General features: G+C 35.1%; 11 protein-coding genes, 3 long non-coding RNA genes, 17 other non-coding genes and 1 pseudogene across 49 annotated transcripts; 17 read left to right on the forward strand and 15 right to left on the reverse strand.

Moving 5' to 3' along the window:
• The first annotated feature begins 16875 nt into the window (after positions 1–16875).
• On the forward strand, positions 16876–19031 carry LOC130729843 (NAC domain-containing protein 87-like). The gene is made up of 3 exons (XM_057581683.1): positions 16876–17225; positions 17341–17621; positions 17943–19031. Exons 1-3 carry the CDS (start codon positions 17039–17041, stop codon positions 18666–18668), a joined length of 1194 nt encoding a protein of 397 aa, XP_057437666.1. The 5' UTR covers positions 16876–17038; the 3' UTR covers positions 18669–19031.
• A 16185-nt stretch (positions 19032–35216) lies between these two features.
• LOC130732541 (probable trehalose-phosphate phosphatase D) lies at positions 35217–35877 on the reverse strand. The gene is made up of 3 exons (XM_057584566.1): positions 35820–35877; positions 35578–35718; positions 35217–35430 (listed from the first exon to the last, which is right to left on the reverse strand). The coding sequence occupies exons 2-3, from the start codon at positions 35713–35715 to the stop codon at positions 35275–35277; spliced, it is 294 nt and encodes a 97-aa protein (XP_057440549.1). The 5' UTR covers positions 35716–35718; positions 35820–35877; the 3' UTR covers positions 35217–35274.
• A 5796-nt stretch (positions 35878–41673) lies between these two features.
• Positions 41674–48260, forward strand: LOC130729846 (U11/U12 small nuclear ribonucleoprotein 65 kDa protein). The gene is made up of 11 exons (XM_057581687.1): positions 41674–41967; positions 43061–43132; positions 43370–43585; positions 44649–44730; positions 44852–45037; positions 45360–45509; positions 45597–45767; positions 46073–46160; positions 46382–46440; positions 47099–47164; positions 47579–48260. Exons 1-11 carry the CDS (start codon positions 41798–41800, stop codon positions 47654–47656), a joined length of 1338 nt encoding a protein of 445 aa, XP_057437670.1. The 5' UTR covers positions 41674–41797; the 3' UTR covers positions 47657–48260.
• A 497-nt stretch (positions 48261–48757) lies between these two features.
• Positions 48758–60898, reverse strand: LOC130729847 (uncharacterized). Of its 11 annotated transcripts, none has more exons than XR_009016139.1 (6): positions 60547–60898; positions 55380–59540; positions 53976–54291; positions 50671–53816; positions 50049–50272; positions 48758–49164 (listed from the first exon to the last, which is right to left on the reverse strand). It is a non-coding gene; the product is annotated as an uncharacterized LOC130729847 (long non-coding RNA). The 11 variants fall into 11 exon arrangements; XR_009016141.1 differs by having other exon boundaries at positions 55380–55517; positions 60547–60889; XR_009016142.1 differs by lacking the exon at positions 60547–60898 and having other exon boundaries at positions 55380–55517; positions 59184–60540.
• LOC130734963 (small nucleolar RNA U3) lies at positions 49676–49933 on the forward strand (annotated as a pseudogene).
• LOC130734696 (U6 spliceosomal RNA) lies at positions 50707–50809 on the reverse strand. Its single transcript, XR_009018056.1, has one exon. It is a non-coding gene; the product is annotated as a U6 spliceosomal RNA (small nuclear RNA).
• On the forward strand, positions 51300–51495 carry LOC130734818 (U2 spliceosomal RNA). Its single transcript, XR_009018159.1, has one exon. It is a non-coding gene; the product is annotated as a U2 spliceosomal RNA (small nuclear RNA).
• LOC130734704 (U6 spliceosomal RNA) lies at positions 54039–54141 on the reverse strand. Its single transcript, XR_009018063.1, has one exon. It is a non-coding gene; the product is annotated as a U6 spliceosomal RNA (small nuclear RNA).
• On the forward strand, positions 54912–55131 carry LOC130734957 (small nucleolar RNA U3). Its single transcript, XR_009018289.1, has one exon. It is a non-coding gene; the product is annotated as a small nucleolar RNA U3 (small nucleolar RNA).
• LOC130734959 (small nucleolar RNA U3) lies at positions 58272–58492 on the forward strand. The gene has a single exon (XR_009018291.1). It is a non-coding gene; the product is annotated as a small nucleolar RNA U3 (small nucleolar RNA).
• Positions 59288–59390, reverse strand: LOC130734705 (U6 spliceosomal RNA). Its single transcript, XR_009018064.1, has one exon. It is a non-coding gene; the product is annotated as a U6 spliceosomal RNA (small nuclear RNA).
• Positions 60067–60287, forward strand: LOC130734954 (small nucleolar RNA U3). Its single transcript, XR_009018286.1, has one exon. It is a non-coding gene; the product is annotated as a small nucleolar RNA U3 (small nucleolar RNA).
• A 6497-nt stretch (positions 60899–67395) lies between the features above and the next one.
• On the forward strand, positions 67396–67615 carry LOC130734962 (small nucleolar RNA U3). Its single transcript, XR_009018294.1, has one exon. It is a non-coding gene; the product is annotated as a small nucleolar RNA U3 (small nucleolar RNA).
• Positions 67616–68759: 1144 nt separating this feature from the next.
• LOC130729850 (uncharacterized) lies at positions 68760–78271 on the reverse strand. 2 transcript variants are annotated; one of them, XR_009016148.1, is made up of 4 exons: positions 77911–78271; positions 77600–77744; positions 74617–74688; positions 68760–70841 (listed from the first exon to the last, which is right to left on the reverse strand). It is a non-coding gene; the product is annotated as an uncharacterized LOC130729850 (long non-coding RNA). The 2 variants fall into 2 exon arrangements; XR_009016149.1 differs by having other exon boundaries at positions 68760–69119; positions 77911–78266.
• LOC130734782 (U2 spliceosomal RNA) lies at positions 71050–71245 on the forward strand. Its single transcript, XR_009018126.1, has one exon. It is a non-coding gene; the product is annotated as a U2 spliceosomal RNA (small nuclear RNA).
• Positions 73232–73334, reverse strand: LOC130734697 (U6 spliceosomal RNA). Its single transcript, XR_009018057.1, has one exon. It is a non-coding gene; the product is annotated as a U6 spliceosomal RNA (small nuclear RNA).
• On the forward strand, positions 74136–74356 carry LOC130734960 (small nucleolar RNA U3). The gene has a single exon (XR_009018292.1). It is a non-coding gene; the product is annotated as a small nucleolar RNA U3 (small nucleolar RNA).
• A 3630-nt stretch (positions 78272–81901) lies between the features above and the next one.
• On the forward strand, positions 81902–84200 carry LOC130729848 (thioredoxin-like 1-1, chloroplastic). Its single transcript, XM_057581688.1, has 4 exons — positions 81902–82359; positions 82554–82730; positions 82860–83024; positions 83510–84200. The coding sequence occupies exons 1-4, from the start codon at positions 82105–82107 to the stop codon at positions 83771–83773; spliced, it is 861 nt and encodes a 286-aa protein (XP_057437671.1). The 5' UTR covers positions 81902–82104; the 3' UTR covers positions 83774–84200.
• A 3568-nt stretch (positions 84201–87768) lies between these two features.
• LOC130729851 (polygalacturonase-like) lies at positions 87769–103959 on the reverse strand. 4 transcript variants are annotated; one of them, XM_057581689.1, is made up of 10 exons: positions 99208–103959; positions 98932–99123; positions 97047–97347; positions 96025–96123; positions 95830–95897; positions 95642–95750; positions 89365–89435; positions 88912–89223; positions 88305–88823; positions 87769–88160 (listed from the first exon to the last, which is right to left on the reverse strand). In XM_057581689.1, the coding sequence occupies exons 8-10, from the start codon at positions 89104–89106 to the stop codon at positions 87942–87944; spliced, it is 933 nt and encodes a 310-aa protein (XP_057437672.1). In that variant the 5' UTR covers positions 89107–89223; positions 89365–89435; positions 95642–95750; positions 95830–95897; positions 96025–96123; positions 97047–97347; positions 98932–99123; positions 99208–103959; the 3' UTR covers positions 87769–87941. The 4 variants fall into 4 exon arrangements, with proteins under 4 accessions (XP_057437672.1, XP_057437676.1, XP_057437674.1 ...); XM_057581693.1 differs by having other exon boundaries at positions 98993–103959; XM_057581691.1 differs by having other exon boundaries at positions 97239–97347; positions 98932–103959.
• Positions 99313–99508, forward strand: LOC130734910 (U2 spliceosomal RNA). The gene has a single exon (XR_009018245.1). It is a non-coding gene; the product is annotated as a U2 spliceosomal RNA (small nuclear RNA).
• LOC130734708 (U6 spliceosomal RNA) lies at positions 101227–101329 on the reverse strand. The gene has a single exon (XR_009018067.1). It is a non-coding gene; the product is annotated as a U6 spliceosomal RNA (small nuclear RNA).
• A 537-nt stretch (positions 103960–104496) lies between the features above and the next one.
• On the forward strand, positions 104497–115661 carry LOC130729852 (uncharacterized). 2 transcript variants are annotated; one of them, XM_057581694.1, is made up of 16 exons: positions 104497–104738; positions 104825–104956; positions 105392–105529; positions 105667–105717; positions 106066–106155; positions 106238–106384; positions 106946–107053; positions 108934–109014; positions 109712–110392; positions 111365–111535; positions 112773–112938; positions 113727–113872; positions 114450–114728; positions 114830–114964; positions 115043–115224; positions 115409–115661. In XM_057581694.1, the coding sequence occupies exons 1-16, from the start codon at positions 104646–104648 to the stop codon at positions 115473–115475; spliced, it is 2667 nt and encodes an 888-aa protein (XP_057437677.1). In that variant the 5' UTR covers positions 104497–104645; the 3' UTR covers positions 115476–115661. The 2 variants fall into 2 exon arrangements, with proteins under 2 accessions (XP_057437677.1, XP_057437678.1); XM_057581695.1 differs by having other exon boundaries at positions 114872–114964.
• A 6223-nt stretch (positions 115662–121884) lies between these two features.
• LOC130729853 (glucan endo-1,3-beta-glucosidase 8-like) lies at positions 121885–125222 on the forward strand. Its single transcript, XM_057581696.1, has 2 exons — positions 121885–122713; positions 123996–125222. Exons 1-2 carry the CDS (start codon positions 122382–122384, stop codon positions 125098–125100), a joined length of 1437 nt encoding a protein of 478 aa, XP_057437679.1. The 5' UTR covers positions 121885–122381; the 3' UTR covers positions 125101–125222.
• Positions 125223–131948: 6726 nt separating this feature from the next.
• On the reverse strand, positions 131949–132169 carry LOC130734956 (small nucleolar RNA U3). The gene has a single exon (XR_009018288.1). It is a non-coding gene; the product is annotated as a small nucleolar RNA U3 (small nucleolar RNA).
• A 683-nt stretch (positions 132170–132852) lies between these two features.
• Positions 132853–132955, forward strand: LOC130734701 (U6 spliceosomal RNA). The gene has a single exon (XR_009018060.1). It is a non-coding gene; the product is annotated as a U6 spliceosomal RNA (small nuclear RNA).
• A 1896-nt stretch (positions 132956–134851) lies between these two features.
• LOC130734967 (U2 spliceosomal RNA) lies at positions 134852–135035 on the reverse strand. Its single transcript, XR_009018297.1, has one exon. It is a non-coding gene; the product is annotated as a U2 spliceosomal RNA (small nuclear RNA).
• A 2400-nt stretch (positions 135036–137435) lies between these two features.
• On the forward strand, positions 137436–137538 carry LOC130734699 (U6 spliceosomal RNA). The gene has a single exon (XR_009018058.1). It is a non-coding gene; the product is annotated as a U6 spliceosomal RNA (small nuclear RNA).
• Positions 137539–137905: 367 nt separating this feature from the next.
• Positions 137906–139969, forward strand: LOC130729854 (uncharacterized). Of its 2 annotated transcripts, none has more exons than XR_009016150.1 (3): positions 137906–138209; positions 138396–138522; positions 139089–139969. It is a non-coding gene; the product is annotated as an uncharacterized LOC130729854 (long non-coding RNA). The 2 variants fall into 2 exon arrangements; XR_009016151.1 differs by having other exon boundaries at positions 139503–139969.
• A 414-nt stretch (positions 139970–140383) lies between these two features.
• LOC130729855 (protein THALLO) lies at positions 140384–147478 on the reverse strand. The gene is made up of 17 exons (XM_057581697.1): positions 147336–147478; positions 146913–147054; positions 146658–146749; positions 146366–146456; positions 145751–145896; positions 145442–145585; positions 145145–145257; positions 143799–143886; positions 142985–143164; positions 142286–142459; positions 142099–142176; positions 141813–141952; positions 141638–141728; positions 141200–141456; positions 141023–141095; positions 140864–140932; positions 140384–140755 (listed from the first exon to the last, which is right to left on the reverse strand). Exons 2-17 carry the CDS (start codon positions 147028–147030, stop codon positions 140624–140626), a joined length of 1986 nt encoding a protein of 661 aa, XP_057437680.1. The 5' UTR covers positions 147031–147054; positions 147336–147478; the 3' UTR covers positions 140384–140623.
• Positions 147479–154192: 6714 nt separating this feature from the next.
• LOC130729856 (GATA transcription factor 5-like) lies at positions 154193–155819 on the reverse strand. The gene is made up of 2 exons (XM_057581698.1): positions 155591–155819; positions 154193–155177 (listed from the first exon to the last, which is right to left on the reverse strand). Exons 1-2 carry the CDS (start codon positions 155705–155707, stop codon positions 154470–154472), a joined length of 825 nt encoding a protein of 274 aa, XP_057437681.1. The 5' UTR covers positions 155708–155819; the 3' UTR covers positions 154193–154469.
• Positions 155820–205949: 50130 nt separating this feature from the next.
• LOC130729858 (uncharacterized) lies at positions 205950–213474 on the reverse strand. Of its 3 annotated transcripts, none has more exons than XM_057581700.1 (7): positions 212914–213474; positions 211739–211793; positions 211222–211296; positions 211045–211136; positions 209496–209577; positions 206592–206691; positions 205950–206400 (listed from the first exon to the last, which is right to left on the reverse strand). In XM_057581700.1, exons 1-6 carry the CDS (start codon positions 213363–213365, stop codon positions 206638–206640), a joined length of 810 nt encoding a protein of 269 aa, XP_057437683.1. In that variant the 5' UTR covers positions 213366–213474; the 3' UTR covers positions 205950–206400; positions 206592–206637. The 3 variants fall into 3 exon arrangements, 2 of the variants coding, with proteins under 2 accessions (XP_057437683.1, XP_057437682.1); XM_057581699.1 differs by having other exon boundaries at positions 206592–206675; positions 212914–213473; XR_009016152.1 differs by lacking the exon at positions 205950–206400 and having other exon boundaries at positions 206592–206675; positions 207883–209577.
• Positions 213475–214152: 678 nt separating this feature from the next.
• Positions 214153–216554, reverse strand: LOC130729859 (TATA-box-binding protein 1-like). The gene is made up of 9 exons (XM_057581701.1): positions 216427–216554; positions 216104–216191; positions 215928–215999; positions 215563–215613; positions 215256–215303; positions 215051–215143; positions 214769–214870; positions 214611–214684; positions 214153–214499 (listed from the first exon to the last, which is right to left on the reverse strand). Coding segments are annotated over exons 1-9 (609 nt in total). The 5' UTR covers positions 216507–216554; the 3' UTR covers positions 214153–214498.
• Positions 216555–216641: the final 87 nt, after the last annotated feature.

Raw genomic sequence — 216641 nt, forward strand, 5'->3', positions numbered from 1 at the left:
CTTGCCTTGCATGTAATCATCATTTTTCCACGTGGATGATTCTTTATCGCGTCTCCTCCATTATGTGCCTCCTCCATTATGTGCCGCAACATTTTCAAGACTTGTTCCTTTTTATTGTCTATCCTCTGCTGGTACTAATTTCGTGACTCCTTTTCCTTGGAGGGACGGTTTAGGGCCGCATAGGGAGGTTTATTTAAAGGTTTGGGGAGTCTTAGATATGGGTGATTGTTGGTTCATATGGAGGCAATCACACAACTCCATCTTGATGAGTTATAGGTCGGCCCGTGGAGCTTGAGTTAACAGGGAGGGTACACAACCCTGTTGAGGGGGCTCAGTGAGCTTGTCTCGATCTTGAGCTGCCTTGGAAAAAATGAGCAGTGGATTCTGATGGGGCCCTTTTAACATGTGTTCAAGAATTAAGTTTCTGAAGAATGTTTTTGGAACACTTCCACCCTAGATCCCCAAGAAAAAAACGTAGGAGCTCATAGCTTATCGACGTAATGTTCTTCGTTCCTTCACCAAAGCAGCATGTCCAGCCATGGTATCCTGAAGTGAAATAAGCATGTTCAAGGGCATGTTATATGGAATTTTCCACTGATACACCGGTAATGCAGAGACTCAATTGAGAAATCACCTATGCTCCATGGTTTGCCGTTTGCCCAACTGCATTGTCTCTAGTTAATAATTCTTTGCCAGTTGTCACAATGCCAGGTCAATCATGTCATATTTTGATTCAAATTCTAACAATAGGTAATTCACTGGCCCCTGACTGGAATATATACTTTCACATAAAAGTTATCTTTCCATAATAGAAATGACAGAACTTCCCCAATGCACAACGTGAAGCCAGCTGAGACTTCTCCGAAGATGTGTGACAGACATTTATGTTTGTGTTGTTCCTGTTCTTGACTTCTAATTTCCTTGGTGCACAAGCCAGTCCAGATCTTCCTTCTAAAAAATCCATCATCTTCCCACATTGAACATAATTGTTCCTCTTAATATGATTAGTAATCAATATTGCTTCTATATTAATATACCATGTTCTTAATTTGGATTCATTCTCCTCAACTTAAACGGCCACTCGGCCAGTCATCAGATGCATATCCAGGATTTTCTTTTTTCGAGGGCCGGAACATAAAAAACATTATCAATGTATTTCAGATATACATTAAAAGGCTCATAACCCCTGTCAGGCCCCCGCTGGATACACCCATGTGAGGCATGACCCTTGTCAGGCCCCCGCTGAATACACCCCTAATCATTACCCTATGCGGTGCAAAAGGCTCATAACCAAGTAAATGTTAAGCCAATCAGATAAGACGGTCGAAGATGAAACTTCCACTACTCTGACTAACTGTTTGTCCATATCATTAAGCAAGACCAACACCTAAAAGCTACCTACATAACATGTTAACAATGGTAAACAACCTATACAATATTTCATTTCGACTTTAATAAATACAGTTTTGGTTACCATTAAGAAGCATGACTCATAATTTTTTTTTAGATTTAGAGAATTCTCTATCTCATCTGCTGGCACCTCTATGCTATAGACTCTCACCGCACCATCGCCATAAACTACACTTACCACATGCGATTGGACAATTTCTTTGTTTAAATTCTGGATGAACGGAAACCATCCAGAGATATAAATTTCAATTGTTATTGCAATGCGGTAGTATGGATTCAAAAAGGAGAAAACTTAGATTAAATTTTTTATATACATTTCATCAAATTCTCCATTTAAACAATGACAAGCGAAATTTATTTCTAAAAATAAATGACATTTTATTAGAATATATTGTTGAATTTTAAAAAATTATACAAATGCCATTATTTGATTGGAAAACTTTATGGGTGTAAAGTACTTGATTTAAGTTTTTGCTTCAAAAAAACTATAATATTTGCTATTGGGCCACAACTTAAAACCATGATGATGGTTAAATTTATACATAGGCCACTTTGCAATTTTTTTTTTTGGCCCATCCAATATGTTTATTCTACTTCCGTCATGGATGTGTGCTAATTGCTATTGCTAAATGAGTTTTACCGAGTTGTGGTTTAAATATTGACCACAAAACCATTTTTATCATCATCACCATTATATATGTTTATCTTCAAATGGACATTTTATATCAAAGTCAAAAAAAAAAAATTCCAGAAAATTCCTCTATACATACATAGATAATTTACATTAAATTTATCCTTTGTATTTGTCAAGATTTGGGTAAATATTAAATATTCCAGCACCTTTAAAGTTTAGAATGTACTTGTATAAAAAATGTTAGAATGTAGTACTATCTACTATCTAGGAAGGTACGTAGTTATAATCAGCCCAATATGACACATGGGATTTTGAATGAGTTACATAGTTTGAATTTTGATTATGGTTCTTTCCAAAACCGTGAATTCAGGTTATTTATTTTAATTTAATAGAGATCGTACCCTCTTGCATTCTAATAATAGTCATGGCAAAATATCTACCTTATCTCCTTCAATTTTTCACATATAGGAAATTAAGTCGTAAGGCCTTAAATGCTAACTCTAGTCAAAGGAGACCCAGTTGGTGATTACTAGTTTTAACTGAGTAATGACGTGGTCCATTGCTGGCAAACCTTAATTGGTAGCTAGTTCCTACTAGTTGTTAGTGCAAATGTCATCACTGATTACGTGATCTTATTGGTCAAATACTTAACTGGTATCCACATTGGTAGGAGTGGGAGCCAATAGACACGTACACACTATAGCGTTTGGCACCTGAGAACATGATTTTGGTGAGCTTCGCCACGTGTTTAATAGTTGGCGAATTAATATGAGTATAGTGTTAGGGAAAAAATAGTAATGTTGCATTGTTATTGTAAATGGCTTATATTTAACCAAAAAAATATTGGTAAATAACCAAAAAAAAAATGGCTTATATTTATGGATTTTTTTTCTTCATAAAAAGTCACATATATAGGAACAGAGAGAGTATATATTTATCTTCCGATGTATCAAAAAAAAAGTATATATTTAACAAAACACCAATCATCATGATTTTATAATTTTATTAATTGTAAGTGTTGGACTAACCTCCCGTGAGGTTTGTCATTAATATTGCAATAATCTCCTTGATCTACAATTTATCATCATAACAATCATTACTCATATATTATTTAAAATAATACATAAAAAGGGTGAGGTCAATGCATTTTTCAAAATAGAAGGAGGTCATCAGTAATGTAATAATTAATATAAATCTCAAGGGAGGCAATTGCAATTCCTCCTAATTGTTTTATTGAGGCTTGATAACACTAATGCCACCTAAAACTTACTTTATTTATCAATCAAAATTGTCATCATGTTATATCTCCATTCACCTATTAATGATTGTTGAACTGTTTTATTGCCACTCATATTCAAGAGGACTAGTTAACACCCAAATATGATTTCACACTGAAGTTCAAGGAGACATGAATGAACATGCCCTATAGGCTATAGATTTCACGTATTCATACTGTTTTATCTTGTACTAAAGAAGCCCCAATCACTTCTCTCCTTTACCTTATCTTATTTTTTCAGTAAGAAAAAATCTTTTTTTTCTCAGTAAGAAAAAATCTTTTTCAGTAAGAAAAAAAGGTGCTTTTTAATCATATACATCCAGAGATAGATATGAATGACACACTCGATGCATGGCATGTCACTTTTGGATACTATTAAGATATATATGAATGCTATAACATTATACTTGTGTATATCAACAATGAGTTCCTTAACTATATATGAGTGATTAAACTTAGAGCGATATTCTGTTGTGTACTTTAATTTCTAGTTGATTATATAATGAAAAGGAGGGATTTGCAGGTGTAACTACCAATTAGGCGCAGCGCAGCTTCAATATTTTTTAGTTGTCTTTGTTTAAAGTTTGAATTGTAGTTCGCAAAATTGAAGGTGATAATGTAGACCTTAGAAAAATAGGTTTATTAAAACTTGAGGGCTATCTTTCTCTTTAAATTGGTATTGACTTATTTAATTAGCTAAGACGGAGAAGACTATAGATACAAGTCTTTGTTAATTATATTAGCTAAGATTTGATTGTCTAATTTAAGCACAATAGTTCAAGGCTTTGTTTATTTACATTGTAAATATTAGAAAGCTTTATTCATGTTGAGTATTATTTCATTCACAAAACTTAATATTTAATTTAGGGGATTTGTTTCAAGTTAAATAGTTGAGTAAAAGAAAAAGCACTCATTAGCGTTTGCAAAAAACCGACGATAAAAAGCTAAAACCTGACAATATCGGGTCTGCCCTTAAACAACTTGAAGTTAACATGTAACGTCGGCCAAAAGAAGCAACAGTAACAATTTGCGTCGATTTAGCCTACACACTTGTTGCCATGGCTGAAACTATATCAACATTTTTAGCATCGCTTGACGCTTGTATAGGCCGACAATACTTTTACATTGTTAGTGTTGCCCATGGCCGATGCTAATCATTAAATTATTTTCACCACAATAGCACCAACCATATTCAAGTTGATAATTCTCAAATTTTAGCTCTTTGTTTTCCAGATTTGGTTTTGTTCTAACCAAGAACATAGAGATGAGGTACGGTACCCATGGTGAAAGGATAGTGAAGTAAGAATCTAGGGAGAGTGAAAGCGTAACCGCTTAGAGAGAGAATGTAACTGAATTTCAAGTTGTTATTTCTCAAATGAGCTAAGAGTCCTTTACAATTGGTAACCGCTCCCTATTTATAGATTTGAGGATTGGGCTTGGCGCCCTTAACTTCTTCTAATGGGCCAGTTGGGCCTTCAGGGAGAAGGCCCAACTCCCTGGCTCGCGCGTCGCCCCAGGCTGGCGCGCTTGGGCGAGGGACTCTAAGGTCTCGCCCAGTCCAGGTTTATAATTAAACAAAAAAAATTGCATGCACAATCAAATAACCACCAAAGTTTCTAAAGTTCTTTTGTCAGAGTTATTGAATTGGGAAGTAGTTTGCAAAAGGTAAGACAGAATGTAAACAAAAGGAAAGGGAAAATATAAACAAATTCAAGAAAATGAATATAAACTGCTCAACAAAATAACATGTAGCTTACAGGTTACTCACCTTTAGCTGCTTGGTAATCCTTTTCCCCTTTGGTTTCTTCAATATGTATACCACATTAATTCCTTTGAGCAGAAAACATACTTTTTGTAACTGATTATTTCGTGTGTGATGCCATTAAGACTTCACCACTGCAAGAAAAATATTTATTACCGACGCCTTTTGACCGTCGAAAAAACCGTCGGTAATGCTTAATTATCGACAGTCAAAAAGTTGTCATTAATAGAATCGTTAGTAATTTTTCCGATGACTTTTAAAAAACCGACAGTTTTTTCCATTGCTAACTTACAAACGGATTTTTCTGTCGCTAATTGCCAACAATTTAATCCGTCACTAATTTATCGAATGTTTTTTTCGTCGGTAATTACAGACAGTGTTTTTCCTCGCTAACTTATCGATGACTTTTTAATTGATACAGTTTGGACAGAAAAAAACTCCTATTGTTGCGAATAAAAATGTCGAAGTAATATTCTTATCTTCAACAAAAGAATCATTTTGCGTCCTTTAAAATTATCATTTTTTTATAATTATAATTTATACGAAAGTGAGAAAATGGAGGAGGAGGAGGAGGAAGTGTGAATAAAAATGTTGAAGTGACATTCTTATCTTCAACAAAAGAAGCATTTGTGATCTGTAAAATTATCATTATTTATAATTATACGAAAGTTCTTTGCTAAAAAAATATAATTATTCGAAAGTGAGAAAAATGGAGGAGGAGGAATTGTGAATAATATGATTTGCAAACTCTTATTTATATGTTATCGACGGTTTTATCCATTAGCATAACTTACCGACGAATTTTCCGGGATCTTTATAGGCTACCGACAATTTTGGCTGGTAGTAAATTTGTCGGAAACTAATTTTTGAATTTTTTTAAAAGTCTACGGTTTGTGAAAATTTCAAAATTTTAAATTACCAACAGCCTTCTCGTCCCAACTAATTTTTGAATTTATTTCAAGTCCGCCAAGTTATCAAAAGGGGCAATTTTAAGTGTTGAAATTCCGACAACTTTCTCTATCGGTAATTTTGACGGTAACTAATCATATCAAAACAAAATTACCAACGACTTAGGTCTTCGGTAACTTTTTTTTAAACATGTTAACGTTGGTAATAGTGAGATTTTGGGATTGTGAGTAAAAAGTCGTCGGTAATTTAGTGTTTTCTTATAGTGCACGACCATTGGTAGCTAACAGAGACAATAACCCCTAAATCATGTAAATTTAGCCGCCCTAACACCACTCCTCATATAGAAGATCGAACCATCACTAAGAAACAAGTGTCTAGAGTCTTGCTTTCCTCTTCGACTTCCAAGGTCACTCCTAGTTTCCCAAACCCCATCGGCACCATATTCTCTCTAATGAAACTGGTCAAGCTAGTTATCTTATGTGCCAAATTCACTGAGCTATATCTTGATCTTTCAAAATAGTTACATGACACCTAATCCGTAGGCTTCTCGAATAAACTATAATTTCTTCAAATTTCTTTCCACAATCATAGTCGGAATTATGAATTGGAAGTCATCATTTATTGCGCAACTAATGCCTTCTTTTTCTTAAAAATTGTCAGGAGTTCTGACTGGATAGTTATCAAATCTCCTTCCTAGCACGTAAGAATATTTTCAACTCCACGAAATCTCTCACCAGTGTATTTTCTGTGCGAAAATCTACATTTTTTTTTGTAGCTCGAACGTTTTAGCGCATCCTTGTATTCTCACTAAGGATGCAGAAATGATGACCAAGGATGTTCTCACTAAGGATGCAGAAATGATGTCCCGATCATGAAACATGACATTAGCCGCCAATTCTAGGATTTCCTTCAACACCAAATTTTGAATCACAACTACTTTCTGATTAAAATGAGGAAGGAAGTCACTAAGAAGTCCATCTCTTCTTTGTCTTAGACTCTTGACGATGTACTTTTTCCCAAATGATATTATTCTCACGCAAGAAATTTTTCATTTCATCGTTTAGTAAACTCGTGCTCGAATAGTTGAGAAAATCCTTCCCAGCTCCTAATTGAAGAAGTTGGAAGAGATTTGAGTCAGTACAAGAAAAATCAAAGCATCTGCTTGTTTACTTCAATTATTCTCATAGCCTCCATGAACTTGACAAAGGATTTCACATTTTCCTTTGGACCTGCTCATCTTGAAAATGAATCCACATCAATATGCTCAAGCAAGCTTGATGAAAAATTCAAAGCTCAGATTTTATCAGTGAAAGGTGCATAGATGGCTCCTTCAACGCGCAATAGGCGCAGAGAGTTAGCTAGTGACCTGAAGTCTTCCAATTCGAGTTGAGCACATTGAAAACTCTTCAACATGATGAAAATGGAGTTTATGTTTTCCAAATTCCCACTAACAATGCCAAATGTTCTTCCTGACGAAGCTTTTCTGGAGCTCATCTTTACTTTCAGTGGTAGTGCGCGACTTTGTCTGGCTTTGCTTGCATGAGAAGCTCTATTGGTGTACCTACATAAGTCATTTCAATGCTCAAGTCAGTGAGAGAGTAGCATAATGAGTCATGCGTACATAAATGAACAACTACATCTCTATTTTTATTGGCTCGGTATCCGTTGTAACTGTCTCTGCAGGTCATTAGGAAACCTCATAGAATGAGTTTGGAGATCATGATGGCCCATGGACAGCCTCGTATAAATTTTAGTAAGTGGGACGTCTTATGACTCGTCGGCCTTAGTTGGGATGGGATGTTCGATCCTTAATTAAATCATCTCATACAGCCGTACAATACTCATGCATAGTTGTAGGACATTTGAGCTGACTAAGATGCTATTGAACTTTTTGGTCTTTTAGACCGACGAGAACATATATATATATATATATTAAATGTTCACAAGTGTTTTAAATTTGTTTGGTAGAATTTAAGAAATGAAAAAAAAAATTTGTTACGTTTTTAATATATTATATATTATATATTTTTAGTTAGTATTATTGTTATTTCTTTCGGTAACTTTTATAAGTGATATTAAAAATTAAAATGGGAAAAAGATGAGGTTAAGTTGATTAAGCTTTCCCTCAACACAAAACAATGATTAAGCTTTAATGGAGATACCGACTCTTGATGATTAGGAGAAAATAAGCTTTCTTGTTCATCTTTCTCACTGTTTTCCCCAAAGGAGGAACATTTTAAAACTTATGTGTCCGAATGGCAGCCAACTGTCTCAACCTATGAAACAGTGTAAATAATATTTGAAGCAAATGGACCCTACATTAATCTCATATTTTGCTGCTGCGCTTTACGTTAGTATATCACCAATAATTGCTGTTTCCCTACCCCACTCTTGTTTGCCCCACCATCGATCACATTCATAATCATCACAATCAGATTAAGGATAAAAGAGGAGATGATCGACTGAATCGCTTACCATTGTATGGTCCTTAATCGAGAGATTGATGACATCACTATGCTGTGATCAAAGGGTGGAGATTTGATCAATGCGTGTTTGGATTCGTTGTCAAAATTGATGGTGGATGTAATTCATTTTGGTAAATTTGATTAGAGTGAATGTAAGCTTGCTTGAAAGTGGATAATCAATTATGGAATAAGCTTTAAGTATCTTTTGAATTTCAAAATTGATAATGAGGAAAGAGAGACCGATCTAAACATAAGTCTGTTGAAATAGGCTCTGACTCGTAAGTTAGTTCGGCTAAATTCACTCTTTTGATGGGTTGGGTTGGAAAAACAGGTGCTCATATTTTTTTTTTCTCAGCTTACCTAACTTGGTGGGCTAAATGGGTTGGAAAGGAAGGGACCCAAACTCGCTCATGACTCAGCTCATTTATATTTTTATTTAAATTTATTGTTAGTTTGATTAAAATGATTTTAGTAGTATAATAACAACCATATGAGTTAGTTTATTATTAATGAAACATTACTTTTTTTTAAACATCTTATTGTGATACATTGTAGATTTTTTTCTCACATATTTTGATCTCTAGTTTTTTTTTACCACATATCTCTAGTTATTTGTACAAGTTTTTTTAAAAAAAATATGTTAACTTTTTTTTAAAAATAAAAGTGAATCAGTTCACCTTATTCATGAACTTGTGGTCGATTGTGTCGGGTTATAATTATAGAGATTCATTAAAAATATGAGCTAACTCGACTTTATTCAACTCACTTTTCTTTCAATTTATGACGAGTCAGCTCGAATGAGTTAGACTAACTCATTTTGATGAGTCTATCCAAACGTATAATACGATTTGTAAGTGATTTAAGATTAATTTTAGAGATATAATCGATTATAAAAGAAGACATCCATACACTTGAAATTTAATACTAACACTTGCAAAAGTTACACCCTCCGTTCCTAAATAACTGACACTTTAAGGTTTCTACACACTTATTAAGAAATGCAATTATTCTATTAAAATTACTCATTGTGTTCCAATATTACCCTTTATCTCACCTGCTCATAAATTTTCTCATCATTTTACACCATTAAATGAGACTTACTTGATTACTCTACTCATTTAGTGTACTCCTTTTCATACTCCTATATCCAATGTGAATTATGAAGATAAACCTTCGTACTCCATATTCTCTTTTCACATCTGTGTTCATTAAAAAAATTATGCTAACCCATTTACTCATGTCTTTTGGTTGCTCCATATTTCATGTTTTCAATAAAAAAAACGGTTGAACTCTTTACCTCCATACATTTGTGTACCAAAATCATTCTTCACTGCACCCATTGTAATTTCTATTTCATATGAATTGGAATAGTGTTGAGATATTCTACTTTTATTGGTTTAAATATTGGAATGGATACACACGAGTCTTTTTGCCCTTTCGTTTGTCATCTGAAGTAGTAATTGTTGACATTGGAATTGGTTCAAGTAATTTACTCTACTATTATGGGAACCATCAACAATTCATTCTTGGATAATTGTGTGGGTAATTACGAAGAGTTTTAATTGAAGGGTAAAATAGGTAAAAATAAATAAATGCACTCTTGAACTTTGTAAAGTGTCAGTTATTTAGGAACAAAAATTTAGCCAAAATTATACCAGTTATTTAGGAACGGAGGGAGTAAATTTTAAAACAAACTTACTCTTATTAATTCAACGGCCATGATGTTGTGCTTGCGTGCAATGGGGCACATGTATGCTCCCACACTTTGCAATCAAGCGTACCACGATAACTCATACTGTGCCGTCATAAAACGTCATCAGTTCAGGGGGGTTTGTGAGGACTATAGACGATGCTTTCATTTTTGATTTTGCGGTTGAGTTTCGTTGTACAAAAGTCAAACAGTTTTAAGATCAAGTTAAGGAGTTTCTCAAGCCTTCCATTCCAATCCAAACTACCCCAAATCCCTCTTTACTTAGTTATTTTATCATCACATTACAATATAATAATAATCAACAAGACATGCTATTGCTAGGAGTCTGAGCATAGAAGGGGTCCACACGTTTTGCTTTTTATATTTCTAAAAAAAATATCTTTTTATGAACTTTCATTCCTTATTAAACACGTATCTGTCGCAGTGGTAAAAATTGTTGTTTGACTCTAGATTAAGAGTTCAATTTCTTAGAAGCCACACCTATAAGGGGTCATTTAATCTTCACTACACACGAGTCGAAATTATGATAGCAATTAAACACACTAGATAAATTCTAGATGTTAGCTCAATTATGTACCCTATTGGGCATTATCACCTCACTCTAATTTTTCATTCAAAAATAAAACTAAATTACAACTTTTGATTTACGTGGTACATGTTTTTTTTTACAATTTACGTGGTACATGTTTAGTTAATCTTAAGAAAAAAATCTAAAATTCAGACTTGCTGCAATAAAGTGATCTTTACTTATTAAAGTCAGAGGTTCAATTTGCAGTGAAAAATCATATTTTTGTTGAAGTCAGTCCGATAAAGACTCTATTTTAAGAGATTATTGCATACTTAAAACTAACCTATTTGAATTAGAGTCGTCTGATTAAGATCAAACGATCATTGACCTCGAACCGTCAAATTTACAATAAAAGATCTACACGTATTAAAGTCAGATGTTTGTGATCCTCCAATTTACATAAGGGTGTCCTACACCTATTGAACCATCCGATAATGACTCTAATTTTAAGAGGTTATTACATACTTAAAAAAATCTATTTAAACTAGAGTCATCTGATTAAATCAAACGGTCATGGATCTAATGCTATAATAAATATTTTAGGATTCTCATAGGGAATTCAAGTCCAAAATTATAGTCCTGTTAAATATAAATGTTCTAAACTCGATATAATTATCTCATGCGGACATTATAGGATAAAGAACCAAATTACTATTGCTACAGTATCGGTGTAGAAAAAAGGCAATTAAAGTGAACATTGAATAAAATAAAGAATGCTTAGCGGAATTTATTCCGTATCGAGTGGTGGGGTTTGAATATTGTCTCGCAAAATTCGGAGAGCACGTGGCAGAAGCCACTCGTTACAAGGCGCGTACACATTTTAATTCTTGCACTTCACTACTTTTTAATCCTATAATTGATTTCGACTTGTACGTTTAATCAATTACTCCATCCGTCCCTAATTATAAGCTAAAGTTGTAAAAATCACACTTATTAAGAAAGCCTTAATTGATGCATTGGTTTTCAAAAAAAATGTACAACTTTCTATGTTTACCCCTATTTATGATAACACTTTTTCATCATTGTACTACTAATGGTGGTGCTCCACTACCAATAAATGCAAGGGTGAATATGGAAAGAAATATTAACTTTTGCAAGGTTAGCTTATATTTAGTGACACAAAAAAGTCTCAATGTTAGCTTATAATTAGGGACGGAGGAAGTAATTAATTAAATCATTAAAATTCTTAATAACATCAAATCGTATCAAATGATTTCCAGCTCATCTTCATTCATCTAGGATAATGTCAACACGTGTCCCCTGCTTGTAAAGGTTAACGAACCTAGATTAAAAATTATGTTTATGTTTACGTCAGTTTGATCTTAAGATTATCAAAAATACACTATTTCTATCATCATGAAGAAAAATATTTATAAAAAAATGTAAATTGCGATAAATGTATACTCATTTTCATTGAAGATTACAAATGACATAAAAGGTGGCGGTGGTGTTCAATTGTGAACAGTACATTGTACTATGGGGTGTATTATGGGTTGAAGTATCCCTTGTACTCCTTTTTTAATACTCCCTCCGGTCCTATTTATAAGCATGAAAGAGAAGAAAAATCTTGGTCTTTTTTATAAGAACCAAATGAAAGTTTGAGCTATATTAATTATTTTTTTCCAATGATGCCCTTATTAATTCTAACTTGTAGAATGTGTCTCATTAATTATTTTCTCTCTTTCCCACTTTCCAACACGAATAACAAAGGGTAATTTTGGAAGTTTATTTTGATTCAAGACAAATTTAATGCATTTTATCTAGTTTTACTACATTTCTTAAACTATGTGAATTTTTTTTTTGTTGCTTATAAATAGGACCGGAGGGAGTACATATTTGGCTTATAAAAAAAAAAAAACTTAACCGAAAAAATGTACCTAGTTTTCAGTGTCGGCGCCGGAATGTTTCACTTTTTCTTTTTCACCTCGATCTTGTTAATTATTTTCTTGGTTTTCGTTTTCCAATTTAATAAATAATTAATTTAATTAAATTAACGACGGCAGCTATGGCTTACCAAGCCAATTAAAGTTACCACAAATCATGTTGACCTTTTGAAAGCCACTAATAGATGAATAATTAGCCATTATGACCTTAATTTCCTCTAAAGGTGAGGCTTTTATAAGTGTTGATTTTCTTCATCATTATTCATGGTGCAGTTTTTTGGCTTGATTTAGTATGGAAGACCTACTACAATGGCCACCTTGTTGGCATGTTTTTTGCCCCATATCACCCTAATTAATTGACCATTTGTTCATTTTATTTTCTTCTTGCAAACTTTGTATAGAACGTTCAAGGAAGTTGCAAAAATAGTGTCAAAAATTCAGCCCTGCAGTTGTTTAGTGGCTTGCCATCGTGTTCATAAATACATGACATGTGGTGAGATTAAATTTTAATCAATGATATTGAATTATATTGCTTTCTCACAAACCAACAAATTCAGCCATATATCGGCGCTTAACAATATAAAAATAATGTATTTAATTAGGTTCACTATGAGTAAGACAGATTCATACATTCTCCCCCTTAATATGAACTAGTAATGATATCAAATGGACAAATATGTCTTTTAAATAACTTTTAAAATAATCTAATTGGAAACTATTCGCGTTTTTACCTTCTTTTGACACATGTAACTACTATCTTCTTTGGTATGTTATTTTCATTTATACGATGTACGGTATATGTGCATGTAAGGATACAGTTGTTTTTTATTATTGTAAATTTTGACTAACGGAAGAATACAGTTGTAAAGTTTAGTTTCTTTAATTAATTAAGAAAGGAGGGGTCACGATTTATGAATCAACAAATAAAATTTTAGAGGGTAGACCTCATTTTGGATCCGCTTGTAATTTAATTTTTTGACAGACTTAATATTAAGTTTTTTTTTTTTTTTTGGTTACAATAGGAAAACACTTAATATTAAGGTTGGAACAATGTTTTACTAAAGTTTGTTAAAAAATTCATTTATATATGTTTGAAAATTTTATTTAAAAATAAATTTAAAATAATTAAATTCATTTGGATAAGAAAGTAACTAAATTTTTTTTTTAGTTATCAATATTATGGATTTATTTTTTAAAATTTCATAAACCATATATATATTTGAAAATTACACAAAAATAAACGACATAGTCAATATTAAATTCATTCAATTTTTTGTTAAGAAAAATTCATTCAATTTTACTTAGTCATCAAAAGTTCATCTTGAAAAATTAAAAGAAGGACTGAAACAACATTATTTACTGTACATTCAAATTACTTTGGCCTTTGATTCTTATACGAGACAAAGGAGCACTTACATTGCCGGCTCAAAATGAAACAATGGAAAGCTCTTGGAAGGTTCACATCCTCGGTGCTTCTTCTATTGACTTATGTGGTGTGAAAAGCCTCTGGATTCTCTCCAACAGGCACAGCTTATTTTATCTCCTCTCCATTTGTGCTGGGAAATTGTTATCACCATTCCATAAATTCTATTATAAAATATTATCTATGGAGGACCATTCCGTGAACCATGTTTTAATAACTAATATTTAGTACATGTTATTTATAATATGCTTTTTGTGTCTTCTTTCATGTATTTTTTTCTCTATTTTTTCTACTCTATCAAACGCCACTTATATGCTGAAACAAATTTGCAGAAAAGCCATTTTAATTTGTGAACTGTATTTTTTTTGGTCATGGTAGTCAAATCTTTATGTTACATCAAAATATACAAAGCCAAGTGTTTAAATGAGAGGTGGAGTTCCATATTGGTTAAAAATAAGTAAGGTGAAAATTTTATAAGAGATGTAACCAATAAACTTAATGCTTTAAGGTTTTGGGTTAAGATGTATTGTTCGCCTCTCTTCATGGTCTTCAATGTTGGCCCATTAGTGCATGGTCTTATGCTTTGGGATCCCCCTGTCTCCCTAACACTCATATCACATCATGGTGTTGTGTGGATTCTATGAAGGCTAGTTCTTTTGTGAGTGAGATTTTAGAGTTATCCTCGTCTTAGGTGGTGGTGGCCTCGCTTGGCCTCATCAATGTGGCAGAGCTGCGTGGTCACGACGAAGGTATACTTGTAGAAGACACTCCGACACTCAAGCCAGTAAGAGAGCTAGAAGAGAATTTCAAAATTTTAGAAGAACTTAGAGTTTAGTAGAAGAGGATTGCTACATGAGACGATGGAATTGACGCAAGAACTCAACAAATCGTTGCGCGACATTTTGCTATACATGAGTGAAACTTGTCATTCAATGCTTGCATTTAATGTAGAATTAACCAATTAAAATTGGAGATGAAAAGTTCATTTCGTGTCTTTAATCATTTTCCTTAGTAAAATGAGTCACGTGTCCAGTAAATAAACGATTAGACTTGTATTCATAAGTTTGAAATCCATCATCGATCATTGTCTTTGCAAGTTTATAGGAAGCCCCTGCGTGCTGGGTTTTCTAAGCGCAATGCTGACTTTAAGTTTCTTGGCTTGTTCGTCTTCAACGGGAATGACAGCCTTGAAAGTTCCTAACCTTTCCCGAGCCCCTTAGTAGCCTATCTTATATGTTTCTGCTCCTCACCCATGGGACTGAAATGACATATTAGTTCTCAAAGACCAGTATCAAGTTTAAGCGCACATTGCCAATCCAAATGGTACTTTCCTTTTATTGATTCTTAGCTCTTGTAGTCAATTACATATTCTTTAGCTTTGTAAAGTCATAAGGTAGTAGATCGACAAGGAAACGTCTGCCTTGGAGCGCCCTAGTTAGATTCACTTATAATGGGTCAATCAAGCCTTTGAAAATAGTTCAAATAGTCATCACACTCTTTGTGTAACTGTGAAGTTGTAAGGTGTCATACCCTGGAATTACAAAATAACAAAAAAAAGTAAAAGTGACCGATTACTTATCGAGTTACCATGAGATTGATCGACCAAGGCCGAAACAAGTCATTTGTTAAGTAAGTCATCAAGTCCGTCCTTTATAATACTCATTTAGTTGTGAGACCTTTTGGTGAACTAAGATGCTATTGGAGCTTTTATCATTTTGGGTCGGTCAAATCACATACCATGTTAAACGGTCCACCCAACTATATTTTTACTACTAAATTTAACACATATTATTTACAATATGCACATTATATTACATGAAAGTTATTTTAACTTGTAAGCCAGAATTTCCTCAATTTAAACAAAACCAAAATTTTAACATCATGATATCATGTAAATTTTTCAGAGTATTTGATCTAAGAACCGTGGCTATGTCGCTATAGTAATTGGCCTAATTTTCAATGAGGTTAGGAAGCAAATATAAACTTATATTATTATATGAAGCAGCTGATCCAAGCTAGCTACCAACTGAAACAACCACCACCCACCTAAAGCTGCTGCTGCTTGTAGACAAAAGCAAATTCAACTATAGCAGCAGCAATAGCAGAACTAGCAACATCTATAGCACACATTATATTGTGCAGGCTTTAGAAAAACCCAGAGAAGGAATAGGAGAGTTCATTATATTCTTTTCCTCTTCCACTGTTCCACAGGTTTGAACAGAGACCATATCAGGCAATGGAAATCTGAAAATGTTAGGTTGAAAGCTAGCTAGCAGATAAAGTTGTTATTGTGTGCATATTCATTTAATTTTACAGAAATGATATTGATACATTCAAATAGTGCAGATATCCAACAAACACCCAATTTTTTCTGTATCTCTCTGTTATATCATATATCACATATATTACTTACCTTTCTTATCTTTCACTCTCATGATAGATGTATGTTGAATGTCTCCACTGTGTCCTAATGTGTTCCAGTCGCTTTCCTTATATTTTAATAAGAAAAAGTGGTGGTGGGGTTAGGGGTAATGGATGTAGGACCCACAAGCATTGAAAGGTCCTTTTTTACCATTTCTTTTCTCAGGTTCGTTTTCAAAAGGGGTAGATATAGCGAAGAAACTACCCGGATAGGACATACGTCATAAACCAACAGAATACACGTATTTACAACACAACAAAAACAAATTGAAAAAATAAAATAAAAACAAAATAATAACAGAAATTGTAAGCTTCCTTAGCAAGTGCCTTGAACACCACGGATCTCACAGCGTGTGAGGTATGTCTAGACGCAGCACGCTCCTCTATTTAAACCCACAATCTTCTCATTGCTCCATTTTCTAAAAAACCCATCTTCTCATTCTTCTTCTTCTGTTTTTTTTCATCATCACTAGATCTCTTGAATTTTATTACACTTTTCTCTTCTCTCTCCTCTTATATTCCACCTTGGAAATTTTCTGGAATTTGAGATATATTGTTTGAATAGTTGTTTGCTTCATGGAAGAGCCGATTGTGTTGAACAAAGGTGATGAGCCTCTGGATTTGCCTCCAGGGTTCAGGTTCCACCCAACAGATGAGGAGATAATAGTTTATTATCTGACTGAGAAGGTGAAGAATAGTAGTTTCAGTGCAACTGCTATTGGAGAAGCTGATTTGAACAAGTGTGAGCCTTGGGATTTACCAAGTGAGTTATTAATTTAATTTCCTCTCTCTATCATGTTTGTTATGTTCTTTTGATCATTGTTTAGAAGATTGATGTTGTTGTTCTAAATTGTGGAATTGTGATGATGATTGTGCAGAGAAAGCTAAGATGGGGGAGAAAGAGTGGTACTTCTTCTGCCAGAAGGATAGGAAGTACCCAACGGGGATGAGGACGAACCGAGCAACTGAATCCGGGTACTGGAAGGCAACCGGGAAAGATAAGGAGATTTTCAAAGGAAAAGGGAACCTTGTTGGGATGAAGAAGACCCTCGTGTTCTATAGAGGTAGAGCTCCGAAGGGAGAGAAGACCAATTGGGTCATGCATGAATTCAGATTGGAAGGCAAATTTGCAAGTTACAGCCTCCCTAAGATAGCAAAGGTATGAAGTTAGCTAATCTTCTCTTAATCACAATGGATCGTGCCGGCAAGAGCCGTCTATCATTTACAATATCTTTTTGTGTATTTTTCTATATGCTTATATTTGACTTTTGAGGATTGAGAGATTGAGACTTAGTAATCATGGAATTTAATTTCTCATCATCAATCCTCCTCTCCCTTTATCACTTTTTAGAAAGTGGCTTTTTTTTTATGGTAGTTTCAAAGTTTCTTTCATGCAGTTCCTTTAATCATTTACATGCTTTTGCTATTATTATTTTATCAATTTTCATAGATTGTTGATCGTTTTTTTCTATTATTGCAGGATGAATGGGTTGTGAGCAGGGTTTTCCACAAGAGCACAGATGTGAAAAAGTCCCCAATCCCTGGCCTATTGAGGATGAACTCAATTGGGGATCAGCATGATCTTCTTGATTATTCTTCACTCCCACCTCTCATGGATCCTTCTTATAACAAGCCTTCAAGCTTTAATGAAGATGACTTCAAAGGAACCAACCCAATCTCATCATCAAGTACTAAATCACCATCGGACGGCTATTATCTCCCCAGCTTCTCCATCAACAATCACCACCACATGATCAAGCCAGAAGACCAAAGGAACTATGAGATGAACACTATTCCCACCATTAACTACACCTCCAATCTCAGCAACCCAATGGGGAACAACAACAACACATTCTCACACTCCCAATTTCAGAAGAACTTGTTGTTACCTGACTATTATGTGCACCAAAACAGGATCAGTGGTTTTGGAAACAACAACAACAACCATGACGATCAAGCTTTCCTAAGAGCATTTGCATCCAACAATCACAATGATTACATTTCTGTATTGGAAAAACAGTGCAAGGTGGAGCAATTCTCTTCAAACCACTCTCAAGACACTGGCCTCAGCAACGACAGAAACACCACAGAAACATCCTCAGTTGTTTCAGGGAGAAATAGGGCATCATTGTATGAGGATCTTGATCAAGGTCCCGCATCAGTCGCGCGAGCTTTCTCAGATTTGGAATGCTTGTGGGACTACTAGTACTACTGAGGAATTGAATTGAAGTCTGAAGAAGAAGAAGCAAATTTGCCAGATCCATGGTTTTTTAATTTGGGATCATAAGCAGCATCATCAAACATATAGTAATTCGTGTTTAATTTTTTGCTGGTTTTATTCAAACTGAACAGTCTTCTATATATACTGATTTATATTATAAACATAATACATTATTATAGGCATCACACCGGGAAGTTCATGGATAAGAATATATACTGTATAGATTTATAATATCCATGACTTTCTGGTGTTAGTTATTTTTTATTCATAGGTTATATCGAAGAGGAGGACTTGATGAATCATATGTACATCTATATTCTTTTGTTATATTAGTGGGTTTGTTTTTTATTTGGGATTTTTTAGTTCCTTTGTTCTATGTTGAACTCGTCACTTCTGTGTGCAAATCAAAATTTTCTTTGTACTATCAAATCTGTACTTATTATTCATTTGTTCTTGTAGATATTAATTATATTCTTGCTCACAATTTTAACCTATATTTGGCACTCATTTATATCCCTTCCAGCTGCATACTATATTTTTTTGGCTGTCGAATAAATCTTTGTGACAACCTGGCCAGCCAAGAGTGGGAAGCATTAATTCGCATGAAAATTAGTGCTCTTTTTTTTTTTCAATTGGGGAATTTAGTTTAAAGCTTATTGTATTTACCTAGCTAGTGCCTCCCAAGTACTACATCTCAGCACACCATGTTCTTGATCATGTCAGAAATGTTTTGGGAGCATTAATTTGCGGTGAATTGAAATCATTATGTGATGAGTAGTACAATTTTGTTTTTTTGGTTAGATTTTCCATCATCGTGAAGTTTAGAAGTTTGTCATTTGTGTAAATATAGCATCTTTGAAAATAAAAGGCAGATTTAAACACATGTTTGCTTTCTTGAAAATAAACGGAAAAGTGAGATTTAAACATGTTGAAAATTTTGAAACTTACATGTTGAAATTCACATCAACTTTAAAGCCCATTTATCTCAATCTATAAAGTCTCCTAAGATTTCAGTTACAACTATCTTCAATGCTTTGGAAGTTGAGAACAAGAGTTACGAGGCACGAAACGTGAAAGAAACTATCAAGTCTCGTTGTTGTTCATTGAACATGAACCTAATAGCAAATATATCTATTAACAAGTCTATTCATTTTTTTGTCTCAAAGTTATGGCTAATAAACATACCACTATTTAAATCGATTTATACTACATAACATACATATTATGACAGTTTAAACCGTTGTTTTATACAACACAAAAACTTACAAATGGTATATTATGACTGTTAACACCGTTGTTTTATACAATAGTGAGTTACAGTGAGTGTAACGACGCTTCACCATAATCGGTTGCTTTTATGAATGGTGAAAGTAATGACAAGGGAAATAAAAAATTGTCATTAGTGTATAAAATGGCTGGTAAAACTGTCGTAAATTGGGAAGAGGGAAGGAATTGGTGAGTTATCTCCTGAGAGAAGAAGACGATATCCTCTTATTGTGCTTAATCTGACATGACATTGATCGATGCGTCAAAACTCTCGATGTTCACCACAAAAATGTAGCTTTTCTTGTAGTGTCACATGATATTTTGGATCCACCTGACATGAGTTGGATCATTTTGCAACAAGATCTGCCCCATGTATGGATAGAAGGAATTTGCGACAATACCAGCACTAATGCGATGAGACACTTGGAAACATGACACCTTCGCGACCTACTTTTTACCGAGTTTGAATACCCTATTGACTTACCATCGGGGCGACATAGTCTACTTGGACACTTCCCACACTATTAGCCAAAAACATAGGATCACTTTATTCATGATCAACCTAATACTGAGTCAGACCACTGCATTTTCCCCTCCAAACATATGGTTGATGTCAAGTTTATTGAAAAGCCAAACACACTTAAAATAAAATAATAGCTAGGAAAGAAGCTACACTTAAAAAATTTCTGGATTGTGGAATTAATTTTGAGTAAAATAAACATGGACATATATAAAATAAAAAGCAATAGTACTCCCTACTCCCTATGAAGATACGTTTCCTCACATTACACTATTTAGTACATATTAAGTAAATTATTAATATCTTTATATTATGGAACCTAATTAATATGGATAATATATGTAAGTGGAGTACTTAATCTGTGGGCTGGAATCTAATACAAGATGCAAGTTGTGGAAGCATGTGAAAAATTCCCTGAATCTACGCAGAAGATGCCTGTAGAGCAGAGATCAAGTCTCATGAGTCATGACAATAATTACAATTACAAACTGTTCCATGACAACAATGCATGTAACAGGTTTTTCTTGATTGCCGCTTGAATCTTCTTCACAAAGGAACCTAGTCGTCATCACATGTATGTCCAACAAAATATATATATGTCACAGGTTGAGCTGTTAACGGCATGCTTTCTTTCTTTTTCTGAAACCTGTTTTCTGATATTTTGTGCAACACATGTTTCGTACACACACAAACCCAGGTATGCATGTCTTGTTGGCCTAGCTACGATTATACCCTCCTCAAGCTACCTATCTTTTCTAGTATTTTGTTTCAATACGTATGTGTACGTGTATGTATAATGTTTTTTTTCTTCTTCTTATTTTGCCCATTTGAGTGTGCGTGTGTGTTAGCTAGGCACATATATCATTGAGACTTAGGTGTATCATGATTGTAGTAGGGGGTATATATGGAAACCACAACATAAATGACTTGTGAACATAAATACTTGGCCAACACATTTTCGACACACGTATTAGCGACGGTGAAAAATATCCTGCTAATGTGTGTTTTGAAAAGATATCGACCCTAACTCATATATATGTGTGTATAAGAGTAATGATGATCATTGGACAAACCAGTGATAAAAATCAACATATATATGTAGATATATGGTGGCGGTTTTTTGCCGCCACATTCTGCAGAGCCACAATCAATATGCATAGCATTTTAAAAAAGTATTGAGGAGTTTCAAACCGCCACAAAATCATTGCTTAAAAATTGAAGCGTGTTTGCTAGCAGTTTCAGAAACACAATTTTTTTATACTTTGCAAGCTGTGGAGGTAAAAAAATTGTCACAATCTACATATGTTGATCGTATGTCACAGAGGATATAAGAACAGGTTATAAGAACTCAAGCTAGAAATAGATGTGAGCACGATATGGAATTTTTATCCTTGAACTTAGGTTCTAACACCCCTTGTGCTAGTTTTAATGTATTTGGCTTATAAAAAAATGAGAAGAATGTTTTTTTATCACCACCCAAAATCTACCTATATCCACATTGAGATATGAATACAAGATATTGTTGACCTCAAAAGATTCGTAACGACTACTTTGGCAGTCAAAAAGACAAATTAGTTGTATCATAAAGACTAGCTGTTAAAATGCTAGCTAATTGAAACCATTGGATCAGTCGTTGACACGACAAAATAGAGGACCTGATCAAGAATAATCATGCATTCGGACAGAATTTGTGGACAGAGACAAAAGCTTAAGCAAGAATAAGAAGATATATCGAAGCTTCTAGGATTTTGTCACGTGCATCTTAAGCATTGGTTTTGTTCCTTAATAATATGGACGATGGCCGAGTTTCCATTATGAATATGTCGATACAAGGAAGATCAGTCAATCCCTCAACGATCTATGAGTTGCTTGCGTGGATAATAGGATGTAGGTTAGTGGTAATAGGCAAAATTAACTGCTATAGTTAGTGATTTTTCCTACAATTAGATAGGAAGAGAGTTGTTTGTAACAGACGCATCGAACCATCAATATAATTTGTAAAGTTTTCGAGTTCCTTCGTTCATTTACTTTATTAATTTCCTTTTACTTTTCCAACCCTTTGCTTATTTTTCTGCTTTTACTTTCAGCTGTCCCTCCGGGGAAATCGGATAAAATTGGAACGATACAGAGCTTTTACGTACTTTCAGTCATTTAAGTTTTTATTTATCCATTTTTGTCGTTACCTTAATTTCTCACAAATAACTCGTCTTCAACCTCTGTAGAAGCTTTTTAGAGTGTCTTAAGAACCTAAATTGAGAAACAAAAGACATGTTTGATTGCAGTTTTTATTTTTCAGTTTTTAGAACAATTTTCAGAAGAAGAAAACAGTTTACATGTTTTCTAACATTTAGAAAACTGATATCTGAAAACATCTTTTAGCTATTTTGGTTTTTTAGTTTTAAAAAATGAAAATGAGAACTGTTTTCAAAAACAATTTTTGAAAACAGGTCGTATCAAACAGGTTTTCAGTTTTTAAAAACTGAAAACTGTTTTGAAAACTGCAAACAAACAAGCTCAAAGTCTCTTTCGAGTAATCGCTTAATTGGAGAATTGTTATGTTTGTCGATGGACTCACACCAGGGCCGGCCCTGGGCCTGTGCAAGCAGGCCCACAGCCCAGGGCCTCCAAAATGAGGGGGCCTCAAAAAAAAAATTGAATACTTTTTACAGCGTTTTTCTTTAAGAAAGCGCTGTAAATAGTTCATCTTTTACAGCGCTTCGAACCGCTGTATACTATTTTACAGCGGCTAGAGGTCCGAAGCGCTGTAAAAAGCGTTTTTTAAGTTTTGTGTACCTATTAAACTTTCTCCAAAAAATAATTTAGGGGTCCATTTTTATTATTAACACAGGGCCTCCAAAATGTCGGGACCGGCCCTGACTCACACCATAATATATATAAAACAAAAAGTTGAATATATAAAGAACAAAAAGTGATTGAAAACATGTAATATGGAAGATGATGCGGGTGCGAATATATTAAACTCCATTTGAGAATAACATAAGGATAAGAGAGACGGGTTTAGAAGCAAAGGCTAGAAAGTGATGAGAGATATAGGTGTATGTATAGATAGAAAAATGATGGGGTGTATTGTATACCAAGCACGTTAGAGCTGGCGGGGGAATGGGATCAGGGTAAGGGCAAGGGTATCGGTTATTGAAAGAGAAGAAAGGTTTCGCCATTCATGTGATGATGTAAGTTCAATTTGGATTTTGATGGAAAAACATGTGTGTAAATTGCGTATTCCTTTCTATTCAAAGCAAAGCTTTCATTGGGGTTTTATGCTTGCGGGGAACTCAACCACACTTTTATGGTTGTAACTTCTTTTTGGCCTCTTATAATGCATTGCTACTCGATCTTGGTGTTTTTGTTTCTTCTTTCATGGCGGGAAAAAGGTAGTAGTGCACAAATGTAAATGTTGAGAAAGTGAATTTCTATTTTTTTTTTAAGCAAAAAGAGTATATTGAAAGGGAGTACAAGAGTGCTTCAACCCTTAATACAAGAGTGAATTTCTTATTTAATTTCACAATAGTGTATTTATATCACCTCGACCGTCAAGAAACTAATTCTCTGAAGACTAATTCAGTCAATGCTTTCTTAATAAATCATTATATATACACGGTGCTTAGATCATATTCTTAGAAAACAAAGAAAATAAAGAACAATACTTAATCATCATTTAAAAGAGAAAAGCCATACTTTAATTAATTTATATAGTTATAATATACTACATAATACATAAACACTTAGACCTTACAAATATTCACATATCCACTCATTTTTCTCTTCTTATCATATAACACGTTTATTATTTCTCTATTTCTTCCTTCCTTTCTCACTCTAGGATCTACCTTAAGTGTCTATCCAACATTTTCTTTATTCATGTTTGATATAAACAAGGTTCTAAAAACTTATTTTTTTCTGTCTTTGATTTTATATTATATAGACATAGCAATAGCCAATAGGGTAAGATGGAGACGAATCTCCCTAATCCCTATGCAACTATATAGCCCTATACCTCCTTGAACCCGTCTGAACTGTGTGGGAATAGAAAATGGGTGCTTAACCTTTCCCTCCTTGGGCGTAGCTATAGCCCTATTATCACTCCCTATATATTATTTTTCTTTATTGCATAATTTACCATACGTTTTCAAAATAATTCAATTTTTTCGAAGACAAAGGTGAATTATATTGAGAGAAAGTACATCCCACTCAAATATAGGCAATGCAGAAAAACAGTGGTACATGCACATGCTCTATTACAGCTCATAAAACATTTATTCTCTCACACCCTTATTTTGCCAATGAATCAACAATTAATTTATTGGTGCTTGCTGTGGTACCTTAAGCCAGACTAAAGTGTGGTATCCAAAACGAGTCAGTTCAACAATAAAGACTCATGTACCGGTTTAAATTTTGATTGTGTTCTATCGTAGTAATGCAAGCATTCCATTCTTAGGGACGTAAGATTTGAAAGTTGTGTTTTTTGAGCTTTGTGCATCCATAAACTATGGTCATTTTACGCGCATTTCCATCACCATCATTCGTTTCCATCACTCGTACATTTTTCATCAAAAAATGAATTTCATGAGATAAAGTTAATCGACAACTAAAGTAAAATCTAAAAAAGTAGTATTTACCTTAAATAACATGATCATAATCTATATAATTACTTAATGGGGTATCATACCAAAAAAAAAATTGAAGGTAACACAGAATTTACCTAATTTATTTCCGTAAGAATATGTTTCACTTGAAAGCATTGAACCATTTCTCTAAGTTGATCTTCATATCAACAGATTGAGAAATTTCCAGGGTGACCTCGAAGAATCATCATTCACCGGTCCCGCACGTTTTTTTCAAAATAATTCTTATATTATGCATATTATTGTTCCAATAATTCTTAGAAACATTGACAACTTAAAGAAAAGAGTAAAATACACTTACTCCCATCAAGGTTTGTTAGAAAAACACTCCACCCCATTCTTATTCAAAATATACACTCCACCCCACTCATTTTATCAAATTAACCTCATTCAAAAAGATGCTAACGGAATAATCCATTCAAATCAAAATTATTTAATGTAAACTTATTTTTCCTTTTTTTTCTGGTTATTTTTTTTCAGAAAAAAACGTCACTTTCTAATATTTGACCAAACAAATATTCTCAATGCTTACATACTGTTGGAGCTGGTATATAAAGTAACCATTTTATAAAATAATTCAAGAATAAATATGTATGAAATAGTTTTAAATTAAAACTTATGATAAAAGTACGTTAAACTTCCACTCCATAAAAGAATATAAAGTTATATTATTATTTTAATTAATTAATTAATTTGGATAATATGATCGCGTTTGTTATAACATGTTAAATGTTAAAGTATATATTACTTGTAGTAATTGAAAATGAGGGATGTTATTGATATATGATAAGAGAATTTTATTAAATAATATCCATACATTACTCAATGAATTCATAAGCAAATTTTTTTTATAAATCTAGGAAAAATAAATTTAATTAGTATTTATTTGGTGAAATTTTAATTAGTATGAAATTAATTTCGAAATATTTTTATATAATTCACTATTTATAAAAATCCTTTATAAACTGGGTATTACTAGTAATTGTGATGTTATATTCTTTTTTGTTGAAACTAACGTTTTTTTTTTTAAATGGAACTGATGTTAAACGATTTTTATTTGAAAGTGAGGTTTTTTTTTAAAAAAAAATAAAATAAAAAATAACCAGAAAAAAAAAAGAAATGGAAAAATAAGTTTACATTAAATAATTTTGATTTGAATGGAATATTCCGTTAGCATCTTTTGGATGGAGTTAACATGATAAAATGAGTGGGGAGTGTATATTTTGAATAAGAATGGGGTGAAGTGTTTTTCTAGCAAACCTTAAGGGAGGTAAGTGTATTTTACTCTAAAGAAAATAATGAACATAAGAATTATGCCATATGTTCATCACAAGAAATGTTGGATTTAGGGTCAGAATTTAATGTCGATCCCAACGCTAACAGTAACGGCGGAACTACGTACCATGGGGCGGGGAGGGCCATGGCCCCCTAAGGCTCTAAACAATATACTATATATACATTTTAATTCATATTTCATTAAACAAACAACATTGGCCTAGTGTTTGAGTCTCTCCACATTTTATCCTTGGGTCAAGGTTCGATCCCTCCCAGCCAATTTCTTGAGTGATATTTCGAAAAAAGTTAACCCGTGTGTGCTGAAGTTCTATTATGCTTAAACTAGTACTTTTGACCCGTGCGATGCACGGGGATATTCATTTTTGTTTATTGTATGAAATTTTTTCAAATTTGTGTTATGTTTATTAAAATATAATTTATAAATTATTTTTCCATGAAGAATGTGTTCCTTTTATTTTGTAGAAGCACAACTATTTAATTTATTCTTGGGTTTTGTGTTTAATGTTGCACTATTTAATTTAGTTTTTTTATAGAGGAAACAAATTTCTTTGTACCCGTGTGTTGCACAGGGGTATTATTTTGTTTATCGAGTATAAAAAAAGTTATGTATTAAAAAAATTTAAAAATTTACATATAAGTAAACTTAAATTGTGAAGTGTTTTTTTGTGTGTGGTATATCTTTGTATTTATTTTGCAGTAGCGTAATAATTATATTAATTTGTGTTTTAACATTTATTTCAATGTTGAACTATTTAATTGGATAGGGGAAGATTCAGGGATCAATTACTGACGGGTACAATTTATCTTTCCGATGTACCAAAAAAAATAATTGTTTATTTTAGAGAGATGAAATATTATATATATACCTACGAAAAGACATGGAGTAAATAATAATTATACTAATATTTTTTTTTTTCAAATAGAATGATTACATTAAGAGTTAAATTTGATATTTTGATTGACCCGTTGGCTTTCCCGAAATATAAGAAAAAAATAGAAGAACACAATAATTAGTATAATGAGATAAATATATTTGGATTTTTACCCAATAATTCCTATCTTTTTACCCATTGGATTTCTGTAATTGATATTAAACTTTTTAATTAGTGTGTAAATTAAATAAACACCAAAAAAATATCTAAGTAAAAGTGACACGGTTAGTAAAAAGTTTATTGTAACATTCATATCAAATTTAATGTTAAAATTTTAAAATTTAATTTCTAAAGAATAATACTAATATTTATTTATATATTGTATAAATTTGATATTAATTTTCTATGTCCTGTGAAATTCCTTAACTGATATTTTATATCCCAAGAAAATTTATCTTGTCTTATGGTGTTTCGTAATTGATATTTTATTTTTATTTGATGTATAAATTATTAACTAAACAATTCTGGGGACCAGTTTTGGAAAAGATGAAATCGAGACTACGCGGATGGAGATCGAACCATTTGTCCTTGAGTGGTAGGATTGTTTTGTTGAAGGCAGTCATGAATTCAATTCCCGTATACTATATGTCTGTATTTAGAACTCCAGTGGGTGTAATTAGAGAGAAGGAAGCATTGATGAGGGGTTTCTTATGGGGTGGTGCGTCAGGGTCAAAGAAGATTGCTTGGGTGGCATGGGCGGACATTTGCAAGGGCGTGCGGTTTGGTGGTTTGGGGCTAGGTTGTCTGGAATGGAAGAATAAAGCGCTGCTGTTAAAATGGTTTTGGCGGTTTGGAAGAGAGAAAGATGCTATGTGGAGGAAGGTCGTTTGTGCAAAGTTTGGCCTACAAGACCGTTATATAATGCCGCAAATGGAGGGATTTAATAGGGGATCAGGTTCCTGTATAGCTCAAGGTCTACTCTGTCTTTGGAAGGAGCAGTCTGGAGCTGTAAATGAGTTTTTCTATGGGCTGGCTTGCAAGGTGGGGAGTGGGGAGGGTGTTAGATTTTGGAGTGATGTATGGATTGGTGAGGTCTCTCTACAAGTTCAGTTTCCACGGGTATTCGCTTTGGCCGTCAATAAGTCCATGGCAGTGTCGGAGGCGGGTAGAAAGGAGGGCAGAAACTGGATCTGGTCAGTGGATTTCCGGAGGGGTTTCTTCGATTGGGAGGTGGAACAATATCAAAGGTTTCTGCAGCTTCTACAATCTCTGGTGGTAAATAATTATCCGGATGCTCTATATTGGAAGGGAGACTCAGCGGGGATGTACACAGTTAAAGGGTTATGTTATGTGTTGGAGGAGCGCTTGTATATTCAGGCAAGGTGGTTTATTCCTAAGCAGATTAGAAAGGTCGTTCCAGCTAAGGTATCACTGTTTTTATGGCAACTCCAGAGAGATCGCATTGCTTCCAAGGTGGCTCTGAGTACTCGTGGAATAGTTTTTCCAGATGGTGACTTGTGTTGTTTATGTTTGTCATGTCCAGAAACTTCTGCTCACTTGTTTATGCATTGTCAACATGTATGGGTGATTTGGTGTATGATTTTGAGCAGAGAAGGTGTGGACTAGGTTATGCCAGAATCTATAAATTCCTTGCTGCTGGAATGGGGGTCTATAAGGAGAGGAACAGATCAATTAATTTGGGACATATTTCCTTATGCGTTGTGCTGGTCAGTGTGGTTAGAGAGGAACAAGTTGATCTTTAATAATAAACATTATTCTACTGAAACTGTTTGGGATTTGTTGTTAACGAGGGTGGCTTGGTGGGTAAAGTCAAGGTGGTCGAGTTGTCCTTATAGGATGGATCAGTTTGTGACTGGTTTTGAGTTTATAAAACTGCCAGCAGCAAGGAAATTGAGACAGCAGCGAGACTGGGTTCCACCAGTGGAGCTTTTGCTAAAGTTTAATGTGGATGGTTCGTCGTTGGGATGTCCGGGAAGGAGTGGTGTTGGTGGGGTGCTGAGAAATCATAAAAAAGAAGTCTTAGGTTACTTTGCTAAAGGTATAGGAGATGCTTGGGCGTATGAAGCTGAAGTTCAGGCAATTTTTCATGCACTCCTTTTTTGTCAGCAGAATAATTTCACTACGGTGATCATTGAGAGTGATTCGACTCTTGTTGTTGGATGGGTTAATAATAATGAAAGGAGGCCGTGGAAGTTATATCAAGTACTACATTCAATTGATCATATTATTCCTCTTGTGAATTGTGTGGGGGTGAGTCACATTTTGAGAGAAGGAAATGGTGTGACTGATTTTTTAGCTAAGCTTGGAAGGGATAGTGATGAGGTGGTGTGGGAGATAGCCACTGATGTTTAAAGGAGCTCTTTGGAGGAGAATTCTGTTTTTCAGTGTGTTACTGGTTTATGATTGGATTTGGTTGCTGGTTTTGTTGGATAGTTTCTGTTTGAAGTGTTTTGGGTGAGGATATGTTATATCTTTGTTTTAGAATATGCTGGGTTGTATTGACTATGTTGGCAGGTAAATTTATTAGAACTCAGTTTAAAGGTGCGTCTCTGTAGCTGATATGTGGGATGGTTTGTGTGTATGTTATGCAGGTTTGCTATGTGGCATCTACCGTGCTGGAATAGCAGTTTTGCTCCCTTTATTCTAGGTGAAATGAGTTAATCAAGGTGTAGGGAGGGGCATTTTGGTTTTTGGTGTTTTTTTTGTATTTGATTTGCTATACAGGGAAGTCATCTTGCTGGAATAAGTTTATGGTGCATTTTATTGGAGAACTTGTGGGCAAAGATTTCGAGGGATGAAGGTTTGGCGTGACATAATGAATTTTGGGACCTGTTCTTGATGCTATTTTGGAAGGTTATGTTATTAAAGGGTTACTTTATTTTATACTATCCTGGTGCAATATAAGCCAAGTTTGGTTTTGTATCTTAGTGATGTATGGGTTTGCTTTGGTTTGCTGAGCTATCTAAGTTTTCAGGCTATATATTTATAGGACAATTTGAGATTGATGTACTCTTTTTTCTTCACTAGGTTTTTATCCCATTGGGTTTTTCCTAGTAATGTTTTAATGAGGCACAATCTCTGTGGTTTCATGGGGTGGTTTTGGTTGTTTCTTCATGGTTGTGATGTACTCCTCCCCTATTTCAAGAGAGGGTTGTTCTCTTGAGTTTTCTCTCTTTCAATAAATCTGTTTTTGCTGTAAAAAAAAAACTAAACAATTAATATTAATATTAATAATTTGATATGTAACAAATATTAACTATTTTTTTGAAAAAAAAAACTATAAATTTGATGAAGCCGGAAGGATTAGTCCAACATTTATTTTGACATTCATATTAGATTTAATGTTTAAATCCCTACCTTTTTCACCCAGAAAAAACTACCTTTAATTTTTAAAAGATTAATATTAATATTAATAAAAATATTTTACAAATAAAAGAATTTACCATGTCTTATGGAGTTCAATAATAAATATTAATTTTTATTTAGTGTGTAATTAATTTAACTAAACACTAAATAAAAAAATCGTAGGTGATAGGGATTTGAATTTTTTAAGATTAATATTAATATTTATATCAATAATAATATTAATTAATATATAATATAAAACAATAGTTTATCAATTCCCATGAATTTTCGTCATAGATATTCACTTTCTTAAGACTAATATAAATATTAATTTATATATTCTATAAAAAATTAAACATCTATAATATTCTATGAAATATCATAACCGATAATAACAATTTATTTTGGTGAGATTGCATTCTTATAAATTTTAATGTTTTAACATCCACATTTATAATAGAGTTTAATGGATATGCACTGACAGTGTAAAATAGTTTTACACAGTCATCCAATCAAAGCATGCCACATAGGAGAGATAATTACATTTGACTTTAATTTTAATTAAAAGAATAAGATATTTTCTGATTTGGCGGAATTCAATTGGATGTCTGTGTAAAACTATTTTACACTGTCAGTGCATATCCATTAAACTCTTTATAATAACCCATATAACACTGTAACTGATATTAACCATTTATTTTGGTGAATAATTTTTGCATTCTTATAAAGTTTAATGTTAAAACATCCACCTCTAGAAATCTAAACTAATTGATCATGTGTTAAGGAATTTCTTCAAACATCAAATTAATTTAACTACTTTATCATTATAATTAACCACAAACTAATGCCATATAACGAACTAATTAACCACTTACAAAAATGATATAAATTATTGTTACCCTCTCGGAGCATGAAAAAATCTGCATTTCAATTTATCAAAAAAAAAATCTCCCTTCAATAATACAGTTTTATCTTTATCAATTCACCATGAATAACTCAATTAATATTGAATATAGCTGATATATTACAATGGTGGCTAGACAAATTAAGAAAGCTCAAACTTTCCGATGCAATAACATGATGTTCATAACATACCCTTAAATTAAGTATAGCAAGTAACACTTGGAAACATATCAAGAAAGTTGAAGAAACAAAGAAAAGTCATTTATGACACTATTGTTGTCCGGCTTCTCAGAATAATCCTTTTCTTCTTCTTCCTCTTCCTTCTCTTCCCCCCTCTTCGTTCTTTTCAATAGGAGTTGTCCCACCTGGCTTATGCCTTTCCCTTTCTCACTCCTGTCATTATATGCATTCAACAATAAATCAGCTTGTGTATTGAATGGCCACAAATAGAGAAGAAAAATAGTTGGACTTATAAGAGAGTCAGTGGAAAGTTAGTACTTATAATTGTTGTAATGGAAAAGGTTAGTGGAAAGTTTTTATTGTCATTGATATTTAATGTTTAAACTGTCAACTTTTATTTTTCAGGATTAATGTTTTGTATAAATACTAACTAACAAATCATGCCCTCTGGAATTCCCTAACTGATATTAATTACTAATATGTAACCACTAAATTCTTCAATAACCACACTAAGCACATATAAATGAAAAAGAAGATGTCACATTTGACCTTATAAGACCTTATAAGAGAGATCTTCCAAAATGAGGGCATTGAAACTTGTAAATGTATGAGTGACAATTCTTGGCCTTAAGAAACTAAAAACAATATCATTTTAATAGAAAGTAGAAGAGAGATTTTGTTAATAATTAGGAGAGAATAAATTGAGATAACAGTATGAGGAGAGAATAACATGAATTATAGTATTGGAAAACTTTTTTTGAGCCAGGGGATACTTCATAAGATGTCATTTTTGAAATCATGCACTCATTTGAGGAATAAAATAAAGAAGATAACAACATAATGTGAAAAACAAATTGAATTGAGGAATAAAGACTGTATCTTACTGGAGTGGATGGGGAGAAATAAGAATAAAGAAGACAACAACCTAATGTGAAAAAACAAATCGTAGGAAAATTAGAAGTCTGAACTCTGAAGTCAAAATGCAGAAAAAGAGAAAAAGGAAGGGTTCTTACCGCAGTTGGAGATAATGATCTTGATCTTTGTGGATTTCTTCCATCTCATGTCATTTTTTAAATCATGCACTCATTTGAGGAATAAAATAAAGAAGATAACAACATAATGTGAAAAACAAATTGAATTGAGGAATAAAGACTGTATCTTACTGGAGTGGATGAGGAGAAATAAGAATAAAGAAGACAACAACCTAATGTGAAAAAACAAATCGTAGGAAAATTAGAAGTCTGAACTCTGAAGTCAAAATGCAGAAAAAGAGAAAAAGGAAGGGTTCTTGCCGCAGTTGGAGATAATGATCTTGCTCTTTGTGGATTTCTTCCATCTCACGTCGTTTTCCACAAAACAAATGGTAGAAAAATTTAGAAGAAGGGTTCTTACCACAGTTGGAGAAAATGATCTTCCCCTTCACTGTTTGCTTCATTCTTGCTTCGTTTTCTCGAGACGGATCTTTTGGGAGACAAAACCCCTGCTTCCTCCCCAAAATCAACTAAAGAAAGTAAAGATCGATAGGAATTAGCCTGAGAGAAGGGAGGAGAAGAAGAAATGGTGGAAAAGAGAGGAGAAATAAATATAAATGGAAAAAAAATCAGAGCAACAAAGCAACCTATAAATGATATAGCTATAACTCTCACTGCCACAACTTTCGGCTTATATAAAGATAAGACAGGTGCTAACACTTAATAAAATTTCCTCTCCATATTATGATTTGATAAACAAAAATATATTCAACTTTTGTGAACCATGGGGTCATCAAATCTTGTACTCATACATGCAATTTGCAAACTCAGTTGAGCTGCACATACATACATAGCAACAAAATAGTCAGCCATTAACAACATAACAGTCCAAGCAGAATCACTGAAATGGTTAACATTGATTTGTCTATTTCCTTTCCCTAATTATCTAACTTGAAATATCAAAGATTATTCCCTTTAGTATTCACTGCTATCATCATCTAATGAACTTCTAAAAAAATTGAATTTTCTAACAGAATAATTAAAGGGTAAGTGGAATTGAAAAAATATTTTTTGAAAGCGAGAGCGAGGTAGTCAAAATTTTATAAGAGAGGGCTTTCTAACTTAATATTTAAAGATAACTGGCATCCACAACTATCAAATAATCAGAACTCTAAAGGGACTTTACCTAGAATTTAAATTGTATAAATCCTTTAGCATGTATCCTTCTCGCGAAACAGATTTTGTAGGTGGTCATAACCGAATCACAATGAAGCTTATTGACATTAGTTCTGCAGCTTTCTCTTTTAGCCCCAACTACCATCTTCCAGATTTAAGAGATAGTTGCATAAATCTATCAAATGGGAAACTATCTTAGCATTCTGCAGGTCTGCTCAACAGTGAGAGAAATGAGAAAGGAAAACTATAAGCACTAAATAATGAGAGAAATGAAATTAAAAACTTCTCATAGATATAACTCAGTACCCAACCTGCACATCTAAAAAATAAAAACATTATTACAGAGATAGAGACGGAAACACACAAATGTGGAAAAAAGCCAAGCTAGTGTAGAAAACGTGTTGGGTACTGATTCTGGGGTTATCTGATTCTGGTGCACAGAAGAGATCAGAATCAGTTTGACTTCTTCCCACAATTAGTATCTTAGTTAAGTGGTTTTTTGTGCACCAAATTTGTTGGGTGCACAAATCCAAACAGCTAGGATGTATAGATGCCAGAACATAGCAGAGGCAAAATTTGTTATGTAATCATTCATCCTTTTAGTTGCTTTTTTACCTCTCATCAACTTTTCACTACTTTTCACTTCGTCATCATCATGCATATATATCCCATTTTAAAATTAAAAGCTATAAAAGAGGAATAAGTAAAACCAAAAATTGGTTATGACAAAAGACAAAGGAAGGACATTGGTACTTAAATATAAGAAAATGGATAAGAAAATTATCAAATATCATCAAGGTGATACCTAACTTTGCAGTTCATCAAGTAAATCATGTATCCTTCATTTAGATTAGGGCCTGCAAGCATGATCAAATGCAAAGGGAAAAAAGGAGCAATTCAGCAGGCAAGAAAGTTAAAAAGGAAATGCATAAACCTAGAACAAAAGAATGCAGTTAATGGCAAAGATGCTAACTTGCACATGAGATGTAGGGATCCAGAGAAAGAAGCATAATACCTTGCAATTGGTATGCAGATCGGTGCCGTAGGGCTTGGAAGATGTGAATGTGATGTAGAAAAACCCAAATTCTCGAAACATGAAAGCAGTAGCATCAAGGAGAAAGAGCTGAAGGAGTACATTAGTACATTCACGTAATAAGTAATCAGTAAAACTCCACATGATTTTGCAAGGATTCAATCTTGGTCGTTTAAACATTTGTAGAAGTAAAAGTAACTTTGTAAAATTAGAACTATGATACTCCATAAAAATCTAAAGAGCTGAAGTACATCTACATAATCATTTCCTATTATTATCATCCTCAAGTCCTTGTCTCGACATACAAACTCAAGGATAATTTGTTAAATTTAAAAAGGAACAAATTAGCCTACAATCTCATAAGTCTATTTAGTTTTCTGTAACATGTTCTTCTTCCATTTTGCTAAACATGTCAAGAAAGTCATCACATCAGCAGGGTCACGCAGAGAATATGAAGCCTTGGTCTCCTTGACAATTGAAGAAACAATGATGGGAAATCCTCTTCCAATGTGTCTTATAACCTGTATGCATTGCATCCACATCAAGTCATAATTAACTTTACAATTGCTAGCACCTTATGTTTAAGTTATGTTGCCTAGAGTGGTTTAATTAACATTCATTCCCCAAAACAAATCACTAAATGAGGTTCCTATTTTAACTAACCATACCTTAAAAGCATCTTCATCTGTTTTGTCATCTCCAAGGTAAATTGGTAGAACATCATTAAAGCTCTCAAATCCAAGAGTGTCAAGCAAATACATCAATGCACGACCTTTATCCCAGTTTACATTTGGGCGTATCTCCATAACCTGATCATGGATGTTGAACTTATGTCAAGTTTACTAATCTCTTTGATTCATAAAACTAAGATAAGAATAAAGTCTCAGCCAGAAACTGAAGAATGAACAACATGTCAAATCCATATCCATAACCACATGACAATCAAACAGGAAGATGCTGTCAAAGGTTTCCACGTAAAGAAACAATGGAGAAAAAGCCAAAGCAATAGAAAAACAATGAATTTTTTTTTTAAAACTCACCGAAAACTGAAGTTCCTAATGGACGGAACAGTTTCCCCTGTTCGCCATCGACGACGGCACAAGTTGTGTCCTCTACATCTTCTGCACCAACCACCTATCTCCCCTACCTCGCACGCCGCCGGAGCCCTCAGGGTCTTCACCTCGTCGTCGATGCCGCTGCGGCAAAATCGACAGCCACAATTTTGGGGTTAAAGAGAGGGCCTTGCGATGTAATGGGGAGAGGAATCTCTGGCCTCAACATCGCAAACAAAGAAATATAAGAGGGAGATAGGTGAAGAGAGTGAAGATGGAGAGTGGAGACATTCCAACTTCCAAGTGAACGGAAAAGACGGACAGCTGAGAAACAAAATGGAAGCGAGTGGAAAACGAAACGGAAGGCTGTGGGAACGGAAGGAGAAAAAGAAACGTAAGAAAGGGAAAATGCTGAGGGAAAATGTGATTGAGGAATAAACGGCTAGGATTGAATCTTGAGGAAATAATGTATACTTTTACTAAAATGTCCATGCTAAAAATTAGATTGTTGTGCATTAAAGTGTTGAATGACTGATTTGCCCTCAAGGCTGCAGAAACTTTGCTTTTATATATAGTATAGATAGATAGATAGATAGATAGATAGATAGATAGCAAGAGTAAAAAGATAATTTCTTCTCTTCAACAGAATCACTTTTGATAAATATTAAAAAGCTAATAAATGTTAAAATACCCGACAGTAAAAAATTTGAAAAAATAAAAAGAAAATTTCGTACAATATTGATATATCTTATAATAAATTCTTAATGAGTATATAAATTAGTTTAATTGTTATTTTATGTTGTATCTATAGCTAATTAAAAAGTTTATTTATGTTTAAAATTTTTATTTTGTCCCCTTCATTATTTTTCCCTGTTCCGCCACTGCTAACTTGTGCTAGTTAGCATCAGTCAAACCAACATAATTTTAATATAAAACATTAAAATTTAAATGTGTTCCACTTATTGATAGCGCCCGACCGATGCCAACTTGCATCTACTACAAACCATTAGCGTTGACTTTGACTGACGATTAAGACACCGACCAAATTAGATTTGGTCTAAGTTTTAGCGTTAGCACTAGGTCGTGTGGTTCTTTATAACCTCTATGAAATCCTAATCTATATCAATTTCATGACTACTCCCTCTGTCCATCCTCCATGCCTCTGTGCAGCCTTAAGCATACCTTTGCGCCTTCGTGCATCCTTGAATCCAACGCCACGTCTCTGTCGAGCCACGCACCTCAGACCAACCCCGCCCATCTAATCAATACTTTCATGTTCATGCATTATGAATATTTATTATTGATGAACAAGCGTGTTGATTTGGAGTGTGAGGATTGGAATAGTGATTCATGTGACAATTATGCCCTTTCAAAGGTTTCACAGACACTAATCATTACTCAACCCTTCTAGATTTTTGAGTCATGGGGCAGAAAAGGTGAACAAACGCTCAAAATCCTTACTTCCTTGAAGCAGGAAGTCTAGATAAATGATGAAGTCTGAGGGATCTTTTGTTCATTTCCAACCAGATCTTAGGATGATGTGAGGAAGAGTGTGGAGAGAGCATCTTGAAGAGAATTATCTGAGAAATACTGGAAAGAAATTTTACATACGCCATTACTAATTTTAAATCCTTTCAAGACTAAACCGTTGTATAGTATCAGATTTATCAGATCCACAAGCAGTGGTGTATCCCGTAATTTCTTATTGGGGGAGGGGGAATAAAAATACTAAAAGTATTATTAATGAATATAATATTTTCTTTAAATAATAAATTTTATGATTTAAATACAAGTGTTCGTTCTCTCATACGTATTAAGTTTATCTATTATTGTATCAACAATGATTTTTTCAGCAATTTTTCGCTCAATATATACAACTAATGTACTTATGAGAAGGTTATCTTCGAATTTGTTGCGAAGCCAAGTCTTAACAACTTTCATTGCAGAAATCTACAAAAATCTACAAAAATCATTATGGTTAGACTAAGAATAAAAAAAGTTCTTAAAACATTATATAGTCGGCAAAAAGATAATAAAATTCTTGGGGGAGGAGGCATTGCCCCTGCCTGCCCCTCCCTAAATATGCTCATGTCCACAAGGATCCATTGTGAGTTAAATATGTATCTTACTAGTTTCATAATGAGAGATGTACCTATAGAAAACACTATGATGCTGTAGTTAGCTTCTAGATTAGGGAGAATCTCAAATTATTAGAAGAATATTCAAGTACGAAATTAGTGATATTATGTATTTGTAGGCATGGTAATACTTGTAATTGAGGCACTAGGCCATAAGAAGAATTCGTGAATAACTTTTGAGATAATATTTACACTTTAGCAACAATATTTTTTTTGAAAGTACTTTAGCAAAAATATTATAATTATATTGTTTGAAAAATGTGTCACATTTGTTCCACGGACTATTTTTCAGATGAGATGACTCTCATTTTGGTCATTCTAGCTGACCAGCATGGTGTTCATTCTTTTTTTTTTTGGTCAATGATATTTTGAATAAAAACCCGAAGGTTACCAAACGACACTTACATCATGTGAAACTAAATCTCAAAGAGCGATCCGCAATAAAAAAACATAAGCAAATGAAGCTCTTGTTCTGAAACATTCATGTCGTCTTAGATGATACATTGGGCTTGTACGGGCCTGCCATAGCACTTCAGTATCTAATATATATGTTAGTGTTGATAGTTTAAATTAAATTTATCTCCTTACCAACCTCGTCAAACACGTTCAATTGTGAGATTTATTTACTCTCTTTATTTAATTTCTACCTACCAGTTAGCTATACCCGTTCATGCTATCCAAAAAACTTTTTAAATAAAATATGGTAAGTGGAAAGTGAAAGGCCAATAATTGTTTTTGTCTATATAATATGTATAAATCAATTCCAGAGTTTTAATTGTCAGATTAAGGTAAGTTTATTATGTATCTGTGTTGATTACACATCATATCATTCTGGGTTGAGCACCTCTTGAGAAATCTGTATTATTTTCAGAGAAAATTTAATACAAAGAATTAAATCAAATCATATCAAATTAAATCAAATCTGTGTTGATTACACATCATATCATTTTTGTTGTTTTCGTTAGCCTTCTATAGTTGTTTAACCGAGAGGTACCTGATCAAGAATGATATCAAACCCATCAAACTTGAAAGAAGATCACTCCTTTGGATATAATTGATAATTATTATGTCCTTAAACCTCAAGTTTTGAGGTTGCAAGTAGTGAAATATTTCTATATATTGAGAATTGCTTATAAATGACAAACGCTAAATTGCATGATGAGGGCTGGAATGATACTTCTCGCGTTCAATTATAATGTTTCTACATCTTGAAATGCCGTCATCAAATGGAATAGCTAGCCAAAATAATTAATTATAATTCAAATGGGACATCTTAATTTCCCATTTCATATGTTTATGATGGCAAATACTTGTGTTATTGATGAAATTGGCTATAGACGATGTGTATATATATCATATATGCTGAGTCCAAACCCAGCTATCACTAGCATAAGTTGCATTATTGGGTTCATTATTGATTTATAAATCAAATCTCAAACCTAATCTTTGAGCAGTTGTTTGACAAAGTGTTGCATAGATCATCGACCCTTTCGCCATGCACTCAAACACATTCCACACACATCTTTTGTTTATGTATTACAAATTATGATATAGCTAGACTTGAATTTTAAAATTCGATTACAATCATAATCATATATCATCAGCAGATGAAAGCATGTTAATTCCAACCAACTCATCATGACTTTCTATGTAACCCGCATTCTATAAAATTGACTTAATAACATACGTAGAGTTTCCCTGTGAAACCATCATGTTTGTTAATTAAGACACTATCAAGCAAGTTGTACAAGGAGTTGAATGTCTTTTGGTACAAAATTCATTGTCGATTGAGGATGCAACTGGAAGAATTTAATTAATGTATCTTAATTAATTATAACATAAGAACTTAAGTAAAGTGTTTGGGTGGGTTTTAGTGAGCTCAGCACTTCATCTCTTAACCAAGTGGTTGATGGTTCGAATTACAATTCTTGTAAATGGAAAAACTTCTTGGTGCGTTGGTTGTGAGCCGATAGATTAGTCTTACGACTACCGGCTGTAATGATATCTTGGTCAAGAGAAAAAAAAGTCTTTGGTTAAACTTATGACCTACTATGGGCAATAATTCAATTGTGGACCATGTTAAAAATAGGCGTACCTATTAGTCATGTTATTACTGTTATAAAGTGTAACATTGAATATATATTATCTACAATATGGTTCTCAAGTGTTAAAATTATTTTGCAAATAAGCAATTATAATTTGTGAACCAAATTTTTTCTTAGTTCACGGTAAACAAAGTCATAAGCTTTTATTAATTGCCACTCTTGATTCCCAATAAGTAGTATCAAAGTTAAAATTCTGATCAAGGGAGGAAATGAAGTTGAGTTTCCGGTCAAGAGAAGAAAAGGAGTCGAGGTTGCGATCAAAGGAGGAAAATACGTTATGTAGTGTGTTGCGCCATTCGTTTGAAGAGATGTAAAATTCATGGAGAATTCGTGAAGCCTATAGGAGAAAATATGAAAGTTGAAGAGTGCTCGTTCTACATATGTGGTTGCTCATGAGAATAATGTTTCACATTGTGAGAATGATGTTGATGACGAAGGGAAGCAATGTGAGATTTTGGATTAAGGGAGGATATGTTGTGCCAAAGTGGGCATTCATCATAAGCATCAAAGACCTTGAGGTGGAGCTTGAATCGAGGGTAGCTTTTGAGCTAATAGTTATTAACTACCCCATCCAACATGTTTGTGCTGATCTGGTAGCTGGAATATTTCGTATGGCCTCCCTTAATTGGAGCATCTCCTTCCAGGGCATATTCCGCGAAGTCAATAATTGTGCTGACTCTTGCAAAATTTGGGCAAGACATCCAGAATGTAGTTTTTGACAGTGAGGATATTCCCCCTTTCCTTACTCCCCTTCTTAGTCACGATGTAATGGGAACTGATGTTTCTAGAGTTGTCTAGCTTGTTTGTTTGGGGCTTTAGCCCTCCACATTATCAAGAAAAAAGTGGATATTCGTCCAAGTATCACATCAAGTAGTCTGAAGAACTAAATAAAATTTGTACCCATTCAAGTACCCATTCGTCCAACCATGGTCACGACGTGACAATGCATAGAAGTGTAAATCATAGAAGCCGCTCTAATATTTATTTATATCAGAAACATTAAAAAACTCATAAGAAGTAATATTTGAAACCAAATTGATGTGAGAGCCTATAACACACATCGAAGATATTATCACCCTACAATGTTTATTTACAAAAACTTGTCACCTCTAATCTGTTATGCAAAATATCGTAGCTTTCAAAATATATCTTTTACCCTAAAAAAAGTTTTTATTATGGAGCGCCTAAGAAGGGGAGTAAGGAGACATCAATGCTATGTACAGAGCCCAAACAAATTTTCATATGCAATACAAGGGCCTGCTAGCTGTAGTACAGTAAACTTACAAAAAAGTTAATTACAATTAAGCGAGGATTTTTAGAATCAAGTATTTTTTAGTTTTTTTTTGTTCTTTAAATTTTTTTGGGATATTTTTGAATATTTGGACCAAACACAAATGCCAATTAAAAAAACAAACCTAATTAAATGGTGGGCCAAGGCCCAAGAGGCCCAGCCTCCCCTAACATTCAGATCAGAAACTGAAAGACGAACGTGAAACGGAAACCCCAATCGTGAGCGACCACCACCGTGACTGCGTCTCCGACGACACCACCGTCGCGCCGTCAAATTCCGGTGAAAATTCGATCTCAAAATCCATGGCTGAGAGCCAATTTGGATTTCAAAGCACAGGCACAACAATGGCAGAGTCAAATCCTTCCGCTACCCTTATAATCAAGCACCTTCCTGAAGCCATTCCACACGACACACTCTCTCGACTCTTGTCCCATTACAACGCTTCCTCCGTTCGCCCGTGCTCTGCTGCAAGGTATTGATATTTCTATTTTCTGTGTTTTGATCCCTTTGTTTCATAGTATATGTGTTTGTGTTCATATATGGAGTTTGTGACAGAATTGTGGTATGTTTTTGGGGTGGCAGAATGATCAATGAATGAATTAAATTAAGCTCTGATATCATATCGAGAATCGAAGAATTAGTGAAAGATTGAGAAGTAGAAGCTACGTTGGAGCTTAGAATTTCATTATTCTACTTAGGTCCCGTTTGGGAAAACAGCTTAATTAAGCGACATAAGCGCTTTAAGTTATTTAAAAAAATTATTAAAATAAATTGAAAATAAACTATATATAAGCATAAGCTCTTTTTCATAAGCTATCATGAGTAGCTTATGAAAATAAGCTCAAAACAGCTTATGATAGGCTATAAGCTGTTTGCATAAGCTCTCACAAACACTGGCATAAGCACTTATGCTATCAGATAAGCTCAAATAAGCTCTCCCAAACGGGGCCTTAGCTTGATTAATACAACAGTAGCTACTTATAACATAATATACTACACGGTTAGAACTCTAAGGATCTAAAGGAAATGATAGCTATAACTGTAGTTTATAACAGAAAACTGTTTAGATGAAAAACTACAAACAGAAATGTAACTAGCTTGTAACAGAAAGCAGTAAGAATTAACTGCTTAGTGCCTGTTTGGGTGGGTGCTTCCACTGCCAAACGCGCGGCTCCACCGCTTGGATCCGGACGCTCCCAGTTGTAGCTTCTTCCAGTACGCGCGTCCCCACCACTGCTAAAGCAAACAGACCCGTCTAAGTCTAATTACTAAACAGCTATCTTTACACATTTTAACACATAAACAAGCTTTTTGAGTTTTTTATTAACTCAATTACTAACAGGCTAATAGCCCACTGTTAAACTGTGCTGCTTGAACCTTGCTTTTATGTCTTTTGGTGGTGGGTGCCTCCAACTACAACTACAAGTTACTCTTAAATGTTCTTTATTTAATGTCATGGAAGATTTGATTGACACTTGACCATTTTATAATGTTTGATCCAATGTATTTGTGTTTGTGAATACTGTCAAATGATGTATGAATGATAGTTGATTGATTGAATGCAGGTTGAGGAATTGTGCTTTTGTGGATTTTAAAAATGATATGCTGGCGTCTCAAGCACAGCGTCAACTAAATGGGTATTATTTCTTGAATCATTTGCTTACTTTATAAAGTTTCAATTTATTGGAATAAATTGATTGTATATTTGAAGAGATGCCCTTGGTTTTTAGTGATCTATTTTGATTTAGTGATATCCTTTCTAAATGCTCCCTGATTTTGCAACAGTATTATAAAGAATACATACCAATAAATTCTTTTTGAGTTGAAGATGAATTCATTAGAAACTAAATGCTTTACTTGATTTGCTTCTCCAGGTTGAGATTTCTTGGCAAAGTCTTGTCAGCAGAGAGAGCTAACCCAATTGACAATGGTGAAAAAAGTAGTGGTGCTCAGCAAGGAAAGGACTCTAAAACATCAGTGGTAAATGTAACCAAATCTGTTGATGAAGATACAAAATCAGCAGGCCTCCCTACTCCTCAGCCAATTGCTGATAGACTTGGTGTTGATTATCCATTTCCTCCTCATCTTGAGTATGCTTCTATTTCTTACTTTGCAACTATTAGTGCTTGTTACTTTGTTGCAATAGGAATATAGGATCTAAAGGGCTGCTTGCTGGTGTGTGAATATGGTAGATGATTTAACAAAATGAAATGAAATGAATACAGAAGGAGTTACTGTAAATGATTCTATGGTCATATGTTGTTGAGGTTGATGGGATTGACTCTTGAATCAATTTAAAAGAGTTATTCCGAGAATTTCGTGCCACAGATCTATTGGTGTAAAATTTGGCTTGACAATATATATGTCTTGAACAGAGAATGACTTTCATGGATAAGCAGTTTATATTCTATATGTTCTCCCTAATCTCTCTTCATCTTCTTTTGAATTTTTGTACTCACTTAATCTTGTTCTGTACTTCTGTTTGAGTGTTTTTTATTACATGTGAGATGTGAGTCTAGAATAATCTTTAGGCAGTGCAGAATGTCATTGTAACATCACAACATGCAGTACTTTTCAATGGGTATATTTGTTTTCTTTCATTTATGATATCAATGATCTAGATTTTTGGTAATTATTTTTGCCCATTGAGTGCCGTAGCTATTAGAGCCTTTTCGGATTGAAAGTTAAGATGATAACTATGGATAGCTTAAGCGCATGTTACTTCATTAGGTAACTATTATTGAGTGAAGTTACTTTTTTTAGTGTCAAGCTGCTAAATACATCAAATAAATTTGAGATCGTTAAATATAGTAAGTAGAGTTATTCTAGCAACACACTCTTAGATGCACTCTTTTTAACACACTTATTTTATTCGGTGAATTTTGAACTCTCTTTCTACAAAAAAAAAACTCTACCCACTCTCATTTTTAGTTAAATCCACATAAAATTCATGCAATAAGAAAATGTGTGTGTATTTGTGTGTGCCAAGGAATGCGTAGTATTTCACAATTCACATGTTTTCTAATTCTATCGTGTATGCTGTTATTGATCATGGAAATTGCTATGCATGATGATTAAGTTTGTATAAGCCTCTTTTCAGCGTAGAATCATTTTGTTTGGTTTGCATATAGTCCAATTAAACTTGTTTTTCAGGTATGCATACCCTCCACCTGATGGAAATATACTGACCAACATTGTGAATGCTCTTATTGCCGTTCCCCGCTTTTACACTCAGGTTATTCCAGTATAAAATGAGGCTGCAAGAACTTACTAGTTTCTTTTTCACCACCTGTAGCATTTTGTGAGTGTTCATTTTATACAGAACCAATCATATTGATTGTAGCTCTCTAATATAGGTTCTGCACTTGATGAACAAAATGAACATTCCGGCTCCATTCCGTATGGCACTGCCCACACCACCATTACCGCCAGAGGTGCCAGCCCCACCACCACCTGTGCCTCCTCCTCATCCTTCTGTAACTGCAAAACCTCAGTCTGCAGAGCTGTCTAGTGATGAATCGGAGATGGAATCTTCAGATGAGGTAACATGCTCACTGCTTCCTTGGGATCAAACTTTTGGAGCCCATGTTTCTTGCTTAATTCTTTGTGTAATTGCATATAAGGCACAGATTTCTTGTCGTATGCTTTTCCTTAATGTAGTATTTCTTGTAAAATATCTTTCTGACCTCACAATGTGCTTAGACTGTACCTTCCTGTTGCCGCAGTTTGAGAAAATTCTTATTGAAGCATAATAATATTGTGTAAATGAATATAAAACTGTAAACTATGTTGTCAATAGGTGATACTTTTTCCTATCATTTGGTAAAATTTGATTGTTAAAGGAAATTAATGAAAGCCTTTTAGGAAGATGGAGCAAGACGAAAGCGTGCTCGGCGTGAGACTATCGTTGGCCCTGCCATTGATAAAGATGTGGCTCATGAGTCTGTTGGAGTAAAGCCTGCCACCTTGGTCCCAAAAGAAATTCCAATGATAAAAAAGAACCCCGTCTTAAAGGTATTTTCTTTCCTAGAGATTGGTTTCAGCCTTCTAGGAGCATGTTAAAATTGTTTTTAGCTTATTTTTTGTCTTCATGATTTACAGATAAAAATTGCTCCCAAAGCAACCCTGAATGAACATAAAGATGATGATACGAAGCAAGACTTACAAGAGCCAGAAAACGATATTCCAGATACTAACAAATTTTTGACTCCTGATGAATTAGAGAGAGGAAAGTTGCCTCCTGAGGAAATCTTATCTCTTCCAATGTTTAAGGTATGGATGTCCAATATCTACACTTTCGGAAGTATTGCATTCACATTTCTTTGTAATTGGGAGAGTTCGCTCTTGATCTTTCTAATAAAATTTACCATTATTTATTACTACTGCTATTTCCTTCTTTTTTTCTTCTGGACTACTGAGTTCTGTAAAGTGAATAATCTTTAAATGTATCTGATGCATTGTATTGTTGGGATTTTACATGTCTTAATAGTGTGCGAATAATTCGATTTATGAGAGCTTCTGCAGTGCACAATCATATGTTTATGTGACTTATGTTTTTGAACTGATGGATTGTGCAGAACTATACACCAGGAAATCCTGCTCCCGTGTTGTATATAAAAAATCTGGCAAAGGATGTGATTGCTGATGATTTCTATTTTATATTTGGTGAGCTCTCAAGACTTCCACTGGATTCTGGTTTTGTTTAACTCTTATCTTGCAATTTGAATGCTCTACTACCCAAAAATGGAATATAATGAATTCGCCCTCCCCCTGCGCCAAAAACAAATGAAATATTGAAATAGTTTGAGAATTTCATAATACAATTATTGGATGATGAATTGAATGGTAATTCCACTGCTTACCTGATTTTTCTTGAATTGACACAGGGTCCCTGTTTGGAAATATTGAGGATGCAAAGTCTGGTCTTCAAGTCAAACTGATGCAGGTGTAACATCTTGATAATTCTATTATCAAGTTTTACTCTTTCTGTTTGTAATGAACTGACCATTCCAAAAGTTTGAGTGGTTGAGAAGACACATGGTTACACTATATTTCTAACGCACTCCCTTACACAAGAGCCATCTAGGATTAAAATGTGGACATTGCACACAATCACCTACCTTCTTTTGAGATTCAACTTTTTAATTAGTAGAATGGCAATGTGATATGGTATCAAAACCTCTATAACCAAGTGGTCTAGAGTATGATCCTGTCATCCCCCCTTTTTTATGTTAAATTTCATATTAGGTAGGTGAGCATGTGCACTGTCCAAAGGTAGATGGGAATGTGGAATGTTCCATGTATCAGTGTGGCCTTTACCCAAAAGTTTAAGCTTTTGGGATAATTTGTTGTATGACAATAATATAAAAGCATTCATATGTCTTCAAGGCACATGAGTGGTTTTATATTATATCTCTAACACTGTTGTGCAAAAATAGATCCATAATAAATATTAACTTGGTATAAGATGATCCAGTTGAATAACACACTGGTGGGGTTTACTTGATCCAGAGTGCTTATTCAATTATATTACCCCCATGAAAGTCTTGTGCGTAGCAGCTTATCTGTGAACCCTGAAACTAAGAGCTAGTTTTTTATTTCAGGAAGGAAGGATGAGGGGTCAAGCATTTTTAACATTCCCCTCCACTGAGTTGGCTCATCATGCTCTGGTATGTTTCTCACATGAGATTGGTTTTCCTCTTTCAAGTGTCAAACAAATACTATGATTTATTCAAGATGATTATTCAGTTTTTTCTTGCCTTCGTATTGCAATCTCTTTTCTTCTCTTATAATTTTGCAAAATATGCAAAGTGCATGTTTGGATACACAGTAGAAAAGTAAGGAGAAACTAAAATCACGGTGGACAGCCACAAAATTCAAGGGAAGTTGTTTTTGTCACCGTGATTTTAGCTTAGCATGATTTTTCACCATGTATTGAAATGGAAAATCAATGTTGGGGAGTTTGTTACAACTGCATGTGTAGTGTGGAATGCTAATAATATTCTTCTTAATTTTAACGAAATGTGTTGATAAGAATAGGTTGATCAATTGTTTATTATATTGCATATTACCATTGGTTGCAGAATCTAGTGAATGGGCATGTATTTAAAGGAAAGCCAATGATCATTCAGTTTGGTCGGAATCCTGCTGCTGCCAAATAAACTTAAAATCGATCGACACGGAAGGGATGCATTCCAATGTTTTTGCTTTGAGAGGCACATGATTGTGAGTTTGCTCATCACATGATACATGTATAGCAACAGATGGCTAATGATGCTTTTTTCATTCGTTGACTGGGAGAGATAACACCAAAGCTTGGACAACACTCAAGAATGGTTGTGAAATGGATGCTTACACATGCATTCTCCTTGGCCCTGTTAGAGTGAGATGCTGAGATAAACTAGTCTGCATGCTAGATGAATCTAGTTCAGGTTGCTGACAAGAGGCGTTGGAACTTGGAAACCCAGACTCTAAAGGCACCCTGAGAGTATTGCTGTCATCATAGACACAAATTAAAGGACCCTCTTGGTTAAATTAAGCAATAAGCATAGAGAAATTTTGATGGTACTAGGTTCATTTTCTCTGTAAAAGCAAATTAGGGAACTTGACTTGGCTCCAGAAACAGCAATGTGAGCTTTGGAGCTGCACTTGGTCCATTTGGTGTTTCTCTCATTCCGCATCTTGTACATTACATTGAATTTAGATCTGTGTATCAATATGTCATTCGACCTATATATCCATTAATTTGGAAACGTTTTTTATTGATTTTTTTTTACAAGGCTATTTGTTTTAACAAATATTTGAAGCTCTTTCAAAATGACAAACACTAATCACTTGAATTAATCCAAACAAGGCCAAGTTATTTACAGCTCCCAAGTATTCCTGCACTGACTTGTTCCCATATGACCATAGCATATAGGAGAGGGTTTTTTTTGGGGTTAAGAAATGAAAATGACCATATCATATAGAAGAGGGTTTTTTTTTGGGGGTTAAGAAATGAAAATAAGTCTTCCGAGCCATTAGATAAAAATGACTTAAAATTAAAACATTCAATTAATGAGCAAGTATTAGGCTTATGATTTATGAACAATATTTGGATTTCCAGATAAATATTGTACATCATGGCCCAAGGCTACCAATTTTTGCAATTTTGGTTGTGTTAATGTATTATGTATGGGCATACAGTGATGGATATACTCACAAGATTCATTAATCGGGTATTTTAATTTTAATCCATGATTTTGATCTAAGGCTATAAGAGCTTTCCATAACCACACTAATTAAGTCCTCTCATATTTCTAACCCCTTGCAACAAAGTGCATCACGTGAGAGTTGAGACAGAGGAAGAATTAATTTTTGCCTAATTCAATTTCACATGATAATCTATTCATATAGGGGGGAGAATGTAGAAGAGAGATTGAATACACAGTCTAAGTGTGATTTTATGTTGTTCAATGATAAGTTTGCCACTCGCTTGCAAACCATCCAAGTGTCATCAAATATGTCTTTCAACTGGGTTTGAACATCAACTTCTTCAATGGGATGATCACAATACTTAGCATGTCAAAACTGTCAGAGAAAGGGCGGAAATGTCTCGCTTTGGTCCCTTTCTGAACTTGTCATTGGAAGAAATGGCTGGAAAGATCAAAGATGGATGGGATGGGATGACCTGCAAAAACATTGATTCACTACATGTAAATAATCCAAAAGCACTGGAAAGTCCATAACTTCAGGATATGGATTAGTAACAGATAAAATTTCAAAAGAAGATTGAAATTTTCACAATGCAGATGGATACTATCTGCTATCATACAATTTCCTATAATAGTTCAACCAGGAAAAACAGAGAAAAGGAGGTACAAAACAATTGAAATTTATGTCAACTTTTTCCCCCTATTTTTGTAGCTTATAAACAGCTGCTATGAGGCTAACACTTTTTGCATCATTTTACATAAAACTTTTGAGTCAGTTCTAGAAGATTTCAACAACTTCTGAATCAAATGTATTACAACAATGAATTTGGAAGATTTCTCCAACGTTTTGCAATGCCATGAAGGGCTTAGTGACATCATGTTACACAACAAAAGTCACAACAACCAGGATAACCACATGAAGTCCCACACCGCTAGCACCAAACTATATCCTAATGTTTATATACGGACACGGAGAGACATCTGGTCACGACCTTACTTGAACAGGATCTGTTCTATAGGCTCGTACAACTGTATCCTTGAGTTCTAAGGAGACAGGAACCAAAGTCTGGTTGATGAACCATGACCGTGTGATCAGAGCGTGATTAACAGTTCACTGGCTAACCTTCGGGTTCACCAAATGAATAGTATTCACTGGCTAACCTTCGGGTTCACCAAATGAACGGTAGAGCATCGTTCTCAGCTAGTTTCACTGGCTGGGGTGGTCACACGGTTCTCTGACAGGCCTAAAAGACAAACTAGAAGTAAATTTATTTCCTACTTAAAGAAAAAACTAACACAGCAAAGGATATTACAGAAGTAAAATTTAGATTTGAGTCAAAGTTGTGTGGTGATAAATTACCTTCATTCCGCACCATAAGCAACGATTTTGTTCACTTGCATGCCTCATTGGAGATTGTTGTGTTGTGTTCTTCATGATGAAAATGTGGCTCAAAATCACACTTCTTGACCTTGAGTTTCCCATAACCGCAAACTTAAAAAGGAGATCATGTCAATTAGTCTTTTCTTGCAACCAAGGTTAGCAAAGAAATCCTTGTAGTTCCCTTAAGCTGTCTCTTCAATTTTCTGGGATAAAGAAACTTCATATAGGCTCAACTCTAAAGAAACTTTAAAGTATAGGCAACATATGAAATATGTGGTATGTTAAAAACAAATACAACAAGTGGCTCAATTAGAGTACAGAATAGGCAAAATACAATACAAATGTTGAACAGAACAAACAGATATACATCTAAAGAACTTTAAGCCTTTCCCACGGGGAAAACCAAATACATCATGACTAGAAAACACAAGCCTACCCATTAACTTAGAATTCATAAATCAGTCTGCTTAAAGAAAATTCAGAAAACAAACTCAGCATAGGGACAATGTCAATATTTTCATCGCCAAAAAAGAACTGGAAATTGCTTAGAATTTTTCCAGAAGAAAGAAATTGCAAATTTCATAGAGAAAATAAAACTTACACTGTATGTTCCAGCGGAAGAAGAATGGATTGTCAAAAAAATTTGGACCATTTCTCGATTTGTGCGTGTCATCCTTGCGCAGGGGCCATGCTAATCTTCTCTGTATCGTTCCAATTTTATCGGATGTCCCCGAAGGGACAAACTCTACTGCTTGGTGCTTCTTTATAAACACTTGTATTGTTCCAGGTTTAGCCGATGTGGGACTGGAGAATGCTAAAAAAAGACCCAAATAACACAGCCTCAACGGGCAGCATGCATCTGCTATAGAGTGTTAGAAGGCCAGAACAAACCAGACCACATAGCATGCAATATCCTCAGTTTCATATTCTTTAATGCAGACACCCACAATTGACGAGTCTACAAGCACCGGTATCTATCCAAACCTTGGGATCTTGATCAAGTGCTACCAAAAGAAGACCCCTAACCTGAAAAGATTATAGCATCATAGAGAGTTGGAAAGAATAATTCAAACAGGCTCGCAGATGCCATATTATGCACTTGCTATAAGAGTATAGTATCATGTATTTCTGTTTCTCAGTGCATCACCTTTCAAGTCCCACATTGGCTGTGCAGCACTATCAAAGCACATACATTGGATATAAAAGCAAAGACATGGCTGTGGAAGAAGCATACCTTTCTCGGCCTTTTGGCTAAGATCAAGTGTAGTATCTGTTCTTATCAGTTTAATATCTGATATGTGAGCCAATGGCTCACACGATATTAAATTAATTTTTTAAGGGGGAGGGTCCACCGCAGTAGCTTGCTATTGGGATCTTCGAGCGTCGCCCATGCCTTACACTACTGCAAGGGCCTGGCGCACCCCACCAAACCTAGTTCAAGATTTTTAATTCTTATAAAACAACAATTATTAAAAGTTCCAATTATTAAACCAATCCTAGTTCAAGATTTTTAATTCTTATAAAACAACAATTATTAAAAGTTCCAATTATAAACCAATCCTCAGAAAATATGTGAAAATAACTTAGGAAAATGAATAAGTAAACCGCAATTATTAAAAGTTCCAATTATTAAACCAATCCTCATAAAATATGTGAAAATAACTTAGGAAAATGAATAAGTTAGTCTTTATAGTAAAGTACACTCAAATTTTCATGTATAGCCGCGTTGAATGCCTACTGCAGCATAATATACTTGTCTTCCCCCAACCTCACACAAGAATCATCTCCATCAATTCTATCTTATGTCCTCTTGTAGCCCCTTTCACTAAGCTACAGCCTGTCATCAGATACTGGAATGCCATATAGATAATGAGATTGGCCTCTTTTCTGTTAGATCAGCCTAAGATTTTACACTAAATCCTTGATTACAATGGATGTGAGGAAACCATCAAAGTATTTAGGTAGCATACAACCTCTCATATCACATCCCCTGCTGTCATTATAATGACTTGATCACTCCCCTAAATTGAACAGCTAACTAACAGAACAATTAACTCCAAAGATCCATTCTCTCTCTCTCTCTAAATACCTCTGCCCACTTGTGAGATCTTACCCAAATGCTAAGATAATAAACTGAGCACAAAAATTTATTGAACAACAAATGACACAGGAAGAACTGGAAATTTCTTAGAATTATTGGAGAAGAAGAAAAAAATGTCAACTTTGAATGAGAAAAAGAAAACTACTAAGCTTCTCTCTATCGTTCCAAGTTTATGGACTATGGAGCAAGCTTTAGTGTTTATAAGCACTAATAATGTGTTAAGCTCAACTAGAGTGGGACATGAGATGAAGTAAGACATCACATGCAAAACTAAAGCAACACAAAGAGACCAGCTTCCTCCCACAAGGCAAAGCAACAGAAGTTATGAAGATATTAATATTCTGATGATTCATTTTAAATCAATTTTAGATCTTAAAAAATGTGTGGTATAGGGAGTAAGTAATTTATGTTAAAAAAAATTACAACTTACTCATGAAAAACTCAGGCTATGCCTTGGACATGGAGAAGGAGTTAAGCTAATACTCATCTGGTTTGTATCCTAATTCAGAACATGACAGACAGTATTCAATGTTACATTGTCTCTGTAGCACATATCAACCCAGATGAATTGCTCCAAATACATCATGATTCATGACTAGAAAACACAAGCTACCCCTTAACTTAAGACTGATAAATCAATCTTGAATAAAACAATGTGCTTAAAGAAAATTCAGAAAACATATAAGACAGAAACTCAACATAGGGACAATGTCAATATTTTCATAGAAAAATAAATTTATTTAGAAAAAAGAAGAAAGCGCAGCTGTTGAAAAGATATGAAGCAACAGAAAAAGCTAAGCAAATCAGAGAGCAAAAACAAAAACAAAAAATTATTTGCCCACATTTGCGCCTTTAACTTGGGATTTGATAGAGTGCTCTTTGTTTCCAAGCAGTGAAAGGTGCCCAAATAAATTTATTTCCTAGTTCTTTTGCAGCATAAGTTGCATATATATAATTTCCTTGAATCATTGGGTTTAAATATTACTTCGGGATCTTTAATCGGTCCAAAAAATGGCAGTAACATACCATTTTTTCTTTATCTAAAAGAATCATAAAAATAAAAGGTGAATTTGATTACCACAGGATACACTTTTGGTCAAAAAAGTTTTATCAATTCCTACAAATTTTGACTCTTTTGAACCGTGCTCGATTGGATCCTTTCAATTTCTCTATCAAAAGTTTACATGGTATTTAACAAACGGAACAAACCCAAAAGTACCTCATGTTGATATTCTTCAGTAAAGCAATTCAAATACTTGAGACCAGGTAAATCATTTTTCCATGTCATCCAAAGTCAACATTTCAACCAGATCAAAATTTCCTGAATTCTATAGGTTGATATTTATGATGAAAAGTAGCATCCAAATGACAACTTGTAATTATGTGTTATGAGCTTATGATCATGTAATTTTGCAATAACAAATTGTATTCACCCCTCATGAACCTGAATGTCTGCCATTTCTCATCAAATCCAGTCACCATATTAGAAAGAAATTTCACTGTTCCTGCAAAAGACTTGGGACACACTTCCTTCAGCAGTCAATATCCCCATCCCTTGCAATCATAACTATAGCAACCCCTCAAATCAAGCAACTAATTAACAGCATAATTAACTCCAAATTCCTCTCTGTGGCCACTTGTGAGATCTAACCTAAATGATATTCCATGTAAGATACTACACTAAATTGAGACAACAAAACCCTAGGGTAAAAATTGTCTCAAAAAGAACTGGAAATTGCTTAAAATATTTTCCAGAAGGATAAAAAAATTAAAATGTCAAATTTCAAAGAGAAAAGAAAACTTACGCTCTTCTGCAGCTTCAGTTTAAATAAAATGGTGAAAATATCCCAGTTTCATGAGAGAATAAAAAACATTTGGACCATTTCTCGATTTGTGCGTGTCATCCTTGCGCAGGGGCCATGCTAATCTTCTCTGTATCGTTCCAATTTTATCGGATGTCCCCGGAGGGACGAACTCTACTGCTAGGTGCTTCTTTATAAACACTTGTATTATTGCAGGTTTAACCTATGTGGGACTTGAGACAGCCTGCGATGCTAAAACAGACCGAAATAACACAAGTCTTCTGCTCAGCCTCAGCAACAGACAGCATGCTTCCAAGCTCTTCCGTGTTTTGTTAGAATGCAAGAAAGAACAACGGTGAAGTGAGGAAGACATAGATATTCTCAAAATGTTTTGGGTAATATTGTTAGGAAGCTTAAAATTGTTCTTGATTTATATCAACTTTTCAAAATTACTTATATCCACTTTTATGCATCATTAATGGCTAAACTATAGGTGTTTAGTTTTGCTTTCACACCAAAGCAAACCACCATGGCTTATTCCACCTTGTTACTTTCACATGTATCGAATTCTTGATCTAAGAATAAGGTTTTATGCTTTCTTATGGCTAATGGATAATGCTAGGACTATCCTATTAAACAATTGAAATTTATGATATTTTTGTTCACCATTTTGAAGCTTATATAGCTGCTACGAGGCTGACACTTGATGCCTCATTTTACCTAAAATTTTCGAGTCAGTTCCATAAGAATTGAAGAATTTCGGAATCAAGTATATGACAACAATGAGTTTGGACAGATTTATCCAATGTTTTGCAATGCCATGGGGGGCACCGCAACATCATTTTACACAACAAAAGGCAATAACCACATAAAGCCCCATACTGCTAGAACCGAACTATATCCTAAGGTTTATATACTGACACACTGAGTGTTATGGTCACGACCTTACTTGAACAGGATCTGTTCTATAGGCTCGTACAACTGTATCCTTGAGTTCTAAGGAGACAGGAACCAAAGTCTGGTTGATGAACCATGACCGTGTGATCAGAGCGTGATTAACAGTTCACTGGCTAACCTTCGGGTTCACCAAATTAGCGGTAGAGGATCGTTCTCAGCTAGTTTCACTGGCTGGGGTGGTCACACGGTTGTCTGACAGACCCAAATCTTTTTTATTTTTTCCATTTTTGCTAAAATAAATGAGGTAGAATTTTTTATTTTTTTGAAAAAGTTGAGTGTTTGATTGAGATAAGACACAAGTTTTGTTCTTCTAAATAAATAAAAAACAATAGCAAAAGACAAACTAGAAGTAAATCTATTTCCTACTTAAAGAAGAAAAAACTAACACAGCAAAGGATATTACAGAAGTAAAATTTTGATTTGAGTCAAAGTTGTGTGGTGCTATATTACCTTCTTCCCTCTGGACCATAAGCAACGATTTTGTTCACTTGCATGCCTCATTGGAGATTGTTGTGTTCTTCTTAGTGAAAATGTGGCTCAAAATCACCCTCCTTGAGAATTGCTTTGAGTTAAACCCTTTGCCACAAACTTAAAAGGGAGACCATGTCACAAGAGAAAAACAAAAAACACAGGAAGATTGCACACATGGAGAAACAAGCGGTTCAAGATATCAGTTGTCCGTTGATACATTGAGTAAAGAAAAAGTTTGGTAGATAAGATAGCTATATGAGGTAGGAAAATCTCCATCAATTCTATGTCTTATGTACTCTTGTAGCCCCTTTCACTAAGCTACAGCCTTTCATCAGATAGTGGAATGCCATATAGATAATGAGATTGGCCTCTTTTCTGTTAGATCAGCCTAAGATTTTACACTAAATCCTTGATTACTATGGATGTGAGGAAACCATCAAAGTATTTAGGTAGCATACAACCTCTCATATCACATCCCCTGCTGTCATTATAATGACTTGATCACTCCCCTAAATTGAACAGCTAACTAACAGAACAATTAACTCCAAAGATCCATTCTCTCTCTCTCTCTCTCTCTCTCTCTCTCTCTCTCTCTCAATACGTCTGCCCACTTGTGAGATCTTACGCAAATGCTAAGATAATAAACTGAACACAAATTTATAGAAAAACAAATGACATAGGAAGAACTGGAAATTTCTTAGAATTATTACAGAAGAAAGAAAAAAATGTCAACTTTGAATGAGAAAAAGAAAACTACTAAGCTTCTCTCTATCGTTCCAAGTTTATGGACTATGGAGCAAGCTTTAGTGTTTATAAGCACTAATAATGTGTTAAGCTCAACTGGTGTGGGACATGAGATGAAGTAAGACATCACATGCAAAGCTAAAGCGACACAAAGAGACCAGCTTCCTCCCTCAAGGCAAAGCAACAGAAGTTATGAAGGTATTAATATTCTAATGATTCATTTTAAATTAGTTTTATATCTTAAACAATGTGTGGTATAGGGAGTAAGTAATTTATGTTAAAATAAATTACAACTTACTCATGAAAAACTCAGGCTATGCCTTGGACATGGAGATGGAGTTAAACTAATACTCATCTGGTTTGTATCCTAATTCAGAACATGACAGTATTCAATGTTACATTGTCTCTAGCACATATCAACCCAGATGAATTGCTCCAAATACATCATGATTCATGACTAGAAAACACAAGCTACCCCTTAACTTAAGACTGATAAATCAATCATGAATAAAACAATGTGCTTAAAGAAAATTCAGAAAACATATAAGACAGAAACTCAACATCGGGACAATGTCAATATTTTCTTAGAAAAATAAATTTATTTAGAAAAAAGGAAGAAAAGCGCAGCTGTTGAAAAGATATGATGCAACATAAAAAGCTAAGCAATTCAGAGACCAAAAACAAAAACAAAAAATTATTTGCCCACATTTGCGCCTTTAACTTGGGATTTGATAGAGTGCTCTTTGTTTCCAAGCAGTGAAAGGTACACCCAAATAAATTTCTTTCCTAGTTCTTTTGCAGCATGAGTTGCATATATGTAGCCATGGTATTTAACAAACGGAACAAACCCAAAAGTACCTCATGTTGATATTCTTCAGTAAAGCAATTCAAATACTTGAGACCAGGTAAATCATTTTTCCATGTCATCCAAAGTCAACATTTCAACCATATAAAAAAATCCTGAATCCTATAGGTTGATATTTATGATGAAAAAGAGCATCCAAATGACAACTTGTAATTATGTGTTCTGAACTTATGGTCATGTAATTTTGCAATAACAAATTGTATTCACCCCTCATGAACCTGAATGTCTGCCATTTCTCATCAAATCCAGTCACCAAATTAGAAAGAAATTAATTTTGATTTTGATTCTCTCATGAAACTTGGATATTCCATTCTTCTCTATGAAATTTGACATTTCTTTCTTCTGGAATAATTCTAAGCAATTTCCCGTTCTTTTTTGTGTCTTTTTTTTTTTGCTAGGGTTTTGTTGTGTCAATTCAGTTTAGTATCTTACATGGACCATTTCTCAATTCGGTTTAGTCTCATCAAATCCTGTTCCTCCAAAAGACTTGGGACACACTTCCTTCAGCAGTCAATATCCCCATCCCTTGCAATCATAACTATAGCAACCCCTCAAATCAAGCTACTAATTATCAGCATAATTAACTCCAAATTCAAATCTCTCTCTCTCTCTCTCTGGCGACTGGTGAGAATGATCTAACCCAAATGATATTCCATGTAAGATACTAAACTGAATTGACACAACAAATAATTACCTAACACCTTAAGAAATCTGGGTAATATTGTTGGTAAGATTAAAATTGTTCTTGATTTATTACTTTTCATAATTACTGATCCACTTTTCTAATTTTTATGGCTAAACCATCGGTGTTTAGTTTTGCTTTCACACCAAACCAAACCACCATGGCTTATTCCACCTTGTTACTTTCACGTGTATCGAATTCTTGTTCTAAGAATAAGGTTTTATGCTTTCTTATGGCTAATGGATAATGCTAGGACTATCCTATAAACAATTGAAATTTATGATATTTTTGTTCTCCATTTTGAAGCTTATATAGCTGCTACGAGGCTGACACTTGATGCCTCATTTTACCTAAAATTTTCGAGTCATTTATATAAGATTTCAAGAACTTCGGAATCAAATACATGGCAACAATGAATTTGGATGAATTTCTCCAACGTTTTGCAATGCCATGAAGGGCATAGTGACATCATGTTACACAACAAAAGTCACAACAACCAGATTATCACATGAAAGTCCCACACTGCTAGAACCGAACTATATCCTAAGGTTTATATATTGACACGGTGATATAACTGATCACGACCTTACTTGAACAGGATCTGTTCTATAGGCTCGTACAACTGTATCCTTGAGTTCTAAGGAGACAGGAACCAAAGTCTGGTTGATGAACCATGACCGTGTGATCAGAGCGTGATTAACAGTCCACTGGTTAGCCTTTGGGTTCACCAATTGGAGGGTAGAGGATCGTTCTCAGCTAGTATCCACTGGCTGGGGTGGTCACACGGTTGTCTGACAAACCCAAATCTTTTCCATTTATTTAGAAAAAAAACGGTTGTCTGACAGACCCAAATCTTTTCCATTTATTTAGAAAAAAAAGGAAGAAAAGCACATCTGTTGAAAAAATATGATGCAACAGAAAAAGGTAAGCAAATAAGATTATAAGAGAGCCAAAACAAAAACAAAAATTTATTTGCCCACATTTGCGCCTTCAACTTGGGATTTGATAGAGTGCTCTTTGTTTCCAAGCAACTCAGCAGTGAAAGGCACACCCAAATAAATTTCTTTCCTAGTTCTTTTGCAGCATGAGTTTGCATATATGTAGCCAATGGTATTTAACAAACCAAACCCAAAAGTACTATAATGACAAGTTGACAACTAGTTTACTCAGCAAAAGTACCTCATGTTGATATTCTTCAATAAAGCAATTTAAACACTTTATATATCATTTTTCCATGTCATCCAAAGTCAACATGCATTTCAACCATATCAAAGTTTCCTGAATCCTATAGGTTGATATTTATGATGAAAAATAGCATCCAAATGACAACTTGTAATTTTGTGTGCTGAGCTTATGATCATGTAATTTATCAATAAAAAACTGTATTCACCCCTCATGAACCCTAGGAAAAAACATGATACAAAAAGAACTGGAAAATGCTTAGAATTTATCCAGGAAAAATGACAAATTTCAAAGAGAAAATAAAACTTACACTCTTCTGCAGCTTCAGTTTAAATAAAAGGGAGTAGAAATATCCAAGTTTCATGAGAGAATCAAAATCAAATAAAATCCAGGGGAAGAAGAATGGATTGACAAAAATATTTGGACCATTTCTCGATTTGTGCGTGTCATCCTTGCGCAGGGGCCATGCTAATCTTCTCTGTATCGTTCCAATTTTATCGGATATCCCCGAAGGGACAAACTCTACTGCTAGGTGCTTCTTTATAAACACTTGTATTATTGCAGGTTTAACCGATGTGGGACTTGAGACAGCCTGCGATGCTAAAACAGACCGAAATAACACAAGTCTTCTGCTCAGCCTCAGCAACAGACAGCATGCATCCAAGCTCTTCCGTGTTTTGTGGGAATGCAAGAAAGAACAACGGTGAAGTGAGGAAGACATAGATATTCTCAAAATGTTTTGGTTTGCTTTATCAAAATTATAGTTTTAGGACCAAAGAATACGTGGAGCCTTGGAAAACAGCAACGTTTCAACTTTTCCTTGGTTGAATGATCAACATCGATCTCCCACTCCCCCAAAGGACAGAGCTGGGAGAGTCTCTAGCCTCTTTGATTACACAATACTATATAAATCTATCTATTGCCTCTAATTTCCCAACCTTCTAATTGGCCCTCAATCCAGTTCAAAAGTTTTACCTTTTTGAGTCATTTATATAAGATTTCAAGAACTTCGGAATCAAATACATGGGAATTTGGATGAATTTCTCCAACGTTTTGCAATGCCATGAAGGGCATAGTGACATCATGTTACACAACAAAAGTCACAATAACCAGGATAACCGCATGAAGTCCCACACAGCTAGCACCAAACTATATCTTAATGTTTATATACGGGTACATAGAGACATTTGGTCACGACCTTACTTGAACAGGATCTGTTCTATAGGCTCGTACAACTGTATCCTTGAGTTCTAAGGAGACAGGAACCAAAGTCTGGTTGATGAACCATGACCGTGTGATCAGAGCGTGATTAACAGTTCACTGGCTAACCTTCGGGTTCACCAAATGAACAGTAGAGGATCGTTCTCAGCTAGTATCCACTGGCTGGGGTGGTCACACGGTTGTCTGACAGACCCAAATCTTTTTTATTTTTTCCATTTTTGCTAAAATTTACAGAAAATAAATGAGGTCGAATTTTTTATTTTTTTGAAAAAGTTGAGTGTTTGATTGAGATAAGACACAAGTTTTGTTCTTCTAAATAAATAAAAAACAAGAGCAAAAGACAAACTAGAAGTAAATCTATTTCCTACTTAAAGAAGAAAAAACTAACACAGCAAAGGATATTACAGAAGTAAAATTTTGATTGGAGTCAAAGTTTTGTGGTGCTAAATTACCTTCTTCCCTCTGCACCATAAGCAACGATTTTGTTCACTTGCATGCCTCATTGGAGATTGTTGTGTTCTTCTTAGTGAAAATGTGGCTCAAAATCACACTCCTTGAGGATTGCTTGAGTTTCCCTTTGCCACAAACTGAAAAAGGAGATCATGTCAAAAACTTACAAAAAAAAGAAACAAGAAGATGCCTGATCATGCAACATGCAAATAAAATTGCACAATGGAGAATCAAACGGTTCAAGTGATCAGTTTTCCATTGATGCATTGAGTGAAGAGAAAGTTTGGATAGCTACTTGAGGTAGAAAAATCGCCACGTTGAAAGGATAACATTTTTAAGTGCTTTTTAGTTTTTTTCTTTGTCGAAATACAGTTTCAGTGCTAAAAAAGTGAATTAGGACATTGTCAAAAGAAAAAAGGCCTATGACTCTGTGAGAGGTAGAATAGAAAGCCCATTGATCGAATGGACATTATAGTTTGAAAACCCAACTTAGAAAAAGGTTATTATAAATAAAATAAAAACTCTAATCCTGGCTTATGAAGTATTTGGGACAAGGTTGTTGTCTTTAGTTTATTTGTCCACCAAATTTTATTTTCTTTGATTTAACACATGCATTCTCTATTCTCTATCAGAGTTAGTTAATTATGTTTGAGTCTCAAATTTCAAATTCTGATAAAACTAAGCTCTCTCAATAAAAAATTCATTCACAAAATTTGGATGCAGTATCTTACACAAAAACTAAAAAGAATCATGTAGGTTTGAACCAACCACCGTAGAATTATAAACTATGACCTATTTTTTTCAAAAGGCAACTATGACCTTTTTTTTTTTTGTTACAACTTGGAATGATTTTTCTCATAACAAATGATTTTTCTAAGGTTCAATCTTGTAACATCATCATTACGGAGATCTAGCATGTCTACCACTAAACCGATACTTTTATTATTGGTTGAATTCAATCATATCCCTATTTTCTATTTTAAATATTTTTAAATTTAAAATTTAATTATAACATGAAAAATTAATAAAATCTAATTGAATGTGTGGAAAAAAATTATATGGGTTATTAAACTCTTGTTTTTAAGTTTCAACTGTGCATTATGCTATAATTCAAAAGTGCAATTTATGGTAATCATGGTTGAAGAAGATATAATGATTTAATATGGAAACAATTTAGAATAACTAAATAAAGAATACAAGAGATTTGATTCATATCAATATTGGAAAGTATTCATAGATGAATTGATTTTTATTTGCATCAATATCTTTCCTAATTTAATGAAAACTTAATATCAAATTATCGTAATTGATCAAACTTTGAATGATTTTTTTTTCAAAAAGTTCACCTATTTAATCATATAATAGATTTTGATTATTGTTTTCTAAATTTGCGGGTAATTGATTATCCGAAAACAAAATTTTATTGTACTCTTGTCACATCCAATGATCCAAACACTAAAAAGTAACCATTTTTTCTCTTCATTTTTCTTTCTAACCAAACATGCTGTGATAGAACATTACATTTCTTTCTGTTGTAGTTTTCTTCATGTTTCTCTCATATTAAACACAATTAAATCTTCTTCTTTTTTACATTTTCTCATTCTCCCCATTTTCTTTTCAACTATATATCAAGGGCTAAGTATCACTGTACATTGTTCTTAAGCACTACTATTGTTAAGTTAAAATTTTTAATCATTCACTAAATTTGCTACACCATTAAAAATCTTCAATTTATCCTTATTCAAGGAGTTGTTTTTTTGGTACAAACATGTTTGGATAGAGGCGTATTGAAGTTTATCTATTAGAAAATGTGTTAAATAAGTTTTAATTAGTGTTTTTTTTTTTATATCCAAACAGTTATCTCTAGGGTGAGGGATGATGTTTACTGTTAAACACTATGATGCTGTTTTGATTCTTGTAGTTACTTCAATTTTTGGTTTAGAATTTGGCTTTCCTAGGAAAATTGGAAGAGTTTTTTGATGTGCTCCAAACACACTCTATTATAATAGATTTTGATTCAGACATACCTTTTTTTTTAATCATCTCATTTTCACTCTCTTTCTCTTCTTAACTCTCACTTTTACTCCTACCTCATCACTAATCATATCACACATTTTTCTCTTTTTTTTCCTCACATATTGCAAGGTGTAAGTGTGCTTTAAGGTATGATACTACTTTATTCATTATATTGAGTAATGATATATACACACCTCATTTTTTAAACGCTTCATTTCCACCTCTTTTTATTTTTATCTCTCTCATCTTATCATCTATCACATCTCATACTTTCTCTCTCTTATTTTTTCTTTTCTTCTTATCTCTTTCTTCATTCCACCTCTTCCACCTCAAATGAGAGGTGTGTAAGTAACATTATTGCTGTTTCGACTCTTGTAGTTCATTCAATTTTTTGTTCTGATCATGTTAAATAAAAATTTCTAAAGCAATCTGTATTTTTGTAAGATGTTAATTGAAATTTTTGCTTCTATGGAAATATTCCAAAGATTCTTATGGTTCGTACTTCCAAATCTATACCGACATAACATTGTGTTGACGCATCATGCCCTCTGTCACAAGGCTCAGCAAGATATTCAATGTTGTCTATATCCATATTGAAGCGATCAATGATATATATACCATTACAAATGTACCTTCAAATTACCCCTTTTAATCTTGAAATCTTATGGTTTAGTCAAAGATGGAACCACTGATTAAGTGGTTGTTTTTGTCTGATCCATAGATACAAAAGTTGCAACGTTAACCCCCATAAAACCCCTGGTGCACATGGAAGCAGAATGACACTGTCTCAGAGCTGTAAAGAAACTGAATTATTAAAAGTTTCTTAAAAGGATTATAATTTGTAGACTGAAAATGTATCATCACTTTTGCAGAATTGAGAATTGTAAGCTCAGGATGCATGTGTAAGAGTAAGTTTAGATTTCTGTAATAAAAATTAAAATACTTTTAACATTTATGTCTCATAATACATTTGAAATAAATTAAAGTACTTTTTAACTAATGTAACGAAAATAGAACACATACTAAGCATGTTTGTAAAAATATCTTAAAAACATACATCAACAAATTCAGCGTTACATAAAAGGTTCAATGTGTAACCAAATCAAAACATGGGACCTAAATCTATTATTGCTGGCTTTGGACCCTAGCTGAGGTGGTGCAACGTGAGCATAATTGACACTAGAAAGCAAACTCAGCTAATATGACCTTCAGTCTCTCTTTGTCTGCCTCCTCAAATGCAAAAGGTCCCCACCATATAATATAAGGAATCAAATGAAGGCAAGAGAGATGCATGAGGACAAGGTGATCCAAACATAATTTGACTTTGAAAGAAAAAATACAGGAGCTGGGCAACTTAACTTTATGAATGTGATCAGAGTCACTCAATTCAAATATAACGGCTTTAAAGGTCAAATGAATTTGAATTTAAAATTTGATTGGTTCAAAATATAAGCAAATAAATTACAGTCAGTGCATCAAAAGAAAATCATCTCTTAGTTTGCAGCTTTACATACTCACTAGATATTATACCCGTGCGTTGCACGGGTTTATTTACGATATTTTTTAATATTATATAAAAATTACTATAGTGTAATTATATAAATAATAAATATTAAAATATTTCTTAAATATAAATATAACAGAAAAAAGTATTGTGTTTAGACATCGAAATAGATAGTATTACAGTTTTTTTGATGCATTAAATTACTTGTATTCGAATTTTCTTTTTTTTTTTTGGGCGAGAGATTAATCTCACGGCTTTCGGTTGTGAGGATACATTGGTATTCGAATTCTCTTTATGTAAATCAACGATGTTACTGAAATATAAAAAAACTGAAAAAGAAAATATTATTAATAACATAAGAAAACTTGAGAAAATATTTTTACTACTATGTTTTTCAAATAATACACACATGCAGTATATTTAATAATAAATATCTTCCAGAGACATTCATTTAATTTTGAAACTATTTTTCTAGATTGTTCATTAATAAATTTTATATTTACTACTATTTAATTTAAATTATTAATATTGTCTACATATAAATATGTTTCTTAATTTTTTTTCTCTCAATTTATGATTTATAGTTGATATTCTAACTATTTTTAAGTACTACGTAATAATTTTTTTTTGTGTAAGAAAATGAAAAGTTGACAGTTAATAATTAATAGTTGGCAAACTTGGGATGTGAGGGTCATGATCCTATTTGGGTTCTGCTAGAAGAGAATAGGGAATTTTAAAAAATTGCTCAGGGTGTAAAGTTTAGTACTCCTAGTTCCTTACTTGTATTCTGCACTCAGTAGCTGGTTTTAGGAACCCCTTCACATGTAGGGATGGTTTCTATTTTGGCATAGCGCCCAGGTTCATCCTTGAACCAATTGGCACTATGATTTTGTACTTTGACTCTCTTAATCCAATAATTTTTTATTCTTCAAAAAAAAAGTTAATAATATAGTTAATGACATAAAATATTCATCAATAATTTATTTCTATCATTACGTTCAATTTTTTTTTATTACTATCAATATTAAGAAAAATCACAAATTAATTTAAAAATATTTTTTAAAATAACACAAAACTACATTATAGTCAATTTAAACAACATGCATAATCATTTCAGATTTCAAAAGTAAATTCCTATGTTATTATACCCATATTGAGAGGAGATATTTCTCAACACTCTAATATTATATATATATATATATATAGGGAGCATATCAGGTGAGAAGAGTTGTTTATGGTGAGAGATGAGAGTAATCAATAACAACCGTTAGATTATAATTAATGGTTCAGATTTAATCAAATTTAATGTACTCCACGTCACATTACTGATTCTAATTTTGCTAACCCACGCGCATCTCCTTTTTCTCCCGTTCCCTTTCTTTTTTACACTGCAGCTTCCCCTTCCCAGTTCCCACCATGTGGGTTGCAATTCATCAAACAGTATACTCAAAATCATGATGATATTATGCTTAGAAATCAAAGATCCCCAATCAGCAACGAATCCATGAAGCCCCACTTTCAATTTTGTGTATCAAGATGCAATTTCAATTAAGATAGATGAAGAACTGTAACTAAGGGATTTGAGAAATTATGAGGTTCTCAAACGACGTTCAAATTTCTTCTTCTCCTCTGTTTTGACTTGCGCATTCAACAATTACCCAGCATGAAAGCCCAGATTCAAACCTGAGCACGAATTGAACCCTAGCCTACATGGAAGAGAGGACCTGAGATAGGCAGAGGGGAACCTTGGCTGGCTTGGCAGTAGCAGAGAACGAGATCGAGGGAGGAGCAGCGGCGAAGGGCAGTGGCGACAAAGCCGGTGCGTGATGGAACTCCGGACACGGCGGAGCGCGGCGCAGCCACCTCGCGGAGGTCGCGAGTTGCGTCGGTGACAGAGAGTTGCGACGGTGTCACGGTGACAGCAAGAACAAGGTCGATGAGAAAGGCAAAGGTGGAAAATTGGCAATGGAATCGTGGAAGAAGGGGAGTCGATACTCGATAAGGAAGAAGAACACGCGCGTGGGATTAAAATGTTACCATGAGAGAGAAGAACATGACATCTGTAAAGTTAGATTGAATCCTAAACGTTGATTTTAATCAGATGGTTATTATTGAATCCTCTCACCTCTCACAATAGCACACTCCTCTCACCTGATATGCTCCCTATATATATATATATATATATATATATATATATATATATATATTTCTCTTTCGAAAAAAAAGTAAATTCCAAAATATATATTTACAAAAAGCATTCAACCATTAACTAATTTCAATATTTAACATGTTTATTTTTATTTAAAAGATATTAATTCGTGTTATTTTCATATCTAACTTTAGCACTTAATTTTTTATTTATACGTAAAATGTAGTAATAAGTTTTGTTAGTTAATTTTTAAAATTCATCAACTTACAATTAGTTATAAATGTAAAATTTATTTTACTATATATTTTTATTTATGTAAAGTTAGTCAGTTTAAATTATTATTATTCAAAATTTGTCTTCAAGTTAAAATTTAATCACTATTAAAAATTATTTTAAAATATGGGAAATTGAAAAGTTTTTTTTTTTAATTTGGAAATTGAAAGGTTTAACAATTATTAATTAATATAATGAATAATAAAGTAAATGTAGTTATTTTTTATTTTTGTATTTTATTATCTAATGTATTTAATAAAAAGGCGGTAATCAATGCAAAAAAGTTCAAGTCTCCTTTATATATATATATAGATATAGAACAACGGTGAAGTGAGGAAGACATAGATATTCTCAAAATGTTTTGGGTAATATTGTTAGGAAGCTTAAAATTGTTCTTGATTTATATCAACTTTTCAAAATTACTTATATCCACTTTTATGCATCATTAATGGCTAAACTATAGGTGTTTAGTTTTGCTTTCACACCAAAGCAAACCACCATGGCTTATTCCACCTTGTTACTTTCACATGTATCGAATTCTTGATCTAAGAATAAGGTTTTATGCTTTCTTATGGCTAATGGATAATGCTAGGACTATCCTATTAAACAATTGAAATTTATGATATTTTTGTTCACCATTTTGAAGCTTATATAGCTGCTACGAGGCTGACACTTGATGCCTCATTTTACCTAAAATTTTCGAGTCAGTTCCATAAGATTTGAAGAATTTCGGAATCAAGTATATGACAACAATGAGTTTGGACAGATTTATCCAATGTTTTGCAATGCCATGGGGGGCACCGCAACATCATTTTACACAACAAAAGGCAATAACCACATAAAGCCCCATACTGCTAGAACCGAACTATATCCTAAGGTTTATATACTGACACACTGAGTGTTATGGTCATGACCTTACTTGAACAGGATCTGTTCTATAGGCTCGTACAACTGTATCCTTGAGTTCTAAGGAGACAGGAACCAAAGTCTGGTTGATGAACCATGACCGTGTGATCAGAGCGTGATTAACAGTTCACTGGCTAACCTTCGGGTTCACCAAATTAGCGGTAGAGGATCGTTCTCAGCTAGTTTCACTGGCTGGGGTGGTCACACGGTTGTCTGATAGACCCAAATCTTTTTTATTTTTTCCATTTTTGCTAAAATAAATGAGGTAGAATTTTTTATTTTTTTGAAAAAGTTGAGTGTTTGATTGAGATAAGACACAAGTTTTGTTCTTCTAAATAAATAAAAAACAATAGCAAAAGACAAACTAGAAGTAAATCTATTTCCTACTTAAAGAAGAAAAAACTAACACAGCAAAGGATATTACAGAAGTAAAATTTTGATTTGAGTCAAAGTTGTGTGGTGCTATATTACCTTCTTCCCTCTGGACCATAAGCAACGATTTTGTTCACTTGCATGCCTCATTGGAGATTGTTGTGTTCTTCTTAGTGAAAATGTGGCTCAAAATCACCCTCCTTGAGAATTGCTTTGAGTTAAACCCTTTGCCACAAACTTAAAAGGGAGACCATGTCACAAGAGAAAAACAAAAAACACAGGAAGATTGCACACATGGAGAAACAAGCGGTTCAAGATATCAGTTGTCCGTTGATACATTGAGTAAAGAAAAAGTTTGGTAGATAAGATAGCTATATGAGGTAGGAAAATCGAAGCATTAAATTACTGATGGTTAGAGCCGTCGGTACCTGAAGGTTTATATAGCTTACTAATGGCTCCAGGAACGACTAAAATTGTTGATAACCTATTTATATGAGTGTTGTCCATCACTTTCACTCACAACTCCTCCTCTCTTGTCTTCCCTCATTTTCTTCATTTTTTTTATGTTCCATTGTTTTTTATTAGTGTTAGTATTTTTTTAATATTCTTTGTATTTTATTCTGTAGTCTTTTTAACTCTTGTGAGATACTTACAAAGCTTCATTGCGGTCAGTAGAGTTTTCTTTTAATATTTAGATAATTACTTGATTGATAACTTCAATTATTTTGTGATACTCGAAACCACACGTATCATATGGAACTTTGATACATGAGGTCTATAATATTGTCCTATAAAGCGCAAACAAATAAAATTAAATATTTTCTTTAACCAATAATGCACTTTCATCCCTGGTAAATAAGTTTTCTTCCGTCCCATAATATAATTTACCACCGGCTTTTACAGACGGCCTAAACCTTCCGTACCTAAACCCTTAGTTCCTATAAACCCTCGATAACATACCAATGGTTAAATTGTTAGTAAATATTACCGACAAGTGTTTTAACGACAGATGTTTAACTGTCAGAAGGTCATCGGTAATTTCTAATTACCGACAGTTTTACAAAGTTACCGACAACTTTCAGCCGTCAATAATTCTCGTTTTTCTTGTAGTGACAGCCTAAAATGTGATCTTATGTTGTTTTAATAATAAGTTTGCCATTCGCTTGCAAACCATCAAATTGTGAACAAATTGTGTCTGTCAATTGGGTTTGAAACATCATCTGTTTCAATGGGATTATCACAATAGCATTTACTTAGCATGCCAAAACTGTCAGAAAGTGTGGAAATGTCTCGCTTTGGTCCCTTTCTGAACTTGTCATTGGAAGAAATGGCTGGAAAGATCAAGGATCGATGACCTGCAAAATCATTGATTCACCACACATGTAAATAATCTTAGCCATTTCACTATTTCAGTCAAGAATCAAAAGCATTGGAAAATCAATAACTTGAGGGTATGGATTAGTGAGATACAAAATTTCAAAAGATCAAAATTTTCACAATACAGAAAGAGGTATCATACAATTTACTATAATAGTTATTCAACCCAGGCAAAAAAGAGAAAAGGAGGTACAAAATGGTTTTACAGAGAACTACAAACATTAGATTAGGATGTAAACTGCGAACTTTTTAGCATAACAAGCAATGCTTGAGATAAACAACATGGTAACCAATCTAATGGCACTTCTCCCAAACAAGTTTTGCAAGGAATTTTGTGAAGAGCTTCATGTTGAATGTGCCCAAAAAAATTACAATTGCTACTCAGGATCAATATGATTGTACATGAATCATATTGAATGTGCCAAAGAATATGCTCAATATCAGTATGATGCACTTCATGTTGATGTACAAAAAACCATCGAGGTAAGAAATAACTATGTATATAACAAACATAATTGTGTACTTTATGTTACTCTTTTACCCCATTTTTGAAGCTTATTGTTGCTATGAGGCTGACACTTACTGCCTCATTTCACCTAAATTTTTCGAGTCATTTCTAAAAGATTTCAAGAACTTCTGAATCAAATATATGGATACAATGAATTTGGACAGATTCCTCCAACGTTTTGCAAAGCCATGACCGGCACAGAACAACATGTAACACAACAAAAGGCAATAACCACATAATGTCCTGCATTGCTAGCACCGAACAAAATCCTAAGGTTTATATACAGAAACGCTTAAACTTCAGTTCACGACTGTATCCTTGAGTTCTAAGGAGACCAGAACCTAAGTCATGGTGTCTGAACATGACTGTGTAATCAGAGCGTGATCAATAGTCCATGGAGACCATGTCAAATGTTGCATATTCCATCTAGTCATCAATTAGCAGATCTTCTCACCAAACCTCGAGCAAACGAAAAGCATCCTACTAGATCAAAGCAAAGCAACAGAAGCTAGAAAGATATTCATATTCTAATGAATCTTTTTAAATCAGACCTAAAATGTAGAAAAAAAATGGTGTGGTAAGGAGATACAATAAATTTATCTTAAAAGAACTTAAAGCTTACTCATGAAAAATTCTCAGTGTCTCTAGCACTCATGGATCCTATATTTCTCAAGAGCAGAAAATTATCTGAGTCACTCATCATCCCTTTTGAATTGCTCCACTTGATAGAATATGGCCCCACCATATGAACATCAAGAAGATGGGACTTGAATAAAATCCCATTGGCAGCATCACCACCACCATGTCACCGAAAGGAAAGTCCAGTTGTGCCTAGATTTAGAAACAATAGAACAAAACCTATGGAATATGACATTCCCTCCCGTCAATAGTTGGATGCTGGGATACAATCATAAAGTTGAAAGGGTTTTTGTACTCATATACTGATATACCCTCTATCCAATGCTGAGAGTTGCATGATAGGGTAGAAAACATGGGATCAATAACGCTTATTTAACTCAAGTATTCTGCTGTAGAGTGTTAGTAGGCCAAAGCAAACCAGACCGCATCGCATGCAATATCCTCAGTTTCATATTCTTTAATGCAGACACCCACAATTGACGAGTCTACAAGCACCTACATCTATCCAAACCTTGGGATCTTGATCAAGTGCTACCAAAAGAAGATCCTTAACCTGAAAACATTATAGCGTCAACAGATTGTCGGAAAGAATAATTCAAACAGGCTCGCAGATGCCATATCATGCACTTGCACTTGCTATAAGATTATATCATGTATTTCTGTTTCTCAGTGCATCACCTTTCAAGTCCCACATTGGCTGTGCAGCACAATCAAAGCACATATACTGGATATAAAAGCAGATACATGGCAGAGGAAGAAGCATACCTTTCTCGGCCTTTTGGCTAAGATCAAGTGTAGTATCTGTTCTTATCAGTTTAATATCTGATATGTGAGCCAATGGCTCACACGATATTAAATTTATTTTTTTAGGGGGAGGGTCCACCACAGTAGCTTGCTATTGGGATCCTCAAGCGTCGCCCATGCCTTACACTATTGCAAGGGCCTGGCGCACCCCACCCAAACCTAGTTCAAGATTTTCAATTCTGATAAATCAACACTGTTGTTCTAGCACAAGTAAACCGCAATTATTAAAAGTTTCAATTATTAAACCAATCCTCAGGAAATATGTGAAAATAACTTAGGAAAATGAATAAGTTAGTCTTTATAGTAAAGTACACTCAAATTTTCATGTATAGCCGCGTTGAATGCCTACTGCAGCATAATATACTTGTCTTCCCCCAACCTCACACAAGAATCATCTCCATCAATTTCTATCTTATGTCCTCTTGTAGCCCCTTTCACTAAGCTACAGCCTGTCATCAGATACTGGAATGCCATATAGATAATGAGATTGGCCTCTTTTCTGTTAGATCAGCCTAAGATTTTACACTAAATCCTTGATTACAATGGATGTGAGGAAACCATCAAAGTATTTAGGTAGCATACAACCTCTCATATCACATCCCCTGCTGTCATTATAATGACTTGATCACTCCCCTAAATTGAACAGCTAACTAACAGAACAATTAACTCCAAAGATCCATTCTCTCTCTCTCTCTAAATACCTCTGCCCACTTGTGAGATCTTACCCAAATGCTAAGATAATAAACTGAGCACAAAAATTTATAGAAAAACAAATGACACAGGAATAACTGGAAATTTCTTAGAATTATTGGAGAAGAAAGAAAAAAAATGTCAACTTTGAATGAGAAAAACAAAGCTACTAAGCTTCTCTCTATCGTTCCAAGTTTATGGACTAAGGAGCAAGCTCAACTGGTGTGGGACATGAGATGAAGTGAGACATCACATGCAAAGCTAAAGCAACACAAAGAGACCAGCTTCCTCCCTCAAGGCAAAGCAACAGAAGTTATGAAGATATTAATATTCTGATGATTCATTTTAAATCAATTTTAGATCTTAAACAATGTGTGGTATAGGGAGTAAGTAATTTATGTTAAGAGAAATTACAACTTACTCATGAACAACTCAGGCTATGCCTTGGACATGGAGAAGGAGTTAAAGTAATACTCATCTGGTTTGTATCCTAATTCAGAACATGACAGTATTCAATGTTACATTGTCTCTGTAGCACATGTCAACCCAGATGAATTGCTCCAAATACATCATGACTAGAAAACACATGCTGCCCCTTAACTTAAGACTGATAAATCAATCATGAATAAAGCAGTGTGATTAAAGAAAATTCAGAAAACATATAAGACAAACTCAACATAGGGACAGTGTCAATATTTTCATAGCAAAATAAATTTATTTAGAAAAAAGGAAGAAAAGCACATCTGTTGAAAAAATATGATGCAACAGAAAAAGCTAAGCAAATAAGATTATAAGAGAGCCAAAACAAAAATAAAAATTTATTTGCCTACATTTGCGCCTTCAACTTGGGATTTGATAGAGTGCTCTTTGTTTCCAAGCAACTCAGCAGTGAAAGGCGCACCCAAATAAATTTCTTTTCTAGTTCTTTTGCAGCATGAGTTTGCATATATGTAGCCAATGGTATTTAACAAACCAAACCCAAAAGTACTATAATGACAACTAGTTTACTCAGCAAAAGTACCTCATGTTGATATTCTTCAATAAAGCAATTTAAACACTTGATATATCATTTTTCCATGTCATCCAAAGTCAACATGCATTTCAACCATATCAAAGTTTCCTGAATCCTATAGGTTGATATTTATGATGAAAAATAGCATCCAAATGACAACTTGTAATTTTGTGTGCTGAGCTTATGATCATGTAATTTATCAATAACAAATTGTATTCACCCCTCATGAACCCTAGGAAAAAACATGATACAAAAAGAACTGGAAAATGCTTAGAACTTATCCAGGAAAAATGAGAAATTTCAAAGAGAAAAGAAAACTTACACTCTTCTGCAGCTTCAGTTTAAATAAAATGGAGTAAAAATATCCAAGTTTCATGAGAGAATCAAAATCAAATAAAATCAAATTTTGATCCAGGGGAAGAAGAATGGATTGACAAAAAAATTTGGACCATTTCTCGATTTGTGCGTGTCATCCTTGCGCAGGGGCCATGCTAATCTTCTCTGTATCGTTCCAATTTTATCGGATGTCCCCGAAGGGACAATCTCTACTGCTAGGTGGTTCATTATAAACACTTGTATTGTTGCAAGTTTAACCGATGTGGGACTTGAGACAGCCTGCGATGCTCAAAAAAGACCGAAATAACACAAGTCTGCTCAGCCTCAATAGACAGCATGCGAGCATGCATCCAAGCTCTTTCGTGTTTTGTGGGAATGCTAGAAAGAACAACGGTGAAGTGAGGAAGACATAGATATTCTCAAAATGTTTTGGTTTGCTTTATCAAAATTATAGTTTTAGGACCAAAGAATACGTGGAGCCTTGGAAAACAGCAACGTTTCAACTTTTCCTTGGTGAATGATCAACATCGATCTCCCACTCCCCCAAAGGACAGAGCTGGGAGAGTCTCTAGCCTCTTTGATTACACAATACTACATAAATCTATCTACTGCCTCTAATTTCCCAACCTTCTAATTGGCCCTCATCCTACTATTAAGAACTCTACTTTTTGAGTTGGGCTTTTTCTGCAATGCTTTTAGTCCTATTGTTGTGAGCTTTTCTTTTTGTAACCCGCACCTCATTATTCGGTGGAGTAGTTCAATCCAGTTCAAAACTTTTACCTTTTTGAGTCATTTATATAAGATTTCAAGAACTTCGGAATCAAATACATGGCAACATTGAATTTGGATGAATTTCTCCAACGTTTTGCAATGCCATGAAGGGCATAGTGACATCATGTTACACAACAAAAGTCACAACAACCAGATTATCACATGAAAGTCCCACACTGCTAGCACCGAACTATATCCTAAGGTTTATATACTGACACGGTGATATAACTGGCCACGACCTTGCTTGAACAGGATCTGTTCTATAGGCTCGTACAACTGTATCCTTGAGTTCTAAGGAGATAAGAACCAAAGTCTGGTTGATGAACCATGACCGTGTGATCAGAGCGTGATTAACAGTTCACTGGCTAACCTTCGGGTTCCCCAAATGAACGGTAGAGGATCGTTCTCAGCTAGTATCCACTGGCTGGGGTGGTCACACGGTTGTCTGACAGACCCAAATCTTTTTTTATTTTTTCCATTTTTGCTAAAATTTACAGAAAATAAATGAGGTAGAATTTTTTATTTTTTTGAAAAAGTTGAGTGTTTGATTGAGATAAGACACAAGTTTTGTTCTTCTAAATAAATAAAAAACAAGAGCAAAAGACAAACTAGAAGTAAATCTATTTCCTACTTAAAGAAGAAAAAACTAACACAGTAAAGGATATTACAGAAGTAAAATTTTGATTGGAGTCAAAGTTGTGTGGTGCTAAATTACCTCATTCCCTCTGCACCATAAGCAACGATTTTGTTCACTTGCATGCCTCAAAATCACACTCCTTGAGGATTGCTTGAGTTTCCCATAACCACAAACCGGAAAAAGGAGATCATGTCAAAATCTTACAAAACAAAAAAAACCCAGGAAGATGCTGATGCAACATGCAAATAAAATGGCACACTTGTAGAAATAGATGGGAATTCAAGGGATCAGTTATCCATAGATACATTGTGTAAAGAGAAAGTTTGGTAGATAGCAATTTGAGGTAAGAAAATCGCCACGTTGAAAGGATAACATTTTAAGTGTTTATTTTTTTGAAAAACAGTTTTAGTTGCTAAATACTCCTACTAAATAGTAAAAAATTAGGACTTTGACAAAAGAAAAAAAAGGCCTGTAAGGGGTAGAATTATCCGGACCATTGAATGGGCTTTTACTCTGACAGAAGAGTTTGACAGCTCAACTTACAAATGACCTATGTGTTGAACACATTCCCTCAATTGTTCCTGCTGATTTAAAGGAGAAGCTCCTTAGACCTGTTTCTGATTCAGAAATCAAGGAAGCTGCGTTCAGTTTGGGTAAAACCAAGGCCCCGGGACCAGATGGTTATAGTGGTTTATTTTACCAAAACCACTGGGAGACGCTTAAGGGAGATGTTTGTGCAGCTATCCGCAGCTTCTTCCAATCGGGTTCTCTACCTAAGGAAATCAACGAGACTCTCATAGTCTTAGTCCCAAAAATTCCACACCCGGAGACCCTCAATAACTACAGACCTATTAGCTGTACCAATTTTATTTGCAAGGTTATATCACGAATCATGGTACTTCGCTTGAAGGAGGCGATGAAGTTCTTAATCTCCCCCAATCAGAGTGCTTTTGTTGGGGGGAGACAAATACAAGACAATTTGCTTGTAGTGCAGGAAATGTTCCATCTACTAAAGAAGAGAAAAAGAGGGCAAGAGTAGAATGTGATCATGAAGCTAGACATGAACAAAGCTTATGATAGGCTCGAATGGGAGTTCTTGGAGAAAATCTTATCTGCTTATGGCTTCCCGGGGGAGTGGGTGCAGCGTGTTATGACCCTTGTCAAAGGTGTCTCCTACCGTTTGAAAATCAATGGTTTCGTGGGTAATTCTTTCTCACCTCAACGAGGCTTAAGGTAGGGGGACCCTCTTTCCCCCAACCTTTTCATCCTTGCCTCCGATGTTCTTTCCCATCTCTTTAACAATGCTCTACGGCTAAAGAGAATTCAGGGGCTGCAACTTCCCAATTCGGGACCTTGCTTGACCCATCTTTTGTTTGCCGATGATACTATCCTTTTTGCAAAAGCAAACCCGGAGGAAATTTATGCATTTCAAAGTATCCTGAATTTATATTCTATGGCCTCGGGTCAACGAATTAATTCTCTGAAATCAGGCATTATTGGAGGCAACAATATCTCCTCGAGTAACCTTACTGTTTTAGCTGGTATTTTGCATATGCAGGTTTGGGATTCTCCGGGTAGATACTTGGGCATCCCGGCTGATTGGGGTAGGTCCAAAGTAAATGCCTTGGATTGGATTAAGGAGAGAATGGTCAACAAAATTTCTGGCTGGAAAGGCAAGTTGTTAAACCAGGCAGGAAAAAAGGTTTTAATCAAGAGTGTTTTACAAGCCATCCCTTCCTACGCGATGTCGATTGTTCGCTTCCCCAAAGGCTTCTGTAGCAAGCTATGTGCTAAAGTAGCTCAATTTTGGTGGAGCAAAGGCAGAAAGGAAAGAGGAGTGCACTGGAGAAAGTGGCAAGTTCTTTCTAATGCAAAATCTATTGGTGGCATGGGTTTTAGAGACTTTGAGCTCATGAACACAGCTCTTTTAGCAAAACAAGCTTGGAGGGTGATTCACAATCCTAATGCTATCTGGGTCAGGTCCTTACAATCACTCTACTTCCCTAAGGAGTCTTTTCTTAAGGCGCGTAAAGGTAGAGCCTCCTCTTGGGGATGGAGCAGTTTACTCCAAGGTCGTGACTTTCTCCTCAAACATGGTCTTTGGCTTGTTGGTGATGGGGAGTCTATCGATCTTTGGAACCACAAGTGGAGCTCATCGGGTATTACTCTTGGAAGTGGACAGGCTCACCAAGGAATGCTGGTGAAAGACCTTATGAATCATGATGGGAGAAAGTGGGATGTAGACAAAGTCAGGCATTTTATCCCTCCTCATAGAGTACAGGATGTTCTCAACACCCCAATTAGTTGGACTCATCAAAATGACCATCTCATCTGGCCATTCAACAAACAAGGTACTTATTCTGTCAATTCTGGATACTTTGTGGCCAAACAATCTTCTACCTCTTCTCTCCCTGGTCCATCCTCTAATATGGACTCTCAGGACCCTCTATGGAAACATGTTTGGGGAGCCTTACTGCCCCAGAAAATTAAACATTTTCTCTGGTCAATATGCAATAATGCCATAGCTGTTAAAAGCAACCTTGCTAGAAGGCATATTACTAGAGATCAAGTCTGCCCCATCTGCAACAGAGTAACTGAATCAGCTGTCCATGCTTTACTTGAGTGTGAGTAGACCAGGCCGGTCTGGTTTGGGTCCTCACTTCAAATTAATCCCAACTCTTTTCAAGGGACTTCTATGCGTGCTTGGTTGTCTCACGTGATTGCTCTCTTTGGTCAAGACAAGGATATGGTGACCAACATTCTCTCATCTATGGGTTTTCTGCTATGGGGGATTTGGAAAGCCCGCAATAACGCTGTTTTTGCTAATGCTCCCTTGGTGCCTATGCAAGTTATCATTTCAGCTCACCTTGCCCAGCAAGAATACCAACAAGCTGCTACTACTAAAGGACAACAACGACCAACACCATAAATGACAAGAAGACAAATTGCTAATTGGAAAAGACCACCTAAGGGGTTTGTAAAATGCAATATGGATGCTGCATTCCAGAACCAGAATATTAAAGCCTCAGGGAGTTTAATCATGCGAGATGAAGAAGGGTACCTGTTGACTAGCAACACCAGCAGCTTCTATGCCAGATCCCCGCTTATGGCTGAAGCTTTAATCATGCGTAATGCTATTGCGTTTGCTCACAGTATGGGATGCACCAAAGTCCTCTTTGAATCTGATTCCCTCTTGCTTGTCCAAGCTTGCAGAGGATTAAAGGAACAAGGTGAGATCAAGAACATTGTTCAAGATATAAGAGTTATGTGGCAAGGCTTCGAGGCCTCTGGTTTTTCTTGGACCCCGCGAGAAGGCAATGAAGTAGCTCATCTAATTGCAAAATTGAACAGGGATAACAGAATCCACCATACCTGGGCTTGGAACCCCCCTCTTGCAGTGCAGCTTGCCCTGAACAAAGACAGGGAGCTCTCCTCGTTGGGCCTTTCCTCATCTTCAACCGTTGGCACGCCCCCCTCCCAGGCCTGGAGAGTGGTAGCATACATCTTAGTGCTTGTCTTTGATGCTTGAGGTCCATCCTGCTGAGATTTCTTCTGTGTGGGTTGGTTTTTTTTGGGAACTGTTAACCAACCACCCTCTATTCAGCTTTAATAAGGACCTGAGATTTTTACTAAGCTTATTGGGATCTGGTGGTTTTTTTGGATCTGTTAGGTACCACCAGTTATTTTATTCACTTACTGCCTGTCCTTTGGACACCAGAGCATTAACATCTCTCAACTAGCAAGCTTGTACTATCTGTTCATTTTATTGGCTTTGCTTTTGTTGATCTTTGTTAGTTTTTTAGCCGTGGGCTATGACTTTGTGTACAGTCTGGAGCCACAAAGCTCCACTTTCCACTCTGTTGGTTTAATGTAATACATTAACCCTTGACCAAAAAAAAAACAAAGGGTTTTTTTTTTTTGAACATTACAAAGGGGTTATTAATAAAGAACTCTAATCCTAGCTTATGAAGTCAAACACCGTAATCCATTATTGAACGGTAAATGCGAGACCAGAATTGGGACAAGGTTGTTGTCTTTTGTTCATTTGTCCACCTAGTTTTATTTAACCCATGTATTCACAACAAAAGTTAATTAATATGTTCGAGTTAGAACTTTCACTTTCTAGCAAGATTAGTTCTCTTAGAAAAAAATTTCATTTACAAAATTTAAACGCAAAATCAACATAAGAAAACCATGTACGCTTAAACCAACCAACCGTAAATTTATCGCCTATTACCTAACTTTATTTTTGTTACAACTTAGAAAATATCTACAGCTATGGGTGAACATGGGTCGGGTAAATCCAATGAATCCGCCCAACCCAATCCGATCCAATAGAAAAAATGCGGGTTGGATCGGGCAATCGGGTTAGTCGGATAGATTTTACTACAACCCAACCAAGTTCGGATCGGATTTCGGATTCAGTTCAAATCCATCCAACTCAACCCAGAATCCATACATATAATAATAATTTTTATAATTTTACTCATACTTGGAGTGCTAGTGTCGGAGTGATGACTTTTTGAAACTTTGAGACTTAAGTATTTGTAGTTATTTGTCATATTTGAACTTAGAGTATTTGTTCGTAGTTATTTGTTACATGTTTATATATAGTTATTTGGCATGTTGGAGACATCTAAGTTCTAAGTGTCATGGCATGACATTTAGTGTTGTTTTTCACTTTTTAGATACTATTTATATTAGATTGTTTCATGTCATTTGGTAATGAAGTTTTATGTTTTCATGATATATGGCTATATGTCATTTATGTGGTATTATTTCTATAACTTTTTGTGTCTTTTTCATGCTATTTAGTATTATAACATATTTAGTATTTTTATAACTTTTTCTGAATTTATAATAATTTTTGCAAGATTTTTTAATATTTCAGATATATTATTATTTTAATATAGTGACCCAATAAATCCATCCAATCCAATCCAAACTTCGTCGGGTTGGTTCGGATCGGGTCCGAAGAAGAAATTCGTGAAATCCAACCCAACCCAACCCAGCCAATTTTGATCGGTTCGGATTTTATTTTGACCAAAATCCATCCAACCTAACCCATGTGCACCCCTATCTACAGCCGCCTTCATCATTTTACTTAAAATTTTAAACAATAAATATTATATTATTAAAATTCAAATAAAATACTCCCTCCGTTCCTGATCTTTTGTTGTTTAAGGTTATGCACATTGTTTAAGAGTGCAATCATTGATATATTTGTTGACATAAACACTCATATTTAATGTTGAGTTAGAATGAAGATATATAATGACAATTATTGGTTAAGAAACTTGTTATAATTTTGATTGGTGAAAATAAGAGGTGGTAGGTGATAGATATAATATTGAATGATGGTATACATGGAATAAATTGGGAAAAAATGCATTGGGTTGGCCAAACAACAAACGTTTTCGAATTTATACCAAAAGTTAAAACAACAAAATATCAGGAACGGAGGGAGTATGCTTTATATAGAAAAAAGTGAATTATATGTACGCCTGGGAGTAAGTAAGTTAGGGTCCTGTATTGATTATAGCTCAAGTTCGAATCTCATAAACACATTTGTTGGAAAAAATATACAATTGTTTACCGAACGGGTGACAACATTTTGTGAAAGAAAAAAAAGTTAATCAAATTTAATTCATTTTTTTCTATATTGTAAAGCTGACTTCTCTCTTAAATTGAACTTATGATTTTTGTTTCATATTTCATTTCGGCTCCCTAGTGATAAAATCTTGGATACACCTTTTCCGGGGTTTTGCCCCGTCATGTAACCAAATAATATCTTGGATACACCTGTATAAATAAATATTGTACCATCTCACTCAACCGAACTAGCGCAGACTCTACTTTACAAGGCACATACCTTGCAAACAGATGTACCTTATGCGCGAACCGAGCTCGTCCATGTCGCAAGACTCGTTTGGAATACAATCAAGTGAAATGATCCACACAAATTAATAAAGAGTATAGGACTCGGAGACAATATGGTGTAAGAACCACTCATGGATCCAAAGAATGAAAAAAGATATCATCACTATAAGACAGAGATAGAGCATTGGGGCCAAAGGGAAAAAAGTCAATATACAAGATGAAAAGAAAATAGAACGAGAGGAGAAGAGCATGTTCACTTACAACCACTTAGGCTCATTATGGTAGTGACTTAGGCTTCTCCCACATTTTCCCGAATACTTACTTGGTAACCTTTGTGAAAACATATGGAGTCCACCATGGGGCTCGAGTAAACTTTTCCCCAGACCCCAAGCAAAGATAAAAAGAAGAGTGAAGAGCTTGAATAACTACAATGATAACAACAAGGTCAAGCAATAGTGTCACAGAGTAAACGAGTTTGTGAAGAAGTAAGAAGTGAAGATGAAAAAACGCGTAAGGTAAGGAAATTAGGAGGATATAGAGAAAAACATACAAATAAAATAAAGTATATATAGAACAAATAGAAAAATAAAGAAGTGAAAATGAAGAGAGTTCCTCTTGCAACACCAAGCAAGGTCATAAGGAGAAGGCAATGAACGATAAAGGTAAGGTGATGAGTGTGAAAGATGGGAAGAAGACATCTAAAAGGACTGGCTTAGCCGAACATGAAATTGTTCGAAAGTAGCTTCAATCCTCAACAAACACTTTTACTAAATTTTAGCAATTTTTTATTATATTTCTCAACTTAGTCAATATTTCAATTGATGGTAAATTTCTAAAACGAATGTAAGTTTTTTTTTTTATATCAGAAAAATAAATTGTATCATCTAAGAATTAATTCTTGAACTTCTTTTACTCAATCCTCACATCTTCTATCTACTATACTATCGTTGATCAATCATTCGGGGACTGAGTACAACTGTACAAGTTTCTATGAAGATATTGATTTTATTAATTTTTTTTAATAAGTAGATTATCTATAATTAGGGAAGAGGTAATTTACAAGAGAAAAGGCGTAGGCATAGCCCCCGGGTGGATAGAAAGATGCAACGGTTTGTAGATTCCCAATTTCTCATTCATTGACATTCAATTCAATGAGGAAAACAACAAAATTCATGAGTGTGGCAATGAGGTGGCAATGACTCAAAAAAGAACCCACAACCTCCTTTATCTAGAACCATTAATTTCTTTATCTGCAACGTGTTCCATCTTACAACCTGCGAACGCACATGCGGGTCCCGCCCTACCTCAAAAAATGTTTCTTATCCGAACACAATTTCCCAACCACTAGCCACGCGTCCCCTGCACCACCACTTCTCCACCGTCCGATCTCACCGACGTCCCCCTCAAACCCCATCTCCACCGTCCATTAAGGATTTCCTGCGATCCACGGAATAATTCCACTTTATCTGCTTCTTTTTCTTCTCTCTCTGTGTATTTCAAACCAGCACACAAAACTTTACCCCACCACCCTTTGGATTCGCCGTTGCTTCTGGATAAAGCGTTTTCTTCCTACCCTTTTCCGCACTTTGCTCTTTCAAACCTTCTGATTCTCTCTTCTCTTCTTTCTTTCTTTCAATTTTCTTGAGAAATTTTGAAGAAAATCCTGTGTTTTTCTTGAATCTTTTAATGGCTGAGGTTTTTACCAATACCAGTTTGGTTTCTTCTTGGCTTGGCCACACACAACAACACCACCATAATCAGAAGTTGATGGTGTCCAAGGTTGCCAAGAGTTGTAGCTTCCCTTCTTTGAAGCTGAAGTCTCAGGCTCTCAGATCTTCACCCTTTTCATCAGAGTTTCATGGTAAAAAACCTGTATTTCGTGTTAATAGAGCAATATCTAGCAGACCCAGATCGCAGTTTCCACCTTCAAACGGTGTTCAGGTTGGTGATCACAAAACCCTCTTAATCTTAATCTGATTTTATTTTATTTTAATTATTTTATTTTATTTTTGGATTCTGGTTTTTCAAATTCTTAGGTTATGTTCAATTTTCTGAAATTGGAAAGTTTCATAATTTATGGTGGGTTTTATTGGATCTTTTCTAACCTATGGTGTTACTTTTATTGGATTTTGCAGATGACCTTAAGATTAGGGAAAGTTCAGAAATGGTGGGAGAAGGGTCTTCAACCAAACATGAGAGAGGTGACTTCGGCTGAAGACCTTGTTGACTCTCTTTTGAACGCAGGGGATAAGCTTGTGATTGTTGATTTCTTCTCTCCTGGTTGTGGTGGCTGCAAAGCTCTTCATCCTAAGGTATTATTCTTCACCCTTTTAGCTGATTCATTCATAGATCAATCATCAATCAACCTACATGAGTCTATTCATGGATTTTCATTGTTTGTAATTGTTGATTTTGTTTCTGATGTGGTTTTGGTATTGCAGATTTGTCAACTGGCTGAGATGAATCCGGATGTTCAGTTCCTTCATGTGAACTATGAGGAACATAAATCTATGTGTTATAGCCTTAACGTTCATGTCCTTCCCTTCTTCCGCTTTTATAGAGGCGCTCATGGTCGCTTATGTAGCTTTAGCTGCACAAATGCCACGGTTAGTTATACATACCATGTCAATTTTATTAAATTTATACTATGCATTTAGATCTGGTAGCATAGCAATGCTTGTTGTTTAGTTTAGGAGATTTGACATGTTTGGAAACTCTTTTACAATTGATTTTGAAGTTAGAATCAATTGGCATGTTTGGAGAAGCTTCTGTGTGTAACTTATGGGTTTCAGAATTAATCCTGATGAAAGAAAAGCTGATCCAATCATACTAGTATGCTCAGTAGCTATGCTTTTTATTGGCATCTGACTAATTGTTCATTACAAATTTGAAGAATGCTTTCAACCTGAGACCATTCGTTCAACATTTTTCACACTATTTGAATAATATATGTTTGGAATGCATGTGTTTCCTGTTGGGTTGTTCATGTACTCTGTTGAATTATGGTAATGATAGATTTATTATGGATCAAGCATTCAATTTGAAGTTAACTGATGTGAAGTTAACTAATGAAGTTTGATTTTAATTACAGATCAAGAAGTTTAGAGATGCATTGGCCAAACACACTCCCGATAGATGCAGTTTGGGACCAACCAAAGGGTTAGAGGAGAAAGAGCTCCTAGCTCTTTCTGCCAACAGAGATCTTTCTTTCACATACTCGCCTTTGCAGCCTGCACATTCCCCTGCAAATGAAGAGTTTGCAACGGAAGCTGCTCCTGAGTCCCTCCCTTTACCTTCATTGACCTCCAAGTCGGAGTCCTCGGAACAGAGAACCCTGACCACTGCTGGGAGATGATGTGGCCAGTTTGTAAGCAAACCCCATCTTTTGACTTCATGTATGTTTGGATTTCCGCTGAACTCTACGCAAACGGGGAACGGATCGCTTGAAATCCCTTGTACAGTATAGGTTTGGTGAAGTTGCTTAGGTTTGGTGAAGTTGCTTCGCTTGGTATACCTTTTGAGAATGAAGGTATCATTGAAGATCAAGTTACAAAGTGTGTATTCCTCCAAGGCAATTGGATTTATGTTTTTTTGGATCCATGCCTTGTTAATATTAGGCTAGATAGTAGCTGTAGAAATATTAGTTTTGCCCTTCTTGTGTATTTGAGGAATCCCTTCCTACTGTTGTAAAATGAATGTCAGTTTATTTTCGGGGGGATGATCTCACTTGTATTCTATTTATGAGGCAGCTATATATAGTAACCTTTTTCTTCATGGTAAAATTGGTATGCGCATATGAGAGGTGTAATTTTGCTTCTGAGATCACCGTTTGGTTTGAGAAAATGGTGGTTAAGTATGTTCTCATACACAGGAATACCCCTGTTAGCCGGCTTTTGTAGTAAATTCTATTTTTTTTGTTTTCCTTTGACAGAAGAAAATGGAATGAACTATATATATGATCTCATGCTTGGTTATTGAAAGGAGAATTGAATGAGAATTCATATGATTGATTGTATGAATGGATTTTGATGTCAAAAAAATAAAATAATTATCTGAATGGATATCACTTTACTAGCAAAGTGAAGGAATCTTCTATCCATTTCACCCGAATTAGTGAAATTATTGGAGTGAAATGCAGCCCACTTCATTTGCTCCTCATGTTTAGTATTAATCAAAACATGTTGTATTGAAAAATGAGGTGTGAATGTATCATTGTTGGAAGTTTATCCACACATTTTTAGCCTTTTGATATAGGAGAATTTGAGGAAGAGATTTTGGGATCTTTTTGTGTTTTTTTAGGGGAAGAAAATGTTGGAGGGGAAGAAGTTAATGGGCATCACAATTCACAACTTTTATGGGTTTCACTTTTCTAAAGTCTGAACTTAAGGGGTAAATTAAGTAAATATTATAATCATTGAAGTGATTACTTACTCTCATAAAATTAATAACACAATTCTATCAATAAATGTCATACTAATTTTACCATCTTACTTTTATAAGCTCCTTCAAAATGCGAAGGAAAAGTAAAGAAAGAAGGCTACTCATGTTTTAATATTACCCTTGTGTTTTGAAAAATATAGATATTTAGCAGAAAAAAAATGAAGATTTAGTAGTGGTTAGTTGACTTGATAGTCGATTACACTGATTCTTCTTCTTTTTATGTCGACATTGACTTTTCTCATATGACTGAATTTTTTTTTTTCAATCTTAGCGGTGATTTTTTTATTAAAAAAATACCATCTCTTTCTTGCTATTTGTCTCTTCAATCAAATAAGAGTCAACAAGAAAAAAGAGCCAGCCTCTCATTGTGATTTTTCTTAACTTGGATGTTGCCACTCTGCTTATTGCTTAGTTTAGAGTGAGTAATATGCCATTGCGATTCTGCATTTAGTGGTCTCACTGCAATTACAAATCAGATGATAACTACATATGAAAGAAACATCCACACATATTTGGAATCTGTCATTTCAGAGGACAACAGGTGTACAAAATTTGTGGAGGCACATTAGGTGACATATTAACTCAAGATTTGCTGGATTTCTTTTGAATAAAAACAAACATAATGTTGTATTCTCTTGCCATATTGAGCCACTGCATTATGTAAGTAAGTAATACACGTGTCGTACAAATAACAAAGGCTATATAGACCATGAAATGGAAGCTTCAAGAAGATATGTTATCGTTTGTGCCTAGCTCACTCTGAAGTTTCTGGAATATCTAAACAGATAAAAACAGGATGAAGGTTGGGAAATTGGGTGCTTGACATGAAAAGAGATAACGAAGAAAAATAGAAGAAAAGATTGTGTTATTGTAGGGGTGAACGTGGCCTATCTTGCTTTGCACATATAAAAGAATATGGTGGTCCACTCGAAGATTTTGAAGTTTTTTTTTTTTGTGCTGAAGTCACAAGCATTTCATCCCATGTGATTCTATGCATATACCAAAAAAAAACCATTATATATACTATCCATAATAAGTTAGTCCTAAGTCCTAACCAACTCCTAATTTGAGTTACTAGTTGAGCTATTTAAATACTATTTTAGTGAACTTAAGTTTTCAGATAAAATTTAAGTAACTTATGTTGATTTCGTTCTAACTACAGTTCCTTATTTTACTTTTGGTTAAGTCTCATTATATCTCATATATATTTATATTATTTTAAGGTCATAACACCATCTTTGATGAAATGATTCAAAGGACGATAATCCACTACGAGCCTTTTCTTTTGCCTGACTTGTTCTGATCTCTTATTCACATAGAATGTTGTGCAAGCCCACTCTGATTTTGTTGGTTCTATCAAACCTTGTTTGATAAGTTGTTGACATTCTTCTTGTGCACCTTTGAGTTTTGAAGGAGTCATTCCAGGATGTGCTGCCTTTGTAGGATTGATATAGTGTCGTTCCAAGTCTGGCTTTTTGAGGGAACAACACTTCATCTCAAAGTATTCTCTTCGGGCTTCTTTATCTAGGAGAGATTGATCTCCTAGAAATTGGAATTGCAAGGTTGCAATTACCTGTGGAATTGAGATTCTATGGAATGAGTATTCAAGGTCATAAAAAAGAGAAAATATTTTTTTTTAATCAAACAGCGAACAAAGAGAATGAACAACCGTTGCTTAAAATTAAACGTTTCTAAAATTTAAGCAACCAAAACTATTAGAGCATATACAATGCTAGGTTCTTAGTTCTTAGCACTATTCATGTGGACTCGTACTGTGACATGTGCTTAAGCAACTCTTTGCAGATTTGCTCCAACCATTAATTCTTAGTTCTTAAATTTTAGCACTATTCATTTAGTCACACAATACCATTATATTTCTCCCTCCGGTCCTATTTATAAGCATGAAAGAGAAGAAAAATCTTGATCCTTTTTATAAGAACCAAATGAAAGTTTGAGCTATATTAATTAATTTTTTCCAATGATGCCCTTATTAATTCTAACTTGTAAAATGCGTTTCATTAATTATTCTCTTTCTTTCCCACTTTCCAACACTAATAACAAAGGGTAATTTTGGAAGTTTGTTATGATTCAAGACAAATTTAATGCATTTTATCTAGTTTAACTACATTTCTTAAACTATGTGAATTTTTTTTTGCTACTTATAAATAGGACCGGAGGAAGTAATATTTTTTATTTTCATATAATTTTGATTTAAATTTAAAGCAGCAAATCCCAAGAACCATAGAGCCGCTATAGAAACACTAGAAGTGAGAAAAGGCAAAGAGGAGCGTCGTTGAATACAAACAACAAGAGATACGTCGTGCAAGAGGCAAAATGTTGAAACCTCAAGATTACCAAAATGCCATCAATCCAGTCTCAGTAACACCTCGGTCTACTCTACCTTACCATTGCAAATGCAAAAGAAGCTGAGGGAAGTGCCACCAACACCGAGCCCCAAGATGCCTGGAAAAACCCCAAAACCACCACGAAATTATAGTCATTTTTTCTTGTTTTAAAGATTTGTTTTAACACCTTAATTCATTTCAATTTGAAGGAATTTTCCCCCTAAAAATTTTAATCAACATCTAATCTTGATTGCTTGCCAATTACTGTGTGCTACATTATTAGAAGATAAAATAAAAATTATGGATGAAAGTTCAAGATCGATAAGATAGATGTTTAAAAAGTTACAGCTCCAAATTAAACATTAATAATGAGGATATAATGAAAAGTGGATTGCATTAATGAAATGAGATGAGTGGATCTTTTATCTTCATAACTTGATTTTGAAATTTTTATCTTCATAACTTGAGTAATGCATGAACAAGTTTCTTAGGAAGTTATGTAGAGAAAATTATTACTAATTTAGACATTAAATATTTTTTTAAATATAACAATAGATCCCTAGTTTTTTGTGAAAGAAAAAAAGTATATATGTGGAGGAATAAGATAAGAATACACAGCTCAACTTCAGAGGGTAACATGACCCCAAATTAAACAAGGCTAACCTAAGAAAAAAAAACAACCGACCCCGCAAAACACACACACACAGATGAACAAAACCTAAAGAATCTTGTATGTGTCTAAACTTCACAATTAGGTGTTGTACCCATTAAGGTGGGTTTTACATTAGCACATGTAGCAGTTGTGGCAACCCCATTGAATGTGAGATAAATGTCGCTGAGCTCTACATCTTCACATGGTGTGCCGCCGCTACAAATAAGAATTACACCATTTTGAGTCGCAGAAGTTCCCTTAATATCCTTGAACACGACCTTGCTTATCTTTATCTTTGAAGGAGTCTACAATCATTATAAAAACATATCTCAAAATAAAGTAGGGAAGAATATCTAGTTTAATATGCATGCAAACATTGAATAGAATAAAAATATCAACGACATAATTTTATTAAAATAAGATGAGAAGAGTTTTTATAACTTAAATACCTGTTTATTGCATTGATTCCATGGGCAATACTCTTGATCAATGATCACTGGGTTGCTAACGTTAACCATTGTAATATCCTCAAAATGAAAATCTGACACAATATAACTTATTGGAGTACCAGGCCATGTCTTAATCCTCAAACCATTATCAGTGTTATTCAATGTACAATTTCGTACAGTCAAACTTTCTACAGGCTCTTCATTTGGATACTTCCCAAGACTTCCAACACTAATTCCATGTCCGGGCGCGCATGTCACATTTAAAATAGTGACCCGTCGAGTGCCATCTCCTATTGAAATGCAATCATCGCCGGTACCAATATAGGAGTTAGTTATGTTAATTTCACTCGATTTTCCTATGTGAATTCCATCGGTGTTTGGACTTGTTTCCGGAGCACTGATAGAAAAGTTTTCAAAGGTGACATTCTTGCATCCAAAAACATTGACATGAAAATGTTTGCTATCCTTTGAAGTTATGCCTTTGATAACAGAATTGTTGAGGAAGTTGAAACCAAAATTCTGTAGAAAAACATATAAGTAAGTTTATTTGTAAAGCCCTGTATATTAATTGTAGATTTTTTTTTGAAATGGACATATATTCTTTTACCATTGAAAGTTTCTTGCAATTCCATCTCTTTTTACAATCATTTTGTTTCCAAGCTGCTTCGCCTTGGCCATCAAAAGTCCCAACACCTGATAAGGTGAAGAAGTTCAAATATCCAAATCTAACCCATTGATAATTTCCATCAAGTTGGGCGGGGTCTATAGGTGCTTCAATTGTTCCATCAACCTGAACCTCCATAGGTGCCTTGCATGGGCCCCTAAGATCCACTTGTTCTAACTTGTATTTACCATTAGGAATCAATATTTTGCTTGGACTTGTTGATGCACATCCTTCTTTCCAAACAGCTATAAAAGCCTAAACAATGTACCATGCGAAACTTATATAAATGAGTATGAAAAATTAACATGTTTTTTGAAAAATCAATGTCGATTGTGTTACAAATTATATTAAAAATCCTAATCATTTGCATGCTTCCCCACATTAGCATGCTCTTACCTGAGTTATATCTCCATTGGAATTAACGCCAAATTTTGTTACATCAAAAACCCTGGATTGAGCATTAGCCGCTGAAACCAGCAATAAGAACAAAGCGGATGTGATAATATTTAACATTGTGGCCAACTTAAAATACTCGACAAACAATTAAGAACGTGTGTTTCTACTTGATTATTTTTGTAGAATATGATATGAAACCATTTGAAGCTAGAGAGTTATTTATAATGACATTACTATACTTCAAGGCCATTAAAATTATGAACAAACTTTTGAGCTAATTATAGATTGGTTTGGTGAAAAACAAAAGATTGTTGCTAAGTAGATGCATGACAATCCAAAAAATAATACAAAAACTAACAAATGAACAAATTGGTTAATTCGTTATTACTAAAGAAAAATAAGATGTATGCCTCCCCTAAAATGAGAGATGGTTATCCCTAAGGAATTCTTTGCAAACAACTTGATTATTGAGTTCATTCAATATTTCTGGCTTATAGTTCTTTATATTTTTTGGTTAAAACAAATATTGCAATGTGAACCACAAAATTATACATGTAAAATAAAATTGTACTTCATGTCTCAATAAAAGAGATGAATTCACCAAGTTTATTAAATACAAGTTAGTGCCCTTGAATTTATGAAATCACATACATCTTCAATTTCTTACAAAGTTGTATCCTTCCTCATGCTGTAACATGTGTTATTATTTTATTATTAAATCAAAATTAATCTATACTTTTTACCTTTTAAATAATTGTGATCTTAAATAATTATTTTATTAAATACATTAATAATTTCCTTATGTTCGATAGTGATGTGTTGAATCCAAGTTGCTTGAGCTTGATAAGGTTCATACAAATGATAATGGTGTTGATATATTAACAAAGCCACTACTGGGCTTTAGACTTGCAACATAATTGCTAAGATGATAAGATTTCCCCCCACTTAAGATGTGAGGGAGAGATTTGTCATGTGAGCCTCTCGTTAGTCAGGGCCACACTTATTTTAAGAATTGAAAAAAAGGCTTTGTGGCTTGTAGCCCATGTTCTCTTTTAAAGAGAAATGAAACCTTTAATTCAAACTAAAAAAAGCTACAATTGAAAATAAGAGTGATTCTCAATAAAAATGGCCGCTAAAGGTTTTAGTGGCAGTCACACTTGAGCTTCTATATCGGGGGGTCGGTAAAAGCTTTACCAGCATTTGTTACACGCGCCGGTAAAGACAAGAAAAATTGCCCGGATATATTATCAGCTTTTAGCAGCAACAGTTCCCAGCTTTTGCTATTGCCACTATAACACATTTTTAATATTTACGGTTTTCGCTTTGTGAAACATGTTTTGAAGGTTTCAGACCGCCAGAAACTGATGCATAACTGCCAGAAACAAAACTTACAACTCAACTGCCTGCATTAAATTTACACTAGCACCAATGCCCTTAACACTCAAGATAACCTATATGGCACCATACGCAAAAAAAAAGTTCCACAGAAAACCTGGGAAGTATAAACATAAAACCTACTTTTCAAATCAGATTTTAAACTTCATCATTTATGTTGAGTTTTGGCTCATTAGAAAGAGAAAAAATCAGAAAGATTTGTTTCAGATTTGTTTCTGTTTTATTTTGGGTTAAAATCTTTAGTTTATTAGGATTTGATTAGATGACGACTAACCCTGGAGGTGCGAAGTTTGAAGTGACGCGGTTCGATGGAACCGGCAATTTCAGACTATGGCAGAGGAGGGTTAAGGATCTGTTGGCTCAGCAAAGTTTACAGAAGGCGTTGCGCGATGAGAAACCGGCGGACATCGCAACTGTTGATTGGAACGAGATGAAGAAGAAGGCTGCAGGTTTGATAAGACTTTGCGTTTCTGATGACGTGATGAATCATATCCTAGATCTCACAACTCCGAAGGATGTCTGGGATAAATTGGAAAGTCTGTACATGTCCAAGACACTCATGAACAAGTTGTTTGCGAAGCAGCGTCTCTACAGCCTGAAGATGCAGGAAGGAGGCGATTTGCAGGCTCATGTCTACGCTTTCAACAACATCCTCGCCGATCTGACACGGCTTGGTGTGAAGGTAGACGATGAGGATAAGGCTATTATTTTGCTGTGCTCTTTACCAGGCTCTTATGATCACTTGGTGACCACTCTCACCTACGGGAAGGACTCAATCACGTTGGATTCTATTTCTTCTACACTTTTGCAACATGCACAACGTCGCCAGAGTGTTGAAGAAGGTGGAGGAAGTTCAGGTGAAGGTCTGTTTGTGAAGGGAGGTCAAGATCGCGGAAGAGGCAAGGGTAAAGCAGTGGATTCTGGAAAGAAGAAGAGATCCAAGTCCAAGGACAGAAAAACAGCAGAATGTTATAGTTGCAAGCAAATTGGGCATTGGAAGAGGGACTGTCCAAACAGGCCAGGCAAGTCAAGCAACAGCAACAGTTCAGCAAATGTAGTTCAGTCTGATGGTTCTTGCAGTGAGGAGGATTTGCTTTGTGTTTCATCTGTAAAGTGCACTGATGCATGGGTTCTTTATTCTGGATGCTCCTATCATATGACGCCGCACCGGGAGTGGTTCAACTCATTTAAATCAGGTGATTTTGGTTATGTCTATTTAGGTGATGATAAACCTTGTATCATCAAGGGAATGGGACAAGTTAAAATTGCTTTGGATGATGGTGGCGTGCGCACGTTGAGTCAGGTGCGTTATGTTCCAGAGGTGACGAAGAACTTGATTTCTCTAGGAACTCTTCATGAGAATGGGTATTCATTCAAGTCTGAGGAAAATAGAGACATCTTAAGGGTTAGCAAGGGTGCAATGACAGTGATGAGAGCAAAGAGGACTGCAGGCAACATTTATAAGTTGTTGGGGAGCACAGTTATGGGTGATGTGGCATCTGTTGAAACTGATGATGATGCAACCAAACTGTGGCACATGCGCTTGGGTCATCTTAGTGAATGTGGGATGATGGAACTACATAAGAGGAATCTGCTGAAGGGTGTTCGCAGTTGCACAATTGGATTGTGCAAGTATTGTGTTCTTGGGAAACAGTGTAGAGTTCGTTTCAAGACCGGACAACACAAGACCAAGGGAATCTTAGACTATGTCCATTTTGATGTCTGGGGGCCTACAAAAGAGCCCTCCGTTGGAGGTTTCAGGTACTTTGTTACATTTACTGATGATTTTTCTCGTAAGGTCTGGGTTTATTTTCTGAAATATAAATCTGAAGTCTTTGCCAAGTTCAAATTGTGGAAGGCAGAGGTTGAGAATCAGACAGGGAGAAAAATAAAGTATTTGCGGTCTGATAATGGAACTGAATACACTGACAAGAACTTCATGCATTTCTGTGAGGAGAATGGAATTCAGAGGCACTTTTCTGTGAGGAAGACACCACAACAGAATGGTGTTGCGGAGAGGATGAACAGGACTCTGACAGAGAAGGCAAGGTGCCTTCGGTTGAATGCTGGTCTTTCAAAAGGTTTCTGGGCAGGAGCAATCAATATGGCGTGCTATCTAGTCAACAGGTCACCACGAGCTTCTTTGGATGGAAAAGTTGCAGAGGAGGTGTGGACAGGTAACCCCATTGATCTCAGTAATTTGAGGATTTTTGGGTGTCCAACATATGTGCATATTTCCAGTGAGGATCGGTCTAAACTTGACCCAAAGTCAAAACAGTGCACCTTTATTGGCTATAATAAAGGTGTGAAGGGGTACAAGTTGTGGGATCCAGTCAAGAAGAAGGTGGTTGTCAGCAGAGATGTTGTATTTGATGAGCAGTCAATGTTGAAACAGTCAGATGTGACGGTTGTGCCAGATACTGAGGTAAAAAATTCCAGTCAGGACAAGATTCAGGTGGACATTGAGGAGACACCAGTGAGTCCTAGGCAGATTGTAGCCCAACAACAGAGTGAACCAAGCTCAGATTCAGGTGGAGTACAAGACTATACACTTGTGCGTGATAGGGAGCCCCGTCGTATTACACCTCCAGTGAGATATGGGTTTGAAGACTTAGCAGCATATGCCCTTCTTACCAGCTCAGGAGACCCCTCTACTTATCATGAGGCTATGGCTAGCCAGGAGAAAGATAAGTGGATGGGTGCAATGGTGGAGGAGATGGAGTCCTTGAAAAAGAATGAGACATGGGATCTTGTTCAGTTGCCACAAGGAAAGAGAGCTATTGGTTGCAAGTGGGTGTACAAGAAAAAGCCAGCAGTAACAGAAAAAGAAGGGGAAAAGTTCAAGGTTCGCCTAGTTGCTAAGGGGTATTCACAGCAGAAGGGGATTGATTATGATGAGATTTTCAGTCCGGTGGTTAGACACACTTCTATCAGGGCAGTATTAGCTTTGGTAGCCAGCAGGGATATGCACTTAGAGCAGATGGATGTGAAAACAGCTTTCCTCCATGGTAATCTAGAGGAGCAAATCTACATGGAGCAGCCAGAGGGATTCAGTGAAATTGGAGATGGCAGACTTGTTTGCAAATTGAAGAGGTCTTTGTATGGCTTGAAGCAGTCTCCAAGGCAGTGGTACAAGCGCTTTGATTCATACATGCTCCGGATTGGCTATAGAAGGTGTGACTATGATTGTTGTGTTTATGTGAGGAGCCTTGATGATGGCTCTTTTATTTTCCTGTTACTTTATGTTGATGATATGCTGATTGCTGCCAACTATTTACATGATGTAAATGAGTTGAAGACCAAGTTGGGTAAGGAGTTTGACATGAAGGATCTGAGTGCTGCAAAGAAGATTCTAGGGATGGAAATTCACAGGGACAGAGGCGCTAAGAAATTATGGTTGTCTTAGAAGAGCTATGTTGAAGGTGTTTTGAGCAGATTTGACATGAGCAAGGCAAATCCTGTGAGTACTCCATTGGCGAATCATTTTAAGCTTTCTTTGGAACAATGTCCGAAGACAGACTCAGAGATTGAAGGTATGTCTAAGATTCCTTATGCCAGTGCAGTTGGTTGTTTGATGTATGCTATGGTTTGCACTTGACCGGATTTGGCACAAGCAGTTAGTCAAGTGTGCAAGTTCATGTCCAAGCCAGGGAAGCAGCATTGGGAAGCAGTCAAGTGGATCCTAAGGTACTTGAAGGGTACAGCGGATCGCGGTATCATGTTCAGCAGGGAGCAAGGTATTGTTCCATCAGTTGTGGGATATGTGGACTCTGACTATGCAGGTGATCTAGATGATAGGAGGTCTACAACAGAATATGTCTTTACTCTTGCAGGGGGACCTATATGTTGGAAGTCATCAGTTCAATCCATAGTAGCTATGTCTACAACTGAGGCAGAATACATGGCAATAGCTGAAGCTGCCAAGGAAGCATTGTGGCTTACAGGGTTAGTGAAAGAGTTGGGTGTTGAGCAAGGTGGAGTTCAGTTGCATTGTGATAGTCAGAGTGCTATCTATTTGGCGAACAATCAGGTGTATCATGCTAGAACCAAGCATATTGATGTGAGGTTCCACAAGATTAGGGAGTTGTTGGCGTCCAGACAGATATTACTTCAGAAGGTTCACACATCAGAGAATGCAGCAGACATGTTGACCAAGCCAGTCACCAGTGACAAGTTTAAGCATTGCTTGAACTTGTTGCATGTTCTCCAATGTTAAGCAGAGGAGGCTCACAATCCCAGAAATCAGAATCAGGAAACTAAAGCAGCAGATCTTCATAGGGGGAGTCCGGAATTAGCCAAGGTGGAGATTGTTGAGTTTTGGCTCATTAGAAAGAGAAAAAATCAGAAAGATTTGTTTCAGATTTGTTTCTGTTTTATTTTGGGTTAAAATCTTTAGTTTATTAGGATTTGATTTAATGGGGATTGTAAAAGGTTTTAAGGGATTGTTATAGGATTTATTAGAATTTTATTGTAAAATAGAATCCACTATAAATAGGATAACAATGTAACTCTAAAACACAAGAGACACAAGAGGCACTAGTGCAATTGAGAGAAATTGCAATTGCTGAGTGATTGTATTCAGGTTCGAATCAATAAACGGAACTATAGCTGCTCTATAGTCGCAGAGGTAGACAATTTGGCCGAACTGCGTGAACAAAGCTTTGTGTGTTTCTCTCTACTCTGATCTGTATTCGTGTTGCTGTTCTAACAATTTACTAATGCCAAATAACACATCAAGCTATGAAATATCAATGTCAAAGAGCTGCAAAGTATCACAGTTCTTACAATGCCAAGACTATCCATCAAAGACTTAGTAATAACTTCTCAAACAAATTGTGCACACTAAATTTCTATACACACTTCTTACATCCATAGTTCATACCTTGTTATTGAGGTGCTTTTGAGTAAAACTTGAGTGATTCAGCCTCCTCTCTTGTTAATAAGAAGAGAGTGAAGCAGAAGGTGATATTCTTGTAAAATAAGTAACAGATCTGCAAAACAAAAAGTTAAGTGTGTCAAAATCAAGAATGGTTTTACTAATCTTAGTTGAACATGAAAAGGATGTGTTACCAGTGCTGTGGAGACCTTGCAAAGGGTGAGAAATAAGCCAAATAAAGCTTCAACCTCATTCACAGTAACTGTCAAAGGGTAAAGGAGATTTTAGAGTTAAATTAAAACGACAAGAAATTTCAGAGTATGTGTTATAGTGATGACTGTGAAGGAATATGAGAGGAGCCAGAGAGAGCTGAGGTTTGAGGATGGTACCTTTATGAGTTCTGCACTTACTTTGTTCAAATTGTTATATACCTATTTTGTTCCCCGGTCCCCTCATAATCAGCAAGCTACAACAGCTAGCTATTATTCCTGCAAAATTAAAATAGCTGATACGTTAGATTTTAATAGCTTGATAAATGAGTCAGACACTAGAATGAAATTATGTTGCTACTCAAGGATAATAGCTTGATAAATGAGTCAAATTAATTTGAGTTTAAGAATAAGTGAATAACCAATCAGAAACACATCTTGCTTAAGAGAACAAAAGAAAAAAATAGTACATCTTTGACTCATATTGTTAACAAACCTGTGTCATGTTTGTGGAAAAAACCATAGCAACACTGTGTGCTTTACATGTTATATAAAATAGCAAGTATTGGAAAATGAAGATAATATGCAGAATATTCAGATGTACCTCTCTTTAGTTTATTGCTACTTTACTTTCTTTCAGCCTTATACATTTGACTACTAATGTAGCAGCCACAAAACTTCTCAAATCAGAAGCTGGGTACATATACCACAAATAATCAAGTTCCCACTTACTTGAAACAGGAAGTGGTAGTCGTGAGGATTAGCGGTCCACTGAACTTGACAAGTTACTTTAGGAGTATGCTTATAAAATGATCTATTTTACATAATCTCACCACTCTTAAGAATGCTAGTTTACAAGTAATTACTAATTAAGTTAAACTAACTATAAGCATTTTTAGCTTTCAGCCTTTTAATCCCTTCTCTGCATTAAAACAATACGGCTCAAGACAAAATTTTCACACACATAACAGTCGTTCAAGAGGACAGTGTCTGAAGATCCTGATCAACTGTTACAATTTCCCTTTCACTGTCCTACCTTAATTTTCCCAGTCTAAGTTGTATGCTAACAATATATGTAAGAAGATAAGATACAACCAGACAAACAGAAACCATTATGATAACTTGGAAATTCCACAAGAAAAACATGAGACAAGCAACTAAAAAATTGCATTATAAACCAAACAACTAAACTAGGCAGATACCAGATTTCCAGCTCCAAATGTGTAGAAGTCGTTTATGATATCCAGAAGAACAAGACCATTTACATTGTCTTCAGCTAAAATCACAGACTCTTACTCCAGAGGTTCAACTCATGATAGATCAGGATAGACCAACATAGAGTACATAACAGAGTCAGATGCACAAAATCACTCTTAATGAAGCGATTTACTTACTTAACAACCATGTAACCTAGCCGCCAAACTTCACGAAAACCTAAGTATCCCCACGAGCTATTGCTGCATATTTTACCGTGTTATGTTGTATACTCTTAATGGTTATTTCCTGCAAACATCATGAAAAAGAGCTACCTTATAAAACTAGAACAATGCTATACATTTACGTTTTCTAGGTGCCTATTTTCAAAAAATTCTCAATTCTTCTTTGTCATAGAGATAAATGGCAATTCACAACTATACATAACAATGTCTGCTTTGCATCATACTTCACAACCTCTTCATCCCAAGGTACAAAATGGTTTTACAGAGAACTACAAACATTAGATTAGGATGTAAACTGCGAACTTTTTAGCATAACAAGCAATGCTTGAGATAAACAACATGGTAACCAATCTAATGGCACTTCTCCCAAACAAGTTTTGCAAGGAGTTCTGTGATGAGCTTCATGTTGAATGTGCCCAAAAAAATTACAATTGCTACTCAGGATCAATATGATGAACATGTTTATGTATAATCTGATATTGAATGTGCCAAAAAAAATGCTCAGTATCAATATGATGCACTTCATGTTGATGTACAAAAAACCATCGAGTTAAGAAATAACTATGTATATAACAAACATAATTGTGTACTTTTGCTTTTAATCAAACCACCCTGGCTTATTCCACCTTGTTACTTCACATGCATCAAATTCTTGATCTAGGAATAAGTTTTTCTGCTTTTATATGGTTAATGGATAATCCTATTAAACATTTGAAATTTATGTTACTCTTTTCCCCCATTTTTGAAGCTTATAGCTGCTATGAGGCTGACACTTACTGCCTCATTTCACCTAAATTTTTTGACTCATTTCTAAAAGATTTCAAGAACTTCTGAATCAAATATATGGCAACAATGAATTTGGACAGATTCCTCCAACGTTTTGCAAAGACATGACCGTCACAGAACATCATGTAACACAACAAAAGGCAATAACCACATAAAGTCCTGCACTGCTAGCACCGAACAAAATCCTAAGGTTTATATACAAAAACGCTTAAACTTCAGTTCACGACTGTATCCTTGAGTTCTAAGGAGACCAGAACCTAAGTCATGGTGTCTGAACATGACTGTGTAATCAGAGCGTGATCAATAGTCCATGGAGACCATGTCAAATGTTGCATATTCCATCTAGTCATCAATTAGCAGATCTTCTCACCAAACCTCGAGCAAACAAAAAGCATCCTAGATCAAAGTAAAGCAACAGAAGCTAGAAAGATATTCATATACTGATGAATCTTTTTAAATCAGTTTCAGGCCTAAAACTAGAAAAAAAGGTGTGGAAGATGGGACTACCATATGAATATCAAGAAGATGGACTTGAATAAAATCCATGTTGAATTGATCCACTTGATAAAATATGGCCCTACCATATGAATATCAAGAAGATGGGACTTGAATAAAATCCCATTAGCAGCATCACCACTACGATGTCACTGAAAGAAAAGTCCAGGTGTGCCTAGTCTTAGGAACAATAGAACAAAACCTATGGAATATGATGTCCTTATCAATAGTTGGATGCTTGGATACAATCATAAAGTTGAAAGGGTTTTTGTACTCATATACCCTCTATCCAATGCTAAGATTTGCATTATAGGGTTTGTGAACTTCCAAATCTTCATTCAACATACAAATAAACACTGAAAATTACCAGGTTGAAAACATAGGAGTCAATAACGCATAGAGTGTTAGATGGCCAGAGCAAACCAGACCGCATAGCATGCAATATCCTCAGTTTTCATATTCCTTAATGCAGACACCCACAATTGACGAGTCTACAAGCACCAATCTCTATCCAAACCTTGGGATCTTGATCAAGTGCTACCAAAAGAAAATCCTTAACCTGAAAAGATTATAGCATCAACAGAGAGTCAGAAAGAAGAATTCAAACAGGCTAGCAGATGCCATATCATGAACTTGCACTTACTATAAGATTATCAGTGCATCACATTTCAAGTCCCACATTGGTTGTGCAGCACAATCAAAGCACATACATTGGATATAAAAGCAGAGACAAGGCTAAGGAAGAAGCATACCTTTCTCGGCCTTTTGGCTAAGATCAAGTGTAGTATCTGTTCTTATCAGTTTAATATCTGATTTGTGAGCCAATGGCTCACACGATATTAAATTAATATTTTTAGGTGGAGGGTCCACCACAGTAGCTTGCTATTGGGATCTTCGAGCGTCGCCCATGCCTTACACTACTGCAAGGGCCTGGCGAACCCCACCAAACCTAGTTCAAGATTTTTAATTCTAGATCAACAACACTGTTGTTACAGCCCAAGTAAACCACAATTATTAAAATTCCAATTATTAAACAAATCCTTATGTTAAAATAACTTTGGAAAATGAGTAAGTTGGTCTTTATAGTAAAGTCCACTCAAATTTTCATATATAGCCGATGTGGTACCAGTTGAATGCCTATTGTACTCCTCTATCAAGAATCATCTCCATCAATTCTATCTCTAATGTACTCTTGTAGCCCCTTTCACTAAGCTGCAGCCTTTCATCAGATAATGGAATGCCATATAAGATAATGAGATTGCCCTCTTTTCTGTTAGATCAGCCTAAGATTTTACACTAAATCCTTGATTACAATGGATGTGAGGAAACCATCAAAGTATTTAGGTAGCATACAACCTCTCATGTCACATCCCCTGCTGTCGTTATAATGACTTGATCACTCCCCTAAGTTAAACAGCTAACTAACAGCACAATTAACTCCAAAGATCCATGCTAAGATACTAAACTGTACACAAAAATAGAAAAACAAAATGACACGGAAAGAACTGGAAATTTCTTAGAATTATTGTCAACTTTGAATGAGAAAAAGAAAACTACTAAGCTTATCTCTGTCGTTCCAAGTTTATGGACTAAGGAGCAAGCTTTAGTGGTTATAAGCACTAATAATGTGTTAAGCTAAACAGGTGTGGAACACAAGATGAAGTGAGTCATCGCATGCAAAGCTAAAGCAACACAAAGCGACCAGCTTCCTCCCTCGAAGCAAAGCAACAGAAGTTATACAGACATTAATATTCAAATGATTCATTTTAAATGAGTTTGATATCTTAAACAATGTGTTGTATAGGGAGAAATTAATTTATGCCTTGACATCGAAGTAATACTCATCTGGTTTGTATCCGAATTCAGAACATGGCAGTATTCAATGTTACATTGTCTCTGTAGCACAAATCAACCCAGATGAAATGCTTCAAATACATCATGACTAGAAAACACAAGCTACCCCTTAACTTAAGACTGATAAATCAATCATGAATAAAGCAATGTGCTTAAAGAAAATTCAGAAAACATATAAGACAGGAACTCAACATAGGGAGTTAGGGACAATGTCAATATTTTCATAGCAAAATAAATTTATTTAGAAAAAAGGAAGAAAAGCACAGCTGTTGAAAAGATATGATGCAACAGAAAAAGCTTAGCAACAGAGAGCAAAAACAAAAAATCATTTGCCCACATTTGGGCCTTTAACTTGGGATTTGATAGTGCTCTTTGTTTCCAAGCAACTCAGCAGTGAAAGGCACACCCAAATAAATTTCTTTCCTAGTTCTTTTTCAGCATATGTTGCATATATGTAGCCAATGGTATTTAACAAAGCAAAATTAGAAAGAAATTTCACTGTTCTTCCAAAAGAATTGGGACACATTTATTTTGAGACACACTCTTCCTTCAGCAGTCAATATCCCCATCCCTTGCTATCATAACTATAACTCTAGCAACCCCTCAAATCAAGCAACTAATTAACAGCATAATTAACTCCAAATTCAAATCCCTCTCTCTCTGGCCACTTGTGACTTGTGAGATCTAACCTAAATGATATTCCATGTAAGATACTAAACTAAATTGAGACAACAAAACCCTAGGGTAAAAATTGTCACAAAAAGAACTGGAAATTGCATAATTAACTCCAAATTCAAATCCCTCTCAAAAAATTTTGGACCATTTCTCAATTCGTGAATGTCATCCTTGCGCAGGGGCCATGCTAATCTTCTCTGTATCGTTCCAATTTTATCGGATGTCCCCGAAGGGACCAACTCTACTGCTAGGTGGTTCATTATAAACACTTGTATTATTGCAGGCTTAACCGATGTGGGACTTGAGACAGCCTGCGATGCTAAAACAGACCGCATGCGAGCATGTATCCAAGCTCTTCGGTGTTTGTTAGAATGCTAGAAAGAACAACGGTAAAGTGAGGAAGACATAGATATTCAGATATTCTCAAAATGTTTTTGGTTTGCTTTATCAAAATTATAGTTTTAGGACCAAAGAATACGTGGAGCCTTGGAAAACAACAACGTTTCTACTTTTCCTAGGTGAATGATCAACATCTCCCACTCCCCCAAAGGAGAGAGTTGGGTACTTAGACCTCTAGCCTCTTTGATTACACTATATATTATATAGTTCTTGCCTGCTTCATTTTTTTTTTGTTTCAATGGGAATGGATAAACAAACGAAAACCACTAACTAACAACGTCCTGACAGAGCAAGGGAATCACTGATGCTGGTGGTTGAGTCCAGAGTTTCCAATTCCAATCCTCATTCACAGCAAGCTTTGCTAGAGCATCTGCAACCTTGTTCTGTTCTCGCGGAACATGGATAACAGATACATTCCAGTCTTTCTTAATCAGTTCTCGGATAGCTAGAATTTCATCCCTGTGCCAATAGTTTTCCACATCCCTATCACTAGAAATAACCTCCTGCACTTCCATACAATCCATGTAGCAAACAACTATTTTGTACCCCAATTCCCATACATGAGACGTACCCTTCCTTACTGCCAAGAGTTCCGCTTTGAGAGCATCTCCGGCGCTTAAGCTGGCCGCAAAACCAGAAACCCAGCGGCCTATTCGATCGCTGATCCATCCACCACCAACCATCATGTTTACTCGCGGGTCCCAACTCCCATCAGTGTACAACATTACTGAATTTGGTTCGTCGAACGCGCCTGGCGACGAGTTTTGCGTGACAAGGGCCTTCTTCTAGAATTCCACCATGTCCACATGGATACGACGCAAGACTTCTCCAGGCTACCGTGGAGATTGTTCGAAAACGAAAGAATTCCTCCACTTCCAAAGATTCCAAACCATTGCACAAAACAGAGTATGATCGACGTTCTGTAAATGCCCAAACAACCAGTAGCGGAAAGGAGCAGCTACTGGGACCCAAGGGAGAAGACCGATGAATTGGTTGCGGACCCAGATTGATCCTGGACAGCGACGGATAACATGTACATCGTCTTCCACAGTCGCTCCACATCTAACGCAGGACGCAGTAGCAACTGGGTGATTACGGTGCCTTTTAGCGTTTGTGGGTAAAGCAACCCTGCCTACCCGCTAGAGAAAGAACCTCACCCTCTCAGGCGCACAGGCTCTCCAAATCAGCTTCCAGAATTTTGTCTCTGGCGTGCCATCTTCGTTCAGAAATTGATACGCAGATGACGCTAAATAATTACCATCGCGAGCCTCCTTCAAAAGAATTCTGTCTTCCCCAATCTGAACCGTGGGTATTTGCACACTGTTGATTTCCTCTATTATGTCCAACGACAACATAGTGTATAATTTATCAAAGTTTCATGAACCTTGGCCCCAAATATCAGCAACAGTAAGATTAGTATCTGTGATATGGACAAACGGTACTCTAGTTGCAAGTTGACATGTTCCTAGCCAGTTAGAGTACCAAAGAGATGAAGTACCATCACCAAGTCTTGCACCAAATCCATCTGCAACCATATCTCTTGCTCTTAAAATTCCCCTCCACACGTATGGCCCTCCTGGCTTTGCTTCCTCTGTCAATATTGAACCAGACTTAATGTATTTTTTGGGATAGAGCTTGAACCCACATTTTCTCCTTCTCATTCATGAGACTATGAGCCAGCTTACCCAACAACGCTTCATTGTTCTTTCGTGCACTTCGAATCCCTAATCCCCCTTTAGCTTTAGGTTTAGTTACATCCCCCCAAGCCACAAGGTGCCAACTTCGCGCATTCCCTCCTTTCCCCCAAATACAACTTCGAACCATCTTGTCCACATGATCACAAATAGAATCAGGTGGTTAGAGAGATTGCATAGCATGTACCGGTAAAGAGGAGAGTACTGATTTGGCCAAACATACTATCCCGACCCTATTCAAAAGATTGTTCTTCTAGAAGGCAAGTCTTGAGTTCACCTTTTCAATGATCGAAGTAAAATGTTATCTCTTGACCCTTCCTTGGAGAAGAGGAAGTCCAAGATATTTGCCAAGGTCGTTTGCCCTCGAGATACCCACAATATCTGATAGTTCTCGTTGCGTTCGTTGCCTCACCACCTTAGAGAAGATCATCCTTGATTTATCAAGATTGACCTTCATCCCTGATGCCACACAAAAATCTACCAGAGTTTGCTTGATGAGTCGAAGCTGGTCCTTAGAAGTTTGGCAGAAGAGAAGCACATCATCTGCAAAAAAGAGATGTGAAATGCCAACCCCATCTCTACTAATGCGTATTGGCTTCCACTGGTCATTCTCTACTAGTCTCTGGATCTGAATAGCAAACCGCTCCATGCAAAGCACAAAAAGATAGGGTGATAAAGGATCTTCGTGGCGCAAACCTCGTTGAAGAGGGGAAAAATGTAGCTTGGAACCATTCCATAACACTGAAACATCCGTAGTTTGCACACCCCACATGATAATGAAGATAAAAAACTTGAGATCGTCATAGATATGATAGTGAGGATAAAAAACTAAAGTAGGAATTTTTTTTGAAAATAAAGTAGGAATTAAAAAAAGAAAAAATAAGGATAAAAAATTAAAAACCATATAATAATAACAAAATTTAATTAAAATAGTCGCCGAGTTCTCCCTTTAACACCAATTGTAGATAGGAGCCGAATAGTCTCATGTGAGGCTGAAACTTTTAACCGCAGGGAACAGTAAATGCCTCAATCTAGATAATCAAAGTCTCGATAATTAGCTCGCGAGTCTTTCAGTTGAAAAACAACGTCGTGTGTCTATTTCACCGAACCTCTCTCCAAAAGGGCCGAAATCGTTACGCCTTTTGGATTTGACGGCGAACTTTAAATAATTAAATTGAACATAATATCAAAGGGTTTAAATTTGAATTTGAATTTTTGGTACATGAAAAAAAAAGGTTAAATATTGAAATTGTAAAAATAAAAGAAAGTATGAAGCCAAAAAAAAAACAAATTGAAATGATAAAAAGACGAGAAAAAAGAAAAAAGAAAACATCGTGGTAGAATCTCCGCGTCTTCTTCTTCAGAAGCAAAGTGAGCACAAACCAAACCCTAGCACAGATTCGAACCAAGAGCAATCAACTGAGCTTCGATCACTCGTTCTGAATTGTTTGATGAATCAATGGGTGCGAGTCGAAAGCTTCAGGGTGAGATAGATCGCGTTCTCAAGAAGGTTCAAGAAGGCGTTGAGGTCTTCGATAGTATCTGGAACAAGGTCCTTCGTTTTCTTCTTCTTCTTCTTCAATCATTCATTTTCCCATTTTTTCTTCAATTTTTCTGACCCAAGTTTTGGTGCGATAGGTTTACGATACGGACAATGCAAACCAGAAGGAGAAATTTGAGGCAGACCTCAAGAAGGAGATTAAGAAGCTCCAGAGGTATAGAGACCAAATCAAGACTTGGATTCAATCCAGTGAGATCAAGGATAAGAAGGTAGTATTTTTTTTTTTTTGAATTTTAATTTGCTTTCTGGGTATAGTAAATTTTCATTTTTTAAGTACTCTGGATATGAATTCTATTATAAGCTGTTGTTTTGAACTTAAATTAAGTTAATTGAAACACAGACTGTGGTAAAATGAGTTTTATCTTGAATCTTCCATTTCGCGTGAAATTTTGGTTGGTGAAATGATTTTTAGACTTAGCATTGGGGATTGTCGGCTAATGTGTTTCTGGAAAGTTAAATTATTTCTATCGATGTATGTTCTGGCAAGGCGATAGTAACGACAGTGTCTTATTGTCGTGTCTGATTTGTCAGTAATGCTGCTTGGGTTGATTTGTTTGATTGCGTGGTCTGTATTAGTAAAAATGTTGAATGTTGATTTCCGATCGTGGCTGTGAGATTGACGATGCTTTCTCTCCTTGACATAGGTTAGTGCCTCGTATGAGCAGGCTCTGGTGGATGCGCGGAAGCTAATTGAGCGAGAAATGGAAAGATTTAAGATCTGTGAGAAAGAAACTAAGACCAAAGCTTTCTCCAAAGAAGGCTTGGGTCAGCAGCCTAAGACCGTGAGTCTCGGACCAGGGGAACATTACCATTACTTTTCCTGTCAACTAACCACTTATTGGATTTTTCTTGATGTTCTATTGTAAAATTCGCATCAATCATGGGCTGAGAAATGTATTATCTAACTGATTTGTGACAGGATCCAAAAGAGAAAGCAAAATCAGAGTCAAGGGAATGGCTAAACAATGTGGTAAGGAATCATTCCTCTTGCATACTTTTTTCAATTTTGATTTGTTGTGTTCAGTATCGCTAGTAGTTGTTTGTAGATCATGCACCTTTGTGTGCACAGTGCTTGTCAGACAAATGGTTTGCTTTGTTTTCTTTGTATCTAATGTTTCTTGCAACACGATAAAATCTTTAGCGCAGGTTGAAAATGCTGTTTGTACTAGTCTGGTGCCTGCTTTCCTAGTTATTCTTGTTAGGCTGTCTCTTTGATAATTATTTTTTAAATGAGATTGTATTAATTTGAACATTGTACTTATTTCTCATCATTAACAATATGTTCTTATTGATATTGTTATTTTAAATATTTGATTAGGTTGGAGAGTTAGAATCTCAAATTGATAGCTTTGAAGCTGAGCTTGAAGGGCTTTCTGTCAAGAAAGGAAAGAACAGGCCACCCAGATTGGTATGAAGTAAAGGACATACATTTTATGGGAATGATGGTTGACGTTTCTCACAGCTATTGATATGTTTGTTTTAATTCTCAGACACATCTAGAGACATCAATTACTCGGCACAAGGCTCATATAAAGAAATGTGAATTCATTTTGAGGCTGCTAGACAATGATGAATTAAGTCCTGAGGAGGTTAATGATGTCAAAGATTTCTTGGACGACTATGTAGAGCGTAATCAGGTTTGTCTTTTACAAATCATTCTGCTTTGATAATTGGACAAAAGGAATTGTTAATGCATCGACCTGCCTTTTTTACATTCATTTTAGAGAGTTCTTGAAGGTGTGTTTGGCAGGGAAGGTAGAGGAAGAATATTTTTCATTTTTGGTTAAAACTTCCCTTATTTGAAAGTTTTCCAAAATGGGAGGAATAAAATGAGATTATCATGTAATCTTCCAATCACTCCTATATATTTTTATGAACATTTTTTAAGTTAATGCATCTACCTACCTTTTTACATTCATTCCTATTTACCTTCTTGCCCCAGACTTCAAGTGTAGGAAATCCAAAATAGTTTATTTTCCATAGTATTTCATCACACCTCTTTGGGGACTAACCCTATTATAAACTTTTTTCTAAGTCAATGAAAACCACGCCCTCCAATATCAATCCATTAACTTACAAAATGAATGTTAAAAGGCAGGTAGATGAATGTAAAATGAATGTAGATGCATCTACCTGCCTTTTTACATTCATTTCATCTCACCTCTCTAATCAGTTTTGTGTTTTTTTCCCTTCCACAGGAGGATTTTGACGAGTTCGATGACGTTGATGAACTATACAGTTCATTGCCTTTAGACAGGGTGGAGACTCTAGAAGATCTTGTTATGATTCCCCCTGGTCCTGTTAAGGTATTTGTTTCTTGCTTTGTGCAAACACAATAGCTCAGACACAAAAATACATGTCAATCAGATGTATATTCATGTTGTTGGATTGGCATATATCAATTAATTTTGGCATTTTTCCACTTTTTTCCCTCAACTTTAAATTGCACTGTCGAATTTCTAATGCTAATATAGTATGTCTTTGTAAAATTACTTTAATGAATGTTGTGGGTTCTACTCAAGGGAATGGCTAAACTAGCTAGGGTAGCACTGTACATCATACCCTCCCCAAACCCCACAAATGGTGGGAGCCTCGTACACTAGTAACCATCTGTTATTTTATTCATTTTATTTTGTATGTTTATGTTGGGCATGTTAATGTAAGGCGTGGGTTTTCATTGAATTCATTTATGGTAACACTAGAGAGGTTCAAAATCATTCTTTCTGTTAAAGAATTCGGAAACCTAAGATAAAAGAAGCATTGAAGAGAATGGGTAGTGCTAAAATATATGGATTGGATAATATACATATTGAGGAATGGAAGGGGCTAGGAGAAAAACACATAAGCTGAATTTCAAAGTAGTTTAACGAGATGATGAGGTTTAAGAGCAGCCTGACTAATACTCTTCATATGGCTTCTTCTTCCCTTATAGATTCTCCTTCCAATAATTATTAATAGTGTTCATTCTTGGCAAATTTGGGAATAAATACTCAACTTCTTCCAAGATCTGACTCGAGCACAATCTACACAGCTTTGGTTTAGCTCAAAACTGTCACCAAATTCTCCTTCTAAGCCTTTGAGTATTTGAAGTGCGTGAAAAAGATTGTAAACCCCCTCATTTCTATTGGTGACCACTGACCCGGTTGCTTATCGAGACCATTTGGATTTGATGGTCTCCCTGAGAAGTTAAGCTCTCTTGTGACCATTATGCATAATTATTTCGCACCTTGCACAATTCCAGAAGCCGAGGCAACGACGGTAGCTACATTTCTCGCTTGAAGCACACAAGGAAGAAGTAGCTTGATGATTCAGTCCTTTCCATTACTTTAAATTGTGAATCTTAAATCTTTCCATTGCCTCAATTTCACTTGGCTCCGCCATCTGATTCGCAAAGCCAACCTTTGTCTTGCTATACTTTAGCAGGCCCTGGCAGTGAATTCAAAGGGCCACAACGGTATTTGTTTCGGGTGGGTGTGATAGTTGGAGTTGTGAGGGTGGTGGCTGGTCCACTCAGCGTCATGTTGTGACTTCTGAGTACCATAGGCCCCAACACAGCAGCTGAGCTTCTCTGTATCCAGTCCATATTGACTGAAAGGTTCCTTTCAGTACACCCCACAGGCCACATCTACTGTAACAACTTGAGCACAGTAGCCCTCACTCACATCCCAGCTCTACACACTAGGACAAAGCATACGAAGCTGGACGTATTCTTTGTCAGAGTGATGGTTTCACACATTCCTTCTCTGTATCAAAGAGATATTTACGAAGGCTCTATGTCCCCTTTAGTTCATCACACTTACAACACAAACTCAATATGGTTTACAAATTTTCACTTGCTCTCCCACCTTGAGTCTGCAGGGGCTGTTATAGTATGATTAGTACTCGATTATTATGATGGATGCACTGTTTCCATTTTAATCACCTAGTTATTCAGTTTCAGCTTGTTAGACTTGTTGTAACACCATTCTGTTTCATTTTGTTGTAACTGTTAGTTGAGAGCAGTTATTTCTTGCTCTACCTTATGTATGAGCTACACTTGTACTCTGGCATTCAATGAATTCAGAAATCATTCTAGATAGTAGATACACACTCTTTCAATTCTCCATGTTTTCTCTTTCTCTACGTCTTTCACAGTACATATAATCATTCTTTACGGAATTCCTAAGTTATTATGTATTTTTTTTAGGTGGCACCTGTTCTTAGCTTGAAGACTACATTGACAGCATCAGCATCACAATCAGCGTCAGCATCTGCATCACAAACTTCTGTATGTATTTCTTGTTTCTATAACCTGAGAATAATTTTTTGGAGTCTGTTGTGGGAAATTAAATATAATGATGTTGTTTCAGATAGTTTCTTTGGGATTCTTGATTTTATGTAATTTATTTTACTCTGATTTGATGCTACTGTCTGAATCATTGCATAAATGAGGTTTAGTTCACCCTCTAATTGTACTTTGGTGGTTTGTAATATTGATATATATTAATTTCAATTGACTCTGATATGGGGATTCATTTGGTTTGCTCTCCAAGTAGTTGGGAGTTGAGATTTTATGTGTCAACTGCTTTTTGACTTTTTGTCAGTGGTTTAATTTCTAAGATGTTATAGCAAAGTAAATAACTTAAAGAACATGACATTGAAGATTTATATACCTATCATCTGAAGAAAAAGCTCGAAGTGGTTATTTTAACCCAATTTTGACTATATCAATCTTGTTGCACTTGATAACCCAATTTAAGCATTTGACATATCTAATTGTTCCTTTTTAAGAATGATAATTCTAAATGATGAAATCATGAATGGAATCTCACCAAGTGCATATGATGAATTACCATTTAACAGATTAGAATTTTAAGAGGAGAATACCTGCACTCTCATTAGATGCCATTTAAATAGATGAACATTATTGTTGAATTCCTTTCTAGAAAGCTATGATTTCTAACCATCAGGATGCATTTGTTCAGGAGCAAGCTGATGACGCAGCATCACAGGATAGCAATTCTGACATTGTTGCTAAAACTCCACCTCCTAAAAGTAGTGGGATTAGTTCTGCTCCATCAACTCCTGCGGGGAACCATACTACTCCTGTGTCTGTGAATGTTGCTGGTCAATTGCCCGGTGCACCAGCTGCTGCAGTCCTGTCTGGTTCAATTTCTGTTCGGAATATCTTGGAGAATGTTGCTGTTACCAATTCTTCACCTACTCACCAGTCTACCCCTACAAAGGAAGAAGAGATTAATAACTTCCCTAGCAGAAGACCATCTCCATCGCTTTCTGATGCAGCACTTGTGAGGGGCAGAAACAGCCTGTCAAATCCAGCAACTTCTGGCATCACTCTCGGTCCTGGAAGTATGGTTCCCAACAATGTGGCCCTTGGTTCAGTCCCTTCAGCCTCAGAAATAACTAAGAGGAATATATTGGGAGCTGATGATAGACTTGGGAGTAGTGGAATGGTGCAGCCTCTTGTGTCCCCGTTAAGTAATAGATTGATCTTGCCTCAGGTTGCTAAGGCTAATGATGGAATGTCAGCTGACTCTAGTACTGTTAATGAAGCTGCAGCTGTATCGGGGAGAGTTTTCTCCCCTTCTGTGGTTCCTGGCATGCAATGGAGACCTGGAAGTCCCTTTCAGAATCAGAACGATGCAGTAATTTTTTTGTTCTTTTGCTATTTAGTTGTCTATATGCTCATTTAGGTGATTTGTGAAACTTTGAAGTTATAACTTTTGGTTAGTTACCTCCTTAAAAAAATATGCATTATCTGTTCCTGTTTTAAATTGGAATTTGTTTTAGGACATCTGTATTGCTGTTTGTGCAGTTTCAAAGTAGGAAATAATTTTTTATTAAAAGAGTTTATAATTAGATTTTGTTAGGCTATTGGTTATTTTTTAATTAGTTACTACAACGCTATACAAGGATATCAGGTTTTTGGATCAAAATCAAAGCTAAAACTTGAACTCGTGTTTGGATATGTAATCTAGAATCTATAATTTTTTTCCCAGAAATTCAGTCGTAACCAATCATTATCATTTTGTTCTATTTATATATTTGTGTATGATGTCTTATTATACCTTAAATTAGATTTTTCACATCTAAGGCAAATGAAAGCCCACATTTGTTGATAGTTATAATAGGGTTCTATTGCTCTAGAACATATAGGGGAATCATATGATATGCAGATTTCCATATGACTAGAACTATACAATTTTCAAAAAATATACAATGATTGATTAGTTTATCATGATAGAAGGTTGGTGTTCAGTTCACATCTATTCTAACATACTCTGGATTAGAATTCCAAGCCATGTCATAAATTCTTTTCATTTAAAACCATTCATGCTTGATTTATTTGCTTTGCTGATCTTCCGGTACGAGATTTATGCTTTTGCTATGAATTTAGGCTTCAATATATCATGTAGGCAAATGCTGTTTGAATGCATTTACATGGAAAATAATTACATGGGATGGATAACTAAATTGGTTGGTTTGAATTCTCAGGCCACTACAAATAGTTCACTCAATATTTTTATTTCTAGGTTGAATGAAAGTATAATTTTGTGTAATTTCCTGTCTTTGTGTAATTATTACCATTGAAGGAACTTGGTCATTTTGAACTTCAGGGGCAGCTTCGTGCAAGAACTGAAATTGCTCCTGATCAGAGGGAAAAATTTCTGCAGAAGTTCCAGCAAGTGCAGCAACAAGGGCCTAGTACCCTTCTTAACATGCCTTCTCTTGTTGGAGGAAATCACAAGCAGTTTTCAGCCCAGCAGCAAAATCCACTTCTGCAGCAGGTAGTTTTTTTGTATATCAAATTTGGTTTCTCATTCCTTATTGGTTCTTTTACTTCTGTTGGAAGATTCAATGGGCCAAAATTATCTCTGCATCATTCTCTTAGTTTCTTCAAAATAAATATTATATAATTGTTCCCTCTGTTAAGGTCCCACATTAACTTCAGATATGGTTAAATAAGTCCTTATATAGGGTAGAACAATTCTCACCCTTGAGTTAGCTTTTCGGGTAGAGTTAGGTCTAACCCAATTTCTAAGATAGTATCATAGCCTATCCTAGATTTGTTGATTGGGCCTCTCATAAATGGGTCACCTGCAGATGTCTAACCCCAGACGCGGGGGGGGTGGGGGTGTTTAGGTCCCACATTGGCTAGGGAAATGGCTGAAATAATCCTTATAAAGGACAGAACAATCCTCGCCCTAAGCTTTTAGGGTAGAGTTAGGCCTAATCATATTTGTAAGAGTTCCAAACTATTAGTTTCTTATCATATTGGTTAGAAAATTAGTTTACATAGATGATTCTAGATTGTCTGGTTCTATTTTAGTGCCTTAAAAAAGAGATTTGCTGATGATTTTTCATTGGCTAGTATCTTTGAATTGTTTAGCTTAAATATGCAGCATTTCCTTCTAACATTACTATAGACCACATGATTTTTCCTCTGGTCTGTACTATAGATTGCCAATTGATAGTTTTGCAAGTAAAATAGGATGTCAACTTTTAGTTTTCTTTGCTTGTATAGGGAATTATGGGGAAAAATTTGAGGGAGAAAGCCTCTTTATAACCAGATATTTTTTCTGATTGTGGGTAAATTATGAAACTTATTTATAGTGATGGAAAAGTTGACCTTCTGTGCTTACTTTATCTGCAATAAAAATGACATGAAGAATTATCTGTGCTCAGAATGGAATGTTATGGATCATTCAAAATCACATAACATTTGATCATGTAGTTTCAAGTATAGTCTAAATATTTCAAGACACATACTTGCATCATTAATTGTGCTTATATGTGAGGATGATGTGAGTATCAGTATGTATTGTATCCCTCTTCACATGTTTAAAATTTTGTAAACATATTTTTCTTGAAGTATTTAGTTCTTTCCGTTTTTTGCATTCCATATATTTGCTTCTGTGTAAATTTACTTTATCTAATTAATAGCTGTTGAATGATAATAAACAGCTACTTCTATGCCTGATTTATTTCTACATCTGAAAAATATACTTTGCTTGATATGTACAGTTTAACACTCAAGGATCATCTGTTTCTTCTCAATCCGGTATGGTACTTGGAGTCCAGTCCCCGAGTCTCAGTAGTATTTCTCCTGCCTCAATACAGCAGCCACCCAATTCTGCTCATTCCCCATCCAGTCAACAGCCATTGATTCCGGGTGTTGCTAAAGATGCAGGTATGTTGTGTTACTTACATATATTTGATTTTCCTGTTTTAAGTTTGACTACTTTCTTTCATTCCTTTCTCGTTTTAATGAGGGAGTGGTTGGAGTAGTACGATTTTTGTAAAATTTTGGAGGCACCGGTGAGAAGGGTTGCTAACATGGTTCTCAGTCCTGTGAAGAGGGGCTGAGGGAGGCAAAATATGACATTGTTAGCGACCTCATGGTCAATGATATCCCAGAGCGCAATGGCGTCGGGTGATGCATATAGTTGGTCTTCAACATTGTTGTTATTGGTTCCAGATACTCAATACTTAAATTATTGGGCTGCTATTTTTTTGCAATCAATGCTCAAGACTTTTTAATTCTTTTTCTGAAGTTCCATTGTTATCCAAAATAGGGAAAGATTAGGTAAAAGAATGCCTCATAAATTTATAATAAGTGAAAACAAATAAAGATTCTGCATAAAAAATGTAGCTGTTTGTTCCTGTATTGTACTTATTGTTTCAGGAGTCTCTATTTTGTGAGCTTCCTTAATGAATAAATAAATACCTAAAATGCGAGTATAGATCACGAGATCGTAGTTTTCTACAAGGTCATTGAGGTCTAGTAAGTGAATCAGGAATAACATATCTAAATCTACCCAGTTGTGCTGTAAATCAAGTTTAAAAGTTACTGTAGTAATGACTGAATTGTTCGACATATGGATACATCTCTTAAAAGAATACAGTGATCTTTTTGGATTAAGAAACAATCAAGATTGTTGCTATTATGAAAGAGGATCTAATTTTTGTATTATGTAGATGTTGGCAATTCTAAGGTTGAGGAACAGCAGCAACATCAGAATTATGCTGATGAGTCAACAGCGGAATCTCCTTCTAGCAATGGGATTGGCAAGAATCTTGCAATTGAAGATGATTTGAAATCAGCATATGCTGTAGATTCACCTGTATGCTTACTAACCTGTATTCTTTTTATGTTCTTTAAAGTTTAAAGATCTATCTTACTCCAATTCAATAGAAGTGTATATCCTGTCATTCATTGATTTATATTTTGAATTTCGTACTTTGCTGTGCATGCAATGCATCATATACTTTGTTAATAATTCCTGTATCATAAGTTGGGAATTCGGTACGTTATCCACCCTAGTGTTTTGACAAGGTAGGTCAAATTAATGGACTAAACTGAATAGCTCTTTTAATCCTTACTAATCTTTTTGAGAAGGTAATATGATATAAATTTTGCAAACGTATTTAAAGGAAACATAGACATCATATGCATGAGATTAGGAGGAGATTTTCTCTTCTTTTGCTCCCTGTTTTGTTGTTAGAGGTGACCAATTTTATTATATCATTTGATTAGTAATTCAGATGGGAAAATCTGATGAGTGAAAATTTATAGGATTTTCCTGATTTGAAGATAGCAAAATATGCACTTGTAATTGTGTGTGTGCACACATGTCTGCATCTGCCTGTGTTGTGATTTTGAGGATGAACTGGGTTAGTTCTCTGTTTTTCTTGCTGCAGGCAGGAGTATCTGCCTCTCTTCCAGAATCTGCTCAAACTTCCAGAGATATAGATTTGTCTCCTGGACAACCATTACAATCCAATCAACCTACTGGTAACCTTGGTGTCATTGGAAGAAGAAATGGTGCTGAGCTTGGAGCCATCGGTGATAGTTTTAGTGGATCGAGTGTCAATTCTGGTGGAGTGCGTGATCAGCTATATAATTTACAAATGCTCGAGGCAGCACATCACAAAATTCCTCTAGCTAAAGACTCAGAACGTCCTAGGACTTATACTCCTGTATGCATTTCCAGTTAATTGATTCATCCTCAAGTTCATCGAATAGTATATCATATGGGCTTACATTGGTTTTTCTTTCCCTATATTTTGTGTTTATTCAGAGGCACCCAACAATTACACCTCCTACCTATCCTCAAATACAGGCACCTATAGTTAATAATCCTGCCTTTTGGGAGAAAGTGGGACAGGAACCATTCGGCACCGACACCTTGTTCTTCGCATTTTATTATCAACAGGTATCTGAACTTTCTGTCTGATTAATATTATTGTGTTGATAAGTCTTGTGGGTTGAATATCCTTTTTTTCCCCGGCAGAACACATACCAACAATATTTGGCTGCAAGGGAGCTAAAGAAGCAGTCTTGGAGATACCACCGAAAGTATCATACATGGTTTCAGCGACATGAAGAACCCAAAGTTGCTACCGATGAATTTGAGGAGGGAACATATGTGTACTTTGATTTTCATATTGCAAATGATGACCTGCAACATGGATGGTATGTTGAGTATACATTTATCTCTAATGCCCCAAACTGTTTCTGTTGACGTCCGTCAACAGAAATAGTTAGGGGCATCGTTATTTGTGGTCATAGCGTATATATGAAAAATCCCACTTACATTTTGATGTTCTGTTTGCCCTTTTATTTCTTCTGACTTCTGTACCTTGATGTGGTTATTCAGGTGTCAAAGAATCAAGACTGGATTCACTTTTGAGTATAATTATCTTGAAGATGAGCTTGTTGTATAGATGATAACATCTATAGTAGCAATGTGTCTTCTTTTGTTATTATGTTCCGTTGTCTTGTGCACATTTAGTTTCAATGAATATTTTCCTATTAGACTGATAAGATAATTATTTTATCTTCCTATCAAATGTAATATACCAAACTTAAAAGATGAAAAAAGTCATTAATTTAATTTTGTTTAGTTAGTACTTATCAGTTTTACATAGACGTTACACATTTAATATTTTTTGTTTGTTTTACGCTACCCTACCCTAAGGATTGTTTAAATGACAAATCCAAATTTGGTTTTCAATTAAACTTCATCCCATTTCGTAACAATGGCTAACCATTTACTTAATATGGTTTAGTTATGTTTGAGAAACGAAGATATCTCATATAATAATTTATTTAAGGATAAGAATTAGCTATATTTTGATTAAAAATGACATCGAGAGAAATATATTTATTAGATTTATTGCACTTGCGATTAAAAGAAAAGGATTTAATTGCTATTTGACCTTTTTAAATTTCATACTTGTGCCATTTTGGTTAGTGTCCGAAGTTCTGATTTTTCTTGATGTTTTTATTAGGTCTTTGTGTTAGTCTCCTCTATCAGCTCTTTTCGAATGATATTTAGTTTTTTCTTGATATTTAAATAACCTATAACACATTTATACTCGTTAATCCTAAATCACCGTGATAATTTATGTGCGCTTGGAGTCTGAAGAGCTTATTATCTACATATAAACTGTTTTGAGCGGTTTAATAAACTGTTTAAAATAGCTTATGAAGAAAACTTTATGCCTAGAAGTTTTTAAGTCATCCTCTTTAAGTTGCAACCTCCAAAAATGTCCATTTAACGGATATTTGTCGAACTCTATAGGTCAATAAAGATTGTCTTTGCATTAAAGTCCTCCATGTTGACCATAACTAACATTTGATCATCTTCATAAGTTTGTATCCCTCCAACCGTATGGTTCTTGATTAGGATTTCCATTCTCATCGGTGACCCTAAGGGAGTGACTGCCTTGCTGCTTTAGTTGTGTTGTAGCACAAGAGAGGAGGCGTAAGTTGTTGAAAATGGATGATGTTGAATATGAGTGTTTTTTCATTTCAAAAACATAATAAACACGGATTTTTTTATATCGCCTTTCTTTTTAATCAAATGGTGATTCTCCCGTCCAACCAAACATCACTCAAGTTAATCGGTTTAGCCACCAAGTTGTATCGGTTCTAATTGATCGTCTTGCATATCCAATCCTATGAGAGCCTCAAACCAGGTGCGCGATTCCTTGTCAGACCGGCCGATCTGAGCTGATTTTTAAAACATTAAGTCTATCAGCCTATGTACATGTCTTGAATTCCCGTTAGATCTCAAAATTACGTGTATCCATAAACTACGACATGAAGCTTCTCCGCTTTGGCGTGTGTGCGCAACTTGCATTAAAGATTACGATTTTTTTTTTGAAATCAAGATGTACGGAAATGGGATTAGGATTATTTCATGTATTTTTTTCTTTTTTTCACATATGGAATTTTTGTGTTTATCTCTCTCATCATGAACATCCACATGATCCCATTTATTTATTTAATACATATAAAGAGAGTTATAAACACAAAAACTTCAACATAAAAAAAATTCCACACAAATATACCAAAATGTTAAAAATTTGTTTGACACACAATGTTAATTGAGATTGAGAACTAACCACACCAAACATACTTAGTAGATAGCTAAACTTTTTAAGCATTCATTTAGTTGAATGTTTGATTTATTGACATTGGCATGAAGAATAATATGATAGAAGAAATATACATATTTAATGTGGTCTCAGAGTCTTAAGAATATTAGTCTCATGAATACCGGCCGCGGTATAAAAGGTAAAGAAAAAAAATGTTATGGAGTTTTATTTTACTTTGTACGGTGGCGCGTCCAAGTCTGCGCACATACGACAGGCACCGACAGAAGTAAAGAGTTGCAGACGCGAAGCTTACATCAACATTCCACTTCACGACAACACAATCTCTCATCAAATCAGATCTTCAAATCTTAACTCTGATCTTACAAGGCTCTGTTCCTCTTTTACTCTTTTATGTTCCTGGGAACCATAGTACATACTACATAACTTTACTTCACCAAGACTTTACTTTTATTTTCTTTTTTTTTGAACGATACTTTTATTTTCAAGTCAGGGTTTTTTAGTGAGAATACTTTCAGTTCAGTTACTTTGGAATATAAGCAGCACCCAAAAAAGATTATGCTGATTTATTTGTGAATGGCTTAAATGTACTTTTGGTCCCCCACTTATACTCTTTGTGCAAAAATGGTCCCTAGACTTTAAAAATTACAGTTTTGATCCCACACGTTTACCTCCGTTAGCACTTTTGGTTTTTCGTCACCTTTCTGTCAAAAATCTAACGGTTTCTGGAATTTCCAGAAATATTCATCAACTTCTTCATCATATTCATCATGTTCTTCACCAATATCATCACCCTCACTAAACCATCCCCAGAAACATGAAATTCTCACCCTTAATTTCTTATTTCTAAACACAACACCAGAATCAAACCTTAATATTAAAAATTGACGCAACACCAATAAATAACAATTGTAAATGTTGAGAAACCTTAATATTAAATAAAATTTAAAGAACAACAGAGCCAAACACGCAATGAGAAAACCCAATTGCTTATTGAGCAAATAGAACCAACACTTTCTCCAAAACTATAGTGTTGGAAGTAATCAAAATGTAGATGGAAATGCAATGAGATTAAAGCCAGTAGCTTTAAGAAGAACACAATCACAAAATCAAAGCATGAGAAGAAGGAGAAATGAATGTTTGAAAAATAAACACTAGCAGAGAGTGTTTGATAAAAAGAAACCCAAAAATTGAAACGCAGATCTGGCAGTGGAAGACGGAAAGGAGCGAACTTGGTGTCGTTTTCATTGACACCGTCATGGAAAGAGAGTCGGAGCAGAGAAGAAATCGAGAAGGAAGAGAAGGTGCCCAACCTGGTTGGAGGTAGAAGAAGAGAAGAGACCGAGAAGGCGCATCCATGGTTGGGGGTTCTCGCTTTGCAGATGCTGTCGTGGTGGTGCATCCACAGTTAGGGTTTCTCTGGCGAAGATAGACTCCGATTTGAGAAGGCTCACGGTAGAATCACTCTAGTTCGTCTTCACCGTTTGCAATTATGACAAGATCCATGTACAAAGCTCGCGTCTTTCTCTATTTGAGCCTCTTGGGTGAAACAAAGTTTGTGTCTTTCTTTAAATTTTTATAGTTTTGTGGGATTGATTTTTTCCTTGTGGGTTTCTAATTCTAATTTTCTATGCAGATTGAATTTGAGAGTCATAGGTTCTTCTCTTAAATGACCTGTTATTACTGCTAATTGGGTTTTGTTGTCTTCCTATCTAGTGAACATTTGGGTTTGGGTACGTTTCTGGGGATGATTTAGTGTGGGTGATGATGTTGGAGATGAACATGATGAAGAAATGGATGAATATTTCTAGAAATTCCAGAAACTGTTAGATTTTGGACGGAAAACTAAAAGTGTAAACTGAGGTAAATGTGTGGGACTAAAATTGTAATTTTTAAATTTTAGGGACCATTTTCGCACAAACTGTATAAGTGGGGGACCAAAAATGCAGTTAAGCCATTTGTGAATTAAACATTTCACTTTAATTTTGGTTAATAATTACTGGACTTTTATTTAATGAAGTGTATAAATCAGTAAATGGGTCATTCTTCATGTAAAAATATTTTCCATATGCATATACCTATTCAGCTTGCAACTTTTGATTGTACTATTTTAGTGTCATTTTATATTTATTTTACCTTTTCATAAATTTTAGAAGTATTAAGATAGAATTGAATGTAAGTTCAAAAAAAAAAAGATAGAATTGAATGAGATGTATCTCTTTGTTTCTTTAGCTAGCAATAATGTATTAGATTTAGAGTCTTTATGAATATTAAACATTTTTATTATCATTAAATATATTAAAAATAAGTATGTTAACATAAATTGTAACTTTGACATTTTTTTAATATAAAAATAGTATAACGGAGAGAAAACACCACTAAACTACCCGACAAAGCGCCAATAGCATGCTGGGGAGGTATGGAGAGAATCACTCCTGAGTAGGAGCATCAAAAGATCTCTTCGAAGAGAATTGCCCACCAACTGAAATTTTACTGGCACTAGAGGGATTCGAACCCTCGACCTATGACGTGTAACTTGTCACATTGTATTTAATTATTTATGTTTTTTTATAAGCATTTAATTATTTATATATTTTCTCGTTGAGTAAAAAATTGTTTTAGTTAAAAAAGTATGGTTATAAATACTTTCATGCGTGTTCAATAAAAGTGTGATAATGTTAATTCAAAACTCATTTTAAAATTACACATTTGTATTGTATTTAAAATCTTATATCTTCTTAGGTCACGTTTGAGAAAACAACTTAATCAAAAGCTTATTCATTAAACGTTTATCGTATAAAAGCTTATGTGATAAAACCCTTAAATTGAATAAATTATTTGCGTTTGGGTGCGCACATTGAGAATAACTTATACAAAATAGAAGCGTTTGGACATAATTTACATAAACACTTATCGGTAGTTGAAATTAAAAAATTAAAACTAAAAACAAAAGAACTATAAGAATTGAAACAATATTCAAACCATATAATTTTTCATTATCATAATTTTTTGGTACATCAGAAAGATAAATTGCACCATCCAGAGATTGATCCTTAGACCTCCCCACCAACCCATAACTCTTACCCATTGAGTTATCATTCGGGTACGCTTTATCAGAATTGGAATAGCATTGAAACCATATAATTTTGCATGGCAAGCAGAAAAAAATAGCAGGACCTCAGAACAATCATAAGTTCATAACCATACCTTTCTTTAAATTATCACATGTAACAACTCAAAAATAACTCATAATAACTATGAAAAATAACATGGAACACTGGCCTAATCATAGGTTTTATTTTCGGTAAAAGTGTATTCTCTAGCCATAGATGAAGAGGTCTCACTGTTTAGGGAAAATATAAGGAAAAGAATGATATTTACCTTTGATGTAGAGGATATGAGGTTCAGCCAGAGAGAGAGAGGGAGGGGTGCGTCGTACGCAACTGCAGGAGAGGAAGGAGGTGTGACACCGGAGGAAAAGAAAATGAAGAACAACGTCTCCGTTAGGGGCAGAAGAGACGAGAATGTGTTATGTATTACTTCAGGATTTCTAAAAATAATTTTACGTGAAAAATAATGTAGTGTGAAAATAGGGGGATTCAGAATTCGAAGAGAGGATCTCATTAAAATGGTTGCATAAGCTCCGCAGAAGTTGTTTCTATCAGCTTATGGAAATAAGCTAAAAAGAACTTATGCAGAGTTTATATGGTTCTTTCAATAAGCTTTGCCAAACGCGCACAAAAGAGCTTATTTTTTAGCATAAACTCAAAACTATTTATAAGCTTTCCGAACCGCTTTCACTTTTATTCTATAGTTAGCTACATGACCTATAAGGGTTGCTTAACCCCACCTTAATGGGCCAATGAAATTATTTATAAAGAAATTAATTAATTATATCCAATGGTAAAATGAAGGTACCCATTAGTTCATATACATTTTTTTCCTTTTTGTTTACATAGGAAACACTCATTTTTTACTACTTGATGGATGCCTTAGTTTGTGCAATGAAATAGGGAATTGATGAACCAAATAAACTTTATTTAAATTTTTTGAAAGAACTTTATTTAACTTTAAAACTATTTATATATTTAAAAAAAAAACTCCTATTTATAGATTTAGTTTTAAAATATTTTTTAAGCAAAATAGAAAAGAAGTTAAACCATATATTTCCCTTGTAACAAAATAAAAACCATATATTACCTAGATTGATCATAATTTTTCGTTTTAAGGAGGAAAATAACAATTTCATTATTTTTAGATATTGCATTAATTCACCATCTATATATTAAATTAGAGTAATCTTCAAAAAAAAAAAATAGAGTAATCTTGAATCTCACAAAGTTTTTCACTTTTTGATAACACTGGTTTTTTCCTTAAGTCATGGGACACGAACTTTCATATTTAGATATACATTGAATTGATTTTAATTCTTTTTTATTTCAGAATTTTTTTTAAATAACTATTCAATCAATTAAAATTGTGTTAGACCAGCTACACATAAACATTAGATTTGATTTTTCTTTTCCGATGTAATATTAGTTTTGATTTGTACACCAAGTGAGCTGCATGCATCAATTCCTGTCAAGTGTGATACAGTCAATGGTAGCCGTTATGCCATCTCTAAAACCGCGGTTAAAAGGTTTACCCTAATAATAAAAAACGTGTTGGAATTTGTCTTTTAGTATTTCCTTCCATCCACTTTCCTTCTCACAACTTCCATAATTTCTGTTTCCTTTTCTTCTCACTCACTCCTCACAAGCCACAACTATTCCCCATCCTGTTTTTCACTAGAAGAAAAAGACATAAAAAAGTACACATTATTTTTCATTTTGTGTTAAATTTCTCTGGCAATTCTGACCTGTGCGACTCGACCCGACAGTGCAACCCTTCCGAAATGAACTTTCGACCTAAGTTCAAACAGTTACTTTTTACCACTACGACCGACATCGGCAGCGCTGTCGGTGCGTGAAAATTGTGATATTTATTTATTTACTATTGTGCCCTGTTTTTACCCTTTTTTTTTCTATTTATTTGATATTCTCCACCTATCACCATCTCATTCTTATTAGTGGGGTTCGTGGGGTTGTGAAAAAGCTGCAAACTATTCGCTGATCTTCAAACCCCACTTCCAAAAACGGTTACTTTCTCTCTTTTATAAACCCAAACATCTCACTTTCACTTCAACTTCAACCAAATCTTTCTGAGCTTTTTGATTTGATTCATTCTGCAATGGTTGAAAACTGGGTTTTCCGATGGGTGGTGTTGGTGGTTGCGGCGGCGGTGATGGGCGTGGAAGGGCTTGGTGTGAACTGGGGAACCCAAGCGACCCACAAGCTGCCACCGGCGACGGTGGTTCAGTTGATGAAGGATAATGGGATTCAGAAGGTGAAGCTTTTTGATGCGGATGATTCCACCATGGCTGCTCTTGCTGGGTCTGGGATTGAAGTCATGGTTGCAATCCCTAATAATCAGCTTGCTGTCATGAATGACTATGGTCGAGCCAAACAATGGGTTAGGAAGAATGTCACTCGTTACAACTTCAATGGTGGAGTTAACATCAAGTGAGTTTTTTTTTTTTTTTTTTCCAGTTAATTTTGGATTTTTCATGTCGATTTTGTTGGCTGATTTGGTTGCAGATGATGTTGTTGCTTGTTAGATTAGTCATTGATTGTTGTTCAGACTGGATTTCTTGTAGAATTTGTGTTTGGCTAGTTGTTGCTTTTATTCCTTTTTTGTTTGATGAAGAGTTTAGGAACCAGACAAGGAAATGTGTGCAAAGAATCTTTCAAAAGTGAACCAAAAAGTTTGCTTTTGTATCAATGAAGCTCTAAGGGATCCCCCAGAATTATATTCCTTTTTTTGGGTAGTGGTGCACTGCTTGATTGCCTTGTAGTAACAGGAAAATGTTTTTTTTTTCTGGGTGTCTAAGAATCTATTGGTTTAGAGTTAGAAATCATCTTGAACTACTTGAACAAAAACTCTAAGAATCATTTTTCCATTCTAAGAGGTGATTGCTGCCTAGTATTTGGGGGAGTAAAAGATTTAAACATGTATAATAATCCTCACATAGGATGATACTTGTACGCTTTTTTTACCACCCATCCAACTCCTTATTTTGTTTTGGGCACTTAATAATAATCCATGAAAGTGAGGGATTTTGTGTGTGGTTTTATCATATGCTGGGAAGGAAAGACTCCTCTTTTTAGTGTGTGTGTGTGGGGGAACAATTAGAACTTGGTAGGCATGCTTCTTGGTTCTGTGGCCTGCAATTCTCCAGTTTTTACCTTCTGCATTGGTTAATGAGAAGTTTGAATAAATTTAAAGGAGCTAGTTTGATTGGTGTTTCTAGAGAATTTATTTACTCTAGAGATTTTGTATTTTCATAGTTTCATGGGATTTCTTGAACATTCAGATGGAAAGCAGGCTAACTGGATGTGGATTCATAGTTTCGTTACTTTCGTAGCTTTAGAGTGTGTTTGGCTTCCACCCAATACTACTTTTTTTTTTCAAATTCCAAAGCAAAAAACAAGGAATATACAGTTCAATGACAAAACATGAAAGGAAGTTCTTACTTTCATTTAATTCAACAGGAATCCAAGTGTTACTCTTTGAGGTTATAACATAAGTTTCATAATGGTGTTGTAACTCTTCACAAATATGTTATTGCCACCTTTACTAGGAAGCATTAATACTGTCATGGTGTGGAAATTTTGCCAATTTTGATGTTTGAATTAGTAAATTACAATGGAATGTATATTTTCCTTCTCTGAACTATTTTTATTGATTTTCCCTTCTGACCAATTTTGATGTGCATTCATGCATTCTATCTATATTCTTTTGCAGGTATGTTGCAGTTGGGAATGAGCCATTTTTGAAATCTTACAACAATTCATTCTTGAACATTACTCTACCTGCACTGCAGAACATTCAAAATGCCCTCAACGAAGCCGGTGTCGGAGATACCGTAAAGGCTACAGTGCCCTTGAATGCTGATGTCTACCAGTCTCCACAGGATAATCCAGTTCCTTCAGCAGGAATATTCAGGCCTGATATCAGTGGTCTCATGACTCAAATGGTGCAATTTCTCAGCAAGAACGGCGCACCATTTACCGTGAACATCTACCCCTTCTTGAGTCTCTATGGGAACGATGATTTTCCTTTCGACTACGCCTTCTTTGATGGAGTACCAAACCCCATAATTGATAATGGGATTCAATACACCAATGTCTTCGATGCGAACTTTGACACCTTGGTTTCTGCTCTCAAAGCAGCAGGGTATGGAAACATTCCTATTTTGGTAGGAGAAGTAGGGTGGCCTACAGAAGGGGACAAGAACGCCGATGTAGGCAAAGCTCTGAGATTCTACAACGGGCTCCTGCCGAGGCTTGCCGGGAATAAAGGAACCCCGCTCCGGCCCGGATTCATCGAAGTTTATCTCTTCGGACTCATCGATGAGGATGCCAAGAGCATTGCTCCGGGGAACTTCGAGCGCCACTGGGGGATTTTCAGATATGACGGGCAGCCAAAGTTTCCGATGGATCTTTCGGGTCAGGGTCAGAACAAGCTCCTCATAGGTGCACAGAATGTGAAGTATCTTGAACCAAAGTGGTGCATGTTTAACCCTGACGCAAAGGATCTCAGCAAACTCGCGGATAACATTAACTACGCTTGCACCTTTGCAGATTGCACTGCACTTGGGTATGGATCTTCTTGCAACCACCTTGATGCTAATGGGAACGCCTCTTACGCGTTTAACAGTTACTTCCAGGTGCAGAATCAGGATCGCATGGCCTGCAATTTTCAAGGGTTAGCTAAGCTTACTACAGACAATATCTCAACACCATCTTGCAATTTCATTGTTCAGATAGTTTCTTCTTCATCTTCTTCTTTGGTGCCATCTCTTGTAGCTTTCTTATTTATTACCTTATCCTTCATTCTATTTAATTAGGATTGTCCTGTAGATACATTAGAGATGCCATCAATTTTTTTATTTATAGTTTCATCATTGCTTGGAGATTTGGATGATATAGTTTGCGGATTTATTTTATAAAAATCAACTAGTTGATGATAGCTCTGGTAGCAAAATTTTGCCTTTTAGTTTTAGACTATGCTCTTTTGTTATCTTATTTTTGGGTACTTGGTCTTGGAACTTGAATCAAGAGACACATTCTATGTTGCAAATCTTAAACAAAGTGACCCTGTCATACATTAGATTCACAGACTAAAATAAAATAAGTATTAAGTGCCTCTTTGGATGTGTGTCGGGGCCATGTGAAAGCACATTTTCCTAATCCAACAAATGTGTATTTCCTTTGGGTGAATGTACATTAGAATTCACAATAATAATTTAGAACAACATTCCAATGCATCTCAATTCTCAACAAAAAAAACAAACATAACATTCATAAATGTTGGCATCCAATCTATATATATGTAAAGCACACTTGTGTTTTTGCATGCAATTAATGTATTAAGCCATAAAAACTTACATACCTTTATATTAAATACATTAAAAAATAAAAAATTTAATAAACTAAAAACTGAAAAAAATTGTATTATAAAAACCTATTCAACTACTTATATTAAATAACAACATTCATAAACTTAAAACTGACTTGAGCTTTGCATTTGACAAATTTAAAAAATCAAAATAAAAAAAATAATATTTATTAATAAATAATTTAGATAAAATACTTTTAAAAAAAAATTCTATCAATATATATCTATCTATCTATATTGTACTTGGGGCTCTTATTTCCCAAAGTAATTATATATATATATATATATATATATATATATATATTTCGTTTTTCCAAAAAAAAAATATCTATCGATCTATATATATTAGTAAAGCTCACTTGAGCTAAATATTAAGTACAAATACACATATGTATTAAACCATAAAAGCTCACATACCTTTATATTAAATACATTAAAAAATAAAAATGTAATAAACTAAAAACTGAAAAAAATTGTATTATAAAAACCTATTCAACTACTTATATTAAATAACAACATTCATAGACTTAAAATTGACTTGAGCTTTGCATTTGAAAAATTTAAAAAATCAAAATAAAAAAATAATATTTATTAATAAATAATTTAGATAAAATACTTTTAAAATAAAAAAATTCTATCAATATATATCTATCTATATTGTACTTGGGGTTCTTATTTCCCAAAGTAATTATTTATATATATATATATATATATTTGGTTTTTCCAAAAAAAAAAACTATCTATCTATATCTATATCTATATATATATATATATATATATATATATATATATGTAAAGGAGACTTGAACTTTTTTGCATTGATTACCGCCTTTTTATTAAATACATTAGATAATAAAATACAAAAATAAAAAATAACTACATTTACTTTATTATTCATTATATTAATTAATAATTGTTAAACCTTTCAATTTCCAAATTAAAAAAAAAACTTTTCAATTTCCCATATTTTAAAATAATTTTTAATAGTGATTAAATTTTAACTTGAAGACAAATTTTGAATAATAATAATTTAAACTGACTAACTTTACATAAATAAAAATATATAGTAAAATAAATTTTACATTTATAACTAATTGTAAGTTGATGAATTTTAAAAATTAACCAACAAAACTTATTACTACATTTTACGTATAAATAAAAAATTAAGTGCTAAAGTTAGATATGAAAATAACACGAATTAATATCTTTTAAATAAAAATAAACATGTTAAATATTGAAATTAGTTAATGGTTGAATGCTTTTTGTAAATATATATTTTGGAATTTACTTTTTTTTCGAAAGAGAAATATATATATATATATATATATATATATATAATTAGAGTGTTGAGAAATATCTCCTCTCAATATGGGTATAATAACATAGGAATTTACTTTTGAAATCTGAAATGATTATGCATGTTGTTTAAATTGACTATAATGTAGTTTTGTGTTATTTTAAAAAATATTTTTAAATTAATTTGTGATTTTTCTTAATATTGATAGTAATAAAAAAAAAATTGAACGTAATGATAGAAATAAATTATTGATGAATATTTTATGTCATTAACTATATTATTAACTTTTTTTTGAAGAATAAAAAATTATTGGATTAAGAGAGTCAAAGTACAAAATCATAGTGCCAGTTGGTTCAAGGATGAACCTGGGCGCTATGCCAAAATAGAAACCATCCCTACATGTGAAGGGGTTCCTAAAACCAGCTACTGAGTGCAGAATACAAGTAAGGAACTAGGAGTACTAAACTTTACACCCTGAGCAATTTTTTAAAATTCCCTATTCTCTTCTAGCAGAACCCAAATAGGATCATGACCCTCACATCCCAAGTTTGCCAACTATTAATTATTAACTGTCAACTTTTCATTTTCTTACACAAAAAAAAATTATTACGTAGTACTTAAAAATAGTTAGAATATCAACTATAAATCATAAATTGAGAGAAAAAAAATTAAGAAACATATTTATATGTAGACAATATTAATAATTTAAATTAAATAGTAGTAAATATAAAATTTATTAATGAACAATCTAGAAAAATAGTTTCAAAATTAAATGAATGTCTCTGGAAGATATTTATTATTAAATATACTGCATGTGTGTATTATTTGAAAAACATAGTAGTAAAAATATTTTCTCAAGTTTTCTTATGTTATTAATAATATTTTCTTTTTCAGTTTTTTTATATTTCAGTAACATCGTTGATTTACATAAAGAGAATTCGAATACCAATGTATCCTCACAACCGAAAGCCGTGAGATTAATCTCTCGCCCAAAAAAAAAAAAGAAAATTCGAATACAAGTAATTTAATGCATCAAAAAAACTGTAATACTATCTATTTCGATGTCTAAACACAATACTTTTTTCTGTTATATTTATATTTAAGAAATATTTTAATATTTATTATTTATATAATTACACTATAGTAATTTTTATATAATATTAAAAAATATCGTAAATAAACCCGTGCAACGCACGGGTATAATATCTAGTGAGTATGTAAAGCTGCAAACTAAGAGATGATTTTCTTTTGATGCACTGACTGTAATTTATTTGCTTATATTTTGAACCAATCAAATTTTAAATTCAAATTCATTTGACCTTTAAAGCCGTTATATTTGAATTGAGTGACTCTGATCACATTCATAAAGTTAAGTTGCCCAGCTCCTGTATTTTTTCTTTCAAAGTCAAATTATGTTTGGATCACCTTGTCCTCATGCATCTCTCTTGCCTTCATTTGATTCCTTATATTATATGGTGGGGACCTTTTGCATTTGAGGAGGCAGACAAAGAGAGACTGAAGGTCATATTAGCTGAGTTTGCTTTCTAGTGTCAATTATGCTCACGTTGCACCACCTCAGCTAGGGTCCAAAGCCAGCAATAATAGATTTAGGTCCCATGTTTTGATTTGGTTACACATTGAACCTTTTATGTAACGCTGAATTTGTTGATGTATGTTTTTAAGATATTTTTACAAACATGCTTAGTATGTGTTCTATTTTCGTTACATTAGTTAAAAAGTACTTTAATTTATTTCAAATGTATTATGAGACATAAATGTTAAAAGTATTTTAATTTTTATTACAGAAATCTAAACTTACTCTTACACATGCATCCTGAGCTTACAATTCTCAATTCTGCAAAAGTGATGATACATTTTCAGTCTACAAATTATAATCCTTTTAAGAAACTTTTAATAATTCAGTTTCTTTACAGCTCTGAGACAGTGTCATTCTGCTTCCATGTGCACCAGGGGTTTTATGGGGGTTAACGTTGCAACTTTTGTATCTATGGATCAGACAAAAACAACCACTTAATCAGTGGTTCCATCTTTGACTAAACCATAAGATTTCAAGATTAAAAGGGGTAATTTGAAGGTACATTTGTAATGGTATATATATCATTGATCGCTTCAATATGGATATAGACAACATTGAATATCTTGCTGAGCCTTGTGACAGAGGGCATGATGCGTCAACACAATGTTATGTCGGTATAGATTTGGAAGTACGAACCATAAGAATCTTTGGAATATTTCCATAGAAGCAAAAATTTCAATTAACATCTTACAAAAATACAGATTGCTTTAGAAATTTTTATTTAACATGATCAGAACAAAAAATTGAATGAACTACAAGAGTCGAAACAGCAATAATGTTACTTACACACCTCTCATTTGAGGTGGAAGAGGTGGAATGAAGAAAGAGATAAGAAGAAAAGAAAAAATAAGAGAGAGAAAGTATGAGATGTGATAGATGATAAGATGAGAGAGATAAAAATAAAAAGAGGTGGAAATGAAGCGTTTAAAAAATGAGGTGTGTATATATCATTACTCAATATAATGAATAAAGTAGTATCATACCTTAAAGCACACTTACACCTTGCAATATGTGAGGAAAAAAAAGAGAAAAATGTGTGATATGATTAGTGATGAGGTAGGAGTAAAAGTGAGAGTTAAGAAGAGAAAGAGAGTGAAAATGAGATGATTAAAAAAAAAGGTATGTCTGAATCAAAATCTATTATAATAGAGTGTGTTTGGAGCACATCAAAAAACTCTTCCAATTTTCCTAGGAAAGCCAAATTCTAAACCAAAAATTGAAGTAACTACAAGAATCAAAACAGCATCATAGTGTTTAACAGTAAACATCATCCCTCACCCTAGAGATAACTGTTTGGATATAAAAAAAAAAAACACTAATTAAAACTTATTTAACACATTTTCTAATAGATAAACTTCAATACGCCTCTATCCAAACATGTTTGTACCAAAAAAACAACTCCTTGAATAAGGATAAATTGAAGATTTTTAATGGTGTAGCAAATTTAGTGAATGATTAAAAATTTTAACTTAACAATAGTAGTGCTTAAGAACAATGTACAGTGATACTTAGCCCTTGATATATAGTTGAAAAGAAAATGGGGAGAATGAGAAAATGTAAAAAAGAAGAAGATTTAATTGTGTTTAATATGAGAGAAACATGAAGAAAACTACAACAGAAAGAAATGTAATGTTCTATCACAGCATGTTTGGTTAGAAAGAAAAATGAAGAGAAAAAATGGTTACTTTTTAGTGTTTGGATCATTGGATGTGACAAGAGTACAATAAAATTTTGTTTTCGGATAATCAATTACCCGCAAATTTAGAAAACAATAATCAAAATCTATTATATGATTAAATAGGTGAACTTTTTGAAAAAAAAATCATTCAAAGTTTGATCAATTACGATAATTTGATATTAAGTTTTCATTAAATTAGGAAAGATATTGATGCAAATAAAAATCAATTCATCTATGAATACTTTCCAATATTGATATGAATCAAATCTCTTGTATTCTTTATTTAGTTATTCTAAATTGTTTCCATATTAAATCATTATATCTTCTTCAACCATGATTACCATAAATTGCACTTTTGAATTATAGCATAATGCACAGTTGAAACTTAAAAACAAGAGTTTAATAACCCATATAATTTTTTTCCACACATTCAATTAGATTTTATTAATTTTTCATGTTATAATTAAATTTTAAATTTAAAAATATTTAAAATAGAAAATAGGGATATGATTGAATTCAACCAATAATAAAAGTATCGGTTTAGTGGTAGACATGCTAGATCTCCGTAATGATGATGTTACAAGATTGAACCTTAGAAAAATCATTTGTTATGAGAAAAATCATTCCAAGTTGTAACAAAAAAAAAAAGGTCATAGTTGCCTTTTGAAAAAAATAGGTCATAGTTTATAATTCTACGGTGGTTGGTTCAAACCTACATGATTCTTTTTAGTTTTTGTGTAAGATACTGCATCCAAATTTTGTGAATGAATTTTTTATTGAGAGAGCTTAGTTTTATCAGAATGTGAAATTTGAGACTCAAACATAATTAACTAACTCTGATAGAGAATAGAGAATGCATGTGTTAAATCAAAGAAAATAAAATTTGGTGGACAAATAAACTAAAGACAACAACCTTGTCCCAAATACTTCATAAGCCAGGATTAGAGTTTTTATTTTATTTATAATAACCTTTTTCTAAGTTGGGTTTTCAAACTATAATGTCCATTCGATCAATGGGCTTTCTATTCTACCTCTCACAGAGTCATAGGCCTTTTTTCTTTTGACAATGTCCTAATTCACTTTTTTAGCACTGAAACTGTATTTCGACAAAGAAAAAAACTAAAAAGCACTTAAAAATGTTATCCTTTCAACGTGGCGATTTTTCTACCTCAAGTAGCTATCCAAACTTTCTCTTCACTCAATGCATCAATGGAAAACTGATCACTTGAACCGTTTGATTCTCCATTGTGCAATTTTATTTGCATGTTGCATGATCAGGCATCTTCTTGTTTCTTTTTTTTGTAAGTTTTTGACATGATCTCCTTTTTCAGTTTGTGGCAAAGGGAAACTCAAGCAATCCTCAAGGAGTGTGATTTTGAGCCACATTTTCACTAAGAAGAACACAACAATCTCCAATGAGGCATGCAAGTGAACAAAATCGTTGCTTATGGTGCAGAGGGAAGGAGGTAATTTAGCACCACAAAACTTTGACTCCAATCAAAATTTTACTTCTGTAATATCCTTTGCTGTGTTAGTTTTTTCTTCTTTAAGTAGGAAATAGATTTACTTCTAGTTTGTCTTTTGCTCTTGTTTTTTATTTATTTAGAAGAACAAAACTTCTGTCTTATCTCAATCAAACACTCAACTTTTTCAAAAAAATAAAAAATTCGACCTCATTTATTTTCTGTAAATTTTAGCAAAAATGGAAAAAATAAAAAAGATTTGGGTCTGTCAGACAACCGTGTGACCACCCCAGCCAGTGGATACTAGCTGAGAACGATCCTCTACTGTTCATTTGGTGAACCCGAAGGTTAGCCAGTGAACTGTTAATCACGCTCTGATCACACGGTCATGGTTCATCAACCAGACTTTGGTTCCTGTCTCCTTAGAACTCAAGGATACAGTTGTACGAGCCTATAGAACAGATCCTGTTCAAGTAAGGTCGTGACCAAATGTCTCTATGTACCCGTATATAAACATTAAGATATAGTTTGGTGCTAGCGGTGTGGGACTTCATGCGGTTATCCTGGTTATTGTGACTTTTGTTGTGTAACATGATGTCACTATGCCCTTCATGGCATTGCAAAACGTTGGAGAAATTCATCCAAATTCATTGTTGCCATGTATTTGATTCCGAAGTTCTTGAAATCTTATATAAATGACTCAAAAAGGTAAAACTTTTGAACTGGATTGAGGGCCAATTAGAAGGTTGGGAAATTAGAGGCAATAGATAGATTTATATAGTATTGTGTAATCAAAGAGGCTAGAGACTCTCCCAGCTCTGTCCTTTGGGGGAGTGGGAGATCGATGTTGATCATTCAACCAAGGAAAAGTTGAAACGTTGCTGTTTTCCAAGGCTCCACGTATTCTTTGGTCCTAAAACTATAATTTTGATAAAGCAAACCAAAACATTTTGAGAATATCTATGTCTTCCTCACTTCACCGTTGTTCTTTCTTGCATTCCCACAAAACACGGAAGAGCTTGGATGCATGCTGTCTGTTGCTGAGGCTGAGCAGAAGACTTGTGTTATTTCGGTCTGTTTTAGCATCGCAGGCTGTCTCAAGTCCCACATCGGTTAAACCTGCAATAATACAAGTGTTTATAAAGAAGCACCTAGCAGTAGAGTTTGTCCCTTCGGGGACATCCGATAAAATTGGAACGATACAGAGAAGATTAGCATGGCCCCTGCGCAAGGATGACACGCACAAATCGAGAAATGGTCCAAATATTTTTGTCAATCCATTCTTCTTCCCCTGGATTTTATTTGATTTTGATTCTCTCATGAAACTTGGATATTTTTACTCCCTTTTATTTAAACTGAAGCTGCAGAAGAGTGTAAGTTTTATTTTCTCTTTGAAATTTGTCATTTTTCCTGGATAAATTCTAAGCATTTTCCAGTTCTTTTTGTATCATGTTTTTTCCTAGGGTTCATGAGGGGTGAATACAGTTTTTTATTGATAAATTACATGATCATAAGCTCAGCACACAAAATTACAAGTTGTCATTTGGATGCTATTTTTCATCATAAATATCAACCTATAGGATTCAGGAAACTTTGATATGGTTGAAATGCATGTTGACTTTGGATGACATGGAAAATGATATATCAAGTGTTTAAATTGCTTTATTGAAGAATATCAACATGAGGTACTTTTGCTGAGTAAACTAGTTGTCAACTTGTCATTATAGTACTTTTGGGTTTGGTTTGTTAAATACCATTGGCTACATATATGCAAACTCATGCTGCAAAAGAACTAGGAAAGAAATTTATTTGGGTGTACCTTTCACTGCTTGGAAACAAAGAGCACTCTATCAAATCCCAAGTTAAAGGCGCAAATGTGGGCAAATAATTTTTTGTTTTTGTTTTTGGTCTCTGAATTGCTTAGCTTTTTATGTTGCATCATATCTTTTCAACAGCTGCGCTTTTCTTCCTTTTTTCTAAATAAATTTATTTTTCTAAGAAAATATTGACATTGTCCCGATGTTGAGTTTCTGTCTTATATGTTTTCTGAATTTTCTTTAAGCACATTGTTTTATTCATGATTGATTTATCAGTCTTAAGTTAAGGGGTAGCTTGTGTTTTCTAGTCATGAATCATGATGTATTTGGAGCAATTCATCTGGGTTGATATGTGCTAGAGACAATGTAACATTGAATACTGTCATGTTCTGAATTAGGATACAAACCAGATGAGTATTAGTTTAACTCCATCTCCATGTCCAAGGCATAGCCTGAGTTTTTCATGAGTAAGTTGTAATTTATTTTAACATAAATTACTTACTCCCTATACCACACATTGTTTAAGATATAAAACTAATTTAAAATGAATCATTAGAATATTAATACCTTCATAACTTCTGTTGCTTTGCCTTGAGGGAGGAAGCTGGTCTCTTTGTGTCGCTTTAGCTTTGCATGTGATGTCTTACTTCATCTCATGTCCCACACCAGTTGAGCTTAACACATTATTAGTGCTTATAAACACTAAAGCTTGCTCCATAGTCCATAAACTTGGAACGATAGAGAGAAGCTTAGTAGTTTTCTTTTTCTCATTCAAAGTTGACATTTTTTTCTTTCTTCTGTAATAATTCTAAGAAATTTCCAGTTCTTCCTATGTCATTTGTTTTTCTATAAATTTGTGTTCAGTTTATTATCTTAGCATTTGCGTAAGATCTCACAAGTGGGCAGACGTATTGAGAGAGAGAGAGAGAGAATGGATCTTTGGAGTTAATTGTTCTGTTAGTTAGCTGTTCAATTTAGGGGAGTGATCAAGTCATTATAATGACAGCAGGGGATGTGATATGAGAGGTTGTATGCTACCTAAATACTTTGATGGTTTCCTCACATCCATAGTAATCAAGGATTTAGTGTAAAATCTTAGGCTGATCTAACAGAAAAGAGGCCAATCTCATTATCTATATGGCATTCCACTATCTGATGAAAGGCTGTAGCTTAGTGAAAGGGGCTACAAGAGTACATAAGACATAGAATTGATGGAGATGATTCTTGTGTGAGGCTGCGGAAGACTAGTATATTATGCTGCAGTAGGCATTCAACTGGTAGCAAATCAGCTATATATGAAAATTTGAGTGGACTAACTTGCTCAATTTATTTTCACATTTTTTTTGAGGATTTGTTAATAATTGTGGTTTACTTGGGACTGGAACAACAGTGTTATTGATCTAGAATTGAAAATCTTGAACTAGGTTTGGGAAAAATTTAATATCGTGTGAGCCATTGGCTCACAAATCAGATATTAAACTGATAAAAACAGATACTACACTTGATCTTAGCCAAAAGGCCGAGAAAGGTATGCTTCTTCCTCTGCCATGTCTCTGCTTTTATATCCAATGTATGTGCTTTGATTGTGCTGCACAGCCAATGTGGGACTTGAAAGGTAGTGCACTGAGAAACAAAAATACATGATACTATACTCTTATAGCAAGTGCGTGCAAGTGCATGATATGGCATCTCCGAGCCTGTTTGAATTATTCTTTTCAACTCTATTGATGCTATAATCTGGTGGTCCTATAATCTTTTCAGGTTAAGGATCTTCTTTTGGTAGCACTTGATCAAGATCCCAAGGTTTGGATTGATATTGGTGCTTGTAGACTAGTGATATGAAACTGAGGATATTGCATGCTATGCAGTCTGGTTTGCTCTGGCCTTCTAACACTCTACAGCAGAATACTTGAGTTAACTATGCGTTAGTGACTCCTATGTTTTCTAATTGGTAATTTTCAGTGTTTATTTACATGTTGAATGGAGATTTGGAAGTTCACAAACCCTATCATGCAACTCTTAGCATTGGATAGAGGGTATATGAGTACACAAACCCTTTCAACTTTATGATTGTATCCAAGCATCCAACTATTGACAAGGACATCATATTCCATAGGTTTTGTTCTATTGTTTCTAAATCTAGGCACAACTGGACTTTTCTCAGTGACATGGTGGTGGTGATGCTGCCAATGGGATTTTATTCAAGTCCCATCTTCTTGATCTTCATATGGTGGAGCCATATTCTATCAAGTGGAGCAATTCAAAAGGGATGCTGAGTGACTCAGATAATTTGCTGCTCTTGAGAAATATAGGATCCATGAGTGCTATAGACACTGAGAATTTTTCATGAGTAAGCTGTTAAGTTCTTTTAAGATAAATTTATTGTTTCTCCTTACCACATCTTTTTTTTTTCTTTATAGAGTTAAATATGACAATACCAACAATTTGATTATATCATATATTTCAATACTAATGATTGATAATATCAAGAATATTAATACATGCCAATATCATATATTTCAATTATTCAATACATATGCTCAGTTGTTCATTGTGTTCCTTAATGGACATTTGGGAAATGTTCTAATTTTTTTCCACTCTAGTTTTCTTCCACGGGATCCAAACATTATTTTAATTGCTCTTTCAACGATGAAACTCATTAGCAGCAGCATTCAACCCTTCGACGCAGAAGAGAGTTATCCTTATGTTGCAGTTGTGCAATGAACCAATCCTGAAAAGACAACTGATTAGGAAGAGGAAGCAGTAAGGAGCAAAAATGAGCGCACACATGTATAGAAAAGGAACAACTGCGCAGAAGATGATTAATGTCTTCAATGTGAATATTACAACGAATATAAATATCAGACACACCATACTTACATTGAAAACTCTTCTGATTTGTAGGCAAAACATTATGTCCTATTAGCCACTTGAAAAATCGAGCTTTTTATTCGGTGTACACACCTTCTAAATCATACGCCACAATTGTGAACTAGCACGCCATATCATGACTAAGAAAATTATAAGCAAAAGCATAGTGGAACAACCAACAATTTTGGAGTGAATAAAATAAATACATCCAACAGCAATCCATTAGAAGTACTATAAATCTTTCTCAATTTGACACGTAAATATAACATAAAAGGTATGTTACAATCTTGTTTCATTCACTCGTAAATATAATATAAAATGTATGTTACAATCTTGTTTCATTCACACTTAATTTTTTTTCACTCAATTTCTACTTAATTGTATTTATATCCCTCTTGTCTTTCCATATAATATCACATATTTTCTCTATTTTTTCTTTTTATTTCTCCTCAACCTATTCTCCACTTAAAATAAAGTGTGAATGCTTTCTTTTCAGTTAGAGGGTTGAAAAGTTGTTTGAATTAATCAAAATTTTTGTTTATCTTAACCTTTATATCCTTACAACCAACGGTCGTGAGACTAATGTTAAACTCTAATTATTAATTATCTATTTTATAAAAATGAACTTTTATCATTTAATATCTCTTTACCTATGCAAATTTTGGAGGAAAAGGCGTTGAAATATAAAAGAACAAAATATGAATTAGATGTCAAATCAGCCAGGCTAGACAATAGAGGTAATGAAGAAGGCTAGAGGTAGCTCTGTGCCTTTGGGAGACGTTGATGATTCTGGAAGGAAAAGCTGAAATGTTTATAGGGGTGTGGAAACTTGAAATGTTGCCGTTTGCTCCACAACCACATTTTCTTTCGCCCTAGAACTAGAGTCACATAATCTGTCTCCAGTATCTTCTTAACAAACGACAGAGGAGCTCAGATGCTTGCTTGCATGCTGCCCGTTGAGGCTGTGTTATTTGGGTCTGTTTTTAGCATTCTCCAGTCCCACATCGGTTAAATCTTCAACAATATAAGTGTTTATAACCAAATAGTCTCCAACATGGTTCGTCCCTTCGGGGACATCCGATAAAATTGGAACGATACAGAGAAGATTAGCATGGCCCCTGCGCAAGGATGACACGCACAAATCGAGAAATGGTCCAAATTTTTTTGACAAACCATTCTTCTTCCGCTGGATCATACGGATACGGTGTAAGTTTTATTTCTTCTGGAAAAATTCTAAGCAATTTCCAGTTCTTTTTTGGCGTTGAAAATATTGACATTGTCCCTATGCTGAGTTTGTCTTATATGTTTTTTGAATTTTCTTTAAGCAGACTGATTTATGAATCCTAAGTTAATGGGTAGGCTTGTGTTTTCTAGTCATGATGTTTTTGGTTTCCCACTGGGCAGGCTTAAAGTTCTTTAGATGTATATCTGTTTGTTCTGTTCAACATTTGTATTGTATTTTGCCTATTCTGTACTCTAATTGAGCTGCTGCCTATTCTGTTCTTCTGGACTTAAGTTATTAGAAGGTTGAGATTATAATCGCAGCTTAGGCAAGTAATTGACTATCTGGGATGTATTTTGCTGCTTTACTTCGTGTTATGAATATCAATCGACTTTAACCTGACGTTTGTTAAGAGGTTAGCGTACTCTAAAGCTTTCATGAGTGTATCAATTATTCAAAAAACTAAGGGTCTCTTATATTTAAAGTGACATGTTGCATTTCAAGTGACAGTTCAATTTCCTGGTTTTGTTGGGTCTTGGGACCTCAACTTGTCCTTCATTTCTGGTAACTTGGAATCAGAGGGGGGGCATTAAAGGGCATGCACTACATCATTGTAAGTTTGATTAAGATTTTCTCTAATCTCAATTTGTCTTGTAAGTTATAGAAAATGAAGTGACATGAGCAAGTATTGTATATAATTCTCACACCTATACTTGGACATATAAAATTTCCATATCCGAAGCAGCACTGGCTTTCAATTAAACCTGAAGCTGGACTTTGATTTTTCTTTCCTTGACAGCTAGCTTATATATGAGGTCATTAAAAATTCAATATTCTACGGAGCTGAGAAATAGAGAGTGAGAGACTAACCTTGATAGAGCCAATTCATATGATCTCACCTCCATTACTCCGAGCTCACTTGATAGGTACCTTGTCGGCTTGTCCTATTCTGATTCTATTATTGAAATTGAAATTTTTATTGTTTGGTTCTGTCACTTCCTCTTCTATTGTAAGGGGTTTATCCTTTGCTTCTGCTTTGGTGGACTGGGTGGTTTGCTCAAATGTTTCATTTTTTTATCAAGTTAACATCAATAGTAAATTTGCAAAGTGTTAATTTAGCCTTTTTGTACTGTTATTCTGAGAGGTACATGTTCTGATTGGTCCAAGTATATTGATTGTCAATATGCCTTGTCAGTTTCTATTGGCTGCTAATTGATTAACTTAGAGTAATAGACTAATAAGTGATTGAGAAATTTTATCACCTATTTACTATATTTTGATTGAAAATGGCAAAGAGTGACATTGTCATATTTGCAAATTAGTTGTGGAATCCCTGCAGATCGGAACCTGTATGCCTTGTGGGGATAGACATTGGCTCCTATACTATATACCACAGGGAGAAAAAATTGCAGAATTTATTCAATTATTCTCATCTTATCATCTTAATCAGTATCTGATATATTCACCTTAATGCACATGATTGTCTTGACAGATGAAATCAAGTTCTTGGAGTAGAAGCGTTTTCAATATTTTTCCGGAGCCAGAACTTGCATGTTTGATTGAGCCAAATCAATTTTTATTTGTATTTAGCATCACACATGGTGTTAGGATGACATGTCTGAAACATGTGATAGGATTAATAAATTGCACATGTTGTAGTCTGGAATTTTTTCTCTGAATTTCAAGACTCATAGCATAATACTATGCTTCTAATGTTAGCCATCTTATGACTTTTGAAGTTCTCATGCTAAAAAAGGGATATGGCAGTTCTCAGTTGCAGCTGTTACTTGTTCCTTTACTGTTATTGTGTATTCCTTTCTTGCATGGTTCTTGTTATAATTTTAAGATAGAGAAATCCACAAATATTTGCCACTATTTTAGTGCTATCAATTTAATATATATACAGGTGCATGTTGAGAGCGGTTTGGTGCGTGGGAGGGTTACGGAACAGCGCGACGGCACGACCGCAGGCCTAGGAACGCTGGTCTTGCTTCATGTGGACAGGAGCAGGTATCAGAGTGTGAACCATATGGGGATTGGAGTTGTTATTCGCAATGCAGGTGGCAATTGGGTCTCCGGGGTTTCTGGAAGCACTGGGCATGCATGGCAATGCTTTTCTTGCAAAAATCCTAGCTGTAGAGAAACGGTTGCAGCTTGGTTGGGATATGGGGCATAAAATGGTGTTATGCTTTTCAGATTGCAGGGGCGTTGTGCGTGTGCCTACCAATTAATATGGGTATCACACGCAAAACATGTGGGTACCACAGAATTCACCCTTTTTTTTCAGAATTCTCTATCATTAATAGGTTGTACTTGTGCTCAGGGATTAAAAATGTGCAATCAAGTCTATTATTTGAATCTTTGGAAAAAACGATCAGCTTCTAATCAAATAATCAAATATCAAGAATATATTATCAACTTTCTTTTATAAAATTATATTTTGCATGTGCATAACTCTCCAGCAATAAAAAAAATATTTATTTACTAACTTAATGATTAGACATAAAAAATAGGGAAAATAATAAAGATAACATATATGTTTTTGTTTACATGAAGGGGCTAAGCCCCAAAAGATAACATACTTCAAAAAAGAGTAAGCAAACTCACGGAATTTTAATTGCTTTACCCACCAAAAATTTCCCAAAGAATGTTCTTGATGTTTCATTTGAATTTGCGTACAAAATTATTTTGCAACGGAAATAATTCATTTTCGGATATACTGGATCTTTGGCAGAAACTAGAAACTTCTGTCATTTTTCTTCAACCTCTTTTCTTGGCTCGCTAAAAAAACACTAAATAGTGCTTTACATTTCAAATATAACTCTTAAATAGTTCTCAAAAAAAAATATTTATAACTTCTAAATAACCGGATCAAAACTGACAAATTTGAAAAATCTAGTATGGCAAACTATGTTCATCTTCCAATAGGTATAAGGGGCAAACGAGATACAACCATCTATCTGCATAGATGATTCAAAATTGGTGAAGTTAAGAATGAGTGAATGACATTGTATATCAATACAAATATCAACTCTTGAATCTGACGCTCCGACTGATAGAAGCGTTAATTCCAGTGGCTTCACCACCATAAGGTGCGGTAGGCTTTCTGATGGCCTGAACCTGCCCTTTGCGATTCTTAACAGCTTTTTGATGCTTCATCTGCACATTAAATAGCAAAAGAAAGACAAATAGCAACCAAAGAAGTCAGTTAAACATCAAAATTTGAAGTGTTTGTTAACCTTAAAGAACAAGTGTTAGTTGAAGTACCTTGTAATTCTTTCTAGGATTCTTTTTATCCTTATTGCGAATTCGCGTTAGTCCCCTGTTCTTCTCCATCTACAGCATATTGGCAACAAGTGAAAAATTGAAACTTTGCAAGAAAATATAAACAATTAAATTGAAAACTGCAATATATCAAATAAGAACCTGAGAAGTGATATGGCGTTTTCCTTCTATAGTCTCTGAAAAAGTCTCCGACAAAGAGGACGCTGCTGATTTCCTGAAAAAGAAAAACAATCTTCATTTTCTGGTTGAAAAAAGACTGAAAAGTGAAATCCCTCAATCAGAAAAATAGCCAAAGGCAAAAGGGTCTCAAAACTTCACCTTGAGTAAGTCTCAGCTTTAGCAGCCAATTTAGCAGCTCGCAGTTGTTTCACTTGCTCGTAAAATTCATTATCTGAATCTTCAGCTTCAACGTGAGCCTGTTTGGCACCATCTTCAGGAGACCCATGGTCACCATCATCATCATCATCACCATTCCCACCATTAATTCCAGCACTAGCCAACACCCTAAGCTCATGTTTCCTTCGTCTTTCGCCAATATCATCTTTCTCAGGTAAATCATCATCACCGGAAATCACCTTTCACAAAAGTGGAACCAGTGAGAGGTTTCAAAAAAAGGTCATATAAAAAATTAAAATTTCGTAGCCTAAAACAGTTAATATAATACTATTACAAAAATGCAGATGCAGGTTACTTACTATGAATTGTAAATGAAATTAAAAATCATAATCCATCTTACAAAAATCTCAAGTTCAGTACCTTGGGTTTCTTCAGATTAGATTTACGAAGACCCTGAGACAATCTAGCTGGCCCCACAGCATCATCGTCGAAAACAGATGTTCCATGCTGACTGAGAATTTTAAAGTTGCAAGTAAGCTTCCAAGACGTTGGATTGAAAATAAGTAATGTAAAGGATTTAGAAGTAAAGTTTTACCTGTTGTCCGGTCTCGAACGCTTTAGACCAGTGCTAGGAACTGGAGTAGTGTCAGTGGACGGAACCTTTTTTTTCCATTTTTCAGCAAGGGAAGCTCTAACTGTCAACATTTCCAAACTCCGCATACCAATGTGATCCTTCTGCCATGTGAAGGTTTATTTCAGTCAAATTAATAACCTTTTACAGTAACAAAAATAAATCAAATGAAAGGTAATATTGCATAGGTACTTTATGATGATAATCAAGAAATCAAAGTAAAAACCATACTCCATGATCTATATCTCACCTGATGTTTAACTTTTCTTGCTTTTGGTACACCATCCTTTGAGGAATCCAATTTTTTTATCTCATCTACCTTGATAGGCTGCAGCAATACATAGAAATATTAACGGTGAGGACTTGACGTCACTTTTTAAGATCATCATTTGGAAGACGAATAACTGTATAATCCAAGATTAAATGATGATGATTACCATTGCTTCTTCTAGTGATTCCGCAGAGACCAGTGGCAGCTCTTGGTTTCTAGTGATAGAATCAATTGTGATTGGAGCATTCTCATTATCTGAATTTACTACTGTTTCTAACCCATTACTTTCTTTAAGAATATCCTCAAGTCCAACTGGAAGTTTGGCGTCAAGTTGTTTTATCTGTTGAGGGAGGCATGAATTAGAATATTGTAAAATTTAAAGACAACTAACTTCATCTCAAATCTTATACTTGTGTGCAATTCTGCATCAATGGTGTAAATATTCACATATCACTATGCATTTGTTGTCACAGTAGAGTTCATACAGTAATCTGATATGAATTATAGACCAATTCATCCGCAGTTTAAGCAAGCCTACCAGCGCAGGGTTATGCAATATAATTAATTATCCCATATAAGCATAGCTATTTCCAATAAATTTGCTTGAACCGTTGACATTGGACCAAAAAAGCAATATCATTGTAACATGACTATTCCAAAAATCCAGAATTCCAGATTACTTCATCAATGCACAATCCACTATACAGGAAAGCTAAGACATTCCAATATCACACAAGTGGTATTTTACTCCATCTAGAAGAAGCTCCATGTTACTTATTCAAACCAATCATGTTCATATGACAAGTAATGGTTTTGGAAACTAGATGTTTACAGTCAGAGATATTAGCTTCTTTTAAAACAAAACCTGATCCAATAACTCCCTGATCTCTGCAAGGCGAGCTACTACAGGATGATCATGGACTGGATGCCCTTCAGACTTGAGAAGAAGGTAGAAGGTTATAGCTTGGCAATAGGATAGCAAAAGAAGCTGTTTTAATTCAAAATAGCGCACTCCTCCTTCCATAACTATTTCCCCCTTCTGAACCTGTACAGAAGATAAAATCAATTGAAATGCCGTATGGCCTTTAATGCACATTACAAAAGAGAAGAGAAATAGAAGAAAGATATTTCTTAACATTTTGTATGTTTCAGTGTATAAAAAATTATTTCAATGATCTTTTTATAACTAGCATATGTAGAAGAGAGGAACACGGAGAGAGAGAGGAATCAGTTTCTAACTAAATTAGTTTGGACTTAGTTAGTAACTGCTTCCTGCAATAAAATAACTGTCAGCTGCCAATAGCTGGATCTAACAGTCTATCATAACTCTCGACAGTTATAAAAACTGATCGTCTAATACAAAACCAACATTAGAGTTTAGTATAGATTGTACTCTAATATGCCCCCACACAAAATCTGCGAGGTGCAGTAAGAATCAAATCTATAAAAAACTGAGAGTGACAACGGCTTTGCAAGGATATCAACTTGAACATCAATATGACACATTGAGGGACTTGTTATAACCCTTTCCTGGGATAAAGAATATATCAAGCTCCATATGTTGAGCCCGCAAATGTAAAATGAGCCATACTCTGCTTCTATGATTGATCTAGCAACCAAATTTTGTTTCTTAGACCGAGACTAGATTAGGTCCAAGAAAAGTCGAGAGGAGGAATAACCTTGCTTAAGAATGGATTAATTTTGCATTCAAGCTGTTTGTGTGCCTCGTTTAATTCAGATAACCAATCAATTAATTCTGGAGCACACCTGCAAACAGGAGATAGTCACTAATCAAGAAGTATAGGAAAATATATTCTATGATAATGTTAACATAGACATGAACATGTACTAACACAACTATATCTGATATTTAATTATCAGTGAGTATGGAAGCAATTGAGCGAAACTATGGGGAAAAGGCTTTTAGACCACTAACTTGAATAAAGTGGCTGGCTGCTGACCCAATTATGTTAGGTTTTAGCAGCACCCCTCAAGTTGAATGCTTTTCTAGATTTCTACTGAATATTGCTAGAATGATTGTTATGTTGGAAAATACCCATTTCAATATGAATGATGCTTTAAAATATCAAAATGATGGACCATTTATATTGAAATCTCACTTTGAAAGCAATGAAAAAAAAACAAAAGTCAACTGTTCTAAATAATGAAGTTTTTCCATCAGGCCAATAACTAAATTTTCATGTGAGAACTGCAAGAATAAAATCATGAAGGCAATGGCTCACACTTTTATACTGAGTTCCTCAAGTTTTCCTTTTCAATTGTTTACTATCAAATTAGTTCTTTTCCATTAAAGCAGCACAAGCACTTCATTTCCTTTCTTATGTTCTTTTTCTTTCTCAATCAATTTTGTTTAGTTATTTTTTTATCATCTCTTCAGTTTTGGGTTAGCATGTTATTCTACTGAGGTATCTTTAGAGTAAACATAATATTTCCTCTCTTTAGAGCATCACAAACACCAAGGGCCTGTTTGGTCTCTATTTTCATTTTCTTATGTTCTTTTTCTTTCTCAATCAATTTTGTTTAGTTATTTTTTTTATTATCTCTTCAGTTTTGGGTTAGCATGTTATTCTACTGAGGTCTCAATCTTTGGAGTAAACATAATATTTCCTCTCTTTAGAGCATCACAAACACCAAGGGCCTGTTTGGTCTCTATTTTCATTTTCTGTTTTCAAATTTAATTACAAACTGGCACTTTGTTTTCATTTTGTTTCCTGCTTTCAAATCCTATTATTGTTTCACTGTACTGAAAACAGAAAATGAAAATAGGATCTAATCATGCCCCAGAAATCCTTCCTTTTCCTCCTTTACTTTTTCAATCCAATTTGCTTTTGGGATTCATATTCATATTTTCAGTTTTGTACAGCAATCTATAACTTGCATTCACTTGGAATCAATGTCAATAACCTGGTTAGATACTACAGGTACAACGTTAGAAAAGGCAACACCATAATTCATCACAAATAATCAATATTTACCAAAGGTAAGAAAAAGACAACATAATAACCTATACACAAGGTTCATTTGCTCCTCTTTTGACAAAGCATTCAGATCCTCAGCCTTGAAAGTTATATCTCTATCTGGTGACTTCATTTCTCTGTTTCCTTTATCTGATGCATCCTGTAAAGATGTAGAAGTTTACTTAAAGTTAGTTTACAGATACTATATACTCCCTCATAATCACATGCCTTCACCATACTTTGCCCCTACATATCATTCATCCCTCTCTTTTGAATTTCTTCCATTAACATGGAAATTGTCCACAGTTGGGCTACAAACCAATGAGATAATTAACAGCACTCACCTTTAAAGTAGATTTATCTTTAACTTTGTCTTCACTTATATCAAGGTCATAGTCTTCCATTGTTAAAGATCTTGCCTTCTCCCTTTGTATCTGCATTGCAATTTCTTCCTCTTCTTTTGGGGCCTCATCATCACTTGATAGTAGCTTCAATCAAAATGTCAAAACAATAGAAACATAAATATATGTGGGAAAAATAAAACTTGACCAGTTAGGATGTGGATCCACCAGAATGAGAGCATCTACTCATCAATGGCCTTAATATCACATGTAGCGAAAAAATCTTCTCATATGCAATGTTCAAACCCTCACCTCTATATTATGAATGTCAGCACCATGAGCGGACCTTCTCCCACCAAGAATATGTTTATCATCTTCCTCATCACCATCATCATCATCTTGCGTTTCATCCTCACCTCCGCCAAACTTCGCACGTAAAAAATTTCTTTGCCTAATTACTAAGTACAATAAACAAATATATTTAGTAACATCATACCTGTAGAATAAATTAAACTTCAAACACTGGATAAAGTAATTAAGTAACAATGGAAAATAAGCAAGAATTTTGACATACAAAACCATCACAGAGCTAGATTAATAGGTCTCTATTTATCTCTGAGGAATGCAAAATGTCCAACATGAATTAACTAAAATTGGGCACCAACTTCTTACTTAATTTAGGAATTAAGACTAGCTAACCGTAAGATTTGATAAAACATGTTCAATACATGTACAAGAAGATAAGATAACAAACGAAGGATTTGTAAACCTGTATTGTTCTAGCTTCTATTACACAAAGTAGTTATTAGATTATGTCAGTACAATGATGCATCTCTATCAATAAAATGAAGCTCTTACCTCTTAGATAGGTATACATGTATTTAAAGCTCTTAGATGGGTATACATGTATTTAAATAATATACTTACTTTTTGCCACATTGTCATTTGGATCATCATCATCATCATATTCATCGTCGTCACCATCTTCTTCATCTTCATCTTCATCATTATCAATATCCTTTGACCAATATTTGAAACGAAATGAAATGATACATAAAATGAGATAAAAGTATACAAAAGGAAATTAAAAAAAAAGTCATCAACTGTCCTGTTTTAGTTATTAAGCAAGAAAATTAGATTCTAATGTTTCATTGAGTTGAAAGAAAAACAGGTTTTGCCTTTGGTGACTACTAAAAAAAGAGCTTATAGTAACAAAAACCTTAGAATCAAAGATAGGAAGCTCGTCATCTTCATCTGATTCTCCAAAATCATCATTCACGTCAAGGGGAACAATGTCCCTGTGCTTATGAACTGGAATAATAAAAGCAAAACAAGCAAAGCCAAAATTCAGTAGCATATAAAAACAAATATAATTAGAATTAGAACTCTATCGAACAAATATCCTTGTCATAGTAAAAAAAAAAAGTAGTGTTTATTTGGCAAAAAATGGAATGAAGTAAAAGAAGAAAATTACAGGCATCAATCTCGTCATCCATGTCGTCACTCGAAAAGGAATCATGCTTGGATCGGGAACTTGTTTTAGCATTCGTGATGTCTTTCTTTGAATGAGATTTTCCCCCTTTCTTCCCCATTCTGAGTTCTTCACCCGCCAAATCCTATAACTCCAAGAGCAATATTTCAGTGGTAATTTTGATCAAAATCAAACCCTATCCAAATATAATCTAAACCGGTTTGGCTTTTGTTAAACCAATTTCAAACTGAAAGCAAAACAAATATAATGACAATAGACAAACAAGAATACATTGATTTTGGCATAAAACCCCATGAATTTAATCACAAAGTCATGAATTGTATTTTGATGAACAGCACCACGATTTTCACAGTAGCTATAGCAGAAAAATATATGAATCTGAAGCTCTATTCATGAAGCACTCACCTAGATGAAGAAGCAACTCAAAAACTTGGTCCAAAGCGCAAGCGTTTCGACAAGGAGAGCTTCGTTCCCGTTTTCAAGCGCGCAGTAGCAGTTGCAGTAGAGTGGCATGGCTGGTTGCGCTCTATTCACAATATTAGGGTAAGGGAAACTGGAAAGAACGGAAAGGACAAATCTACCCTTACTAAGTTTACTTTATTCCATATTCGATTAAAGTGCCAATATTACCCCTAGCGATATTAGCTAAACCGGCAAAACTGTACAAATACAAAAAAAAAATCTAATCTAAACTGTAAATTCAATGATGGATAAAAACTAAATAACTATTTCTTAATGGATTTCACCAAATTCTAATATTTTAGATTTATTTTTTGCAATTATATTATAATACCTTAATCAAATTTTCACAATATTACATTTCTCTTTTCCTTAAATATATTTTGCCATCAAAGTTTGTCTACTAATTTCACTTGTATATTCTTAATCGTGGTTTAAATTTCTAGTGTAATTTTTCTAGGGCATTAGTTTTAACACTCCTTTGTTAATCCCACACCTCCTTTTTGCACCAAAATGACTCAAATACCCTTAAAATTTAATTTTATTCAAAACATATCCCTTTTCCTATATTATCACCACCATCATCTTTGTTTGTCACACCATCCTTCACTTTCACACTCATCTCATGGTTTTCTTCGTTGCTACGTTTCAAACTTAATATGTGAAACATTTCAAACTTTGTAAGTGTGAACCGAGGTATGTTCATTCTTTCTTCACCTTCTTCCTTAGTGAGAGTGAATTGCAAGTGTTTTACAAAAGGTCAAGTTCAAGTTTCCTAGACACATAATCGGAACAGTTTCACACCCTTGAATGTGAAATTAAATTGTGTTTCACACTCTTGAGTATGAATTACAAGTGATTTACAGAAGGTCAAGATCTAGTTTCCTGGAGACCAAAGCAACTAGGCATTAGTTTCACACCCTTGAGTGTGAAACTAAATTGTGTTTCACACTCTCGAGTATAAAATGAAAATTTTAAAAATAAAATATTTAAATTGAAAATAAAATTTTCAACAGTTGGTTCATTCACACACTCTTGAGTGTGAAACTGAATTGTGTTTGACACCCTTTAGTGTGAAACACAATTGTGTGAACCGATGTATGTTCATTCTCTCTTCACGTTCTTCCTTTCGTTTTAAGCGTTTCACGAAACATTTTCATACTCGGTACATGAGTGTGAAAATGTTTCACAGTTAGTAAGTGTGAAAATTTCATTTTATCACTGTTGTTGTTCGTATTTCACACTTTAATTATCTCTTTATAAGAGAGGGTATTAAGGGAATTTAGAAAATAAAAGAGGGTGTGAAATTAATAAGGGGTGTTAAAACTAATGCTCATTTTTCTATCATCGAAAATCCAAGTCCTCCTATCATTCTTTTGTACCTTATGATGATATTTTGGCCTATGTGCCAGCTTGGTCTTAATTTATTGAAGATCATTTAAGAAAAAATTAGTCCAACTACATTGCTTGATCTTTTTTACTTAGACTTATGCAGCAGCTTCTACCGGATGGTGTTATTTCTATTCCTTTGAAAATCTTCTCTGAGAGTGAATGTTTAGTGTAATACTATTCAAATATAGATTCATTTAAATGAATCAAATCCACTTTTACATTATCAATCCTTGTTAGGATCATTCTCTAATTTTAATGATTAATAATTAGGCTTAATACATCAAAAGGCCCCTGAAATTGTAAAGGGAATCAATTCTAGGGCCTGAAAAATTTTCGCATCAAATTGAGTCCCTAAGAAATTTTTTTTAATTCAATTAAGGACAAAATGTGTCTGATGCTGAAGTGTAGCCTACTCAGCTTTTCCACGTGGCATTTTAAATTTTTTTTAATTGAAAAATTCCAAAACTTAATTTATGTGGCTTTTATCTTTTTCTTTAATTAGAAACTAATGTTATTCATTTATTTTTAATTCCATCTCATTTCAATAAAAACAAAACCTATTCTAATTAAACCTTAAAACTAAACCTAACTAACCTAATCTGGAAGGGGGAAAAGTTGCAAGAGAAGGAAGAAGAACGCAGAAGAGAAGGAAGAAGGGAAGGAGAGTGATCCCGCCACCACCGCCGCTGGCTTCTACCTCGACATCAACGCCTCCTCCTCCGATCTCCACCACCACCGCTGGCCTCTGCCTCGACCTCAACTTGGAGTAAGATTCTGGATTCTGGGTTTCGATTCCATTGTTCCAAACCCTTCTCCTCTTCTCTTTCTCCTTCTCCTCTTCTCTGCTATTTCCCCGAACTGGATCCACTCGGTTGTTTTCTTGGGAAGAGAGATCTCGAGTGATTTTCGTTGACTCAGTGTAGGTTGCTTCTTCTGGACGGGTATAGGTTTAGGAGATTCGATTTGTATGTCAAATATTTGGGGTTTGGTGTCAAATTCGAAGATTGAATCGGTTGGATCTGAAGTAAAATATTGAGATGAATTAGGGTTTGGTAGATCGAATTGAAAGGTGAAGTCGTTGTCTTCTTGGGTGGTGGTGCGGATCAGGATGGGAGAGAGTTCGCCGAAAAGGTGCAGTTTGATGCGGTAGAGGGCACAGACTTCATCAGGGTTGGCCATTTGAGAAAGATGAGATGAGAAGATTGAAATTGAAATTGTTGTTTTGGAAAAGTCTATTTTATGGGTAAATTTTCTGGGTTTGGGGGAGGGGAGTGGGGTGATAGTCGTGGGAGTGGTGGGGTTGATTTGCAGAGTTGGGGGTTGCAGTGGGTGAGAGAATGAGGAGGAGGTTAGGGTTGAGAGATGGGATATAGAAAAAGGAAGAAGAAGTTGGGGATTATGGTCTGTATGTTGAGGATGCAGATGATATGGTGTTGAGGATGATGATTTTTTTTTGAACTCGAGGATGATGATTGATAAGATAAGATTTGTGGAGGAAAATTAGGAGAAGAAGTGATTGTGATAAGATTAGGAGATTAGGAAAATTAGTGACTGCAATTACGCCTTTTATTTTTTATTTATGCTTAAAAAAAATTTTTTGATAGGCATTTATGCTTTAATATATGAGTTGGAATTAAAAAATTAAGTTTTAGAATTTTTTTAATTAAAAAAAAAATTAAAAAGCCATGTGGAATTGCTCACTAGGACAAAATTGAGGTCTGGCAGCATTTGACCTTAATTGAATTAAAAAAAATTTCTTAGGGACCTAATTTGATGCGAAAATTTTTCAGGCCCTGGAATTGATTCCCTTTACAATTTCAGGGGTCTTCTGATGTATTAAGCCTAATAATTAAGAGATGACAAAGTTTTTGTTGTAATTATTTGAACTATTTTGCAGAACTCACTGAAAAACATCACCACTCGAAAGCATAATCAGAAGAAGACCAGAAGTTGTTGATCAACAAAGAACAAGCTACGCGGCTGAGTTGAATACCTTCAAGAGCAAGCATAGATTATTTCTTTTAACTTGTCAAACTTAATTTATCCAACTATAAAAAATCCACTTAATGTTTGAATCAATGACTCAAATATAATTACTGCCTAAATTAAACAAACCCCACGTCCAATGATTAATTGCTTCACTACTGAGCCTGAAGAATTAAAACTTAACGTAAATCCACCACCATTAAGTGCATGATGAATCTCATGGAGGGTCCCAAGTTGGAAGAGTAATTAATTGACGAAGGATAGATATATGAAAATGAATGATACAGAAAGATGTAGTTTGAAACTTTGAATCATGGCCGGCAAGAAAGTAACAAAACAAATTTGCATATGAATAATTTTAACATCCTTAGTCCTCACTCACATGGCCTTACTCGTAGGCACACACAGAGCCAATTCTTATCATGATTCAAAATCTTCCCATGCTATGCTGTCTAAATCATATCAAAGGGCTCAGCCATCTTTTCACCGTTACAATAATACCCATATCCTTGTCTTCCCATGTCGAAACATGCAACTATGTCATGGTCACAAGACCAGCAGGCCCCATAAGAAATGCTTCAAGATCATTTGGGTTTGAACAAGTATCCACTTAAATTACCACCAAATAGTATTGAAAATGAAGCAAGCAGCGTTTGCTTTTTGGTGACTTTAAATGACCACACTTACACATACATTGTTCTCAAACTTCACTATAAAATATATTAATAATTATGCTGCAATTGACCACTTATGCCACTACAAAAATAAGGAGAATAGTGGAGGTTATAATGACCTCCTAAATAAATGAATTTTGCTAGGTTTACTTTGATCACTTAAAACAACTTTTTCAATTTATAAAGGGTAAATACCTTCCACTAATAACAAATTATTATCTCGATCTTATCCTAGGCCTTCTCCCCAAAACACTAGCATCCCAAAACCCTAGCTTCCATCTTCATCGCTTTTTTCTTCAATGGATCCTCGTTTCCCTCACTCACTGAAGGTTCTCGCCGATAGTGTTAGGCCAGTGAGGTTGATCTCGGAATCAAGCTGTCCAACCTTGTTGAGTTCGAGCTCTTTCGACTCAACAATGGCCATGAGATCATGTAGCTACTTGGAGAGGCGAGGGGCATGGGCAGGGTGATAGAGGAGCTCGGTGGTGCGGTGAGATTCTGAGAGCTTGAAAGTATGTCTCGTCAAACCTTAAATTCTCTACAATTTCTTTGATCTTCGTCGATTCGTGATCGGTCCAATCAACACTACAAATTTGATATGTTAATCACTCAATGCCACATTATTTTCTCGTCAAAATACTTGGCGTCGCATCATTCACTTGTTAGTCAAATGCAAATTCGTTTGGTCAACAAAGAAGCAGCCCGGTCAAAACTTAAAATAATGTGAAAATAGCGATTTTTTAATGTGGAAAAGAACGCTAGGATGCTTTACGCTTTGTTTGATTATGAGGAGTAGGGAGAAATAAATGAGAAATATAGCGGATTTATAGGTTGTTTAGTATGATAGAGATAAAAGATGGAGAGAGAAAAGAGAGAAAGTTACTTTTTTATATTACAAAAATAATTTTATTCAACATTGAATTTTTTTTGGCCGTCTAAGACACGTTTCTGCCACCTTGGAACCGCCAGTAAATTGCAAGAACTGGCAAAAAAAAGCACATCAGCTTCATCTCTTTTCATTTTGAGGAGACTGCAAAAAGGTGTAGAGTCCACCTGTGCAGCTCCCCCTCTCTCCATCCTTTCTTCCACCAAACAAGGGTGGTTACTATATATCTTCTTTATCTCTTTCTCCCCTATTTCTCTCTTGCCCATCTCTTCCAACAAACATGATGTATGTGCTTCTTCTTATGGCGATAACGGTGGTGGTGGCAGTGACAGTGGATTAAATATTTTCAACTAGCTTGTACGTCACAATCTTATGAGACCTTATCTCACCTCTATATGTTGAATGAAATAATCCATCATTTTAATATATAAAAGTAAATTGATAGATATGTCTATACAATACCATGTTAGCACCAAACAATAAATAAATTCATAATATATTATACTATTAAGTCTAATACAACGTATCATACGAGGAGGACGAGACCTAAAAATGAAATAGCAAATTGACAAGTAAAAAAGGATAGCCCTAGTCAACTAAAAATACTGTGATAACTAATAAGTCTAAAGTCAATTTAATGACTAATGGCCTGACGTTACAAACAATGTTGAAAAATTAATCAGGTTACCTCATTATTATTTATAGTTGTCATATGGTCTGAATTTCCAGCTGGGTGGTTCTTATCAGAAGTGTGGGTTGAATTTAATGGTGAAGAACAAAACAAAATTACCAGAATCTCTTCAAAATTAAAATCTGTTTCCAACACATAACCCCCTTTTACTTAGAATCAAATCAAACAAATAAACAAGAATACAATATTCAAATTTGAAGTTTTTTTCTTCTTCTTGATCTTCTTCCATTTTGTTTAGTTTATCCTCTGAATTAAAAGTCTTGAGAATTGAAGGTCACGTGCATATGCATACCGTGATGCATTATCTTATCTTCTCTGTGGTAGTGCATGCCAACTGCCAAGTATAAATAAAGAGCAGTCCCACATGGTTATGCTGACAGCATATGATACCAAGTGGAACAAAATTCTTGTAGTTTTTAATTATTTTAAAGAAATATTCAAATGTAAATATGACAAGAGGAAATTGGAAAAGTCAAGGCAGTGTCATGTGCATTGCATAGCATAGCCCACACCTTTACCCTTTGATAAGGACGTTCATACCCTAGGTGGTTCCACAATCTATCTACACTCATTTACCTATTTGGTTGTTTTTGAGTTCTACTTTCTAACCTCTCCTCAAGATAGAAATGGAAAGATACCTCAGTACTACCAATTGGCAAGATGTGAGGGGTTAGACCAAGGTTTATCTCTACTTACACACTTGTTTCTTGAATGAGAATAAATGCTATTAGCTAAATGAAAAATGCAATGCATGATTGGAAGAAGCTCTTTTACAGTTGATTCCCTACAGATAAAATTGATTTGGCAAAATTGATTAGAGTAAACATTTGAGTTTTAAAGTAAAATGATTTATGTTTAAATACATTGATACAACAAGTGGTTTTTAGGATAATATTGTGAGATTCAATTGTAAAATCTCAGAATTAATTAGGTTCAATGTAAAAGCTATTTTCACTAACTTCAAGCAGAATTGATTCTGGGACTGGAATCAATTCTACAAAATGACATAAACAGTCATATTGTCATTCAAAATTGATTTACCTCTATAAGAGCTAATTCTAAGGTTCCAGAACCAAATCAATTCTGCAATTATGATTCACAAACATCCATATTGTAATCCAAAATTGATTTCATTTTATCAAAATTAATTCTAAGGTTTCTGTACCAAACACACTTTGAAGCCAAAATCAAATATGGGGAAAAGTTTCTTCGAGTGCTTCTGAGTTTGAGAATTAAATATGGTGAAAGATAAGCTCATACAGACATGCTAAAAAGGAAAGTGGATATTAGCCATATAAATGAGCACATGGACTGTGATCATTACCACTAATCACATGGACTGTGATCATTACAACTAATCACTCCCCTTAATAGTATCTCTGTTTCCAAATAGTTTGTTGTTCCTAAATTTTGAAGTTTGATTTACATTAAAGTATAGTAACCAAACACTACTACTGCTTACTAATAGGAATGGAAGAAAGAGGAGCCATCCTCATCTCCATGACTTTCTTGTGGGAATTGGAGTGCAAAAAGCTAACAAAAGTGGGACTCTTGGCTGGCCTATACTCTGGATGCAACCTACCAGACTTGTACCTCACTCCACATGCATTGCATAGTGTCTTTGGCCCCAATGGCCCTGCCCTCCACTGTGGGGTCCTCTGAGACAAGCAATGGGTGCACCTCCTTGGCATTGGGTTTTGACCATTATTGCTAACCTCACCATCTTCAAATTCCTCCTTCACAATAATCTCCTTCTTCACCACCACCACCACTTCTTGTTCTTCTTTGGTAGTCACCTCTTGCTCTTCCTTCTTGACAATAAGTTCACTATCTGCCAACCAATAGTCCTGTTTGAGCAGAGGAGGGTCAGGACCAAAGGCCTCATTTTGTGGGTTCAAATGGTGTGACCACATGCTTAAAGGGTCTTTGGTTCTTGGAGCTGAAAGCCTCTTCCTTTTGCTCCTGGCCTTCCCAGGCACTGAATTTTTCTGCAAAGGAGACTCACTTTCCAAAGGTTTCTGCACAGTGGTGCCTAAAGGTTTGGACTTGGAGCTTGTGCTTGCAGTTTGAACACTGGCTGGAACCAAAACACAGCCTGAGGGGGTTGAAAAGCAATCTTCAACAAATTCTGAGAGCCATTCCAAGCCATTATCCACTTCCTGCAATGCAAAGTTTAGTGGCAGCAACAAGACAGAAAGGAACACAAACACTTAAAATACACCAAGAAGCATCATAGCATAAGCAATATGGCATTAAAGCTACAAACTTTGCAAAAGATATAGTTACCCAAAACCAAAAACCAACTTGTAAACAACTAGGAAGACCAAAGGAGCTCAATTTATCCAGAACTAGAAGGTACCAAAGACAGAGAGGAACACAAACACTTGAACACACCAAGAAGCTAAGCATAAGAAATATGACATTAAAGCTACAAACTTGGTAAGAGATATAGATACCCAAAACAAAAACTAACTTGTAAACAACTAGGAAGACCAAGGGGAGTTCAATTTATCTAGAAAGTACCAAAGAAAGAAAGATGAACTACTAGCTATCATTAAAGTGAAACACTGACCATGTTCTGAGCAGAGAAGAGGTCATCAATGGAGCAATTAGTAGCAAGGGCTTGTTGTTGCTCTTGCTTCTGGCACTCACTGGGAACTGATACATTTTGGCACACATCCATGGTCATAAGGTTAGGAACTTAGGACTGTGTAATTTTGGAACCCACCAAGAGAAGGGGAAATATCAAGAGGAAAGAGGAAAGAAAGCCAAAATTGGTGCTCCAAGCTAGAACTCAGTGCACCCTTTATTATGGCTCTTGTTTTTTTTTGTCGGCAGATTAAAGGGTAAAAAGCAAAAGAAATCAATTCAAATTTTATCCAACAGTGATAAAGCAAACATCACTATCCCTTGCAGACATACACCAATCACTACCTCTTATGTTACATAAGTATAGTTTACCCCACAAAAGTTATTTATTTATTTATATGATGAGTTTTTTTAAGTTTAAACCACATGTATGAGATAATCTTAATTGAATTGGGTTGAATTTTTATGTGCGGTAAAACTCTCATGACCAGTATATAAGGAAGTTACACTAACAGGAACTCAAACCTAAGATTAATAGAAAGAATACAAGTCTTATTTATATTCTGCTCAACTTCTATATTTTTCCTTCAATATCCTTTCTTTGCATTTGTTTCTTCCTTTGGCATGTTAATAAACAGAATAAGCTAGAAAATTTTCTCTAATAAAAGAAATACAAGTCCTTTTTTGTGTTGGGGAAATTTCCGTTTGTTTGTGGGGTAAATGAGATATTGAGTATGCAGTTAGCTTTGCTGACAGTAGTACTGGTAGAGTCCAAGAAGCCAGGGTACAGACGACTGATTCTGGCAGTGTATGCAGTTTCACATTCATTAAAAAATTTCAACATTCAGATTCTTCCAGAATCTTTTTACTTTTGCCAAGTTTGATGGTGGTTCTCAGAGAACATAAAATTAAGGGTAGATTACAATTTAGCCTAATGTAGGTTTGATAATACTTTGGGAGACTATCTTGCTTGTAATGCTTTTCATTTTAGCCATTGTGTTTGAGTGGAGGATGTTCCACCGGCCATTGTGTCTCTTGATACTAAGGATTTGATGGCTTCCGAGCCTTTGATTTAGTTTAATATATCAGCAGTTTCAAAAAACAAAAAAGTTTCATAGAGATACGGAGGTTTCTATCCTAACATTTGGGTTTGTCGCAATTTTATAGTGTGTAGATTAAAGTTTTCTCAACGGAGTTTAATTGAGTTTATGTTAGCTGAAGTTTGCAAAATTAAGTATAATTAGGGTCAATGTGTTTTTTTGTCTTTTTCATATTCTAACATTCTTCCTCTAGCTTAAGCTATTACACACAGTGACGGATGCATGTACACCACTATGAGGGCATTCACTTTATTTTTTAAAAAAATTATTAGAAAAAAAAATTGAGTAGTAAAACTAAAAGTATATAGTTTTTTTTGGTAAAAAATGTCATTACTTGTGTTTCACATTACTAAATGTCTTCACTTATATTCCACATTGTTAAATGTTCTCACTTGAGTAGTAAAAGTATGTGGTTTTTTATGACATCTTTGATAAAAAAATGTTATCACTTGTGTTCCATAACTTGTGTCCCATCACTTGTGTTCCATTTGGAATCAATCATACCAATGCCCATTGTCATCGTATGCTAAAGATCGAGAGAAGAAGAAACAATCATATTATTGCTAAAGATGAATATCCTTGAATAAAAAAAACAATCCTTATGCATAAAATTCACACACCAACGAACCACACAACATAAAATTCCACTTCAACAGAGTTAATCATTTCCTACTCCAAAACAGCTATCGCATAATGATAACACATGTCACAAAAGATGCTATCAATACCATATCATTAAATATGAATAGTTTTATATTATATTTTAATACATTTAATATGATTCATTTTTATATACTAGAAAGTATGGTTAGGGCGTAAGAGGAAGGCTTTTTTTTTTCTAAATGGCGTAAAAAATAATATTAATTGGAACATGGGGGTGAAAAAAAATTTAATTAGCTGTTTGGGGTAGTTTCTGACATGGAATTTAAGGCATTCGGAAGCATCCCTGCGAATGATAATAGGAAAAATGACTTTTGCAGAACTGAATGACATGAACGTACCTTTTGCAGCATGAACAGTAGTCATTCGCAAGCTAATAAGACAAGAAGGAATCTTGACTTTTTTTCGTGTGTCATTCGCAAGCATTCCTCTTTATCTTATTAGCATTCGCAAGGAATCTTACGAATGCCTACTATTCCCTGTCAGCTCACTTCTGAACACTGAAAAAGCAACTGGAAAAGTAATTTGTCTCATTAGCATTCGCAAGGAATCTTCCGAATGCCTAAAAGTCCAAGTCAAAAATTACCCCAGACAGCTAAATATTTTTTTTTTCACTCCCTTTTTCAAATTAAATTTTTTTTTCACGCAATTCAGAAAAAAAAGCCTAAGAGGAACTGACTTGAGTTGAACGCAAAAAGATCGTGCATAAATTAAAAGTGGGTTTTGGTAGCATTTAAATCTAAAGAAAAAGTGGGTTTTGGGAGCATGTATATGCACTGACAGTGTAAAATAGTTTTACACAGTCATCCAATCAAAGCATGCCACATAGGAGAGATAATTACATTTCACTTTAATTTTAATTAAAAGAATAATATATTTTCTGATTTGGCAAAATTCAATTGGATGTCTGTGTAAAACTATTTTACACTGTCAGTGCATATCCATTAAACTCTAATGAAAATTCAAACAAATAGACACAAAGTTACATGCAAAGTGTAAGTGAATTTCTGTCCACCAACACTTTCCAAACATGCTCTTAAACGGGCCCCTCTTAAACCGTCACAAATAAAATACATTTAAATAAGACATGAAACATAATTGTGAGTTTGTGACAACTGTAAAAAATGTGTGAACTATATATGCAGAATATATATGTGAAAATGTTTATGGTTTCTCACGCGCTTCTTACATATTGTCACCATTATATTTGACAAAAATGTTGAATTACAAGCTGTACTATAATTTGGGAGAGCTTATGCGTTAAGCAGTGTAGTTTATGAATGAAAAATATTTTAAAAAAAGCTAAACAACATAGAAGTAGCATGTAATTTACAATTACACTTCTATGACTTATGTTACTCACGAGTTACAAGTGTTACCTCCCTCCTCTTTTTATTTGTGTGAAGAATGCGATGGAGGCAACAACAACAACACCGGAACAACTGTATTTATTTTCACGGGTAAAAAATAGAATATCAGGCAAAAAAAACAATCCTCCAGCAGTACCTTAGACGGCTGAAGCAGATCTGCCAAGCCTTTCACCAAGCTAAGTTATGCTACATATCTAAGGATTAGAGGGAGAGAGCACACATATTCTCATGTCTGGCGAGCACTAAGAAACCTAGGTTGATTCAAGATTTAAGGCCTCATAACTCTCGAAAAAGGCTGATAGGATCATCGACGAGTTATTTTGGCTCAACTGTTATAGGTCATCTTTCGACCAAAATTAAATTCTGAGTCAAAGTTTACTATGAAAGACTTAGCGAAACTTGGAATTGTACTATCCAAAACACACACCTCTGGATTAGGGAACCAAGCGTTAAAGCAAAGAGGAAAGCAATCATTCGATTAGAAGAGGCTACGAAAAGTTATTCATTTGAACGCACGAAGGCTAGCAGTTTCTAGCAGTTGCCCACGTCGAAGGGCACATTTATGATCAATGTAAACTAGTCGCTTAACGACAGTTAGTATTTTCTCCTATAAATATGACTTAGATTGAGTGGATAAAGGTTCACAATCTATTACTCGAAAACTCCTACAAGTTATATGTCCGCACATAAGAGACACACAACGACATGAGACCAATAAGAGCCTGTTTGTGCATTCCCTTCAAGCGAGTACCCACATGTGTGAGTTAAATTGCCATGCCTACTAGTGTAATCTGTGCCTTTTGATGATCTTCTTTGTTTGTCCAATATGGAATGTGAAGAGACCTACATGCAACACATAGGGATGACAATGGGTAGGATCTGGGTAGGGTACTATAGTACCCAACCCCGTACCCGTGTTTTAAAAAAATACCCGTACTCGCCCCCATACCCGCGTGGGTAGCAATTTGAATGCCCGCACTTAGGGATGGCAATTTTGCCCAAACCCATGGGTACCCGCCCGAACCCGATCCGATTTGACGGGCAAAATTCGAGTTGACTGGATTTGGGTTTGGGTTTGGGTTTTGCCCGTTACTGTAGCCATTTATGGGTTTGAATTTGGTATTAGTTAAATCCGTGCCCATACCCGCCCAAACCCGAACCCAAAGATACCCGAAACATAAAATTACAAAAAAACCCTCATACATATATATATTTATAAACTTTGTTCTTAGTGTTTGATTATTAATTGTACTTTTGTATGTTTGAGAAAGTAAACTTTAAACTATTGTTGTCTCACTTTAGTGATGGATGAGGATGATGAATAGTATTTGTCTTTTTTTCTTTCTTTATATGAATTTCACTTTTTTTTATATGAAAGTAAGTTCTAGATTGAGTTGCTACGTAACTAATGGGTTTGGATTTGGGTTTCGGATTTACCCGAAACCCAATGGATTTGGGCATGGATTTCATTTTATCGCCCATAAGGGTTTGTGTTTGGGTTCTGGGATTTGGATTTGGGTTTAGTAATTGTAAAACCCGTGCCCAATCCTACCCGTTGCCATCCCTACCCGCACTCGTACACTCAAGGTAGATGCCCGTACCCGTACCCATTACCCGCAATTTAATTAACGAAAAATACAATTTTCATTCTCCAACAAAAAATAAATAACTACTATTATAAAAGAAAGAACATTAATTAATAAGTAAATTCATTCATTCATAATAAGTAAATTCATTCATTCATTAATAAGAACAAAAGACTATTCAAATCTATCTATATATCTATAATATATATAAAAGCAGAGTTTTTGCAGCCTGAATGGCAACTTTGTCCTTCAACAATTCATGCACTACCATCTAATTTTTATCATGGACATTTTAGTAAAAGTACAAATTATTTCCTAAAGAATCCATCACAGCCGTACATCTAATCGCATTTTCCTTCGGCCCTTTCCCCTTCCTTTCTTACGTTTCTTTTCTTTCATTTTTTTCCGTCCATTTTGTTTTCCGTTAGCTTCCTTTGCAACTGTCCTGTTTCTCATTAGACAAATAGGGGGCCGCACACACCAGATAAAAGGAAAAAGAAACGAAGAAAGAAGAATAGAGGGAAAGAAGGAAAAGCAAGTACGAGATGGAGAAGATAAGAACGGCGATGATTCCTCCAGTGACGGCGGAGGCTGGCAGGAACTGTAGCAAGAGGGTCGCAGAGTTCATTTTATGTGACCTATCCCCATTGTTTCTCTGGAATTCCCGATTAGAAAACGGTTCTCAGGCCACCGTGATTAGCGACCAAGGCAAACCAGCGACGGCGGCAACCTTATCCGATGAGGCTCTGCGACCACGACAACAAGCTCTAATGTCAACCACTCCCTGGAACTCTTCCTCGATGCTTTAACTGTGAATTAGTAAAATCTGGAAAACACGAATTTCTCTGGAATTTCTTATTCGAAAACGGCTGTCTGATATGGGCAATGTTCTGACTTCCACATATTGTTTTATTCGAACTCTCTTTTAAACGCATCTTTGCATCTCATTTCGCAGTCATGTGCAACTCTAATTTTGATAGTGTTGTGAGGTGTTCTCATGTAGATCTCACATAAGAGAATACATTTGCAGGGCTGATCCTGATATTGGGCGTCCAAGGCCGTTTGTTTACAAAGTTTATCGACAATCGTTTGAAAAGGTCTCCAACATGGCAGATATTGACCCTGAAAAATCAGTATGAACTTTAATCATTTCCTTAGTAATAAATTGACTCTAGATTTTCCCTTTTTACTTAAATTCTTTGTTAACTTTTCACACGGTGATCTTGCAGTTTGTGTCACCAATAATTATTCTGATTATACACAATTTTAACATAAGTACATATGTACATGTCTTAGGCATAGTGCATGTATCTAAGGTCAAATTGCGTTAAAAAGACTTGCAGGATATTCCACACACATGTATCAATCCTTCTATGATTAAAGACTTTCGAGGCTCATGCATCTTCTTTGATTGCCTGCTTAGGCGTGGTTGCGTGGTGGACCAATGCTTCCATTGGAGGATTCTATTTTAAACATTTCGAGCTTGAAGGGTGACTCTTCATGAATATGCAGTTCTTATTTCGACTGGGTATTGTGTTGGTGAGTTTGAATATATGATTCTTGCTATGGTTTTTGTGTTGATATGATGCATTTAATTAGAGCTTTGTAAATTTCTAGGCTTTTTTTTCTCTGAGATTACACTACAGTTTTATTCCCTTTGCTGGATGTCGGGTTCATGATTTTCAATAAGGAGGTCATTACTATTGTGATTGTGCGCTGCTGTGTAAGCCTAGGTCCAATTGAAGCTTCTTGAACTCTTCATGTGGATGTTGGTTATAGGTGAAGTAATGACCTTTTAATCCTCTCTTCCCTTTGTTGGTGTGCTATAAATTGGCTTCCCCTTTGTCTATTATGCACTCCCTTTTGTTACTTCTGATCTGTTTTTTACCCCAATTTATGTGTTGAAAATTTATTCGTTGCAACATTTACTTTATGACTTCTTTACTTGATCAAATCTGAGACATTACCTTGGAAAAGCAGTCTTCAAGAGTTCTTCTCTTCTTTCTAATTACTTTATTTCCTAATTTTTTCCCAGCTTTCCTGTCACTCCCATTTGCAAATATAGGCCAGATGGATTTGCTAACACAAAAGGTCATCGTAGTTATCCTAAGATGCAAGAAGGGTATAATCCTTATCATGTAAGATAATATGTTACTTCATAAACTACTTAATGTTGCATTGACCACTATAGACTACTATCTGGGTTTGATAACACATTTGACCAAGATTGTTAGCCATGATGATCTTTAAGTAATTCCTTTGAAAGAAAGTCAGCTAATTGAAGATTTCACTAGGAAAATTTGGATAAAAAATGATGTCAATTTATGGACGGAATTATGGTTATGTCATTTGGTGCCAAACTTCTCATTCCCTCTTTGTGAGCTGAGAAATGTGGAAAAGTTTGATACATGGTCCCTTTGATGTTGCTATAGCTGATATTAAACACTTCCAAACTGTTGTAAAGGTTAAGAGTAGGTGTTCCTGAATTTAAATTGTAGATAAGTTACCTAAGAAAATATTTACATTTTGCAAGTGGTTGAAACCCTGTGGTTGAAGGGTTTCTAAAAGCAACAAGCGGCCCTATCTCTCGATTTAGTTAGCTCTCTATTTACAAAGTGATATTTTCTACTTTTTATGTCACTTTGTGATTTTCTTTAATCTATGACCAAGGGTTTATCCTAATTTGCTCCATCCTTTGTTGCAGTTATGGGCCCTTTTTTGCTCTTTATCTCAACCAGTTATTGCAAAGAGTAATCTAGCAGAGCAAGTCATTGTTAGAAAACCAGCATTTGTTGTCTCAGATTTATAACCCACTTCATAAATTGGACACTATTTTTTTTCTAGCAGTTCTGTATGATACTATGATCATCGTGAGTATCATAAATCCTTTAGTTTTTTCAAGTGACGTCAGAATTTTGTTCCTAGGGAAGATAAAAATCAACTATTTTTTTTCCTTTTTATAAAGGTTTGCATTTTAAATATGGTGTACTGATTACTCGAAATTTTCTCTTTATGTTAATAGGTGAAGTGCTTCGTGGTCCTCTTCCGCTGGTGGAAAGAATTCTTAATTCTTTGTCTTCGTGTATTTTCACTTCGACATCTTAAAGCTTCTGTTGCATGTTTTGATTTTGGTGCCTCTAAAGAATTTTTGCCCGAAAGACTTGGATTTTGATTCTAAAACCACTCTGTTGTTGCTGTCAAAATGGAACATTATTTAGTGAGTAGTTGATGTATAGAAGTTGAGTATTGATTCATTCACACTCATATTTCTCTTCCATCTTATTTCCACACATTTCTCTTCCTATATCTCTCTTCTATTCTCATCATATCATCTATTGTATCTCTCATTTGTTCTTTATCCCACAAGGTGGAGGTGAATTTCATTTGTGAACAAAACATCATTGATAGAAGTTCTAATGACATGATAGTTTGACTTGCCATCTGATTAGTGGATTGAATGGGAAAGAATGATTTGATGATTCTTCTGTTAAGTAATAATCCAAGTTAGCAGTAGTAGTTAGTTAGTGGGCCTGGTTAAATGTAAAAGCCCAGTGGAGTGTGAGCCCAAGTTATGGGTTGTATATAGCTGCATATTGCAGTGTTGTGTAACTAATGAATCAATAATCAGTTTTCATTTGTTATCTCTAATCTTCCAGCACTCTCTCTTTCTCTCTCGTTCTGTTATTCTTCTCTGAACTCCAACAACTGGTATCCAGAGCTTTTGGTTCCGATCCAAGGATGAACCTCACTGGCAACGCACCGGCGAATCTTCTGGTGCTTGACGGCAAGAACTGGCCGCGATGGAAAGTTCAGATGAAGACCGTTTTCTCCTATCAAGATGTGATGGAGATTGTTCAAGAAGGTCTCACCCCTCTCGCAGAAGATGCCACACCGGCGCAGAGAACTGCACACAAGGAATTGAAGATAAAAGATTCCAAGGCGATGTTCTTCATTCAACAATGCGTCGACAATGCGCATTTTGAGAAGATTGCAGGAGCTGCAACTTCGAAGGAGGCCTGGCAAATTCTGGAAAAGTGTCATGAGGGTGCAGATCAGTTGAAGAAGGTTCGGTTGCAAACCTTGAAGCGTCAATTTGAGTTGATGCACATGGAATCGACTGAGAAGATTTCTGTCTACTTTGATCGAATGATTGCCCTCACCAATTTGATGAAATCATGTGGAGAGAGCTTTACAGATAGGGATATTTGTGAAAAGGTTCTTAGAACCCTAAATCCCAAATTCGATTATGTGGTAGCAGTGATTGAGGAAGCAAAGGACATTTCAACACTAAAGGTTGAAGATTTGCAAGGTTCTCTGGAAGCCCACGAGCAAAGAATTCTGGAAAGGACCAATGAAAGATCTCAGGATCAAGCATTGCAAGCATACACCTCCAAGAAATCTGGGAAAGAGGGGTATCATGGTAAAGGAAAGTACAAAGATCAGAAGCCTTCTGGAAAATCAAGTCAGAATCAAAGCCAGAGTCAGAATCAAGATGATCTAGATCAACCTGAATCATCATCAAAGAAGGGTGGTTCATTCTACAAGGGCACTGGCAAGAAGAAGTTTGATAGAAAGAAGGTTAGATGTTATAATTGCAATAAATTTGGTCATTTTTCTTCTGAGTGTAAGGCTCCAAGTGGTGGTGGTGACTCTCGAGGGAAGTCCAATGGTGAAGCCAATCTTGCTAAGGATGGTGATGCCACTGATGAAGAGCCAATATCTCTCATGATGGTAACCAGAGAGGGTAAAACCAATCTTGCTAAGGATGGTGATGACAAGGATGAAGAGCCAATCTCTCTCATGATGGTAACCAAAGAGGGTGATCTGAATCTTGGAATTTGGTATCTTGATTCTGGATGTTCGAATCATATGACTGGGCACAGAGAATGGTTAGTCAATTTTGATGAAAGCAAGAAGAGTACAGTGAAATTTGCGGATGACAGAATTCTATCAGTAGAAGGTGTTGGTGATATTCTGGTGAAAAGAGATGTTGGTAAAGATGCTGAAATCACAGAGGTCTTCTATGTTCCTGGACTGAAGAGCAATCTCATTAGTTTGGGACAGTTGCTTGATAAAGATTTCTCTATGAATATGGCTAAGAGGTATCTTGAGGTGTTTGATCCCTGTCAGAGATTGATTCTGAAGGTTCCTCTTTCGAAGAACAAGACTTTTCAAGTGAGAGTTAATGCCATTGACTCACAGTGTTTGTCTGCTGAGTTGGAAGATGAATCCTGGCTTTGGCACCTCAGATTTGGTCACCTGAATTTCAGAGATCTGAGCTCTCTCCAATCCAAGGACATGGTTCGTGGTTTGTCTCAGATTAAGCTTCCTTCAAAGGTATGTGAACATTGCTTAGTTAGCAAACAATCTAGGACATCATTCAGTTCTTATACACCTGCTAGATCTAAAGCTGTGCTTGATGTGATATACTCTGATGTGTGTGGCCCTTTTGAAACTACATCAAATGGTGGAAGTAGATATTTTGTGTCTTTTATTGATGAGTTCAGTAGGAAAATGTGGGTTTATCTGCTGAAAGCTAAGAGTGAAGTGTTCTCAACTTTTAAATTGTTTAAAATCATGGCTGAGAAACAAGCTGGGAGAAGTATTAAAGTGTTTAGAACTGATGGTGGTGGGGAATTTTGCTCAAATGAGATGGAAGATTTCTGCAAAGAGAATGGGATTGTACATGAAATTACAGCACCATACACACCACAACACAATGGTGTTGCTGAGAGAAGGAATAGAACTGTTCTGAATATGGTAAGGAGCATGCTTAAGGGTAAAAATTTACCACATAGCTTCTGGGGTGAAGCTGTTATGACAGCTGTGTATGTTTTAAATTTGTGCCCAACCAAGTTTCTTGGTTCACAAGTTCCTGAAGCTGTGTGGACTGGAAAGAAGCCCTCAGTTAAGCATCTCAGAGTTTTTGGATGTCTATGCCACAAACATATACCTGATCAGAAAAGAAAGAAATTGGATGATAAGAGTGAATCTATGGTGTTCATTGGATATAACTCAACTGGAGCTTATAAATTGTACAACCCAAGAACAGGAAAAGTTGAATTTAGCAGAGATGTTTTGTTTGAGGAAAACAGTGTCTGGAAGGGCAAAGAGATTGAAGTTTCTGCTGGACAGATGCAGAAATTGCAACTGGAATTGGGTCATTCAGATGCTGCAGATTCTGATATGGATGATGATCAAGGTTTACAGCAGTTAGAACCTCATGATCCACAGCTAGTTCAGAATTCCAGACCATTTAGAGTTAGAACTCTACCTGCACGGTTCAGTGACTATCAAATGCTTGCAGAACATGAGTTTGATAAAGAAGGAAACATTTTTCATATGGCTCTGCTGGCTGATTCAGATCCAGTGAGTTTTGAAGAGGCCATAAAGAATGAGACTTGGAGGATAGCCATGAAGGAAGAAATCAACTCAATTGAGAAGAATCAAACATGGGAACTGGTCAATTTACCAGTCAAGAAAACTCCTATTTCAGTGAAATGGGTGTTTAAAATCAAGCTTAATCCGGATGGCTCAATTTCTAAACATAAAGCCAGATTGGTTGCAAGGGGTTTTATGCAGAAGGCAGGTCTAGACTATTCTGAAGTCTTTGCCCCTGTTGCTAGAATGGAAACAGTCAGGTTGCTTGTTGCTTTGGCTAGTTGGAAAGGTTGGAATCTATGGCAGCTTGATGTCAAGTCTGCCTTCCTTAATGGCCCTTTGGAAGAAGAAGTTTATATCACCCAACCTCCTGGATTTGAAGTGAAAGGGAGTGAGCATAAAGTTCTCAAACTTAAGAAGGCACTCTATGGCTTAAAACAAGCTCCTCGAGCTTGGAATAGAAGGATTGATCAGTTCTTGTCTCACACTGGATTTCATAAATGTACAGTTGAGCATGGAGTCTATGTCAAATCTTTTCCTTCTGGTAGCTTGATTTTTTTGTGTCTCTATGTGGATGACTTACTCATCACTGGCAGTAGCTCTCAAGAAATTGAAGCTGTGAAAAAGAGCTTGAAAGGTGAATTTGAAATGACAGATTTGGGCAAACTGTCTTATTTCCTGGGAATTGAATTTGTTCAAACCAGTAAGGGAATTCTTATGCATCAGAGGAAGTATGCTTCAGAGGTTTTGAAGAGATTCAATTTGTTGAACTGTAATGCTTCAGAAACTCCAGTTGAGGGTAATTTGAAGTTGGGACTTTGTGAAACTGAGGCAGAAGTTGATAGCACACAGTTTAGACAATTGGTTGGTTGTCTAAGGTTTTTGTGTCACACTAGACCAGAGATTTCTTATGGTGTTGGCTTGGTCAGTAGGTTTATGAGCTGTCCTAGGCAGTCACATCTTGCTGCAGCCAAGAAAATTCTCAGATACCTAAAGGGAACACTTAATCACGGAGTCTTCTTTCCTAGACACTTGCCAGATCAGGAAGGGGATGGTAATCTACATCTTGTAGCTTACACTGACTCTGATTGGTGTGGTGATCAAGTGGATAGGCGTAGCACAATGGGATATGTGTTTTACTTTGGGAAAGCACCAGTCTCATGGTCATCAAAGAAACAAGCTGTAGTTGCTTTATCAACTTGTGAAGCGGAATATATAGCAGCATGTAGTGCTGCATGTCAAGGTCTGTGGTTGCTGTCTTTGATTGAAGAATTAGGACTGAAGACTGATGAAGCTGTCCTTCTGAAGATTGACAACAAGTCAGCAATAGATCTTGCGAAGAATCCAGTTAGTCATGGTAGGTCCAAACATATAGAGACCAAATACCATTTTCTGAGAGATCAAGTCTGCAAAGGTCGGATTAAATTGCAGCATTGTGGTACAAATTTGCAGATAGCTGATGTTTTGACAAAGGCTTTGAAGATTGACAAGTTCAAGTATATGAGAGAACAATTGAATGTCAAGAATTTCTGAATTGTGCAGCTGAACTAATTGTTGAACTGTTTTGTAGTTTTTTCCCTTTCATTAGGTTTTTCTGCAATATCTGGTTTAGCATTGTTGTGATAGTTTAGCTTTGTTACATGTTTTGTTGTAAGCTTCTTGGATTAGGAGGGGATGTTAAGTAATAATCCAAGTTAGCAGTAGTAGTTAGTTAGTGGGCCTGGTTAAATGTAAAAGCCCAGTGGAGTGTGAGCCCAAGTTATGGGTTGTATATAGCTGCATATTGCAGTGTTGTGTAACTAATGAATCAATAATCAGTTTTCATTTGTTATCTCTAATCTTCCAGCACTCTCTCTTTCTCTCTCGTTCTGTTATTCTTCTCTGAACTCCAACATCTTCTTCTAAGTGCTGCAGAGTGCACATCTTGAAAATGAATAAATATGAATTAAAAGGTGTTCCCTTCATGTAGCTCTGTAATAATGTAAAATTAGATGCTTATGGTATAATACTTTTCATTTTCCCCTCTATTGGTTTAGCAGAAAATGGAGTATATCTTTGTTCTGCCTTCCTTCAACATCTTGAGACACGTCACTAGGAGGTCATTAGCTCACCTAAATTAAATCTATAGAGTCTTTCTTCTTCAGAATATCCACATTGGAGTGTAGATATTATATTTAGGTATTGCATTTTGATTTTTGAAGTTCTGATCTTGGTTCTAGCATTCCACGCATAGAAAGTGTCTAATGGTGAAGCTTTTTTTTTGAAAGGAAACTGCAATTATATTAAGCAAAAGTAGGCATAGAAGCCATTACATCAGCATGAACCAAATCAATAACCTCAGCTGGAACCTCTTCCAACCAAACCATGTCAGAGTAACTGGAAGCATTACCAGCTAGGTAATCAGCAACAGAATTGCCCCCCCCCCCCCCGGCGAACAAAAGACAAGTCAACATAATCAAAAAAACGAGATAACATGAAACAATCAGCAATAAGACTAGCTAAATAAGATCTGCCATCTGGCGGCTTCTTCCAATGCTGGAAGAGCTGTAAACAGTCCGTCTCAAACAGCACACGCCGAAAACCCATCTGAACAGCAAGCTGCATGGACCACCTAAGAGCCATTGCCTCCCCCATGATTGGCGAAGAAGCATGAAGGAGGTGTTGTGCTGCAGAAGCAAGCACCTCACCATGCCTATCCCGCACAACCAAACCAAAACCCACCAGCCCCGTGGGTGCCACCGCTGCATCGAAATTTAGCTTGTAAATTCTGTGCGGCGGCCTTACCCAAGAAGATGATAGCGTCGGGCTTGGTCTGGGCACCATGGCTGCGTCCACGACGGGAGCAGCAGCTAGCATACAACAGCGTTGTACCACTACAGCAACCGGGACAGGCACCTCACCATCCTGGAAAACAACACGGTTACGCGTCTCCCAAAGAGCATACAGACCTGCCTGCCAAACCGCGAGAGCATCATCATCTGCCACAGGGAGAAAATCAGCCAAAAAATCCTCCATGTTTCCAAACCTGTGCAACCGAAGGGATAAAGGAGAACCAAACCAGAAGCTCTGTGCAACAGGACAAGATATAAACAAATGAAATACCGTCTCCTCATCACAGGCGCACAACGGGCACAAAGGGTCAACATCAAGGCCTCTCCGGCGAAGGGAAGCACGGACAGGCAGCAAACCAGAGACCACACGCCACGCCACCTCCTTGCAACGAGGCTGAGCATCAGTACGCCAAAACTTCTTCCACAAGGGTGTAGGAAGCGAGGACTGAGAAGATGTTGAATAGCAAGCGCCAAGAACCTTCCTGCGAACAAAAACATAACCAGATTTGGAACAATAATTGCCATCCACAGTTTCAGGCCACATAAGAGTATCAATACCACCATGCAAAGGCAAAGGAATTTGTAAAATAATGGAAACAGTAGCTGGGTGGAAAATAAAATCCACCAGGTCATGCCTCCAAGAGTTGGACGCATGGTCAATCAAATGAGTGACCTTAGACACCCCAAGTTCAGCCATTAAATCCTGCCTACAAATAACAGGAGCCCCATTTGGTAACCATTTATCATGAAGGATATCCACCTTGCTACCATCTCCAATTCTCCAATGGCCCCCTTCATGGAAAATCCAACTGGACTTAATAATACTGGACCATGCATAGCTTGGGCGATAGCCAAGTTTTGCACCCAATAAATCACCATGCGGGAAATAAATTCCCTTATAAACCTGAGCAAGTAAAGTCTCTGGATGAGAAAAAATTCTCCACCAATTCTTAGCCACAAGGGCAATATTAAACGACTTAAAATCACGAAAACCAAGGCCGCCATCAAATTTAGATCTCGTTAACTTTTGCCAGCTAGCCCAATGTAGGCCTCTCCTTTCGACATCGCCACCCCAATAAAACCTGGACACCATCCTTTCAATATCTGCACAAAGAGAGTCAGGTAAAATAAAACATGACATAACATAAGATGGTATCGCTTGTACAACAGATTTAATCAAAACCTCACGACCAGCTCTGGAAAGCGTGGACTCCTTCCACCCTTTGAGCTTCTTCCAGACACGATCTTTAACAAAATTAAAGATCCGAGTCTTAGACTTACCTATCATAGTTGGTAAACCAAGATATTTATCAAAGCTCTCCACTGCCTTAACATTCAAAAGCTGTTTTAGCTCATCCAAACCATTCTGAGGCACATTGCGGCTAACTGAGAGCATGGACTTATCAAGGTTAATAACTTGACCGGAAGCCTTCTCATAGGTGGACAAGACGTCCAGGACACACTCCGCCTCCTGAGAATTAGCTCTAGCAAAGATAATACTATCATCTACAAAAAGAAGGTGAGAAATCACAGGGGCTCTATTTGCCACTTTAATACCATGCAACATTCTAGATGCAATACTCTTCTCAATCAGAGCTGAGAACACTTCCCCACACAGAATAAAAAGATAAGGCGAAAGGGGGTCACCCTGACGCAAACCTCGAAAAGGGACAAAGCTCGGTTGGGGGTTCCCATTAAGCATAATAGAGAACCTCACAGTAGTAACACAGCTCATAATCAGAGATACCCATGATGGAGGGAACCCCATCTTCTGAAGAACACCCTGTAAAAAAGGCCACTCGACTCTGTCATATGCTTTGGACATGTCAAGTTTCAGAGCCATCATGCCATTACGGCCAGAAATTCTCTTCTTCATAAAGTGGAAACACTCATAAGCGACAAGCGCATTATCCGTAATTAGTCTACCTGGCACAAAAGCACTTTGAGTTTGACATATAATATCAGGCAGAATAATTTTCAATCTATTTGCAATAGTTTTAGTAATAATCTTGAAAAGCACATTGCAAAGGCTAATCGGGCGAAACTGGTTCGCATATTCAGGTTTCTTAATCTTAGGAATTAAAACCAACAAAGTTTGATTAATCATACCTGGCGGGATTGACCCCTGAAGAACCTGGAGGCAAAAAGCAGATACCTCATCTCCAATAATGTCCCAATGCTTCTGGTAAAATAAAGCCGGGAAGCCATCTAAACCAGGCGCCTTTGTAGGGTGCATCTGGAATAGCGCCTCCTCCACCTCCTCTCTAGTAAACGGCTCTCCCAACACTGCTAAGTGAGACTGAGAAACTCTCCCAGCAACCAGGTCTGTCGTCTCCTCAATCCCCTCTGGATTTGAAGAAGTGAACAAACCAGCAAAGTAATCACCAAGCACTCGAGCAATGTCAGGATCCTCCTCCACCTCTCTGCCTCGATCATCTTTCAAAAATTCAATTAAATTCCGCTTTCGCCTCTGATTTGCTTTTTGGTGGAAGAACCTTGTATTTCTGTCACCATGTTTGAGCCAAGAAGCTCTGGACCGCTGTTTCCACCAAACCTCTTCCTGTTCCAGAAGGGAATCCAACTCTCGTTCTGCCACATTAATTGCCATAAGGACCTCCTTTGTTTGATCTTTCCTCTGAAGCTCTTGAAGGAGAGCCTGGCCATCTGAGATTTTCCTTGGTAGGTCACCAAATTGATCTTTCCCCCATCTTCCAAGCAAAACACTCAACGCTGATAGCCGATCAGGAACCTCTGTAGTTGATCTACCCCAAGTTTCTACAATCACCTCTTTGCAAGATTCCCCCTTTTGAAGCCATAATTCTTCAAATCTGAACATATACGCTCTCTTTGATTGCTTCCTCTTTCTACGGTCAGCGCACATAAGGAGAATCGGGCTATGGTCCGAGCAATGTTTATGAAGATGACACACCTTATTAGAAGGCCAAAGAGACTCCCAAGCACTATTGACAAGAGCATAATCTAGCCTTTCCTGTACAGTCCCAGGCTTGGGTCTATTATTACTCCACGTATGTCGTTTACCTGTAAAATCAACATCATGTAAGTCACAGTCACTACATGCTCGTGTTGCCACTTGCATGCGGCCCATGTCGGGCAAATCACCACCAAGCTTATCAGCTGGGGACAAAATATCATTAAAATCACCAATACAAAGCCAAGGAATATCAACACCCGGCCGAAAACGTCTAATCAATCCCCAAGTACGGTTTTTGTTCCGATCATCAGGGAAGCCATAAATTGCTAAAACCTGCATAGGTAAAGAATGATCAGGGTGAGTAAGAGTAAACAAAATATGATTGAGAGAAAAACACTCCACCTCAATTATAACATCCCTATTCCAAAGAAGACATAACCCTCCAGATCGGGATTTCCCCCGACCGGCACAATTAACAGGAAAAATGTTTGAGAGACCACCCATCCCTCGATGCCTCAACATTTCTGAAGTATAAAGTTTAGTTTCCGATAAGAACACTACCTCGGGACCTTTGGAATGAATGAGCTCTTGCAGAACTCGAACCGTCGGCTGGTTCCCAAGCCCCCGACAGTTCCAAGATAAGATCCTCATTGAGGTGGGCGGGACTGCTCCGCAGTCTCCGCCAATCCCAATCCAAATCCAATATCTGAATTTACCTTCTTCAAAGGGGGTGTAAACCCCGTGCCCCCAACGCCACCAGCTGAAGAAGAACCACTGGAACGCTTCCGGGGAACATACCTGCGCTGCAAAGAATTGTCGCGAGGCTCCCTAAGAGAGCTGGAGCCAGGACGATCCTCCCCCCGACTATCCTCCTCACGACCAGCAAGCTTGGAACCACTAGCTTTATCATCATGGTCCCCAAATTTTATAACAGTTGGTGGGGCCGTGAAATTCTCCTTGCCTGTTCCCTCCTCGCCAGATGATGCGACAATGTTGCTTCCACCCTCACCATGCCCATTCATGTCACCTTCATCACGCTCATACCTCTGGTTGCGGTTCTCATTCCTAGTACGAGAGCGGTACACACGGCCATCCTCGGCCTTAAGCCAAACTCCAAACGGTGGCGGGTCTCGCGGTTCCACTAAACAGTCCTTGGAGACATGATCAAGGAACCCACATTGATAGCAGAAGTTTTGCAGCTTTTCATACTTAAAGAACACCTTGAAAGGGTTTCCTTCCTCTGGAGCGATCATCTGCCCCCGACGCAAAGGTGAGTTCACCTTCACCCATGCCCTCACACGCATGAAGCTACCATACAGACTAGCCTCCGAATGATCCCAGGCCATGAAACCTGCAAAAGCTTCACCAATAGAACGAGCAACAGCCTCTGTACGACCTTCTCTCGGCAGTCGGTGGACCTGAATCCAGAAAGGAACCTTTGACAGTTCCACCGTGGACGGGTCGCTCTTGCCGTCATAGACACCCAGGGCAATCATGTGCCGGTCATAAAACCAAGGACCCGATTCCAGAACCAGGTTCCTATCTTTCTCAGATGAAAATCTAAAGGTGAACAAGTTCCTCCCTGCGTTTTTAATTTCCCGACAGCCACGGGACGCCCACAGGTTGTGCATGACATCCTTAAAGGTTTGGATGCCAGCGTAATGGTTGATTAGAGCTTTGCCAATAAGCCACACCTTCGGATCCACCTCAGGCCCTTCTGCGATTTTTCCGACCTTCAAAACCACAGCTTCCTCTCCCTCCAAATCGAAGTCCAGGTCCCATTGTTGCAAGGCCATGGTCGGTGATTTATGTTGCAGAAATAGCAACCCCGAAGTCAAAGACGCAGAACGAAGACAGTCCAAGGAACACGAAAAGAAGACAAAGAAAGTCACTAAAATTCACCAACCTACACACGTATTGACGTAATGAAGCCAATAGGTGCGAGTACACAGTAGTCTACTAGGAGACACGCTTGGAAAAAACAATGGAGCAGCACGGAATCCTTCAAACGGCGGCGCTCGGGATTCGTGCTTGGCCACAAAAAAGCCTAAACCTAGCAGAGCTTTTGGGACCCTAATGGTGAAGCTGAAAAGTAATTGAATTAAAATTAAAATTTGTTGGTTTCTTCTCAAGCCATATATCATGGCTCTTTAACGCCGCATTTAGATTAAAATGCAAAATTTATCGTCATAAAATTACTCACTAATTCACTTGGTATATGGTCGTCACCAAAAACGCTTTTATTTTTAATATGGAATAATAAAAGGTAATTGGTTGTCATTAATTGATTACGGTAACTGATTACAAATATTATTAAAGAATCATGGAATGTAACTGATTTCAATTAATAAGGAAATTATATTTGTTTGAAATATTATTATAATTAAGATAATTGATTGTCAGTTATTTAATATGAGTTATGAATTTCATATGACATGATTAATATAAAATATATTAATCATTATTAATATTAATCTTTACAAATCAATGTTGAAGTTTTAACATTAAGGCTTAATATTTATTTTGGTCCCTTACATATCAATATTTTGCACTTTTGGTCCGAATAAAAAAAAATTAGTACTTTTGGTCTCCACATTGCTTTATTGTTTGCAAAAATATCCCTATTTGGGACAAAAATGTGTAAATGTGAGGACTAATTTTAAAAATATTTTTCTGGAGGGACCAAAAGTGAAAATTTGTGAGAAGTGAGAGACCAAAATAATTATTAAGCTTAACATTAAGTAGTGTGGTTAATTGACTTGATTGTCTATTTGTCTTTTATGGGGATTAGTTTAATTCTTTGTTTGTCAACTCAACTAAGATTATTTTTAATGTATTTATTAGCATTTAGTTCATATGAATTATGAAATTTCATAGGACATTATTAATTTGTTTGGATTAATATAATGTATAAATCATTATTAATAGAGAAAATGGTGGATGCACTAATAGTGTAAACATTTTTTACACTTGCATCTAATTGATTTCCGTCAAATCAGCAATTTATTGATCTGCTAATTAAAATTAAAAAGATTTATAACCACTTAGTCCTATGTGGCATAATGTGATTGGACGTCAGTGTAAAACTTCTTTACACAGACGGTGCATATCCATTAATCTCTTATTAATATTATTCTGTAAAAATTAATATTGGAGTTTTAACATTAAATTTGATTTTAATTGCAGTTCTAATCATTTTTCGTACGTTTTTTTGTGTGCATTGGATATACAAATTGCACCCTCCAGGATTTGATTCCTGAACCGCCCATCCCAGCCCATATGTCCCCCAGCTCTTACCACTTGAACTATCATTCGAGGACTCAGTTCCTTTCCTTAAATACATATAAGTAATTAATCACTTCACATGTTAAAAAAATCTTCACATTTTCTTTTTTTAAACTCTTCACGTTTTCAAACGTTAAGTGGATTAATTATTAACTGGAAGACATAAAAATATGAAAAATAAGACCCTTTTATGATGTAAATCACCCCAATTTAATTACTGAGATCAAAACATTATGGAGTCACAAATATCTAATAAAAGAGTTATTTTTGTAACTTATATCCTACTTTATTTGCCTTATCGTCAATTAAAGTTTGTATCTGATATCCTACTTTATTTGTCTCATGGTTTATAGCTGACACAATTACTTCTTCATTTATGAGGTTCATTTTGATTAAAAAAATTCATTCAAATATTCAGACTGAAAGGGAGACATTACTCTACTTAATATTCATATGTTTTTTCATTGATTCTAAATACCCTCATTGGGACACAACAGTGTTTGAGTTAGAAACATTAATATCATGGTGGTGTTAGGGCAAACAATATGTTCGAAACTATGAAGGATCATTGCATCATTACATTGGGGGTTAAATAGCAAATACAAGTGTGTAGAACACCACATCTTTCACCCAAAATCTTAAAACATTAGGTGTATGAATCTTCTTACTTATAAACAGCTCAAAATTATCATTTTTTTATATGAGACTTACTCACACTTGATAATGTCTTTTATAATTATTTGAACAAACATAATAAAATTAACACAATTTTTTTAAAATCTTACACACGAAAAACAAAAATGAATATCCCCGTGCATCGCACGGGTAAAAAGTACTAGTATTTAATAAGTAAATTCATTCATTTTTAAAAGAGTAAGTTAAAAACTTTAACTAAGTTTGTTGATACATATACTTCCAATTGTGTGTATATATAATAAAAATAATTAATAAAGTGTGTGTGTTTTTGGGGGGGGAGGGGGGGTTGGGTATAGTACCCATACCCGCATCCGTACCCTCTAATTTTTACGGGAAATTACCCATACCTAACTCCATACCCATCTAGCGGGTTTTTACCCTACCCATTGTGAGAAATTTTAGCGGGTACCCAATGGGTATGACACCCATTGCCATCCCGCACCACATGTATCAAACACAGAAAAACACAGTTGCAAACATTTACATTAATTATGATGAGATTATATTCTCAAGGTGAGAATTTTTTTCATTGATAATATTTGAATCTGAGACTGAATGATTTTTGAAGAAGTCAATAAAAAAGAAATTTGAGTTTTATATTTGCAAATTTCAAATTTTTTTTTGGTCAAAGGGAACAAACTAGCCAATGAAGGGCCAGCCCAAGGTCCATATGGCCCAAGTAAGGGCTTTAGGTCCCCAATTTTTTTTTTCTCATTCATGTGATAAGTTCAATAGTTTTTTTTTGTAAAAAATGCCTTAAATAAAAATCAAGGGCCTCACTTCAAAAAACAAAGCTCAATAGTCTATTGACAAACCTTCTTTTCTCTTCTCTCCGTTTTCATACCCTCTGCTAGGGTTTCTCACATACAGTGTCATCCTCTTCCCTTGGGAGCTCTTCTCCCTTGGGGAGCCTCTTCTCCTCCTCTAGGGAGTTTTATTTCCTGCTTGGTAGGTCTCTCCCACAATAGGTGGATTTTCTTCCACACAGTAGGTGGATTTATTACCCAAATAAGTGAGTTTTTTTGGGTGTGGGTTTCATCCCATTCATATGGCCACCATGTTCCTCCGCCCTAGCCGCCTCTTCCTCCATCATGGCCACCTCCACTACCACTGGAAGCTCTGCTGCAGATGTTGATTCGACAGACCACCGCCCCACCGCCACAAATCCGCGAAAACCACCGCTGCCAGGCCTCCGTTGCCACCCAGATCTGAGGCTTTCCTCTCATGTATCCTTTCTGGCATAGATCTGGGTTATAGGTGAGAGCTTTTGTCTGTTATGAATAGTTTTTGAAGTGGGGTTTGGGGTGATTGTGGAGTTCTGCGAGTGCTCCCTATCGTCCTTTGCCCCTTTGCACCACTGTTCACGGCGGCCGACGCCAGCCCCTCCATGTATGCGCTCATGTCCACTTCCTCCTCCTTTGGTCCAGTTGATTTATCACTGTCTTAGGCTGCTTCAACCTTTTCCACCTGGTTCCTGCTCCTGCAAAAGCTTCCTACTTCTCCTTACTTTCAGAGGTGCTGGTTTGTCCCCGTTGATGCTGTTGAAGCCATGTTTGTGCTTCCTTGATAGCCGCACAATTGCAACTCCGGCAGAGTCGAAGAGTTGTTAAAACGGGAGCGCTATTTAAAATTGAAGACTTAAGCTTATCCGGTCAGAAGTCAACCGATCTCTCTTTGCTATTTTGGAGGTTTAGGAGCTTTTGTATTTGACCCTTGGGGTTCTTACTTCCTGTTTTTAGCTGATGTTCAGCTTTGTTGTTTGAGTGTGCATGCTTGGTCCTGAAATTGCTTATGTATTGCATTGCGATATCGCTCGTTGATATTTATTCTCGCATGTTGTAAGTGCCGTTAGGCAACCCCTTGAGTTTTGAATGGATTATAAGCCTTTGATAAAAAAAAAAGCTCAATAGTCTCCATGAAAAGAAAATAAAAATACTTCATCTCATGTTTGACTAGTTTAACAAATGTTTGATTTCCTCCATTTTATGATTAATTGAACAAAACTCCATGGAAAACTGAACTGACGACAACGACAACAGCAAAACTCTATCCAAATCCTACGTTTGGTTTTCCCATTATGAAATTTAAGAAATAATTTTGCATATCAAAAAGCTCAAAAAATAAATTTTAAATAAAAAATAATTTTACGTAAAAATTTTTAATAAAAAGATAATTTTTAGGTAAAAAGACCTTACTTTAAAGTATGTTTTATGTTTCATCTAGTGTTGGGCCGGCTTGCGCCAATGAATACAAGTTTGAATCGATGATTAGAATTACAGCCTCAACCCCACCTCTATTTTTTTTAGGCTAAAAAGCACTTTTGGCCCCTGATGTTTCAAGTTTTTGCAAATTATGCCCTTACTCTATTTTTGTCGATGTTTCTACCCCTCATGTTTTCAAACAGTGCACCGTCTACCCCTCCGTCACTCAGACACGTTAAAAAACTAACAGAATGAACTAATTTGACTTTTTTTTTTATATTATTTGGATCTGTCACATGGAAATTACAAGTGAAATTGGAAAAATTGGGCATGGGAGATTCAAACTCAAGACCTGTAAGTAACAAAACATGCATTTAACCAGTTAAGTTACATACATAATTGATATATACATCGAGCAAATTTAATTGATATCATTTCCTTGATCATCATCAACTTCATATACTCCTCTTCATCTCTCCAATCTACTCAGGAACCTCTCCTGAGAAAGCCTGAGTGACGGATGGGTAGACGGTGCACTGTTTGAAAACATGAGGGGTAGAAACGTCGACAAAAATAGAATAGGGGCATAATTTGCACAAACTTGAAACATCAGGGGCCAAAAGTGTTTTTTAGCCTTTTTTTTGTCTAGATATCAGTAGAATTTGAACCCGTGACTTGAGAAATTTTTATCCATCAAGTACTATTTAGGCTATCCATACTAGTCAACCCCACCTGCATTGATTAATTGCTTGACAAACAGCTAATAATTAAAACAAAACATAATGTAAATCCACCACCTAATAATTTGCAACAGCGTTTGTCCCGCTCAATTTGGTTAGCTGTCATTTGGTCGGTGTGGTTGATAAGGAATGAGGTGGTCTTTCGAGGAGGGGCAGCAAGTGTGGAGTATGCTCTTGAGCTGATAAAGCGCAGGTCTTGGCAATGGAACAAGGCAAGTGTGAGAGGGTTTTGCTATTCGTCTCCTGCTTGGTTTTCAAATCCTCTTCTCTGCATTCTTGGGTCCTAAAGAAGCTCGTATGGCAGCTCCTTTGTTCTTGCTTTTGAGCTGGTTTTGTGTAGGGTGGTAGTGCTTTGGCTTTTTCTTTCATGCTGGCCTGCATTACCTTGTCTGGCAGCCAGTTTGGATCAATTTTGTCTTGTCATATTTAGTTAAGGTGATTAAGTTGGAGGGTCTTGTCTTCTTTCCTTCTTTTACTGTTGTTCTGGGGTGGTTTCTTTGGGCTGTCATTACATGGTTTTATCCTTGTATTTGGTTTACTTTTTTGGTCCTTCATGTATTTTGGGTTGAGTACCCCTTGTACTCTCTTTTAATACAATTTTGTTTATCTAAAAAAAAAAAAACAAAACCACCAACATGAGCATGAACATGATGAATCTCATGGCGGGTCCCAAATTGGATGAGTAATAAATTGAAGGTTGAAAGTGAATGATACAGAAAGACGTTTGCACATGAATAATTTCAATAGTCCTTCTTAGCCCTCACTTCCATGGCCTTGCACGTAGGCACATATCAAATCTCTTATTATCATTCAAAATCTTCCCATGCTATGCTGTCTAAATCAAATAAAAGGACTCAATATCTATCATCCGTTACAATAATTCCCATATATGTCATTGTATTATCTGCTATTCTTTTTTTTTTTCCAAGGTATCCCCACAGCCGACAGCTATAAGACTAATCCTTTGAGGTTCTGAGAACACGTTAAGTGGGTAGGTCTCTCCCAACAAATGCTTCTTCATACGCACCGCCCAAGAATCGAACCCTGGACTAAATGGTTAAGGAGCCCAACTATCTACCAGTTGTGCTACATCTTGTTGGTATTATCTGCTATTCACTCATATGATAATCACAATGCATGTAACTTATTAATGTCATGGTCACAATACCACAAGGCCCCATAAAAATTGCTTCAAGCTCATTTTTGTTTGAACAAGTACCACTAAAGCTAGCACCAAATACTTGAAATTGAAAATGAGAATGGTTTCAGAGGTTTCTGCCTCCTTTTGAATACAACTGGACTTTCAAAAAAAAAACTTGAAAATGAAGCAAGAATCCTTTGTTTTATGCGACTTTATTAAAATGTCCACATATACACATGGTACCAAACTACCAATACATAGAGGTGGAGCCAGGAATTTTGTGAAGTCTGGGCAAAATTAAGTCTACACTTAACTGTCTGTACCTGACGTTTGACTCAGTATTTTAAATTGCAGTTACGGTTGCGGCCACAGTAGTGTTTGCAGCGTGATTTTTTTATTTGCATAGTGTAGTGTGTTAAAAGGCAATAATTATCATGATATTATCATGCCTATTACTAATACATATTTAAAATGAGACCCAAAATCTCAATTAAATACAATATTAATTCCAAAATCTCAATACTATATGCATTCTAATTTCATTTAAAAAAGAAACAAACTTTTCTAAGAGATTCACGGTCCCACAAACAGTAAAAAAGAAACAACCTTTGTTTTCTTTATTTACAAGCCATTGTAATATTAATAAGCCACCCATATAACAAATAAGAAAATAAAATAAAAAGAGATACAAAGAGGAGGAAAACAGTAAGTAGCAGGGGAGAACAAAACAATAACAGGGTCAAAGCAATAGAAAAACAATAGAGCTTTTCCTCTCACTCTCTGTGTAACAGAGACAAAAAAATGAAACTTCTTTTTCTCTCCTCTGTTCACCCTCTTATTGCCCCACCGACCCAAAATAGTAAAAAATCTAAACAGAACAGATCAGCAAAACAGAGACTTCAGGGAAAGGATAAATGAAAATTGGAGATGGAAACCTCTCACTCTCCACCCACCGCCATTCTGCCTTTCAAGCTTTCACCTCTCACTCTCCATCTCTCTCACTGGCTCACCTTGATCTCCTCACCCACCGCCCAATTTTGCCCACTTTTTTCTTTTTAATTTGGGGCCAAAAGAGAAGCTTGTCCAAAGAATTTCATTTTTCTTTCCCCTAGAGCCTGGGCATAGGCCCAAGCTCGCCAGGCGGTGAATCCGCCCCTGCCAATAAAGTTCTCAAATTTCATTTATAAGTTATATAATTATGCTGTAATTGACTAACTTATGCTTTGAATTGGGTTTATTTCTCTCTGACACGCTCTCTCAAGCTCTAAATAAACTCTGTATATGACTGGAAGAAAAAGTACATAGATAAATTTGAAAGGGAGCAGCATGCATTGCACTATTTCCTAGTTTGATTGGAAATGAGTTTGGATGAGGTCTCATGAACTGATCAGTGTACGATTGGAGGGACACCGCAGGCGCAAGCAATAATTCCATCACATGAAGCTTGACGGATGACCAGGTATTCAATGAAGGCAATTTTTTTTTACTATTAAATTTTTTTACATTCATAAAAATTATAAAAATTAAAATTTTACACGAAATGCTGAACTATTATACCAAATCGTTTGGTACGGTTCAATAAAGGCATTTGAAAGAACAATACTAATAATGTGGTAAGAGAAGAAAGCCAAGAAACCATCCCCACCCCACCCCATGGATCGATAGTAGGAATTTGATGGATTATTTCTAAGAACCACGAGTGTCCTTGAACATCGATTCTCACATGCATCTTTCAAATCAAATTTTTTTATAGACAAATGCTAGTTGTTAGTAATGTTAGTAAATTAGTCATCCTCAGAGTTTGAACCCTAGACTGTGGACCCTTCACCCTCCTAAACTCTTATGTCCCCTAACTCTTACAACTTGACCTAACATTCAGGGACATCTTTCAAATCCAAATGAAATCACTTGTGTCTTTTATGTCTATTTATTTAAAATATAATGAGTAAACGATATCTAAACCCCATATCGGTGCGCATATGTTTGACATAAATGTTTAGTAAGAGTTTTAAAACCGAAGCTTAAAACTAGCTTTGGTCTTGACAGGTGTTAACCTGTTTGGGATACGATGACAATCTCTCCTCTTGTGGGGATCCAGCTTAGCTACTATTATATATACCAATATCTTATTGGTAAAAAGCTAGCTCATTGAATTTGTTTTTGGCAAAACTTGTACTCTAACAAGTTGAAAAGTTAAAATTGTAAAGAGACATATTTATATGATTATTTTTATATTTAACATTACATTATTTACACATCAGTATTTATATGATACTAACTTAAACACAATTATCATTTTAAAACATTTATATTTATGGTGAAATATGTTTTTAGTCACTGACATATACACTCTCATATAAAATGGTTATCGTAAGCTTTTTTTTTTATAGTTTTTCATCCCTAATAAAAAATTGTTTAAAAAAGTCCTTATGATGTAATAGTGATAATGTGTCCTTTATTTTCTGAAATAATAATTTTTATGTGTGCATCTATCTCTCCTAATCACTATAAGACCATCCACCTGTAGTTTCATTAGTCCTACTCACCATACAAATTCTATTAAAATCAAGTTTAATCCCTTCATCTTTCATCTTTATCTTCTTCCTCTTCCTGCTCCCATCCACCACCATCATTTTCCTCCATCTCCTCCCAACACCACTAGAACCTATTCTTCTTTATCTCACCCATTGTTGTTTTTCTCTCAAACTCCTTCGTCTTCTACATATATGTTCTGCATTGCATTCCTTACCTTCTTCCCCTTTCTTCCAACATGATTTTGATAAAATTTGTATGGTTTGTATGATTAATGAAATTACATGCGTATGATCTTCGAGACCTGAATTCTCAAGAAATTCTAAAGGATTTAGACACCGGAATCCAAATGTGACAATGGAGAACAAGAATTCAGATGTAATTCGACGTGCGTGAAGCCCCAATTGGGAAAAATTGAGCATCTAGAAATCGAGATCATTAGAGCTATTAGGAGTGAAAAATGAACACATGAAAATTACTATTTGAGAAAATAAGGGATACATCAACATTATTATATCATAAGGATTTTTAAAACATTTTTTTTCAATGGCACGCTGACAGGGGGATATCGCTTAGTTTTTTCCAGGGAGTGACTAAATTCAAAATCACATACAAAGACAGGGATTAATCTGATATTTAACCCAAAAATTTACTTGAGTATTTAATTTCAAAGATATTAAAAGTTAAAGTCAATAATAAAATAATATTTATTAATAAATAATTCAGATAAAATAGTCTTAAAACTAAAAATTTTATTTATATGTAAAAGAAATTTGAGTATTACATTAAATGTATTAAACACATTAAGAAATATATTAAAAATTGAAAAAAAATTGTATTGTCAAAAACTATTCAAGAACTTACATTAAATAACAACATTCATCAACTTAAAATTGACATTTAAAAAAAAAAAACTGAATTTTTCAATAATCAAATGTCAATCGTTCAACCTGTTTATTCTTGTTAAAAAAAAAACCTGTTTATTCATCCAATATTTTCACAATGCATTTTAAGATGCACTAATATCACATCTCAAACCAAACTTTCACATATTATAAGAAGGCCAATTCATCTAAACTATTCCACTTCAAATAAAATTACCAAACTCAAATATTACCCTTCCTTCAGTTCCTTGCACATTTTTTATTTCAAAGTTCCACACCATGGTATGCCTACGTTTCATACCTAGCCACTTAATAAATGCTAATATATTTAAGACCAACATTCGAGCAAACAAAAGAGCAGCGGCTGAAAACATCCAATTGGAAAACCAATGTTAGCCTTAATTGAAGTTCTTCCTTCTTACTAGCAATACTAGAGATACAGTCCATGCTTTTAGCACACAAAGTTAAAAATCTTAAGTTTTAAAGAGTACTCAGCGCATCAAAGCCAAATGCACATACACCTTACGGTCACTATTATAAGTAAAAAACAACATTTTAGATTCAATGAATAAATTATTTCTGACTGAACTAGTGACCTGTTATTAAAACATATGCACAGGAAACTCCAAAAAGATAAGTTTTAACAAGAAGATAAAAGGCAACAATTATGAGCAGCAAGCAGTTGAGGTTTGAATCATTTTGTTTCGCTACTTCCCTTTGGCACATTTTACCAAACATCTTGGGGACAAAATAATTTCTTCCTCTTGAAAGATTATGAAACAGTATCAATTTTCAGGTTCAAATAATCCATCCAAAACAGATTTAACAGTTTAGCCTTAACAACTTATCCTGCAAATTTATCAGCACATGGCAAATAAAAGGAAGACCAAAAGAAAGATATTTGTATTGAGTGAGAGCCAGTATAAACATTGGAGGAAGAGAAGTGATGACAATAAGCACAAGCCAATCCGTTTAGAGACGTTAACAAGTTCATTTCATAACATAACTGTAAAAAAGCTGAACACTCAAGGTGCTGAAGCTAAAACAACTTTTAGAAAACCAATCCCTAGCCAAATATTCATGCAGCACAATGACTATTTCATAACTTATTTGGTGAAAGCTAAGAAAATTCACTTTCTAATGGATCTAACAATTCCAGCATATTAGTAACATAGCCTCTGAATTCTGAAAAAAGAAGCATGCCCCCATGAATGCAATGATGTTCCATCCTATAAATTAACCTCTACCTTCAAGCATTAGAATCTTTGACTAAACATTATGCACTCACGAAAAGCAAAACCTTTTATATCAGAAAAATATTTGAGACATCATGATCCCTACACAGTTAAGCTACTAGAATTCATAACAATAAACAATTACGTACATTCAATTTAATCCTCAAAATTAAAGTACATGAATTAGATCATTCAAAGTGAATAAAGAGCATGTAAAATGAGTCGTGTTCAATATATATCCCCCATTAACGAATTTTGCCAAACACTTGACAGGCAACATGATTTTCTTCAACATTAATCACATTGTAATTTAACTTGACTAGACTCATGTGTGAGCCTTAACACCATGGTCAGAGGTAGAGTAAACGTATAGTGTATCAGCAAAATAAAACACAATAGGCCTTGCCATGGTCAGCACTCAGCAGACGAGTAGCCCTGGGAAAGAGCAGTGATGCAGAACAGCAAAAGCGATCAACAACTCGTTTCGTTGGTGTCTGCCTTCTTCCCCGTCACAAGAAAACCCAGAAAAAGACGCGCCCAATTCCCTTGCATGCTAGTGACCGCCTATCGTGGTTGCCTCAAATCCGTACGCTACAAAAATTTAAGAGCATAAGTGGAATATTAAAAATTTCATATTTCAGGATCACTATGACTTATCGTTTATGCCTACTTTGTTATGTCCAAGCCTAAACAACCTACACAAAACGTTAGTTCAATCCCTGTGAAGAAGCTGCATTCTACTGGTCAAAGCGTATCGTCTTACTCAAAATGACCATTGGAAGAAAGAAGATCGTCTAAAGAAAGAAGATCGCTTGAAAAATGAGCGTCATCTTTGAATCACAAAAAGGTCTCAGACAAACTTGGAGAAGAAGTTTCAAGGGAAGAGCATATGATCTGACATAGCACAATGGCCAAAGTTGAAGTACAACGTTGTCGCCATCAAACTGAAATGAAATAAAGTAACACAAGAAAGAGGTTTGTATTGTGTTCGTGTAAAATTAAAGTTTTTCAAATGCTTGTAAGAAGAGATCCCTTTAGAAGAAAATGGTCTTGAAAAAGATTGTTGAAGTCCTTCATAATACTTGTTTATGAGAAGTCTTGTACAATACTTGTTAGGAGTCATGTATAATACTTGGTTGGGAGAAGTCATGGAGAATACTTGTTGGGAGAAGTCCTGCAGAATACTTGGTTGGGTGAAGTCCTGTCTAATACTTGTTGTAGGAGAAGTCTTTGATACTTGGATAGTGAACTCTTGGTTTAGCCAAGGATTGGACGTAGCCCCATCGTTTGTGGGTGAACCAGGATATATCGTCATGTTTCTATTGTTTACTATCTAGCACTCATATCCGCTACACCAAATGATTGCGAAAAGTTTTAGAAACTTATAATAGTTTGAAAATACAAAGGTTTACTATAACACAATTCAAACCCTCTTTCTTGTGTTACTTTATTATGTTTCACTAGCATCATGTTCCAGTAATGATTGGTCAGAATATCTACCTGCCTTTGTATTTGCGTCGACTGCAAATACACTTCCACGGGTAATACTACCTCGTGACCCTAGGTTAGTCGCAACGGTGTGACTCTGATGGACTCCCTCGGAAAATTTTGGTAAGCCCATAGGACTTGGTCTAATGTCTTGTGCCAACTCTTTGGCTTCCGGCCTATATGTTTCTTTATCATACCAATAATGATTTTATTAGTCGCTTCGACTTGACCATTGGTTTGTGCGTGATAAGGGGTCGACGTTAACAATTTCACGCCTAACTCATTGGCATATTTATCACTTTTTGGCCTACGGAGACCGTACCTTGGTTGGTAGTCAAGTTCTGTAGAATGCCATACAACGTGATTTTGTATAAAATCAATAACATTGTCCATGGTCACACTCTTCAATGAGATAGCTTCGAGCCACTTTGTAAAATAGTCAATATCAACTATAATGTATTTATGACCTTTTGACGAGGCCTGGTTTATTTCGCCAATCAAATCTAGAACACATCCCTGTAATGGCCAAGGCTTGATTATTGAATGTAGCTCGCTGGCAGAAACACACTAGATATTGGCATATTTCTTGCATTCATGGCTTGACTTGGCATACTCTATGCAATTCTTCAACATAGTCAACCAATACACCCCTTGTCTAACTAGTAGCCACCTCATTTTCTGGCCAGCCTGATGGGCACCACAAGACCCACTGTGGACTTGCAAAATTGCCACATAGGCTTCGACCTCTCCTAGACACCTGAGCAGCATTTCATCAACATTTTTCTTAAATAATTCATTGCCTATGATATCGTAACTCAGTGCCCTGTACCTGACCTTTCGATCAATGGGTTGGTTGGGTTCACACAACTGATCGTCGTTTAACTCATATTCTACAAGGTTTCTCCTAAATCCAAATATAGTAAATGGATTTTTCTTCTACTTAGAATCTCTTTAGAAAGAGTGATGTAGAAAGTTTAAGATCCAGCAACTCTTTAGTATTGTGATACAAGATTCGACATTAAGAGACTATTAAGAGCTTAACAGAGAAAGATAATTGACCGTGTAAGATCTATGTTGGTGAATATGTGAGTGTTTTTTACTTTGAGGCTTTTTCACACTTTTTTTGAATTCTTTCAGATCTGACTTTGTTCACTACTTCTTCATTTCTTCAAGTCTTTCTTTTATATTCCTTCTTCCATCTTAAGTAACGTGGAGCATCTGTGGTCTTCTGTTAGTTGACCGTCTAAGGACAAACGACTCTCTACTATGCATTTAATGCTCTTGTTCGTTTATTTACTTTGGTCAAAGTTGTTTCCAAAGAGGTGATTCACAAAGTACATAGAAGCTTTATGTCGTCGATCTTTCCTTTTTGAGTGAAAGTTGGGTTGGTAGCAACTACTTGATGTGACATGTATGACAACGTTGTACTTTCAATTTGTGTGACATGCCTTTTGTAGCTTTATCGAGTCACATGGTGTAGTTTTGAATTTCTCTGGCAATAGATATGTAGGCTTTGAAATTCAAGTTCCATTAGGACATATGTCCTACGCGATGCTGGGACAATAGGTTGAACAATTGACTAATAATAACAACAGAAACTAGAAAGCATAAGAAAACAAGACACAACAATTGTTAAACTAGTTCGGTGAAACTTCACCTACGTCTGGAGGGTTTGCACCCAAAGAAAGGAAATCCACTATATCAAGATTCAGGAATTACATACACTCATGAACACCACAATTCATAGTTCACTTCCTAATCTACCAGTGTATTTCTACTTAGTATCTCAACCTAAGTATGAAAATCTCTCTCACTTTCTCTCAATCACTGCCCTAGTGATTGGTAACAAACAATCAACAATCAACAATCAGAGTTTGCATAATCAAATAACACAGAACAAAACTTTGCTTTATAGAATCAGGGAGCAAAGTGTGTTCACAAGTAACAAGGACAAAGAACAATGAACAATCCTAAAACACTTGATCTCTCTCAATTAGCTTCGGTGGTCTCCTTGTTTTAGGTCTTCATCCTTTTATATACTTCAGCAGCGACAACATGAGCACTAGGGTTAGCTTGGACTGAAGAAAAAGATTGCAACAACAATCCATTAAAAAACGCAATCTCCAAAGATCTTGTTGCGTTTTACCCAAGTAAAGATAGAAACAAATCTTCTATCAAAGATTGTTTCAACAAATAACAACCCGCAAATAAAACCCTTCTGGAACAGCTACTTGAACGCCAAGTAACTTTTAAAAACATATCTTCATAAGATCTTCAAAGGCCCACAATCACGTTCCAAGCAGAGGACTGATGTGCTAGCTTCACAAAGTCAAAGGCCAATGCATCTGCTTCGACATCCGATTGTTTTTTACAAAATACAAGACAACAAAGTAACAACAGGCTTCAGACGTTCAAGCTTCATCAGAACAAACTTATATCTTCAAAGATATAGACATTATAGCTTTTATATCTTCTTGACTTAATAATTTGAGTAGGCTATAGTTTCCTCAGACCAGATTTCATAAACTTGACTCATGATGATAGATGATAGATGATAGAAGCATAAGCCACATATTTCTTAAAAGTGTGAGACATTAAAGTTTAGAGACTTTTTTTTTGCTAAGATAGCTATATTGCAATATATTCCAAAACATTGTTGTCACTCAACATATAAACGATGTAAGGATCTAATTGTTTGAACTTAACAACCCCACAGCTGACGGCCATGAGACTTAATAGCCAAGGAAAACCCTAAAAACCGACCACCCTGCAAAGCAACCAACATGAGAGAGAAACCAATAATTGCCAAGAACAAAAACTAACACCCAAAGAACTACCGCCACGACACAACAATCAAGGCCCCAAAACAAAAACAACAGCCTAAAAGTCTTTCTACAATCTCCTCCGCGATAAATTTAAACCGCAATTTGGTTGAGGGAAACAACTAATTTTTTAATATATATCACTAAGTTTTTTAGTTGAGGGGAATGACTAATTTATATATATATATATATATATATATATATATATATCACTAAGTTATTTAGTGATATATTCTATTAGGTAAACTAAAATCAATTATATTTCTAGAGAATTGCGCTGGTGAGCTCTACTATGGCTCAGGTGAGGCGTGGAGATGCAAAGGACCGACGAACCAATGAGAATGGAGTAAGGAGATGATCGTAACACCAATTCACAATGTTCATTGTTTGTCTGGGAAATACAGTGACATATTTACAATTAAAGTTAACTATTAGTGCGAGTTTTTTTTTATCATTAGTGGGTCTAAAAAACCTTAAATGTGATTGATATGATATTACGATACCCCATGATGTAAGTATATATATATGTTGTCATTTTTTTCTTAAATGGAGTTCTTTAATAAATGAAACTAAAAAATGAAAAAATGTTTTTTTGACAAAATAGTATAACATGAAAAGAAATGAAATATATTAAACCCGAGACATATAATTTATTTATTTAGACTAAAATCAAATCCAAATGATTTCTAATTACTTATTCCATGCGTAGCAGTGTAAACCACCTTGCGGAAGCTTGAAACATGGTCCTTCTTGCTTAATAAGCCAAACACACTGATTACAGTTTGTATAATCCCTTTTTGCTACGTATATATCAAACCATTTAAGGACATTATTCCATTGAAATGAACCATAGAATTGTGTTCGGCCAAAAATGAAGCTTCTAAAAGTCCACTCAAATGATTCACCATAATGCAGTATGCGTGTTCCAAGATCATCATCTGCGGACTTGATGTGAATGGTTAAGTCCAAATTCCCATCTAAAGCATTTACAACTACCACACGTTGCTTCCCAAAAATATCATCGTTGTGGGCGGATGACAACAAGAACATGCATAGTAAAAGAAAAATTCTTGTAAATAGATCCATTTCACTTTGGTGGACCATTTGTGAGTTACTGAGTTGAGTATTTTTGTTATATATAGATCAATATCTCAACCATTGACTTGAGATTTACATTAATGACAATACTTAATAGTTATTAATAATCATTATATTATTATCAACTATAAAAGTTGTTATATAAATCTATAATAAAATATTAAATTTTAAAATATTTAATAGAGTTGGATAAGAAATGATATGATAAGAGCATGATAGACTCTTATTATATCCTGTGTTTGAGGTCCACAAGATAATAATATGATATGATATATAACTAGAAAAATGTTTTAAATTTTCATTTGAATAAAAAATAAATTTAAAAATTGACTCTTTAAAGTATCATTTTAAAAAGTGATTATTCTATTAATTTAATTTTTTACATTTTCGTAAATGAGCATATATATATTTTAAAATAAATATCAATAAATTAATTTTATTGATTAGCTTTTTTTAAGGGAGCCTATTTGAATTAAAATTATGTAGTCAATCAATTGTTTTTAATTTAGTTGTGACTAGTGATAAAAAATTAAAAATAGAGATTAAATAAATTAAATAAATATTATTAATTATAGTATTAATTTCTCCAAAGTAACTTATGTTTAAATTATTGTATAAGTAGAGAAATGATTTTAATAATTGATGATAATAGAAAATTAGTCTATTACTATTAATAAATTAATGTTTATAAGTGAGTAGTCTATTTTACTATTAATGAATATTTATTTATTTATTTTTATTTTAGTTAAAAATAATATTTTTCTATTTATTAATTAATATCATTATATATTGTAATATTGAAATAAATTAATTTCGGGTTCCAATACCAAAAGAGAATATATAACTGTTATCATATTCTGTCAGGATAAGTTCTATCCTAACTCCCCCCTCAGGATAACTTTTACACATGATAAAATATCCTATACTGCTGACGCAACAAACACCAGATAACAACATAATATGATTACCTTTCTTATCATGTCCACCAAACGGACCCTAAAAATAGTTAGAATATTATTATGAATCATAATTTGAGTAAAAATATTTAAAATATTAAAATTAAAATAAGTTATTATTTAAATATATATATATAATATTAAGAATTTAAATTAATTAATGATAAATTATTATATATTATAGTTTTAATATTGGACTGGGCGAGCCCTTTTTGTCAGGATGGCCTCGCCCTGGAAGGACCTTGTCAGGGGCGGGGAGTGTACGCTGAGGAGGTGCACCTCGGTTGACGGTGTTTTCAGCAGTTAGTGCTGGAGGAGCGGAGTCAACATAATGTGGAGCGACGAGAGTCAGATTTACGTGCTTCAGAGCCTGGAAACCAAAATCAGCCACCTCCACCTCCTCCACCACATCCACCATCACCTTCGCTTCCGCGATCTCACTCTCCACCTCCATTGCCTTCACGCCACCGCTGGTGTTACACAAGAGGAGTGGTGACATATGATGCATAATTTCGGTGATATACAGCGAAGAAATGAGCATCTCCAAGCTCAACTTGACTTTATTCGTTTCGAGCAGCAGGATGAGGGAATGCGTGAGGTTGAAACGGTTGCTGAGTTTCATCCTGTCTCGACGGAAGTAGAAAATGTGGTGATTCCTGACAACATGAAGACTCTTGTGTTGGATGCATACAATTGAGATACAGATCTAAATGATCATCTCTTATACTTTAACACAAAAGTCTTCCTGATAACATGAAGACTCTTGTGTTTGATGCATACAATTGAGATACAGATCCGAATGATCATCTCTTATACTTTAACAGAAAAGGGTAATATGTGCAACTTCAGATGCAGTGAAGTGTCGGATATTCACGTCGACGGCCATGGCATGGTTCACGACTTTGCCTCGGGGATCTATAACGAATTTTTGAGAGTTTTCCTCCAAATTCTTGGTCTAGTTTTTAGCAAACAAGATTAGAAGGTGACGATCAACAATCTGTTTAACATCCGGCAACATGAAGGAGAAACGCTAAAGCAGTACATGGATGTTTAACATCCGGCAACAATCTGTTCATGTTGTCAAAACAGAAGCGTGCGTGTATCTCTGGCTGGGGCATTGGATTCAACCTGTTTGGTGCTGGGATTTTCGGTGGCGTTGACCATTGGTGGGTCGGGAATTGACTTGGTTTCAGTCCTTGCTTTCAGACGCAGGGGTTGTACCTTTGACTGAGGAGGTTCCAGATATTTGGGTTTGGAATCAAAGTCCTGACGGCAAGTTCTCTGTTAGTTCATCTTACTGTTTTCTGCAGGATCCTGATTTATTGGCAGAAGATAATGTAAAGGATATGGTGTGGCACTCTTTTTCTCCTTCGAATGCAAAGGCATTCGCATGGCGCTGTCTGTTGGAAAGGATTGCAAGCGGAGAAATCTTGTTGAAGAGGGGTGTTCTTGTCTCAGATCAAGCAACCTGCAGGTTATGTCCAAGCAGGGATGTATCCACATTGAACAAGGTGGGGGCATTTGCCCCATATCATTTTAAAAAATTCTTGATACAATATGTATATATACACTAATGCCCCAATGATATAATTAAATGCCCTCATAGTATAGTACAATCTGTAGATAGTTAGACTCTTTAGACATCAACTTCAGAATTCGATCCTTACGTGGTGTGTATATATAGAGAATGTTTTGTTTGAACATACTCACCAACTTAATGTGATTTATTAATCTCATAATTATGAACACTCTGTAAAAAAATGAGATCACATTACTGTTTTGAGATGCAGGGCTATTCACAAATCACAATAATAATTCATGCTAGTAATAAATGATTTACTTTTACAAGTTGTTCATTAACATTCTTTCTTCACAATTTTTTTTCCTTTTATAATAATTTTTTATACAAGAGGAAAATTCCATTTATAATCTTTGATTCTAACTCTCTATATTCTTTTTGTTATGCTTTATATAATTAGTTAAAATCGTTGTTAATTTTAATTTATAGACTAATAAAAGTTATGTATATGCTGCCCCACGACTTGAAGTTTCTGGATCCGTCATTGTGTCCAAGTGAGCTTGAATCTTGTTCCCACCTCCTTTTATCTTGCTCCTTTGCATCTGAAGTATGGAGGGGTGGCTTCAACTGGTTGGGGATTGATATTGCACTTCCTAATGAACCACGATCTCATTTTCTCCAATTTATATTTGATTGGAATAAAAACTAAAATCTTATTCTTAGCTCAGTTTGGATTGCAAGGGCTTGGACAATTTGGTTGTTAAGGAATGAAAGAATTTTTAAAGAGGGGCAGCAGACTATTTCGACAGCTATAGAGTTAATCCAGTGGAGGGCTTGGCAGTGGATAAAAGTGAGAATGAAAGGTTTTTCTTATTTCTGGTTTGAATGGCTCTGTAACCCGTTGGTGTGTATCCACTCGTTGTAAGCTGCTGCTGTCCTTTTTCTTTGCATGAAGGTGGTGCCAAATGAGTATCACACAACTTGCAAAATTTGACAAAATCTTTTATATATATATATATATATATATATATATATATATATATATATATATATATTTAATTCTAAATATTTTTAAAATTATAAAATATATTCTTAAATTAGATGAAAAATTGTTCCCGAGAGTTAGTAAAAGTGGTAAAAGCTATGACATAAAAATTTGAGGGGAATGAAGAGTTAGTAAAAATTATTAGTTTTTAAATGAATTATTTTTTATGTAAAATATTTTTTTCCCGTGGAAGTTTTCTACCATGTGATCTAAACATAAGTATATAGTACTCATAAAAATGATTTTAAATCTAACTGAAAATTTGGTCTCAATTACTATTATTTCGTACTTATTTGAAATTTGAAATTAAAATCTGTTTTTTTTTCAATTTTTAAAAACATAAATGCATTAACTTAAATTGAATACTGACTCTATAATCTATGGGGATGATTCTATAAATTATATTTATTTATTTAAAAAATAAAAGAAATCCAATTAATTATTGCGAATGTTTCCTACCCATGTGTTGCACGACAAATTTAGTTCTTTTTATTTAAGTATGTGTGCTCATATCAAAATTGATATACACTGAAATTAATATTGCCAATTTTTTTACCTGCTAGAATCAAGAAACTTTAAAATATGAGCACTCAACAAAATAAAACTACAACGAATACCACAAAATATTCAACTTTTCACACAACTTTTACAAATTTTACCCTTATAATTATTTTTAAAAATATGAAAAAATGCATAAATTATATAAAATTTATTTTCTATTAGGTTTAACAATGAATGTACTTCTTAAAATGTTCCTTCCCGTAGGAGAATTTAACTCCTATAATAATTTGTATTAAAAATTAAAGTAGATTATATTGTTATGTAGTACAAAATTAACATGATATTCCAATAAAATCTTATTAACATTTATTTTTATTTTTATGTAGAAATTTCATGTAAATGCTCATCTCCTTAGGAGATTTTAACCTTATAATTACCAATCACTAATTACATTACCATTATCAATTTTTTTTATAGCATGGCGGGGCTAGAGCCCCAAAAGCGAAACAAAAACGCTAATCAGCAGGAAGGCTAAGAGAGAATAAAGCCTCCATAGCATCCTGGTACAATAGATTTCTACATTCCATCAGCGGAAAGTGCAATAAATGAACCCCAAAGCCAAAGACGTGGGCATTCTTAGCTAGGCAATCATCCACCATGTTTGCTTCGCGAGGGATGAGCTCAAAAGAAACTAACATACCATGGGGAATACACCTCCGAATGTGTGCAAATATTTCACAGTTGGGGAGAAACAAGGGAACCATAAGAGGTGACAGCACCATGAGCTTCTGCTGAGTCTGTTTCTATGATCACATCAGGGTGACCACGCTGAATAGCAATATCAACCGATGTCCTGATTTCCCACAATTCCGCAATGAGAGGATTCGAAGTGCCAAGCCTACGACAGAATCCCTGGACCCAGTTTCCACGACAATCGCGTAACACCCCTCCACAACCTGCTTCCCTTGTCTCCCAAACGGAGCCGTCGACGTTGAACTTCAAGGCACCTACCGACGGTAACAACCAACTAAGGCTAGAGCTGCTTTGAGGTCCTGTATCCAAACAAGTTGTATTCACTCTAGAATCATCAAAGGACATTGAGTATGCCATGGCAAGCACTGATGAAGCTTCCTAATGGGCCTGCTCAAATATCACAGAGTTACGCATCCTCCAAATACTCCATAGCACATTCGCAAAGAGATTCGACCAATGGGCTACGTGGTGCGAACGAAGGCTCCGCAGGTTCGACGCAATCCACTCATGAAGATCAATAGAGAAGAACTCAGTTCCATGCCGAGGGTCAATCAAACTAGACCAAACATTCCTCACCCTACTACAGTCACGAAGAGCATGCATGGTTGATTCACGAAAGGACCCACAGAGAGGGCAAGTATCATCATCAGCTAAGTGACAGTGGACGCGCTTTCCATTAGTCATGAGACCATCGTTGGCGATCTTTCACATAAAAATGCGAACTCGATGAGCACCTTTCCAGCGCCAAATAAGACGCTAGATAAGATCGGGCTGGGCAAGGAAGTAATGATCCATGGCTATGTCATACGCCGAGGGTGTCAAGCTCCAAACTAGCTTATCTAGAGGAGCATTCCTCAACGATGGGACTGATGAGAGAATCTCCTGGTAATACACCACGGGAAGAAGCCCAGCGAATAATTCAACACGCCAACGACCATTAACATCCACGAAATCAGCAACGACAGAGTCCACCAAGAATTGGGGCACTGTATCGACCACTACTTGGCATAAAATTATACCAGATGGTAGCCAATGATCATGCCATAATCGAGCACTTCGACAATTTCCTATCAACCAATGCAAGCCATCCACAGCAAGTCCCAGGTTTGGCAAATACCTCGCCAAATCAAAGAGGCATGATGCTTGGGTTTAACTAAAGGGAGAGGTTGAACCCCACACCCATACTTGTGGCGAATAACACGAGCCCATAGTTCTTCAGGATCATGAACCGGGCCCCAATTTATCTTCATGAATAAGGCCTGATTGAATTCGTGCATCCTCCGGAGCCCTAGCCCACCAAGATTTTTTGGAGTGCAGATCCGATTCCATGGAATTGGGCTATAACTTCTTCCTCTCACATCCGCTCCCCATAAGAACCGACGTTGATCCCTCTATAGTTGAACACAAACATAATTGGGCAACATCATAGATTGCACACAGTAGGCAGGAAGGGTAGAGACAACAGACTGCACCATAGTGACACGACCTGCAAGACTCAAAGAGGAAGCCTTCCAAGAGGAGAGACGTTGTTGCGTTTTCTGAAGCCTTCCGACCATTATCAATTCTTCAATGTAAGGAAAAAAAAATTCTCATAAAATTTGGAAAGGCAAGAAAATCTCACCTCCCATTTCCACACTTTGAGAACCTTCCATATAATCTTATATCTGCAAAATAAAAAATATGATGTGAAAACATTTCAATTAAATTAAAAAAATAATCCCCCAAACTCAAAAACGCCACCATGAAATTAAAGTAACATCTTATCACTTTAACTGACACTGCATCATTGAATAGATATTATTTCCTTTTAAACTAACCAAATATTAAAATAAAATGCTTAGAAAATTGCCCTGCAAGTGGAATAAGACGCATGTCAGCAAACCTGAATGAAAATAGCAAAACAAAACCATAATTCAAAAATAGAAGTATTAAGCAATTGTTCATCCCCTATATAAGCTCATATTAAGAACAATACATAAAATCTTGCTATCCTTGGTTACATTATTACGAATTATGAGAACGGAAAAATCGACCTTCAAATTAGAGCTAGTTTCAAAACTTGCTATCCTTAGTTACATTATGAATGTCTCAAAATCAATGACCTACAAAACATAGAAGTGATGTTGGTTATAAAACATCTCGAGCAATGGTAGAAAACTATACCGTGAATATAAGATTTTAACATTTATATTAAATTTTGGAGCTAATCTATATAAGATATGAACATATTTTGTGAATCTACCAAACCTCTACTCGTCATTCTGGTCACATCCTCAATGTAAAAAACTAAATATTTGTAGAAAACTAAATAGATATGACACCTTGGTGGAATAAAGAGGAGTAGCCTAACCTTTTCAGAGAGCTATATAAGTCCACTCACTAAGTTATGCTCTTGAAATGTGTCATCATCTACTATTAGTAGAACTGCAAAAAAAAAAAAATAGTTAGAACCAACAAACAATTTAAATGGGATGTCTTTGAAACTTGTAGAAAATAAGCTAATGGGATCTCTTTGAAACTTGCAAAAAATAAGGTATAAGTTTCAACTTTTAATTGTAAGAAACAAACATACTTGAGACAAACAATAAATTCCTAGAAAACCAAATAGAAAGTGATCTTTAGATAATCAAGTTTAGAACTATAGCTTTGAATTTTAGCTACAATCTTCCATGACATTTATCACCAACAACAAAAGACTGTAGTGCTTCTCACATTTATTGTAAGGCATCAGAGCAAGCACTACCACAAAAACTTGAAATAATCATAGACAAAACAAAACAATCAAGATTTGTCAAAAGAAGAATCCACCCATTAAACTCCTAATGAAAACCAAACAAATGAAACAATGATTCGAACCATATAAGGCAAGCAGTAGAGGAAAATGAAACATGTAGAAGGAAGGAAAACATGATAAATTACAACCACATAAGGCAGTAAAATAAGTGCAAAAATATAAATACCGGAAAAACATTTCTCCTCATTCCTGCAGATATTCACATTCAACAAATCATGAGTCCTTCTCTGGATCTGAATCATTATAACAGCTTATAAGACTTCCTACTTACCCAAAGCATGTACCATTTTTGTTGTTCAGCCAATCTCCACACCACCTGAAAAAATTCAAACTAAAATGAGCTTTAGACAAAAACAACACTGGTGGACAAAAATTTATAAATAACAGATAAAATAACAGGGAATGAGAAAAAAATAGAATTGAGAATAAGATATAAGGTGAACATGATAGAATGAAGGTAAACAATCATAAAATGAGAGTTTATATAGAAGAATGCAATTAGGGTTCCTGTTTTTTACAGGTGAAAAAGGAAGGAGAAAAGTTAGCATCTGTTTAAATGAGCAACATTTAATTTAGTGTGAAAATAATTAAAATTGAAATTAAACATCAATTATGGGTAAATAGCCAACTTGGTCCCTGAAAGTGTCTGTCACTCTATCGCCTTCAACTTCGTCCCTAAACTTTCAAAATGATGCAGTGGTCCTTGAATGTGACAAATCTCATTCATCAGTCATCCCTGAGTTAAGTTGACGCCATTAACGGAAGTGTGACATGACTTTTATTTTTTTTCCACTTGAAAATTCCACGTAGGAAAGAGATTTGATAAAAAAAAAATAATACTTCAATTTAGTCCGTGGTTGAAAAAAAATTATTTCTCTCCCCCATCTTCTCTACTTCAATTAAATATTATTTTCTTATTAATTTTAATTTTTAGTATTTGTGAAATACAAATTCAAGTAAGTTTTAAGGTAGCGTTTGGTAGACAGGTGGGAAGGGAACGGAACAGGACACATGGGTTCCGTTCTGTGTTTGTCGTGTTTTTAAGATGGAACGGAACGGGACAAAAGGCTCCAGGAACGGGACACTTTGGTTCCCTGGAAAAGGGTGGAACGGAAGGGAACAGAACGGAACACTCTCTTAAAACTTTTGCAAGTTCAAAAATACCCCTAATTTATATTTGAAATTTTATGTATCTAAACAGTTTAAAATCACTTATAAAGCTGAAAGCACTTATTATATTTGTAGACAAAGTTAAATAAAAATCAACTTTTTCAAAAAAATCACTTAAAATAAAATCAATTATTTTTTTCAAAAGTAAAATCACTTTTTGTAAGCAATGATAAACGAGTCAATTAGAGTGCGTTTGATTCAACTTATTTTGGAAAAATCACTTTTTAATCAAAAAATCACTTTTAAAATAAAAAAATCACTTTTTTTTGTGTTTGTTTCAGCTGAAGCTGAAAACAGATTATTTGAAACAGTTACTTTAGCTTATCATGAAAACCTATGATGATAGATGAGAGGAGATAAAAAAGTGATTTTAATTAGAGTAATCAAACACGAATCAACTTAATTAAAATAAAATCAATTATTTTTTCAAAAGTAAAATCAGTTTTTGTAAGCAATGATAAACGAGCCAATTAGAATGCGTTTAATTCAACTTATTTTGGAAAAATCACATTTTGTGTTTGTTTCAGCTGAAGCTGAAAACAAATTATTTGAGACAGTTACTTTAGCTTATAATGAAAATCTATGATGATAGATGAGGGGAGATAAAAAAAAAGTGATTTTAATTAGATTAGTCGAACACAAATCAACTTATGCTTTTCTCAAAATCTCTTAAAAAAATTATAATTAAAAATCAATATTTTTAACCTAAATAAACGCACTTAAAATAACTTAAATAGATAATTAGGTTTCTGTTTTTTTCAATAGCATACTGAAACAACTTAAACAATATATAAGTGATTATTTCATGAAGTAAGCAATAACAAACAGTTTCTATGCAAAATGTTCAATTGAGTTCAATTTGTTTTCCTGAATTAAAAATTAAACATGTAGGGTTATATATGTAATTAAAATCATGGTTCTGTTCTATTGACTTGGAGTTACCAAACACAACACATAGAACATTATTTATTGTGATTTAGGGTTTCTCTTTGTGCCCGATTACAGATTCTTCTTGGCTTTTCTGATTTAGGGTTTCGATTATGGAACTGTTGCCTTCTTTCTCCCTGTCTGTCCCTTCCTTTTACATTTTCGGATAATCATCGTAGTTTGCTTTACGGCTTCCCCTTTCTAAGTATGCAAGTCCCTAAAACAACGATATGATGAATACGACCCTTAAGTCCCGAGAATGGTAATTTCGATTGCGGACCCATGTTGTTGCCTTTGTCGCTGTCCCTTTTCGGATAATGGTAATTTGAAGGCTAAGCCTTCTTGGGGGTTTTAGGATCAAAAGTCAAACCTGCATCTTGAATTTATAATTGTAATTGATGGTGTTTCTAAGTTGAAGGAATGGTGTTTCTAAGTGAGTAGAGCTCGGCAAAAACCTGTACAGATTTTTTTGTTATTCTTGAGGTGATTGCAAGGAAATTCTCAGTCACATCATTTAGCACTTTGGTTTTTTTTAGTCACAAACACTGTTGCAGAGCTCTATTAAGAGAAGGCTGCTGAATACTGGCTCATATGGTGGTTTGAAGGGGATTCCAACTTAGCGATCTGATGCAGAGTATATTGTTTCCGTATAACATTGTTAGTGGTGGAATTCTATTTGAATTTTATGCTTCCTTGGTAAACAAGACACCAATCTTGGAGCTGATTTCTATACTGCAAATTCTGGTGCCTTTGCTGCCATACATCTTCTGCTGTCTTTGTGCTATTCTTCTCTTTTTGGCTGCTTGCTGTAGGTTGAAAGGTACAATGTGATAGGCTGAATTTGTGGGAGTGCTATTGGGAGTTTGTTCTTGCATCTGGCAGCGTGAGTGATGTTTCTGTTTCTACACCAGTTTATTGTGCTGTTTTTTTGTCCCCCCTTGGGCCAATGATGCGCATAGATTGAGGAAGGTTTGGCTTGTGCTGGGGGGTGCTATTTTTAGCTTAGTTTTTTCCTTTGGTGCCTTCATGTAATCTTTGTTGATGGTGGAAAGGTTAACTTGAAGGCTCTATAGTGTAGATTTGGGTTGATGTGGCTTGGAGTGTTTATTGAATGTAGAAGCAAACACACACTTGTTATCTGGGTTAATCTGATTTACCAACAACTACTGGGCCACCTTATGTGATTTCTACTAGACCCAAACGTACTATTGCTAAGCCTAAGTGGATGGACCAATATGTCTAGTTATTTTATGTTTAGTAATTTTTATTTTCATGTTTTATATTCCAGAATGTTCCCACTAGTAGAATGATGCCTCTTGTATGACTCTCCTTAGACTATAACAATAAAGTGTAATTTCTGATGAATGAGGAAAATATCAAAAAATGAGCTTTGCTGATATGAAGAGGATTGAGATGAGTACTATAGTCCCATGTTTGAGGGATGTATGCTGCAATGCCATGCTTGTGGGTGCTGTCTAAATTTGTTAATTCTGGTGGGTGCTGTCTTCAATTGTGGGTGCTGTCTCCAAATGTTTTCTGCCTTCAAAGTTTGCTGTCTCAAGATAAGATTGGTGATGTCTGCTGAGTAACGTGAGGATCATGAATTATCAAGTTGAATAATTAGACTCCTTGACTATGCTGCTGCTGTTTGTTTTGTTCTACTTTTCTATTGTTAAATTTCTGTAATTTGTGTCTTGTTTTGTTAGGTACTGTAGTTTTATTCTCTGCTGTAGTTTTCCTTTCATGTTGCTTTGAACCTTAACTTACTTGGGAGAGTATGTTCCCAGGACTTATTCCTTATCAATGAATTTCTCTTTTCTAAAAAAACAATGATGATCAAGAAAGAGCATCATATATAATTCCTTCCAGGAATCAAATGAAAAAGATGTGTTTCATTGTTATTTGTAAAAACTTAAAAACATAATAGGAAAAGAAAAAATGAAACATGTCCTCCTCTTACATTTTCCTTTCTTGCCTTTTTATATTGTGGGGAACATGACTTGTGGTATACTCTTTATTCTTTAAGGATCAAGGTACAAGATTATTGTCCCCATTCACTATATTCTTGATGGACTCAAATCTGGGACCCTTATCACCAAACTTGGTTTTTCCATAAAGCTCCAAAGAATCTCCATAGTGGTAATTACTTGCCTGTTGACAAAAATGGCATTGTTCTTTGAAGGTGGGATCTCCACCCATTTGCCATCTTTGGAAAACTCCAATCCAGGAACTTGATCATCTTGGAGCAATAGGATGATACCACCAGCATCTGTGTGCTCTCTGAGTATGGCATTGTTTATATATAATATCGAGAATTTTCCCTTTAGGTCACCAGATACCATGTTTTATGAATCCCCTCGATTTTTGACACACATTGATGACCCTGCAATTGCTGCCCTGACTAAGTACTACTCCAGGGTGTTCCCACCTAGCAACTCTCCTGGAGTAAGCATTTTAGATATGTGTAGCAGTTGGGTAAGATATTTAGACATTTAGTACTGTAACTCCGTTCCTATTCCAGTGTATTGCATATACACAGTATCATAAATCTTCATTTTGCATTAGGTCAGCCATTTTCCACCAGGATACAGGCAAGTACGAATGGTGGGATTAGGCTTGAATGAAGAAGAGCTGATGAGGAACCCGGTAAGACTATGCTCTTATTGCGCTATTTGATGACCATTTGCCTTTAATTATATGGAATTGAATTTTGTACATGATCCTATAGCCTGATTGTAACAATTTAGCCAGTAGTTAATAGAGGTTGTTGCTTTTGTAGTTCCTCACGGAATATATTGTACAAGACTTAAATGTGAATCCGACACTCCCATTTTAAGATAACTCTCTCGACATCATTACTAATGTGGTAAAAACACTTTCCGTATATCTGAACTTTGTTGCTTGAAACTATTGCAAGTGACGCATGCTATTTGCTTGCATTTGTAGGATGTATATTTTTGCAGTCTTTGAATTTTAATATGATTTAATCTCCTGTAATATAAGCTTATCATGTTAACGGTTAAAGCTTAGGGTTTAGTTATTACATGTTTGATTTTAGCATTCTTCCATGAGAAATTTCAGATAACAACCACACTAGTTATTGATGATACCATTACAATTACCAGTTATGATATGCTGATTGTATTTCTAAAAGAGAGATAATGGATCGTCATATAGTAGTACTACTCTCTTTTTATCATCATATTGAGAATTACGTAACTTAGAATAAAATTGACTTTCATTGTTAAACAACTAGACTGCTTCTTCACTAAATTAGCTTATTTAAATCACTCTTAACTACATGGAATTGGCAACTCTGGGATTGACTATAGTTTCATGTGTCAAGCTATCCTGCACAAATACTTATTTATTTTTCTGATTCAGAAGACTCCAACGCTTCTGGGGCTAAAATTGTGTCCATGTTCTTGTTTAGCATGTATCTCATCCATTTAAAATGTGAAAATTGAATATGCCCTGCAGGTCAGTGTTGATTACACAACAATGCCACTTGATGTTTTCAAGGAGATGTCCAGGATACTTAAGCCAGGTGGACTGGCCATAATGAGGTGATAAAATCTTGTCAACTTTTAATTTGGAATCACTTCAAATGTTTTATAAAATCTAATATCGTCATGAAGCACTTTCCTACAAAATCATCACTTTCTTCGATACTTAGACTTATTCATCTGTATAAACTAAGCAATCCATCCTAGGATCTTTTCTGGGCTCTTCTAACAATTCAGTACGGAGAATCGATATTCCAGGTTAAGAAATCATGTTTTAGAAAATACCTAGATTCTTGTAGCAGAAGAGGAAAAAACAAAGAAAAGAAGGCAACACAAGTAGGCTGAAGTGCCAGACATATGCATCATGCTTATAAAATTTTATATCTTTTCCTAATGTAAAATTTGAAATCAATGAACTTAACATTTTTAAAACAATCTGTAAGAAATTTCACACTAAAAAAGGACAAATTTAGTTGTGGTTGACAATTTTAGACCATTTATGCTCATCTAATTATTTTTGAGATGCCATTTTTCACAGTAAATGCACTTTTTAACAAGTTCAGCTCATGTTTCGATCATACATATCCAAGCTCTGTTACACTTCAGTGCATAAGATTTATTTTCATTTTCTTTGTTTCATACTGCAATGAAATAGATAAGAAATCTTATGAGGATTGCCTGTTTTCCGCTTAATGATGTTCTTTCATTTATTGGTCTTATATCTCTTATGTGCTTTCCAACTAACTAAGGACGACTTCATTGGTGGTATTAGCTTTTTAAACCGGTGCTTCTGGAAAAAATCCATTTCTACATGGACATCAACTGGGGATGCGGATCACGTTATGATTGTTGGTTCATATTTTCATTATGCCGGTGCTTTAGCTTTATCATTTTGTTGATTTAAGATCATTCAAAAATATTTACAATGTCAGAACCTGATTATAAGCAAATGAAGACTCAAGCCATAAAGCAAACAACATTCTGGAATTGCTCCATTTTTAGGTTACCAATGTATTCATGCACATTCAAAATTAAAACAATGTATGCAATAATGCAGAAATAGCAGTCTCAGCAGACACATGAAAATGAAATCAATTCGCTTTTTGAATATAGGTAAAACCTCTTCTGGATTTTACATTTAAAGCTACTTCATTAATACATACCTGCCTTAATGAAAGTTTCTCAAGCAGCTGAAAAACTTAATCTGTGCTTTAAATCCCTTATATTAGTGTTTTTTCAATCCATGGCAAATTATGTTTAACCTTCCTTGTCAATTACATGTCCTTCAATTAGTCTTCGCAAAATAAAGCGTATAAGTGAACAGGCAATGTGAGATGAATGACACCCAAACTAAATTTCATTGGAGAATGATGCAGTTGATACTTTGTTTCATACTAGTTAGCAATGTTCAAAACCAGTTGCAAAGAACTACTTAACTTATTAAAACTAAATTTTTTGAATAAAAAAATTATATGTAAAATGAACAAATGCTCTTACAGAAAAAAAAAAAAATGTCAGAAATTTTTGTTTGCATAAAAGTTATTTTCAGAATTTAATTTTTCTTCGAAAAATGAATTTTCTAAGCATTAGAAAAAATTATGGAGTGAGCATTGAAAGAAAAATGGATCTAATTAATACAATAGTGTAGTTGCAACGCAATACGTATATAATTAAATCTAACAATCATGATTTATTCCTATCATTCTCATTAATAGTACCTCGTTGGGTACCATTGTTAATGACTGTTGTGCTCTTTCTATAGGTTTTAATTTTATACAACTTTCTTTTGTCAGCTATAGGTTTTGATTTTATACAACTTTCTTTTGTCAGCCAAAGTGACAATTGAGTTGCTGACTTTTTAAGTCGGAAATCTTTTACCTCCCCAAATGTAGTTTGGGTGGAAGAGGTCTCTCTGGGTCTTTTGTATTCCATTCAAAATGATGCATTGACCCTGTTTATTCTTGATTAATGTCTAATGAAGTTGCATTAAAAAAAAATGGAAAATTTTAATTCATGTGGAATTTGGGAATGAAAGTTGTTTTGAGAAACTTTCCTCTTATCTACCTCATTCAATATTATACATTGCAACAAACTCCTACATAACCCAACATCCAATCTATGATGACTGGGGAACCTAGTTCTTAGTTCTAAGTCATAAGGGTATGGAAACAAGATGGATATGGGGTAAATTCAGAGGATAGATTAGTAAAATATCAGTTCTATACATTCCACCAAGACTACCACATACCAATTCATGTACCAACAATCAGTTTAAAGGCCAGGTCCAGGTTAAGACATACATTAGACCAGAAATGACTATACAGAAATTATACACAATCCCTGAGATTGAACAGCACTGTTTACAATGAACTTTTCATTATTCAATTGAAGTTACTTACTATAACCTAAAGGTTAAGAGCAATATTTTTCTTCATTTTTTTCTGTGCAAGGAGGAGGAAGATTTATATTGTGCATGACATGACATACAGGAGTGCACAACCACCACCAGAGATTAAATCATGGATCTTAAGAGGACCTTAGATACTGACGCCATTCTTCAGGTGTCCCCTTTCTTTTTGACAGCATTCTAAGTGCTGCGGCAGTTAGAGGTATAGCAAGAATGTCATACTCCTTTGGGGCCTGAATAAAAAGTGTAAGATTCTTCTCAATCATAAAAAAGGAAACATTAAAAATTCAAGAGTATGTTAAAATATGCAGTAATATGCTCCAATTTTAAATGTAATTTAAGGTTGGATTTTAGCATTGCCCTTTTATGCCAAGACATCATATGAGGAAAGCATATGCTTTGTAGTTTGTCAAGTTTGCAGTACCTTTGGAACTTTGTTCAACTTCATTTTTGCCTCCTCTAAAGATTTTTTACCTTTCTTTGAGTTGCATTTGGCACAAGCAGTCACCTGTCACAATTAAATACTATTGTGGATTAGTTAAATGGTAGTTAAATTAAGAGTAAAATACACTCACCCCCCTCAAGATTTGCAAGAATGACACTCCACCCCATTCTTTTTAAAAATCTACACTCCACCCCATTTTTTATAAAGGCAAATTTTAGTGACGAAAACAAATTCCTCACTACTAAAAACTAATTACTAATTAGTAAAAATTTAAATAAATTTAATGCATATACACTATCATACATTAATTTATGAAAATAATTTTACTGAATTAAATTTAAAAAAACCATTCACTCTGTCTGTTAAGTCCACGTCCCATCTATCTCCAAATCATATTTCTCACCACAAACGGCCACCACCAAGCCTTTACTCCCTTTAACACGGCTCCACTGTCCCACAATGTGAAACCCCATGGCACCTCCATGCCTCAAAGTTTTGTTGCAACCTGAACCCCAGAACGTGAATCGCACATCCCTAAAGCCACTTGTTCAACTACTTCTTGTGAATTTCACCCCTTGAAGTTGTGAGCGAACGCTCTGTTGGTCTTAGATATTGTTGGATTTTGTTAAAAACGATGCTCCACCGCCTCGTTGGGCTCTAATAACCTCAGATCCACTTCATATTTTCATAATTTTGTTTCTCTATTTTTTTCACCCATTTGTGTTGCTTTTTTGGCCTACAACCCAATTTTGAAAATTGGAGGTATAAAGAGATTATTTTGATTAAAATTGAATTATTACCAAATATGAAAACACAAGCATGTTTCACTATGTTCGAGATATGGTTTGTAAATCGGGCAGGTGTGCTATTGCATAATTTGCATTATGAATTTACGGAGGAAAAACGCGATTGAGAGAATGAGGAGGATTGTGATGTTTTCATTTTTAAATTTATTGGATTATATTGATTTTTTTTTTGAAATTATTGATTAACAATTTAAATAATAACTAATTATTAATGAAAAATATTTTTCGTCACTAAATTTGCCTCTATATAAAATGGGGTGGGATGTAGATTTTAGATAAGAATGGGGTGGAGTGTAATTCTAACAAACCTTAAGGGGGGTGAGTGTACTTTACTCTTAAATTAATAGGAATCAGTTAGTTAGGGTAAAGTTTCTGTTTTGTAACTTATTTAGTTTAGCGCATCTGGTGCATACATGCAGTACTATTGATTAATAAACCAGTTCACTCTTCCTCCAATTTCTCACCTCACTGGCTAAACATAGTATAAAAAGTTTCCTAGTTTTCTCTGCATTCTCTTCTATTCCTTTCCAGCTTTGTCCTTCCCTCATCACTGGCTGCTTTCAATGCAATGGATGATGCTTCAGGTCCTTTCTTCTTCACTCCTCTGATAACCTGGAATTGATTTTTGTATCTCAACAACTCAAGGTGAAAACTCCAGTTTCTGGTGTCTTTCCATGTGTATGGCTTTGATTGCATAGAACAAAAATGGTTTTGCAGATGGTTCCATTGTTTGACCAGGAAATTCTGATATTCAACTGCTTCTGCCGTCTGGCATGGGCAGAGGGACAATCATATTGTTGCTTCTTGGCAACTCAATTCCATTTCCACCGAAATCTGATAGGTACCAGCTATTGAAGAAGAAAGTAGACTGATTTTATTGAAGTAACAGTATGAATTTTCAGGTTATTCGACAGAACCTGGTCTCTCCCAATTCCCAATAATAATGATCCCAAAAGATGCTATTTCTCTCTAAGTTCTCTTATTTATAACATTCTCACACACTGTCTAAGTAACTCTCCCAAACTAACTAAAACTACCTCAACTAACTAACTAAACTGCTAACTAGCTCCGGGTACCTATTAAAATCACTTCTAGCGTCATCTATTCCACTACAGTTGAAATTTGGAATGATCTTCAAGAACATTTTCAGTAACACAATGGCCACACATTTTAAAGCTCAAGAAAGAATTGATCAGTTTTTCACAGGGATCTCTCATGTCAATCAGTATTTTCCCAAGTTCTAACTGCACAGGAGTTCTATTATCAAGAGAAAGAAGGACTTCAGACTCACTCTCACAAATCTCTTTCCTCCCCTTTCAATCAGTTAAAAACTTATCCAGAAGAAACTTTTCATTTGTAACTAGGTGTCCTCTACTCTTGATAATCACGGTCACGGTAGTAATTAGTAAAAAGAAATGGAGTGAGCAGTAATTATAATTAAGATTCTAGAATTGATATCAAACTGAATACCTATTTTATGCATTCTTAAAGGTCAAGTTCCTTTTTTAACCATGTTAATAGAAGCTTTCTATTTCTACTTGCATAATCATGTATCAAATCATAATTGAGCTTTATAGTCAGCTTGAAGTCCAACCAAGTACCCACAATTAGCTAGATTTTTTTTCTTCCATCACAAACACGTGGTACTTTTTTGGAAACAAAATAGAATGAACCCTGAAAAATGATAATTTGGGTTACCCTGCCAGAGAAGAGACAATTGACGGTCATTTGTTGATTTATAGTATTTCCTATAAATCTTGAGCTATTTATATATAGAGATTTTCATAAGCCTTCTCTGTGTTTGTAATTTTGTTCTTCAGCCTCATGTGCAGACAACTGAATTATGCATCAAACACCTTCGATAAAACTCAACTGCTGATTTTCCAGGAAAATCTATGGGGAAAGGTTCTATAAATGAAGATCCATGACAAATATACACGTACGAAATGCCAATAAGGCAATAACCCATTTAAAGTGTGTTCATGACAGCTACTTGTATCCTAATGATCATGCATGCTAAATTTTAGAAAAATATCAAGTAGTAAGTATTTTCTATATGAGAAAAATATTGTCTTACTAGATTTTCCCATGTCCATTCTCCACCTAGTGCAGCAGGCACCACGTGATCAATGGTCAAATTCTCACGCGAAGAGCAATACCTGTTGAGGGGGCATCTCATGTCAGTGCAAGGACTTGTATCTCAACTAAAGTAATCACTTGAAAGTTGAAAACACAAGACCATCATTGAATCCCAATGCTTCTTTCTGGTTCATAGAAGATAATAATGAAAGATAAAAACCAAGAAACTATTTCTTTTGTGATAATTACTCGACAACCATGAAATTATGAGAAGGGATCTTGGATTTGTTGTATCAATATATACAGTTATCAACTACAGAAGCAACAAAGTCAATTGTAAAGGATCTTTCGCTCTTTGTTAAACCTGCATTAAATCTGATGCAAGGTCCCAACCAAAACTATTAAGGACATAAAAAAAGTAAAAAAACACATAAATCCACCTATATCCATATACGTAAACAAAGTCTAAACTACAATCTTAATGTTCAATCACTTAGGGCATAGAGATGCCAATTCTCATAAATTATGAAGTGAACTAATCTTGCTGTCCCAAAGTACAGATTAGGAAAGAAAATTAAAGATTTCACTCAAAAATACATATCCCATCAAAAGTAAATTTCAACTCGATAAGGTGATAGTTCTGTCAACCAAAGCTCGACGAAATGTTTAAACTTCAAAGATCGAATGGAAAATAGAAGCCTAGAAGGGGATCCTTTCATATCCTCATGTCCCCCACAAACCACAAATGATTTTTTTTTTTCCTTTCTTTTTTCACATCAACTTTTAGGAAGTCAACACCTTACTTATATTAACACAGTGTGAGCTTTAGCTTAAATTGCACCACTGAAAGGGCGGCCAGTCAGGAATTTACTAGGAGTATGCATTTCAACCTATCATAATGTTGGTCTTGCTCAGTTTGCAAGCCTCATGCCTGAATAATTTTTTAACACTAAACACCATGGAGGCCATCCATCCACATAATACAATGTCCTGTTTGAAGTCGCCAACCATCCTGTTTATGTTTCTAACAATAGAACAGTTAATTGTTTCTCACTCTCTTTTTTAACAGACTTAGGTGTTAGTTGCGCAGTTGTTTCCAACTGTTCTCACTTAACTCTATAAATACTATAACTGTCAGAGTTAATAGAGAATGAAAATTACTCAAATCTACAGAGAATTCACTATGGTTTCTATCTTTCTACAGTCTACACTCTCCTTTTCTTACGCTTTCCTTCACTTTCTTTCTCAAGCACGAATCTTAAAAGAAAATCTGATCTAAAGTTGCAGCTGAAAACTATTCCAGTCACAAGACATCATTGAATCTTGTATGTCCTAGTGCAATAGGATCCTAATTCTTACTAATCTCAGACTCTGAGTGGTCAGAGAAATGTGAAGATCCTCAAATTTCCTTAAGTAGTGAGCTAGTCATAATCTTGATTGACAATACCATCTAAAGAATATATAACTACAGGGATGTGTTTTGTTGAATGACATAATTGAAAACGTTTAAATCTATTAGAAATCAAAGTTTAATGCAGAGCACTTACTGACAGGTGAAATGGTCCCTGAATAGTATATTTTTGCGACTAAGATTGTTCTTCACTATTCTTCTTTTAACAACCTGAAGTAAATGAGGAACCTGTACCAAAATAAAGATGCGTTGAATAGAGTGGTTTTGCTATAATGGTGACACAGTGCCAAAATAATGATTAAAGTGAGCATACCCTTAAGACAGCTGGTATATAAAAAGATCCACTGGGGGAGTTCACAGTCTTTTCATAATACTCAAGTACATCAGCCTGGATCAAGCAAGATTTGAAAACATATTTCATTAACATATGTTCACCGCTTGTCTAAAAAGAAGAAAAATAGAAAGTCAAAACTTGTGGCTGTGAATCAGTATTTCGGTCTGTGTCTGTAAGGTATGTGCACACTGCACAGTGAGCCTTATGGCCTGGGAAGTGAAATGGGTTTAGGTTACATATTGAACTACAAACCAAACAAAGTGAAGCTATGTCAGAAATACTCTCAACCAAGTGGAAATCTCAGATGTTTTAAGATTTATAATATAGTAAATACTGCGTCATTTACCAAAATTGTATGCATTTAATTCACATGATGTAGCACACCTTAGTCAAGCATCAAATAAGGTTTTGTTAAATTTCACGCATAGTCATGCCAATCTCAAAATGATAAACCGCATTATAGAGATTAATCAGATGTTGAGCTAAAAAATCTGACCTTCTCCATAAACTCCAAACATATGGCACGTTTCCAGCATACAACATTGACTGGCCTGGAGCAGGATGACAGCAGTCAGAACCATAAGCAAACAACTGAGCAGATGTCTTGATATGGATGACTATAAAAGAAAAAATTATATGTTACAACTTCATATCCTAGTTGTACTAAACACTGAACACTCAGGATAAGCATGCAATATTTCATCCTAGTTATTTGTAGAAATTGTTAGGAAGAATGCATCAACCAACTCATCATCAATTCTGATTCTTATATTTATGTTATCTTGAATGGAAAAAGAATTCCCTAATGAATACAGAGAAACACACACGTGTGTTGAAGAAACCCACAAATAATGCAAGGTGATCCTGGGTAATGTTCCCGAACTCCCCCTGACATATCAAACGATAAATACCCGATAAAATAGCCACTTGAAGCTTACACAAATAAAATTTGTAGCTTCATGAAAAACTGAAAGAGCAGAAGTATGCATGTATACATCAATACTCACATCTACAGGCTTCATTCAAATTTTGCAGTTATAATACCAAACATTTCCTACTTCAGCCAAAAAAATAGTTCTTCTTTAATCCAAATGATACCCACATAATCAATTCATCACTATGTTATGAAGCACCGGTCTTCAACAGCCTCCTCTTTGGAAATTAGTTAACAATTCAAACTCAAGTGTTTCTCATAATCTTTTAAAGGGACTATCACTTTCAAAAGGAATTATTACCATCATTTCAATATTAACAATGCATCAAAACCAACAACTTGACATGGAATTCCCAAACTCCTAAGTCCTGCAGTCTTAGTAGTGATACAACAGCAACAACAAAAACAAACACAAAAGCCTGATTCCAATAAGTGAGGGCTGAGGTCGGCTATATGGATCACCGTACATTGAGCTCGATAAAAAACCAGATCAACAACCTAACTAAAACATGATAGTAAAAACCAGTTGGGAAGGTTTAAAAACAATAAATCACAGCAAATGAATTATACAAGCATCAGATCACATCAACTGCAAAATCCCAGATGAACTTCCCCAATTGAAAATCTCTGTACATTACATTGTTAAGTGCTCAACATGATACATGAAAACAAGTGACAACTTAAGATTACTACTGCGAATACAGAAAAGAAACAAAATATTGTAAGAAAGAAATGACCTGTAAGCTAAATCCAATACCAGACCCCGGAAACAAGACAAGCCATCTCCATCAAACCCAAACACATCATCTTCATAATCAAAATCCTCAACACCATCAGAATCATATTCATATTCATCATGCACACCCTCATTGCCAGCAGTGAAGCGCGCCTCCGCATTGCAACGGTTGGCTTTGTTTCTCATAGATGAAGTTGCATATCGAAGAATTCCTCCAGCTGAAGAACCCATGTACCTTGTTGGCCTTCTCTTGCGTGTCAGAGCTGATCTGCTGCACTTGTAGTGAAAAGGGTCCTTGTTGTGCTCCAAAATGGATGACCCAACTTCCCCATTGAAGAGCAGCTTCAAGCGACCGTGTGTAGTGAACTGGGCCATGGATTCTTCTTTGGAATTTGTGATCAGAGATTGAAAGTTTCTTCTGAAAACAGTGAGATATTTGAAGTGGTTGATCATTCAACAAGACATTGATGATTGATGTTTGCACGACAAAACAAACAAAAATAGAAGGAAAAGCATTTGTGCCACGGAAAGAACCTTAACCACAGATGTTCCCAAATCTTCTTCTCCCAATCACAATATCTTCATCTCTTGGTCTGAATTTACAAATATGCCATTTAAAGTGATTCACAAAAGTAGTTTTTAAAAGTATTTTTTTAATTTATTGTGAGATGAAACAGTTTGATTCGCGAATCCGATTAAACTGAACCAAACCAAACACATTATGGTGGGTTGGATTGGGTCATTCCGTCATTGGTTTGGTTCATATGTGTCATTGGCTCATTATAATCTTGTACGTAGTTGTAAGTCTTTTTTCTATTTATGTAACATACTTTCTTGAATTTCACATGAGCTAAACTAATATTTTTAATTAACTATTTAGTTGAAACGGATTTATTATTATTATTTACTTTTATCTCATGTTGATCGTGTGAGTTCTTATATTACTAGTTATTGAGCTCTCCATAAGATTAACGAGATAAATTGAATACAGATGACAGCTACCTTCCTTCTTTATGTGCGTGCTCAATTGGTGGTGTTGTGAGAGACACTTATAACTTTTGGTTCTTTGGATTTATTGTTTTTCAGTTGGGTGATCTTTTACATTCCCCGAATTCCACCCCTAACCCTAAATCTACTCCCCTAGGATAAAACAATGTATAAAGGTGTATCTATTGGAAAAAAAAACAAAAATTATGTGGGATCAAGAGGGATAAATCTTGAAGATACAACCATACAAACGGGGTAAACATTAGTAGTTATTCAATAATAACATAACCGCTTAAAAGTTGTAGGTGTCAATCTATGTATTACACTAATCATTAATCAAGTTTGAGGATTACATTGAAACTTATGATTCTTTGTTCCAAGGCCACACATACAAACTACAAAGTATCAAATAGTAGAAGATCTTCCATTTAATTTTATCTAAGATTTAAGAAAGTAGCACAAACACAATAAGGAAGTCCTGGAATTTTCTTAGCTAAAATATGAAAGTGACCATGTCTTGTTCCATATACTCCAAAAGCAGAGAACAAAGCTTGATCCAAATATATAATTATATACCAAATCCCCCATTTTGAAGTATATCTGTCAAGTAAAAATGTCAGCAAAATCAAACCATTAGTTCATAATCCTCTCAATGCCACTAACAAAAGAAGCATTAATTCAACATGTAAATAAAAAGTTCTCCTATCATACCATTTCAGAATTTTCCTAAACCTTGCAAGAACAGGATGCATCTTCTCATAAGCTGTGTATATCTCCTCTCTTGCCTTAAATGTCAAATAATGAAAACATGGTGAACTTTGGCTTCAAAATGCACCAGAACAGAAACATACATGAAAAAGCAAACATACCTTGGCTCCAGTAAGCACAATTTTTCCAGACACAAATATGAGGAAAACAATGTTTGGCTGCTTCATGCGATATATTAAGCCAGGAAATATTTCTGGCTCATACTGCAAATTAAATCTTTCATGGTATTAGACATTGAAATCATAGCATCAAGCTTTAAATTTCAATGTTCACGAGTGCTGCTATTTGCAAAATTTCAAGAAGTACAATTCATATACTAGTCCATTTAAGATCTGAGATATATGACAGAATTCACAGAGTGGAAATATCTGAATACGACTTACAGTTGAAAAGGGGCGTAGTTCGAACGCTAGAAGTTCAAGTCCGAGAGTGTACTTAACATCACAGGAGGCAACAATATTCTGAATTCTGAAGTCCTATTTGAATGAAGGAAAAAAAAAAAACTTAGGTCTATGCTCTATCCAATTTCATTGCTGTTATGGTTTGAAGTTTCAAGTTATGTAGTTTTCTAGTAGATTAGATATATACCTTAAATTTGGCAGCTGGAAATCCAAGCTTTTGGATAATTCTAGCATACTGAAAAATCATATCAGATTGACTTGATAAATACCTCTTATTAACATAAATGAAATTGGCTAATTAAAAGGCAAGGGTTCAATTTGTGATACATGACCTGGTTTTCAATTATCATTTGGTATTATAGACTATATATAGTAGAGAGGGTAGGACTCAACTTGATTGCATAATATACTATGCTCATCATTTTTAAGTGGAAAACCATGTTCTTCATAAATGCTAAAGTATGATGCCCATTTGATAAAACCTAAAAGTTAACCTTTCTTGCTGCAAGTTTTGACTGTTGTTCATTTTTAGCACCTGTGCAGACCTAGAAAAGCAAAAGTAAAATGTTAACACAAAATTGAAATGAAAACATGGTAAAAAACCACTAAATATAATTAAGGATTTAAAGGATGTATTCAACACATTTTTACATATGAACTTAATTATTAGATCAGCATGTTCATATATATATGATTTCATAGATTTTTTGAGAGAAATTAAAAAAATGTTTGAAAGGGGAAAAATAGAATGGATGTAATGTAATTAAATAAAAAGCTACATTTTCTGCACAATCAACAGGCATGAACAATAGGCTGCAATTTACAGAAATAGAATTTGCAAATGTGCTGTGATATTCACCATCTTTCCAGAAGCAAATATCAAAGCTGTTGTTTTTGGTTCCCTTATCCTCATGATGACAGCAGAAAAACGCTGCAGCAACATTTGCATTGTAGTATCAGTAAGGAAACCACATATATCAGAAACTTCTGTTTGATACAGAGTTAAATAATTCAATGAATTGCCAGAAACAGAACCTTGGGATTGTATTCAGCATTGCGAGCTTGTTGTGCAATCTTCTTAAGATCCAAGGCACAATCCAAGTTCACTGTGGACACAATATTCCTAGAAAAAAAAAGTAGTAAAAATTGAAAATATAACATGTTATCTTCAATAGTACTAATTACAAAATAATATGAATAGATATAGATATACAAGTAGTGAAACATGAACTGCTAAAAGGTAACTGAATAATAATGAGTAGAAGATACATTGATGAACAAATAGAAAATTTAACACATGAACTCCACATTTTTCTGTTATCTTTCTTGATCTTCTTTTTTCTGAAAATGAAACTTACTGAATAGTGGGAACAGTGGGGTTCACCAATTGCAATGGGCTCCCTTCTTCTAAGCCATTATATCCTTGTTCTTCTGCCATGTTCAGCTAGCTAGACTCTGCTTGCCTGTTAGTGTGACAAAAAACAAGAACACCTCTGATAATTCTTGAAAAAGTTGCGATCAAGAAAATTAATATAACGCTCTCAGAAACTTTCCAAGTAATTCTTTAACACAA

This window comes from Lotus japonicus, chromosome 1 (genome assembly GCF_012489685.1).
Source record: "Lotus japonicus ecotype B-129 chromosome 1, LjGifu_v1.2".
In the NCBI taxonomy this organism is placed as follows: domain Eukaryota; kingdom Viridiplantae; phylum Streptophyta; class Magnoliopsida; order Fabales; family Fabaceae; genus Lotus; species Lotus japonicus.

What these genes read in the sequence shown, in the direction of transcription:
- LOC130729843 (XM_057581683.1), top strand. Translation starts at nt 17,039, where the DNA reads ATGGAAGAGCCGATTGTGTTGAACAAAGGTGATGAGCCTCTGGATTTG. An exon ending in TGAGCCTTGGGATTTACCAA is followed by an intron (nt 17,226 to 17,340) that starts GTGAGTTATTAA and finishes ATGATTGTGCAG; the next exon opens with AGAAAGCTAAGATGGGGGAG. An exon ending in GCCTCCCTAAGATAGCAAAG is followed by an intron (nt 17,622 to 17,942) that starts GTATGAAGTTAG and finishes CTATTATTGCAG; the next exon opens with GATGAATGGGTTGTGAGCAG.
- LOC130732541 (XM_057584566.1), bottom strand. Translation starts at nt 35,715, where the DNA reads ATGGAGATACGCCCAAATGTAAACTGGGATAAAGGTCGTGCATTGATG. An exon ending in CAGATGAAGATGCTTTTAAG is followed by an intron (nt 35,431 to 35,577) that starts GTATGGTTAGTT and finishes CAATGCATACAG; the next exon opens with GTTATAAGACACATTGGAAG.
- LOC130729846 (XM_057581687.1), top strand. Translation starts at nt 41,798, where the DNA reads ATGGCTGAGAGCCAATTTGGATTTCAAAGCACAGGCACAACAATGGCA. An exon ending in AGATGGAATCTTCAGATGAG is followed by an intron (nt 45,038 to 45,359) that starts GTAACATGCTCA and finishes AAAGCCTTTTAG; the next exon opens with GAAGATGGAGCAAGACGAAA. An exon ending in AAAAGAACCCCGTCTTAAAG is followed by an intron (nt 45,510 to 45,596) that starts GTATTTTCTTTC and finishes CATGATTTACAG; the next exon opens with ATAAAAATTGCTCCCAAAGC.
- LOC130729848 (XM_057581688.1), top strand. Translation starts at nt 82,105, where the DNA reads ATGGCTGAGGTTTTTACCAATACCAGTTTGGTTTCTTCTTGGCTTGGC. An exon ending in CACCTTCAAACGGTGTTCAG is followed by an intron (nt 82,360 to 82,553) that starts GTTGGTGATCAC and finishes TGGATTTTGCAG; the next exon opens with ATGACCTTAAGATTAGGGAA. An exon ending in GCAAAGCTCTTCATCCTAAG is followed by an intron (nt 82,731 to 82,859) that starts GTATTATTCTTC and finishes TTGGTATTGCAG; the next exon opens with ATTTGTCAACTGGCTGAGAT.
- LOC130729851 (XM_057581689.1), bottom strand. Translation starts at nt 89,106, where the DNA reads ATGGAGGTTCAGGTTGATGGAACAATTGAAGCACCTATAGACCCCGCC. An exon ending in ATTGCAAGAAACTTTCAATG is followed by an intron (nt 88,824 to 88,911) that starts GTAAAAGAATAT and finishes GTTTTTCTACAG; the next exon opens with AATTTTGGTTTCAACTTCCT. An exon ending in GGAATCAATGCAATAAACAG is followed by an intron (nt 88,161 to 88,304) that starts GTATTTAAGTTA and finishes TAATGATTGTAG; the next exon opens with ACTCCTTCAAAGATAAAGAT.
- LOC130729852 (XM_057581694.1), top strand. Translation starts at nt 104,646, where the DNA reads ATGGGTGCGAGTCGAAAGCTTCAGGGTGAGATAGATCGCGTTCTCAAG. An exon ending in CATCTGCATCACAAACTTCT is followed by an intron (nt 109,015 to 109,711) that starts GTATGTATTTCT and finishes GCATTTGTTCAG; the next exon opens with GAGCAAGCTGATGACGCAGC. An exon ending in GGGTGTTGCTAAAGATGCAG is followed by an intron (nt 112,939 to 113,726) that starts GTATGTTGTGTT and finishes TGTATTATGTAG; the next exon opens with ATGTTGGCAATTCTAAGGTT.
- LOC130729853 (XM_057581696.1), top strand. Translation starts at nt 122,382, where the DNA reads ATGGTTGAAAACTGGGTTTTCCGATGGGTGGTGTTGGTGGTTGCGGCG. An exon ending in AATGGTGGAGTTAACATCAA is followed by an intron (nt 122,714 to 123,995) that starts GTGAGTTTTTTT and finishes ATTCTTTTGCAG; the next exon opens with GTATGTTGCAGTTGGGAATG.
- LOC130729855 (XM_057581697.1), bottom strand. Translation starts at nt 147,030, where the DNA reads ATGGGGAAGAAAGGGGGAAAATCTCATTCAAAGAAAGACATCACGAAT. An exon ending in AAGATAAATCTACTTTAAAG is followed by an intron (nt 145,258 to 145,441) that starts GTGAGTGCTGTT and finishes ACATCTTTACAG; the next exon opens with GATGCATCAGATAAAGGAAA. An exon ending in AAAGCTGAGACTTACTCAAG is followed by an intron (nt 141,096 to 141,199) that starts GTGAAGTTTTGA and finishes TTTCTTTTTCAG; the next exon opens with GAAATCAGCAGCGTCCTCTT.
- LOC130729856 (XM_057581698.1), bottom strand. Translation starts at nt 155,707, where the DNA reads ATGACCATGGATGTGTGCCAAAATGTATCAGTTCCCAGTGAGTGCCAG. An exon ending in TCTTCTCTGCTCAGAACATG is followed by an intron (nt 155,178 to 155,590) that starts GTCAGTGTTTCA and finishes TTTGCATTGCAG; the next exon opens with GAAGTGGATAATGGCTTGGA.
- LOC130729858 (XM_057581699.1), bottom strand. Translation starts at nt 213,365, where the DNA reads ATGATCAACCACTTCAAATATCTCACTGTTTTCAGAAGAAACTTTCAA. An exon ending in GTTTGGAGTTTATGGAGAAG is followed by an intron (nt 211,297 to 211,738) that starts GTCAGATTTTTT and finishes TGCTTGATCCAG; the next exon opens with GCTGATGTACTTGAGTATTA. An exon ending in AGGGACCATTTCACCTGTCA is followed by an intron (nt 209,578 to 211,044) that starts GTAAGTGCTCTG and finishes CCCCCTCAACAG; the next exon opens with GTATTGCTCTTCGCGTGAGA.
- LOC130729859 (XM_057581701.1), bottom strand. Translation starts at nt 216,506, where the DNA reads ATGGCAGAAGAACAAGGATATAATGGCTTAGAAGAAGGGAGCCCATTG. An exon ending in CAAAACTTGCAGCAAGAAAG is followed by an intron (nt 215,304 to 215,562) that starts GTTAACTTTTAG and finishes ATGATTTTTCAG; the next exon opens with TATGCTAGAATTATCCAAAA. An exon ending in TTCCAGCTGCCAAATTTAAG is followed by an intron (nt 215,144 to 215,255) that starts GTATATATCTAA and finishes TCATTCAAATAG; the next exon opens with GACTTCAGAATTCAGAATAT.